The sequence below is a fragment of the Trichosurus vulpecula genome, chromosome 8 (genome assembly GCF_011100635.1).
Source record: "Trichosurus vulpecula isolate mTriVul1 chromosome 8, mTriVul1.pri, whole genome shotgun sequence".
NCBI classification, from domain to species: domain Eukaryota; kingdom Metazoa; phylum Chordata; class Mammalia; order Diprotodontia; family Phalangeridae; genus Trichosurus; species Trichosurus vulpecula.
The window spans coordinates 230,292,901-230,581,258 of record NC_050580.1 but is presented as its reverse complement, the minus strand read 5'-3'; the positions used below and the strand labels follow the sequence as shown (position 1 = coordinate 230,581,258).

General features: G+C 42.3%; 1 protein-coding gene and 1 pseudogene across 1 annotated transcript; both read left to right on the top strand.

Moving 5' to 3' along the window:
* The first annotated feature begins 72,710 nt into the window (after positions 1–72,710).
* On the top strand, positions 72,711–265,781 carry LTBP2 (latent transforming growth factor beta binding protein 2). The gene is made up of 35 exons (XM_036735285.1): positions 72,711–73,171; positions 82,484–82,554; positions 101,262–101,505; positions 151,644–151,831; positions 157,361–157,531; positions 158,999–159,202; positions 159,657–159,940; positions 161,485–161,587; positions 203,063–203,137; positions 220,281–220,403; positions 221,725–221,889; positions 225,635–225,847; positions 228,151–228,170; positions 231,140–231,179; positions 231,400–231,510; positions 234,831–234,959; positions 235,758–235,886; positions 248,317–248,436; positions 250,665–250,784; positions 251,730–251,852; positions 252,886–253,011; positions 253,872–253,994; positions 256,267–256,392; positions 256,861–256,983; positions 257,743–257,874; positions 258,011–258,136; positions 259,003–259,146; positions 259,514–259,705; positions 259,869–259,952; positions 260,644–260,772; positions 261,543–261,680; positions 261,772–261,936; positions 262,255–262,536; positions 264,412–264,561; positions 264,987–265,781. The coding sequence occupies exons 1-35, from the start codon at positions 72,711–72,713 to the stop codon at positions 265,130–265,132; spliced, it is 5,280 nt and encodes a 1,759-aa protein (XP_036591180.1). The 3' UTR covers positions 265,133–265,781.
* LOC118828577 lies at positions 164,469–165,136 on the top strand (annotated as a pseudogene).
* Positions 265,782–288,358: the final 22,577 nt, after the last annotated feature.

Here is a 288,358-nt window from a genome sequence, read left to right as displayed (position 1 = left end):
GTAAGAAGACCAGAAAGGTTGAGGGGGTGGTGGTTATGAAAGGCTTTGAACACTAAACACAGGATTTTGTATTTGATCTTGGAAGCAATAGCGAGCCACTGGAGTTTACTGAGAAGGGGAGTGACATAGTCAGACCTGTACTTCGGGAAAATCACTTTGTCAGCTGACAGGAGGATGGATTGGAGAGGGGAGGGACCTGAGGCAAGCAGACCCACTAGCAGGCTGTTGGAATAGTCAGAGTATGACGTGATAAAGGCCTGTACCAGTGTGGTGGCAGTACCAGAGGAGAGAAAAAGAGAGTATTCCAGAGATGTTGCAAAGGTCAAATCAACAGGCCTTGGCAACATATTGGATATGGGAGTAAGAAATATTAAGGGGGCAGCTAGGTGGCGCAGTGAGTAGAGCACTGGCCCTGGAGTTAGGAGGACTTGAGTTTAAATCCAGCTTCAGACACTTGACTAGCTGTGTGACCTTGGGCAAGTCTCTTAACCCCAGTTGCCCTGCCTTCCCCCTTCCAAAAAAGAAAAACAAAAAACAAAACAAAATAAAAAGAGATATTAAAGAGTAGAGGATGACACCCAGGTTGTGAACCTGAGGACCTGGAAGGATGGTGATGTCCTAGACAGTAATAATGAAGTTAGGAAACATAATGAGTTTTATTTTGGACATATTGAGTTTAAGATATCTTCTGGGCATCCAGTTCAAGAGTTCTGAAAGGTATCTGGAGATGTGAGATTGGAGGTAAGGGCAAAGAGATTTGAGAATTATCAGCATAGAGATGGCAATTCAATCCATGGGAGCTGATGAGATCACCAAGTGAAAAAGTATAGAGGGAGAAGAGAAGAGGACCCAGGACAGAATCCTGAGGAACACTTTTGATTACAGGGAGGGATCTGGAGGAGAAGCCAGCAAAGGAGACTGAGAAGGAATGGTCTGATAGGTAAGAAGAATGAAGGTTAGGAAAATGCCACTGGATCTGGCAATTAAGAGATGACTGAGAACTTTTGAGGGAGCTGTTTTGGTGGAATGATGAGGTCAGAAGCCATACTTTAAGGGGTTAAGATGTGAGTGAGAGGAGAGAAAATGAAAGACTGCTGTTGAGAATTGGTTCAAATCTAGGCTCATCTTAGTGCTGCTCTGGTGCCATATGTCTTTTGGACTTTCCCACCACAGGCAATTTTCCCTGTTTAAGACTTTTCTCTCTTATGCAACCTGACTTTTCTCACACTACGCATTCCATATCTCTGCTTACTGTCTCTCCTACTGTTCATCCATTAGCCAGACATTAAGCATCTACTGTGTGTCAGGCAGAGAGGCAGAATAGAAACTGGACAGGGATCTGGCCTTGAAATCAGGAAGTCCTAGAGTCAGGTTCCAACTTTGATTTTTACTGGCTGTCTGATGCTGGGTATGTCATTCAACTTTTATCAGAGCCCAGGCTGTTGTGGAACAAGCGCTGATCTGCATTGATGGGGGAGTTGCCTGAGAGTTCCATATACTAAAAATAAATAAGTAAATCAAGGACTGGCCCCACTCCCAAACCCCTAAAATGTTCCTGCCCTCAGGGAGCTTAAATTCCATTGAGAGGAAGCAAGTTTTATCGATCAGAAAATATGAAATATGGACAAAGCAATTCTGGCAATGACAGTGAGGATGGCATCAGTAGCTAGGGGATTCAGGATTGGTCTCAGATAGAAGTTGGCACTTGAGCTGAACCCAGAAGGACACTAGAGATTGCATGAGGTGGAAGGTGAGAACCAAGTGCATTTCAGGCATGGGAGAGAATGGCCTGTGCAAAGGTTTGAGGCTTACTATGTGCCTAGCTTTGCAATGGGCACCACAAGGGATTCAAAGGAATATAAAACATAGTCCTATCCTTAGGAAAGTTTACGATCTAGTTTGAGAGAGAAGGCTAACATTTTATATCTTTACATCAGTTAATTTATACAGGCATTCACAACCTATGAATATCCCTTTCAATTGTCATAATAGCTGTACCATTCACATGAATGACTTATATATGTGTGTGTATATATATATATATATATGTATAAAACATACATCAGATGATATAATCCCACATAAAGATGTATGTAAACAACCTACCCTTATTGGTTAATAAGGTTTGTGGGGTTTTTCCCCCTGGTTACCTTTTTATGTCTCTCTTGAGTTTTGTATTTGGAGATCAAATTTTCCATTGAGTTCTGGCCTTTTCATCAGGAAGGTCTGGAATTCCCTTATTTCATTGAATGTCCATCTCCTTGCCTGGAAAATTATGCTTAGTTTTGCTGGGTAGTTGATCCTTGGTTGTGGTCCCAGCTCCTTTGCCCTTCGGAATATCATATTCCAATTTCTCCTGTCTTTTAATGTGGAAGCTGAGAGATCCTGCGTGATCCTGACTGTAGTTCCACGATATGTGAATTGCTTCTTTTTGGCTGCTTCCAGTATTTTCTCCTTGAGTTTATAGCTCTGAAATTTGGCTATAATATTTCTTGGTGTTTTCAGTTTGGGATCTCTTTCAGGGGGTGATCGGTGAATTCTTTCAATGACTATTTTGCCCTCTGGTTCTAGGACCTCTGGGCAGTTGTCTTTGATAATTTCTTCGAAGATACTGTCAAGGCTCTTTTTTTCATCGTGGATTTCTGGTAGACCAATAACTCTCAGATTGTCTCTCCTGGATCTATTTTCCAGGTCAGTTGTTTTTCCAATCAGATATTTCACATTTTTTTCTATTTTTTCATTCTTTACGTTTTGTTTTATTACTTCTTGGTGCCTCATAGATTCATTAGCTTCCACTTGCTCAAGTCTAATTTTTAATGAGTTAGTGTTTACATTTTGCTTTTGAGTCTCCTTTTCCAATTGGTTGATTTTGCCTCTCAGGGTGTCATTTTCTCTCTCTAGATTCTGAATCTCCGTAGCCATTTCGCCAATCTTATTCTTTAGGGACTTGATTTCATCAGTGGATTTTTTCTCCCTTTTTTCCATTTTTTCCATATTTTCTTTTAGCTCCCTAATTTGGTTTTTAAAATCCTCCTTTAGCTCTTCCAGCAGTGCTTTTTGGGCTGGAGACCAGTTCATATTACCTTTTGAGGTATCTGATGTATCTATAGTATTGTTACTTTCCTCTTGCATATTTGTATTTTGATCCTGCCTGTCTCCATAAAAAGAATCTATTGTCCTCGGTTTTTTTGTGTCCTTCTTCATGTTAGTTTGCCTTTTGCTGGCTTTACAACGAATTTCTATCTGTGGGTCTCAGGACTTTCTGTCCCAGCTTTCTTATTCTGGGGGTTGTGAGTCTAGAATTATAACCTTCAGTTTCCTGAGGTGTGGGGGAGGGGTCTGGCTCCCTGGAGTCTCACTCCCTGTGGGTGCTCTCCAGCACTTGCTTTTCAGCAATGGTCTCAGCTGTTTGTTGTTTGAGCTGATGTCTGGCACTTCCCCTGGGGGAGCAAGGTTACGTCTGGGCTCCTGGCATTGACCCCTGCTTCTGGTATTTGTCCTGTGAGGCCCCACTACTCTCTCCTCTGTTTCAGTTCTCTTTTTTTTTTTTTTTCCCGAGGAATTCTCTGTGTGAGGGGGGGAGGGATTAGAGCCGTTTACCTGGCCATTGAGTCTTCCGGAAGTTCAAGAAGCCGAGTTCCTGGGTTTTGCAAGCGTCAAGACTAGGTGTTTTCATGGCCGGTGGCGTTGCGCTGCCTCTCGTCGCTTCCACAGACTGCCGTCCTGTGTTGGGAGTCCTGGGGATCTCCGCCGGTTTCGGGCGCCCAGCTTTCTCCCAGCCCGTGTCCCACGTGGATTTCCCCGCCGGCCATTTCCGCTTTGGTCTGGCAGCCGAGCACTCCCTGAGCCTGCAGGATCGTTCCTCCGGCCTTTCAAACTCTCCCGTCTCGGAAACTGGCCCCACGCAGACTGCTCGGGGGTTTCTGACTCTCTCAAATCTGCTCAAATTCATTTTTTTATGGGAATCTGACAGACCTTGTGAGAGAGCTCTGGTAAGACGCTGCCTTCACGCGGCCATCTTGGCTCCACCCCCCAAGAGAAGGCTAACATATGACAAGTTAAGTTCCAATAAAACAGATGTGACAGGGAGTTGTGATATGTCCAAAGGATTAGTGTGGACAATAAGTACTGTAGAATTTAAGAGATAGGTGTGCCCTAGCATGGTTGGGGGAGGGCCTTCAAGGAGGAGGTAGGGCTATAGCTGTCAGTCTCAGCCCTCATTTTAATATAGCCCACCTCCTATTACGTTAACCAATCAGAGTTGATTGCCAGTCCTCTTCTGAAAGAACATATAAACCCTGAGCCTTACTGCCATGATTGTCTTTGGTCTAAGAGAGACAGTCAAATGACCATCCTTTTATTAATAACATGGTGGCCTTATTAATAAAATGATTAAATTGCCCAGAAACTATGTCTCTGGAATCTTTTTAATCATCACACTCTCCTAGAAGTCTTTAAAAAACTAACTTGCCTGCTCTGAAGATAGTCAGGGAATATGTCACTTTGCTTTGAGCTGTCTACCAGCTAACTATTAAAGGTAAGTATAGTAGTGAGGGGTTTGTGTGCTATAGTTTAAGGAATATGGACCCTCAGAGTACCTTTGAACCCAAGGTAGAGTCATCCTCTGAGGGACTCAACCCAAGAAAGCATATCAGTTGAAGGCAGTAGGTCCTATACCTGCTTCAAAAGAATTCCAGAATGAGGAGGGAGCAATGTAGAAACCTGGGATTTCAGATAATGTGCGCTTCAAATAGGAAAAGACTAATCTGCTTCTGTCCATTGAAAGGAGGAAAAGGTGAAGTTAGCCACATTGTTCACATACACATTCACTGGGGCAGATAGGTGGTGCAGTTGGGGGAGCTGGGTGAGTCTGCCTGGAATGAATTCCATCACTCAAGCTTTCTTTCAGTCAAAGTAGCCAGGTTTATTGTAACACCAGTGTGGCGGGCAGATTCCTGGTAAATCTTTGAATTTGATGAGGATAGAATTGATACTTATATGCAAAAATGGGAAGGAGGGTCAGTGAAAGGATCTTGATGGGATGAAGGAGTGGTAAGTAGCCTGGTGTGGGCAAGGGGCAGACAATGCAAGGAATTAAGTGGTCAGAGAGCCACAGAGAAAAGACTAGTAAAAGGATTATTGTGTATCTAGATGGGCTGGGACGGGCCAGATGTCTTTGGGCAAAATGCCAGTTATCTGGGCTGCATGGGAAAGTTCAGGGACTGAGCTGCTTTCAAAGACATGGTCTTTTCCTTTTAAGGGTCCAGGTTCTATCACCACATCAGATAGAGTGCTCTGCCTGGAGTCAGGAAGATTCTTCCTGAGTTCAAATCTGGTCTCAGATTCTTATTAGCTGTGTGACCCTGGGCAAGTCACTTTATCCTGTTTGCCTCAGTTTCCTCATTTTAAAAATGAGCTGGAGGAGAAGAAAAATGGCAAACTACTCCAGTGTCTTTGCCAAGAAAACCCTAAATGAGGTCACAAAGAGTCAGACACAACTGAAAAAATCACTGAACAATAAGAATGAATACACTCACTGGGCCAGCAACAAGGTTAGAACAATAGGCAAAGAATTTAACCTACTAAAAAGATAGGACTAGCCTTTGCAACTGGCAACAGTAGTTGACATTAAATAGAGCTTTAAGGTTTGCAAAGAACTTTACATACATTATCTCATCAGAACAGCACAATAATGTTGATATTATTTTCTCTATTTTGCATAACAGGGAAACTCAAGTTCAGAGAAGTTAAGTGACTTATCCAAGGTCATACCACCAGTTAAGTCTTGTCAGAGGCAGAATTCAAATCTAGTTCTGCCTTAAAGACAACTTCCCACACATTATTCATTATATTTTTTATTGTAGATGTTGTCGTTATATCATCTTCATTTCTGAGTACAACCCTCCCCCTCCCCTGCCCAGCAAGCCACCTCTTGTAAAAAAAAGAACTCCATGCTGTTCTCTTTTCTTAGTCTCCAGCCCCAATATATCTCTAATTGTATTCTGACAAGCCTTAGCTTTGGATGACTCCCACCATCAGCCACCTTCACTCCAACACACCTACTGAAGGTAGGTGGAGAGAATGACACAACCTTTCTGACTCAGCTGCAAAAACTCAACTGCATCCTCTCTGCCAGAAGGCAATCCTTCTCCATCTCACCTTATTAACTCACCTCTCTCCAAAGTAGCTCTTCCACACCTTTTCATCCCTCATGAAATCTTCCATTGATCCCCACCTCAACTCTCTCAGCTAAGAATCTTGCCTCATATTTTACAGAAAATAAATGGGGGCTGTTCACTGTGAGCTCCCTCTTCTCCCCTCTTCCCTATCTTATATCACTCAGATGCCTTCTGCCATCATCTCCTATTTCACCTCTACTTCACAAGAAGAGGTGATCTTGCTCTTTACCATGTCCCACCCCCACCCCCACCTGCACAAGGGATCGCTTTCCAGACTGTCTCCTCCAACAAATTGCCCCTCAGACATCTCTACTCAACCACTTATCTTCAATCTCCCTCATCTCCTGGCTACTTCCCTACTGCCTAGAAACATGCCCGTGTCTCCCCCATCCTCGAAAATCCCTCACTTTATCCTTCCATCCACACTCTCATCCTATATCTATCTCTTCTGCCCTTAGTGACTAAGGGCATCCTGAAGAGGCCATCTACAATAGGTGACTCCATTTTCTCTCCTCTCACTCACATCTTAACCCCTTAAAGTATGGCTTCTGACCTCATCATTCTACCAAAACAGCTCCCTCCAAAGTTCTCAGGCATCCCTTAATTGCCAAATCCAGTGGCTTTTTCCTAACCCTCATTCTTCTTGACCTCTCTGCAGCCTTTAACACTGTTGATCACCCTCTTCTCCTTGATAATCTCCTCTTTCTAGGTTTTTGGAACACCACGCTCTCCTGATTCTCTTCCTATCTATCAGACCATTCTCTCTCAGTCTCCTTTGCTGGCTTCTCCTCCAGATCACTCCCTTTAATCATAAGTGTCCCTCAGGGTTTTATCCTGGGCCCTCTTCTCTTCTCCCTCTATACTTCTTCACTTGGTGATCTCATCAACTCCCATGGATTTGCCTCAGTTTCCTCATTTTTAAAGTGAGCTGGAGAAGAAAAATGGCAAACTACTCCAGTATCTTTGCCAAGAAAACCCTAGACGAGGTCACGAAGAGTCAGACACAACTGAAAAAATTACCAAACAACAAAAATGAATACACTCACTGGGCCAGGAGCAAGGTTAGAACAATAGGCAAAGAATTTAACTTACTTGAAAGATAGGACTAGAATGGATTGAATGCCATCTCTATGCTGATGATTCTGAAATCTGTCTTTGCCCTTACCTCCAATCTCACATCTCCAGATAGCTTTCAGACCTCTTGAAATGAATGCACAGGAGATATCTTAAACTCAACATGTCCAAAATAAAACTCATTATGTTTCCCCTAAGCCTTCCCTGCCTCCTAACTTCCTTATTACTGTCTAGGGCAATGCCATCCTCCCAGATCCTCAGACTCACAACCTGGGTGTGATCTTTTATTCATTAATATCTCTTACTCCCATATCCAATATGTTGCCAAGGTCTGTTGATCTGACCTTTGCAACATCTCTGGAATACTCTCTTTTTCTCTCCTCTGATACTGCCAGCACCCTGGTGCAGGCCCTTATCATGTCATACTTGGAGTATTCCACCAGCCTGCTAGTGGGTCTGCCTGCCTTGAGTCTATCTCCTCTTCAATCCATTCTCCATCCAGCATTCCAGTTGGGGGAAAATGATTTTCCTCACAGTAGAGATCTAACCATGTAACTCCATCCCCCCCCTCCCAGTAAATTCCTTATTGCCTCAAATACAAAATCCTGTGTCTAATGTTCAAAGCCTTTCATAACCCTGTTCCTCTCCCCTACCTTTCTGGTCTTTTTATATCTTACTCTTACTTTATACTCTTTCATCCAGTGATATTGTCCTCCTTGCTCTTCCTTGAACAAGGGCCATCTCCAGTCATCCTGATCTATATCTTGCCACTGGACTGTAATGGCAAGCAGGGTGGGACTTTTTGCTATTTTTTTTTGTTTTGGAGTGCTTCTCAGCACTAAGGCAATCCAGTGCCTTTGAGTCTTGCCTTTGTTTCAATCAAGAGTCTTTGAGTGAATTGGGAGTCTTTGATGACCTGTTTAAGTCATGAGAAAGCCTAGGTCATATGGGTTTGAGTTGCATGGTTGTGACACCCTCTGACTCTGAAGGAGTGTATTTATACTCTGAGGTTAGCATTTTGCTTGGGGCTCACTCATTGGAAGAGTGTTGGTGTGGAAACTCTGGGTAACCGTTAAGGAGCAGCCCCCCAGCTTTGAAAACCCAGATGTTGGTGCTTCTCTCTCTGGTAACTATGTATGTATAGCTTTGGTCAGACAGCTAGAAGACTGTCTTTTGATTTGTGTTATTTGCTTTGTTTATATTTTCTCTGATTGTAATTTCCGCTTATATTTGCTCTGAAGTTTAGGGTGATGGCTTTTTCCCCTGAACTAAGTGGATTATACATGTATGTTTAATTAAAGTGAGATTGTAAACCCCTTAAAGTTGCTTTCCTTAGAAAAGCAGATCAAAGGACCTGGGCTAGCAGCCCTGCTGTGTGCTGTGTGCTGATGTTATTGACCTTCACAGCCAGGGTAGCTGCTAGTAACATTGTTGATACATGGACCCAGATGGCTCAGGAGAAGAGAATGGGCTGGTGACTTTGCACAGGCCTCTCTCACTTAAATTTAATTCACTTGCAATCACCTTCCTGATGGCATTGTCCTCTTTGAGAATGAAGCACAAACAACAACCTGTGAGTAGTAGGAGCTGCCCCACTGGGGACCCAATTGGCCAGTTCCAGTTGGGCAAAGCAGTCCCTTTCTTCCCTTCCTTCCCTTTTCCCCCTTCTTTCCCTTCTTCCCCTCCTTCCCTCCCTTCCTCTCCCTGTGTCCACATAGGGTGTCATACCCTTACCTGCAGGTACTCTGCCCAAAGAAATGTAAATTTTGATGGCTGAAACCTCACAAGATATCTAGGGTTTTACCAGCTAGATTTCTTTCTTAAGGACCATGTCTTAAACCCAAATCACTCTGGTTCTCATTGATTGGCTAACAATAGGTCCCAGCCCAGGCCCCACTTTGTCATTATTTGGGCACTGATGACTCAGAGTGAACATAAATAGCAGTTGTTTCTGTTTTGGCCAGAAAACCTGAGGGTCTTCCCCTCCCAGATTGATTTTTTTTTAACTTGGTAAAAGAGGCCGTTCTTTGCCTCATCTTTACTTAGCCTTAATCACTGAATATGTGTTGCCTCAATCAAACTGAGACTTGGGAAAGACCTTAGCCTAAAAAGGTCAAGGTCTCCCACTGAAACTGGGGCCATTTCCAGTTGTTCTGATTTATATCTTGCCATTGGACCTGGATGGCTCCAGAGTAGAAAGTAAGGCTGGTGACTTTGTACAGCCCTCCCTCACTTAAATCCAATTCACTTGCAAGTTATGGTATCACCTTCCCAATGCCATGGTCCTCTTTGAGAATGAAGGACAAACAACAATAACTACCTCTTGACTCTGGGGATTTTCTCTGGCTGTCTCCCATGCCTTGAATGCTCTCCTTCTTCATCTCCATCTACTGGTTTCCTTCAAGTCCCAAATAGAATCCATCTTCTATAGACAGCCTTGACCAAGCTTTCTCAATTCTAGCGTCTTCCCTGTATTAACTATTTCCTATTTTTCTCATATATAACTTGTTTGTACGTATTTGTTTACTTGTTGTCTTCCCCCTCTTTTTCAGCCTCCTTGCTCTTAGTATAATTCCTGACACATAGTAGACACTTAATATGTATTTACTGACTGACTGACTAAAGCAGGTTAATGCTATCTTTTTGTTGTTGAGTTGTTTCAGTCATGTCCCCATTTGGGGTTTTCTTGGCAAAGATGCTGGAGTGCTTTGCCATTTCCTTCTCCAGCACATTTTCTACAGGTGAGGAAACTGAGGCAAGCAGGGCTAACTGACTTGCCCAGGGTCACACAGCTAGTAAATGTCTGAGGCTGGATTTGAACTCAGAAAGGTGAGTCTTCCTGATTCAAAGCCCAGCACTTTATCCATGGTGCCACCTAGCTGACCTTTAGTGCCATTCAGTCTATCACTAAAAAGTTTTCTTTTGTATTCATTCCTAATTATCTTTCATTGATATATATTTTTTTTGAATTTGTATATTCTTATTTCTCTTAGAAAGAAACACTAAAAATAGATTCTGTGGTCAGGAGTGTATGATAATGGTGGTAAGGTAAGGGGAATCAGAAACAGATGTCAGAATTGGGTATCTAGTGAGAGGAGCAGCGGTAGAAGGAGGAAAAATTGTTAAGACTGGGCATGGCGTCTTTTAAAGTGTGATTCAAATACTGTTTCCTATAGTAGTCATTTCTTGTCCTCTTTAGTCTCTAGTAGCTCCCAAATTACTTAATCTGTATTTTGTACTTGCTTATATAAGGGTGTGGCTCTTCAAAGCCTTGGATATAATCACTGAAGATGGGCTGAAAATGAAGTGTTAAACTAACTGTAAAAAATGCAGCCAGGCCAGGTGACCTCTTTATGAGGTGCAAATTAGTCCCTTGAATGAATCTGATGGGAAACTGGATAGGATGAAGCATTATGCATCAATGATGAGCTGACCTTTAAAAAGTCAGTTCATTGAGTACAGAAAATGGGCTCCCCTGATGGGACAAACAGAAGAAGCATAAAAATTGAAGAAGGGATCTATAGAAAGACAAATGGAAAAGGAGGAATGGAAGCTGGAGAAAGTATATGGAGCTAGAGGAAGGGAAATTGCTATAAGAAGACTGAAAGAAGCAGGAACACAGACAGAGGAAGGTATTACGAATGAAAGGGGCCGGGACTCTGGGAATGAAGCTACTTGGGATGAGCAGCTGCAAGTTATGTTGCAACAAAAGTTGTGTTGTTGAACTACCCATAATCCCCCTGCCCTACATGCTGCAGACTCCAAGGGGGTTATCTGTTTCTCCCCTTGAAATTCTTCATGGGAGTTTTTTCCTCTGGAAAAGGAGTGGGGACAGAACTTTTGTTACCTTTCTTTGTTTAAAATGTTTACTTTGTTTTTATTAATAGCACTAACTACTGACATTTGCTGGTTGAATAATGTTGGAAGGAAGCAAATGAGAAGAAACATCCACAGAAAAGAAACAAAGATAGAGCTAACACTAAAGTATTTTTCTCAAAGTGTTATCCCTAACTGGGGGTTCAGAGCTAATCCAAAGATAAAGGCAATCCTTTTATATTATTTCCCAGAGTGGTAAAGAAGCATTATATTGATGAATTTGTCAGAATAATGTGACTTCAGCTAAATGAAAGGCATATAGGAGTGGTTGCATAATCCTGATCACTGCACTATCCCTCTAACATCACTACAAGTGACTTATAAACAATATATGTTTGTATTCTGTTTTTTAATTAATTCTACTATACTCCTTTTTTAGGGTGAGTTCGTCCCATTCGCTTCATGCTTATAATTGTTAATTGTGTATTTTCTGCCATCATATTTTCTTTTGTTTTTTCCTCTTTTCCTCTCCCAATTTCCCCAGCCTTCTTTTTTTGAAACAGAAATGGAGAAAGATAAAGAATCTTACCAACACCAGCAATTTATAATTGAATACTTCTCTACCTTTCCTCTTTTCACCACAGCCAGGCTCCATTTAGAGTGCCTGGTCTTAGAAAGAAAAATAGTAGTAGATAATAAATAAATAATAGTAGTAGTGGTAGATAATAAATAAAATAATAATATAATAAAAAATAAATAAAATAAAATAATAAGATAATAAAATAATGAGATAATAAATTTAAAATAGTAGTAAATAATAAATGCTTATTGAATGAATAAATCTACTAGGTGCTGGAGAAGACTTTTGAGAGTTCTTTGGACAGCAAGGATATCAAATCATTCAATACTTAAGGAAATTAATTCAGGCTATTCACTGGAAGGTCAAATACTGAAGCTGAAGCTTAAATATTTTAGCCACATAATGAGAAGATAGGATTCATTGGAAAAGACCCTGCTGTTGGAAAAGATTGGAGGCAAAAGGAAAAAGGGATGGCAGAGGATGAGATGGGTAGATAGCGTCATGAAAATAGCAAATATGAGAGAAGATGGAGGATAAAAAGGCTTGGTATACTATGGTCCGTGGGGCCAGGAAGAGTCAAACACAACTGAACAACAACAACTAGACTAAATCCAAGGAAACAAGTAAGCTTAGGGACCAGGAAGGTTCAGGAAGCTCTGTGGTTTTAACAGTTTATAGAACAACTCTCCTACTGAGTGTGAAGGGGAGAAACAGCCAGGGAGTTGTTCATGCCTAAGTTCCCTGAGAGTCAGGATATAATAGATAAATGTGGTAGAAGGTTAAGAATTATAGTCCTGCTTTTGGTTCAATAATAACAATTTAAGCAGTTGAAGATGAAGTGTTACCACAGCTAATCCAAGGAAACAATGTGGTGTAGTAAAAAGGATTCTTGTATAGGAGTCAGAAAACCTGGGTCCAATTCCGCAACACCACCAATGTGCTGTGTGACCTTAGACAAATCATTTAACTTTTCTATCTCAGTCTTCTATTTCCTAAAGGTGGATTAATCATACCTTCCTCCTAAGGTTGTTGTAAGGACAGGCTGAGATAATCAATGTAGAGATGACTTAATAAAGTTCATAAAGTTCTTAATATTAGGTACTAACTTCAATTGGAGGGAAAGAAAGGGAAAGGAAGGATGAGGTCATGGGGAGAGCCATAAGGGATAGTTGGGGCTTTGCCTAAGGACTCAGACATCCAGAGAGGCTTTATTTCTCCCTGAGAGGACTCCTGATGTCTCACTATGTAATATTTTACTGGCACTGCTACATAACTCTTCCCATCGACTTGGTTCTTCTCTCTTGATGGGGGAGATATGGATATCAGAGTCTGATCTTAATATCAGATCAGACTCTCAGGGGAACAGGTTGCCCCCTTTTCCCAGGGCAACTGCAGCCAAGGTGGGACTGCCTTTTGTAACTCTCCCACCTGCTAACTGAATTTGCCCTAGATTCAAGATCTCCCAAAAATGGCTCTGGGTAGAGGCATTTGACTTTGGAGGAAACTGCCACTTGTCAGGGATGGGAGTAAGAGGATAGAATGCCCTAACAACCAAACTGCACCCCACCCCCACCCCGAGAAAAAGACTTTGATCTTTGAGGAGACTTTTTGAGAATGCCAGGTTTTAAACCCAGTCCACATGACAGCTATCTGGAGACTTGCAGGCCTGTTCACTCCAATCTGCCTTGTCTCATGCCAAGATCTGACTCTAGCTGATGGAAAATGTCAGGAGGCTTGGAAGTGGGGGAACCCTTGAAACTAAGGAATGTTCAGAGCAAGAGGGAAGGATTTTGCTTATATGATAAAGACATCACAATCAATCACCAAGCATTATGCTAGGTACTGGACAAGATAAGAATGAAATAGTTCCTGCCCTCAGGGAGTTTATATTCTATACTACAAGACTTAACCCAAGGTTGATATTAATTAACAGTCGGTCAACAAGCGTTTTAAAAAGTGACTTCTCTGGGTCAGTTAAGTGAATTTCCAAGATGTCAGGCTACTGTGAGAAGCTTTCCTAGAAATGAGACTTTGTGGTGTAGTATATTTTTCAAAGCCTAGGGTTTCCTGTCACTTTTCTATGTTCTGGGTAGAAATTTTTGTAGTACTCTGACAACTGCAGGAAGGGAGGAAGGCAAATCTACCAACAAGTTGTCTCACCTTCCCCATTGCTCCACCCCCTTTCCCTGAAAATCAGGTATAACCTTCCCAGCCTCTTCTAATGGCTATCAGGACCCATATTCAAGTGCCATTCACTTTCACTGCCACCTACAGGATTCTCATCTGGGTTCTGGACAGAGCTACACAGCTCTTGAGCAGGTTCAGTCCTAAATCTGTGTTTGAACAGACATCAAGTTCATCCCAGCTGGATTCTTGCTCATTTCTGTCTTGGCCATTGTTCCATTCAAGCTGGGTCCTGTAGTTGAGTTGACCTAAACTGATTGAAAGGAGACAGCTGGAGTACTGGGGAATTCTGTCTTTGCTTGGGATAAATATGAGGAGGTCAGATCAGGTCAGGGCCAGAACTTCTGCTGTCATTCAACATCACAGTAGCTAGATGCTAGGTCAGCTCTCTCTGGAGCTCAGTGAGTTGGGACATCTATAACCCATCACAGAGTTTCTGGGCATCAAGGAATACACAGAGGAAAGCCAAAGCTGCTTGTGCAAGCTTTTTCATTGATAAAAGCTATTCAAATCAATCAATAAAAAAATCATATATTGCAACTGTAAGAAGGGATATTATGGTATCATGTTTTTCTCCCACAGAAGTTATTTGGAGATAATCAGTAGCTGTGGGTAAGCTTGCTTACTAAGACGATGGCCATCCTGGCATCAGGGGGACTACAGTCATGCCCAGGTCAAGTATCCTCACTACCATGCCTATGTAATCTGCATAATCTGCATAAGTTAAGAAGGGAATGTAGGGAAATAAAGAATGTAAACTAACCCTAACTCAGCCAAGGAGGGTAGAACTGGTTAACCTCACTCCTGCTACTGTATTGGTGTGGGTGTTACTAGTAAGCCTTGCTCCCACTCTCTCATGAGAAATGTAATAAATGGCTTCCTCTGCCCACTCTTTTTCTGAGTTCTTTGGATGAGAGTGGTCTATCACATGGATCTTCTTAAGGTTATGCAACTAGAAAAGCAATGAGCTGTGGAAACATGTCTTGGGCATACTTCCTGACCCTGCCTAGGGAGCCCTGTGATCCCCACAGCTGTATTAAGGGGTTATCACATGGGTCTCCCTAAGGGTCTGACCCTGCCTAGGGAGTCCTATGAACCCCATAGCCATGTTTCTCACACAGTCAATTGCAAACAATTCTATAGTCAATAACTCTAGCTTGAGATACTCAGCAGAAGTGATTGTTGGTCTTGCTGATTCTCTCAAGGACACTTCTAATAGCTCAGTGGGGACTCAAAAGTACTAAAATTTTTGAGGTGGGAGATTCTAAATCTTTAGGTCACAGAGTTATTTCAGATTTTAATCCCAGGTCCAGTCCACGTCAGGCCACAAAAATCTGCAATTTCCAGCATCTTATTTCTTTAAATAAGGGTGCAAAGGCATACCTAAGGACAAGGCAGCTAGCTGACTTAAAAAGTGCTATTGGCAAACAGACTACTTTTTTAAAAAAAAAAGGCTGGAAGCCATGGGGTAGGGTTGTGAGAAACGTGGTTTTGGGGATCACTGGACTTCCTAGGCAGGGCCAAAGTCCTGAGGAAGAACCCTGTGATAATCCCTAGGGAAGGCTGTACAGACCACAGGACTCCCAGAGGAAGACCAAGTGGTAGCCATCCCTTAATCTGTGGGGATCACAGGGCCTCCTAGGGGTCAGACCCTAAGGAGGACCCAAGTGATGGCCCCTTAGGATGGCAGTAAGATCACAAGGCTCCCGAGACAGGGCCAGAAGTCCCTTTAAGTGATGTCCCCTTAAGAAGGCTGTGCAGACCACAGGGTTCCCCAAGGGAATCCAGAGTGGTAGCCCTCTTAACACTGCAGTGGAGATCACAGGACACCCCAAGACAAAATCCAGGGGTAAGCCTGGCGAGCTTCCGCTGCCTGTTGCTTCCCTTCACTTGACCTTAGGAAAATCCATGTGATTTGCCCGTTCACACCCAAAGAACTCAGGACCAGAGTGGGCAGAGGAGGGCATTTTATTACGCTCCCCAAGAGAGCGGGTGTAGTGCTCACGGGAACACTCACACACTGATACAGCTGCAGGAGCAGGGGTAACCATTCCCTCCACTCCTGCTAGAGTCATGGTTAGTTTACAGTCTTTGTTTTTTTACATAGTTTTCCTAGGTTATACAGTTTATAAATAGGATAATAAGGATACAGAAGCAAAAGTGAAGTTAATTAGATTTTCCTTGTCTTAGTTTAGGATTAAACTATATTCTTTTACTTCCCCTACTTTCCCTCTTTAACATATGCAAATCAGTAGGCCTGGATTCTTTACCAAGACCAGACCCTAGATAAGCTTGAACAGGTTCAAGTGGGTTTGGCCTCTCTAATTCCCTAGACTGCCTTCTCAAAAAGTATGCACATGTGTACAAGCCTCTGACCTCTCACCTGACCGACCTTGAGGCCTGGTCTCTGCTAAAGCTGGGGTCGGGGAGGGCAGGGAAGCACACCTTTAGTTCTGTGGAAACAAAACTCCTCCTCCCATTTCTTACAGGGTTGAAGGTGGGTTGTATCTGTATATCATACTTGTCTGTGTTGACGACTTCTAGACTATAAGCTCCATGAGGACAGAGACCCTGTATGTGTCTTATCTAAACTTTGAATCTATGCTAGTCCTCTGTACACAGTTGGTGCTTAATAAATGTTTGTTGTATGGCTAAGAAAAAAAGTCCAGTAATGATATAAAGAAACCAAAGTCTCTAACCTAACTAGTTTTGTGTGATGTTGAAAAAGTCAGTCAATTTTTCCAACCCTCAATATTCATCAAGTTTGGATTTGATCCCTAAGATTTCTTCCAGTTTTAGTGAAGGAACAGTCAAGTCAGGTTTAGCCAAGTGTAGTGGTAATCAGGGCAGGATTTTTGGCTGTTCTTCTCTCAAGTGCCTTTAACGAGTCTGACCTTTGTTTGAAGGTAAAGTGGTATCTTTTTTGTCTTGGAATGTTTCTCAGCACTAAGACAATTGAGAGTCATTGAATTGTATATGATGTGATGCTGGTGGTTGGAGCTTTCCCACACTCTGGTTTTAGTGATTTTCCACACCCTAAATGGTAAGCCTCAAACCCTCAGGGTCCTGAACAGGGTATATGTACTGGAAGGTTAGCGTTTGGCTTTTGGGGGTATACTTATTGAAAGAGTATGGGTGATGAGACTCTGGGCAAACCATTGAAATAGCACCCCCCCACCCCCACCCCCCACCCCTGCCCCAGCTTTGATAACCCAGACAGATTTTGGTGCTTCTCTGGTAATTATGTATTACTATGGATAGACTGGTTTATGTTATTTGATCTCTTTATATAATGTGTGTGATTTGTAATTTCTGTTTGTATTTGCCCTGAAGTTCAGGGGGCTGACCTTTTCTACCTGAACTAAGTAAATGATATATGTTTATGATTGCATCCTCTGGTATGATATATATGTTTAATTAAATTCAGATTGTTAACCCCTTAAAGTTGCTTTCCTTAGAAAAGCAGATCAAAGAACCTGTGCTGGCAGCCTTCTTGTTGTTGGTCTTGTGTTGTTCTTTCAACCCCACAACAGCTGCTAGCCACATTGTTGTTATACCAAGTCAATAAGTATTTATTAAGTGCTTACTATGTGCCAGGCACTGTGCTAAATACTAGAGATACAAAGGAAGGCAAAAGTATGTTTGCTGCCCTCAAGGAGTTCACTTCTAATAGGGAAATCAACTATGTACACAAGATATGTCAGGTAAAATGGAAGTAATCTCAAAGGGAAGGCATGAGCCTTGAGGGTGACTAGTGTAACAAATGAAAAACCTTGAGAGAGTTTCTGGGTAATTAATAATCAATTTATTAATTATATGACCCATGGAGAGCCTGAAAGCCTTAAATACTTTTTGAAAGGGAATGGCACTGACAAGTGAAAATCAACCCTGATTGGTGGACATTTAATGAGGAGGTGGGCTAGAAGTCTTCAGCTCCTCCTGCTGAGAACATGGCTTGATCATGACACTCAGCTGCCTCCAGCAATTTGGACAGGGGAAATCCATCTCCACTCAAACCACTCTGATCAGTTTTCTCCTTCATGATCTTGGTCACCCTAAACTCTAATGGAGGGGCTCTTTTCCCCAGAGTAAAAACTCACCAGAACTGGACTCTATTTATACTCTAAACAGAAGTTAGGTCTCCTTGTTAGGTGGGGTCCCCCCACCCAGACTGAAGAGCATGTTCCTACAGATAACCTCTTTCATCAGTCATGTCCTTCAGAGCTGGGCCTTAATGAGGAAACTGAGGAGAAGGACCTGGGTCCTCATTTAATCATTAATTATTAATATAATATTAAACTAATAATTTCTTTCAGTGGGAAAAGCTTCTTGCAGATGGTTGAATGTTAGCTGAGACTTGAAAGAAATCAGGTAAACCAGAAGGTAGAGATGAGGAAGGAAAGCTTTCCAAGCATGTGGAGTAGCCAGTGAAAATTCACGGTAGGGAAATGGAGTATCTTGTTCAATGAACATTAGTGGGGTCAGTGTCACTGGATTGCATCCTCTGGTATCAGAATAAGTCATAAGAAGACTAGAAAGGCATGAAGAGCTTTAAAAGGCAAATAGAAGAATTTATGTTTGATCTTGGAAGTAAAAGGAAGCCAGTAGAATGTAGTCAGTAAGAGGGTGATATGGTCAGTCTTGCACTTTAGGAAGATCACTTTGGCAGCTGAGTGGGAGATAGATAAGGGAGAGACTTGAGGCAAGAAAACCAAGCAGAAGTCTATTTAATAGCCCGGGCACAAGGTGGCAAAGGCCTGTGCCAAAGTAGCAGTTGTGTGAGTGTAGAGAAAGGGATGAGAGATGTTGTGAAAGTAGAAGCAATGGATCTTCATAATAGATTGAATATAAAAGGTACTTTCAACCTTTTGAGGATTTGAGGATGATACAAAGGCTGTGAGTCTGGGTGACTGGAAGGATGGTGGAATGAGGAAAGTTAGGAAGAGGGGAATATTTTGGGGGAAAGAATGAGTTCAATTTTGGACATATTGAATTTGAGATGTCTATGGCATAGCCAATTCAAGATGTCCAATAAGCATGTTGGAGATGGAAGGCTAGAGCTTGAGAGAGGCTGGATCTGGATAAATAAATCTGAGATTCACTTGTATAGAGGTGATAACTGGATCTTCCATGGGAGCTGAGGAGATCACCAAGTGAGATAGTATAAGGGAGAAGAGAAGAGCATCTAGGATAAAGATTTGAGAGACATGTATGGTTAGCAAGTATGACCTGGATGAAGATCCAACAAAGGAAACTGATTAGCAATCAGATGGAAAGAGGTCATGAAAACCTAGAGCAGAGGTTCCTCAACTAATTTGTCCTACAGCCCCCTTTTCCAAAAAAAAAATTATTCAGTACCCCCCTGGAAATCTGCTTTCTTTAACCCTTTGATGGTTGTTGGTTTTTTGGGGGGGAGGGGAAAGTTTGCATCATTTAAAAAACATATAAAATTTTAAAAAAACACCTTAAATTTAATAATTTATGGTAAATTTATGTTTTTTTCTACATTGAAATTTTGATGATGCAATGTTGTGTCATGTACCTACATAGTATCATATTATAAACAAGTCATTACATGCACATGTTCCTGCTGATGCATGCTGGACTTCCCAACAATGTTCAACATGCTTGCCTCTCAACACTCGCTTGCTAAGACCTGTTGGTGGACTTGACCACTTGTATTTTGTGTTTATTTGGAAAATAATGTAATCATTATGACTATAACTCTGTTACACAACAGATGAAACATGTACAAAAGGTTTTTCAAAGTTTTCTTACCTTTTTTTCTTATGCCTCCACCACCCCCTTATTTTTATTCAACACCCCCAATTGTACCCAAGGCTACTACTGCCAGGGATCCCCCAGGAGTTGGTATTGCCCACTTGGGAACTTGTGATCCTAGAGAGAAGGTTGAGGCAGATAGGTGGTGCCGTGGATAGAGAGCTGGTCCTGGAGTCAGGAAGACCTGAATTCAAATCTGGCCTCAGACACATACCAGCTGTGTGACCCGTGGCATGTCACTTAATCTATGTTTGCCTCAGTTTCCTCAACTTTAAAATGGTAATAATAATAGAACTACTTTGCAGGGCTGTTGTGAGGATCAAATATGTTAGTTATAAAGTGCTTATTAGCACAGTGCTTAGCACATAGTAGGTGCTTAATAAATATTTATTTCCTTCCTTCCAGGGAACCACTGTCACTTTCCATTATAGTCCTAAAAGGGAAAAGTACTTCTGAAGTTCTGTCATTACACACTGTTTGCTGTTTGAAGCTCAAAATGCAAGCTAGGGTGCCTCCATTTATGAAACCTTCCCACGTACTTTGGCCTTGGGCCTCACACAAGAGTTCTTGCTCCCATGCCTCTGATTGGATCTGTGTCATTACACAGACTTAGTTCAGAGTAAAATTCACAGGGAATTTGGTATATGCCCAGAGAATCCTCTGGTCCTGAGCAAAATAAGTTGTGAGGTTGGAAAATTCAGATACAACCCATAGACACCAAGAAGGTGACACCACTTAGCACCAAAGAGTACTCTGGTGTATCCATCAAAACCCTTCCCTCTGCTTCTCAGAAAAGCTAACTGTCACCCATTGGCCTTTTTATACAAGTCTAGGAGCTGTGTCTTCATCAATGAAATCTCATGGCTTATTTACTTCCATTTGTCCCCTACCTGTTGCATTTCCTTTAAGGTCATGTACAATGTACTGCATTTAATTCACCCAGGTAAAAAGTAAGAACATAAATGTTACTCATGTACAACATAAGCCTAATCCATACATTCCATTCAATCTCTGGACCCAGTCTCTGGCCTATTTCTCTTGACTTCCAGCAGGAGAGCAAGAACTAATCCAGAAATTCAGTTCTCTTTGCTCTTGGTCAGGAGCTGAGCCAAGGCAAATCTCCAATGCTGCCTAGATGCTAGACTTCTCAGGCATCATACAAAGGGCTGAAAAAGCCACAATCCTACCCCTTAGGTTTTCCTAGGCTTGGCTTTACATTGTATACTTAGGACTGGAAGCTCCAGAGACTATGCCTTAACAACATAATCTGTGTATCATGAATCTAATAGCTGCAGTGGCAGTAGGGCGAGTATGATTTTGGGAAAATATTTCTCCCCACAGTTTAGCCCTCTGATAATTTTTTCCCAGCCCAAAATTGTGTCAGTCCAATGTTATCATGCTCACTGTTATTGCCTGTGGCCTGTAAGGTATTGCCCCCTTCCCATAAGGAGTGACTCACTGGTTCAATCCAAGGAGATATTGACTCCAAAAAGAGGAAGGCAAGCTTTTCTCTCATTTTCTGACTTAATATGCCCCCACACTGGAGTAAATCCTAGGAGAAAAATCTTAAAAAAAAACAACTTGGAGTTTGGATCATGCATAGAGTCTTGCCTAAAATGAATTAAGGGTATCTCTTCTAGAAAAGTTACTCAATGTACAGAAGAGATACCAGGTATGGGACAGCTATTTATTTCCTCCACTACAAAAGATATGTACAAAATATAAAAGACTCATAAATGCACATTAACAAATATTTAAAACATAGAATAGTAACCCATCACATCTATTATATTCTCCTAGGACCTAATGACAACTTTGTAGGTTTGTTGAACAGATGTTTCACATTTGCCATGGATCTGTACTATATAAAATCAAGTTGGACTAAGTCATTTCTAATGTTCTTTCCCCTTGATTCTGGAAAAGTTTGGCCCTTAGGGAGGTTCTCCAGTGCCCCAAATATTTCTTAGCTCCTGTTCCATCTATGGGAACTCTATTGGAATATGTATGATTCAAGAAATCCTAATGCCATCATAGTTCTTGGACCCAATGCATTTCCCCAAGACTCAAACTATACCCATGAGAACCCTTCTGTTCGCCTTTCAGAAGAGGAGAGGCATAGTGTGATGATGGCTGGAAAGCAATGTGCTAAGTCTGGGTTGGGCTAGCTATAGGAAATTCACTTTAGGTCCAGGGCTGGTCCAAAGAGTACATGAAGGGGAATAATATATAATAAGCCTAGAAAGGTAGGTGAAGGCCAGGTTGTGAAAAATTTTAAATACCAAAGAGAAAAGCTCACATTTTATTCTAGAGTAAGGAGTCACTAGAATTTATTAAAAGGGGGTATCGGAATCATGCCTGTGTACAGGTAGGCATTATAGCTCTTTCTTCAAGATTTCAGGGACCAGCGAGATAGCTCACTGGAGGGAGGGAGTTCAAGATCCCTGCTGAAGAGGGTTTGGCATGAGAGAGATTGTGAGATCTTGAAGAACAGAGGATGGAAAAGGAACACTACTGGGAAGCAGGACAGAGACTTAATGGGCTAGAAGACTGCCCTGAAGTGGTCAGTGTCATCATCCACGGCAAGCAGAGGGGAATGTAGTAACCCAAGTGGAGGAAAGGCCTGATCAATTATGGACTCTCTCACCACCCTTGGTTGGGAAGCTTAGCCACTGAGATGCAGCTTCTGATTCTCTATAAATTGATTTACTCTTATTCTCTGTGGACATGCAGTTACTTGAGATCATAGAATGTGTGGAAGAATAACCCTGAGGGGTTTTGTATTTTACAGATTGTTTAAGGTATGGTGAAGTTCTAGATTGGGAAGGTAACATATTTTCTTGGGGTTATCAAGTCACATTTTAGTTTTGTGAATGATTCCATAATTCTCCTAAGCAGAACCCTAAAACTGAACTTGGGGATCTCTTCAATTTCTTTTTTTTCCACAATATTTGAGCTTATTTTAAACTTAAATACAAAATAAGAAAAGAAAAAACATTGCCATGTGCACAGTGAAACATGAGAGGATTCAATATAAAGCAATAAATTTTCATTTCAAGAAAACCTATATAATAAATATGACACATTATTTTCAAAGCTTTGCTGCCTTGTAAGTTTTCTTTCGACCTCTGCTGTGCAGTTTTTACTTTATTTTCCCCACTTCTCCCCCAAGAAAGCTACAATTCAGCACTGATATGTTTATGTATACATATATATGTATATACTCACACATACATATATATCTCATATGACTCACATACTGGCTTTTGTACTTAGGCCACCAGGAAGCTACATCAGTGGTTCAAGCCTTAGTCTCCAGGATCAATTAAGTTTCAAGAGGGTGTCAACACCTTTTTTTTCCTGTTTCTTTAAAAAAATGTTTTAATATAATATTTTGTTTTTCCCCAATTATGCGTTAAAACAAATTAAAAACATTTTTTAAGGTTTTGCATTCCAAATTCTATCCCTCACTCCCTCACTCTCTCCCTCCCCTCCCCCAAGACAGTAAACAATCTGATATAGGTTATACACATGCAATCATATAAAACATTTCTATATTAGTCATTTTGTATAAGAATACTTGAATAAAAAAAGAAAGAAAGTGAAAAATAGCATACTTCAGTCTGTATTCAGACAGTATCAGTTCTTTTTTCTGGAAGTGGATAGCATGCTTCATCATGAATCCTTTGGGATTGTCTTAGATCAGTGTATTGCTGAGAATAGCCAAGGCATTCACAGTTCTTCGTTATCCAATATTGCTGCTACTGTGTACAATGTTCTCCTGGTTGTGCTCACTTCACTTTGCATCACTTCATGTAAGTCTTTCCAGGATTTTCTGAAGTCATCCTGCTTATTATTTCTTACAGCACAATATCATTCCATTATAGTCATATGCTACAGCCATTCCCCAATTGATAGGCATCCTCTTGATTTCCAATTTTTAGCTACCAGAAAAAAGAGCTGCTATAAATATTTTTGTGCAAATATGTCCTTTTCCCTTATTTTGTATGTCTTTGGGATATATACCTAGCAGTGATATTGCTGGATCAAAGAGTATGCACAGTTTTATAGCCCTTTGGGCATAGTTCCAAATTGCTCTCCAGAATGGTTGGATCAGTTCACAACTTCACCCACAGTGCACAATTTTCCCACATCTCCTCCAACATTTATCGTTTTCCTTTTTTTTGTCATGTTAGCCAATCTGATAGGTGTGAGTTGGCACCTCAGAGTTGTTTTAATTTGCATTTCCCTAATCAATACTGATTTAGAGCATTTTTATATGACTATAGATAACTTTGATTTCTTTGTCTGAAAACTGCCTGAAAACTGATCAGTTATCAATTGGGGAACTGACCATTTAGCAACTGGGGAATGTTGGTGATTTTTAAAGAAAAATTAACCTAGATTACCTGAGGTGGGACCCTAGGAAAAGCTAGTTTTTCTATATGACATATCTCTAGGAAACATTGCTTCTGCTGCAAAGGGGCAGGAGACTCTGTGGTATTTGCTGCAGAAGGTTCCTGATTCAGGGGCATAGAGAAGTCAGTCAGAGAAGTCCCACAGCAGTGCAGCCAGGTGAGAAAGGAAGAGATGCATTAGCTGAGCTCTCTTCTTCAAGGAGATTTTGGTGTTCACAACCCTCCCTCAACCCCTCCAATTAGAGTGACAGAGGGTGGTGATGAGGTGGAGTACCAAGGCTGATGAGATCTTACAGGAAGATGAGGTTTATTTTTTCACTTGGGTTTTCAAGACATGGCTCTATTAGTTTTTCTTCTACTTATTTCTTTTGCTGGGGCAATTAGATGGTGTAGTGGATAGAGAACTGGGCCTGGAATCAGGAAGACCTGAATTCCAATCTGGCTTCAGACACTTACTAGCTGTGTGACCTTGGGCAAGTCACTTAACCCTGTTTGCCTCAGTTTTCTCACCTGTAAAATGACATAGAGAAGGAAATGGCAAATCACTCCAGTATCTTGGCCAAGAAAACTCCAAATGGGGTTATGAAGAGTCAGATACGACTGAAAAACAACTAAGCATCCCGCTTGTTGATTCATTATTCACATCATGTCCCCTAACTGAACCTGTGCCCCAGGGTTCAGTCCTGAATCCTCTTCTAATAGCGACATTCTCTCGTTTTATTACCTTATCAGCTTCCATGAATTCAATGATCATCTTTAAGCCAACAAATTCCAAGCACTTATCTGGTCCTTATCTCCCTTCTGATATCTAATAGGACATCAGTTGTCTTTTTAAAAAATATTATTTAAAAAATATTTTTCTTTTAAATTTTGAGTTCCAAATTCTCTCCCTTCCTCTCTCCCCCATCACTGAACCACTGAGAAGGAATGTAAAATGTTATCAGTTATACATATGAAATCATGGGAAACATATTTCCATATTAACCATATCACAAAAAAGCAAGAAAATACAGAAAGTGAGAAAACTATACTTTGATTTGCACTCAGAGGCCATCAGTTGCCTTCACCTTTGTTCGAATGGGGCAGGTAAAGCAGCATCTTTTGTCCTGGAATGCTTCTTGGCAGTAAGGCAATCAGGAGTTTCTGTTTGTATTTGCTCTGGAGTTCAGTGGCTGATCTTTTCTCTCTGAACTAAGTGAATGATATATGTGTGTTTGTATTTGCTCTGGAGTTCAGTGGCTGATCTTTTCTCTCTGAACTAAGTGAATGATATATGTGTGTTTAATTAAACTGAGATTGTTATCCCTTTAAAATTGCTTTCCTTAGAAAAGCATATGAAAGAACCTTTGTTAGAAGCTCTTCTGTGTGCTGGTGTTAATTGGTCTTACACAGCCATAGTAGCCACTAGCAATATTGTTGTTACAAAATGGCATAGTTGGTAGTATCTGCAGAGTAAAAGGAAAACACGGAGTTTTGGGGTACTGAGATAGTGTTTGAGTGTTTCCCAGTTATTGGGTTGCTCTTTATACTTGTGGGGGCTATGGTTCTGTGGAACCCCAGAGGCCTGAAGGAAAACAGGCAAGTAGCAGTGACGGGAGTTGTTTCCCCAATAGAATGTAAGCTTCTTGAAGACAGGAATTTTTGCCTTATACCTCTTATACTTAGCATATTGTCTGGCACATGACAGGGATTTCATGAACACCTGTTCATTCATTGATTGATGGGACAGAAAGTTTTGTTTGTTTTGTTTTTAGGATTGGGAGAATGTTTGTAGGAAAATAAGAAAGTGCCAGTCAGAGAAGGAAAGACTGAAGGCATGTGAGTGAGAAGATGATGGCTGAAAAAAAAAAAGGTTGAGTGGATGCAAAACAAAATGGAATTGAGGACAGAGGGAGGGGGATAAGATTTTGTGAAGAGCAGGCATGCCATTTCTGTGACATCTGGAGGGAAGGAAAAAGTGGTGATGATGCTGTTTTGAGTAACAAGAGTGGAACTTAGAGAGTTTATGTTGGAGAGATTCAGGCTTCTCAGTGAAATAGTAGGGTACTTTATCAACTGCAAGTATGAAGTAAGTTCTCATACTTTGTGTGACCTTGGGCAAATCATTTAACTTATTTTTCCCTCAGTTTACTTATTTGTAAGATGAAGCAATTGGATTAAATAATCTCTAAGGTTCCTTCCTGCTCTAAATCTTATGACCCTATAAGAAATGATTTGAGACAGTGGCTGAGTTTTTTGGCCCATCCCTAAAACTAGTCCAGCCATCTGCTTGCTAGTTGCTCCACCCAGGGCAAAACATTTTATCTCTATGAGCCTCAGTTTCCTCATCTGTAAAAGGGGAACAATAATCCTTTTATTAGGGTTGCTGTAAGGTAGGTACCATGTCAACCTTAAAGCAATATATAAATGTGAGTTATTGTTATTATTATTATTATTCTGTCTCCACCTTTGCTCATTCCTACCCTCCTGGTCTGCCTGATCTCCACCCAGGAGAGGCAGCCAACTTCATCCTGGAATGATGCTGAAAGCAGCCGAGGCTTGGTGTTCTGTTCAGGGAGGGATTCCAAGTTTCTTCTGGGCATCATATTGACAGTGTAAAAGGTTCAGCATTCCAGTTCCTCACTTTAACGAGGAAAACAGGAATGGAAAAGCTGCCAGGGGGCAGCTGAGCTAAGAGAACACTGGCGCCTCCCTGGGGATGCTGTCTGCCTACTTGGAGCTGAAGCTGTTGGCCAACGGTGTGTTACTATACTTCGGAGATTCTGCACTCCCCCATTTCCTCTTCATTTAAAGAATTCTCTCGTCCTACCTCTGGTTCACTCCACCCACTCCACCGCCCCCACCCCTTGCCCAGCACTCTGCCCTTGGACTCCGCTGTGTTTATAAAGGTGGAGAAACTCCCTTATGCCTTTCTCAGATGCATCATTTTGAAAGTTCAGTGCTCCAAAATATTTCTCTCCTTTCTCTCCTCCTGCTTTTCCTTACCAGATAGGATTATTCAGGACCAGGCTCCCTCATACCTAGCCAAAGGGAGTTGTTTGTCTGTGTGGTATGAATTGAGGGATCCCCAAATATCTCGAATCCCAGGCACCCATAGATTCTGTCATTGCCACCAATACAGATTTATTTCTTTGGGTTTAGATGTTACATTTCTAGAAATACCTGTGATTTCTGCCGTGTGGATATTCCCTCCACCAATGCTGCTGATAACAGCCTCTTTCCCAGGCAGCTCTTATGAATCGCTGTGGCCAAAATATTTAACACCCTCTGGTCTAACTTGCAATAGCCTGACTTAGCTAGCAACTTTCTTTGATAAGTCACAGGGCAGGATTCTCTCTAGGAAGTTCTCATTAAAATGCAAATATTTCTGGGAGCGATGACATTCAAAGTTTCTCAGAGATAGATTCATGACCTGATTGATGGGAGTACTTCCATCAATGCAAATCACAACCTATCCTGTGTACCTGCTGCCTATATCTTCCCAGAAGTCATCCACAGAGGATCCATCCCCAATGTGCTATGCGTCTTTCCCTAGATCTTCCAAAAATGAAAGAAAGCCACGACCATTTCCTGGGCAGCATTTAGGCTATTCAGCTGTTATCCCTCCCTCTTGGTAAATGATTGAGCCCAAGTCTTTGGCAGTCATCAATAGCTCAGGTGATGTGGCTCAGATAGGGAATGGATCTTGAATTCAAGAAGTCTTATGTTCAAGTCCTACCTTAGATATTTACCCGTTCTGTGACCCTAGGCACCTTTCTCAACTTCTCTCAGATTCAGCTTCTTCATCTTTAAATGAAGATAATAGTATCTACCTTATAGGGTTGTTGTAGGGTCAAATGAGATTTTACACACACACACACAGACACACACACATATTTTGTTGTTGTTGTTCAGTTGTTTCAGTCATATCCAACTCTCCATGACCCCCTTTTGGGGTTTTCTTGGCAAAGATACTGGTGTGGTTTGCCACCGCCTTCTCCAGCTCGTTTAACAGGAAAGGTAACTGAGGCCAACAGGGTTAAATGACTTAACCAGGGTCACACAGCTAGTAAGTGTCTGAGGCTGGATTTGAACCCGTGAAGATGAATCTTCCTGATTCTAAGCCCAATGCTTGATCTACTGTGCCATGAAGGTATTTATATATAATATGTATATATAAATATACATATTATATATAAACATATACATATATATACATATATATGTATAATGCAATTTGGAAAAAATCAAAACATTATATAAATGCTAGATAACTATTATTAGCTTTGTGACTATCAGTTCTTCATCTCTCTTAAGTCAACTTAACCCAACTGACTGAGAGTAGATGTTTGAAATGAAATGTCATTCGTTTCATACCAGTGAAATTACAATTCTATACCTTGCTTCTAAAACCCACACATACATCTTGAATTTATTTCTCAGGTTATCTTAGCCAAGCCACAAGGATCTAGAACACAGGACAGGTAAATTTTCACAAGGGTAATGAAGAAAAGGATTGATCCAGAGGTAGGGATATTCCTGGACAGGTCAGATTTGGGTGGGAGTACCATGGGGGGAGACTGTGAGCAGTCGAGGAAAACTCAGCTATAAGATGGGGATAATACTAGCACTGGAGGCAGCCCAATAGTGAAGTAGATAGAGCATCAATCCTGGAGTCAGGAAGACTCCTCTTCCTCAGTTCAAATCTGGCCTCAGACACTTCTTAGCTGTGCGGACCTGAGCAAGCCACTTAACTCTGTTTACCTCAGTTTCCTCATCTGTCAAATGAACTGGAGAAGGAAATGGCAAATCACTCCAGGATCTTTGCCAAGAAAACCCCAAATGGGGTCATGAAGGGTCAGGCACAACTGAAAAACGACTGAACAACAAATAATAGCGCCTCCCTCACAAGCTTACTGTGCAGATCAAACGAGGCAGCATTTGTAAAAAGCACTTTGCAGTATCTGGCATACAGTAGGCATTATATAAATCCTTATTCCATTCTCTTCCTAAGATAACTGAGGAAGGAGCAGGACATAAAAGGAAATGTGTTGCCTAATTTATAATCTGTCAACCCCTCCTAAAAAAAAAATCCGACAATCTTAGAGTAATTTATGTTTCTCTTGCTCCTCTGTCTAGGGACCTTGGCCAACCTTGGGATCCTTCCCATCAGCAGGGTTTTCCTGGCCTCTGACCCCAATCTGGATGAGACAGGGCCCTGAAAGGGGCTGTGACTTTCTTCTCTCTTCCCCCACCGCCATTCTGTTCTTCTTGGTATTGAGGCAGCAGATCCAGCTGCTGTCTCCCATCCTCTGTAATCCCTGGATATGGACAATGGCACTCCATGCTTCTTTCCTGGCCTCTGACACAGGAAGGCTGAGGGGCCAGCGGGAGTCTCTTGGGAGGGGACACATGGATTCCAAGGAGATAGTGGGGCAAGGCCAGAACAGTGAAGTAATTGATGGCAGGCAGTGGCATAAAGCGGGGAGGGAGACTGGCTGGAAGGAGCTGGGAGTCACACAAATGCTTCTTCCCTCTCCCTTCCCTCTTTCCTTCCCACCCCCACCCCAAGGTGCCAGGCTAGGGGAGGCAGTGTGATACAACGGAAAGAATGCCATTTCTGGAGTTAGAAGACCTGAGTTCAAATCCCATCTCTGATGCTCACAACTTGTGTGACCTTGGGTGAGTCAATTAATTTCCCTGGGCCTGTTTCCCCTTTTGTTATATGAAGGAAATGAACTAGTTGACCTCTGAGATCTGTAGCTATCAACGATACCATGATCTCTGCTCTAAGTAGTTGTAGCCACAATCCCTCAGTATAGAAGTTGATTATGATGCTCGTTCATGACACTGGGTTTCTTCCCTCAATATTCCCTCCTTCCCCACACTATCTACTCCTCACTAATTCTGTGCATAAGTTTTCCCATGCATCGCTAACTCCTCCCCAGCCCCCCTCGTTCCAAGAGCTTCTTTTCCCCGGAGTGCCAGCTGAAGGCTTTCACACACCCTGGGTCACTTCTAACTTCTCTGTCTGGTCCTCTTCAGAGATTTAGTCCCATCCTCCCCAGCCACCATGTGGAGCAGCTGTTTCTTTTCTGGTTGTGTAGAGGCATGTGGATGAGTCAAGTGGCAAAGCATTCCCTGAGGCCTTGGGAAAAAAGACCAGCACTTGACCTCTAACCTCTGAGTGAAGAGGGAAATTCAATGGAGGGGAATGTTGAGTTGGTCCTTTTAGAGGAGCTCACTGCCCTGGGAAGAGACTTGATCCTGCCTCAGGGTGAGTGATGGAGGGGTAGGAGGTGTGAGGAGATCCTGATAACTGTACTTCCCATAAGAGAAGGTTCAAGGGGAATATGAAGGAAAAAGGCAAAAAGGCATTAGTTGGCAGGTCTGCTAAAAGAAAGGAGGTAGTACGAAGTATTTAGCCAACCCACAGTCTCAAAACCTAGCTACAAATCCTTATTCTAATACTTATTGACTGTGTGACCTTGGATAACTCACTTCACCTTTCTGAGTCTCATCTATGAAATGAGGGGATTGGAATAGATAATTTCTAAATTTTCAGTTTAAAATCAATTTTACATCAACACCAGAAGATCTCCACCCAGTTGGCTGGACAAATTCACATGACTCTGGGGTTTTTTGGTTTTGTTTTGACCTGACCTGCAATTTCATTTGTAAAGAGAACTCCAGTGAAAATGCTCTCTCTAACAATACAGATTGGTCCCTGTTTGCTATTTATAGTCTTAGGGAGTTTTGGGGGCCCTTAGTTATTAAATGACATGCCCTGTATCTCATAGCCATTCTATGTCAGAAGCAAGAATTTCGACCGAGGTCTTCCTCACTCTGAAACCAACTCTTCTTTTTTTTTGGAGGGGGCAAGGCAGGGCAATTGGGGTTAAGTGACTTGACCAAGGTCACACAGCTAGCGAAGTCAACTCTTTGCGGAGCCTCAGCTTCAAGTTATTATGTAAACATTTTGCTGTTACTCTCTCTTCAACTCTTGGTGAAAGATTAGGCAACTAGAAAAATTCGGCCTCTACTATTCTGAAGAAAGAATATAATTCTATACCACAAGAAATATGCATGGACATAGGTAAGTTTTCTCTCCAGTAGGAGGGGATTAGTTGTCCAATTGACCATTTTGCTTGTGCTACTTATGAGTCCCAATTTCCTCACCTGCCTCAGAATCACAGAAAATATGTCTACAACAGGGACTCAACCTTTTCTGTGACATGGACCCCTTTGGCAATTTGATGGGGTCTATGGACCCCCTTTCAGACTCACATAAAACACATGGAGTTACAAAGGAAATCGATTATATCTGATTATACTTATCAAAACATTTTTTCTACACAAGTTCATGGAAATCTGTCCATGAACTCTTGGTCCATTGTCTCCAGATTAAGAACCCACATACACTAATAACCTCCCCAAAAAGGTCATATGGCCTTGTCCTGAACACTTCCAGTTCCCGGATGGCCACTTTAGAGGCCCCCCCCCAAAACCTTTTACATTTTATAGTCTATAACTGCCAAAATAACTTCTCATTTGAAAAATGAAGGATTTTGATAAAATGGTCAATAAAGGATTTTCTAGCTGTATGAGTTATGAATCTCTGACTTGGACAAAGGTATTTTCCATATCAAATTGCTTTGTCTTCTTCCTGCTTCTCCTCCTTACCTTCCCCCTCCATCTTGCTCATTCATTCATTATCATTATTATAAAATAATATAATATAACAATAAAATAATTATAATAAATCATTATTCATTGTTTATTATGTACTGTGTTGTGATTGTTGTAGTTTCAGTTGTGTGGGATGGATTTTAGGAATCCCAGAATTAAAAACAGAGGCATCTCAAGGTGAAAGTAGAAAGGAAAATTTATTACGATCCCGCGGGAAAGGGCCACCCGGACATCGAAAGGACTGGGGGTCCTCTCAGTGTCAGAGCACACTGGACACAGAAAATTGGGGTGTTTATATAGGTCCTTAACCGCAATTCCCCCTCCCAACCTCCCTCCTCTCAGCTTGCAGACGTAAGCTTTGAGGGTACAATCTGGACGCGATAAATCTATCCCAAGGACAATGGCAAGGAACAAACAGTATGGTTATTTTTGATAAGCAGGTGACGAACATGAACTTCCCACCATTCTTATTTCATTCTACTATCAACCTCAAGGTAGTAAATCTGTCTTAATGACAATGACAATGACGATTGAACAAACAGTTCGGTTATCGGTGACAGGCAGGAATTAGTTGTTAGTTACCTCATCTTCACATCTGTGGCTACGACGGATATCCCCAGTACCCTTACACCTTGTCTCCCATCATTCATACCTAACTGGTCTTGCACGTCTACATTGCACCTGGCTTTCCGGCTTTTCATTCATTTTTCTGCTGAGCTTAGGGTCCCTTATCCTGGGGTCAGTACACAGGGGGTGAGCATCCTGTGTCCTATCCTTACTTTCAGAGGATTTTATGGTTGCTGACTTACCTCAACCCTTCTTTCTTTCAGGCCTCTCACCATTAGGTAAATACACAGGATGCAAGCATCCTGTGTCCTGTTCTTAACCTCGGGGGCCTTATGGTCACTAGCTAAGCTTGTGGAGGGGAAAACATCTAAGTAGAGAAATGGCTTTACAGAAAGGAAAATATCTAAGTAGAGAAATGGGACTCACTATCCTACTTATTTCTATTTATCTAATTTGTTCCTTTTTATGAGAGGTCTTCACTCGTCCCACACACAGTTGTGTCCAATTTTTGTGACCTGTCCATGGCTTTTCCTGGCAAAGATACTGGAGTGGTTTGCCATTTCCTTCTCCAGTGGCAAGCAGAGGTTATGTGACTTGCTCAAGGTCACACAGCCAGGAAGTTTATTAAGCTGGATTTGAACTCAGGGCTTCCTGTCTCCAAGCCCAGCGTTCTATCCACTGCTCCACCCAACTGCCCCCATTATGTATAGACCACTAGGCAAATTGCTGTAGAGACTGAAAATTTAGCTAAATCACTACCCCTGTCCTCATCAGGCTTATAACCTTGCAGGGAGCTAAGACATGATTACAGGTAACTGTGTATCAAGGGGTTATTCCTTTTTTTCTGAGTCAGACACTTTGTTTCTCCTACCTCCTTTTTAGAAATTTCTGAGAAACAGCTTGGGGGAAATTTGTATAATCCGGCCCAGTTTCCCTAGAGGACGATGGAATAAGGACAGACAAACAGAAGAACTTCCCTCAAGTCCAGAAAGATTCAGTTTGAGATGCTGATGCAAGCAGGATTTTAGGCACTGGGAGAAGGAGGAAGTAGAAGGAGTCATCAGGAATGGATCCAGGTAAATGGAATAGTCAGGAACTGATTTGGAGGAGAAACAAAGACCCATTTGAGCAGTCCTGTAAAGTGGCATTCTCATCACCATCCAAAGGGACTTTTTGTGTGGAGGGCGCACACTGGAGAGTGTACTGGGAGGGAAATGAGACTTCCGCAGGGCCTGCGACTGATGATACAATCTAGGCAAGGACTCACCAATCATTGAGTTGGCTTCAGGCTGCTTGGAGTTGGAGAAGATCAGAGAGTAAAAGAGGAGGGAAGAAGCACTCGGTGCCCACAGAGGAAGGAAAGAGTGACATTTGAGACTCCAGTGGAATTTTTTCCATGGTCCAGCTGCTTAAGATCTGATATTTGGCAAAATAAAGGCAACTACTACCATTGGGTTGGAGAAGGGCCAAACACTAGAGAACATTTTAGGAGAGTTAAGAAGAGCAAAAACAGAGAAATAATACCTCCTACAATACCTGGGAGGAATGGTGGATAGTGGCAATAAAGTTTCTGGAGGTTCAATAATTAGGTAAGAAAGCAATGAAACACAGAGTACTTAGGTGGGAAAGTGAACACTAGCCATCTCCCCTGCTGGTCCTCACTCAGGGTAGGTCTATAAGTATTGAGAGCTGAAAAGACTTCACTGGTGTCTAGGGTATCTCTAGTGCTCTCTTGACTTAAATGTTAGTTGTTTCTTTTTAAGGACACAATAAATAAAGCTGTTATGTTTTGAAGCCTTGTGAGCCTGAGTACTTGAAAGGGGAGGAATATGAGTGGTGTCTCTTAACTCTATGGGCTTAGATGCAAATTGTTTCTTTAAGGACACAGTAATCAAGTTGTAAATAAATGGTTTGAAGCCTTATGACCCTGAGTACTAGAGAAAAAGGGTACTGAACCCAAGTATTTGTAAGGGGAGCTGGTGAGTATCCTGAGGGGAATTCTAGGGGTTCCCAGATTCTACGTGAATGAGGACCAATGAGCACTGGGTATCTCCAAAGTACACTTGGGCCCTTTGAGTCAGGAAGGAGACACTGACACAAAGATCAAGAATATTATACATACATACCTACTACATACATACATACATATCATACAAGTGCCTTAGAGAATTACAAAAAAAAGTGTTGTGTCAAGGTGGAAATCCGGAAAAGCCAAGTTGAGGTAATGGCATTTTAAGTTGCATTTTAAAGATGTAATACTTCGGCTCCCAGGCCATAGAGATGTCAGACTTTGGTAATTGCTGAGGAGACTGTTCCAGAGTTCAACAGTGCACTGATTATCTTTTTGAACTTGGCTTTGAGGTTTCTGAATAGAAGAAGCCCCAAGATCTGGAAGAAATAAAGTGGACAGGGTCCAGAGTATGTATCTAATTTCTGGATGCTTCCCAGCATCCTCCCAGTCCCTCCTTCCAGCTGTGGTTTCCGGATAGGGTGGTAGTTCCTTGTCTCTTGTACCATCCTGCTTTCTGCTCAGTTAGGGGAGGAAAAGAAAGAAGGAAATAGAGAGAGATCTGACTCTACTGAGAGCAAGTCAAGAGTAGTTAGTGCTCATGTATAACCTATATCATATTGCTTATTGTCTCAGGGAGTGGGGAGAGAAGGGAGGGAAGGACAGAAATTGGAACTCCAATTTTTTTTGTTTTTTTACAAAAGATTTTTTTTACTTAAACATTCCTTCTTAAAAGTGTTTCTCTTCACCAGCTTAAAATTTATTCTGATGTTCTAAAGATAATCATTAAACATTCACAAAATAAATTAGTCGAAAACCGTTCATCTTAGAGATATCTCTCTTTTATTCAATCTTAAAGCAAAAACAAATCTTTAAAATTGGTAGATTTTTTTAAATATCAAAAAATTGTTTTAACATGCAATTGGTGGAAAAAATAAAATATTAAAAAAAGTAGCCAGTGGTCATTTACCTATCAATTGATCAACAAGTATTTATTAAGTACCTACTATTACTAGGCTCTTTTTAGGTGCTGAGGATAGAGATATAGTGAATGAAACAATTCCTATCTACAAAGAGCTTACATTATGAAAAGGGAACAAGAAGTACATATATAAGTATATGAAGATTAAGAATAAAGAAAATAAACGCATGATAGTTTGAGGAGAACACTCACAGTGATAGGATCAGGAAAGGTTTTATGTGCTGTTTCAGTTGTTTCAGCCATGTCCGACTCTTTGTAACACCATTTGGGGTTTTCTTGGCAAAGATACTGGAGTGGTTTGCCATCTCCTTCTCCAGCTCATTTTACAGGTGAGGAAACTGAGGCAAACAGGGTTAAGTGCCTTGCCCAGGGTCACACAGCTGGTAAATGTCTGAGGCCAGATTTGAACTCAGGTTTTCTGGACTCCTACCCTTAAGGTTTTATGTAGAAGGTGCCAATTGAGTCACTTCTGATTTTATGAGGTAGAGGCAAGGAAGCAATGCATTCCAGGCCTGGGGAATAGCCAGTGCAAAGGGAAGGAGGGGGAAGATGTGTTGTATATGAGCAATTGAGAGAAAGTTAATGAGTCTAGATCACAGAGTGCAGGAGGGGAAGCAATGTGTAATGAGGCTGGAAGATTAGATTGGGTTAAAGTTGTAAAAGGCTTTAAAAACCAAACAGAGAGCTTATATTGACACTGGAGATGAGGGAACCACTAGTGTTTATTGAGTGGTGGAGTGGCCTGTGTGCCTCCTGATTGGGCCCCCTTCACATTATAGTATTTGTGCTTATAAACAAAAACAATAATAGTCGCCTATTCCCCTATTGTGTGTTTGATACTGGCATGATGCATAGAGATTAGGGAAAAATTTTTGATCCCATTAGAAAGATGGCAGACATTATTCCTGCTTCAGGAAAGCTTCAGAGAAATGCAAGTTTCCCATATATTGGAGAGCCTATAAATATATACTATAATTTATATAGAAGGGTGGGAATTGATTGAATCAATTAAATCACCCTTACCCCAACTTAAAGCAAGTGACAAGATACTATGCCTTATTATCTTTGTGGGGTGAGAACAATCAGCCAATTAGAGTGTCAGAAAACTAGATATAAAGGAGACCAATTAATCATAGTCTTTAGCTTAAGTGGGAAAAATAAAAAGTCCCTGAAAGCTATTGGATGAAGTAAAATGATGGCACATGAGAAGTATGTTTGAATTAAGTGAGGAGACTAGTTAGGTCCTGTGGAGCTTCTATAAAACCAGCTAGCTAGAATTAGAATTTCAAATATCTAGTAGCCAAGTAGCAGAAGCTTCCAGCTAAGCCCTGAGAAGGAGCTGTTTTGGGAGAGAGAAGGAAAGTATCTTTTTTAAAAAATTGTTTAAAAAATTTATTTTCAGTTCCAAATTTTCTCCCTCCTTCCAGGCCCTCTTCCATCCCACCCATTGAGAAGGCAAGCAATATGATATCCATTATACATGTGAAGTCATGCAAAACCTATTTCCATATTAGTCACGTAGCAAAAAAAAGAAAGAAAAATTTTGGAAAAGTGAAAGAAAATCTGCTTTTATCTGCACTCAGTGTCCAGCAGTTCTTTCTCTAGAGGTAGATGGCATTTTTGATCATGAGATCAAAACTGGCATGGAACTGTCATGAATCATTACATTGTTGTATGCCAGAATACCTGCCTTTCACAGTTGCTTATCTTTATAATATTGCTGTTACTATGTAACAATGTTCTCCTTGTTCTGCTCATTTTACTTTGTATCAGTTCATCTAAGTCTTCCCAATTTTTATACCATCCCCTTTGTCATTTCTTATATCACAACAGTATTGTCATCATAATCGTATACCACAACTTGTTCGATCATTCTCTAACTGATGAGTGTCCCTTCAGTTTCCAGTTCTTTGCCACCACAAAAAGAGCTGCTGTAGATATTTTTGTACACGTGGGTCCTTTTCCTTTTCTTTTGATCTCTTTGGGATACAGACTTGGTAGTGGGCATTGCTGGTTCGAAGGATGTGCATAGTTTTAAAGCCCTTCAGGCATAGTTCCAAATTGTCCTCCAACTCACAACTTCACCAACAATGCATTATTTTTCTACATCCTGGGAGGAAAGTATCTTGATACCTTAATCTCTTTCCCCACCCCTTTCGTTACCATTAGATCACACAGTGGATGGAGCACCAAACTGAGTTTGAATCTTGCTTCAGATACTTTCTAGTTGTATGACCGTGGCAAGTCACTTAACTTTTCTTGGCTTCAGTTTATTCGTCTGTCATATGGGGATAATAACCCCCACAGGGTTATTGTGAGAATCAAGTGAGATAACATTCATTGTAAAGGCCTTTGCAGACCTTAAAACCCTTTATAAATGCCAGCTATTATTAGGAGTTGGGTTTTTTAGGCTCCTTTCCTGCTTCACCCTCTGTGGGATTTCATCAACATCACAAACCACCATCAATCAATCACCACCCTCACCTCCTAAAAGCATTTAAGTGCCTATTTATAAGCAGCATATCTTCCCAGATAAGACAATTACATGAGGCAACAAACACAGGTTGAGTAGCCATTGTATGTCAAGGGAAAAATCTAGAAAGGACTAGATGTGAAGTTTGGAGAACCAGATGATTTGAACTTTTCATCCACATCCTATTAACATCTCCAGCTGAGAGCAGTATCTACATCTGGAACTGAAGATAGATTATATGTAATGAAGAAAAGTAGATTCAAACTCTACAAAGAGCTTATCAAAAAAAAAAAGCTATACTACACCTAAGGGCATCTTAGAGACCTTAGCAAAAAGACTTCTAGAAGCTGACTTACTGTTTTGCCAAATGTGCTCCCTATGCTTGAGCCCACTTTCCCCTGAATACTATACATACTTGTGGGAGAATGTGCCTCCAGTTTTGGGCGATATTTTGCACCAACTAAATCAGCATGGTAAATGCCTAGTTCTAAAAGCTAATTCAGGGCACTAGGTGGCAAAGTAGATAGAGCACTGGGCCTGAAGTCAGCAAGGCTCTTCTTCCTAAGTTCAAATCTGGCCTCAGACACTTACTAGCTGTGTGACCCTGGGCAAGTCACTTAACCCTGTTAGCCTCAGTTTCCTCATCTTTAAAATGAGCTGAAGAAGGAAATGACAAACCACTCCAGTATCTTGGCCAAGAAAACCCCAAATAGGGTCATGGAGAGTTCACAACTCTAAAAACAAATGAAAAAAAAAGGTAATTTAATCGTGCTAACGGCTACTAACGTTAATCAAGGGGGAAAACATTCAGGTGGGAGCTTATGAGTTATAGCACAATCCAACCTCTCAGGGCTCCTCCTAGATGTAGCATCCTAGAGATGTAGCAACTGAGTTCTGAGCACGTGACTTGCCAGTTCAAATGGGAACTGGGAGAATAAATCCAGAGCATTTACTACATATTCATATAGATGAGTCTCTGAGACAAATTAGAGCCTGTGCATCCAATAAGCCTCACGAGGGCAGCACTCAGAGACAACCCCCCCCCCCCCCCCCCCCCCCCCCCCCCCCCCCCGCCCTTCCTTTGATCAGTTTCATGAAGAGTGACATTGGGGAATTTCAGGGCCACCATATCTGGAAGTCCAAAGCTTCACTTGGTCGTTATTTGGGCGCTGTCGATTCAGAGTGAATGTAAATAGCAATTGTTTCCGTTTTGGTCAGAAACCCTAAGTGTCTTCCTTTCCTGGGTTTATTTATTTATTTATTTATTTTGACTAGGTCAAAAAGTTTATTCTCTGCCTCATTTCATACCTAGCCTTAATCACTGAATGTGTGTTGTCTCAGTCGAACTGAGACCTGGGAAAGACCTTAAATTTAAAAGGCCAAAGTCTCCCATTGCATCGGGGACCATCTCCAGTGGTTCTGATCTCTGTCTTGCCACTGGACCCAAATGGCTCTAGTGGAGAGTGTGAGGATGGTGACTTTGCACAGCCCTCCCTCACTTAAATCCAATTCACTTGCAAGTCATGGCATCACCTTCTTGATATCATGGTCCTCTTCTGAAAAGGAAGGACAAACAATGAATGATCTGGAAGTCCTCCACACCCACCTGAACATCCTCCACCGGACATTGACTACAAGTGATAGCTCTGTTACAATAGGTGAAGAAGAGGAGGAGGAGCACTCCAGGATTAGGAAACTGTAGGAAAGAGCATGGCCGTGCCAAGTTGTTGAGAGACTTAAGCACCAGGAAAAAGAGTTTGACTCCTCCCTAGTCTCCCTTTCAATTTTGGGAGCTCACTGGCACAGGGGTACTCAGAAGAGAAGCATGTGGAAAGAATAGGAAAAGAAAAACAAGAAAGGACTAAGAAAGACAGGAAAATTGCATCTACCTTCCAAACACTGATGAATAAGGGAAATAAGTAACTCCAGTGGTTGGAATTTGGGGGAGGGGAGAATGATTTATTACTAGTAAGTTAAGCCCAGAGACTCTCAGTCCTACCCCCACCTACAAATAGGACTCCTTTCCTTTTTCATCTCAGTGATCTTGGAGGTTCTCCCAAGCCCAGAAAGCACCTTTATATGGAAAACTCCCTTGAGGGTTGGCTGGGAAGGGACAGGAGAGACAAGGTAGGGGGAGGTGTGGACGGCTCAGGCCAGTATTGACCTTTGCTGGAAAGCCAACTGTTTCCTCCGCTTTGAAACAGTGACTAACCCTTCGCTGTCCCCAGACTATTCAGAGCACCTTGGGAGGCTTCCAAACATATTTTATAGTCCAGATGTATAACCACTGGCTGTGACTTTTTGTATGAAGAACAGGTGGGTGGTAATTACTCTAGCAGGAGCTGCTAGAGACAGAAAGCTGGGGGAGGTGAATCTGTTTGGTTGGAGTAGGGCAGCAGGGCCCTGGCTTGCTTTTGGGGGAATTGGATATAGGGAGAAATAGGTTTTGGTGAGAATACCACAACCTTGGGGCAGCTAGGTGGCACAGTGAGTGGCACAGCCCTGGAGTCGTGAGGACCTGAGTTCAAATCTGATCTCAGACATTTGACACTTACTAGCTGTGTGACCTTGAGCAAGTCACTTAACCCCAATTGCCCTGCCTTCCTCCCTCCAAAAAAAAGAGAGAGAATACCACAGACTCTACCTACCTCACTTTCCACCTGCTGCCCCATCAGTTACATGAAGCATATTCTTTGATTTGGAATTGCTGGATCTGGGTTCAGATTCCTGCTCTGCTACTATTTGACCCTGGACAAGTCATTTCCAGTGTGTGGGGTCTCAGTTTCTTTATCCTCATACTCATAGATAGTGAGGTCACTTCTAGTCATAAGTCTGTGATCATAGAATCCTCAAGTTTATCTTTGACCACCTCAGCCTTCCCTTTCTGTTCCTTCCCCCCACCTGACCATGGTGTTTTTCTTTCCTGATCCATATTAGTAACCCCAAGATCTCTCCCCTTCTGATCAAAACCTGGCGTGTGTGTGTGTGTGTGTGTGTGTGTGTGTGTGTGTGTGTGTGCGTGTGTGTGTGTGTGTGTGCGCACGCGCGCGCGTGTCTGTGTCTGTGTCTGTGTATGTATGTATGTGTGTGGGGGTAGGGGCTATTATTATCTCCACTTGATAGATGAAGAAACTGAAGCCAAGAGAAATTAAGTGACTTGCCTAAGTTCATAAAACTAGAAAGTATCTGAAGCAAGATTCAAACTCAGATCTACCTGAGCCCAGCATCACCTAAGGGTAATAAGTCATGCCAAGGGAACAACCTCCTGGCTATTCCCTTGAATCCTGTCCTACCCCTCCCCCAACCATCTGATGAAGCAAAAGGATGATGTAAAGCTGGACCTGATGACACACGTTTGTTTAAGGATACTTGCAAGTATAAGTAATCCTCCAACTATGTTGAAACCCACAGATTAATATGCCCCGTCACCAGTTTTAGCCTTGAAGTTCCTATTCCTTTACAATACCAAAAGAAGTTTGGTGATGGTGGCCTACAGTATTACAATATTATTGCCTCAACCATGTCTATCCAGCAATATCATAGCAGTAAGGTACTATAGAAATGAGGTGAGACAGTGTGATACAGCAGAAAAAACACTAGATGTTGGGGTTGGTATAATTCAAATACTGCCTTTGACAATTGCTAGTTGTGTGGTCATGAGTCAATTAACTTCAGTGAGCCTCAATTTCCTCACCTGTGAAATAGGATCATAGATTGAAAGTTGGAAGGGACCTTAGAGGCCATTGAGTTCAACCTCCAAATTTTACAGATGAGGAAACAAGATCAAACAAGGCTTGTCTGAGGTAAATATCAGAGGTGGAATTTTAAACCCAAGTACTCTGATCCAAAATGGATTGTTATTTTTGCTATAATACTTCACTGGGTTTTCATAAGGATCAAAGGGAAGAATGGGAGTAGAACCAGAAGTTTGGTTTGGAAACTTGGTCCTCAAGACCATATTTGGCTTCTGAGTGAAGAGGGTAAAATGCTGTAACACCACCCCCACCCTCCCCTATGTGGTCCTCTATATGGTCGAGGTCGAAGACCTTGAAGAGGTACTTTTGTTTCTTTTGTCTCTGCTGCATTTATTCTCTTATCCTAGGTGAGCTTCAAAAAGACAGGAGAAGCACCAGAGGTACAAGGCAGAAGCCAGCCAAGGCAACCCGTTTGACCCAGTCCAGCAGTGAATGCATACATTTGCCTAGACACCATTGCAAGGGAGTGGGACCTATCATCAACTGTGCTATTTCCAGAAACAAATTTGGCGGGAGGAAAGCATAGCAACTACTTTAAGTCTGAGCTCACTCTCCCCTGTGTAGAGTGTGTGTAGAGGGGAGCATATGCCTGGTTTGAGGGGATGTCCTGTATTTGGGTTTTTACTCTATCTTTTCAGTCAATGTCCCTGTAAAAGCTAATTTTTTAAAAGCTAATTGTTCATTGGTTTAAATGATGAGGAGATATTAACTGGACAAAATTATATAGTCATTGATTTGATTATATTGAGATGGTGACTGGTTGACTGATATTGGGAAAAAGCATCAAATGAGAGTTTGGAAACTATAGCCCTAGAGAACACCTCAAACATCCTCCTGGAGTCTTGGCCTGCTGGTATGTGTGGATTTGGCAAGGTATATACATGTGTATGTATGTGTATGCATGTCTACACACACTTACACATACATACACATACATATATACACATATATGTGTACACACATATGATATATATGTGCTATATATGCTATATACTCTCTCCCTCTTTCTCTCTCTCTCTCATATTTTGTAAATATCAAAGTACTATATAAATATCAGCTATTATTATTTCCAGAGAGAAGGGACTCAGAGCATTCTCCTGCTTTATCCTGGAGCATAAGAAAAGGGCTCAAGGCTACATTGTCCTATGGGCAAAAAGAAAAATTACTGAAGGATACCTGTCTCCAACAGGGGCTTGTAATTCTAGGCCATTTAATACAGTACTGCGTATCGAAGACTATGAGAGATAGAATGTTAGACTACCGTGGTTGGTGGGGGGAGTAGGATTTAAGTTGCTCCTGCGTTCTCTGTGTCTAAAGAGCCAAATCTCTTACAAGTCAGCCAATTGGACAACTACGTCCCAGTTACTTATCTTGGAAATCCCGCTCACAATTATAAACAGCTTTAATATATACATATACATTTATAGATAGATATACACATATATAGTAGATAAATATTTATATAGATACACACATATACATGTATCTTCCTGGTTCCAGTAGTAACTCTATTCACTTTGCCACACTACCCCAAGGAAAAGGGAGAAGTATGGAAAAAGAAATGGGTCCACTAAGAGGTTAAAATGGCCCTGACATTACTGACACCATCACTCCCAGGGCCAAGCTGTTTGCTGCCCATACCTGCAGCGTTGCTCACACCCAGAGTCTCACCAGAGATTCTACTTCTTGTGTACTGGGCCTGCTGGACTTCAGAGAGGAAAAAAGGGCTTGCCTGGGGTGCTCCCCCTGCCTCCTGTCTCCACATGCTGGCTACATAAGCAAGACTATTCAAGACTGTTCTTAACGGGTTGTTCTCTGGGGCTTTGCCCAGCTCTGTCTCCAGCAGTGGTATTGCCAGCCCTTCCCTACTGGAGATCGAAAGGACACGCTGCTGGGAAATTCAGCTTGTACATTCTTCATAATATCTCTTCGCCCCTCCCCCCCCCACCATGCCTTGTCAGACAGACCCCTAGACACCCCCCTCCCTGGCCCCAGACAAGTTCTCCTCGGTGTTTATAAGCCTTGTAGCTATTTCCCAAGGATTTGGCAGGATTAGGTGAACACTGTCCTTTCCATCTTCCCCTTATAAATCAGTCCCGCTAGACAGACCTTCGCCGTCCCTCCACGGCTCTTTTCTGAGGTCTTTCCTTTAAGTCTACACTTTGAGAACTGGAGTGGTAACCACTAGGTGAGCCAGCACTCTTCTTCTTAGAGATGTCCACCCTCCCCAAAGTCTGCATAGTGAGGGCTCCAAAATTCTCTCCAGAAAACTCCTCTTTTCCTCGCTGCTTTGAGTTACCAATGTCCCTTGGCAGTCTTAATTCCTTCTCCCCTGAAGCGTCTTTGCAGATATGCAGATATCTCTTACAATGTTCCCAACCCTCACGTTTCTTTTTCTTTTCCTTCCTTCCTTCCTTCCTTCCTTCCTTCCTTCCGTCCTGCCTTCCGTCCTGCCTTCCTGCCTTCCTTGCTTACTTCCTTCCTTCTGTCATCTCTTCCTCCCTCTCTTTTTCTTTCTTCCTTCCTTCTATCCTCTCTCCCTCCCTCTCTTTCTTTCTACCCTCCTTCCCTTCTTTCTTTCCTCTTTTCTTCCTTCCCTTTCTTCCTTTTTTCTCTTCTTTCTCTCTCTTTTCTTCCTTCCCTCCTTTCTTCTTTTCTTTCTCTTTCTTTTTCCTTCTTCCTTTCTTCCCTCTTTCCTTTCTGTTCTCTCTCTCTCTCCCTCTCTCTCTCTCCTTCTCCCCCCCAAAGCTTTTAGTCTTTCTGCCAGATATCCTTGTGGGGGTTCCAGAATGTCCCCCTACCCCAATCTGGCCCACCTGCCTCCTGCCATCTTCAGCTACCTCCCTTCCTCTCCAGCCTGGTTGGCATCAATAACTTCTTCCCCTTCTCTGGCCTCAGCATGCTGAGCTGCTTCCTCCTCTTCCAGCTCATTAGTGCAGATATTACAAGAGACCAGACCTGCCTTTAGCCCAACATTCCACTCACAATTCACAACTGGGCTTTTTTTCACTCCTGCCTGTTCCTCCCCCCAACCTCAGTCTAATCTACCTTCCTTATGTCTGTTTCCCACCCAATCTGGAGCTATTTGGCAGAAGGTATCTCCCCCAGATGCTATATCAGAGGTTCAATAGTCCCAATTTCTCCTCTCCATATGTCTTGCTTTGGCTGAGCTCTCTCACCAAAGTCTGGAAAAGAGGCCTTTGAGCTTGGGAATCTGTTTCCTCCATTTGATTCAACCAAACTGTAATCAGCCAACTTGGGGGTTCAGGGCAAAAAGCCCATCTGCTTCCCCAGATTTTTGTCCCCAGTTTAGGATAGGGAAAGGGCATTCTCTGGAGAACCGCTTGAGAGAGTTATGGAAGGAAGTTGAGAGGTCAACTAACTCATCTCTTTGCCTTCAGAAAGGTCCTGAATTAATCCATCCCAGACTAATGAGACTTTATTAAAAATTTAAAGACAAAAAAAAAAAATAAAAAAAAATTTAAAGACATCTCCAATACTCTCAGCCCTGGAAAAGAACAGATTTCAAAACCACTCAGTAATCTCAATATATTTCAATATATTAAAAAGTAATTTTGATATATTTAAAGTTATTTCAATATATTAAAAAATTCAAGCGAAGTCCTCTTTATTTTCAACAAATCCTTATTGCCTATGATTTAAGGCCATGGATTTTTGTAGCATTTTTAATGAACATGAAGAATAATTTGGTCATCATCCTTTTTACTAAAAGCAAAACATAAATAAAAACCCCAAAACCCCAAAATCTTAATCTCTTTGAAGACTGTCTCCTCTCAGTCTTGTCTTCTTCAGGCTAACTAACCACAGTATCTTTTCTCACATGACTTTCTTCCCAACACTTTGATCCTCTTGGTGGCTTACCTCTCAATATGTTTCGAGTTCTTCCCTTCCTGGGGAAAAGTTTTGGCTTATGTCTAGGGTCTCCCCAAAGAGGAGAATAGAAAACCACTCAAGGTAAACAAATTATGATACAGATATTTATTTCCTCACACAAAAGAAATTCTAAACCCCAAAAAGCTTTCACTGCCGCCACCACCACCACCACGACCACCACCACAGATGAACAGATTTACAACAGGATTCAGTAATTTATAGCTACTCTTATACTTAGTATTCATTGATAGAAACTTAAACAAGCAGCAGTAACAGTAGTAATAACCATTGTTATACTCAACCATGAACTTGAGACCTAAATATCAGTGTAGGAAACAGTTTGTAAGATGGCTGAATAGGCATTATTATATTTCACCTCAGTTCTGCACTGTCCAAACAACTCCCTTTCAGTCAATGTCTTCTGGTAACTCAGGCCAGGAAATTGAGCTCCTTCCCTTGTTGGTGGTATCTTCTCTGATATAGGCCTTTGCCGCTTCATTTCTGACAAAGGAACTCAGAATCTACAACTTTCTTAACTCACAAAATTGCCTCCAAGACAGGATATATTCATCTTGGGATCACTACTCAGTCATCTACTATAAACTCAGGAAACACAAAGCAGAAAAGGCAGCCTGGGGCCTTTGTTGACTATTTCTCCCAGAGTGAGGAAAGGATACCAGTCTCTTCTTCTAATAGTTCTAACATGATCTGCTTCTGGGAAAAGAAGACGTGACTCAGAGTGGGTCACTCCTATTTAAAGGTCCACCAAGTCACCAGTTCTTTCTTCTTAAGGGCCAACAAGGGGATAGCTTCAACATTCCCAAAGTGCCTGAATCCTTTAGGACTGCCTCACATTTAGCCTACTAGAAGCAGTCAGTCAATTAATAAACATTTATTAAGTGCCTTCTACATTCCAGGCACTGTGTTGAGCAAGAAGAATATAAAAAGGATCAAAAGACAGTCCCTACCCTCGAGGAACTCACAATCTTCATTATCCTCAAAGTACCAGTTCATTAAACTGAGATACAGTCTCACTGGAAGCAGGAAGGACAGGAGGATGCCTATCTTGTGTATACCTGTTTATTAAATAGTAAATATATGCCCATCCAGGAGGGATCAATGAGATAATAGATGTTTGGCAGCAATTTGAGTTTTCAAGAGAAAAGTACTATGAAAAGACAAGGCATTATTGAGGTCATCAATAAACTGTTTTATTTCAGGTTTCTTGTCTCTGTGGTAAATCTTCTCTCCTTTCAACTCCATTATTCAAACAAATGCTGGCTTATGACCTTCAGAGCTTGCACTATCATAAGGGCATCCAAGCTATTTTTCTCTGCCAGGGAAATTGACACCTGTTGTGCATCCATCCTGTTGTAGCGATCAGCAGAAGACTCTCCGGACCTAGAGTTGGGAAGATCTAACAGTATGAAATGCAACATTTAGATTCTACGTTTGTAAAAAGGAAATGTTAATACCACTTAGCTCATAGGGTTGCTATGTGGCTAAAATGAAAGCTTGCATATGTAAGTAATTTGCACATTTTAAAGTGCCATACAAATGTTAAATATTCCTATATCAAGTATGTGTGGTGATCACCTACACTCTTGCACCCCATACCTCTTACACAGGGCACGTGAACACTTATTCTTTGTTCTGGCTTGCTTATTCTGACCTGATCTTATGATCACAGATATAGGTTACCTGAGAAACACAACCACCACACAGTTGCATTCATACTCTCTCAAGGTTCTAGGAGGCAATCCTTTTGCAGGGGAATAGAGTCCCTTTTGTTATTGTTGTTTAATTGTGTCTGTCTCTTTGTGACCCCATTTGGGGTTTTCTTGGCAGAAATACTGGAGTGGTTTGCCAGTTCCTTCTCCGGCTCATTTTACAGATAAGGAAACTGAGGCAAACAGGGTTAAGTGACTTACCCAGGATCACAGAGCTAGTAAGTGTCTGAGGCCAGATTTGAACTCAGGGAGATGAATCTTCCTGACTCCAGGACTGGCAGCACTATAGATCTTAAGCCCCCATGACATACTTCCATTTACACAAAACCAGCTACTCACAATAATCGTACTTTTAGATCTTAAACAGCCATTTACTTATCAATAAGTTAAAAGAAACAATAACATCACAGGCTCTCATATTAAATAATATCACAAAATACACCTAAACCTCAGTAATACTCTCCCACTCACTATCTGGGGGGAGAGTGAGCATATATAGAAATTGGGCAGGGAAACATGAATGGGGAAAACTCATGTACTTGGGGTAACACATAGCTCTGGGACTGTAATTTTCAGTGTTTTCTTTCTTTCTGTCCATAAAACTTTCTTGATAAGTTTCTTTTGTTGTTAAGCTGAGTTGATCTATGCTGGTCTTGACATACACTTTACTAGGCCTGACATCTTAGTCAAACTAGTTAATTCCCCAGGTGGTTTCTCTGATCCTCTGCTTCCAAGTTGGTTCTTCTGCTCATCTGTATTTAGTACTTCTTTAAAAAAATATGTCTTAAAATTCTGGGAGAGAGACATAGAGAGATAAAGACAGAGAGAGACAGAGACACAGAGAAAGAGCATACATCATAAAAACAGCAGAACATGACAAGAGACTTTTCTATGAAACTACCAATCTGCATTTAGAACTCTTTTGTTAAAATAGGTAATAAGTTCTACATAATACTTCCAACAGTCTTGCTTGTCTGTACTTCTTTCTATTATATTTTGTGCTTTTGAAAAAGTATTTCAGTAGTTTTATTTTCAACATCTCTATTTCTAACCCTCTTCTCCTCTCTCCCCACCCACTGAAAACAGAGAAAGAAAAAAAAGGCTTTATGACAAATACGTATAGTCAAGCAAAATGAATCCACATGGTGGCCTTGTCCAAAAATGTATACCTCTTTTTATGCTTTGCATCCATCACCTCTTGATCAGGAGATAGTTAATTTGCTTAAATGAATTCTCTGATGACATGATTGGCCTTTTGCATTGGACTTAGTATTCTTAACAGAGACTGTAGAATCTATCATTTTCAGCTGATACGTGTCTGACATCTATCCTTTCAATTCTTTTCCCCCTCTTAACTTTCTGAGAGAGATTCTGGGTGCTCTCTGCCAATCATCCCACCTTAGCTTATGGTTAGTAACCAAATTCTCATCTTCTTTCTATATAATGAGATAATCACATTTGTGTTAGAGTCATAGAACAGTCCCAGTGTCCACATTACTCCAGCACACTATAGCCTGTTACATTCAAAATTAGCAATGACTATCATAGAACTCTGTATCAGAGTAATTATTTCTCTTAGAACTCTAAGCAGACTTAATTTAGCAACCACCAGTGCCATATTAAAAGGCAAGTATCTTAGAGGGACAGTACCTTGTATCATTATTCCATCATTTGCCACCAAAGTTCTTGATATTGTCAAATGGTCAGCCATCAACAATGGATATGTTTTTTATAAATAAAAATGAAATTAGAGAAGACACATTTACCATCAGCTTTACTGCTGTATCCTAAGAACCACTGAGCCTTTCTTTTTTTTTTTTGAATCTATGTGTTTTTAAATTTTTATTTAGTATTTTATTTTCCCCCAGTTACATGTACAAACAATTTTTAACATTCATTTTTAAAACTTTGAGTTCCAAATTCTATCCCTTCCTCCCTCCCCATTCTCCCCTTTATTGAGAAAGCAAGCAATTAGATATAGGTTATGCATGTATAGTCATGAGAAACATTTCCATAATTGTCATGTTGTGAAAGAAAATATAGACCAAAGGGGAGGAAAAAAACTTGAGAAAAATAAAGTAAAAAAAAAGTATGCTTCAATCTGTATTCAGATACCATCAGTTCTTTGTTGGGGATGGAGAACATTTTTCATCATAAGTCCTTCAGAGTTGTCTTGGATCATTGTATTGCTGAGAATAGCTAAGTCATTCACAGCTGATCATCTTATAATATTGCTGTCACTTTGTACCCAGTATGTGTCACTTGGCATCAGTTCGTGTATGTCTTTCTGGGTTTTTCTGAGAGCATCCTGCTCATTATTTCTTATAGTACAATAGTATTTCATCATAATCACATACTGCAGCTTGTTCAGCCATTCCCCAATTGATGGGCATCCCCTCAATTTCCAATTCTTTGCCCCCAGAAAAGAGCTGCTATAAATATTTTTGCACATATAGATCTTTTTCTTTTTGTTTTTTATCTCTTTTGGGATACAGACCTAGTCCACTGAGCTCCACTGTCCATGTGACTTGCTGGTGAAGCCTCTTCTTTTGTTTTTTCTCCAGTAGAATATGAGCTCTTGGAGAGAAGAGACTGTCTGACTTTTCTATCTGTATCTCCTGTGCACAACACTCAACATAGTAAGCACTTCACTAATTTTCGTCATTAATTAACTCATTCCTTTAAAAATTTATGGGATAAAACAAGCATTTCCATAATATAGTAATATTAAAAAAGATGATTGAACATCTACAAATCTGTTATGTACAACTTGCTATTCCATTTGCATATATAATAAAATTGGCATGTAAATTTCTTTCTTTTCCTAATTAACTCATTCTTATTAGCACTGTCCTATCTCTTCCACCTCAGAAGCCATAAGACTTCATCCTGGAATTCCTAACTTCAAGGATTCCTCAGATTCCTCATCCCCACCAGATCTGCTTAGGGGGTAACCTGATTCCTTAGCACTGAAGACCTTTTGATCTTATGGCTCAGCATAACTTTTAGCATTTTGGGGACTACACAGAAATGATAATAATTTTTAGTCTGTGACTTCATTTGCCTGAAGAATCCCTTTCAGTGATACAGAGCAGCAACTTGTCTCTAAATTATTTTTTAGTTTTAGTTAGTTGGCTGAGGGATTTGAGATAGTAAGTGATTTATCCAGGGTCATACAATCAATATGCGTTAGAGACAGAACTTAGATCCAGCTCTTCTTGGCTCTGAGGCTTGCCCTCCATCCACTGAGATATGCTGTTATATAAATGTCAGTCATTATATATTTTTTTCTCTTTTCTCGGAGAGAGTATAATTCTAGCTGACTTTTACATAGCACTTTAAAATTTGCAAAGTTTTATGTATATCTATGTGTGTGTATGTAGATGTACATATACATATATCTATCTATATCTATATCACATTATTTCTTTGAGTCTTACCATAATCCTGGGAGGTAAGTCCTCATTCACATAGCTAGCAAATATGAGTTTGAATTTATAACCAGGTGTATCCCAAACTAGCACTCTTTCCATTATACAATACTTAGGTTTCAGTGACAACATGAATATGACTTTTCTATGGACCAAACAGTAAGTGTTTTGGGTTGAGATGCTTACTTATGTGTATGAAAGAGGCCTTAAGGAAAAGAGTTTGTGTTTTGTGGGAATACTGGCATTTAGAGTAATACAATTGTAGAATTGGAAGGAATTTTAAGAGGTCATCTTCTGACCTTTTGATACCCACCAGAATGGCAAATATAGCTATAGAAAAAGATAAAATTCAATGTTCGTGGGGATGTGAGGAAATAGGTACCCTGGTACATGGTCAGACTGTAGACTGTGTAAATATTTTGGAAAGTGATCTGGTAATGTACAAGAAGAGTCACAAAATTGATCATACCTTTTGACCTAGTGATTCCATTGCTAGAAATTTATCCTAAAAGTATCCCCCCCAAAAGGGGAGGAGAAGATCTAAGTAAAAATATTTATAATTTTCTTTATTAATAACAAAACAAGCAAGCAAACCTGAAAACAACTTATAGGCACTCTGCATTCTTGCAAAAATGAACTATTTGCTATTTCTCCAAAATCAGCTATCTATCTCCTACCTCTTTCCCTTTGTTCAAGCTATCCCTCACATCTGGAATGTACCACACTCTCAATTCTACCTTTTAGAATCCTTAGCTTCATTCAAGGCCCAGCTCATGCTCCTTCTCCTATGGGAAGCAATTCCTGATGCCAGGAGTTGTATTTCTCACAGTAGAAGGCAAGCTCCTTGAAGGCAAAGACTGTTTTCTATTTTGTCTTTGTATTCCCAGTGTATATGTTGCATATATTGCATATGTTCAGTTATTCTTCAGTTTGGGGTTTCCTTGGCAGAAATACTGGAGTGGTTTGCCATTTCTTTTTCTGGCTCATTTTATAGATGGAGAACTGAGGCAAACATGGTTAAGTGATTTGCTTAGGGTCACCCAGCTAGTAAGTCTCTGAAACCAGATTTCAACTCATGAACATGAGTCTTTCTGACTCCAGGCCTAGTACTCTATCCATTACATCACCCAACCACCCCAGCCTTGCACTCAGTAGGCATTTAATAAATGTTTGTTGGTTTGGATTGGGTTGAATGTATCTCCAACAATTGGAGAATTATTGAATAAACTATAATAGAGTAATGTAATAGAATATCATGATACCATAAGAATGATAACTAGGAAGAATATGAGGAAATATGGGAAGTTTATATGAAGTGATGCCAAGTGAGATCAGTAGAAGACCAAGGATAGAAGAACTTTTAATAGGCTTGGATGGGAACACAGAGTAAACACTTTTTGTTAGTTGTTTATTTAATCATTTGTTTGGTTGTCTGTTGAAAGTTATTAAGTTTATAATAAAACTTTAAAAAAATTAGATTAGGCCCTTCAGGCAGATGAATGTCGAAGCCATTTGGAAAAATGGTTCATAGTCTTATCTGCTTGTTTAAAATCTTGTGCTAGTATGGGTCAAAATTGTAAAGGTTGCATGAGCATGGATACATGAGCATACATCAGGCCCTGAAATCAATTCAGAAAATGGGGACCCATTTGTCCCTAAAGCATTTGCAGACCTTACTCTGTCTACTTTGCTAATTGGAACTGAAGTTGAATTCTCCCCTTGGCTCCTCTGGCCCTTGTACCTACTCCATTCAACCCTATGCTTTTCCATCCAAGAAGCTTTGGCACTTGGGTGTTTCCTGCCCGGTGATGTTCCCAGACTTTGGGAGGCTCCCAGCTGTTCCCAGTGAAACATTGCTGACATTAGCAACAACCTCTGCCCTCCCAGGCCCAGGCAGGCAAACAGCTCCCAGCTTTTCGGATCCACATATATTCTTTGCCTTGTCTGTCTCCCAGTACATAGAATTAATTACACAATGTCAAATCTAGAGGGGGCCTTAGAGATCATTTAATCCAGCCTTGTTCATTTTATAGGCAAGCAAACTGAACTCAAAAGAGGTGAAAAGACCCCTGATTCTCAGTTGAGGGCTCTGTCCCCAAAATGCAGTTTCCCAGACTCAGAATTCTATCTCCCATATTTGCATCTTTGCATAGCATTAGATTCTGAACATGACTCTTTAAAGACCTCTTGCTGTGCGGGTCTCAGCTTTGGAATCAAGGAGTTGTCCAAATAGGACCTTGTCTCCCAGATTTCTAGGCTCAGTGTAGGATCCTGCTATGCTGAGGTCCCAGCCAGGGCTTGAGCTATAGGCTTTGCTTATGAATATACTTTAAGATAACTTTAGCATATCTCAACAAATGGGAGCTCAACCCAAGGGGGTTGATTATTTTCTAGACCCCCTTCTCAGACTTCAAGACAAAGCAAACACAGACCAAAACAAAACAAAACCCATGAAAAAAATAAACTGAAAATAGTTTAAAGTAAATAAACAAATAAAAACAAAAGGACCATGCCTCTACTGTTATATCATGCTGGGACTTCCCTCATTGCCAGGAATCTCCTCACCCTAGAACATCCAACAACTCTTGTAAACCTCCTTAATCTGGAATATCCCTCTGTAGGGTCTGCTCCCTTTTCCCATTGGTGAATTCTTTCTGTAGCTTCCATTTTGTAGAGAGGTCCAAGTTGTTCTTCATTCCTCTCCTGGCCCTATTCCTGGCTTCTGGAATTCAAAGTCATGCACACACACCAGGTATCTTCTTCCCCCACTCCATACTATTCAGCTCCCTTTTACTTATATTTGCATCTCTTGTACACATACTAAGTGCTTAATAAATCCTTCCTTCCCTCCACTTTTCTCTCCCTCGCCCCTTTCTTCCCTCTTCTTTTTTCTCCCTCCCCGCTTCCTTCCCTCTTCCTTTCTTTCCTTCCTCCATTTTCATCCATTCTTTCTCTCCTTCCTCCATTTCCTCCCTCCCCTCCCTTCCCCTCTTTCCTTCTTTCCATCTTCTTTACTAGAAATTATAGAAGGACATAGCAGATGCCACATGAACTGAAAGAAGCTTGGAGTCTTAGAGGTAGAAATAAAGAGTAAGTGCATTGTAGACATGAGGGGCAGACTCACAGAGACACAGAGGTGAGAGCTAGGACCTTATTTTGATATAGTTTAATGTATGACATGATCTCTAGGGATATGGTTGTATTGCATTTCTAGGGCTCTCATCTACCAAAGTGCCCAACATAGTGTTCCAGGCATATGTTAGGCATATCCTTTTCTGTGCATTGCCAGTTCAGAGTCACAAATCTTGAGTTTGTAGGGGACACCAGAGTACCTGGAAAGAACATTGCATTTGAGAGTCAAGAGACTAGGTATAACAACAAGCTGCTGTGCAGGTGAAAGACCACTAACACCAGCACACAGGAGGGCTACTAGCACAGCTTCTTTGATCTGCTTTTCTAAGGAAAGCAACTTTAAGGGGTTAACAATCTTACTTTAATTAAACATATATATATGTACAAACACACACACATATGTATATATACATCGCTCACTTAGTTCAAGGGAAAAAGCCAGCATCCTGAACTTCAGAGAGTACATTATATAAACAGAGCAAATAAACACAAATCAGTAGACAGGCTTCTAACCATCTAATATAGCAATATATACAGTTACCAGAGAGAAAAGCATCAACATCTGGGTTTTCAAAGCCAGGGAGCTCCATGACGGCTACCCAGAGTTTCATCTGGTCAAATCACATGAGACTCTTCCAGTGAGTGAGAGCCCCAAAACAAAATGCCAACCTCAGATCTTATATACCCTTCTCAGGGTCAGAAGGCATCACAACCATGTGACTCAAACCCCTTTGAATTAGGCTTTCTTGTTTCTTAAGCAGGTCATCAAAGGCTCTTGATTCAATCAAAGAAACAAAGGCAAGACTCATCAAAGGCACTTGCTTACCTCAGTGCTGAGAAGCACTCAAACAAAAAACAGCAAAAAGTCCCACTTTGCTTGCCATTACATTTGAAAGGCAAGACTCAAAGGTACTTGATTACCTTAGCATTCCAAAAGAGAAACTGGTAAAAAAGTCCCACCCTGATTACCATTACACTAGGCTTCTAATTCAACCTATTCTAGCCTAGTCTGTTAGCTGTGATTGGGAATTGGAACAGTCCCACAAAAGGGCAGCTAAGTGGTTCAGTGGATAGAGTTCTGGGCCTAGAGTCAGGAAGATTCATTTTCCTTAGTTCAGCTCCGGTCTCAGATGCTAGCCCAGTGACCCTGGGGAAGTCACTTAACCCTGTTTGCCTCAGTTTCCTTATTTATAAAATGAACTGGAAAAGGAAATGTCAAACCACTCCAGCATCTTTGCCAAGAAAACCCTAAATGGGGTCATGAAAAGTCAGACATGACTGAACAACAACAACAAAGTCTTAGAGAGAGAGCAATTTCAGTTGAGTGGTGATGTTGAAAGGCAGATTGAGGAAGGAGAAGTGGGAAAGGAGCAAACATTTGTCAAGCCAGACACAGGGCTAAGTGCTTCATAACTATCTCATCTGATCCTCACAACAACCCTAGGAGTTAGGGGCTGTTATTATCCTGATTTTTACAGTTGAAACTGAAGTAGGCAGGGGTTAAGTAGTGTCTGAGGTCATATTTGAGCTCAGTTCTTTCTAAGTCTACGACCGACAATTTATCCACTGTGCGAACTAACTTCTTATCAGATTAAATTAGGATCATATTAAAATTTCTCAGACCTATGAGCCACCTTCTTGGGCTTATGGGGCTGGGAAGTGGTGCTAAAAATCTGTTTGGTTCACTCTGTCTAAGGGTCAGTGGCTAGGCCTGGGATACTTAGGGGAGATTTATCTCTCTGAGGAATTCAGCGGTCAGAGACTTCTCATAAGCCTTTTCCATCTCCTGTATCTTCTTTACTCCGTACACATCCCTCACTTGTATGTATCTCCTGCCCTTGGAAAACTATGGCCCTGGAGAGAATGCCTCTTGTCATTTTTTCTTCTGGTTATTAATATACATCTCCCTGGCCAGAGGTCTGGTCTGGTGAGTTCAGAGCTTGACACATGCCTCTGCTGTCTGTGTGAGTTCCTAAGGAATGAGATCTTTAATTTTTGTCTGCTGAACCCCCAGCGGGGACAGCAGAAAGGGGCCAATTTCATTACAACCCCCAACAGGCCCCTGAGCCAAGGCATTTCAACTGGATCCATTTTCATGGATAGGGAACAAGGAATGAGTCACTACAGACAGACCAGAACTCACAAGGGCTCTCAGTAGGTGGAATTGGTGCCTTGCATTCATGCCTCGATGTCCTACGCCCCTTCTCAGGGTCATCCTTGGTGAAATAGAGCTGGGGATAGGGGACAGCCCATACATAGAGTGACATATGTCATGCAAATCACATTCTTTATTCCCTCCCACATTAATAGCCATGTGAAATTAAGCTCAAAGGACTTCAAAGCTGTCCTGGAAAGGGAAAGAAAACCATAAAGAGGGGTAAGGTGGAAGGGGGAAGAGGCAACTTCTCTTCTATTAGTGATGACAGTGAGATTCAAAAGTTCTAGGGCTGGAAGAGACCTCAGAATTCAATCCAATTCCCTCATTTTGTTTTCTTGACATGCAATCCAAGCCTGCATCCTTGGCATAAATCCAGCTTGGTCATAGTATATAATCTTTTTGATATGTTGCTAATATTTAATTTTTTTGTATGTCGATGTTCATTATGCATATTGCACTATAGTTTTCGTTCTGTTTTGACTCTCCTTGAGCTAGATAACAAGACCATATTTGTATCACAGAAAAACTCAATAGGATCCCTTCTTTTCCTATTTTTGCAAATAGTTTATATAATATTTCATTTTTTTGGATTTTTGATAGAATTTGTTTATAAATTTATCTGGTATCAAGGTTATTGTCTTTGGGAAATCATTTGTAGCTTGTTCAATTTCTTTTTCTGAGATTGCAAACCTCTCATTTTGCAGATCAGGAAATTGGGGTCCAGGAGGTTAAGTACGATATAAAGATTTGGAATCATTTCACAACTCTGGGCCTTGGTTTATTCAACTGTAAAATGAAGGAGTTGAACTAGATGATCTTTGAGGTCTATTCCAGTTCTAATATTCTTTTCTGGTCCAATCCTGCAAGTATCACATAGGGAGTAAGGAACCTACCTGGCTTCTCATTGAGCATTGGAGCCTCGGGACTTCTAGCACCAACTGAAAACCACCTCCTGGTTGGAGGGAGGGGAGGAAGGCGGCATCAGCAGCAGAGGGCGAGCCCTAGGCCGACTGCTTAGACGGTCATTCAGGAAACTAAAACTCAAGAAAATGCAACAGTCTCTTCACCCTCTCTTCATGATTTTCCTCCTTCCAAATAATTCCAGAACCTCTCTGAAGGATAGACCAATAACCCTCCTAGACTAAAATAAAAGATCACACAAATTCTGTTCAATTGTTCTGACCAAACCTCCGGAGACTCTGCCAAGAGGGTTTAAGCTCTGGATTTTAGCCATTGCTAGCCTAGAGGGCCTTGAGCATTCACTCTGTGAGAAATGGTGGAAGCAGTTTTGTTTCCACAGAGTTGAAACCATCCCCCCCACTCCAGCTTTAGCAAAATGTAAATCAGGTGACTGGTTCTTATCAGAGTTGTGATCTAGGAGGCTTCTGATCAGGTGAAAGGTTAGAGGCTTGTACATGTGCTTAAGGAGCTGTTTGAGGGAGGCATGATGTGGGCAGTTCAGGGGGTTGCATCTGGCCAATGAAGAGCCGGGAAGCAGGTTTGAATCAGGAGTCGATAAAAGGACTGGTGTTTGTCTGAGTCCTTGTACTCTCCTGTACTCTGTCCGGGGAATGTACCCATTTATTCAGAAAGGATAAATGTTATTAAAACCTTCCTGGCTTCCCAACGAGCATTGTCTATTCCTAGACAATGTGAGTATATTTATAACAACTCTGAAGTCTTTTATCTATCAGTCAATCAATAAACATTTTTTAAGCACCTACAATGTGATGGGCACTGTGCTAAGTGTTGGAGGTACAAAAAGAGGCAGAAGACAGTCCCTGCCTCCAAGGAGTTTATAATCTAATATGAGAGATAACATGCAAACAAATATAGGTGTGTATGTACAGGTGTATGTATTTTACGAACATGTATGTATATATTTTGTGTACATATATGTGCTACACACATATAAAATTAAGTACACCTATACCTACACATATACATATACATGCCTGCACACATATACACACACATACACATGCTACATGTAAGAGGCAATTAGATGGCTCAGTGAATAGTGCTTGGCCTGGAGACAGGAAAACCTGAGTTCAAATCTGACCTCAGACAATTACTAGCTTTGTTACCTTGGACAAATCACTTAACCTCTGTTTGCCTTGATTCATTGGAGAAGGAAATGGAAAACCACTCTAGTATCTTGGCCAAGAAAATCCCATGGAAAGTATTGATGTGCTATGGTGCACAGGGTCAGGAAGAGTTGGACATGACTGTGTGACTGACCAAAGCTATATAGAGGATATGTAAGAAATAAATAAGAGAGGGAAGGCACTAGAATTAAGAGTGGTTGGGGAAGGCTTCCAGCAAAAGTTGGGATTTTAGCTGGGACTTAAAGGAAGCTGGGGGCTCAGTAGTCCTAGTGGAAGAGGAAGAGCATTCCAGGCACGGAAGAGAGCCAGAAAAAATGCATGGAGCTGAGAGACAGAGTTTCTTGTTTGTGAAACAGCCTGGAGGCTAGTGTCACCCCCAGAGAATGCCTGTGGGAGTATGAGGCCTGTTTGCTCTTTTTCTCCTCAAATTATCTGATATTTAATTATCTATATGTATATATCTCCACAGGAGGGCAAAGACTTCCTTTCTTGCTTCCTTCTTCCTTCCCTTTTCATCTTTATTTTTTGTTGTTCGATTGTTTTCATCATGCCTGACTCTTCATGACCCCATTGGGGTATTCTTGGCAAAGATACTGGAATGATTTGTCATTTGCTTCTCCATCTCATTCTACAGATGAGGAGACTGAGGCAAACAGGGATAAGTAACTTGCCCAGGGTCACACAGATTTTAACTCAGGAAGATGAGTCTTTCTAACTCCAGACTGGACACTCTATCCACTGGGCCACCTAGCTGCTCCTTATTCTCATTAAGCAGCATAATATCCTGGGCAAAGAAAGTGCTTAATAAATGTTCACTGAATTGAATTGTTGTTGGTTAAACATCTTCTCAAAGGAAGTAAAAATTTATGTAAGTGTAAGACTCTCTCTGGGCTCCCTTGCTCTCTCAACTCACACTCATATTCATAAGCTGGGTACCCAGAAGGGCACCTGCTACCTTGAGTTAGGAGTGGGGAAGAGAGAGAAATTCTGTGAGTGATAAATTACTTTTAACACTGTTGCTTACAATACCCCTAGTATTGTAGCATTTATCCCTTTAACAATTAGCCAGTAGAGGAAAGACTTACATGGACTGATGCAAAGTACAATCAGCAGGACCAGGAGAACATTGTAACAGCAGTATTGTATGATGGTCAGCTGTGAATGACTTAGCTATTCTCAGCAATAGAATGATCCAAGACAATTCCAAAGGACTCATGATGAAAGGTGCTGTCCATCTCCAGAGAGAGAACTGGTGGAGTCTGAATGCAGATCAAAGATACCTTTTCTTTATTTTCCTCAGGTTTTTTTTTTTGTCTGTGTTTTCTTTCACAGCAAGACTTACATGGAAATGTGTTTTGCATGACTACACATGTATAATCTATGTCAAATTGCTTGCCTTCTTAATGGAGGGAGTGAAGAACAGTGGAGAATTTGGAACCCAAAATTTGAAGAAAGAACGTACATGTTATTGGGGAAAAAATAGGATATCAAATTTAAAATAAATAAATAGCCAATAGATTAAATTAATTCTTAGAAAAGATATTTAATCAAATGGCAACTCAAGTAGAATAGTTACAAAGAATTTCTCTTAAAAAACTTAGGGCACACTCCTACAAAGACACCAGGAGTCAAAAAGAGTGTATAATGTACTATGGCAGTGAGGTACACATTTAGGGAACACACGTTGCCAAGGCAGTTCACAACTATGGAACTGTAGGGTCTCAGTGTCCTTTCCTTTCCCTAGAAAGTCTTCACAAAGTACACTGTGTGGAGGGTTATTGGTGTTGGTCATGGACACATTGCCACTGTTAGACTTGGCTAACTCAACAGGTCAGGTAGCTCAGCAGCTTGTAGAGCACCATATCTTGGCTGGGTAGCCGTGGGCTAGCTCTCTGAGGAATAGCTATTTTGTCATTCCATTGTTTCAGTTGCGTCTTACTCTCCATGACCCCATTTGGGGTTTTCTTGGCCAAGATACTGGAGTGGTTTGCTGTTTCCTTCTCCAGCTCATTTTACAGATGGGGAAACTGAGGCAAACAGGGTGAAGTGACTTCCCCAGGATCACACAGCTAGTCAGTATCTGAGGCCAGATTTGAACTCATGAAGATGAGACCAGGTTCCTGAGACTCAGCTGGAATGCTACTGTGCTCTTTCTAAAATGGTCAAGTCCCTTAGTCTAGGACTGGCAGAGGCTTCTTCAGATTGGATCCCTCAAGGCCCTAGCTATTCTTTCCAAGGTTTTCAAACATCTTTTAAATGCCAGACATGATGGTCTTTTCTCAATCCTCATTCTTTTCAACCTATTTGCTAGCACCTTTTGACACTCTTGACTACCCTTTCCTCCTGGATACCCTCTCCTCTCTGGGTTGCCATGATACTGCCCTCTTCATGTTCCTCTCCTACCTGTCCTACTGCTTTCTGTCATATAGTATGCTCCCTACCTGTGGGTGCCTCAAAGTTCTGTCCTGGTTCCTCTTGTCTTCTCCCCTATATTCTTTCTTGGTACCTCATCAGTTTATGTAAGTTTAACTATCATCTTTATGCAGATGACTCAGATCTCTCTCTCTTGCTCTCTCTCTTGCTCTCTCTCTCTCTCTCTTTCTCTCTCTCTCTCTGTCCCTGTCTCTGTCTATCTCTGTCCTTGTCCTGTCTCTGTCTCTGTCCGTCTGTCTGTCTGTCTCTCTCTCTCTCTCTCTGTCTGTCTCTTCTTCCCCAGCTCCAGACCTTCCCCTGAGCTTCGGTCCCAAATCATCAATTGCCTATTAGATTTTTCAAACTGAGTGTCTCAGAGACATCTGAAACTCAATATGTTTAAAACTGAACTGATTTCCCTTCAAACCCATTTCTACCGAAGGTACCACCATCCTCTGGACTCTCAACTCCTCATTCTCCTTCTCTCTACATATCCAATCAGTTACCAAATCTTGCCGTTTTGAACTCTGGAACATCTTTCACATCTGACCCTTTTCTCCATTCATTTGCCTACCTACCACCTTAATTCAGGCCTTCCTCACCTCGTGCTTAGATTATTACAACAACCTTCTAATTGATCTTCCTGCCTCTAGTCTCTCCCAGTTCTAGTCCAGCTCACCCACTGCTACCAAAGTAATTTTCGTTAGCTGTAGATTTGACCATGTGACTCCCCTAATCAACCTACTTCAGTGGTTTCCTATTGCTGCTAAGTCAAAATATAAGCTTCTCTGTTTAACTTTTAGAGCTCCCTTCAACCTGGACCCAATATATTTTTCCAGTCTCATACATTGCTCTCCCTCTTGAATTCTGTGATCTTGCCAAACTGTCTTTATCTCTATTTCTGACATGTGATACTGCATTTATAGTCTACATGACTTTCTACAGGTTGGGTATGAATCCCTTCTATATTCCTGCCTCATAGAGTCCCTCTGTTCCTTTTAGCTTGTATGTAGTTTAGACATCACCTTTTAGATGAGGCCTTTCCTGATTCCCCCCAAGTTTCCTCCCTCCAAAACTTTCAGTTTGTTTTCAGTTGTATCTGACCCCATTTGGGGTTTTCTTGACAAAGATACTAGAGTGGTTTGCCATTTCCTTCTCCATCTTATTTTCAGATGAGAAAACTGAGGCAAACAGGGTTAAGTGACTTGCCAAAGGTCACACAGCTAGTACAATGTGTCTGAGGTTAAATTTGAACTCAGGTCTTCCTGACTCCAGCTCCAGCATTCTACCCACTGTGCTTCCTAGCTGCTCCTCCCCCAACTACCTTATATTTAACACTTTATATTTATTTGTATTTTACATTTATGCTATAAATACTTACATATGTACTTATTGCCTCTCCTATTAGATGTAAGCTTCATATCAAATAAAGATTGTTTTATTTATTGTATTTGTGTCTCCAGGACCTGGCACGGGGCCAGACAGAAACAGATGCTTAATAACTGATTTTTGATGGATTGGTTCAGAGTTGGATGCCCTCAGCAATAAACCTCACCTGATTGATCATCCCAGGTCATTTCCCAGATTTCTGTTGGTTGAGGGTCTGCAAACAAATGTACTGAAGCAGCTTGTGACCTGGAGCGGAGACAAGTTCATTGTCTTCGCAATATTCTTAGTCTGGTTTGAGGGAGACCCCTCCTCATAGCTCACTCAGAGTCCTAGCTCTCAGGTTTGTTACCTCCAGTTAGGAAGTGGGAGAGGTCTAACCTCCCCTGGTTGATCCTTCTAGGTTCAGAGGTGGTTTCCTTCAGTTCATCTTTCTTTATGATGATTAGTCAAGTTACACTACCCAGATTCCGGTTAAGTCTCATGCAGATGAGCAGCTGAGGAAAAAGGTCCCCAAAAGCAGTGTGTGCCCTGGGGCAAATTTATTGTCTCACTGGCCTCTTCCTTTGCAATCAAGCTATTCTAGCTTCAGACCCTTTCTAAGACTTGGAATGTTTCCTTTGTGTCTGAAAGGCATGTCTCTTAACATTTCAATGACGCTGTCTTTCTTTTCCTTCTAAATTTCGGCTTTACTGGAGTACAAATAAGATACACACTTCGTCAAGGAAATACAGTGTAAAATAAACACATGATTATTTTGGGAGGGGAGGCACTAGTATCTGGGAATATTAGAAAGATCTCATACCGAAGGTGGCATTTGATCTGAACTTTGAAGGAAACTTAGAGGTAGAGGTAAAAAAAAAAGGGACTTTATCTCAGGCATGGGGATCAGCTTGTACAACAGCACAGAGATGGGAGATGAGGTATCATAAGGTGAGGCACAGCAAGGCCACTTTGGCTGGTGAGTGACTACCTAAGGATGGAAAGGTGGGTTGAAGACAGATTGTGAAGGGCTTTAAATGCCAAACAGAGAAGTTTTATTTGGTCCTAGATATAAGGAGCCATTGGAGTTTATTGAGCAGAGAAATGGCATGGTCAGACCTGTGCTTTAGGAAAATCATTTTGGCAGTTACGTAGAGGATGAATTGGAGAAAGGGGAGACTTGAGGCAGGGAGATCAACTGACAGGTTGGGGCTTTGGACCCCTCCCCCTTTGAACTTTCCCATGAATTCCAGGAACCCGGCCCACTGAACTCAGATCCCTGAATTTTAACTGCTCTTTCATTGTGGCCCTCATTGTCTGCACCTGGCCCTACCCTAGACCTCCACTCCTAATTTCATCTCGACCCACTTCTTGACCACTGTATATGTTTCTGTCTTGCCCCCATTAGATCACCTAGATTCCCTAAGAGTCTGGCCCAGTTGTATTGGCATCACAAAGGCTCAGATTCCTTCCAAGTCTGGTTGGTTGTCAATACAAGGATCAAAAATGCATGGATTCTTAAAATCTCTCCCACCTTAATCATTGTTTTAATAAACCCTGTCTCTTACTGAAAGAAGGCTTGGGTCAAATTCTTTCAAGGCATGACCCACTACTGTTGCCCTTGAATTTTGGGGTTCCCATAGACCACAACACATCCAGGAAGTGATTTCAATAGTCCAGGGGAGAAATTATGAGGGTCTGAATTAGCAAGGTATGAGTGGTAAAAAAAGGGATGGATATGAGAGATGTTGAAGAAGAATTGACAAGACTTGAAATCTGATTGGAGATGTAGGGTGAGGCACAACTAGGTGGCTAAGTGGATAGAACACCAGCCCTGGAGGCAGGAGGACCTGAATTAAAATCTGATCTCAGACACTTACTAGCTGTGTGACCCTGGGCAAGTCATTTAACCCTGATTGCAAAAAAAACAAACCCATATGAAGGGTGAGAGTAAGGAGTTGAGGATGACTTTGAGGTTGTGAACCTAGGTTCCTGGAAGTATGGCAGTGCCTTTGAAAGAAATAGGGAAGAAGAGAGGGTTTAAGATCTTCATAGTATTTCTGCTTTAAAATATCCAAAGTCACATAGTTTCAGAGGAAAGATTTGAATACAGGTCTTCCTAACTCCAAACCCAGCACTTTATTCCAACATAGTCATGTTTTGGTCAAGATATGGTGTTCTCACCACCCTTGGCCCAGGTTCAATTCCCAGTCTGGGAACCAAATATGTTGTGGTTTGGAGAGCTGGGATACCCAAATTGTAAGGGCACAGGGGAAGGGGGAGCCTGCTTGGAAAGAATTCAACCACTCAAGCCTTCTTTCAGTCAAAGTAGTGAGGTTTATTGTAACATTAGGTATGACCTGCAAGATTCCTAGTAAATCTTCAGCTTAATGTGAGTGAGAATGATTCCTCTATACAGAAAAAGACTTTGAGAAGGGATGGGATTAAGGAGTGGTAAATAGCCTGGGGGGCCCAGGTATAAGCAGTGAAAGGAGTTGAATAGTCTGGGCTGGGTTAGAGAGCCACAGTGAAAGGACTATTGAAAGGAGTATTGAGTATCTAGGTGGCCAGGGACTGGGTTGTGTGGGAAAGTTCAGGGACTGGACTACTTTTAAAGATGGTCTTTTCCTTTTAGGGGTCCAGGTCCAATCGCCCCATCAGTTATCTCTTCTTTTGAGGGAAAACTAAGGTAACTCTATCTCTAAATCCTAAGGAAAAGAAGTTCTGGATATGCATGTTTTGCTCTCTCCCAGACTAAAAGAGAGGATATTTAATTCATTCTCACAATAATCCTGCAAGATTGGATGGGGGAGGCGGGGGGGGGGGGGAAGTGATGACACAATTATTCTCATTTTATAGATTGGGAAGCTAAAGCCCAGAATGGCTTGTGAGCTCAGCTGTACTCATTTAAGAGAACAAGGATTAGAACCCTGGTCTCCTAGTTCTTTATCTGAAGCTTTATAGTCTACGGTACTCTTTCTAGAACGTGCAGAACTGGTATCCCCAAGACTTAGCTTCTGGGTGGCCAATAGACAAGAGCAGACTTGTTCAGTCCCAAGACACAGATGAGCTTATTTGCAGTTCTTCCACCTGGGCTCCAGGTTAACCTTATTGTCGGATCCACAATCTTCTAACAGTTATCTAGAATCCTGCTCTCCTAAGGGAGAGGCAGTCACAATTACACAGCTGGCAGGACATGCCTGTCTGCACAAGAGGCAAGCAGTGTCAGACCTGGGTAGTACATTTCTGAGTTCTGGGTGCGAGCCAGCCTGATGGTGTCTGGTGCTGAGAGCCAGTCTGTGGCCTTAAGAGCATCAGAATGAAGGAAGTACTCAGCCTGTTTCTGGAAGCATTTGTCTGTCTCTTTGTGACCCCATTTTTGGGGTTTTCTTGGCAGAGATACTGGAATGTTTTGCCATTTCCTTCTCCAGCTCATTTGATGGGTGAAGAAACTGAGGCAAACAGAGTTAAGTGACTTGCCCAGGGTCAGACAGATAGTAAGTGTCTGAGGCCAGATTTGAACTTAGGACTTTTGACTCTAGGCCCGACTCTGTATCGTCTAGCTATTCAACTTCTGAGTTATCTCCTTCTTCTACACTGAGAACCAAGGCTTCTGGCTTCAGAGCCATAGATTTTGAGTAGCAAAAGAAGACCACCACGTCTCTGGGTTGCCTATCTCTCTGGGTGCTCCCCTTTGGAGGGCCTGGAGTCTGATTAGTGTTCCTTTCCACTGCCCAACCCAGTGATTAACTAGATAATTTGTTATTTGTTCTGAAAGAGAGGAACTAGCCCTCCTGGGAAGAAGAATTCGGTGTTGGAGGTACAGTCATTTCCGAGGTCTGAATGAGTAAGAAAAATCCCCGGAATCCTGTCTCCATTCCGGAGACTGGGTTCCAGCAAAGAGAACAGGAAGATATTGCCTTGTTTTTAGTCTCTTGTTTATCAAATTAGTAAGAGCTTTGGTAGCTCTCTGGCCCCCAGCATTATTCCAGCATGACATGAGAAAGCAATTAGACTTTTGCCCAGTGTCAGTCAAACAGCAGTGATTCTATCCTGGATCAAGGCTAAGGCCTTCCTTTTCTACCCATGAGCCAATTATCTCATTATCAAACCCTTGGGACTCTCTATAAAGAACTTCCTGGCCCCCAAGAGCTTTTCAGAGATGAATTACTCCCTGCAACAGGCCCAGGAGGTGGGCGAGTAGTGCTGGCATCATTCTTATCCCCTAATTGGCAGAAGGCAGTAGGGAAGCAGAGGAAAGATGAGTCATGGGCCAAGCCGGAGACCATTAGAACCAGGGATCTTCCAAAGGGTCAAAACCCCAGCATTGCTGCCGAGGAGGGAATGGGGTGAGAAAGGAGGTGAAATTTTCTAGGACTTTGATCTTGGTGAATTGGATCATAAGAGAAAAAGCAAGGAGAGAAGACCAGAGAGCAATGATCTTTGTTTCTGATTGTTAAATTTTCAGTGTGAGCATTTACACCTTGGAAATTCACACAAACTTGAGCAAGGGTTGATTTACTGTTTTGTTGATCAACCAGAAGAGTCAAAACAAGAAGCCATAAGGCAAATGATGTGCAAAACCCATAGAATGAGATTAATATGTAATTGGGAAAGAGTTTTAAAAAAATTAAAATACAACATAGATAATGTTAATTTCTAGTTTTCTAAGTCACTATGGGGCCCACAAGGATCCATTTCTATTTGAGTATTACACCTCTGGTCTACACCAGAGAGTAATAGAGAAAATGCTAATAGCACCAATTAAGACTAAAAGGGTGTCATATGTACTTTTGTTTTTTTAAAAGCCAATTGTTAAACATTTACTAGCACACCCCTGGTTGGCACCCTCCTTTCCTGCCCAACCTCTCTCTTCCCCATACATAGCAATTTGTTTTGCACTTTGATAATATATTTATCGCATAATATTGTGTATCATAGCCATCCCTGTTAGTGTCTTATCGTCCTACAAGGGGCAGCTAAGTGGGGAAGTCCATAAAACACTAGGTCTGGAGTCAGGAAGATTCATCATCCTGAGTTCAAATCTGGCCTGAGACACTTGCTAGATGAGTGAACCTGGGCAAGTCACTTAACCTTGTTTGCCTCAGTTTCCTTATCTGTAAAATGAGCTGGAGAAGGCAATGGCAAATTACTCCAGTATCTCTGCCAAGAAAACTCCAAATAAGGTCACAAAGAGTCAGATACAACTGAAAATGACTGAACAAGGAGAAGACTATAAGCTCTGTGAAGGATGGGACCATACTTTATCTAAACTTTATATCCTCCCTTCATCTAGCATAGTGTATCTAGCATAAGTGTTTGATGGATAATAAAATTTCACATTTGTAAAGTTCTTTAACATTCACAACACATTTTTCTCACAATAACTCTGAAGGATAGATTACAAGAATTATTATTTCTACTTTACAAATGAGGAAACTGAGGCCCAATAGATTCAGAAATTTGCTACAGCTAATGAACAAGAGAGCTGAAATTAGAACCTATGTGTCTTCTGACTCCAAATCTGGTATTCTTTCTGTATGCCAGCCTGCCCCTCATTCATTCATTCATGAGAAGAAAAGGGTAGTTCCAACTCAAGAGGCAATTGGACAGTCAAGACCCTACTAAGGGTGTTTTTGGAGGTGGGAGATTCTGAAGAGCAGCATTCAAAGACTCACTTCAGGGGAGGGGTAAGCATGATGGACAAGATGGCAGAGTCAGAAAAAGTACTATGGGTGGGGTGATATCATTAATTTAGAGTAGATCATTCAGTCATTGTGGTTCTGAGTGTACTGGGTGGGAAATTACAAAAGCCCCTAGAGAAGGAATGGCATAACTGATCCTGTAAATGAGGGAAGAAGTTTGTGTGTATGTTTTGACTGAGGTGGAGCCTGGGTTGAGAGACTTGAGTGGGTGGCAGAGTTCCAAATGTACAGACAAGGGAGATGGAGTAATAATAATATCTTGGATACACAAGAGGAAAAAGTAGCTAAAGGACAAGGATGACTCCAAGGTTTCTGGTCTTGGGAGCCTGGTGGGGATCTGAAATGAGGAGAGTAGTAGTGGGTAGTAGAGAGTAGTATCAATGGGGAGAAGGTGTGCTATCTGGCTGAGTGGTGCCATTGGATATAGGAAGGAGGTTACAAAAGATCCTGTGGTTGAGACTGAGCAGAGTAATAACTACTCTGCCTACCAACTGCTACTCAGCAGAGTAGCGAGAGACCCAATGGCTCTGGTCCATGAAGTGGTGGAGCTAGGGATTACCTCCATAAAAATGAGGAGGCTTTGGCTAAAGCAAAAGTACTGTCCCAGAGAGAGAAGAACCAAGCGGGTGTGGATATATCAGACAGCAGCCATCAGGAAAGAGTAAGGAATATTTAAAGAGGATATTTGGAGGCAGTGTCATAGAATGGGAAGAGAATCTGATCTGGAGTCATGAGATATGGTTTGAATTCTTGCTCAGTTGCCTATGGAGTGACCTTAGATATGTCTTTTAACCTCTCTGGGCCTCAGTTCCCCTATGTGTAAAATGAAGGGGTCAATGATCTCTTCTAAGGTCCCTGCTAGTTTTAAACCCTATGATCCTATATATATGTATCTATCTATATAGTGGGTTCTGCCCTAGCTAAGTAGGTAGGTGTATCTGGGCTGGTAGGTGCACACTTCTTCTTCATCCATAAAACGGGATTAATAACGCCAGCCCCAGAATTGTGGGGATAAAACGAGGCGATAGATGTGCCCACACTCAGAAAAGTACAAAGTGAATATTTTGTTTTCTTCTCCGAGATCCTCCCATTCCTGCTTCTCCTTTGCCAAGCTCCATGCCCCAGGGCTATGAATGGGAAATCATTGACTCTTTGACTCATAGGTCTGGAATGGCACAGTCCTCCAGGCAGGAGGTAGCAGGTAGCTGATGTTCTTTGTCCTATTCCTCCTTCGCTCTCATAATAATAGCTAACACTTCAAGGTTTGTCAAGTGCTACAGGCAACTGTTATCTCATTGGGAGACAGTTATTAGACATGTTATGATCTTGATTTTATAGATGATGAAACTGAAGATCAGAGACATTCAATGGCTTACCCAGGATAACACAGCTTGCAAATTCCAGAGGCAGTAGTCACACCAATGTCTCTCCAGTGAGAGACAGCTTGGGCGGTACAGTGGGTACAGCGGTACAGCTCTGGCCTGGAGTCAGGAAGACCTGAGTGCAACTCTGACCTCAGATACTAGCTGTGTGACCCTCAGCAAGTTGCTTGATCTCTTTCTGCCTTATTTTCCTCATTTATTAAAATGGGACAATAATAGCACCTACCCCCCAGAGTCGTTAGGAGGAACAAGTGGTACAATAATTGTACAGTGGCTTAGCACAATATCCTGCACAGAGTAGACACCTTTAAAGTGCTTTAAAGTAGGCCTTCTTTAGACTCTTAAGTTCGGTGTTCTTTTCACTGGATTGTGCAATAGACCAATAGACCAAAAAAGAAAGAAGGAAAGAAAGAAAGAAAATAGGAAAGAAAGAAGGAAAGAAAGAAAGAAAGAAAGAAAGAAAGAAAGAAAGAAAGAAAGAAAGAAAGAAAGAAAGAAAGGAAGAAAGAAAGAAAGAAAGGAGAAATAGAGGGAGGGAGGGAAGGAAGGAAAGAAATAAGGTAGGAAGAAAGAAAAGAAGGAAGGAAGGAAGGAAGAAAGGAAGGAAGGAAGGAAGGAAGGAAGGAAGAAATGTAGGCTAGAGGATATTGTCTTGGGAACCTGCTCCTTATACCTTGTCTGTCATCCCATCCTCTCAGATGAATCTCGGGGTAATGGTGGGTAAAGTGGGAGAGTTCTTATAAAGGATCCTTCCCTGAGTCTTAAAATTCTCTGACATGTGTAAGCTTGCACCAATTTCTTCCCTTTGAAGCTGGTCAAGGGAATCTTGTCTTTAGCTCAAGGGTTAAAGAGCTCACTAGCCTCCTCACCTTGCTAAAGGAAAAAGTCCCAGGTAAGCTCAAAACCATTGAGTCACCCTATCAAATAAGACCAATGTCAAAAAGCCCCTCTCTTGCTGATGGGGTGTTTGAATATCAACTAGTTGTCAGTTTACCAGGAGTCTTCCCCACTAATATGAATCAGCACCAGTCTCCAGTTCCAGGCTCCCTTCTTCCTTCCCTCAATGTCTGGTTCTGATTGACTCTAATAAAAACTTTTAAAAGCCCACAGACCCTACCAGGTAAAGGTTCCCATTTCTACCAGGGCTCCAGTGCTTCCCACCTGTTTCTGCCATTCAATGTCCCCTCCATCAGTCAGTCAATAAACATATGTTAAATGACTATTATATTCCAGGCACTGTGCTAAGTGTTGAGGGCACAAATATGAAAAAAGCCTGTTCCTGCCCTCAGCAAGCTTATCGTCTAATAGGGGAAGGCAACACAAAAGGAAGTTCAAATGTGTGTGTGGGAAAGAGGTGGCCTGGAAAGGTGCCCAAATAGTGGAAAAATCAGAGAAGTCCCAAAGTAGTGCAGCCAAGTGAGAAATGATATGTTCTGAGCTGTACTTCTTCCTTAAATGAAGGTTTTGGAGTTCATGGCTCCACTGTCCAATCAGAGGTTAAAAAGGGTGGTGATGAGGTGAAATACCAAGGCTGATGGCATTTTGAGGGTGGTAAGATTTTCCTAAGAAAGCCAGCTTGCTTTACTCTCTTGTGTGCTCTGTTTCCTTGTACTGGCCTTCGGTATTCTAAACCTTTCTAAATTTGTATTGAGACACCAGCCTTGCTCCTTCTTTTCTCTTTATCCCTTTTTTCTTTACCCTTTATACCACAATAGTGCATTTCACTATTTAAAAAATCTCTGCTGATTCCTGAACCCCACTTTAGGCCACTGGACCCTCATGGCCTCTAAGCTAGCTTGGGTTCAGACATCTGATGTTTCCATTTCTTCAGTTTTCTCATCTTTAAGATCTGGGGATTTGATGAGATGACCCATAAGGTTCCTCCTGGCTGTAAGTTAATGAGCCTATGAATCTGATTATCTATCTCCTTCTTTTATGAAGGAAAGGACAGTCAGTCCATAAATATTAAGCTCCTACCCATAGTAGGCCTGGCACTGTGATAAGCATTAGGGATACAAAGAAAGGCAAAAAGAGAGTCCTTGTTTTTAAGGAGCTCACAGTCTAATGGGGGAGATAACATGCAAACAACTATGTTCAAACAAGATACATACATATATATATATATATACACACACACACACATTCATACATACGTAGAGAGAGATTATGTATGTGTGTATGTATATGGATTTACATGGACATATGTATATAGATATGGACATATCTATCTATCTATGTATGGATAAATGAGAGATAATCAATAGAGAGAAGGCATTACAATTAATTACCTACACTACTGTAAGCTCTGGCCTGGAATCTGCTACCTCTTTTCCTTTTATCCACTGTCCCCCCATCCTCCATTCCTCCCCCTCCTTTAGAACATGAGTGTGCTTTCTAGAGTTTATTTTCAAGAAAAAGAAATAAATTCAGAAATAATACATCAGGATAGCGTAATTAGAATTGAATATAAAAGAAACTTCCAAGCTAGAAGGGAAATTACCTGTTCTAAATATGATACAGGTAGATTATGGTAGCTACCACACGAAATGTAGGAATAAAATACTAAGAGGGGAAGGAGGACAGCGATCAAGGAAACCCTCACGATTAGGAAGCTTGTATTTTATCCTCCACCTTATCACTGGCTTCTTATATGACTTTGTGCCCCTGCAAAAATGGGTGTCACCTACCCCAGAATAACACCCACCCCATCCCTCACTCCAGTCAACACACACATCTCTGACTTGACTTTAACTTATAAGGAAATTGCAGTGATGGAGGGCTCAAAGATTTGAACAGGATGAGATGAATGAGTTCCTAGTGGCAAATTACTTTGAACTTCTGGCTGGATGAGTGTTAAGAATGCAAGGCAGGGCTGTGGTTTCACAATCATTTAATACGCTGTAGCTATGAATGAAGAACTCGGTTAATTCCACTAGGGGGCATACTGCTCATGTCATCTTCTAAAAGCCCCTTTATGCCCCAGGGGAAGGCGGAGGCAAGAGAGTTCTGGACTGTCCTCCAGCCACGCGCGACATGTGGCACTGGGCATGAATGGTATCAGCTCTCTGGGAAGAGATTGGAGGTAGTAGTTTCTGTATCTCGAGACTTGGACCCGTTACCCTTTCTCATGTACCACTCAATGACTCAGTTTCAAGGTGCTTTGAGGCCACCAGAATTCACCACTAGCCCCTGAGAGACGCCCTGAAAAGGTGAGGGGCAGAGGAAAGAGAAGGAAAACAGTCAGGGCTGACTAGTGGGAGATGCACTGGATCCGCGACCTCCACGGGCCCTACCTCCCCTGCGGGCTCTTGGGTCCAGCTCTGAGCAGGGGACCTGCCTCTCCCTAGCACTTCAGAGGTTAATACCCCTCCGCCTCTCGTATGCTTCGTTGTGCCAAAGTGGGTGTTACTGGAATTCTTCCCTCTCTCCCGTAATGAGGAGGCTGAGCCGTCTCTCCGAGGAGGGGGCAATAGTGTGGATAAAAGAGACTAGAAAAAAAAAAGTGGGAGGTTTCCAAAAATAAAACCCTCCACATCCCCTCCCGAGGTTGCAGTGACAGGGGGAAGAAACCAGAAGGTGCAAGCAGCTGTGTGCGCAGAGTGGGCTGGGGGCACGGGGCTGAACCGTAGGCAAGGGGCCGGGAATCAGAACAGGTCTGAATTCGGGAGAATTCTCAATATCCCGGAGCTGCCCAAACCCGGAGCTCCTCTTTCCCCCAACCCCCTGATCGGGTGGCGGGTTTGGAACAGTGATTGCTGGGTGGAAAGTGAGCTTCCGAGGCGCTCAAGGCAAGCATCTCCTGCCTGGCGAGATCAGGAGCCTGGGAGGCCGGTGTGCAGCTGCTCCGGGTGCTACATGTGGCGGCTGCAGCTTGTTGTTCGCTAAGTTCTTCTCGCCCGAGGCCAACCATGGGGAGCTACTGGAGAAGCTTTCTGCCCTTGACCCTGGCTCTCTTTGTGGGTATGGGTGATGCTCAGCGGGATCTCGTGGGGAGGTACGAGCCCGCGGGCAGGGATCGGGGCCGGCTTCGGCGACCTGGGTTCAGTCATTCTGGTGCGACTGTAGGCAAGGTGTACAGTCTGTTCCGGGAGCAAGGAGGGCTTGGTCCAGGTCAGGCTCACGGAGATGTACCCCAGCCGGGTTGGGGGCACCTGAGGAACCCCACCGACGGCGAGATCAGGAGGCTTCTCAGAACACAGCAGACCCGTAGAGTCCTGTCACCTGCACAGATGTCTTCGGTTACCCTAAGACAGCAGAACCCACCTCTGGCTAGGTCTGCCTCGGCTGTGCAGCGCCCTCGGACAGGGCAGAGAGTCCGGGCTGCGCCCCCGCCCCCGCCCCCGCCCTCATCGCGCGGGCGACTGATGGGGTAAGGCCAAGTATGTGTGTGTTTGTGTGTGTGTGTGTGTGTGTGTGTGTGTGTGTAGTTATTGCTTTTGGGAAGTTCATTACCAAGCTTATATGTCACTTTGTATGTATATACACACATACATAGGTATGTATGTTTTATGTATATGCATATACATATATATCTTTTGGATTATATATGGCTATATATCAATATAGAAAGGGTGTAGGGAGGGGCAGGAAGTGATAGATATCTATGTATATGAATAGATCTATAGATAGATCAATGAAATAACTATCACTTCCTGCCCCCCCCACTCCTTGCCGTTGGCACCTGCTCCGTTTTTTCGAGCCGAGACCCAAACTTTGAGCCTCTATGTGAGAGCTGCCTGCCCCTCCTCAGCTATCCGAGCTCAGCTTCTCTACAACACCCTCAGTTTCATCCTCCCCTCTAATTTAACTTTCTTAACCCCGAGGTGTCTGCACACCCACAATTCACATAAGGAAACTGAGCTTTGCTCTGGCTAAGAGAAGTGCAACCAGGTCCAGGCGCCCCTCGTCGGAGCCGGCAGAATGAACCAGAAGCTGAAGGTTTTCTTTACCAGGATTCACATCTGTGTGCTGCTCCTGAATCCCAGAGCAGTGGCCCCTGGGGAATGTTTCCAGCGGAAGAGTGGGGGCCCGACTGGGTGGAGGTGGGGAAAGAGGAGGTACAGAGGACTGCACTCGCAGGTGGAGATCGATTCTATTCTGGTACTCAGTTTTTGAAGGGAAATTTGGTGTTTGTGTGAACGCGTGGGTTTGTCTGAGAATGTTCAAGAGGACGGTACACTTGAATGGGATAGAGATGGGGGAGGGGACCTGGGAAAATTGCCCACTGAGCTTAGTAACTGGGAGTAGGTGGAAGTCTGGAGCTAAACATTTTAGATTTGGGTTGCGGCTGTGTGTGTGTGTGTGTGTGTGTGTGTGTGTGTGTGTGTGTATTTGTGCGCTTGCTCCCCGGAATACTCTTTGTAGAACTGAGCTGTCCACAACACACCCATACACAGATAAATACGTTCCCCTCTTCTTATTCATCTTCCCAGTGTAACATCGCACTTTCACTCATGCCTCCCAATTCTTCTGCTTTCTTAGGAGAAGCTCTCCTTCTGCCTGGGCTGTAGATACCATAGCCCATTTCGAACAACGGTGTGCCAGGCTGGTGCCTGGAGCCCCACAGGTGCTTCCTGAGGTGAACTGTGGTTATTGGGCAGTGTTACAGAGAGCAGTGAGCAAAGCTGGCAAGGACATCAGCAGGAATGTCCCCACTCCTCTCACCCAATTTATACATTCCATTTGGGCTCCAATGATTGAGTGGACTAAGTCAGTGATCTCAATTGCTGTTGTATTTCCATGGAGAAGGGCAAACCATTCTCTGGCATACTCATGTGTCTTTATCCATCCATCCATCCATCCATCCATCCATCCATCCATCCATCCATCTATCTATCTATCTATCTATCTATCTGTCTGTCTGTCTGTCTACCTTTCTGTCTACATACATATGTACAACACATAAATTATACAGCTTGCCTGCATAGAAGGTATGTATAGAAGGCCTGCATAGAAGACAATATTTTCGAAAATTAGCTTTGCCATGCCAGTGTAGAAATGGTATTCATTCATTCGTTAGTAACAACTCAGTTGTTGAATGTAGGGGATGTTTCTCCCAGTGTTTCTCTGTTACGTGTTCCTCACATCCCTTGGACAAGTTCCATTCAAACTTCCCACCACCCTACCAGAAGCTCTGAGAAAAGGTAGGTGGGCTGGAAAACGGTAGTGTGGAGTAAGAATTAAAGATAGTAGAAAGGTGGGGCAGCTAGGTGGTGCAGTGAATAGAGCACCCGCCCTAGAGTCAGGAAGACCTGAGTTCAAATCCGGCCTCAGACGACTGACACTTACTAGCTGTGTGACCTTGGGCAAGTCACTTAAACCCAATTGCCCTTCCCCCCTCCAAAAGAAAAAATTAGAGCCATAAAGATAGTAGAAAGGTGGTTTAGTGGAAAGCTGTGGTATTGAGTATTGAGTATTGAGTAAAGGGGGCCAGGATTTGAAACCCAGCTATGTGATTTGGGACATACCACCTAAACTCAGTGGGCCTCAGTTTCCTTCTCTGTAAAATGAAGGAGATAGAAGGGATATCAGTGGAGATCTATTCCTGTCTCTTCTTTTTACAGTTGAGGACATTTGAGGCCCAGAGAGGCTAGCTAGCAACAGGGATTTCCACTCTCCCACACTTCCCACAAGAGAGCTTGGTGATGTAGTGGATAGAGTGCTGGCTCTGGAGTCAGGACGACCTGAGTTCAAATCTGACCCCAGACGCTTACTAGCTGTGTGACCCTAGGCAAGTCACTTAGCCCTGTTTGCCTCAGTTTCCTCATCTGTGAAATGAGCTGGAGAAAGAAATGGCAAACCACTCCAGTATTTCTGCCAAGAAAACCCCAAATGGGGTCACAGAGAGTTGGACATGACTGAAACAAATTAACAACAACAACATACTAAAGCAGTAATATCTGAATCAGCACTGATAATCCACATTGGTTCCCCAGCCCTTTACTCTGCCCCCATGTAGTAAGCATTTGGATAGTCTGGGCATTTATAAGCAGACTCATGTTTCCCCTCACCATCTTCACTAATAACAACGTTTCTGAGTGCAATTGAGCTTCCACAAATTCAACAAACATTTCTTAAGCATCTATACTGTGCTAGCCACTGGGGATTACAAAGATGCAGCAAGGTACAGCCCTTGGGCCTTTCCCAAATTAGTGGGAGGGCTGATGTTTACAAGTAATTCCAGTAAAAGTTATTACATGAAAAGAGGTCCAAGCAAAATGGAGAGATTTGAGGTTGAGGAATCACTTCGAGCTTGAGCAATGCCCTGAGGATGCCAAGATGCATGAGGCACTGCTCAGAGACCTGTCAATCTAACAGATTTGGGAGAGTAGAACAAAAACATACAGAGACGAGTGACCCTTTAGGAGAAAGTGCTGTAGGAGTTCAAGGGAAGGAGTGATCGTTATGAACTGGAACCACTGAGGGACAGATGAGAGAAGGCAGGACCTGAGTTAGGCCTTGAAGAAAGGGAAGGATGTAAGAAGAGGAGAGAAAAGACAGTGCGAATAGGGGTGATGATATCAGCAAAAGTGCACAGGTGAGGAGACCAATCAGTCAGTTAATTACTATTTGACAAACACCATGTAAAAGCACAGGGGATACAAAGAATGGCAAAAGGCAGTCTTTCCTCTCGAGGAGCTCCTAATCTAATGAGGGAGACTACATTCAAACAGCTATGGATGGGCAAACTATATACAAGATAAATTGGAGATAATTTCAGAGGGAAAGCGCTAGCATTCATGAAGTTTGGGAGAGCTTTCCTGTAGAAGGGGGGAGGAAGCCAAGGAAGCCAGGAGGCCAAGATGAGGAAGGAGAGAATTCCAGGCACGGGGGACCACAAGTGAAAATGGTCAGAATTGGGAGATGGGATGAGGCCATATTACTGGGGTGGGGGGAGGTGGCAAAAGATAAAACTGTTCATGTGGCTGGGAGGAAATAGGCTGAGTAGGCAGATCAGGGTTAGATCACAAAGGACCCTAAATGGCAAACTAAAGAATTTGGATGTCATCCTATATATAATGGGGAGTCCTTGAAAGTTTGGGAGTAGGGAAGTGATGTATGGGGCAGCTGGGTGGCATAGTGGACAGTGTCCACTGATGTCAGGAAGACTCCTCTTCCTGAGCTCACATCTGGCCTCAGACACTAGATGTGTGACCCTAGACAAGTCACTTCACCCTGTTTGCCTCAGTTTCCTCATCAGTAAAATGAGCTGGAGAAGGAAATGGCAAACTATTCCAGCATCTTTGCCAAGAAAACCGCAAATGGTGTCCTGAAGAGTTGGACACAACTGAAATGACTGAAGAACAACAACAGAAGTGATATGTTCATGATACTTTAGAAAAATTAATCTGGTGCAGTTGAATGTGTGTATACAAAGGGGCTCCAGGTGAAGTGTGGTCAGGTACACACCTCACACACAGACAATGACGTAAGACATTACTTGTGTGCTCTTCTGGGTAAGGGGGAAGGCTGCTTCCTCCCAACTTTAGTCTATCACTCTCTACTGGCCTGTGGGGGCCTGAGTGGAAGGGATCTTGTTATGTCATTCATCTCATCTTGGAAAGACATACAGAGTCTGAGATCCTGGCTTAAAATACCCTGTTCTGTCACCTCCTGTGTGACCTTGAGGAGGTTGCCAAAGCCCTGGGCCTTCTTTCCTTTCTTCATCTGCTAAGTGAGGTTGTTAGACTAGATTTCTAAGGTCCATTCTAATTTTAAGTCGTTGATCCTATGATCCCACTCTACTGTGAACAATGATGTGCAGATAGGCTGACCAATGTGAAGCTTGCCCCCAGCTACTTAGCACTGACAGCTAATCGCCACCTGCTGGTAAAACGTGGAACTGCAGTGCTGTCACTGGGTTACGCTGGCCTCACTGGTGGTCAACTCTTCATAGAATTTTGGAAATCATTTAGTTCAGGGGTGGGGAAGTTGCAGCCTTGAGGCCACGTGTGGCCCTCTAGGTCCTCAAGTGTGACCCTTTGACTGAATCCAAACTTCACAGAACAAATCCATAGGTTCCCCACCCCTGGCACCCCAATAAAATGTTAAGTTTCTTGAGGGCAGGGATTATTTCATCTTTGTCCTTGTAAACCCAGCACCTAACATGGGGCCTAGGATACAGTGGGTACTTAATAAAAGCTTGTTCATTTATCATTTATCATTAAGCAGTAATAGCAGGGTTCACTTCTTATTCCCACCCAGTTCATTAATGTTTTCTTAGCTGCTTACTGTTCATCTCTAATAGCTTCAAGGGAGCTTTCTGGGACAAATTTGAACTTCTCAAACTGTAAGATCATAAGCCTTGTGAGCTTGGGTCAAACCCATGGTCGATTCAGTTTAGTATTTCATCTCTAATGGGAGCACCAAAGGGTAGACTTTAAGTGGGAATGGCCATTCTCCCTAATGCAAACTCCCTAATGCAGAAATACTAAACTGTTATCAGTGTATAAGATAGGAATGTTTGGCCCCAGTACACTTCTCAGGATGGGTTCTCTGCTAGTCACAGCCTTTTGCTCCCATCCTCCCACCACCCTATGTCCTCTGAGTCCACCAAACCCAGTTCTGTTTGTTCTCACTGACCTCTCAACCTCTGACACACCTTGTAATTATTATAAGGGGACCATAATATATAGTGGAACAGCCAGGTGGTGCAGTGGACAGAGTGCTGGGCCTGGAGTCAGGAAGTCCTGAGTTCAAATCTGACCTCATACACAAGCTATGTGACCCTAGGCAAATCATTTAACTCTGTTTGCCTTAGCTTCCTCATCTGTAAAATAAGCTGGAGAAGGAAATGGCAAACCACTCCAGTACCTTTGCCAAGAAAACCCTAAATGGGATCATGAAGAGTCAGACACAACTGAAATGACTGAACAACAACAACAGTCTACAGATGGATATGCCATTTCTGCCCTCCAGCTGCTCCCCCTTTCCCCTAGAAACCCTGGAAGGGTCCTGGGGCCTTTTTCCAAGTATTGGAGGCCAGAACTCAGGAATAGGTGTGACTGACCAAATCACCCTACTTAGTTTTCCTGGAATAGGTCTTGGTGATGAAAGAAGAGTGCCAGAGGGCATGGGAGACTTCTGGAAGAGGCTGGTGCTAGAGATGTCTGATCCAGGAAGGTTGAGCCATAGGCCAGAGGGGTGACTTGGCTGTAGGGGACATTCCTGGAGCTCCCTGGGTGGCAGCTCCCCTTAATGTTGGTTCAGAAGGCCAGGAATGGGCCTCAGTTTTTTTTTTAAGCCAAAGGAATTTATTTTGTATTCTTTGTGAGGCTCCAAAAACCACACAGGCTTTGGGGTCCACTCAAATGTCAAACAAACTCCTAAGTGGGACAAGATGCTCCCCCATGCTGTCCACAGAGGTTTAAAAATGGCCACCAGAATCAGCTCTCCCCTCTGGACACTAGACTCCTCATTGCTAGTTCTAGTTCATGTAATGCTAAGCTCTTAACTTCCCTTTGTCTAGAACAGGCTTCCCTATCTCTAGTTCCAGTCTAAGTATCTCTAGTTCTAATCAGCCCCCTAATAATTTTAGCCTCACCCTCACTTCTAGTTCTTTCATCTTTTCTACTCCCTTGTGACCTGAACCAGTTGGAGGATAGAAAAGACCTCCGTTTCTTTGTTAGCCTTCGCATCACACAGTCCAGAGAAAGACTCTATCCTTTTCCTCCATAATGTGGACATAGAGATTCTACGATTCTACCACTCTACTCCATTCTAGTCCTTTGCACATGACCTTACTCTTTTCCATCTCTTCACCCCATTTTTTCTTCACCTCTGAAATCTGTGCGCTTCTTCAATCTTCACTCCCCATTGCCTTCTTCTATCTCTTGTGTCCCTGATCATCTGAGACAATTCTTCCATCCATTTCAGGCTTTTGGAATTGAGGCCCTTTACAGTGAATGTCTAATGCCTTTGTAGGAAGTTTGCCCCAAATCTAGGAGGCATATTCGTGGTGTACCTGCTGGCAGTTATGGATTTCAAAGCATTAATCAGTCAAAACACATTTTATAAGTGTGTATTATGTGCCAAGTATAAGGTAATTGAGGGGGAGGACTAAGGGGGACAGTGGCAGCTAGAGAAATCAGGAAAAACTTCATTATAAATATTCAGTCACTTAAACACTCTACCCTTGTTAAGTCTGGATAGCACTTATATTCTGCAGCTATGAAATATACTTACCTTAGAAACCCTTTACCAAGTTGACTACCTGAGGTTAAATGTCCTAGTGAATCTCCCCTAGGTCCCTAAGCCATACTTATAGTATGGCACTCAAAAATGACTATTGATGATGACCACTGGTAATAACAAAGGCCAGTTTGACCCTGGACAAATGAAGACCAAAGAGACCTTAGGGCAGGGGTTCTTAACTTATATCTAACACTTTGATTTCTTTGTAATCTTAGATACTTTATGCATTTAAAAACCATTATTCTGAGAAGGGGTCCATAGGTTTCACCAGACTTCTGAAGGAGTACATAAGTTTGTTTCACCAATCTACCAAATGGATATATATGACTTAAAAAAAGTTAAGAACTCCTTGCCCTGGGAGAACTTCTCTTGGCCTAAGCAACGCTAGGACCTCTAGCCCAGCCCTGGGTTTTAGGGATTTAGTCCCGTCTTAGAATAATCCCTTCTCCCACATAGCTAGGCCAAAGTCAAGGAACCATTTGCCTACAGGGGCATTCGCTCCCAGGTTTAGAGTGCTTCCTTGGAGAAATATTCGAATAGATTTGTGATTTTATCAATTTAGGGATTCCTTACAATAATGCAGATCCTAACCCACCCTTAACTGCCCACTCTGCGTGATTCATGTGATACATTCACCACAGGGTTTATCTAACATACTGGGACCTTACTTAACTTGTCTTGACATTGTGAAGTTAGCAATGGCTCACATGGGCTTACTTTTGTCATGTGACCAAGCAGCCTTCTTTTTCCCTTCTACATTTCTTGGATGACATCCTTTATTCTTCCTGTCCTTCAGAATTCCCTGTTTGTAATGTGTTGAAATCAACTCATACCCACCACGTCCCTTTTTATTGCTATCTGGGTGATTTTCAATTCTTCAAAGATTGCCGTGTTCCATGTCTCATGGCCATACTACAACACTGGTTGAATATTGATATTAAAATGGTGAGCTTTTGTTTTGAGGAGAAGTTTGTGTTGAAAGAACAGAGTCATTTCCCAGTCAATCTAGACAGCTCTCTTTCTCCTGAAGAAGCAGAGAGGTGGTTCAGTGGATAGAGCACTGGGCCTGGAGTCACGAAGATTTAAACCTGACTTCAGGTGCTTACTTTACTAGCTCCATAATCATGGGCAAGTCACCTATTTCTGTTTGCTTCAGTTTTCTCATCTGTAAAATGGGAGAAATAATGGCATTTATTTCCCAAGGTTGTTGTGAGGATCAAATGAGATTTTTGTAAAGGACTTAACACAATGCCTGGCATGTAGTAGGCACTTCATAAATGTTCCTTTCCTTCTTTCCTTTTCCCCTCTTTCTTTCCCTCCTTCTTTCCTTCCTTCCCTTACTTCCTTCATCTTTCCCTCCCTCTCTCATTTTATCCTTCTTTCTTCCCTTCCCTTCCCTTCCCTTCCCTTCCCTTCCCTTCCCTTCCCTTCCCTTCCCTTCCCTTCCCTTCATCTTTCCCTCCCTCTCTCATTTTATCCTTCTTTCTTTTCTTCCCTTTCTCTTTCCCTTCCCTTCCCTTCCCTTCCCTTCCCTTCCCTTCCCTTCCCTTCCCTTCCCTTCATCTTTCCCTCCCTCTCTCATTTTATCCTTCTTTCTTTTCTTCCCTTTCTCTTTCCCTTCCCTTCCCTTCCCTTCCCTTCCCTTCCCTCTCTCATTTTATCCTTCTTTCTTTTCTTCCCTTTCTCTTTCTCTTTCCCTTCCCTTCCCTTCCCTTCCCTTCCCTTCCCTTCCCTTCCCTTCTCTTTGTCCCCCTCTCCTCTATGTCCTCTTGTCTCCATTCACGGAACTGCAACCCTAATTCAGGTTCTCTTTTTCTCTTGCCTGGATTATTATACTAGCCTCTGAAAGGTCTCTGCCTCAGCTCTCTCTTACTACTTCTTTCACTGAGCTGCCAACATGATTTTTCCTCAAGCACAGACATAGCTGTAGCACTACTCTAATCAGTGAGAGCCATTGGTTCCCAATACTCTAAAACTAAGAGCCCAGGCAGAGTGCAGAGGGAGAGCCCCTTGGTCTCTGATACCCAACAGAAGTGCTGAATCAAAAAAAAAAACACTCTCTGGCCCTGTATATTTCACATCAGCCAACCCACTTACTCTAGCACCAGCCTTGCCAAATTTTTAGTTAAAAACAATTCACACTAAGTGCATTTGTTTATATGTTAGCTTATTTTAGCATTCTCATATATTTTTTTTTTACAAAGGTCTTTATCCTGTTGCTCCTGTTAAATTACAAGCACATCTAAGATTCAGATCATGGCTTTTTTACTGCTTTCTCACCTTCCTTGTCTCAGCTTCCACCAACATGATGCCCCTATGCAATGAACAATGGGTAAAACTTGACTGATAAGCCCCAAACAGGCCAAAGGTATGCTGCTTCAGAAGGGAACAGCAATGGGAAAGGGATATGGGTTATCTGAAGCTGGGTACTGGCCTCAGGCAAATATTCCCAGAGTGCCTTTCACTTAACACTATTGTGGTCATGCAGGAGGAACGTCTGCGGGGGACGGTGCTGCCCAGGATGGACGACTGCCAACAGCACCAACCAGTGCATCAAACGTGAGTTGACCCCAATTCTTCCAAACAGGGCATTCTTGAGCCTGTGGGAAAACTGTGTTCCTTAACCTTCTCCTTGTACTTCACATCCCGCCCCCTTCTAAAGGAATTGATGGGGGTGGGGCAGGAAGGGTATATTTTAAAATGTTTTCAATTGAGAAAATGAATGTGCACATTACATTCTTACTTGTGTTTTAAAAGGCCCCCAGTTCTAAGGTTATAGTTCCACTTTCAGCACTTACCACCCTTGCGTGGTACCTCTGGTCAGGTCCTTTTCAAGTTCTTGTTGGCTTACACCCAGATTTCCTGGGCAGTCCTTCCTCAGATGTCTGTTGTTCCCTTGTAATCTATGAAAGATGGACATTGTTTTAACTCACTCTACAGGGAGGCAGAAGGAAGCATCTATGTAGCTGAAAGTGTCCTGATCGTGGGCACTGACCAGAATTCCAGTCCTGATTCTGACTCATTGGGCTGTGTAACTCTAGATAAATTCATTAACTTCTCTGTGTCTCAGTTTCCTCATGTTTAAAAGAGAGATAATAATTCTCAACAAACCCTGCATCCTAGTGTTATTGTGCAGAGAGTACTTTGCAAACTTTAAAACAAGTGAGTTGTTATTATGGATTTCTTGACCATTTTTACTTTGGAACTGCTGCTAAAGAAATACCCCTAAGATTGGTTGGAAGGGGAGGTGGGTTAGGGTGAATGGGAGGGTAGGAATGAACAGGGAAAAGTCTGAGGAAAGAAAGCTCATGGGATTATAAATTTAGAGATTAGAAAACTGAATTGTAACACAGGCTACTGCTAGGATTCTAACTCAGTTCCTCTCATTTCAAATCTGCGACGCTTTCTAATATATATAACCTCAACTGGGCCCTTACTGCAGCAAGGAGATTCTTTTATTCTTCCCTAATTGATTCCTATCCCATTCCCTATGGAGTCTATTTTAAACTTTTTCTTATCTCCTTGAACCTCCCATACCTTCCCTTCTTTCTATTCTTTCAGTTGAGGACCTTACCTCACACTTTATTGAGAAAATATTAACCTTGGGTGATTAGGGATTTACACACACACACACACACACACCCCATGATATATCTCTTAGGATTAAATGAACGTAAAAGTTCCTGGCTATACAATTTGTTAATAATATAATCAATAATATCACAGAGATATAATTAATTCTTTATGTTTTAGCTGTGTGAATACCAGAGTGACCTCTAACCATCACTGTAATACCTGATGACTTCTCCTTGCTTCTGGGAACACAGTTCTACTATTCAGTTTATTTAAAGTAACAAGCAAAATCTCTCCTCAATAATCCTTTTCATCTTCTTTATAAGAAAAAAGTTAAAGTAGCTTTATCAGGAAAGAAGATACCTCCATGTTCTTTCTCTCTGTCTTCTTCAGCTTCTCTGCAGCCATAACAGTCTCTTCATCTTTTCTCAAGCTGTTACTCTTAACTGTTTTTCTCCAGGTTCACTTCTCCTAAATTCTCTTTATAATGTTTCTTCATAATATACAGTTGACAGTTCTAAGAAAGAAGTTTTTCTTATCTTCTTTCTGAATTCTCCACAGTTTCTCTCACACTATCTCCATTAACCCTTTTTCTCAGTTTTTCAATAAACTTCCAGCTTCAACTGCCAAATATTAAACATTCCATTTGGCTCTTATAGTACAGTACCAGTAACTATAGCATCTGTAGGAGAGGCCTTTGAAATGGGTGTTACATTTCTCCTTTCAGCCAAAAGTTTTTAGTCCCTTGAAAATACTTTGGAAGCATACCAAATCTATATTTCTATTACACTGATATTAAAATACACATATATCATAATGCAAAAAACCATTTGACTGGTTTTTAAATAAGAAAAAATGCAACACTAGCAGTAGTAATAATTTCTTGTTGTTCAATCATGTCCAATTCTTCATGAACCCATGGACCATAGCAGGCCAATGCTGTCCATGAGATTTTCTTGGTGAAGATAATAGAGTGCTTTGCCGTTTCCTTCTCCAGTAGATTAAGGCAAACAGAGGTTAAGTGACTTGTCCAGGGTCACATACCTAGTAAGTGTCTAAGGCTGGATTTGATCTCAGATCTTCCTGACTCCAGGCCCAGTGCTCTAACCACTGAACCACCAAGCTGCCCCTAATAGTAATAATAGTTGCATTTGATAACATTGAAAAGCACATTATATATAATTCAACAATGTAACTGAAGGACTAACTACTTCTCCAGCAACTTTATAACTTAACTTATTTAATATGAATTGCTGAATTGTCCTGTTTTTATTTTTACTTATTGCCCTTTCTTCATCTATAACCAAGTCGATTGACATTATAAACTCACTAACAGCTTTTCTAACTTCTATGTCTTGTTTCATTACCCTAGGGGATTTAATGGCTGAGATTCTAGGCAATAAAGGTAATGCCTCTTAAGTTAGCCCTTCCTCCCTTGCGTGATTTGGCAACCTCTTCAGTTCTAGGCAAAATTGTTGGGCTTCTAGATGCAATGTCTGCTTCACTTGGAGCAGCACCTCGGTGAGCAGCTTTCTGGGCCAATGGGAAGCAAGCTGGGCTTCCACATTCTGAAACTGTTGTTCAATGTAACTGTTCTGTTTATGCTATTTTTTTAAATTGTTCTTTTGTATCAAGCCTATGACTTGTTTCATTTCAACCTAGGTCTTTACTCTGTTTCACTTTTTAATTTCTTCTTCAGTTGAGCTATCTCCTGTTAAATTTTTTTTTGTTTTGTTTTTGGAGGGGGAAGGCAGGGCAATTGGGGTTAAATGACTTGCCCAAGGTCACACAGCTAGTAAGTGTTTCAAGTGTCTGAGGCCGCATTTGAACTCAGGTCCTCCTGACTCCAGAGCCGGTGCTGTACTCATTGCACCACCTAGTTGCCCCTTGTTAAATTTTTTTATACCTGGTTATCAAATCTCTTTTTCAAATTTCTCCAATGTTCTCTGAAAAGTCCCTCAGCAAAATCTTTTCATTTCATTTCAATTTTTGATAACGAACTCAGGCTTCATGCTGTTGCTTGTTTTTTTTTTTAACATTGACTCTTTATTGCATCTTTTTACACTTAAAAATTTTATTTTTTCCTCAATTATATATCAAAACAAGTTTTAACATTCATTTTAAAAAAGTTTTGAGTTCCAAATTCTATCTCTCCCTCCCTTCCCTTTCCCCTCCCTGAGACAGTAAGCAATCTGACATAGTTTATACATGCTTATAGCATCCTAGTTGCCAAATGTGATGGTCTTCTCCCAGTCTACATCCTTCTGGATGCTTCACCATTATGCTATGTCATCGGCCATCCTTTTCTCCTAGACACTCTCTTTTATGTGGATTTTTGTTGGCACTACTCTCTCCTGGTACTTTCCCTAACTGGCTAATTGACTGTCGTTCCTCTGTCCGTTCTACTGGCTCTTCATTCATATCACATCCTCTAACAACAGGTGTACTGTAAAATTCTGTATTCGTCTCTCATTTTCTCTCTTTCCACCTGTTCTCTTGGAAGCCTTATCTGTTCCCATGGGTTTATCATTTCTACAAAGACCACTTCTAGGTCTGTGCATCCAGTCCTGGTCTCTGGCAATGATGATGATGATGATGATGTCCAACTGCTGTTAGACATTTTGCACTAGATCTCCCATAGACATCTCAAACTCAACATGTCCAAAACATTATCTTTCCCCCCAAACCTACCCCTTTTCCTAAGTTTCCCATTCCCATCAAGGTCACCACCACTCTTCTAGTCTTTCAGGTTTGAAACTTTGGTTTCAAACTGGACTCCTTACTCTACCTCACATTTCTAGTTAGTTGCCAAATCTTACTGGTTCTATATCTATGATCTATCTCACATGTATCCCCCTTTGTCCACTCACATAGCCACCACCCTAGTGCAGGCCCGCATCATCTCTCACTTAGTATGTGCTTCTCCTTCCCCGCTCCCCTTTCTGTGCTTTGGGTATATAAGAATTCATCTGCTTGCTGACCGTCATTGCCTCCTGCATGTGGTTCCTTTTTCTTTACTTCCCCTACCCAGATAACATGAAAAGGGGGGAAATGTGCTTGGGGCTAATCATAGGAAGACAGATGTCTTAGATTCAGGAGACCGGGAATGGAGAGACCAAAGAGTCATGGAAAAAAGCTCTGGAGCTGGGAGGGACCTCAGAGGTCAGCTAATCTAACCTTCCCATTTCGAAAATGAAGGAATTTAGGGTAGAGGGGCAAAGCGATTTGGCCAAGGCTACAAATGTGGGAAATAACAAAATCACAGCTTAAACCTGTGCTGTCTGACACTGAATCTGGTCCTCTTTCTTCTGCAACATGATAAAGAGGTTTGGGTTGGTAAAGTCACTTTGGCCCTTAGTGAAAAAAGAGCCCTGTGGACAAGACAGTTTGGTTGTGAATTTGGCACTGCTAGGAAATAAGATGAAGAAGTAATAGGACGGGTGCCTTGACTTTGATGGGAGCAGGACCTCTTCCAACCTTCCTTGTCCATTAGATGGGCCCATCCATGCCTGAGCCTCCTGCTGGGCATTTGAGTCCCAGAGAAATTCTCATTATCTAAACATGCTTGCAATTTTCTAGCTTTACCATTTACCATTTGCCATAATGGAGTTTCAACACTGGAAATATTGGTTTGGTGGCTCTGTAGAATGTTGGCAATAGTGCGTGTGTGTGCATGCGTACACACATGTGTGTACAACTGCTTGACCAAACCCTGTAGGGTGATACTGGTCGATTATTGCCAAAAGATCCACTTCTAATAATTCCCTTTTATGACCCTTCTCTTCTCTCTTCATTCTTCATACCTTCCTCTCTCTTCTCACCAATCCTGATCCCACGTTTGGAGCCTGGCAGCTCTCCGGGAGACAATTGCCTGTAGGCATCATCTCTGTAAATGGTTTCCCACTTGTAGTCTACCAGTACGCAAGTGGAATATTTTCTAATTAGCTCATCCTGACGCTGTTTGCTTGTTGCTATTTTGCTGCTAATGAGCCTAATGGGAAACACGTGGGGGTTGGAGCATTTGCCTAAGACTAACTGGCTATGTCCTGAGTGCCTTCAAATGTAGGGCTCTTGGCTCCATGCCCTGTCAGCTGGCTCTCTAGCCTCCTCATGTCCCACTGCTTCTTCCTTCTCCCCACCTCCCCCAACTGCCCTTTTGGGTTAGAAGGAGACTCCCATTGCTAGGGAATGTTAATGATTTCTTTGTGCCAGTTTCACACATGTGGGGCGACTCCCGAGGGTGTATGTGTCAGGAGCTGTGCATGAAGTTCCCCCCATAAAATGGGGTCTGGCTTCAATCCTCCCACCTACCCACTCCCCCTCAAATTTTAAACACCACGGAACAGTGAGCTCTTAACCTGGCCGTTTCCAAGTACCTGACAAACAAGACCCACTGAGCATTAGAGAAGATGGAGAAGATTCAGGGCTCACTGATACTATCCATAGTGAAGTTTTCTCTCATGAAGAGTTCCTTTCTTAAAGACCAAAGTCACTTTATCATATCGGTCCATCCTTCTCTCTTCCCATCTCACCTACCTTGGCCTCTCTCCCTATACCCCCAACTTTCATTACCCCACTGCAGGTGTAGATGGTGACACCCCAGCTCTTTCCTTGACCAACCCCATGGTGTCTCTCCATCTGGGCCTCTGTCTCCTTCTCTGGATCTTTGTATCTGTCTTTCTCTCTGTGACTTTGCCAGTTCTGGAGAGAGATTTATGTGTTTGTGTGCCTGTAGAGACAGCTGACTGTTGAGCCTGCTGAATGTGGCTCTGAGGTGGGGAAAGGCTAATGGGTTATGGGTGGATTGGGATGGAGGTGGAAGAGGAGAGCAATGTACTATTTATAGCTGTTGCTTTTGGAAGGACTTCCAGACTTCATGGGGGTCTTTTCCCTCTCCCCCTATACTGGGGTGTTCTTGTGCCTGTTAGTGGAGGGAACATAAAGAATTTCCCTGGGAATTTTTGGGCTCTGGTTGCTGTACTGAAAGGGACTGGTTTCACTGGGAGAATTGTTAGGAGAGATCTTGGTCCAATATTCTCTGAACTGATGCAGGATTCCCAAGAAGTGCCTGGGTTTTTGGCAACTAGAGGGCCCAGCTTAACGAGGTTCAAACTGTTCTGGGTGGGGGGACCTCTTCCTCCTTAAGTCTGCCTTTTTGGGAACACCTATCTACTCTGCTAGACGAGAGGCAGCCTAGAGCAATCTAGTATGGAGAGTTGGTCTCTCTATACCAGAGAGCAAGGAATCCCTGCTTTCAAGCCCTACTTCTGACATATTCTGGTGGTGTGGCCCAGGCAAGTCATTCAAACTTGTCAGTGCTCCAAGCAGCTCTCTAAGTCCAGAAAAAGTGGCAACTTGTATTGATATGATCCCCATCCCAATAAAACTGCAGGTCTAGTTCCTATGCTTACCTCATATCTATTGGAAAATTATTCCATGGGGACACTTCTGGGGGGAGATGCTGAATTGGTTTTGGGGGGGAGTCATAGATTTAGAGTTAGAAGGGCCTCAGAAGCCATTAAGTCCAACCTTCCTCTTCCACTTTGCAGATGAGGAAACAGGATAGGGACATTAAGTGATCTGCCAAAGGTTAAGCATCAGAGGCACAATTTGGACCCAGGTCCTTTGGTTCCAGGGCCAATGGTTTTTCCACTGTGTTGCCTGAAGTCTTTAGTCTTATAGACTCAAGGTAAACAGCTGTTTCTTTTTCTGTCTCTGCCTGTCTTTTTCTCTCAACAATATACATATACATATGCATATACATATACATACACATACGTATGCACATACACATATACATATATACATGCACACACATACACACATGTACACATACATGTATGTATACATGTACATATCCATTTTATGAGGGTAGAACAGAGGGATAGTAGGGAAATGGTTAAAAGGGATGAGCATTTCCTCCAGTAGGCAGCTAGATGGTGCAGTGGGTAGAGCACTGGACCTGGAGTCAGGAAGACCTCAGACATTTACAACAATAATCCTGGGCAAGTCACTTAACCCTGTTTGCCTCAGTTTCCTCACCTGTAAAATGAGCTGCTGAAGGAAATGGCAAACCACTCCACTATCCTTGCCAAGAAAACCCCAAATGGGGTCATGAAGAGCTGGACATGACTGAAATGACTGAATAACAAGTTTCCTGCAGTAGGGACCAGGCCAGGAAAGGAAGTGTGGTCCTGGACCTTGGATCCACAAGGAGCAGGAGATGCAGAACATTGACCTCCCTGTACCCTCCACATCCAAGGACTCTGTAAGTCCTTGGAATTTTATAATGTTGATAAATCTTTTCTCTCACCTCCTGTCTCAAATACTTGTTAGAGACAAATCCTTGTGCTGCTTCTCCTGGCTTACATTGTGTTTTCCCTTTCTGGGGTAGCAGGTTGGACAGTCTGAGCTCTGTGGGACTTAGAAACTGTAGATTAGTTCACAGGACTCTAGCTTTAGAGCTGGGAGAGACCTTAGAGACTATCTTATCCAATCCTCTCATTTTACAGATGAGGGAAACCGAGGCCCAGAGTTGTAAAGTGACTTGCCAAAGGTCACATAGGTAGTAGGTGGCAGAGCCAGAATTCAGACTACGTTGTCTGACTCCAAATCCAGTGTTCTTTCCACTGTCCCAGGCTGCCTTCAAGTTGAACGTGTGACTTCATCTATCTTCCTTCCCTTAACCCTTCTGCCTGGGCCACAGACAGATTCTGTGGCAGCTTGGCAGCCCTCAGCCAGTCAAGGAGCTCTGTCCTCTCTGACCAGGGAGAAACAATAGGATCTAGGATGGAGATTTCAAGTCCCAATCCTTTCCCACATTCCTGAGGTTACTTATGACACAAGGGCTCTATGGAGCTCAAGGGAAATCAGAGGACATGGGTTCAAATCCTGTCTCTGATGCTTATTTTTTGTGGGATTTTGGGCAAATCACTTAGACACCCTGGGCCTCAGTTTCCTCATCTGTAAAATGACGGCCTCTAAGTTTCCTTCGAGTTCTAGATTTCAGATCTTTTGACTGAAGATGAGGAGTATTCCCATCAGTGGGAATGGGCTGCTCCCTGCCTGCCCCAAGGCCTCCCAGCCGGCTACAACATCTCAACATTTGTTAATGCAATTACTCTCCTGCAGTGGAGTCCATGTTCAGGAGCAGGGGGCCAAGGTATGACTCACACCCTCCCCTTCCTTCCCTCCTCTGACCGCCAAACAGTAGAGGCCGATTCAGCCTGCCAGACCGAGTCTGCAAAGAGCTTGCGGGGCCAGGAACGGCATCTTTCTCTCATTAGAGGCTTTTATGTGAACACAACTGCTATTTTGGAGCTGGGCTTTTGGCTAGCCCTGAGCTCTGGAACACTGTTTCCAGTCCTTCCCAAGGTACTGCCCTCTTTGTAGTGATGGGAGTAGGGGGTGGTGTCCCTGCAGTCAGGTAGTGACTCTCTCCCATAAACCCATATTTGTGCCATATATTGGCTAGGTCCTTCAAGATAGAAACCCACAGAAGAATTTGGGGTGAGGGAAGGTTAATGGTTAATTCCATTTTCTTTGTGTGTGTGAGGCAGAGAATGAGATTAGGAGCACTATAGGTATACAGCTGGATGGGAAGTTGGAATTAATGTACTCCATTTCCCTCATTTTACATATGAAGAAACTGAGGCCTAACTAACTTGTCCAAAGTCTGCCTCCAGAGAGTTACAGATTTAGAGTTGGGAGGAATATTCGAGATCCGTTAGTCAAAATCCCTCATTTTAAAGATTTAGAAATTGAGGCCCCTAGAAGTTAGGTGACTTATCCAAGGACACACATATGAGTAAGTGGCAGAGCTGAGATTTCAATCCAGGCCCTTTGACTACAAATTTAGCCCTCTTTCCACTGTTCCACAAAAGCCTTCCAGTGGAAAACAAAGGATGACTTGGGTAAGAATTCCCAGGAAGCTTCTTAGAGATAAGTATGAGGCAGATGCCATGTCACCAAACTTAAAAGAGCAGACAAAAGATCCTGTAGATGTGACTGGAGAATAGTACTGTCTATCTGATCTGAAAGGGCAGCTGGGTATGGAAGCAGGTGCAAGGCTCTGGCCAAAGTGAAGGTTGGGCCCTGGCATGGATGAGGGAATCCTTGGTGTTTCACAAGGGGTTCAAGGCTTTAGCACCAACCTGCACAACACTAGGGAAGTTGTATGGAAATATGGTGACTTAGGCTGTGGAGTGTGATGCAAGCAGGGTGGGAATTTTTGCCTTTGTTTTTTCTTTAGGAGTGCTTCTCAGCACTAATGAAGTCAAGTACCTTTGACGGGAGTCTTGCCTCTCAAATGTAATGGCAAGCAAAATGGACTTTTTGTTGTCTTTTGTTCTGGAGTGTGTCCCAGCACTGAAATAATCAAGTGCCTCTGATGAGTCTTGCCTTTGGGAATCTTCGATTGAATTAAGAGTCTTAGATGACATGCTTAAAAAACAAGAAAGCCCCATGTCCCCCACCCTTTTGCTAAATAGGCACCCAGGGCCCTGAGAAGTATATATATGATCTGAGGTTGGTGTTCTATTTTGGAGGTTTCACTCATTGGAAGAGTGGTTATGTGGTTTGTCCAGATGAGACTCTGGATAGCCATTAAGACCCCACCACCCCAGCTTTGAAAACCCAGATGCTGGTGCTTCTCTCTCTGGTAACTATGTATGTACTGTGGTTTGGTCAGACAGATAGAAGCCTGTCTGTTGGTTTCTGTTATTCTCTCTGCTCATAATTCCTGTTTGTATTTTCTCTGAAAGTTCAGGGTGCTGACTTTTCCCCCTAAACTAAATGAATGATATATGTATACTTAATTAAATTGAGATTGTAAACCCCTTAAAGTTGCTTTCCTTAGAAAAGCAGATCAGGGGCAGCTAGGTGGCACAGTGAGTAGAACACTGGCCCTGGAGTCAGGAGGACCTGAGTTCAAATCCGGCCTCAGACACTTGACATGTACTAGCCGTGTGACCTTAGGCAAGTCTCTTAACTCCAATTGCCCTGCCTTCCCACCTCCAAAAAACCAAAAAGATCAAAGAACCTGTGCTAATGGCCCTCCTGTGTGCTGGTGCTATTGGTCTTATGCTCCCATAGCAGCTGCTAGTCTTATTGTTGATACAGGGAGCAGCAGGAAGAGGACTAGGACCACGAGGTCTGGAGGAAGAGAACCTCTTCAAAATCTAAGTTTCATGTCTCAGAGTTGTTGTTGTTTGTTCTTCATTCTCCAAGAGGACCAATGACATCATGAGGGTGATGTCTCAACTACCTATGAATTGAATAAAAGAGAAGCAAGAACCCTGAGAAAGCCACCTTGACCTCAACACTGTCCTGAGTTCATACTGCTTTCTCCACATCCTCCCCACCAGAAAAGGGAGCTCTATCTCTGGAACCACCTTGGGCTCTGATGGGCCAACTTTGGCCTTATTTTGCCTAGCCCCCCAGCACTTTCCAGACCATTTTGCACTCCCCTTCCCCCCTCAGTTCCCTTTATGTATTGTCTTCCCCATTAGAATGTAAGCTCCTTGAGGGCAGGAACAGCCTTGTTTGTATTTGTATACTCAGAATTTAGTACAATGCCTGGAATATAACAAGCTTGATAAATTATCTGTCTATCTATCTATCATCTACATAATTTTATCATCTTTCTATCTAATCTATCATCATCATCATCTTTTTCTCTTATTTGTGTCTCTCTATCATCTGTCTATTATTCTATCATCTATGTCCTCTATCATTTGTCTATCCATTTGTGTCTGTCTATTTAGCACCTATCTGAAGGGAAGGGAAAATGGGAAGGAGAAAGATCAAGATGGATGGATGTCAGTAAAAATAGGACTGCAGAAGTGTTTTCAATCATCCTTCTCCTAGAGCTAAGGAACTGTCTATTATGTCTTGACAGCAACTCTCTTCCCCTCACCTCAAAAGTTTCTTTCCCTGCCCCCACCTTTTAAGTTAATTTGTTTATTTTTAGTTTACAACATTCAGTTCCGCAAGCTTTCGAGTTCCAAATTTTCTTCCTCTCCCTTTTCTCCCTCCTTTCCCTCAAGATGGCATGCAATCTGATATAGGTTCTACATATACCTTCACATTAAACATATTTTGACATTAGTCATGTTTTAAAGAAGAATTACAACCAAGGGAATGAACCATGAGAAAGAAGAAACAAAACAAAAAAGAGAGAGCAAATAGTTTGCTTCAATCTGCATTCAGACTCTGTAATTCTTTCTCTGGATGTGGATAGTTTTTTCCATCATGTGTCTTTTGGAGTTGTCTTAGAACCTTGCATTGCTGAGAAGAGCCAAGTCTATCAAAGTTAGGCATCACACAATGTGGCTGTAACTGTGTACAATGTTCTCTTGGTTCTGCTCTGCTCACTCAGCATCAGTTCATACAAGTCTTTCCAGGTTATTCTGAAGTCCGTCTGTTCATCATTTTTTATGGCACGAGAGTATTCTATTACATTCATATACCACAACTTGTTCAGCCATTCCCCATTTGATGGGCATCCCCTTGATTTCCAATTCTTTGCCACCACAAAAGAGCTGCTATCAATGTTTTTGTACATGTGGGTCCTTTTCCCATTTGTATGATCTCTTTGGGATACAGCCCTAGAAGTGGTATTGCTGGGTCAACCTCTAAAGTTTCTTGAAAGATTCTGGTTCTAAATCTATGATCCTATGAGATCCTTTTCTGTCCTCCTCACTTCATGGACTTCTCATCCTTCTCTCTAGTACTGATAATCTGGTGCCCTATCCTATCCTGGTGAAGAAAGGAGGGCTTGCAATCTGTCTCCCCCTCTTGTTTGCTCCAGAAGCACTTGAGGGGATTATGGAAGAAGCTGTTCCCTAGTGAGAAGCTGCTTTCAAAATCTCTCTGGGCCAGTGGGTTCTGAGTTTGGGTTCTTCCCAAAGTCAAAGATTTTGTGTGGAAAATCTGAGTAAAACCATATTCAGCTGTTTTAGAGTTATGTAAAGAAGAGGATGGGGGAGGGGAGAAGGGAAAAGCTTATTATATTCCACTTTAAAAGTAATTTCAGGGGCTTTATTTCTTTTCCCTCTGGTTGTGCAGCTGATTCCAAAGCAGTGAACTTGCAAGACTAAAACTTCCCTTGTTTTCAGCCTGTATCAGTGCCCTGTTGGGGTGCAGACAGAGGGGAGTGATGGAGAAAGAGAGTATTCAGAAATAACTCTAGTTATGAATGGTTGGAGACCAAAAGTCGCACGTGGGCAGAGGGAGGTTATGCCAGGGCTCCACTTTTCGAATGCCTTGCAATTTCTCATGCTGGTCTGGGGAGTCATGTTCCGTGTTGTCTTTTGGCAGGGAAAGCAGTGCGTGTGAATTCTACTTGGTGAAGACCAACCCTTATCCTTTCCTCCAAACCTTCCCCCCCCAAAAAAACCACCTTTCTGGCTGCTAGATGTGAGGGTAAAGGAGATTCTGATAAATATTTTCATTATTGATGACCATAAATCAAGATATGTGGTTCAAGGGATAGAATTCTACATCTGGAGTCAGGAAGACCCGAGTTCAAATTCTGCCTCAGATACTTACTAGCTGTGTGACCCTGGATAAGTCTGTTACCTCATTTTCCTCGTCTGTAAAATGAGTTGTTGTTGTTGAAGACAAAATGAGATAACATTTGTAAAGTGCTTTGTAAACCTTAAATTGCTATATAAATGCTGGCCAGTAGTAGTAGCATCAGCAGGAGTAGTAGTAGTAGGAGTTAGCACTATGTGTTCCCACACTTCATTGCGCTCTGGGAATATGAATTAAGTATGACATTATTTTTGCCCTCAAGAAGGCTTATAATAAAGTTTCAAGAGACATGGGTAACACACAAAACAGCCAGAAAACAATATTAGACAGTGCAGAATTAGGATTTAGGTTGTATAATGCAGTCCATAAAGTAGGTACTGGTGGAAGGAGGTGATTGGGTTGGGACTTGGTTCTATTGAGAGCTAATGGTCTCATTGCCAAAGGCAAGACCAGTTTATAAAGGGCCTCTTTGGAGAAAGATGAATGTTAGGAAGTGTGAAAGTGAAAATTGGCCACCTGGTTGTAGAGCATTGAAGGAAGGAGGAAGAAGGGGAGGAAGAAGAAGACTTAGGTTTGTCTTTGAGACAAATCTGCTACACCACTTGGCCTGATGATTGTATTTTGGGTTGACCATCCAATAGATGTTTAGAGTTGGGGTGGTCAAGGAAATTTTCGTGGCAGAAGTGAGAATTGAGTTGGACCTTGAAAGAAGATTTGGACAAATAATGAAGAGTGGGGATATCTAAGTAACATGGGCAAAGGCTAGAAAGTGAGAATCCACAGGATATAATTGCGAAATGATGAGTAAACTGGTTTGGCAGGATTGGAGGGCTAGTTAGATTGGAGAGGACCTCGAATGCCAAGCTAAGGATTTGAGCTTTATCCTGTTAAGTAATGAGAAGTTTTTGAAGATTTTTGAGCACAAAATAGTATCTTAAGAAAATTGAACTCACATCAATGCATTGGATGGGTTAGAGGGAAAAAGGAGACTAGAATGAGGTTCTCCTTAGAGACTTGGTGGGCGAATTCTAGACTAGGATCTTAGAAGAGTCTGGTTGGTCTTGGATGGTTCCATAGGCCCTTACCAGGCCTGGAAAGGTCATCATCTTTAAGAGATATTCCCCTTTTAGGTTCCCTGGGAATTTGGACTGGTCTGGGAACATTAAATCTTCTCTAGGAGGTCCAGTTTAATATGCCCTTTGATTTAAATCTGAACTTTGAGCTGGGTCAGAGGAGGCAGGGATAGGGGTGGGTGTTTTTCACCTCTGCATGCACTTAAGTATATTGGCTTCTGACCAGCTGGCAGCACACTTGTGCTTGGCAAGGTAGTGAGGGGGCAGTGTTCTCATATGATTCTGATTGGTTGGTTTGTAATTAGGAACATGCAGAAGAGAGGAATTAATTTGCAGAGAGGTCTGGTGGCTGCTAGAGAAAGCTGAATGCAAGGAGGAGAAAGTTTGACTGGTGTTTAGAGTCTTGGCCTCAGGCCAGAAATATAGAACCCAGGGTCCAGGATGCTGAGCCACAAAGCATCTTTGTCATTTGGTCTACTGTTTGCCATGGGGCAGAGGAAGTGAAGGCTGAAGGATGTTGGAGAATTAGAGATCTTTCCTTTCTTAGCTACTGGCTATCTGCACCACGCTGTGGTTAGCAAGGACTTGAGACCCCTATTCTCTTCCTTCTAGAAGATTTGAGAAGTCTTCTGGTCAGCCCTGTCTTTGCAAAATTGAGACCTAGAATGCTTTAGTGATTGACTCAAGGTCACATAATTAATTGATTAGGGCTGAAATAAGACTAGAATGTTGGTCTCCTAACTACTGACCCAGTGCTAATAGTAATAACCGCTAACATCTATACAGTGATGTTGCGATGGATAGAGCCCTGGGCTTGGAATCAGGAAAACTCTTCTTCATGAATTCAAGTCTGGCTTCAGATACTTACTAGCTATACAATCCTAGACAAGTCACTTCACCCTGTTTGCCTCAGTTTCCTCATCTGTGAAATGAGCTGGAGAAGAAAATGGCAAATGATTCCAGTCTCTTTGCTAAGAAAACCCCAAAATGGGGTCAGGAAGGGACACAACTGAAATGACTAAATGACAATGAAGATGCAGTGGTTTAAGTTTTGTAAAGTGCTTTAAATTGCACTATTGTGATTCTCTCACCAACCCTGTGAGGTAGGGGGTTATTGTTATCCTTATTTTACTGATGAGGAAACTGAGGCTGAGTGTTAAGTGACTTGCTCAAGGTCACACACCTAATTCAAACTTAGGTCTTGTTTCTAGGACTAGCATTATTTCAGTCTATACCACACTGTCTCCTCTCCAGGGACACTGTGAGAAATTGTAAGGTCTCATTGTCTCAAGCCTCTCCTCTGTCTAATTTATCCCTCCCACAGCTTTATGTACTGGACAGCAAGCTCCTTCAGAGCAGGGACTGTCATTTACCTTTCTTTGTGTCCGCAGTGTTTAGCACACATAGTAGGTGATTAATAATTGTTTATTGACTGACAGCTGTCAAAGTGATATACCTAAAGTATGGGTTCTCTATTGCCTCAAGGATCATATAAAACCTTTTATAACTTGCTTTATAGGCAGCTAGGTGGTGCAGTGTGGTATAGTGTGGATGGAAAGCCTGCTTTGGAGCCAGAAGGACTTGGATTCAGATCCTACCTCTGACTTATACTGGATGTGTGACCTTTGCACAAATAACCTCTCATATCTCTAAGACTAAAAATTGATGAAAAGGTACTAACTTGCATGAGTAGAGGGACTCTCTTCATCTGGGAGTCCTCCATACCAATAAAATTAAAGGCCGGGTGATAAGCGTGCCATGTATGTCTTTATCTCATCATTAACACAAATGTTTAACAAGGCTAAACGTATTTCTTTTTTTTTTTTTTGGAGGGGGAAGGCAAGGCAATTGGGGTTAAGTGACTTGCCCAAGGTCACACAGCTAGTAAGTGTGTTAAGCGTGTGAGGCCAGATTTGAACTTAGGTCCTCCTGACTCCAGGGCCAGGGCTCTACTCACTGTACCACCTAGCTGCCCCTAGGCTAAATGTATTTCTCTGGAACTCTCTACTAGAGAGCTATTTCCAAGTTGATATCAAATTCTTGTCAACTACTTTTAGGTCTAGACATTCAATCAGTTTTGAATACACTGAACTGTATTATTGTTTAGCCCTCATCTCTCCATTTTGTATATAGGAATTTCGTGAAAAACTTTGACATGCTTTGCTGAATCTTAGGTGACTTTTGTTTATAACATTCCCTTGGCTTATCAGTTATGTGGTCAAAAAAAATTAAATTAGGTTGGTCAGGCATGACCTACTCTTGATGAAGCCAAGCTGGCTTCTTGTGATCACCACATCCTTTTCTAGATATTCACTTGCTATGCCTTTAACGATACATTCTAGAATTTTACCAGGAATCAAAGTCAAGCTTACTGATCCATAGGTTTCAGAATTCATTCTCTTCTCCTGTTATAACTTAAATTTTAATTGATATCTTTTGTTTTTAAATATCTTCATCTCCCAATATGTTCTCACATGGAGAGTCATCCTTTATAATAAAGAATATATATATAAAAGAAAGGAAAAAAAATTTCGGGTCCCACTCTCTAAGGGACTAAGCAGGACACAGTTTCCCTTGGGGTTCTAGGGTACACTGAGATATAGGTGAGTGTTTCTTTCTCTGCTATTGACTCAAACCTCTACTCATTCTCCCCATTTGTTAGGGGGCAGTAACTAGTACCCTAGTTCTATTAGGAATTTTGTCAGGTGGCTTTTACAAAGTAATTTATTTATCTCATAAATCTAGGAAGAACAAACATACAAACATGTCTTCCAATATCTTGGGACGTAATTTCCTCTATATTACCTTGGTCTCTGGGTGGGGAGGAAATTAGGTTCACAATTTAGTTCTTTCAACACATTTGCTCCATCAAGTTCACTTCTAAAGATGAAATCACTGACAGGTTATGCTAGATGGGGGCCCTGAAGGTTATTCCAAATGATCTCTCCAGATAATCTCCAGGGCTGGGCCCTGTAACACCTGGACTAGATTCCTAGATTCCTGCGGTTCTTAAGGCCAGCCTCTGAAACTCCCAAGCTCAAAAACTCCACTCTTTTAAAGTGGTAGGTGCTAAATCTTGTGTGATCCTGACTGTGGCTGCATGGTATTTGAATTATTTCTTTCTGGCTGCTTACAGTATTTTCTCCTTGAACTGGAAACTCTGGATTTTGGCTATAATATTCCTGTGAATTTTCATTTGGGGATTTCTTTTAGGAAATAACCTGTCGATTCTTTCAACTTCTACTTTGCCCTCTGGTTCTAAGACATATAGAAAGTTTTCTTTATAATTTCTTGAAATACGATGTTTAGGCTCTTATTTTGATCATGAATTTCAGATAGTTTAGTAATTCTTAAATCATCTCTCCTAGATCTATTTTCCAGGTTAGTCATCTTTCCTACGAAATATTTCACATTTTTTTCTATTTTTTTCCAGTCTTTTGACTTGGTTTTATGATTTCATGATGTCTCATGGAGTCATAAGCTTCCACTTGACTAGTTCTAATTTTAAGGAGTTATTTTCTTCAGAGAGATTTTTTTCCTCTTTTACTATTTGGCCAATTCTGATTTTGAAGGAGTTATTTTCTTTAGTATTTTTTGTGCTCCTCTTTTACCAAGCTGTTAATTCTCTTTTCATGCATAGCTCTCATTTCTTTTCCCAATTTTCCTCTTCTACTCTTGTTTAATTAAAAAATTTTTTTTGCTCTTTTTTATTTATCCCTTTCTTTAGCTCTTCTAGGAATTCTTGTTTGGCTTGTGTACAACCTGTGTTTTTCTTTGAGGCTTTGCTAAAGGTATTTTCAGGTCGTTGTCTTCTGAGCTTGTCTTGAGTTTCCATGTCACCATAATAGCTTTTTTATGGTCAGGTTCTTTTTTTTGCTGTTTGTTCATTTTTCCACCTACTTCTTGACTTTGGACTTTATATTGGAATTGGGTTCTGCTCATTTCTGAGGGGGATAACTGGCTGAGCATTTGTCTATTATGTTCTTTTGCTTTCATAGCTCTATCTGGGAGCCTGTAGGTTTTTGGTGCCTCCAAAGTGATATGATTCAGGGAGAGATCTGGCCACTGCCCTCTAGTCTTTGCTCTTCTCCTTATTCAGATACTGCTCCTGCTCCCTCCTGACTACTCCTTTTCATCCTGGGACTGTCATCTGGAACTGGGTAATGAGTAAGAGAGCTGCCAAATGGCACCTGATCACCCAGTGCTAGCACAAGGGTCCTCTGGCATCTCTTTTTGACTATGTGTTCATCCCCTTACCATACCTGGGCACTGATGCTGCTGCCACCTGCCATAGCCACTACCTGGTACTACTTCCTCTGCACCTTGCTTTTGGCCAACCCCTACCTCAGTGTCCACAGACCTCTCTTCCTAAACTGCTATAGGCTAAAATAAATAACTCATTTTCCCCTTGGCTTTCTCACTCAGAATTCTGTTTGGTGTTTTCTGTGGTTATTTTGTAGGAAAGGTTTTGGGGGTGGTTAGGCAATTGTGACCTTTTACTCTTCTGTCTTGGCTCTGTACCTCGCCCCCCATCATTTCTATGTCATGTCTCTGCACTGAGACTGTGATGTGTTTTCCAAATTCCTTATCTGTTTCTTCATTCTGTATAAGAGATCTATAGTATTCTCTGTTGACAATATGGCTCTCTTTCTGCCTCTGTTAATGTTCTTGCCCAAGTATTCTCTAGTATGCACTACCTCTTCCAACCCTGGTACCTGGATATCCTCATATGGGTATATTTTCTTAATATTTAAATATTTCCATCCCCCCTTTACCTATCCTATTTATTTTGAATCAAGGATTCCCTTTCATATTCATATTCATAATCTTGGATTCCATCCCATTAGGTCTCAGTAATATTTATGAGGTCAAATTTACCTCCTTGCATTCATATCTCTAGTTGACCAGTTTTGTGAGTAGGGCATCCATTTTGGCTGCCTAGCTTGGAGGGGTGTGCAAAAGTCTCAATGACTCAGAGCTTTCACTTGAGCTGGAAGGGAGAAGGTTTTTCCGGCCCCTCAGGGCAGATCCAAACTTACCATGCTCCACTTATGTGGCTCACTCTCTCTGTCTCTCTCTCCCCAGCTGTCTGTGAGCCACCATGCCAAAACAAGGGTTCCTGCAGTCGGCCCCAGCAATGTGTCTGTCGTTCTGGCTTCCGGGGCAACCGTTGTGAAGAGGTCATTCCTGACGAGGAGTACCATCCCCAACCTTCATGGCCAGTGCCTCGGTCACCAGTGGGTTTGCCCAGCCTCAGCAGGAGTAGTATGCTGAGAGAGAGCCCTGCCTCAGTGGTACAGTCTCCCATGTTGCAGAAGTTACCAGTTGGGTACGTTTTCCCTTTTTCACTGTGAGCACAAATGCCATTCTTTCCAAACAATTGAGTGTTTAAAGAGATATATTTACTTTATTCTATTGCTAGCATGCCCTTTTCCTTTGGTGCCTTATGAAATCTTCGGTGGGCAGTGTGGGGTTCATGGCTCATAGACCAGGAAGGCTGACAGGCTATTGTGACTTCAGGAGTCTGCCTTTCCTCTCCTGCCTGCTCAGAAAAGCTGAAATTCTCTTAACAGGAGATGAGCCTTTTCGGTATTGAGGTGGCACAGTGAATAAAGCACCAGCCCTGGAGTCAGGAGGACCTGCATTCAAATGTGGCCTCAGACACTTACTAGTTGTTTGACTCTGAGCAACTCTCTTACCCTTGATTGCCTCCAGCAAAACAAAACAAAAAAAATGAGCCTTTCATTCTTTGATGAGAGACAGTCTTAAGATGCAAATACTCTAAGACAAGGACTAAGCTATTTAAATTATCTTTGTCAAGATATAAATGACCAAAAACAAAAACTTTGGTTTGATTGGGGAAAGGCAGAGACAAAAGTAGTAAGGCTTCTGAAGGAGGAAGAAGGGAAAGGCTCTGGGGATGGGGACAAGTGGCAGACCTTTGTAATTCACCATCCTATAGAAGGCTATGATGTCCTGAGTGCTCTTTCACTTTCTCTCCTCCAGGAGAGATGGAGTAGAGATGATGGTGGTGGAAGGCACATCTGTGTCACTGTGGTTAACAGGAGGGGGTGAATGTAGATGCCTGAAGGGCCTGGTAGCAGAAAGCAAAAAGCAGCTTTTCCCTTTCCCTCAATGTGTCCTGGGAAGTTCACAGGTGAATCATGGACTGAGGAAGGTGAAGAAGCCACTATACGTGGACAACTTTTAGGACCTTTGTGCTGTCCTGGTGGCCTTCTTAAGGTATACCTAACATAATTCCAAGCCCAGAGATTAATTGGCATCAGGATATTCCATTCATTTCACTAATGGCTGGATAAAGAAAACAAAAGCCAAATTTACTCACATCTATTTTGGTTGGGGGTGGGGGTCGGAGATTGGGATTATTGTGGTGATTGAGGTATTCACTCCTGGTCTTTTGGACTCGCTCTAGTCTTCCTAGAAGAAGAACCCCTTAGCCACTAGTGACTGGAACAGTTTTGCCCAAGAGAGCAATTTTGTTCCAAGAGAGATGGAACTATTTCTGTTTGGAGGGGCGAAGGTTCTGGGAGCCTAAGACTGACAGGCAGGGCCATGCTTTTAGTTGCTTCTATATATGTTATTTTTCTTTATCCTCATAAGCATCTGTGACATATAAAAAGTTTGAGAGACATAGTTTCTGGTTAATCATTTTATTAATCAGGCTAGCGATTATTAGTGAAAGGAGTCAGTCTCGAATGCCCAAGACCCCTCATGGAACCTACCCAGTGCTTATATGCCCTTGGAAAAGTGGGTGTCCCTGAGGTTGGCAATTGACTGATTGGTTAACAAGTAATGAGAGAATGAATATTATGGTGAGAGGTGGACTATTCTAATGAGGGGCTGGGGGATGTGACTTTGATTTTGTCATTTATTTTCAAATCACCCCCAGCCTTGGGCAATCTAGACAAAGGAACTGTCCCCACCCAAACCTGAGTAGAACATAATGGGCTTCCTTACTTGGGTGGGGTCTGAACAAGAGTGAGGAGAAAATTAATCCAATCTCATTATCAGCTATATCCTTCAGATGCTGGCTTGGCTTAGTAGAGAATGTACATCTAGGAAGGGAAAAAAAACCCTGGATCTCCCCAATAATGGGTTATTTAATAATAATTTCTCTCACATCCTGTGAAGTAAGCAACAGTAATCTTATAGTAATAGCTATTATATGATGAGGAATTATAGCTTTAGAGCTGGAAGGGACCTTGGAAAGCTAGCTTCATTTTATAGATGATGAAAGGGAGGCGCAGAGGTGTTAATGTGTGCCCAAGCTCACACAGCTAGTAAGCGGCAGAGCTGGGATTTGAACCCAGGCGTACTGGATTTAGACTCAGGAAGAACTGAGTTCAATGTTCTACTTTGAACACTTATTGTATTACTATGGGTAAGTCATTTAATTTCTCTGGGCCTCAATTTCCTCATCTGTAAAACAAGGATATTGGACTAGATAGCCTCTCTGGTCCCTTCTAGCTATAAATCTACGATCCTATAATTCAATGAAGTCCAAATCAGTGCCCTTTGCACTGTACCCTGCTGTCTGGCACATCTAAGAGATGGCAGAACCAAGCCCTCTGACTCCCGACCCACTGTATCAGGTTGGCAAAAACATCCAAACCTTTTGTTGTATAAAGAACACTAATGATAATCTTTCTATGTGAAAACCAACATCACCTTTTGAGAAAGTTGTTGGAGGAAATGAGTGAGAAACATGAGGGTCAGCCTGGGTTTATGGAAAGAATGGCGTAAAAGAAGCTGAATGGCAATCCTCACTCTGCTATTGTGTGACCTCGGGAAAAGTCACTTAACATCTCTACATCTCAGTTTCCTATGTCATCTCTAGGGTCCTTTCCTGTCATCTTCTGATGCTATGTATACAGGGGATGAATTTTAAGTAGACTTTGTAAGGTTGGAGTAGAGAATCCATACTAGTCATGGAGTGGGAGCATACCTTTTCTTCTGTCTCCACACCATGTGATCCTCAAGTTGATACTTCCTTGATGGGCTGTCATCCTATCCTACTGAGGCCATTACTGGTGTGAATTAGCACACTTCTGAGTCAAACATCCTCCCTCTTCTCCATGGATCTAACTTTCACCTGCAGGCCATCTCCAGTTGTCCTGCTCTATATCTTGCCACTGGATCCACATGGCTCCAGAGGAGACAGTGAGGATGGTGACTTTGCACAGCCCTCCCTCGCTTAAATCCAATTCACTTGCATGTCATGGCATCACCTTCCTAATGTCATGATCCTCTTTGAGAACAAAAGAAACAGCAACAACAACAGCGTTCACCCACTCTTTAAGGCTGGTCTTATACTTTCTCTTTTTTGTATGGCCTTAACTGACTACTCCAGTCCTAGTGATCACTCATGTAATGTGTTTGTCTGCTGTGTATACACATACATGTGTGTGTGTGTGTACCCCTTCCCTCAAATTTTTAGTGATTTATGAATGCTTGCTGATTCCCGTACTGCACTATAAGTTCCTCGGGGCAACCTTTCTTTGACTTCTTGGTATCCCCCATAGTGCTTTGCTCATATCAGATGATGTTTGAACTGGTGTTGCCCTGGACCATCTAGCATCTGCCTTCTACTCTCTAAGCCCCATCCAAAACTGAGGGCTGTCCTGGGTGCTGAAAGATAGATGGACAGGTAGAACATTTGCACAGGAGATAAAAAAAAATACAAGCAAGATAATTCCTATCTTCAAGAAGCTTACATTCTAAATGGGGAAGACAGCACACAAAGGAGTGTCAGATAGTAGGGAGACCTGGTGAGGAGAGGGCCAAGAAATGATGTGGAGGCTTGGTCCCCAGCAAGACAAGATGAAAGCTCACCTAGCAGAACCAGGGGACTCAAAGCCACTATTACACCATTCATGGTACAGTGGGAGGTAGAATAAATTGTTCATTAAAAAGGAAAATCTCAGAGTTGGGGAGGGGAAACAAGAGGGAACTCTTAAAGGGGGGGCGTTACAAAATCCCCAATTTAAAATTTCCATTTTGTGCAAGGAGCCAACCAAGAATACTATGTGGCTGTTTGCCTTCCCTGAAAACTGTCCCCATTCTTTTCTTTCCCCTCCATGAGCGATTCCTCCAGCTTTCAAAACAAGGACCATTCACTCTCCAGGTTTCATAGACACATGGCAACAGTGATATTCTTAATGACTTTTGGGCTCCAGGCTGTGTTTAACTACACCGGACCCTTGATGCCATGAAATCTGGGAAAGTCCAACCAGGTCCTGTCAGCTGTGTTTTGCTTTGGGAGGCCAAATCCCACTTGCCTGGTAGTGTCAGACATTTCCTGTGAGCTTGGCCAGGTTTCTCCAAGCAGCGGTTGGCCACTCTCCTGATAACAGCTGGGAAAGGGATGAAGCCCTTTGTGTGCAGAGAGAGAAGTAGTAGTGAGGGCATCCTAGACGTATGAGGAAAGAAAAAAGCAAAACTAAGAGAGGACCTTGAAATTCAGCCATCTCCAAAGATTCTGCTCCAAAATGGGGCTAGACAAAGGCCAAGGAGAGGAGAGAGAAGAAAGCTATTTGTGAAGAAAGGAGGGAGAGTGTGGGTGCGGTAGGCAGGATGCTCTGAAATGAGCCAAATGTGGGCTGATGCTGTCCAGCTGTTTCCCAGGCTGGCTGCAGAAGACTCAAGTTTCCTTCTGTGCCCAAAGCCAAAGCTCTTTCTCTAGTGCAAGAGAGCAGGAGAGGGAGAGAGAGGCAGAAACTGTAGCACCTGAAAAATGGCAGCCTGTGAAAGAGGATCTGGGAGCTAGATCCTTTAGATTGAACCTTGAGCTGGAAAAGCTAAAAGAAAATATCCAGAAGACCTTGAAGAACTCTGGACTGCTTACCATAGGCACAAAATAAGGGGTGGACAAAGAGCACAATGGAGAGAAGATTGAGCACCAGTCCCTAGAAGTGACTCAGGGAACTCAGGGAAACATTTGAGCATCATAGCAGGCCTGAGGGAAGAAGAGTCTAACATCCTACAGCCTGGCACATGCTTAGGTTGCCTTGCATAAAGACCCCCCTCTCAAAAACTCTTTCAGTCAATGGGTGTGGGGAAGGGAAAGGAGACATTGGGGGAAGTGTTGCATCTTTTTCTCAGGATGGGAATTACCCAGCTGAGTGTGAAATAGCACTGAGCTAGGCCAAGGGAAAATGAGTGACTGAGTTCCAGAAGCTCAGGGTGAGGCCAGGTACCTTAGGATGGAAAGGCAAGGACTCTTGGGCTAAAAGCAGTCCTGATGGATAGAGTGCCAGGCCTGGAGTCAGGAAGATCTGAGTTCAGATCTGGCCCTAGAAACTTACCAACGGTGGGACCCCGGACAAACCGCTTAACCTCAACCTGCTTTCAGTTTCCTTATCTGTTGAAGGAGAATAACGTAACACATCTACTTTGAAGGGTTGTTGTGCAGATCAAATGATGTAATCCATGTAAAACCCTCAGCACAGTGCCTGGCACATAGCATGCTGGGCTATTGTTCTTGTCTCAAGTCACATGACCTCCCCTGGCCTCAATTTCCTCTACTATGAAATAAGGGGAACTAAATCGCAGGATAATAGATTTAGATTAGGAAGGGATCCAAGAGGCCATCTGATTCAATCTCTTAATTTTACAGATGAGGAAATAAAAGCCCAGAGAGGCAGAGTGACTTTCCTAAGGCAAGTGGCAGGGCCAGGATCCAAACCCAGGTCCCTTGACTTCAAATCCAGGCTTCTTCCCATTATACCACAGATGGCTTCCGTGGTTTACTCCAGACTTAACTATATGATCCTCTATTTGAGCCAATGAATTAGAGTATATTGAAAAGGTGGGTCAGCTATGGCTCTGGGCCCATGAACAGTGGCTGCTCATATATAATAAATGATGGGAAGTTTCCGGGCTGCCCACAGGATCCCGCCTTCTATGGCGCTGGGGGTGTGGGATCTTTTGAATGCTGAGACCATTGCATCCTGGAATTCCTTCTTCCCTTCCTCCTCTTTTCTCTTCACCCTCTCATTTTAACCCAGAACAGCTGAGAACATCTGAATTTAAGGGGAGAAAAGGGAGCAAGGTGTCAGGAAAGTTTCTATTGCTGTAGTCATGTCCATAGTTTAAGAATAACCCCAGATCTGGCAGCTTCTACATTAAGAGATCGAAGGGCTTGGAATGCGATATTCCGAAGGTCAATGGAGCTAGGATTAAAACCTAGAATCACCTACCCAGCAAAACTGAGTATCATGTTCCAAGGCAAAATATGGATTTTCAATAAAATAGAGGACTTTCAACCCCCTTTTGGGGTTTTCTTGACAAAGATACTGGAGTGGTTTGCTATTTCCTGCTCCGCTCATTTTACAGATGAAACTGAGGCAAACAGGATTAATGACTTGCCCAGCATTGCGGAGCTAGTAAGTGTCTGAGGCCTGGTTTGAACTCAAGGCTCCAGGCCTAGTACTCTATCTACTGCATGACCTAGCTGCCCCCATAGGTGAGCAATATGTGTACATATTATGTAGAACAAGTGAGATAATATATGTAAAACACTTTGCAAACCTTAGAGTGCTATACAAATGCTAGCTATAATGATCCTCCTCCTCCTCCTCCACATTCTCATTGCTGTTGTGATAATGAGGATGGTGGTACATATGTGTGATTATAGGAAGATGACAATAATTTGCATTTGTGGTCACCCCAGATGAGAGAATGATCAGGATTCAATACCAGCCCTTTTTAACATTGTGACTTCCTCTGCTTAAAGCAGGAACGCAGCCACATCCACACTCTCCTATCTTTCCATCCTGAGTGGTGCCTCACAGAAGGGCGACTTTGACATCTTTTTTTTTTTAATTTAAATTTATTTATTTAACATATTTGGTTTTCAGCATTGATTTTCACAACAGTTTGAATTACAAATTTTCTCCCCATTTCTACCCTCCCCCCCACTCCAAGATGGCATATATTCTGGTTGCCCTGTTCCCCAGTCAACCCTCCCCTCTATCACCCCCTCCCCTCTCATCCCCTTTTCCCTTCCTTTCTTGTAGGGCAAGATAAACTTCTACGCCCCATTGCCTGTGTATCTTATTTTTTAGTTGCATGCAAAAACTTTTTTTTTTTTGAACATCTGATTTTAAAACTTTGAGTTGCAAATTCTCTCCCCTCTTCCCTTCCCACCCACCCTCCCTAAGAAGTCGAGCAATTCAACCTAAGCCACACATGTATCATTATGTATAACCCTTCCACAATACTCATGTTGTGAAAGGCTAACTACATTTTGCTCCTTTTCAACCCATCCCGCTTAATTGAATTTTCTCCCTTGACCCTGTCCCCTTTCCAAAGTGTTTGTTTTGATTACCTGAACCCCCTTCTGCCCTCCCCTCCATCATCCCCCCCACTTTTTATTTTTTTTTTATCTTCCTCCCTCTTCTTTCCTGTGGGGTAAGATACCCAACTGAGTATGTATGGTATTCCCCCTCAGGCCAAATCTGATGAGAGCAAGGTTCACTCATTCCCCCCTCACCTGCCCTCTCCCCTCCTCCCACAGAACTGCTTCCTCTTGCCACCTTTACGCAAGATAATCCACCCCATTCTATCTCTCCCTTTCTCCCTCTCTCAGTATGTTGCTCTCTCATCCCTTAATTTCATTTTATTTCTTTTAGATATCTTCCCTTCATCTTCAACTCACCCTGTGTCTGCTCTCTCTCTCTTTTACATATATATGTAAATACATGCATATATATATGTAAATACATATATATATGTAAATACATATATATACATACATACAAAAAACAGACACATATATACACATACATACACATACATACATATACACATAGGTATATACATACATACACATTCACTTATATATATACATAAACATATACATATATATATATATGCATATTCCCTTCAACTACCCTAATACTGAGGTCTCATGAATCATACACATCATCTTTCCATGTAGGAATGTAAACAAAACAGTTCAACTTTAGTAAGTCCCTTGCAATTTCCATTTCTTGATTACCTTTTCATGCTTCTCTTGATTCTTGTGTTTGAAAGTCAAATTTTCTATTCAGTTCTGGTCTTTTCACTGAGAAAGCTTGAAAGTCCTCTATTTTATTGAAAATCCATATTTTGCCTTGGAACATGATACTCAGTTTTGCTGGGTAGGTGATTCTAGGTTTTAATCCTAGCTCCATTGACCTCCGGAATATTGCATTCCAAGCCCTTCGATCTCTTAATGTAGAAGCTGCCAGATCTTGGGTTATTCTGATTGGGATTCCACAATACTCGAATTGTTTCTTTCTGGCTGCTTGCAGTATTTTCTCCTTGATCTGGGAGCTCTGGAATTTGGCGACAATATTCCTAGGAGATTTCTTTTTGGGATCTATTTGAGGAGGGGATCGATGGATTCTTTCAATTTCTATTTTGCCCTGTGGCTCTAGAATATCAGGGCAGTTCTCCTTGATAACTTCTTGAAAGATGGTATCTAGGCTCTTTTTTTGATCATGGCTTTCAGGTAGTCCAATAATTTTTAAATTATCTCTCCTGGATCTATTTTCCAGGTCAGTGGTTTTTCCAAGGAGATATTTCACATTGTCTTCCATTTTTTCATTCCTTTGGTTCTGTTTTATAATATCCTGATTTCTCATAAAGTCACTAGCTTCCACTTGCTCCAATCTCATTTTTAAAGTAGTATTTTCTTCAGTGGTCTTTTGGACCTCCTTTTCCATTTGGCTAATTCTGCCTTTCAAGGCATTCTTCTCCTCATTGGCTTTTTGGAGCTCTTTTGCCATTTGAGTTAGTCTGTTTTTTAAGGTGTTGTTTTCTTCAGTGTATTTTTCAGTATTTTTTTGGGTCTCCTTTAGCAAGTCATTGACTTGTTTTTCATGGTTTTCTCGCATCCTTCTCATTTCTCTTCCCAATTTTTCCTCTACTTCTCTAACTTGCTTTTCCAAATCCTTTTTGAGTTCTTCTATGGCCTGGGGCCAGTTCATGTTTTTCTTGGAGGCTTTGGTTGTAGGCTCTATGACTTTGTTGTCTTCTTTAGGCTCTATGTTTTGGTCTTCTTTGTCACCAAAGAAAGAATCCAAAGTCTGAGACTGAATCTGGGCGCGTTTTCGCTGCCTGGCCATATTCCCAACCAACTAACTTGACCCTTGAGTTTTTCAGTGGGGTATGACTGCTTGTAGACTAACGAGTTCTATGTTCCACGTTTGGGGGGGAGGTGCCAGCTCTGTCAGACCCGCACTGCTCCTTCCCCAAGAACCCCCAACCCGAACTGGGCTTAGCAGGCTGTGCACCCCTGCTCTGATCCGCCACTTAATTCCTCCCACCAGGTGGGCCTGGAGCCGGAAGTAACAACAGCTGTAGCTGCCCCACCTCCACTGCCCCCGGGGCTGGAAGCCGAACCGAGAACTCCTTCCACTCCCGCAGCTTTTCCCACTAACCTTCTCCGCAGTCTTTGGTGTTTGTGGGTTGAGAAGTCTCGTAACTGCCGCAGCTCACTGAATCAGGGCGCTAGGGCCCCCTCCGCCCGGCTTCTGGTCTGGATGGTCCACGCCGCTCAGGCTGGGTTCTGCTCCACTCCGTTCCCAGCTCCCAGCTCCCAGCTCCGTGTGGAATAGACCTCACCCAGAGACCATCCAGGCTGTCCTGGGCTGGAGCCCTGCTTCCCTCTGCTGTTCTGTGGGTTCTGCCGTTCTAGAATTGGTTCAGAGCCATTTTTTATAGGTTTTTGGAGGGACTCGGTAACGGAGCTCACTCTAGTCCCTGCTTACCAGCTGCTATCTTGGCTCCGCCCCCGACTTTGACATCTTTTGACATATCTTTAAGGCAAAAGGTCCACTTGCCATGTTTGGGGTGAACCCTGAAGACACCCCAGAAAGAGCTTCTGGGCAGAAGCTATTTTGAGGCAGCAAATGGCACACTGGCTGTAGTCATGAGGCCCCTTCCTGAGCAGCCCTGGAGAAGAGGGGGAGGAACATAGGTAGAGATACAAACAGATAGACAGAGAGACAGAAGGATGTGCACAAAGTGTACATGGATGGGTAGTCTCCTTAAGCCAGAAAGAGAAATGGGATCTCTCAGAACATCGCTGATTTGGAACAACTTCAGAGAAGAAGCATGTCCTCTGTGGGATGAAGGGAGGCAATCAATGAAGAAGGCAGTGAGTTCTGCTCTTGTAAATAGCAGGAGATTTTCCCACAAGATTAAGGAAAAAGACTAAAATCCCTTTATCCCCAAGTAGTCACTCCTGCTGAAATAGAAAACAAGCAGTGATAGAAAAAGGGGTAGAGACACAGAATCTATGTACCAGACACCCAGGCTCAGTGCATTCACTTTGGCCATGTGTATCCCATGTGCTGCCAGAAGTAACTGGGCGAGGGGGCAAAGAGGAGGAAAGAGGAGGGTCTGTGGAACACAGTTTCATGTAGGGCTGCTTTTTATGCTGTTCTATGAAGTTATAGCCCCTGGCAAATGAGATTGTCTCAGTGAGAAGACAGGGCTTGGTCAACCTGGCACTGTAGGGAAATCAGCCTGACACTAAGAAAATGTTCTTGTCTCCCGTGGAGGGAGTTCCTCTGGGTCTGCCCTGCAGGATGGGTGTCTGGTTAGTGAAAGGAAATGATGGAGAGATGGCAAAAGGTGGCTGGGGATGTTTGTATTTGCTTGTTGATCCAAATGAGAAGTCAATCAGTCAGACAACAGACATTTATTAACTGCTTATTATGTGCCAGGCGCTGTGCTAAATGCTGGGGATGCAAAAAAAGGTTAAAATAGTCCTTGCCCTCAGAGAGCTCAGATGCTAACAGACAACATGCAAACAACCATGTACATATAAGGTATATACAGTTCAGCTTGGAGGTAATCTCAAGCCAGGGCAGTTATGTGGTGCAGTGGATAGAGTGTCAGGAAGACCTGAGTTCAAATCCTGCTTCAGACACTTACTAGCTGTGTGACCCTGGGTAAGTCACTTAACCCTGTTTGCCTCTGTTTCCTCACCTGCAAAAATGAGCTGGAGAAGGAAATGGCAAACCACTCTAGCATCTTTGCTAAGAAAACTCCAAACGGGGTCAGGAAAAGTCGGATATGACTGAAATAACCAAACAACAACCTCAGAGCCTAAGAGCCCACCATGGGGGAAGGGAGCTGAGAAAGGCCTCCTTTAGAAGAAAGGTTTTGAGCTGAATCTTGAAGAAAGGCAGAGAAGTCAGGAGGGAGAGGTGAGGAGGGAGAGCATCACAGGAAAGGGGTACAATGGAAAGCATTGTGTTGGGAGATGGAATGTTTCATGTGCAAAGCATAGCAGGTGCATCAGTGAAGCCGGATCATAAAGACAGAGGAGAGGCAGGAAAGGGCTGAGTAATGAAGGGCTTTAAAAGCCAAATATAGGGTTTGTTTTGGGGGGCAGAGTAGTGGTAATAGGGAGCCATTGAGGTTTATCAAACAGGTGGTGGACGTAAACCTGAAAATCACTTTGGCAGCTGTGTGGAAGATGGATGAGATGGGGGAGACTTGAGGCAGGCAGGTCAATTAGATTTTGTTGTTCAGTCATTTCAGTCATGCCTGACTCTTCCAGACCCCATTTGTGGTTTTCTTGGCAAAGGCATTGGAGTAGTGTGCTCCAGATCATTTTACAGATGAGGAAACTGAGGCCAACAATGTTAAATGATTTGCTCAGGGTCACATGGCTAGTAAGTGTCTGAGGCTGAATTTGAACTCAGTGCTCCTATAGCAGTATAGTGCCTTGTGTATAGTAGGAACTTAATAGGCATTAAATCGAATTGACTTAATATCACATTGTGTCATATTTCTAATACCTCTCTTAACCTCCAAAGACCTTTTTAAACTCCTCCACCTCAGATGTGCTGAGTGACTAGTACCTTTAGATACATTTAGATTTAGTGATACCACAAATTCTAGTCATGACCCTGACATTAATAAGCCATATGACTTCGGGCAAATCCCTTCCCTTCTCTGGATCTTAGGTTCCTCGTCTCTAAAAAGGGGGGGAGGGACAAGACCATGAAATAACAACAGCTGACATTTAGAGGGGATTTTAACATTTGCAAAGTACTTCAAACACACTTATTTAAGCAATTCCATGAGGCAGGTACTAGGGGTATTATCATCCCCTTTTTACCTATGGGCAAAGAGATGGGGAGAGCTTCAATAGCTTCTCCATGCTCACGCACCTAGGAAATATCAGCAGCAGGATCTGAACCCTTGTCCTCCTGACTGGATCCAGGACTAGGACTCTAGCAACGCTGCCACATCACCCTAGTGATTTTGTGTAGAATGCTGTGCTCCTTTCCAATGGTAAATTCCTTCTCTGCCAGTCATTATCCCTGACTGAAAAAAGCCCCTTTACCTGTCTCTAAGAGATGTGATTGAGGATAAATGGACTTAGATGAATGCCAAATAACAATGCCCTTCATTATTGCAACAGTTAGCACTTCCAAAAGTGACGTACTACACTTGACCCTCAAACTGGCCGCAAGTCAGCCTTGGACGGATTATGTAGCCTGCATATTTCTGTCTTTATCATTGACCATTCCTTTTGTAATCTTATCACTGTGCTCTCCAAGGCTGCTTCCTGGTTGGATTGACACCCCCGAAGCTCCTTGGAGTGCCAGAATTTTCTCTGCCACGGGGCATATAAGTTTTGTTCCATCTCAACCCCTTACAAAACTCCACCCATTGCTGAGTTTGTTGAGAAACTTTTAACCACAAGCTCACCTCCTGGAATTTTCTAGAAAAACATAAATTCTTGGGACTTTATAAAGGGCTTCTTGGGATTTTTGGTTCCCTGACAATGAGCTGGAGCATTTACTAATGTCTGAAATAGTGATTCTTAGTTATCCTCATGAATAACCCTTGAACGTTTTCCCTAAAAGTAACTAAAAAGACAGTCATGGACAGGAGTTACTGACTTGAAAGGAAAAACTGAAAACAAGGGTCAACTGGCCAAAAGTATTAGTTAAGCACCTTGCAAGTGCCCAGTGCTGGGGGGGGGGGGGCGGGGGGCGGGGAGGGATGTAAGAAGACAGGACTTCTGGTTAGGATAGCAATGTGAAAGGTTGGAGATGAGCTCAGCTCTCCCACATATACTCCATCAAATATCTAAGAAGGGCACCAGCCTAAATAATGATTTAGAAGTAAACTCCTTTGTCAAGCCCAGGATAACATGAAAAGATAACCAGATGTCTGGGAGAGAGATCTTGCTAGAGATACCAATGTGAAAGGAGGTAAGCAGATTTCTCTGACCTTAGACTTAGGACTAGGAACCAAAAGCATTTTAACTGTGATTTTCTATGTTCACTGGAAGCCTACCATACCTGACTGGAGGTGCTACAGAGGGCCCTGAAGACCACAGCCCTCTGGCTGGAGACAATCTAAAGGGGCTTAAATCCCGCCAGTTCTCTGCAGGCAGACATTCCAGGGGAGGCGTAGGTCTGTGGTAGGAACATAAGAAATCAAGGTCAGGGCCAAACAGGGCCTGAACTAAAGTTGGAAGATTAGTAAATAGAAGCAGTCACCAAACATTCAGGATAAATACTATGGGTCAAAAGAAAGAAAAAGTTCCAGTACCAAGGAACCACAATCAGGATCACAGAAGACTATGCTATAGCTACTTTAAAGGAGAGAAAATCTTGTAACATGGTATTTCGAAAGACAAAAGAGAAAGTCTTGCAACTGAAAATAACCTGCCCTTACAAGACTCAATATAATTCTACAGGGGAAAAATGAATCTTTAATGAAATAGAAGATTTTAAAAAATATTTGATGACAAGACCAGAGATTAGTAGATACTCTAAATGCAAAAAATGTATCAAGGGAAACCTAGAAAATGAAATACATTCAAGCAAATGGAAGCAGCTAAATGATGCTTACATTTTAAGAGAACTAAAAGAGATAAGTGGATATCCTTTCAGAATTTCCATGTCTTGAAGGGTCATTGTTGTTGTTCGATCATGTCCAACCCTTTGTAACCCCACAGACCATGCTGTCTCTTCTTGGCAAAGATAACAGGAATGGTTTGTCATTTCCTTCTTCAGTGGATTAAGGCAAATAGAGGTAAAGTGACTTGCCAAGGGTCACACAGCTAGTAAGTGTTTAAGGCTGAATTTGAACTCAGGTCTTTCTGACTCCAGGTTCAGCACTCTATCTACTGAGCCACCTAACTGCCTCCTACTTCTAGAAGGATTATAGAAGGGGTTAAATAAGGCAAACACAGGACCAGTGGGTGGTTTTGTTCTGTTTTGATCATCTTAAGAGATGAAAGAAAAGAGAGAGGAAAAGGAATATGCTAAAGAAGAATTGAGGAAGAATGTAAAAGAACTTAGTATTTTTCATAATTCATTGTTTGAGAAGAAGAGTTTACAGATGTAAAGGGAGAAGTGAGGGAGCGGGTATCACATAAACTTCACTCTTCTCTGAATTAGACAAAGGAGAGTTGAGCATATACACATATACACAGAGAGTTTTGTGTAGAAATATACTCAACTCAACAGGGAGACATGTCCAGAAATAGCAAGGACTAAAAGGAAGGATGGACTAAAAGGAAGAAAATAGGCACAAGAAAAATAACTTTCAAGTTTTGAGGGTAGATCTTAAAAGAGAGATTAAAAGGAGACAAAGAAAATGTAAGAATCCATGATAAGAACCTGGGAAAAGTGAAGAGAGTTGGGACAGTGTGGGAATAGAAAGGAATATACATATTTGTCAGCTATTCATGGCATCTTTTTAAAAACTGTCCGTGTGCTTGGCATAAAAGCCTCATAGACAAATGAAGAAAGCAGAAATATTAAATGTACCCTTTACTGACCATAAATAATTAAAAACTCCCATAATCAATAAAAAACATTTGAAGCAAGGATTCCAATTTTAATGGAGACTAAATGATTTAATCCTGAAGAACTGGTTCTTCAAAGAAAGGAATGGTTTTGGAGAAACCTGGGCAGACTTATATAAACTGATACACAGTGAAGGAAACAGGACAGAAGAACAATTCATATAATAACAATATTGTAAAGATAAACAACTCTGAAAGAAAGAACTCCGATTAGTGCAATGATCACTATAATTCCAGGGGACCAGTGATGAAACACAATACCCATATACAGACAAACATAATACACATACAAACAGAGGTGTGATGGGCTCAAGAAGCAGAATGAGACATACATTTTTGGTCATAGTCAAAATAGGAATTTGTTTTGATTACACGTATTTGTTGTAAGTGCTTGTTTTTTCTATTTAAATTTTAAAAAGTTAAATAAAATAAAAGGTTTTTTTTTAATGAATGAGAATTATTGAGTAAGGGGGTTGCAGCTCCTAGGAAGAGAGGTCTCTTCCCCTGGCCTTGGTTTCTTCCAGGTTTCAGAAGAGCTTAACACTGGCAGACATGGTATTACTGGTATATTACTGGTAAGAAGGTGGAGTTCCACATGCAGGCCAGACTAAATGGAAATAGTTTTCTTTTCCTAAGTCTGAAGTATCAGAGCTTTTGATTTAAGCAGGAGCTGAAGGGTGAATCTGTCTCTGAGCTTTAGACCCACTGCTTCCCACCTTTTCTTCCCCCAGGATTACCTGCCTGGAAATCTAAGGAGAGGAGAGGAAAATATAAGTAATTTGAAAGTTTAGCTACCCAGAAATATCCCCTCCTTGTACCTGAATCTAAATGAAGGATTCCTCCACAGTTGTGGTCACCCCTCTCTCCAGAAGGCACTGGGAAGTTCACCTGTTAGAGTAGAGATGGCAAAGCATAGATGTTATTTCTCTAGAAAACTTTTAGAAGAAAACGATAATGAATTTCAATTTCCCCTCTTGGCCGACAGGACAAGAGACTTGTGAAGTCATTTTATCTTTCTGGGCTTTGGTTCTTCATCTGTAAAATTAAGGAGTTGGACTAAATTATCCCTTCCAGATTTAAAAATGTGATGAGGCTGTTTCTCCAGATAACCAAGCATTCAGAACTGAGGCTTTAGGAAGGTTTGATATAGGTCTACCTCTTTCTAATTCCGTTGGTGACTTGTGTTTTGCCTCAGCTGAGGAAACTGTTTCTCACTGTCTGGGAGCATTTGAATTTAACTTATTTCTGAGTCTCCCTTAGAGAATTTGACCCAGCTCACCTATATGTGCCTAAGGCCACATTGTAGGCTTCAGATCCCAGTATGAATCTAGGTGACACAATTTCTGGCTTCCTCTAAGGTGAAATTTAAGTATACAGTTACTGGCCCTGGCCCCTGTCATGTAGCCAGAAGGGACATGGCTGTAGGATGATCTCTGATTTACACCCCTTGCCCTTGGCACTCTTTCTTGGCCTGGTCTGAGGTCCTGATTTAAGGTCAAAGCTATTGGTTCACACCTGTTCTACGCCCATGGATTCATGATTCTGCTCCTGGGTCAGAGGGGGAATGAAGCTACTGGCTCACCCCTGTTTCAAAGTTCCTGTCGTGTCGCATGCTTGTAGGCTGAATTCATGCTGGAAAAATGTCTCACTTTGGTTTCTCCTTCGATTTCCTGATCATTATTTGATCTGGCTCTTTTCTTAAATCTTTGTTGAAGTAACCATGGGAGAGAGCTGGCTTGTACCGCTTCCTCCTGTGCTAACATCTTCTCTGGTCGACCTCTTCCTTTCTCCCTCTTCCTTTCTCCAACCAGCACTGGTACTTTGGGCCTAAGGCATCATGGGAAAGCAACCTGCAACTTGGGCTCAGAGCATTATGGAAAAATGAGTCTTTTCTTACTCTTCTTCATTGTACATGTCAGCCACATTACATGAGGAGAAAAGAAAGGAAAAGAAGGGAAAGGGAAAGGAAAGAAGGAAGGAAAGGGAAGGAGGGAAGGCAAAGGGAAGAACAGGGAAGGGAAGAAATGGAATGGCATAGCATGACATTCGATGTTGGAATTGAGCTGTTTCTTTGTGGACCAGAAGGAAGCTAACATTTCTACTACTGCCTAGCTTTACTCCAGCTTGTTTTCTTCCTGGGAGGACAATGACCCTGAGTTTTTACTACATACTGGGTGTTCTATTATAGTGGGAACAAGAAAGCTGGTCTTTCCCAGCTGTGTCTACTTGCAGAAGGTCAATTCTAGGTTTTCCTGGAAATGGGATTGGTTGGGGGCCCAGTAAAGGCTTAACTCATTTAGACTGGTCAGCTGTCAGGCCACCATCAGGAGGGACAAAAGGAACCCAGAGCTCATGTTTTCAGACAGGATGGGACATAGGGTAGAGGTTAAACACTGCTTTCTCCCCTGTGTGTTAGACCCTACAACCCTCCCATTTGCACATCTGGTCAATTGGCAAACTCATGTTGCTCCCATAGTACTTGTTTTGGGAATAGCTGAAGCCACAATCTTCAGAGCTGGAGTTGACAATCCACAGAGGGAGTGACTGCAAAGGCCTCCTCACCCCCACCTGCAGGACAGATCTATACCTCTGTTATAGAATCGAAGGAAAGAGAATATCTCAAGGTCAATCTCTTTTCATCATGGCCTTGAAGGACCTGAATCATCTCATTCTCAAATCTGCCAGGAGTTTATCATATTTCAGGCATCTTCCCAGAGGATGCAAGTTTGATCTGGGAGGTTCCAACTTCAGCAAAGAGATTTCTAAGGCATGTTATTAATGTTATATTCTCTAGAGACAGTAAATTGGAAGAAAACTCAGCTGGTACAATTCAGATTACTAGTGCGAGGCTCGCTATCATTACCGTTGCTTACTGGTACATACCGTATAGGGACACTAGAGGAATAAGACCCAAAAACCTGGCTTGTTATCACTACCGTAATGATAATAGAAGGGAAGGACAAAGACCAACACCACAGGTGTGTCAAATCTCCATATCTCTCAGCCTTTTGGTCCCTCCAACGGCATTCACCCAGCCTCTACCTCTGACTGAATGCTCTCTCCATGTCTAGTAACATGTTGATTCACGTCACATACATATACATATACACATACATGTATACACATGCAAACACACATACACCTACACCTACATACACATGCACATACACATACATATAAAGCAAATTTTTGTCTTCAACATGCCATATGTACACCCGGAGCCTTCCTGCTCCTTGGCATCCCTAAATGTTACTATGGAAATGCTGGAGCAATCAATAGCTTCCCCTTTCCCTCCTTGAACAGTAGCATTTCTTCTCTCCCTCTCCCTTTTCTGAGGCTCACGAGTCTGCTGAAACCCAGAGCAAATGGCTACCTACCTATAAAGCATACCATTCCATGTTAGACTTCTGTATCTTGCTGGCCGTATGTTCCAGAGAACAAAAGGGGGGCTTGATTAAAATCAACAATGTAAGGTGGTTGAAAGTGACAAACTTAGGAGTGGCCATGACACAAAATTTTTACATATACACACATGTGTATATATGCATGCATATATGTGTGTATACACACAACACATGTATGTGTATATACATATACACATACACATACACCTGCACACACATATACATATACACATACATATACACATACACATACATATACACACATGCACATACATACATATACACATACGCATATACACATACATATACATGTACACATACACATACATATACACATACACATACATATACACATACATATACATATACACATACATATACATGTACACGTGCACATACATATACATATACACATACACATACACCTACATATACACATACACATACATATACACATACATATACACATGCACATACATATACACCTACATATACACATACACCTGCACACACATATACACATACACATACACATACATATACACACCTACATATACACATACATATACACATACATATACATATACACATACATATACACATGCACATACATATACACCTACATATACACATACACCTGCACACACATATACATATACACCTACATATACACATACACATACATATACACATACACCTACACACACCTACACCTACACCAACACCTACACATACATATACATATACACATACATATACATCTACATGTACACGTACACGTACACATACACATACATGTACACATACACCTACACACACCTATGTATACACATACACGTACACATACATGTACACATACACATACATATACACGTACACATACATGTACACATAGATATACATATACACATACATATACACATGCACATACATATACACCTACATATACACATACATATACACCTGCACACACATATACATATACACATACACATACATATACACGTACACATACACGTACACGTACATGTACACATACACATACACATACATATACACATACACATACACACCTACATATACACATACACATACATATACATATACACATGCACATACATATACACCTACATATACACATACACATACACCTGCACACACATATACATATACACATACACATACACATACATATACACCTACACACAACTACATATACACATACACACACATACACATACACATACATATACACATACATGCCTACACACGAAAACACACATACACCTACACACACCTACATATACACATACATATACATATACACATACATATACGCATGCACATACATATACACCTACATATACACATACACCTGCACACACATATACACATACACATACACATACAAGTACATGTACACATACACATACATATACACATACACCTACACACACCTACATATACACATACACATACACATACATATACACATACACATACACATACATATACACATGCATATACATATACAGTACATATACATGTACATGCACATATACGCATACATATACACATACATATACATATACACCTACACATACACCTACACATACAGACACACATACATATACATATACACATACATGTATACACATGCAAACACACATACACCTACACCTACACATACATACACATGCACATACACATACATATACACATACATGCCTACACACGAAAACACACATACACATACACATACATGTACACCTATACCTACACCTACACCTACACATACACATACATATACATATACACATATATAGATATACATACACACATTTTGTTTCTTACATCGCCACATACACACACACTCACACGCACACACACATGCCTGCACATGCGCGTGCATTTTGTTTCTTTTATCACCATAGTATTCCATCCTTCTCCCTCCTCAAGGATTGTCCCATATGACAATTAGGGGTTTTTTTGAGAGGAAAAAAATATACGCAAATATCTGTGTGTGTGTGTATATATATGTGTGTGTCTGTCATAAATTATATGATTATATTATATATATTATAATATATAATATAATATAGTATAATAATATATAATATAACATATATATTTTAAAGGAAAAAAAAGTTGAAGAGTGAGAAATTCCAGAATAAAAACTAGAAGGAACCTCGGAGATTATCTGGTTCAGTCCTTCATTTGACAGATGGGGAGGCAGATCTAGAGGAGTAAGATTTAGGGTTAGAATAGTTGAGGGTACATAATGGAGCAGGGAAAGAAACACACTGCCCATTATTAGTGTTGGAATGAGGGTTGTGGTTAGGGTATTGCTGGGGCTACAGATAGGATGAGATGAAAATTGAACTTTCTATAATACATTTTTCTGTACTTGTACTTTTTGTTGTTGTTGTTGTTGAATCACATAATACCAAGAGTCAGAAGGACCTCAGTTCAAATCCTGCACAGATCTGACCATGTCACCACCCTTCTGACCCCCATTCTATAAACTCCAGTGGCTTCCTCTTGCCTCCAGGATCAAAAATAAAATTCTCTGTTTGGATTTTATAGCCTTTCGTAACCTGTCCCCTTCCTCTCTTTCCAGTGTTTTTACATCTTACTCCCCTCCAACTATTCTATGATCCAGTGACACTGGGCTCCTTACCATTCCTCTCACAAGACATTCCATCAGACGATGCCATACATTTTCATTGGCTGTCACCCAGGTCTGGAATGCTTTCCTTCCTCAATTCCACCTTCTGGCTTCCTTGACTTCCATTGAGTTTCAGCTAAAATAACACCTTCAAGAAATCTTCCCAAGTCCTCGTTAATGCTTGTGCTTTCCCTCTGAGATTACTTTCAATTTATCTGGCATATATCTTGTTTGTACGGCTTGTTCGCATGTTATCTCACATGTTAGATTGTGAGCTTATCGAGGATAGGGACTGTTTTTGCCGTTTTTTATATCACTTGTGTTAAGCACAATGCCTGGCACACAATAGGTGCTCAATAAATGCTTGCTGACTTGACCAACACTACCTTTATGGACGTCACCTAATATCCCTGGGCTTCAGTTTCTTCACTTGTAAAATGAAGGGATTGAATTGAATGGCTTTTTAGATCCCTTCTAGCTTTAGTGCTATGATCTCTAAGAAATGTTTTGCGTTGTATTTGTCTGTGTTTGTTTCTTACCCCTGCACTGTAAGCACTATGAGAGAGAAATCATGTTTTAGCCATACGTTGTATCTCCCTTGTATGCTCTGCACACAGTAGATATTTAATAAATGTTTGCTGAATTGAAAAGAAAATTATTATGGCAAAGATTTTGGTTAGGATTGCCTTAAAGGTTATAATTAGGGTTTTGGTTATGATTAAATTAGGGTTGTGGTTAAGGTAGAATTGGAGTTAGGGTTAGGATTTGACTTAAAGTTCAATTAGTGTTGTATTAAAATTACAGATGTGCTTTGGAAGAATTAGGGTTTTGTTGAAGCCACAGTTGTGGCTATATAAAACTAGGTTTGGGATTGGGGGTTGTATTGAGGAATGATTAAAGGATATGTTTAGATCAGGGTGAGGGTCACTTCAGGGCCTGTGTTCTTAACATTTTTTTGTTTCATGGATGCCTTTGGCACTCTGGGAAAGCCCATGGACTCCTCAGAATCATGGTGGTAAATGTGTAAAACAGAATACATAGGATTATAAAAGAAGAGCAATTATATTGAAACACAGTTATCAAAACAGTCTTTTTAGAGTTCCTAGACCCCAGGTTAAGGACTCCTGCCTTACAGGTGAGATTAGGGTTAGGGTATGATCAGAGCCTATGGCCAGAACAGAATCCTGCCCTCCAATGTTAAGAGAGAAATGGAGTATTGCTTTTTTTGTTTCTAAACACTGACGTTTCGGTGAGGGGCACTGAGTGGCCTTGGGGATGTCATTAGAATCCTAACATAGGCACATCTAACAAAAGCCCCAAACGGTTCGAGTTTAAGGCTGCACTTAACTTTTTTTTTTTGTCTAACTTTTGATTTTAATCTTCTCAGATTTTTGTTGGAAAGAAAAAGGGGGAGGGGAGCAGTAGTGAGAGGCCAGCAAGATGCAAAGGAAGTCAAAGGTATTTTTCTAATGCCTTTGAGCAAGTCCTGTCCAGTTTGGGCTGAGCTCAGTGTCAGTTCTCTGAACAGAGCTCTTGGGGGTGAGTTGTCTGGGAGAGGCAGAGAATAAGTGAGAGGATGTTTTTGGAAGAACAGGTCACAAATCTAAAAGGAGAGTTTTCTAAGTCTGAGAACTGTTCTCTAAAGCTTAAGATTTTCAAATTGTTATCAAGTTACTTCTCTTGTCCGTGGCTCCAAGAAAATTTCTGGTTTATGGGGCTCTGTGGTTCCCCATCCCCCAGTTGCCCACACCTTAAATCTAGTATCAGTTAATTAGCATTGCACCATCAGCAAGGTGCTTTGAGATCCTAAGATGAGAGACTATATCAAAATACTCATAAAGGCTAAAACAAGCCTTGAAAGAAAAGTGCTCTCTTCCTCCTATTCCATCCCCCCTCCCCAAACTAAAAAAAAACCCAGCTGAAATAATGTCTCAGCACTTTTCAAGAAATTAATCTTTGGATGGAAGCAAAATGAAAAAAAAAAAGGACAGTCTCATAAGAAAGTTTTCTAGAAAAGCATTGGAAAGTAAAAGTAGATATAAAGTGAAAGTCACAATTATTACTAAGCAATATGCTTTCCAAGCCTCAGTTTCTTTTTCTGTCAAATAAGGGAGCTGGACCAGGTGATCTATAAAGTCATTTCTAACTCTAAATCTATTATTCCAGGATTCACATCAATAAAGTTGGCTTTTGAGGCCATTCAGAAGTGTGTGTGTGTGTGTGTGTGTGTGTGTGTGTGTGTGTGTATGTGTGTGTGTGTGTGTATCTGTCTTCGGATGACATAGTTCAAATTGCTAAATGATTTCCAATAACAAAATGTGAAAACACATAGTTCCTTTGTTAGCTACATAGCTGTGGTTTTGTGTCAGTGATTCATTGTGGAAGTGAGTAGCTGTTACAGGCATTCTGTGGGTTTTTTTAATTTTTCCTTAAAAAAATTATTTATAAAAGGTATAAAATTCAAGGAAGTCGAATATTTTAGAAAAGAAAAAAAATCCTACTGCTTGCAAAATGAAGGCTATAAATCAGAGTCTCCAGGGCTGCCCCATCTCTGGTCCCATCAGCTTGTCTGGGATGCATAACCTTCTCTTCTTCTGCCTTTGGATCACTTGCCTGGTCTGGCTAGAGAAATGTAGTGCGCATGAGATGCGTCAGCATTCTTTGAAGTGAGTCTCACCAACCTGAACTGGCCTTCTTTTTGACAGACAGAGCGTCTTGAGGGCTCAGCTTTCCTGAGGTCCTGACAAGCTGCCCAGACAGGCCTCCTCCTTGGGAGGTAGGTAGGGAGGAGAAGCTTCCATAACTCTTTCTGAAGTTAAAATGGGAGGACCCTGAGATCCCAGTCAGGTTTTCTTGAGAAACAACGTAGGTTAGTAGAAAGGGCACTTCACTGGGAGCCAGAGTACCTGGGCTCAAGTCTGCGGTTCGTAAATGTGCTAGCAGTTTGGATTTGGACTTAACTTCTCTGTGCCTCAGGGTTGTAGATTTGGAGCTGAATGGAACCTGTGAAATCATTTAGTCCAACTCTCTCTTTTCCAAAATCAAAATTTTTATTTATAGCTTCTCTTTTTTCATCAATTAAATTCCACCCTGGGAAATTTCCTCCAGCTGTGTCATACTGGCTCCTGAGAGCTGATTGTTAAATTTTCAGTTGGGACATTTAGAAACTGCAAATGCTACAAATCAGAGCCTGATTTATGGTTTTTTCGATTGTCTAGACAATCAAAACAAGTTAATTTTTTGCTTAACTGCACATATTTGATACAAGTTTTTTTTCTTTTAAATTCAAGAGATATGGGAAGCATAAAAATACTTATTAATTTAAAAAGAAATGAAAAAAAATTCAAAAGAAAGGAAACGTGATTTTGGAGGAAATTTGAGAAAGCAATGGAGAATTGTAAAGCACTTAGCACAGTGCCTAGCACATAGTAAGTGCCATGTAAATGTTAATGATCATAATGATGATGGAGAAAATGTTAATAATTCAAATTCAACTTAAAAGTGTGTCCTCTGCACATCTCCCCACCCTAAAGCCAGTTGTTAAACATTTACCAGCATATCCCTGCCTGTGTTTGTTCTCCTCGGAATTTTTTTACAGATGAGGAAACTGAAGACCAGAGAGGTTGTGACTTGCCCAAGGTGATATGGATGTGGCAGAGGTAGTATTTGATGCCCAGGTCCTCTGAAACCAAGTACATCACTCTTTCCATAACTTTCTCATCTATCAAATGATACTTTTCAGTTACAAAGATCAGATAACATATATCAAGTGCCTTGTAAACCTTATAATGTTATGCAGACCTAGGTTGGAAGAATTATTCTCCTGGGCTGGGAAGGGGGGATCATTGACTAGAAACTCTACCTAGTGGCCTGGCAGTGTGGGACTTTGCCTAACTTGCTCTCATTGCCATCTCCAGTTGTCCTGATCCATATCTGGCCTTTGGACCCAAATGGCTCTGGAGGAGAAAGTGAGGCTGTTGACTTTGCACAGCCCTCTCTCACTTAAATCCAATTAATTTGCAAGTCACAGCATCATCTTCCTGATGTCTTGATCCTCTTCAAAAATGAAGGACAAATCACAACCATGATCTCAGTGCCAATCAACCAGTCAAACATTTATTAATCATTGGCTTTATGCTGAGCCCCTGGGAATAGAAAATAGCCCCAAGTCCCTTGACCTCAAGGAGCTTGTATCCCATTGGGAGAAATAACATATGTGTATCAAAGTAGAAATTGATACAAAGTAAGTCCAAGAATTTCAGAGATAAAGACCGCAATAGTCAGGAGAATTGAGAAAGGCTTCACGTATGGGCAGGGACTTGATTCTTTTTTGTCTTTGTATGCCTGGTGCCCAGTATAATACCTGGCATACAGGTGGAACTTAATCCAGTATAAGCTTGATTGATTAATGTAGGTGGTGACACTTGGGCTGAGCTTTGAAGGAAGCAAAGGATTCTAAGAGGAAGAGAGATGAGGAAGGAGGGAATTTCAGTCATGGTGACAGGTTCCACAAAGGCATTCAACCAAGGCGAAGCAGCGAGGCAGGCAAAGTCATCAGCTAAATGGGTCTAAATTCTACTTTTAGTAGACAGACCATGGAACCTAATGTCTAGACTTCTCACTGCATAATGGAGTGTGGTAGTAATGGGTGGGGACTTTTGGTTTATAGCTACCAGAACCTCACTATTGCTGAGGAGGCTAAGGCAGTGAGACTATTGGTCTCTGGGGCCTGTCTTGGTCAGACTGACTCTCTCTGTATCCCACCCAGTAACATGGGAGAAGAAGAATTTGATGAAACTCACTAAAGCATTTATCAAGAAACAACTTCCTCCTAAGCTCTGACTTTTGTCCCTCATAGCCTCCTTTCGTTGACATACTTCCCTTCCTCAGGACTCCTGATGTTCAAAGGAATCTTGTGTGGTACGTGTGTGTGTGTGTGTGTGTGTGTGATTTCAAATGCCATCCCCTCCAAATTTCCTAGAAAATCAATCACTTGTCCTTTCTTTTAAATTTTTTTCTTTTTAAATTAAATTAATTTTTCTCCCTCCCATCTCTCTTGAATTTAAAAGGGAAAATGAAACCTTTGTAACAAATATACATAATTAGGAAAAACAAATTCTCATGGTATGACCAAAAAAACCATTTTCCTTTGCATCACAAAAACATTCTTTCCTTAGGCATGTGAGTTACAGCATCAAAGTTTTTTAGAGTCAGAAGAGACTTGAGAGATCATCTAAACAACCTCATTTTACAAAGAACAGTCCATTCTTTGGCATAACTTAATGAGGCTTTCCAAAGCCCTAGTCACTGGCTCCTTCCTCCTCTCCTCTCATTCTCTCTCCCTACCTCCCACCCTCCCAATACCAACACACTTTTTGAAAAAGACAGAGTTCTGGATAATAGCCTCATGTTGAATTTCCAACCACAAAGGATTATCTTCCTGCCCTGGAGCATTCAGGCTGTCAAGGCTCTGGCCAGTGCTTGGGTGCGTCTCTGGCTATGCTCCTTGTCGGCTTTTGTCTGTGCCAGGCTTGTCTAGGCAGGTACCAGCAGCCGGGGAAACACATCTAGGGATTATGCTGCTGTTTTTTTCTGTAGTCCTTTGTTGGGCAAAATGGGAACAGCTCTAACAGTGGTTTTGCCATGAGCTTAAAGAATCTATGGGGCAGTTAGAGCACTGGCCCTGGAGTCAGGAGGACCTGAGTTCAAATCTAGCCTCAGACACTTGACACTTACTAGCTGTGTGACCTTGGACAAGTCATTTAACCCCAATTGCCTTGCCTTCCCCCTTCAAAAAAAGAAAGAATCTATCTAATGGGCACCAATGGCAGCGCTCTGCCCATGTCAGGGTAGGTAGGACGGTGACTGAAGAGGTACTTATGTGATGGCAGGAGGTACAAGATGGGTTTCAATGGGCCTTCATAAGATGTGGATTGTTGAAACTGGGCCCACCTTAAGCTCCATCTCTTCTATGAAACCTTCCCTGGAGCCTACAATGATTCTTCTCTTCTCTGGATTCTTGTAGAATTCATTGTCTGGATCACATATCTGACCCTAAGCAGATGTTATTTGTATCGTTCATTACTTTTCTATGTAGCAGAGTGGATCTGGGAACCCCTGGTTTACTAGGCTGGGCGCCTTCCATAGAACAGGATGTATACCCTAGCTAGTTACTAGACACTCTCTGGGAGCTTGGAGGAGCTGGCTGCAGTACTCACCGCATTTTATGTGTATCCCACTCACCCTTCAGAGGCCAGCTAAAGTCCTACCCCCTCAATGAAGACTCCCCTTCATACTTTAGTCCATACATTCTTAACCTGAATCTATGAACATTGTTGTTTTGTTTCTTAAATTTGATAGTTGTATTTCGGTATAATTGGTTTCCCTTGTAACTCAACGTATTTTATTTTATGTATTTAAAAACATGATTTTGAGAACCTGAATCTAAAACTTGGTTTAAAAAAAATTTTTTTTTGATAATTGTATTTCAATATAATTGGTTTCCCTTGCAGATTAAGTGTCTACAAGAAGGTAGGAAGCTTTGACAGTGGATGAGAAGTTAGTGAATGGGGAAAATTATATATATGTGTGTGTGTGTGTGAGAGAGAGAGAGAGAGAGAGAGAGGCTTCAGTGGCAAAGTGTACGTGGTCAAACTCGGAGTGAGGGCTGTGGGAGCTGGGAGATGGTGATGAAACTGGAGGAATCTCCAGAGAAGCCTCCAGCTGTAGCTGGACCAAAAAGAAGTCCAGTTTGGGTGTTGCTCTCGGAGCATAGGGGCTTTGTCTGGGCATCTTTGTTTCAGGTGGCTGTGCCCTGCAGACCTTTCCTCTTAGGCTGAATGGCTCTCCCTGGGCACCCACGAGGAACTCATCTCTTCTTTCCCCATCTACAGCTCATACCTCTTCCCTGTTTATCTGCAAGGAAAGTTCCAATTTATAGGGATCCTGTTTTCTCTCTAGAGCACCCCTCCCTTCCCAGATCAGGAAAAATTTGTGGCCCAGAGAGCTCCTTTACTGCGTACCTGAAGAGAGCTTCCTGGGCCGGGTTAGATCTCAGGGCTATCCATAGTTCTGGGGTGTGGCTGTGGAAGGAGTGACAAGCAATGGAGGAGCTGAGTTAGAGAATATGACTCATGCAGATTCCTGGTGGGGCAGGGCAGGGCAGGCTAGGTTATGATCGGGAAGCAGAAGAGATCATGGGGAGCAGCAGCAGCAGCATAGACGCTGGGGAGGCTTTGCTAGGGGGCTAGGGTAGTGTGTCACAGCAGACAGAGCACTAGACTTGGAGACCTAAGGCCTCAGTCTGAATCTTGGGCCCTTGAGCAACTTTCTGGCCTTAGCTTCCACATCTGTAAAATGGCTATAACAGCACCTGCTGTGAATGCTTCAGGTTTGGTTCTGTTTTGTTTTTTGCCTGGCATGGGATTTCATTGGCGTAAGGAATTCCCAATGAGGAAACTCTCCCAATGTAAATTTGTAACAGAGCTTGGGGTAGAAGACCTGCCCAGGGTCATTGGCGATCAATATGTATGAGACAAGACTCGAACCCAGATCTTTTGACTCTGAGGCCAGCTCTCTATCCCCTAATCATTCAACCTCTTGTAAGGGTCATATCAAAGAATGGGGGTGAAGCATCACTGTTAGTGTCCTCTCTGAGTTCTGTCCGGTGAAGCTGAACCAGTTCAGAGCCAATCTAAGTTGGCAAGGCAGCGAAAATTGACTAAGTCCCTGCTGGGTTCAAAGGAAGTATGTTATGTGTGCTGACCAAGAGATGCAGTGCCCTGAGGTAGGGCTGTTCTGCAGGGCTATGCTGAGCCCTTGACTGTCCCAGCCCTGGTTCTGAGATACAGATGGGGAGGAAGCATTGGCAGTGGAGGGACCTAAGTATTAGAGAAGGGATGGGGAGAATTAAGAGCGTGGTCCTGCCCCCACCTCAGGACTCCCTCAGTCAGCAGTGATAGGCTAATCAGAGACAGGATGGAATTAATTTTTTGACCCTGGCTGAGCTACAAGTTAGGAATGTACCATGTGAAGGAACTTCCTGGAATGAGGGTTGGCGGGGGAGGGGATGGCGGGAAGGGAGGGGTAGGGAAGGGCTGAGCCTTTACTTGGCACTGAGCAACCCAGCACTTGTTCTGAGGGGAGAGGACATTAGAGAAGATAGGGCTCCTTTCCTAAGCAGAAGGGCCCTGGTGAGAGGATAGGCCCATAGGTGGGCATCTGAGTATGAATGGAGCACCACCAGAGCTGGAGGCAGGAAGACCTGAGTTCAAATCTGGCCTCAGATACTTAGTAGCTGTCACTTAACCCTGCTTGCCTCAGTTTTCTCATCTGTAAAATGAGCTGGAGAAGGAAATGGAAAACTACTCCAGTATCTCCACCAAGAAAACCCCAAATGGGGTCACAAAGAGTTGGACATGACTGGAATGACTGAATAACAACAAGAATGGGGGATCCAGGAATGAGAGTTGCTTTGTGGTGGAATCAAGCAAGGCTGGCCTTTGTTGGAGAAGGTAGCTAAATGGTCAATCAGTTACTAAGCATTTATTTCATGCCTACTATGTGCCAGGCACTGTGCTAAGCATGGCAAAAGATATTTGCTGCCCTCAAGTAGCTCAGGGTCTAATGGAGGAGACAATCTGCAAACAATTCTGTACTAACAAGCTATACATAAGACAAATTGGGAAGATTCCCCTACATTCAGATATCTGCCTCCACTAATGCCTAAAAGTTTTTCATTAGTCCATCCATAAACATTTATTAAGTGCCTACTATGTGTCAGGCATTATGCTGAGCACAAAGCTTCATTAAGTTAAATTAGTGATTCTTTTTTATGTTAAGCAAGTTCTTTTCTCTGTCTTCTATTTTTAAAAATGAATCTCTAATGCACTTTTGATTTTTTTATTATTAATATTTTATTTTTCCCAGTTACTTGTAAATTAATGCACTGTTTGGAGTAGCAAATAACTGAAACAAAATAGATGTCTGTGGATTGGGAAGTAATTAAATAAATTATGGGGCATGAATACAATGAACTATGATTGCACCACAAGAAACAAGGATGATTAAGAATCTAAGTATTCCTTCCATGCATTCTAATTCTTCTTTACAACACAACTAATGTGAAAATGTTTAATAAGAATGTATATATAGAGTCTATAATGGATTGTATGCCATCTTGGGGAGGGGGGTGGAAATTTAAAACTCAAAAGCTTATGGAAATGAATGTTGCAAACTAAAAATTAATTAATTAATAATTTTTAAAAAAGAATATAAAGAAGCGTGGGAAGACTTACTTGAAGTGATGAAACAATACACACAATGATTTGGGCGATATAAATGAGAACCACAAAGCATCAAAAGTAAATATTGTATAATTATAATGGTGAAGCCTGGCCCCAGAGGAGATATAGGAGAATGTACTTCCTGTCTTCTTTGCTCAAGTTGGGGACTACATGTGTGGAATGCTGCATACACTGTGAGACTGGATTGATTTGCTGATTAGTTTTGCAGAACTGATTTTTTCCTCTTTTTTTTCCCTGTTACTTACTTGGGAGAGCTCTCTGGCGGGATAGGAGGAGAGATCGATTTGGAAAACAAGGCAACATAAAAACAAAAGATATCAATAAAAATATTTTAAAGGTAGATATCCAGAGCAGTGGATAACACAGTCCCTAATTAACAACCATGACTTGCTCAAGTTGGGGACCTTAGGGATTGGCAGATCACAGTATGTACGTCAAACGTGGTCTGTGGTATATCTTTAGTGGCATGGCCAGGGCCAGCCTCCGGCAACATTATGAAACAGGCTGAGTTTGTCTTGGAAATTCTTTTGCCTTGTCTCTCAGCTTCCCTTTTCCTCCCTCCCAGCATGCTCCAAGATTTCTTTTCTTTTACTCCATCTCCCTTGGTGCCTAGAATGTGTGCCATTCTTCCTCTGGTGGATCTCAAGGAATCCTAAATTAAAGTGTATCAGTATATTAAGTGAGAAGGAAGATGTGCCTCCTGTTGTGTGTGTGTATGTGTGTGTGTGTGTGTGTGTGTGTGTGTCTCTGTGTGTGTGTGTGGTTGTACTGATCTTTGGTTGGGTGGATCCCGCTTTGGGGGGGGGGGTTGAGGATGATCCTCTCTGAGCAGAAAACCTTGGCTGGGCAGTCACACTGCAGTGGCTTCTCCCTGGGGGGAAGGGGAGAGGGCTCCCATCTCTCCTACAAGGAGAGTCCCAGGTTCTTTGCTTCCACCACAGCAGAGTCAATAAAGTGCCTTGGTTTATCCCTTCTGAAACCACCTTGTGTGTAATCTGAATGAGTTATTAGTTTTCTTTCCTCCCCAGGAGGAGAGGGCAAAGCAGAATGAAGAGACCAAAGCCAAAGGAGAGGCAGAAGGTTCTGAAATGCTCCGCTGTCCAGTTTTATCTTAGGCACCAGGCAGGAAGCAGTGTGGAGTGGGGGAAGGAGGGCTGGGTTTGGAGCCAGAGGACCTGGGTTTGAATCCTGACTCTGCTATGTACTTCCTCTTGTGATTGTGGATGTCACTTAACCTTCTAGGGCCTCAGTCTCCCCAGCTGTAGAATGATGAGAGAATTCAACTAGATGATTTCTGGGGCTTCTTTCCAGCTCTGAATCTATGGTCCTTTAGCCATGGTATGGTGGAAAGACTGCTAGTTCTAGAGTCAGAGGCTGTTGTTTGTTGTTCAGTCGTTTCAGTCATGTCCAACTCTTTGTAACGCCATTTGGGGTTTTCTTGGCAGAGATACTGGAGTGGTTTGCCATTTCCTTCTCCAGCTCATTTAACAGATGAAGAAAACTGAGGCAAAAAGGGTTAAGTGACTTGCCCAGGGTCACACAGATAGCATCCTGCCTCTGATGCTCACTAGCTACATGACCTTGGGAAAGTCACTTAATTTCTCTAGCACTTGCTTAACTTATCTGTAAAAAGAGAGAATTGAACTAGACCTTTGAGGTCCCTCGAAGCTCTGGATCTAGGAACCTGATGCCTTGGGGAAGAGGGGTCAGACAATCTGCAGCTCCTCCTAAAGAAGCCAGGAAGCCAAAGTCCCTAGAGTCTGTGATTCCCATGTGTAGGAAGAGAGATGCCTCAGGGATGGCTTTGGTCCCAGAGTCACCTCAGCACTTTGCTCAGGCTCAGTCACCCCCAGAGGTTAGCCCCACTCTGTGGTCCCTGGATTGTGTGCCTTTTACCTATAGCTCCTTGCTGGGGTAGAGAGTCTCACCCACCAGGGGCCCTGACGATCCCTCCCTTGTTCCTCTGCCCCGGGAGGCCAGCAGTTCAGGGCTGGGAGCCAGGGCTGTCTAGACATGTGCTCAGCTTCCTACTCTCCAAGCAGGACTGTCTGAGCCGCTGACAACAATATCTCAGGCTGGGGGACTTGGCAGCCAAGGACTCCTGCAACCATTCTGATCCACACTCTGGGCCCCAGGTGTAAGAGCCCATCTGGCAAGACAGAGAGAAGTGAGAGAACCCAGGGTCTGGGAGGGCTTCCTCCCAGCACCCTGCGTCTGGCTTCAGCTCTGCCAGATGCACAGCAGTGAACTGAGTCATTTGGCAGGCGAGTCTGGGGGACAGAAAACCTAGAGCAGACTGCTGGAGAAAGAGATAAGCTCCTTGTAGCTAGGAAGGAACAGCTCCCAGCCCTTTACCCTGAAGCTCAGGCAGTGAAGAATGGATAATGGCAGTGTGAGCATCCCCAGGTGGGCAGCTAACCCATTAATGGTGACATCACCGATGAGTCCATTTATTTTCTTGTTTTTTAATTTAAGCAATTATAAATAGATAAAGCATTTATTAAGCACATAACATGTGCCCGGCACTGTGCTAGGCACTAAGGATACAAATACAAATAAGCAAGACAGACTTTGCCCTCAAGGAGCTTACATTTTAATGAATGAAAACCTCACATAAAGTTGTACGGGAAAAAGGGGGAAGACATGATGAGGAAATGGCTAGGAAACGGTGTGGAGTTTATCTTTTCTAATTACACCATTTTCACTTACAAATATATCCTTCTTGCTTTACCCAGAGAGCCATCTCTAATCACAAAGAATAAAAAAGAAAGAGAAAAAAAAAACCAGTTCAACAAAACAAACCCAACACATCAACTATGACTGATGGTATATACAATATTCCACATTCACAGTCCTCCAAAACAGAGAGGTAGGGGTATATTATCCCATCACCTCTTCTTTAGGACCAAGTTTGGTCATTATAATAACACAGTGTTCAGTTTCAATTTTCTATTCTTTTCATTTATCCTTTGTAGTTATTTTGTGTATTATTTTCAGGTTTGCAAGTCATTTTCATTTGGCCTTGATGCAGCAATCACTCTATGAAGCTGGAAATTAATTCTTTCCCAGTTGGGTTAAAAAGCCATAGACTCCTGAGCTATAATGGGATCTGATTAGGTCACCTAGTCCTTGGATGTCAAACTTAAGACCAATGTGCCCGCAGGTTGCCTGAGTTTGACATCACTGATCTAGTCCATATTTCTATCTTTGGTAGCTCTATACCATCATCCTTCAACTTTTAAAGACTTCTAGGGAAGATACTTTTGAGATCTACTTTAATTTACTGTTTCTTACTGTCTAAACTGGACTGTAAGGTGGCATAGTAGATAGAGTGCCAGGCCTGGAGTCAGAAAGACTCACCTTCCCAAATTCGAATCCGGCCTCAGACCTTTAGCAAGTCACTTAACCCTGTTTACCTCAGTTTCCTCATCTGTAAAATGAGCTGGAGAAAGAAATGGCAAACTACTTCAGTATTTCTGACAGAGAGGGGATGGTCTCGAAATAGAGAATGAGATTAATATTTTAATCTGGCTAGTATGGGAATTTGTTTTACTTGACTATGAATATTTCTTACATTTCTTTGTCTTTTTTTTTAAGGAGAGAAGATTGGGAGGGAAAAAAAATGCTTATTACCTGAATAAAAATTTTTAATTAATTTAAAAGTTTTTAAAAATTAAGGACCAGGGATTTGAATACAGATTCTCTTACTCCAGAACCTATGCCCTTTACATTGTATTATACTGTCTCCTCAGAGGAAGAAAGTCCCTTTATTAGCATTAGCAAGGGTATCATTTTTCCAGCAAAGGGGCACTAAATGTCAGGGTCTGTTCTTCCCAAAGATGATCCAGGCCAATTTCTCTCGTCTGGGCCCCAGAGTAGGTTTCAAAGGGTAGGGAATACGTTATATCATGGAAATAACTGTAATTTTCATGATGGAGGAAAGGAAAGAAAGAAAAGGAAAGGAAAAATCCTTGATTAGATTGTGTGTGTGTGTGTGTGTGTGTGTGTGTGTGTGTGTGTGTGTCTGTGTGTTGGAGTTTAGTCCCCTTGAATTTTGAGTAAATCACTAGACTTCTTTCTGGCAGTAATAGAGTCATAGATTTTTCGGACAGGAAAGGACCTCGGAGGTCATCTAGTCCAACCCCCGAATTTTGCAGGTGGATGCAGGAAAAAGAAGCTCTGGAAAAGGTTAAGTGACTTCTCCCACATCACACATTAAAAAATCAGCAGAGGTGGGACTAGAACCCAGGGTCCCTGGTTTCAAATCCATTTCATTGCCTCCAGTTGCTTTGTGTTTCATTCTAGGGCCAGACATAGGCAAAGCAGGAGAGACATTTTAGATCTTTATTTTACAGATGTGCTTCTGCATAAACCATTTGCTTAAGGTCCGGCAGCAAGTTAATGGTAGACGGGAGACTGTGTCATACTCCCTCTCACCACTAGGGGCGTGAGAAAAGGAAGAATGATAATGTTATTGGACCTTATTACAGCTATTCCTTCCACATCTCGGGGTTAGGGGCTCAGCACCCCACCACACACACACTGCATCAGGAAAATCTGCTTAAAATTTTTTGGCCCTCTTTGTACGAGAGAAGAAGTCTGAATTATTATAGTATTAAAAGATAGAATATGGGGGCAGCTAGGTGGCGCAGTGAGTAGAGCACTGGCCCTGAAGTTAGGAGGACCTGAGTTCAAATCCAACCTCAGATGCTTGACACACTAATGACCTTGGGCAAGTGACTTAAGCTCAATTGCCCTGCCTTCCCACCTCCAAAAAGAATAGAAAAGAAAAAAAAAAGAGAAAAGATAAAATATGTTGATATTATCTAAAACTATACATAAATTTTATGTATTTCTGATTTTATAAACTTGTGTTGTCTGCGGCTGCCACAAAACTCCCCCCAAAATTTCCATTTTTTTTCTTCTGCCAACCTGCGATATATCAAAACTGTGATGGGGAAAAATCAGGATGTGGAAGGGATAACTGTGTAACGCAGGTATCAAGGGACAGGACTAACATCTATGCCCTAATCCCATAGGTTTTGGTAGAGATGCAAGATTATGTACTCTGTAGATAACAACCATGACTTGACCTGAAATATAACCAAATATATGATGTACTAAAAATATGTTATGTCCCCAGAGGAGTTGAAACAAATATAGAAATGCTGTTTGAAAGGAAGATGGGGTAGCACTTGAATCCAGGCCCTTCTTTTGGCTTTTCTTAATCTTGAATAGGTCCTTGTTCCATACTGGGAGCACAGTGGTGGCCATAGAAACTGATCTGTGAATTAGGAAGGCAAAAACTCCATCAGCTCTCTCTTGCCCCAAGCATAAAAGACACCCTCCCACTGGTCACGTAAAACCCTTCACAACCCGGCTTCAATCTATCCTTCCAAGCTAATTACACGTTATCCCCCTCACGTACTTTATGTTCCAGCCAAATCCGTCCCCTTGCTGTTCCCATCTTGCGTTGCCATGCTTTTCATTAGTTTCTCCTGCTGCCTGCAATGCACTCTTCACCTCTTTCTCATAGAATCCCCAGCCTCCTTCAAAACTCCTTTCAGAAGCCACCTCCTATAGGAAGCCTCTCTGATTTCTTCAATTGTTGGTGCCTTCTGGAAATAACTGTATATGTTTTGGATTTAATTTTCCATGTGCATGTTTTTTGCCTTCCGCTAATCCCCAATAGGATGGAAGTTCCTCAAGGAAAGAGATGTTTTGTTTTGGGCTTTATATCTTCAGGGCCTAGTGTAGTAAACACTTAATAAATGCTTATTAAATGAATGAACAAAGCTGTTCCTACTAGGCCTAAAAGAGAATGCCAGCCCCTTGAATACTCTTAGGCTGCCTGTTGGCAACATATGAAATTTAGGAAGCCTGAATCTTTGGGCTTGTTGTAGACTGGCCCATTAACCTGTGACTCGGGTAAGCTGAGTGTTTTGTAAGAAGGGAATACATTGGACTGGACTGAAAGCTGCTTGAGGGCTAAAGCCCAGAATATACCAAAGGATGGTGTATGCTTGGTGATGACCCTATGTCACAAAATCAGTGACAGCTACATCCTCAACTACACTTGCTGAAACCCTTCTTATCCCCCCTGGCATTGTTGTGCCATAGCTTATAGGGCCCCAATGGGTAATACCCAGCACAGAGAAGACATTTGTATCCCCAACTTCTAAGGATCCTAGGGGAGATACATGGGCTAGGTAAGCGACTTCTAGAACTGGCTTGTTCCTTGGCTTGTGGCACAGCAGGAGTGCCAGGCATGTAGGTGACTATGGCACCATTGATCCTGGACTTCAGTGGCATTCCTGTTGCTTAAGACTGCCAGTATTTCCTGACCCTTGTTCCAGGGACAACAGGGGCAGACTTGGGACTACTATGAACTTGTCATAGGATCATGGGGATCCTTAACCTTTTTTTGTGTCATAGACCCCTTTGGAAGTCTAGTGAAGCCTATGGACCATGTCCCAGAATAATGTACAAAGGAAACCAATTATATTGAAAATGGTCTATCCATCTCTCAATCTCTCTCTCTCTCTCTCTCTCTCTCTCTCTCTCTCTCTCTCTCTTTCTCTCTCTGTCAAACTCAAAGTCACAGAGCCCTTAAAGTCTATCACTGAACCCCTTGGGGGTTTGTAGACTCCAGATTAAGAACCCTTGAAAAGAAGAATCTTTAAGATTGTCTTCTCCAAGTTTGAATACAGATTGAGGCGCACTACATGCTCGCCTTTTTTACTTCTCTTTTGTTTTTGTTTTTGGGGGGTTTTTTTGGTTCTGTTTCTTCTTTCTCATGATTCATTCCATTGGTCATAATTCTTCTCCACAACTTGACTAGTGTATAAATTAATTCAATGTGAAGCCATACATGGTAGTTAAATGAGATTCCATGCCGTCTTGGGGAGGGAGTGGGAGGGAGGGGAGAAAATCTGGAACTCAAAATTATGTAGAACTGTGTGTGGTAAACTAAAAATAAATAAAAAATAAAAATTAAATTAAAAAAAAGATTGTCTTCTCCAACGGCTTCATTTTCAGATGAAGAAGCTGGGCTTGAGAGGTTAAGGGATTTGTCCAAGGTCATGCAGGAGCAGAGCTGGAACTCAAGTGATGGCTCCAACTTCTCGGCTCTTCCTGGGATGCCAGGCTAACTCTATAAGACCCAGCCATATACCCAGCAAGAGGAGCTATTTTGTGGTTCAATGGGTAGTGGGGTGTCCTAGATTGGGCCCTTCCTCCTCTGGCGGAGGAGGGGAGCCCTCTGCTGGGGAACTATCATCAGTTTAAGGCAGGATTCCAGGGCATTTTGGTGCATTCCGCCTTTGCCAGCTCAGCTATAGCTATGCCTAGATTCACTTACTCCCTGTGTGACCTTGGTTAAACCTCCTTTGGCCTCACTTTCCCTACCTGGAAAAAGAGAAAGGTTGCAGTGGATGGCTTCTGAGGTCTTTTTCAGCTCCAAATCTATGCTCTAATAATTCCATGACTCCAGTAGAAAGGATGGATCTTGATAGCCTGTAAAATAACAATTTCGTTGTTGTTGTTGAGTCCTTTCAGTTGTGTTTGACTCTTGGTGACCCCTTTGGGGATTTTCTTGGCAAAGACACCGGAGTGGTTTGCCATTTCCTTCTCCAGCTCATTTTTACAGATGAGGCAAACAGGGTTAAGTGACTTGCCCAGGGTCATGCAGCTAGTAAGTCTACGATGCCAGATTTGAACTCAGGAAGGTGTCTTCCTGACATCATCCTCATCATAGCCATAGCTAACGTTTATGCAGCACTACTGTGTGCTAGGGGCTATGCTAAGTTCTTTACAAATATCATCTCATTTGACTCTCACGACAGCTTTGGGAGGTAGATGCTCTTATAATCTCCATTTTATAGCTGAGGAAATGAGGCAAACAGAAGTTAAGTGACTTGCCCCATAATACATGATCTGAGATTGGGTTTGAACTCAGGCCCTTGCTGTCTCCAGGCCTGGCGCCTTGTCCATTGTGCCACTTAGACTACGTTAGCGAATTCTGCCGACTGAGAGCACCTGTGAGAGAATGCTGATGGAAATCAGGGAACCTTGATACGGATATGGCAGTGGGTGTTGTAGAAGGTACACCAGATTGGTATCTGAATCCCACCTGTGTGACCCCCTAAGCAAATCATAGCATTTCTAGGCCTTCCTCCTCATCTGAAAAAAGGAAGAGGTTGGACTAAATTAAGAGTTCTTAACCTGGGATCTGTGAACTTAAAACATTTTTTTTGTATAAATGATATAAATCATCTAATTGATTCCCTTTGTAATCTTATGTATTTTATGTACAAGGTATGTCTGCTGCCCATATGGGTCATGTATGTTCACATGGGTTGACTAAATGAAGCAGATTGAGAGGAATTGATAGATTTCTCTGGAATTTTAACCACCCTTCTTCTTGGGAGGGGATATCATTCTAGTTTGATTCCTGCCTGGAGGGCAATAAGACAAGGAGTCAATAGATTCGCTACTCTGTTCTCTTCTACCAGACTAAAATAATATATTTTTGACTTATTAAATATTGCCAGTCTTGGGACATGTTTTTTAAAGGTTCGAGCCACTTTCTTGGTCATAAGGGATAGTGATCTCTTATAGGGGAAAGCTTACACTTGCGGGCTTGACTCTTTTCTGCCAAATGCTAGTTGCATAAAAGATCATCACAAATACTGAATAGAAAGTAAACCTGTTTATTCAAACTAATAGCAGAAGGAAATGAGGAAAGTTATATAGATTAAAACATGCCAGAAAATACACAGAATAAATGAGCTCTCCTGCTGGGAGTGAGATATCTCGGCTCAAGGAAGAGAGAAGCCCAGATCTCAGCCAAAGAGCTAATTCCCAGAAGTCACTAAGAAGGCAAGCTGAGAGTCAGTGATATGTTGAGGTGCCAACCCCTCATGTCTACCACTCTCAGGATTTTCTCTGTCTCCACGGGTCGCTTCCTGAACACAGTCTGGAACAACATGTGTCTCAAAGCAGGAATGAAGGATGTTTTTCCTCTCCAAAATTCCCCAGCCAACTCTACCTCTCACAAAGGGATGCGGATCATTCCTTCTAATCACTTTCTTCCAATCTGGAATCATACCTAAGGAATATCACAGAAAACAACCCATGTAAAACTTCAGTTACTTATGCATTTTAAATCATTATTCTGAGGAGTCCATAGGTTTCACTGGGCTGACAAGTGAGTCCATGACACACACACACACACATTCAAAAACAGTTTAAGAAACCTAGACTAGATGTTCTCCAAAATCTTGTCCAGTTTTAAACCTTGTAATTCTCTGATGACAGTTCAGCTGAATGACTGCTTATAAAAGAGGAAATAGGGGTGGACTTGGACCCAAAAAGACTACTGAGGTGTCAGAAGAGGACTGAGCCAATGCCAAGAGGAGCCAACCAGAGACTGTAATCCTCAAAGTTATGGCAGGACTAGGTGGGTGTGGTGTGGTGCCCTTAATTCCCTGATCTGGAAGTTCTAAATGGTTGGCACATGGACCACAGGTCAGATCCCTTAGGAAGGCAGGAACTCTGGGACCTCCCAAGGATCCAGTTGGAGATTTCAGTTTCCCAGAGTATGACCGTAGTTCTACAAGGGACAGTGCTTCTTCTATAAGGAACCTTGGTCAGGCTGGCTAGGTAGGGCAGGCAGCAACCAAGGGAAGGGAGTGAGAAAGAAGTGAAGGGGGAGAGGGTAGGAGAGTGGATGATATCTGGGGCCAGCAGCAAGAGCAGATCTGATGAGTTCTATCCCTTTCTGATTTAGGAGCCTCTGGAAATTATACGGCCTGCAGTGTAGCTGTAAGGTAGGGGCCTGCTGCACTTGACATGTCCGAAGAAGACATATCCAAACCTAGTGGTCACACCTAAAGGGAGACTCCTGGGAAAAGATAATTTCACTGACCTTGCAGACCCCCACAGGAGAAGCACTGCCAGAAGTCATTCAGATGGGGGAGATTCATAGGATTGTGGATTAGACCTGGAAGGGAAGGCCATCTAGGTCACCCTTACTTTACAGATGAGGAAACTGAGACCCAGAGATGTTAAGTGATTTGCCCAAGGTGACACAGGTAGTAAGTGGCAGAGCTGTGATTCAGATAGTGATGGAGCAGGTGGGGTCATCAACCTGGCCTTGATAGGTGATATTGCTTCATGCCACCCACACCAAGCCATTAAATGTTTATTAAGCACCTACTATGTTCCAGGCACTGTGCAGAGGGACACAAGGAAAGGTAAGAATAGTCCCTGCCCTCAAAGAGCCCACAGTCTATTGGTGGGAACAACATGCAAACAACTATAAATGAATAAATATATATGCAGAACGAAGTGGAGATAATCACTCCAATTGGAGATTGGCTACATACATGCTGATTGAAGGCAGAAAGGCCTCTGGGTATCTCTCTCAGAAGGTCTATGAACCGGCCCTGTTACAATATCATCATCAATTACTCAATATGCATTTATTAAGGCACATAATTATGTGATAAGCACTATGTTAAGTTTTGAAGAGGCAAAACAAAAAAAATGACACAGTCCTTGGGGAGCTGACATTCTATATGAGTAGGATCTCATTTGATTCTCTAACAACCCTGAGAGGAAACAGGTTAAGTGACTTGCTCAACGTCATGCAGGTAGTGACTGAGGTCAAATTTGAACTCAGGTCTTCCTGACTACAGGCCTGGCGCTCTACCCACTACACCACCTTATGACTGCCTTGAAGCTCATTGACTTGGCATAGCAATGGATGAGTACAATTTGTTCCAATGGCCACAAAGGTGCTGAGCAGGTGTTGTGCTTGGAGCTTGGTCAGACAATTAAAGATGCCAAGGGCATCCACTGCATCCCAGGCCATTGGCAGTCATCCTGACTTTTGTCTTGCTAACGGATGTTGATGACTCTGGAAGAGAGAGTGAGGCTGACGCCTTTGTGCAACCCTAAATCCAATTCACACACAAGTCAAGACATCACCCGTGAAGTCATTGGCCTCCTTCTAGAACTAAAGACAGACAACAACAAACAAAGCAAGATCAATAACTACTTATTAAGGGCTTATTATGTGCCAGACACTTTGTCAAGAGCTGGGGATCCAAAGAAAGAGGATAGGATAGGATAGGATAGGAGAGGACAGGAGAGGAGAGAAGAGGAGAGGAGAGGAGAGGAGAGGGGAGGAGAGAAGAGGAGAGGGGAGGAGAGGAGAGGGGAGGAGAGGGGAGGAGAGGGGAGGAGAAGAGAGGAGAGGAGAGGAGAGGAGAGGAGAGGAGAGGGGAGGAGAGGAGAGGGGGAGCTGTAAATAAAAAACCCACAGTCTCTCACCTCAAGGAGATTACATTCTACTTGGGAACTGGCTCTTAGTAATGTCACTATGCACATGAATGTTTTGGAAGGAGGGAGTGCATCAGACTATGTTGGAAACTGCTTGAAGTATTAGTCAGAGAGCAGACCAAGGCCTGAACAGTCGTGATGCTGTGTCACAAGGTCAGCATCAGCTGCATCCTTGACAACACTTTCTGAGCCTTATACCTTTGGGTGTGCCCATTCTTTTGGGTCTACTGATTTGAAAGGTTTCAAGATACTGACATCAGCCACCATTCTTAGCCTGGACTTTGGGGTACTCTAATTGCCTCAAATGACCTGTTTTAGTGATAGACATAAAATCTTTCCCCCAATCCACCCAATGCAGATTGTTGGTTTTTTAAAAAGACTTTGCTTATAAAGAACATGCAGAGCACAGAACTAATGAGTTTATAGAACTCAGAAATCCTATCTTAAGTATCTATAATGTACCCGCATGAAGAGTATATAGCTCTTGACCAGGGCAAGAAGCCCTTTTTTCCACTCAGTCAACTGTTCTCACTAGCCTTTTATTTAGCCTGCTGTTATCTGATGTCTTTAATGTTCCTTCATTGCCTTTTACTCTAAGTGGAACCGTAGAATTAGAATTGGAAGGGAATGTACTGATGAAGAAACTGAGGCCCAAAGAGGAACTTGCCCGAGGTTGCACAGTGACAGCGCCAGGATTTGTGTCCAAGTTCTTTTTCCACCTCACCCCCACAAGGATTTAAGCCACATAGCCAGATGCCAGGCTTCCTAGAGATGGCATCTGGTTCATGAGTTACCTCCTACCATGACCTAAAGCTGACTCCCTTCCTTTTATTTTCTTCCAAAGCTAGCCACCACCCCCAGTTATATAATCCGAAGTGGGAGAGCCTGATGTTTGATGAGTCCTGTTAACAGTGGCCCAGTGATGGCTCCTCCCACTTCCTTGTGGTTTTCAAGATGCTGGTCACTACACAGCAAGGGAAGTACCCATCCAAAGTCCTAGCTTACAGTTTTACCACAGTCACAAATAACTTTTAAAATATTGCAATGAGAAACACTAAAAAAAACCTTAACAATAAGGGAACAATTCTTTCTCCTCTCTTTCCTTCCAAAACTATTTATTGAATGCCCACTACTGAGTGCCCTCCCACCCTACCTTTTGGGGTCTGGACCTGCGATTTCATTGGTGTAGGGAACTTCTGATTTGGTAACTCGTCCTCCAATGGATTGGCAAGTGCCTGCAACTTACGGTCTTAGGCACTAAGAGATTAAATGATTTATTTGTCCATGGTTATGCTGCTACTATGTGTCAGAGCAGAACTTGAACCCAGGTCTTTCTGACTTAGTCACTAAGGCTGGCTCTCTATCCCTTATGTGAGGCATACGTGAAAGCCAGAAGCAATCGCTTGTCCTTTGTGTACAGGGATGCTGCTGCTGCTAATTCAGTATTGGGAGGGCTGGGACTTAAGGCTGTATTTTTCAATAATGGGAAAGAATTCACACGTAATCATCCACACTCCCCTGGTTCCTCTTCTGATCATTAATAGGTATTTATGGAAATCACAGGATCAGATGTAAAATGGGGATAATGGATTTGGAAATGGAAGTGACCTTGAAGGTTACCTATAATAGCTTGTAATAATATAGTGCTTTGAGGGGCTTGCATATGGAATAGTCTGTGACTCTGAAAGGGATTTTTTTTTCCTTAGTGCAAAACTAACTTGCCTTTAAGGCAAGGGTGTGGACTCCTTTGTCAGTCTGGCAAAGTCTATGGTCCCTTCTCAGATTCATGTTGTGGGTCTTTTTTTTTCCTCGTATGAGCATCAAATTAGATATAAGAAGCAGCCGGAGGCACAGCAGGTAGAATGATCTGATCTGAAGTCAGGAAGGCCTGAGTTCAAATACATCAGATATTTACTAGCTGTGTGACCCTGGGCAAGTCACTTAACCCTGTTTGCCTCAGTTTCCTCATCTGTAAAATGAGCTGGAGAAGGAAATGGCTTTTGCCATTTTTTTGCCAGTATCTTTGCCAAGAAAACCCCCAAATGTGGTTACAAAAAGTTGGATGCAACAGAAATGACTGAACAGCAACCAAAATACCCTCCTTTTCAGAAATCTCTGAGGAAAATGCTGGGGGAAATTTGTATAACCTAGCTCAGTTTTCCTAGAGGAAGATGGGACTAGGAAAGACAAACAGGAGGGCAAAGCTGCCTCATTTTCTTCATCTGTAAATTGGAGCTAATAATAGCAGCCACCTACCAGAGTTAAAATGAGATAATATTCGGATGAAATGAGATAATATTCATAACATACTTTACAAATCTTAAAGCACTATGTAAATGCTAAACTATTTTAAAATTCATAATGGAAGGAAATGCAAAATTTAATTTAGAGGTTAGTGCAAATAAAGATATCATTTTCTCCCATTTGAGTTAATGGATCCCTTGAAATCTATCCATAGACTCCTTTGATGGTTCCCCATGCTTTAATAACCTCTTCCTTAAGAAGACTGAACCTAGAAATCCTACTGTCCTTATCTCTGACCTCTAATCAACTAACTTTGATCTGAATCAAAAAGAAAGAACGAATTTCTTCAATACTTCAAAAGAATAGAAATTTCACCAACTTGGGGGTATTCCTAGTGATACAGCTCACAACTTGTTTCTCTGTAATTGAGTGTACAATCTTTATAAGTTTCTGCAGCCAGACAAAATCCATTACTTGCTGTCTCTCCCTCTGATGAGGAACATCCCATAACTTAGCAAGGCTGTTTTCAGACACATAGTTCATTCTGAGGCTTTCTCACTTTGCTAGGGGCTGCCTTTTCTTGGGCTCTATTGCTGCTGCCTTTTAATGATAAAAATGATGGGGGCAGCTAGGTGGTACAGTGAGTAGAGCACTGGCCCTGGAGTCAGGAGGACCTGAGTTCAAAACTGGCCTTGGACATTCGACGTGCTTACTAGCTGTGTGACCTTGGGTAAGTTACTTAATCCCAATTGCCCTGCCTTCCCCCCTCCAAGAAAAATTTTTTTTAAATAATGAAGATGATGATGGTGGTGGTGATGATGATGATGATGATAGCTAGCATTTATAAAGTTCATTAAGGTTTGCAAAGCACGTTACTTATATTACTCGTCTGATTCTCATTAGCAATTCTGGGAGATAGGTGCTATTATTATCCCATTTTGTAGATGAAGAAACTGAGGTTGAGAAGTCAAGTGACTTGCTAACTAGTGTCTGAGGCAGAATTAGAACTCAGGTCTTCCTGACTCCAACTCCAACCTTCTGTCCATAGCATCATCTATGAGCTGCCTGTGAGAGCCCAGAGTCCCCTTCATACCATAGTGCAACCTGAAGTAGGATTTCAGTGCAGAATCAAATAGATAATGAATTTCAAAACCTCTTTCACTTTTAGCTTGACCAAATCCAAGAACTGAATCTGGAGGTCAGGTTCAAAGGTGCCAAATGGGGGTGTAGATGGAATACCCCCCACTTCTCCCATTCACCCTCCAAGCACTAGTCGAGTCTCTTCATCAGTCTGTGGTCCAGTGCCACTGAGAGCTCTGTGCTGCCCCTCACTCCGTGACCGACGCCCTCTTGAGAACAATGAGAAAGGTTCATGTTCCTGCTGCAGCTGCCTTTGCTGGCCCTGTCCCCAGTAATGAGGAACAGCTGTCAGAGACTGGGCTCTCAGCTGTGCTCCCATCCCTGGCCAATGGTCTGTCAAGTTCCACCCCCTGCACGCGGAATCTCCTGTAGCCCCTGAAGCTGCGGGGTGCTTTTCTAGAATTCATCCCAGAGATAGAATTGATGGAGTGCTGAGCTCACAGGCAGGAAGACCAGAGTTCAAATCCCTGCTCTGATACTTACTACTTGTGTGACTATGGGCCACACTGGTAATCTCCCTAATTTTCAGTTTCTTCATCAGCGAAATGGGGTTAACCACACCTGTATTACCTACCTTATAAGGTTGGGGTGTTTTTAAAAAATTAAATGAGATGTGATTTTATTTCAATGAAAATAAGCCCTTTTTCTGCGTCTCATAATGTTGCCCAGGGGCACTGAGAGATTAGGTTACTTGCTTAGGTTGGAGGGAGCATTTGAATCTAGCTCTTTCTGTATATAAAGCTTGCTTCTCTATTTGCTAGGCCAGCCTGTCAACAGTGCTTATGGGGAACTAAAAGGTAGGTAAGATGTGTCATAAGCAACAAATCAGCCACATAAAAAAGGCGAAAAAAGAGAAAAGCAGCTGGACTGGGAGGCATGATTAGGGTTTTAATAACGCAACAATTTCTGTCTGTCTAGTTTTCAGGGGTGAGTGGACCTGGAGCTCCCATGAGCTCACTGAAGTGGGGAGTGGGATAGGCTGGTAGGCCTTGATGTATTTTGGAACCTGGAGTTTAGGGGGAGGTAGTAGATGAGAATGGATATGTTTCATAGAAGTCATTGGATTGGAAGGGGGTGAGGGATAGATATGCAGGGCCAGGGGCTCCTACTGCTGGTGCTGGCTCCGAAGTTTTGTCCTTTGCCAAGAGTGAAAAGACATCTGTTATTGGCTGGTTTTTTCCCCCACCTCTCCGAGCCCCCCAACCCCACCCCAGACCTAACTTGTGATACCATTGTTAGAAGGAACCAACTTTCAATAAGAAAACTCCCTCTCCCTCTGCACCTGTAATGCAATTTACAACTTTTGGAGGGTTACCTGTTTGTCGCGAGAAGTTAAGTGATTCAGGCAGGCTACAGAAGAAGCCATATATGCCAGCAGGGATTTGAACCCAGGTTTTCCTGACTCCAAAAATCCACTTTGCAATGATCCTACCGACTGAGGATTTTGTGAAGAAATAAATGCCTGTGGGGAGTGGGGGTAGGGAGGGAAAAAATACCCAATGGAGGGCTGGAATCAGCTTTTCACCGAAGAATTCCCAAACTGGACCCAGAGGGTTTCCTCCTTCATTTTCTCTCTCACCAGCCTAAACCTAGACCTTGAGAAAATCCGACCATTTTTTTCTAACTTTCTGGACAAGCAGTGAATCCAAGAGAGACAAGGTTGGGATTTACATAAAGGGGGGGGAAAGCATTACTAAAGGGACTAAGGGAAAGAGTAAACTTAAGGAAAGCCAGGCACAAAACCCTAAGGTGGTTAAGTTTATGTAAGCTAGCTAGAACTGTTTTTCTACTTAACCCTGTCTGAATAGCTGAAAGATTTTCCCCTTAACCTTGGCCTAGGCCTCCCCTATCAACTCTTCACTTGTTAAGAAGTTACTTCCCTTAGTTTCTCAATGGATTTCTTGATCTTTATTTGGTTTGGTGCAAATTTTAAGTTTTTGCTGGAGAGAGGAATGGGGGGAGGGGCCTGGGTGGCCTGCCTTCCTTGAGGTGGCCATCTCACTGGAAATCCCACCATTTTCCTCTCCTCACCAGCCAGAGGTAGAGCATCATCCAAGCCTTTCCAGGAAAGAGATGAGAACGATAGAAAACTATTGGTTGACTGCTGCTCTTCACAGAGTGGCAGATCCTCCCACCCATGTGGAAGAGTACATTTGTCTGTTGGTAAAGATACTCTGGCTCCCCTTTGGGGCAGAGTACGTTTAGAAGAAGAAAATGATTAAAAAGACAAACATTAGAGACCTGCCGTTTTCTCACAAGTCAAGTACCCTAAGTTGTTCATCTGGGCCTAAGCCTATCTATTGACATTCCAGGAAGGAGTCACCGGATCCTAGGGGGCGTCAGTAGCTAGGGGTTACTCAGGGGTTCCTAATTTCCCTTGTATTACATAAGGAGCTGGCGTTGGGGTACAGGCTGGTCCCTGTTGAAATGTGGGCCTAATGAGGGTGATACAGGCGGGCTGGTCATGCTAGAGTTGCATTCAGAAGGTGGCAGACAGGAGAATAGACCCCCCCCCCATATAATCGCTCCATGTTGAATGGAGCTTAGGACAATGTGGGGAGTTGCCCCTAGACGCCTACATGGAATCTAGGGAGGGTCCTTTTTCCTTGGGGTGCTTGTAGTCCTTGTGCCTTGCCTCATTGTCACGCAGAACCCCTACCTCCAAGACCCTTTTGCCAAGGCCTGACTTCTCTCCAACCCCAACCCCTGTTGGGGCAAGTGTTGGAGTCTCCTGGAGGATGGGCCACCTGTCTCCTGGTACTGTGGCACTGTGTAAATTGTCCTCTGCACTGCAACTTCAATTGTCATAGTCTCCATCAACTAAAATTGTCCCAGGTTAAATAATAATAATAATAATAATAATGGCTAACACTTAGATAGCACTTACTATGTGCTAGCACTTTACAAATATTATCTCATTTGATCTTCGTGACAATCCTGGGAGGTAAGTGGTATTATCACCCCCATTTTACAGACCAGGAAACTGAGGTTAAGCCCAGGGTCACACAACTGGTAAGTGTCTGAGGCCAGATTTGAATTCAGGTCTTCCTGACTCCTAGCCTAGCACTCTATGTACCGAGCCACTTAGCTGCCCCTAAGATTTCCTGCTATGCCTCTGGGACATAAAGGGGACCTGAGCCTTTGGCCAAGGCTTTGGGGGTGGGGATGTTACTCTCATTGAGTGAGTTTAACGACCTAAAGCACACTTTGTTTGGGTGTTACTTTGACTAGCTCTGTCCCTTTAAAATGCAGAAGGAGGCAGGTAGGAGAATAGACCCCTTGAATAGACACACCTCCCCCATATAATTGCTTCATGTTGAATGGAGCAATGGCTTGAGTCTATAGCTGGGCCCCTGACTAGATTTGGCTTGCCTGATCTTTAGGCCAATCCTGATAATTTTATCCTCAGCCTTGTTTCCGCTCCTATCTGTCTACTCCTAAGTATTTAATCCAGCCTACTGTCCGTGACTTTCATTTCTCCTACCTCTTCCAGCTTTCTTGTAAACTGACCATTGCTTTGCTGTCTCAGATCCTGGTGTCCAATGCTGAGCTTCTTCCCCTGGGCAATAGGCAATGATCTGTTCTTGGCAGCCTCTGGCTGTTAATTCTAGACTGGCTGAAACCAGCTGTTTAGAGGTAGCATTTCATGTACAGATGTGGAGACCTAGGACCAGAAGATTTGGAGCTGAAAGGGACCCTACAGATACACTTGTATAACCCCCTTGTTGTATAGATGAAGAAAGCCAGGGTCAGAGAAACAAAGTGAATGGTCTAAGATCTCAGCTGTAAAGACAATGATTATTGAACATTAATGTGTTTATTTGATTTGGAGAGGTGGCTGCCTAGTGAATAAACAGCTGGTCTTGGAGTCAGGGAGAACTGAATTCAAGCCCTCCCTCTGACACATAATGGCTGTGTGACCAAGAAAGGAAACAAGTATTTATTAAATGCCACCCTACGTGCCAGGTTAGCATTGTGCAAATATTATCTTATTTGATGCTCACAACAACCCTGAGAGGTAGATGCTATTAATATCCCCATTTTACAGATAAGGAAACCGAGGCAGATAGAAGTTAAGTGACTTGCCCAAGGCCACATAGTTAGGAAGTAGCTGAGACCAGATCTGAATTCAGGTATTCCTGATTCCAGACCTGATGCTGGATCTCCTGTACCACCCAGTTGCAGATAGAGATGAAGTTACTTGCCCAGGGTCACACAGCTAGGAAGTGTCTGAGGCAGGATTTGAACTCTGGCCTTCTCAGTATTCTATCAACAGCACCATCTAGCTTCCTCTTAGCAAATATTTAATTTCTTAGTGCCCCAGGTACCCTTCTAAGACTTACAGTACAGGTGCCTTGGGCATTGGTAGAGTTTCTTATCCCAATCAATCTCAGGTCTAGACCAAAATAACAATAAGAAAAACTATAATGATTATGATAATTCAGATGCTCCTTGAATGATCCTTCAGTTAACCTTATAGGCCCTTTGTACCATCAATTACCTTGATGTAACAGCAAGCACCCTGGCATACCTAGGATGGTCTGCTAACATAAGTTCTTTGATCTGCTTTGCTAAACGAAAGGCAACTTTAAGGACATCAACAATCTTACTTTAATCAGACATATATAAATCATTTACTAGTTCAGGGGAAAGGTCAGCACCCTGAACGTGGAGAAAATAGAAGCAGAGAATACAAGCAGAGAAATTAACACAGAGATTCAACAGACAGGGCTTCAACGGTTTGAACAAAGTAATACAACCACCTACATAGACCATCAGATTAGGAGAGCACAAATGTCTGAGTAGTTGGGGAGCTCTTAACAAATGGCTACTCAGAGTCCTGTCCAGGGAATAAAAGGTTCTTCTCACGAGCAAGCCCCCAAAGCAAAATCTCACCTCAGAATATATATATATATATATACACATATACATATATACATACACACACACATACACTTTTGGCTAATAGGCTCAGAGCCAGAAGGTATCACAACCCTCCTGACTCAGTGCCTAATTAGCTTAGTACCAAAAGATGTGAAAGCCTTCCTACAAGCAAGCTTCCCTTAAGCAAATTTCCCCTTAGGCAAGTTCCTCCCCCAGTGGGCTCTATGTGACTCAGGATGTATCACAGCTGCGAGCTGGGCCAGAGCTCAAAGCAACAAGACATTCATAATTGAAATACCTATGTACCTTTAGACCTGGGAACATGGCCCCTGTTCCAGGAAAAAAGGGGAAATGTGTTCACATAGGCCTATTAATAGGCAGGGAAGATCTTATATTCCATTAACCTTACACTTGACAATCAGCATCGCCTTCACCATTACCATCACCATCAGGAAGCTTCCAAAAGGCAAGGACCCCACTGGTTTGGCCTGACCTCTTCATCACACCTCATCCAATGATGATGACAGTGGTGGGGTGGGAAGAATGCTGCTTTGTGTCACCATGTTATGCTAGAGAAGTATATATAAGGAATGTAAACACCTATGCTGTCTGTCTCTGCAGGAATACAAACCAGATCAGCCATCCCATCACTCCCCAGCAGCAGTTGAGGTCATCACCGACCATCCGGCGGTACCCAGCAGTGGTCACTGGCCAGCTGACCTCCAATGCTCTAACTGGAGGGAATGGTCATGACCAGGGTGACTCAGCACTCCAAGCAGCACATGAGGGCCATGGCTCACCCCTCTGGGGTAAGAAATCCCTGCCTTTGTCCTCCCCAGGATAACCCAAGCTACATAAAGACTATGATCGCTCCCCCATCTCCCCCATCACTCCCATATATACCTAGATGCCCCTGGGGCTGGGCAGCAACTAGAAAGACACCATTGATCCATAGTGTCCAAGGCTTTTGGTACCAAAGAGAGAACAAATCCCAGAAATAAGAGGCAAGCTACCTTTTGCCTCTTCCTTCTTCCTACCGTTCTCTTGACTCATTTGCTGTCTCGGCCATCCCATCGGATACTATAGCCAGTGTTTGGGAGCTGAAGCTGATTTCTGGTGCGGGTAAATGGAGGAGAAAACAGGAGAGGATCAGTGAGGAGGCAGGTCAAGAAAGGGGAGATGTGTATGACTCATTCTGGAAAGAGATATCTTAGGTATCTTGTATGGAGATTCTCGCAGCCCTTAATTTCTGACCTTGATGCATGTGTTGCTATAGTTTGTCTGCTTTCCAGCCAGCAATTAGTTACTTCATTTGGCACCTACAAGTCCGTGGATGCTCCGATTCATCAGAAACCATAAAAGAGGTTAGAAGACAAACCATGCACAGCCCAGAGTCCGATCCATTCAAGTGCTCTGACTGCTGGTGCCCTTGTCTTAATCTAGATGACTTTTTTTTAACCTTTTGTAGATTCAAACTCCTGAGACAGACTTGTTAATAAAAAATTGGGGGGGGGGGGAAGCAATCAGGGTTAAGTGACTTGACCAGGGTCACACAGCTAGAAAGTAGCTGAGGCTAGATTTAAACTCAGGTCCTCCTGACTCCAGGGATGGTGCTCCATCCTCTATGCCACCTAGTTGCCCAACTTGTTCATTTCTATGCATTCCCAGCTTATGATTTCTAAAAACTTTCAGCTCCTTCGTTTTATTTAGACTTTCTGGTCATTGTCAACCCAAGGCCACATTAACCAGTTAACTTGTAACCCTGATAACTATCCAGGTGATGCAGTCTCAGCCTCTGTCTGATCAGTGATACTCAGATGCTTCTCATACCCCAGAGTTACAATAATTAATAATTGCCACCATTTGCATAGTGCTTTAAGGTCAAATCTCATCTAAATTCCCCCCTTCTTCAAGAAACCTTTCCCAGGCTTAATTTTGTACCTTCCTTTTGAGACTATCCCCAATTTATCCTGTATAAATCTTATTTGTACATAGTTATTTGTACGTTGTCTCCCCTCATTTTCCCTTAGAGAAAATCAAGGCCCAAAGCCCAGGGCCACAGCTAGTAAGTGTGTCAGGTGGGAGTCAAACCCAAGTCTTCTAGAATCCAAGGTTATTGATCCACCAGCTGCTAACGCTGGCCTATGCATCCTTTGTTCACTAAGAGGCCCGATCACTTTGAGAGGGTAATGTCTCGACTTGCAAGTAAATTGGATTTGAGTGAGGCAGAGCTATGCAAAATCATCAGCCTCATTCTTCCCTCCAGAGTCATTGGAGTCCAGTGACAAAACAGGTCAGGATGACTAGAGATGACCCTGGATGCTGTGGGAGATTTTGGCCTTTTTAAGCTAAGGTCTTTCCTGGGTCTCAGTTTGTCTGAGGCAACACCCATTCAGGAGTTAAAGGCTAGGTAAGAATTGAGGCAAAAGATGGCCTAGTTTTCCTTCACAAAAGAATTAGTCTGGGAGGGGAATCAATCTCAGAGTGAGCTGGAGAAGGAAATGGCAAAACACTCCAATATCTTTGTCAAGAAAGCCCCAAATGGGGTCATGAGGAATAAGGCACGACTGAAAACAACTGAACTGAATGCATGTATGTGCTTTGAAGTGTAAGTGACAGGGCCAGATTAGCAAGGGAAAAATTGGGAGATATGATCTTGAATGAAACTTCTCATCTGCCTGACATTATGCTTTTCTGAAGATTTAATTATCTCAGACATTTATTCCCTGGAAACCTATGGAAGGAACCTGACACAGTATAACACTGACTAGCCTTTGTGAGGAAGGACTCAGAAGGTACTGGCAGTGACACAGCCCTCACTGGCCTTAGAACACAAACCACACAAAACTAAATTTTGGGGGCACTGTCAGTGCCTCAGAACTTGGCCAGTTCAGCATAGGTGTGACCCGACATTTATAACACTTGTGGAGAGCTGTCACAGAAGCAGCATTGTCACCATCATCGTCATCATAGCTAGCATTTACATAGCATTTTAAGGTTTAAAAGCACTTTACAAATATTATCTCATTTTATCCTCATGATAACCTTGAGAGGTAGGTGCTAGATGCTATTAATCTCCCCATTTTACAGATGGGGAAACTGAGGTAGTTATTGCTGTTATTGTCAAGTTTTTTCAGTTGAGTCCAACTCTTTGTGACCCCATTTTGGGTTTTCTTGGCCAAGATACCGGAGTGGTTTGCCATTTCCTTTTCTGGCTCATTTTACAGATGAGGAACTGAAGCACACAGGGTTAAGTGACTTGCACAGGGTCACACAGCTATGTGAGCATCTGAGGTTAGATTTGAACTCAGGAGGCTGAGTCTTCCTGATTCTAAGTCCAGTGCTCTATCCACTGCACCACTTGAGGTTGAGAACAATTAAATGACTCATCCAGGAAGATGTCTTCCTGATGCCATGCCGAGTGCGCCACCTAGCTGGCCTTTTGTGAGGTAGAGTGCCATACCTGCAGTCAAAAAGACCTGAGCCTCAGACACTTACTAGCTGTGTGACCCTGGGCAAGTCACTTAACCTTATTTGCCTCAGTTTCCTCATCTGCAAAATGAGCTGGAGAAGGAAATGGAAAACTACTCCAGTATCTCTGCCAAGAAAACCCCAAATGGAGTCACAAAAAATCGGGCATGACTGAAAAGACTGAACAATAGCCAGGACATAAAAGGAGTTTGGGCTCAGATTGTGGAGGGTCCTTAACACAGAACTGGGCAGTTTGTATTTTTTAAAGTTTTTATTGTTGTTTTCTGTTTCTCACATTGACATAGTTATCCCAAGTATTCCTCACCTTTCCCCTCCCAGAGAGCCATACCGTACAAGAAATAGGAAATTTTTTTCAGAGAGGAAAAAACAGTCAGCACCACCAACATTGAACATTGAATTTAGCACAACATTGAACAAGTTAGAAAATATGTGCATTGTATGACACTTGTGGCTGTCCCACCTCCACAAAGGGACTGTCCTTATCTCCCACAAAATGGGTGTGTCTTCTCATCTCTAAATGCACTCTGAGTCCTGATTAATCTTTATTTTTTTTGTTACACTTACTTTTGATTTCTTGGTGTGTGGTTCTTTCTGGGGCAGTTTGTATTTTGTTTGGTCACTGAAGGTGTTTAGTCCAAGGATAATATGATCAAAGAGGTGATGGAGGAAGAGCAATCTGGCTGGAGAATGGGACGCATTGGAGGGGGAGGAGATGGGAGTCAAGGAGCCCAGTTAGCAAACTATTGCAATAGTCGAGGTATGAGGTAATGAGGGTCTAGACTAGGGTGATGGAAGCAGGAATGGGGAAGACTCCATCAAGGCATCCATTCACACAGGATGGTTGATCTCATCCAGGAGGAAGGCAATTTTATTTGATTAAAATCATTCATACTAAGGTGTGAAGGACTGACAGACTAAACTCTGTCAGAAGTTATATGCCTTTTTAAAGGGAAGCTTTTTCTCTGAGCCAGAAAAACAGTGGTCAGCAACTTGGCACCATGTTTGGAAGAGGTAGCCAATTCCTGACCTGGACTGTTAGCTTCTCAAGGTCAGGGAGCCCAGGCTTATATTTCTCTTGGATTCCTTCATAGATCCTACATATGTTAGGTGTTTAATAAATGTTTGTTGGCACTTTGGTTTACCTACTGCCCCATGGCATCTCTGACTGCTTCTGTACTTCTTGAAGGTCTTCATATAATAGCATTGGGGGTGCTCCACCAGATGTGGAGTCAGATGACCTGGGTTTGAATCCTGGCTCTGGAACTTTTACTACCTATAAGACCTTGGCAAGTAGATTCATTTTCTCGGGGCCCCAACTTCCTCATCTATAAAATAAAGGGGTTAGATTGATGGTCTTGTGGTCTATCTTCTACCTCCCTTTCACCAACCCCCCCCTCCTTCCACTCTTTCAATGTCCCAGGCTTATAGACTTGCATTTTCCTTGACTTCTTCCTTTTTCCTCTCCCCACATATCTAGTCATTTGGTGTATTTTGCTGGTTTGGCTACATCTGTGACATCTCTTGCACCTGACCTCTCTTTGCTCACACAGCTACTACCTTAGTTCAGGCCCTGATCACCTATCACTTAGATTATTTATTTATTTTTAATTTATGGAATAAAACAAGCATTTCCATAACCTAATAAAAAGATGCCACACATGAAACTGCAAATCTATTATGTACAACTTGCTATTCCTTTTAAATATATGATAAAGTTATCATGTAAACTTCTTTTTTTCTTTTTTTCCCTTCCCTCCCTCCACTCTAGAGATAGCCACCAAGACCCAACTATATATATGTATATATATACACACATATGTACATATGTGTGTATATACACATCTATACGTACAGACATGTATAGACACAAATGCACACATTTTATATATATATGTATATATATATATAATTATTCTATATATCTATTTATGAGTGCTTCTCTGGATGCAGATAGTGTCTTTCTTCATATGTCCTTTACAGTTAATTTTGGGTATTTATAATAGTCAAAATTACTTATTCACTCAAGGTCATTCTTAAAACAATATTGCTGTTACTGTAAAAAATGTTCTCTTGATTCTGCTCGTTTCTCTTTTCGTTATTTCATGCAAATCTTTCCCTGTTTTTCTAAGCTCATCAAGTTCATCATTTCTTATAGCACAGTAGTATCCCATTACAATCACATACCAATACTTTATTCGGCCATTCGCCAATTTGTGGGCATCCCTACAATTTCCAATTCTTCACCACCACAAAGAGAACTGCTATAAACATTTTGGAACATATAAGTTTTTTTCCTTTTCTCCTAAGAAGGATGAGGAAACTGAGACAAACAGTGTTAAATGACTTGCCCAGGGTCACACAGCTAGTAAGTGTCTGAGGCTGGATTTGAACTCAGGTCTTCCTGATTCCAGGCCTGGTGCTCTATCCTAGATGCCCTAGCTGGAACATTATCTTCTCCATCAAGACTGTCCTTATCCTCTCAACTTCTAGTGTCCTCTCTCCCAAACAACCTTGTCTCTAAGTACTTTGTGTTTATTTGTTTCTATTCTCTTCGTAATTCTTCTGTATATGCTTGTATATGTCATTATTATCTCCCCACTAGAATGTAAGGTCCTTGGTAGTAGAGCTTACTTCATTTGTGGCATTAATATTTGTAGTACCTGGGATAGTTCCCAGCTTCATAAATACCTGCTAGACAGAGTCAGGAACCCAGATCGTCTTAGTTTGACTTAGGTCAGCTCTCTACCCACTGGACCAGGCTGGCTCTTGAATTAATGTACACAGGAACTGTCAGTTCCTATGATGAGGACTTTCTAATTTTTTGATTCTGTGATATCTCAATATAGGGCTCAACCTGACTGAGAAAATCAGGAAGATCAAGATTGTCTTCACCCCAACCATCTGCAAACAAACCTGTGCCAATGGACGATGTACCAATGACTGCTCCAAAGGGGACACCACCACCCTGTACAGTCAGGGAGGCCATGGACATGACCCCAAATCTGGTTTCCGCATCTGTGAGTCAAAGCAACTCCTGTCTTCTCTGTATCCACTATTGGAAAGGTCTCCTTGGGATTATACTAGAGTTAGGGGGAAGAAAATGGAGAGGAGAGGGGAGAAGGAAGAGTTGTCTCTTTCAATTTAATCCAACTAGCTCTTATTAAGCTCCAACTTTGCACAGAACTAAGCACTTGAGAGAGGAATACAAAGTTTAAACAAGGTGCTATCTTTTCCCCTCATAAAGTTTTTATAATTTATATAATTACAATGAGCTGGAGAAGGAATGTCAAACTACTCTAGTATCTTTACCAAGAAAACCTCAAATAGGCTCATGAAGAGTCAAACATGACTGAAATGACTGAACAACCCCCCGAAAAGTTAATATTATAATATAATTATAATATGTACAATATAATAATTATAATATATAACTATATTAATATTGTATGTCATTTATATCATTATATGTTTAGATAATGGTGTTTCCCATATTAGATAGTGAAGGAAATAGAATACCTGTGCGGAGAGCTGTCATATGAAATAACAAATAAGTGTCTAGAGATGCCTGAAACAAAGTACTTTCTGAAGTCTACATGGTAAGGTAATCTGCCCTCAGACACTTACTAGCTGTGTGACTCTGGGCAAGTCATTTAACCCTGTTTGTCTCAGTTTCCTCATTTGTAAAGTGGGGATAATAGTGGCATCTACCTTCCAGGGTTGTTGTAAGGATCAGACGAGATAATGATTGTAAAATGCTTAGCTCAATGCCTGGCACATAGTAAGTGTCATATGTGAGCTATCATCATTATTTTTATTATTAAATGATAATTGCACGGTGCCTGGAGCATAGCGAGTATTCCATAAATGTTAGCTATTATTATTATTTGTTGCTGTTCAGCTGTTTCAGTCACGTTCAACTTGTCATGACCCCATTTGGGGTTCTCTTGGCAAAGACACTGGAGTGGTTTGCCATTTCCAACTCCAACTCATTTTACAGGGTAAGAAACTGAGGTAAATAGGGTTAGGTGACTTGCCCAGGGTCACACAGCTAGGAAGTGTCTGAGGCTGGATTTGAACTCAGGAAGATGAGTCTTCCTGACTCCAGGCCCAGCACTCTATCCACTGCTCCACCTAGCTACCTAACAATAATAATAATTGTATAACAACTGTTAAATGCTTAACACGGTGTCTGGCATATAGTAAGTTTATATAAACATTAGCTATTGTTTGGTTATTGTTATTAATCATTTTTATTCTTGAAGGCTAATCTAAGGATTCCAAGGCCGTTGCCTTTTGCCGCCCCCCTCCCCAAACGTTTTGCTTGCAGAACATTTTACCAAGCACTGCTTTGGCCTCTGTTTCCTAATTTGGCCTCAATCCATGGGGGAAGTGGGTGAGATTGGAGTAGACAGTGTACATCTTCCCTCTGAGTAGAAATTCAATTGACATTCCATTGGAAGTCACTTTGAACATTGATGTTGCAGATTTTTGCCAGATCCCCTGCCTGAATGGAGGCCGCTGCATTGGTAGGGATGAATGCTGGTGCCCTGCCAACTCCACTGGGAAGTTCTGCCATTTGCCAGCTCTTCAGGTAGACAGAAAGTTGCCAGAAAGGTCCCAACACCTGGCCCCCTCTGAAGGCTCTTTGAAACAGTCTGTCTACATGTTACCCCTCTCCAACCAACTGGGTGAGTGTGGGCCCGGAGGATGGCCAGTGATGAGGGTGGGGCCTTGAGGCTTCCCAGCTCCCTTGGGCCCATTTCCATCTTCCCAAGCCAGCCAGAGGGAGCATCAGCCCAGGACCAGGGGCACCTGTCCTCAACAGGATGGGAAGGGGGACTTAAGTATTGGGTCCTTCCTGTTTTAGTAGCTGCCTTGCCTTCACTACTGTGGACAATGCAGAGCTATTGAAGATTTTTTAATGGACGTGACATGATGAGATCAACATCTTAGTAAAAAATTCAATGTCCCACTGCCTCTTTTTGTATCCCTAGCACTTGGCATAGTGCCTGGCACTTAGTAAATGTGTATTGACTGACTTAGTGAATGTGTATTGACCTGGATACCCAGGTTCCTGGTGTCAAGTGATGTGGGGGAGGGAAGCCTTATTCACCTGTTGCTGATCCAAACACTTTTCCCCAGCCTCTGTGAACCCCTCCCTAGTGAAGGTGCACATCAACCACCCTCCAGAGGCCACAGTTCAGGTCCACCAAGTGGCAAGGGTTCGAGGGGAGACTGAACCCCCTGAAGAGAACAGCGTGGAGACCAGACCTGCACCCCGGCCCGCCACCCGACCTGGCCACGAGCAGTGGGACAGCAACACCATCACCTCACAGACGAGGGAGCCTCCTCAGCCACCACTACCATCTTTCCCCAAGCCTGAGGGGCTACTTGGCTGGTGCTATCAGAACTCAGTGAATGACCAGGTGAGGACCTAGCTTCTGTTGGACCCTGGCCCACGATTGTTTTGGTATCTGTTGAGCCTGGACATGAGATTGTCTTACCTTTTCTGGCCTTCCTTCCTCTTCCTATCCTAACCTTTAGAATGCTAGATTCAAAGATGAGAGTAATCTTAGAGGTCACCTAACCTACTCCCTCTCATTTTATACTTGAAGAAACTGAGGTAATAAGTGGCAGAGACAGTATTTGAGTCTCTGATTTTAAATCCCTCACTCTTTCCATGGCACTAGGAGCTGAGGTGAGGGCATTTATTCCGATGCAGATTGCCAACTGTGGTGCAATTCATAGACTTGGAGAAATACCTGGGGCATTGAGAGGTATTAGTGACTTATTGCAGACTTGAACACAGGTCTTCCATCTCTGAGACTAGGATCTCCCATTTTCTCCAGGTTGCCTCTGGCCTGGAACACTGTAGGCTTAACAGATGCTTGTTAAAGAGCAGTTGGGTGGCTCAGTGGATTGGCCCTGGAGTCAGGAGTTCAAATTCAGCCTCAGACACTTACTAGCTGTGTGACCCTGGGCAAGTCACTTAACTCTATTGCCTCCAAAAAAAAAGAAAGAAAAGAAATGCTTGTTGATTGAATGAATGAATGAATGGGTTAAATCAGAATAGCCTGGAGCTTGACTGGGTGATGAAATCTCTCAGGTCATTACTTCTCATTATCTCACATACCCTACTCCCTTTTTTGGAGGAGGGCACTTGGAGGTTGGTGTTGGGAAGCAGAGTCATCAAAAGTCATGTTTTTCTGTTTGGGAAATTGTTTGCTTTCTTAAGTCTCTATCTTCCATACCTGCCTCCCCCATCCAGCTTTTCCTGCTAGACTTTAGCCTGGGGAAAGCAGCACAGTCTAATAGAAAGAGTACTAGCTCTGGAGTCAGAGGACAAGGTTCAAACCCCACCTCTGATGAATCTTTTAGGTCTCTCTAGGTCTTGGTTTCCTCATTGGTGATATTAGGGGCTTTGATGAGATGGCTTCTGTGGTCCCTTCCTGCTGTAGATCTAAGTCAGTCAGTATACATTTATTAAGTACCTACTAGGTACCAAGTGCTGTGCTAAGCCCCGAGGAGACAAAAAAAAAGGCAAAAGAGAGTCCTTGATCTGAAGGTGCTCACAATCTAATGGGGGAGACAGTGTACAAACAACTATGTACAAACAAGATGCCTACAAGATAAATTAGAGATGACCAAGCAAGGGAAGGCACTAGAATTAAGGGGGATGAGGGAAAGCTTCCTGTAAATGGAAGGATTTTATCTGGGACCAGAGCGAAGCCAGGAGGCAGAGACAAGTAGAGAACACTCCAACGTCTGATGCAGGACAGCCACTGGGTTTCTTTTCTCCTCATTCTGCAATACCCCTTTCTCTTCTCCTTTCCTTCTGGGTAGCCCCTGCCAGTTAGGGAAGTACTTGTATGCCCAAGCTTCCCCCAAGAGCTGAGCCCTATCATATGGATGGTATGAAGGAGAGAAGGAGGAAGCTGGTTGATGAGTCTTTATTGCCTTCCCGTTCCAGTGTGCCAACCCCTTGCAGGAGCTGACTAAGCAAGAGGATTGCTGCGGGAGCCTCGGGGCCTTCTGGGGGGTGAATACATGTGCCCCATGCCCTCCCAGGCCAGGTAAGGGTCAGGGGAAAAAGAAGGGGAGTTGGGAGTTCTGATGCACATTTCCTCTGGCCTTGGTTTGTGGGTCTTGGAAATGAGCCCATCCCTTTATTTTTGGCCCACTTGCCTCTAAGCAGGACATCTTAAAGCCTAGAAATTGAAACCAACTTTTTAAAAGTGGTGATAGCTGGTGGTTGGAGGGCCGGTTCATCTTCACAAGGGCTGGTAAGTTGGACCAAGGAATGTTTGGTACTCAGGCAGCTCAGAGCTGCTTCTCAGTGTTGTTTGTTGACTGAATATGTGTGGGTAGGTCTTGCTACTTGTGCTTCCTAAAAGCTTTCCTTTCTGTTGATTCTGTTCTCTTAGCCTGAGCTCCTTAGCCTGGACATCACCCTTTCCATCCTCCCCTTGGCACCTATCCTAAACTCCTCCATTCTTGACTTAGAGAAGGAGAGACACTCGCTTCTCCTTTACCCAGGGCAACAAGTTGGCAAAATAACCCAGTACTTTCCTTTAAAAAAAAACAAGTTTTACTGTTTCTTTAGTTTTTACATCATAGTTGTTTCTTGATAGTCTTCCTACTCAACACATACCCTGTGAGCTTTCTTGACTTCAGGAGAGCTGAGTTCAAATCTGGCCTCAGACACTTACTAGCTGTGTGACCCTGCGCAAGTCACTTATCATGTCTGCCTCAGTTTCTTCATCTGTAAAATGGGGGTAATGACAGCACCTACTTCACAGGGTTGGTGTGAGGGTGAGATGATGTAATCCTTATAAAGCTCTTAGCCTAGTGCCGGGAACATGTGCTGTTCAGTTGTGTCTGACTCTTAGTGACCCCATGGACACAGGCCAACGCTGCCCATGGGGTTTTTTGGCAAAGATACTAGAGCAATTTGACATTTTCTTCACCATTCGATTAAGGCAAACAGAAGTGAAGTGACTTGCCCAGGGTCACACAGCTAGGAAGTGTTTGAGACAGGATTTGGATTCAGGTCTTCCTGGCTCCAGGCATAGCGCTCTATCCACTGAGTCACCTAGCTGCCTCCCGAGTCATGGACCATGCTTAATAAATGCTTGCTTCTTTCAGCTTCCTCCCCACCCATGCCCCCCACCTTTCTCTAATAATGCAAAAATACTTAAGTAAAACCAACGACCCTGAACTGGCCTCTATGAAGTAGATGAGGCAGGATATGACTTAGAGTCAGAAAACCTTGGTTCACTTTAGACCCTAGCTGTGTGTGTGACTGGGCAAATCGTTTCACCTCTCTGTGCCCCAGTCTTCTCATCTGTAAATTGGTGGAGGTCGGACTCAGTGGCCTCTAAAGGTCCCTTCCTATTCTAAATCGGCAATCCTATGACCTATGCTTCCTGCTCTCCTTGCCTCCTCAGTGAGTCAGAGAGCTTCCTCATGGTCAAGTTTGTGGGGGGCCTAAGTCAGAATCCAACGTAGGAAGGGCAGATATGCTTTCTGGATCCAGGGCTGCTGAGGGTTAGGCTCTGCTGTGCATGTCAGCAGAAGAAGGAAAGAAAGAAGGAAAGAAGCATTTCTCTAGCTCCAGCTCTGTGCCAGGCACCGTGCCTACGATGATGCTGGGAGCCCAGTGAGCTCTGTGTTTCTCCCTCACATCCATCCATCCAGTGGGCTCTGGCACCCCTGGCCATATATGGAGTCCATTGCACCTTCCAGAAGACTTTGTTCCTACGACCAGGTAGGGCCTCTCTGGGGGCTAGAGGTTTGGCTGAAAGGAAAATGTGACTGTCCTGCTTTGCATCTGAAACCTGTCTTTTCTCCAAGCATTTTATACCCATGGTATCTTATCCAGACTCATATTTCCCTCTGGTTTGGTGCATAGGAACAGAGAGGGGCAAGGCCAGGAGCAGCAGAGGCACAGAAAAGGGTTGCCTTTGGTCTGAGAACATACAAGTAGTATTTACATTTCTTTCTCCTCTAATTCCATGGTTGCACTCCTAATTTTTTTCATTTTAACTTTAAGAATTTTTTAAAATTAAAATTTATTTTTTAAACATTTTTGTTTAATTTTTTTGGTTTTATGCTCTTTTTTGTTTAACATTTTTGTTACTCTAATGCCTCCCACTTCTTCCCCTCCAACCCTACCTCAATCATCCATTCACCAACATGAAGTAATGCATTATGGTCTGGCAATGTATGCCCCATTCAGTACCTGGAAGCTACTACTTCATTTCTCTGGATTCATGAATCCATGCAGTTGGTCACCACATTGATCAGAGTTCTGAAATCTTTCAGTGTTGTTTTTCTTTATGTTTTGGGGGTCATTGTGTAAATAAATTGCTCTGTTTTTGCTTAAGTCATTTGGTATCAATTCATGTAATTCTTCCCCAGTATCTTTGAATTGAGCATGGTACTAATTTGAGAGTCTGAGGTCCTAGGTTCAAATCCTGCTTCTTTCACTTACTGCCTACATGATATTGGGCAAACCACTTAACCTGCCTAGATCTAAATTTCCTCTTCTATAAAAGGACTAGATGGCCTTTTGAAGGTCTCTCCTAGCTACGATCTTCATGTTCCTTGTATCTCGTAGGATAATAATATTCCATTAAATTTATATGCAATAATTTGTTTACTCATTCCCCTAATCTATGGGCATGAACTTTCTTTTCAGTAGAATTAACATTCAGATCTTCCTGACTACTCACCCTGTGGGTGCTCAGCTCCTCCGTCTTGTCTGATGACTTAGGAAGAGAATAGGAGAAATGAATGTTCTTTGTGGTACAATCCAAAGAAAGCTAGACCTGGCATCAGAAAGACTGGGATTTGAGGCCCGCGCCTTTGACTCCTGCCTCGCCCCCTCTGCCTGCTGCTCCCTCGTGGAGAGCAGGCAGCCAGGACAGGGCTGGCGCCAGTGCCACCATGACCATGAGGCTGCCAAACATCCTGCTTACTGGTACACCAGGGGTTGGAAAGATCACACTAGGTAAAGAACCTGCACCAAGACCAGGACTGACATACATTAATGTGGGCGATTAAGCACAAGAAGGACAGTTACATGATGGCTTTGATGAAGAATATGAATGTTCCATTTTGGATGACAACCGAGTAGTTGATGAGTTAGAAAATAAAATGAGGGGGCAGCTAGGTGGCACCGTGAATAGAGCACCGCCTCTGAAGTCAGGAGGACCTGAGTTCAAATGTGGCCTCAGACACTTGACACACTAGCAATGTGATCTTGGGCAAGTCACTTAACCCCAATTGCCCTGCCAAAAAACCAAGAAAAGAAAAGAAAATGAAAGAAGGTGGAGTTATTGTTGATCACCATGACTGTGACTTCTTCCCTGAATGATGGTTTCATATCATTTTTGTGCTTCAAACAGAGAATCCTGTATTATATACCAGACTTGAAAAGAGGGGATACAGTGTAAAGAAACTACAGGACAATATTCAGTGTGAAATTTTCCAAATTCTTTATGAAAAAGCCATGGCCTCCTACAACCATGAAGTAGTACACTGGCTGCCCAGAAGAAGCAGAGAATAATTTAGATCAGATAATGAAATAGATTGGGCAGTGGATAAAAAATAATAGTTGAACCGTGAGAGCAAAGCATGGACTTTCAAGGTTTTCCACATGATGGTGAAAGATTTTCTCAATGATTTCTCCTTCCCCACAGAATAGAAATTAAGACAGCATACACCAAATTTTATTCTCTAGGATTGCGTTGTAGAAGTATCAGGTGGACAATATATAAAATTGAGTTAGGACTAATTTTTTTTTCCATGAGAAAACTGAAAAACCCCAAATACAATGAATAAGATATTAAGGACTTTTTAAGTTTAGGAATATTCAGCATTCTCATTTATTTTGGCCAACTGCTAAAGAATAAGCAAATTTGAGAAAATAGGTGGAAATCTTTAATACTTGACATGAAAAAGAAAATGAAGGCTAGGAAGAACTGCTGACTTATAAACAAGAGTCTAAGGATAAAGCTATAAACATTACATTAAGTGTTCTTTTGTTGGTGAATTGCTGTTGGTTTCTTTTTTTAATCTTGGAAGTTGGTTATAAATTAGGATAGTCACAAAGTAAATGGTGAGATCTTTGAGAAAATAGCAATTATTTTAGTACTAGAGTTCACTGAGCTCTTTTGCCTATAAAATCACTGCTGATCTTAGCACTGATAATTGTCTCTGCAGAAGAGTAAGCCAATCACATTTTCTATATATAGAAGGGCAATGGCAAAGTCTTCTGTGCACCCATGGAAACCCATGGTTGACTAATTTCAGTCTTGCTAGGATTCATGAAAATTCATGTGATGATGCTTGTTACCATATAGGTGGTGGTAATTAGATAAAAATTTAAAATTTATAAAAAAAGAAAGACTGGAGTTCAAATCCCATCACCTTATATTTCCTAGATATGTGGTGTTGGGAAATTCACCTCTCTGAGCTTCAGATCTTTTATGGTCTCTTCCAGTTCTAAATTCATGATCATATAATTCTCTCTTCCTACTCCTCAATGGTGTAGCCTGAGAGAAATTTAACTCCTGCCTATGCAGAGAACTCGCTTGGGGGTTCTGAGGGTACCTAATAGAGGTATTCTTGTAAATGTTTAACAACTGGCTTTCTAGAGGGCAAATGTATGCTAGACACACTTTTAAGTTTAATTTGAATTATCAACATTTTTCTCCATTACTTGCTTAAGTCTAGACAATCAACAAAATAATAAATTAAGCCTTGAATTATAGCATTTGCCAATTTCCAAGGAGTAAACGTGCACCCTGAAAATTTAACAGTTAACTCTTCAAGTCTGTTGGAGCTGAGTGCAGCACTCTACTGGTGCATAGCCACAGGGTCACTTGCTCCCCTGAGAAAAAGAGCCCTGTCCCTTGGGCTCTGCTTACCAGCTCCTTTCCCTCCTCCCTTCCCACCCTCCTTCCCTCCTTCCTTCCTTCCTCCTTTCCCTCCCTTCCTCCTTCCTTCCTTCCTCTCTTCCTTCCATTCTTCCTTCCTTTCCTCCCTCCCTCCCTTCCTTCCTCCCTTCCTCCCTTTCCTCCCTTCCTTCCTTCTTTCCTGCCTCCCTTCCTCCCTCCCTTCCTCCCTCCCTTCCTCCCTCCCTTCCTCCCTCCCTTCCTCCCTCCCCTCCTCCCTCCCTTCCTCCCTCCCTCCCTTCCTCCCTCCCTTCCTCCCTTCCTCCCTTCCTCCCTCCCTCCCTTCCTCCCTCCCCTCCTCCCTCCCTTCCTCCCTCCCTCCCTTCCTCCCTCCCTTCCTCCCTTCCTCCCTTCCTCCCTTCCTCCCTTCCTTCCCTCCCTCCATCCCTTTCTTTCCTCCCCTTCCTTCTTCCTTCCTCTCTTTCTCGGTCTTTCTCAGTCTCTCTCTTTTTCTTTATCTGTCTGTTCGTTTCTCTTTTCTTATGCAGAGACATTCCAGGATATATTTTCCTCTCAAGTCTTCCAATTTGTTTCAAAGGCCATTTATTTAATACCATGCTTGACATTAGAGATACAAAAACAAGAGTCCCTGCCTTCAAGGTCCCTTTTTTCGGCATGCAATTAATACAGAGGGAGTACTTAGTAGCCACTGGAGCAATCAGAAGATTCTTCATGAAGTAGGCTGAGCCTTGCATTCTGGGCTTGGAGGTGAAGTACTCTAAAATGATTTTGGAGACGAGCGCTTTCCACTACCCTCTGACACTGAGTCATTCTGGATGCCTGGTCTGTTGCTATATCCTGTCCTTACTGGTGAGGGAGATACATGAGGACAGTCAATGCCCTCTCCAGGAAACCAGTCAATTCTGGATGCCTGAGCCTGAATCGTTAATAATAATGATGCATTTACATAGGCATGGTTTGTGAAATGCTTTGTATATTATGTGCTGTCTCACTGGATCCTTTTAAGGAGAGGTAGAAACTATTAACATTCTCATTTTGCAGCTGAGGAAAATGAGGTTTTCAGAGGTTGTGACTTGCCCAAGGCCACACAGCTAATAAGTCAATTTTTCCTGACTCCAGCTCCCATGCTCTCACCACGACTATCAGCCTCCCAGAACCCGCTTTACAGGGGGCACCTGGGGATAACCACAGTAATCTGCATAAGGGATTTCGGGGTTGGACACGACACTGGGAGTGAGAGGAATAGAGAAGTCTGCAGCTTAGTCAGTGTAGGAGAGGAGCCCTAGCAAGGCCTGGGCTATGTTTGAAGGAGTACAGGGATGGGAATAGTAGTTTCATCCAAATGGAAATTCAGGAGCCATTGGCTGATAATCATCGTGGAAGTGTGTCTGAGTGCCCAGAAGCTGTCATGGTGGGTGGACCTTGAGAGCTGAAACAATGAAAGGGAGAAGAAGTGAGGCTCTTCTGCAAGTAGGCTGTGCTGACGGGCCTGGTAGAGGCACCAGGTCGCAGGGAAAAGAAGGAAACAGATGCCTTTTTGCTCACAGAGAACTGTTAACTATACTCAGCTACGTTTCTGGCCATTGCCATGGATAACCAGGTCGGCCTTGCCCAAATTTGTACTTCTGCCTTGGGAGTTATGGGGGAAGCCTTCCCTTTTAATGTTACCTTCCACCAAATGTGGTCTTGTTTATACTTACATACGTGGCATCTCCTCCATTAGAATGCAAGGTCCTTAAGGACAGGGACTGTTTTTGCCTTTTTCTTTTTGTATCCCTAGGCTTAGCACAGTGCCCAATACACAGTATGCACTTAATAAATGCTTGCTGATTGATAGATCGACTCACAGAGGTTTCCCAAATTTGCACCTGTTGAGTATAAATGGCCTGACATCTCATCTATAGCCCCCTGACCAACTCTGACCCTACTTGACTACTTCAGAAAGATCTCCAATTAACAGAAGATCCGAAATGCATAAATTAGCCAGGATGCCACTTTTAATTCTTAGTTTAAATGCAACTAGAGGGTCTCATTACACCCAACTGCATGGCCTGGGTCCTATTTATAAGGGAAGAAAAAGACATGGGAAGCATGCAAAGTCTGAGTCAGTGCCCATATTTTGCCTGGAACAAAGGCAGCGAGTAATAGAACACACAGTGTTCTGCAAGATGGTTTCCTATGGGAAACTGCTCATAGGTCATTGCTCAGTCTGTACCCTAAAGCCTGGGATAGGGACTGGAACAGCATCCACAAATCCACCGCCTCTCCCATAGTAGAACCAGACATTGCATTGTTGATTTAGCTCTTGGGCGTGGGTATATACACAGCCCCCAGACTTGGGTGGGTGCATAGTAACATCCTATAAGCCAATACATTTCTGGGAACTGTCCCACCCATCCCACTTCCCCTGTCTCAGCAGTGTGCCAGCCGAGTAACAGCATCTGCAGGACTGAGCAGTCCAACAGGGTCCCTCAATTAAATCATTTCCAGCTTTAGTCTTGGCCACATCTCACCTGATGCCCACAGACCTTCTCTTTCTTGTCTCCCCTCCCCCCACCTTCAATGGAGCTGGCAAGCTCTGTACTGGGTCTGGAGTGCACATGTGTGCCGGGTGTGGGAGCGTAACTCCGTGACTCTGGTCAACCGCACCCACAGCCACACATTGCCCCCCATTCCCTACTTCCCCCACCTCAGCTGTGAATAGCATAGACTTTGATGGCTCATGTTTCCCCTCCTGGTTAGGGGGTCTCCTGCAGTATTTGGTACATCTCAGGAAGCTGGGCACCAGGATCCAGACCCCTGGAATGTCAAGCATTCCATCACTCCCAGCAAGAAATAACAAAGACCAGGGCAATGTAAACATTTGCAAATGCATTAAAGTGCAGCTGGGCATTGTATAGAGAAGGAGCAAGATGGATGGAGCGCTTGTTTGGGTTGACAGGGTGCCAGGGACCCAACTCCATAGCAAAGCCCAGAGCTAGGGGATGTTTTTTTCAAATCCCATAGGATATCAAGTAAGTGCTACTGTGTGAAAAGCAGATTTGAGGAGAAAATGAGGACAGGCCTTATGGGGGATCCAATACTAAGTAGGTTAAGGGGAATAAGCTCTAGGCAAGGCTTTGGGTTGTACAACATTCTTTGTGACCTATGATAAGGTTCATTATCCCTCTGAGATGCCATCTTTCTACCTGTCAAATGGGGCTACTCCCTATAGGTAAAGAATTTTGAGGTCTTAGAGAAGAATCATGACATGACCATAATCTGTTGCCAGCAGACTTCTGGATTTCATGACTTCTAATTAGTCACCTTTTGGTGCCTGAAGCTTTTTGCTTGGCTGCTGAAGAAGGTTCTCTGAGAACTTTGCAGTCTTCTAATGGGTCAAGCATTTGCCATCAGGATGATGGTTTAAAGTCTCAGTTACATATCTGCCTTTTTAGAAAAGTTCCATTTCCTTCGGTGGTAGATCAAGGAATCTGGACTGCATAGTAATTCCTACTCCTCTCTCCACCCTCCTGTCTTTATACTGACACCTGGGGTGGAGGGCTGAGTGACACATACAGAATGTGCATCTCAAAACTTTTAGGATTTATCTCCCCAATCCACTGGGATTCATTGCAATGTTCTAGCTCAGAGACCTACCCCATCTCTTGCTACTAATCCTTGTACAGCACATAGCTCTCAGAACACACTTTTATTTACTTATATTGGTGCCACATTTTTTAGTTTTCATCCCAGAGAAAGAGGCAAACATCTGGATTGACTGGAAAGTTGGCTTGGCATTGGCTGTGTCAACCCCAAAGGCCCCTTGTGCTAGGGCATTTAAGGTTGGCACATAGTATACAGTTCACCCTGGTGGGTGGCAGCTTTTTTGCCATGAGATGCCCTGATAATAGATGATTTCTCCTCAAAATCTAGATTTCCTCTTGGTCTTTCTTGGAGTTTTCAATTCTCCATCTCTGTTCTCTATAAGGAACTCTTCTGCTTCTCTCCCATATGACTGATTTGGGTCTGCCTGCCCATTTTGTTGATGCATGGATCAGGCAAAATCATCAAGAACTTGGGATATGAGATTTCTTTTTTTAAAAAATAGTATTTTGTTTTACCCCCAGTTACATATAAAGACAATTTTAAACATTTGTTTAAAATTTTTTTTGAGTTCCAAATTTTCTCTCTCTCCCTTACCTCCCTCCCCCCAAGACAGTAAGCAATTTTATATAAGTTATACATGTTCAATCATGCAAAACATATTACCATATTAGTTATGTTGTGAAAGAAGACACAGACCCAAAGGGAAAAAAACACAAAAAATACAGAAAGGGAAAAATATTATGCTTTGATCTGCACTCAGACTCCATCAGTTCTTTGTCTGGAGGGTAGATAGCATCTTTTCATCAAGAGTCCTTTGGAATTGTCTTGGATCATTGTATTGCTGAGAATAGCTAAGTTATTCATAGTTGATCATCATACAGTATTGCTGTTACTGTGTACAGTGTTCTCCTGGTTCTGCTCACTTCACTTTACATCAGTTCATATAAGTCTTTCTAGGTTTTTCTGAAATCTTCCTGCTCATCAATTCTTATAGCACAGTAATATTCCATTACATCATATACCACAGCTTGTTCAGCCATTCCTCAATTGATGGGCATCTCCTCAATTTCCAGTTATTTGCCACCACAAAAGGAACTGCTATAATTTTTTTGTACAAATAGGTCCTTTCCTCTTTCTTTTTTTACCCTTTGGGATATAGACCTAGTAGTGGTATTGCTGGATTGAAGGATATACACAATTTTATAGCCTTTTTGGCATAGTTCCAAATTGCTCTCCAGAATGTTCAGATCAGTTCACAACTCCACCAACAATGCATTAGTGTCCCAATTTTCTCACATCCCCTCCAACATTTATTATTTTCTTTGTCATATTAACCAATATGATAGATATGGAGTTGTCCTCAGAGTTGTTTTAATTTGTATTTCTCTAATCAATAGTGATTTAGAACATGTTTTATATGACTCTAGATAGCTTTGATTTCTTTATCTGAAAACTGCCTCTGGACAGATACAGAGACAGAGAGATAGATAATAGAGGGATGTAGATATAGATATCTATCTATACACAAACATATAGTGTATTGTATCCCCACATATACACATGTACACATATGTATATATACACATATGATACACATGCATATATAAACATGTTTTACATGTCACTCCAGCTTTGTGATTATTTACAGTGTGCTTTGTGATTATAGTTAAATAAAACAGTCCCATTTACATATTTCTTAACCAATGAATACATGCCCATGTGGTATAGGACAATGTACTTCATAAAGGGGATATATGTTAAAACGTACCCATGATCCCGTGTCCTTGCCCTCATAGGGGTTATAACTGAATACAATAAATGATAGGCCGAGGGCTAGATCACAGCCAACTAATTGATCTGCTGAGGTGGCCATCTATTTTCAGACTTGATGTTCACCTTTTCTGGAGATTGGTTGCTCCACCTTTTTGAGAAGGGAGGGAAGGACAGGGAGAGGATCCCAATACCTAGTCCCTATTTGCCAAGGGTGAGGAACAATTGGCTGTATGAAGAAAGGGGTCAGATTAGATGGCATCTCCTGCCTCTTTCGGCTCTAACATTCTGTAATTCTGTAATATTGCACAGATGTTCTTGGAGCAGAATGGGGTCCTTTTTATTCTTAGATGTCCCATAGGTGACAGACATTGTCTTAAAGCACAAAGTGTCCTGGACTCAGAGGACTCAATCAATCAACAAACACTCCTTCAGGGCCTACTTTATGCCAAGCATTGTTCTGAGTGCTAGGGATATGATGACAAAAACAAAGTCCCTACTTGTATCTCGAAGAACTTACATTCTATCGGGGGTAGAGAGCAACACCATGTACATATAGAATTATATAAAAAATAATTTTTAAAGTGACTTGTGATTTCATTGGTATAGGGAACTCCCAGTGAGGAAACTCCCTCTATCAATGAAGATCAACACCTGCTTTGCAACTTAATTGTCCAGGCCACTGAGCAATTAAGTGATTTGCCCACAGTCAGATAGTCAGTAAGTGTCAGAGGTCTGACTTGAATACAAGTCTTCCTAATCCTAAACCAGGCTGTCTCTCCACTATCCCATTCTGCCTTTATCTGCTATAAGTAAAGGCTGAGTGGTTCAGTGGATACAGCACTAGGCCTAGAGTCAAGAAGACTTGAATTCAAATCCGACCTCAGACACTCACTAGCTGTGTGACCCTGTTCAAGTCACTTAACCTCTGTTAGCTTTAATCTACTAGAGAAGGAAGTGGCAAACTACTCCAGTATCTTTACCAAGAAAACCCCATACTGGGTCATAAAGAGTCAGACATGACTGAACAACAACAAAAGTATTTTAGAGGTATTAGCCTTTATTTCTATTTTTGATCTGCTTAGGTTATAACATATACACACATATGTGTGTATATGAATATTTTATATACATAAGTATGTGTATAGATGTTGTGTGAATTTATGTGTGTATATGATATGTGTGTATGTGTGCATATCTATATATGGGAATTGGCATTTTAGCATAATTTCAAATTCTTGTCCAGAGTGGTTGGACCAATTCAAAGCTCCAACAACAGTGTATGCCTTTCTCCAACCTCTCCCACAATTACTATTCCATTTTTTGCTCTTCTTTGCCAATTTGCTGGGCATGAGAAGGTACTTTAAAACCTTAAAGAGCTATATAAATGTTAGTTTTTATATATATCCAGGCTTGCCTCTGTCTTGGATTCAGGGAAGGCTGTTCCAAGTGATTCAAGGTTTGGTCTGTGCCCCTTACTGTTTCTGTTATTTGGATAGTACCCAGCAGGAACTAGTCCTGAGGAAAACCATGAGAAAAGTGAAGTTTGTCTTTGGCACACTTCCCATTCCTCTTTTCAGTGCCCCTTTATCTCATCTGTGCTCCTTGCCTCAGCCCATACTCAGGTACACATACTGGTTCTTATTCTCATATATTTGCATAATAGTAATAACTAATATATGAGAATAAGAACTATTCCTCAACAGATAAATTATCAAAAGATATGAACAGTCAGTTCTCAAATGAAACAACAAATATATGAAAAAATGCTCCAACTTACTACTAACAAGAAAAATGCAGAAAAACAACTCTGAGATTATATTTCACAAGCATCAGATTGGCAAAGATAGCAAAAGAGGAAAAACAAACTAATTGTTGGAGAAATTAATAGTTTACATTGATATGACACATTAGGTTATAATATATTGTTGTTGTTTGTCTATTGTTCTCAAAGAGGACCATGACATCAGGAAGATGATGCCATGATGTGTAAGTGAATTGGATTTGAGTGAGGGAGGGCTGTGCAAAGTCACCAGCTTCACTTTCTTCTCTGGAGACATCTGGGTCCAGTGCAAAAATATAAACCAGGATGACTGGATATGTTATCAGATTTCTTACACATGTAATCTCACAACCCTGTTTGGTAGTTCAAGTGTTTGGGGTTTGTTGTTTTGGTTTTTTTTTTTTTTGGTGCATGTGAGCTGTATGTGTAAATAGATGGATAGAAAGATTGATGTAGAGATGGATAGATAGATGTATGTAGAGATAGATATAGAACTATATAGATGGATGTAGAGATAGATAGATCAGTAGATAGATAGATGAATGGATGGACAGATATAGACAGAGAGGTAGATGATAGAGGGATATAGATATCGATATCTATCTATATACAAACATACAGTATATTGTATCCCCACATACACATGTGTACATATATGTATATTCACACATATGACACATATATATAAACATGTTTTACATGTCACTCCAGCTTTGTGATTTTTTAGAGTGTGTTTTGTGATTATAGCTAAATAAAACAGTCCCATTTACATATTAAATGGGGTTTTCTAAAATCTTACTATTAACTGATCCTTTACTAAAACAGAATAGCACTTTGGGGAAACAAACATTTTTCAAAAGTTCTAGGCTAACATTGTGTTTTTCAAAAATTTTTTTTCATATCTGTCACTGCCCACTAACCCACTGTCTCTAGCCTTGGTTCTGAACACAAAGCATGTGCACTTTGCACTGTGCTGTCAGGCCATGAAACACCAACAAATGTTGCCAAAATGTGAAATGGAGTTGTGAGTGGAAAAAGTTTAAGAAGCCCTACTCCAGTTCAATTTTTTTATGTCACAGCCAAGGAAACTGATATTATGTCTACATGTGTTTTCTGGGGAAGTTTCAAGAGATGGGCCACTGGTTGTGTCCATCAGACTGCGTCTACAGAGGCAAGCAGGGTGGGCAATTGTGGCAAGCAAAAACAGGGGGAACTGGCCAATGAGATGAGCACCTTAGCCTCTATGGCAGGCTATGTTTCTCCCCTCCCAACAGTGGGCTTCTTCTTCCCTTCCAGAACTGTTCTCTCTAGAGACTGACCTCTCACTCTCTTTCCTCATTGTTATCGCAAAACAATAGCTTATAAAATTCAGTGCTTTACGCTTATTAACTCCTTTGCATATATTATCTTACTTGAGCCTTATTTAGGTTTCTTTGTTCATTTTTGTTGGCATCCTCTATTTGCATATCACCTTCAATTCTGAACATATCCCTTCCTGCTCCAGCAAATTATTTCTTGTAACAACAAAAAGAATGTGGCAAAATGAATTAACACTTTAGCTGAAACCACAGATATGATGTTCCAAATGTACTTTTTAACTAATATGCAGCCTTGCAGGGATCCAAGCACTTAGTACAATGCATGGCACATTTTGTGGCTCAGTTGTTAAGTTGACTGTCCAAATCTTCATGGCCCTGTGGACCATGAACCCTTCCATCCTCCACTAACTCTCAACGTCTGTCCAAGTTTGTTTGTTGCTTCCATAACACTGTCTGTTCATCTCATCCTCTGCCCTCCCCTTCTTCTTTTGCTTTCAATCTTTCCTAACATGAGGGTCTTTTCGATTGAGTCTTCTTCTCATTATGTGACCAAAATATTTAAGCTTCAGCTTCACTATTTTTCCTTCCAATGAATAGTCTGAATTGATTTCTTTAAATATTGACTGATTTGATCTCCTTGCTGTCCAAGGGACTCTCAAAAGTCTTCTCCAGCACCACAGTGTGAAAGCATTGATTCTGTGGCACTCAGCTTTCCTCACTGTCTAACTCACCCAGCCATACATCGCTACTGGAAAAACCATAGCTTTGACTACACAGACCTTTGTTGACAAGGTGATGTCTCTGCTGTTTAGTATGCTATCCATATTTGCCATAGCTTTCCTTCCAAGGACCATCTTTTCATTTCATGGCTGCAGTTGTTGTCTGCAGTGGATCTTTGAGCCCAAGAATATAAAATCTGACACTGCTTTCGTTCTCCCTCTGCTTGCCAGGAAGTGATGGGACCAGTTGCCAAGATCTTAGTTTTTTGTGTTAAGCTTCAAGCCAGCTTTCACATCTCCTCTTTCAGAGGGTTCTTAATTCCTCTTCACTTTCTGCCATCAGACTGGCATCATCTACATGTCTGAGATTGTTGATATTTCTCCCAGCAACCTTAATTCTGGCTTTTGATTCATTTCACATGATTTATTTTGCATATAAGTTAAATAAACAATGAAAGTACTTAATAAATGCCAATTGATTGATTGGTTTTCATTTTTATTTGAGTTTCATGCCACTAGTTTAGAGCACCAAAACATTAAATTAACTTACCCAGAGTTACGCAATCAGTACATGTTAAAGGTAGATTCAGGTAGATTCAGCTAGCTCAAAGGCCAGCTCACCACACTGACCTGCCTAAGGATCAGGATCAAAGATAGGGGCAAACTATCAGGAATGGGAGATTTAATGCCTAATATAATCCTATTCCTGGGCCTGACATCTATAGAAATCATTGTTGGCTGAATCCAGGCCCACTGAGAAGATCGCAGAAGAAAGTGACCAGGACAGGCGTGGCAAAGGGATTCTAGCCAGTAAATGCAGACCCCCTGGGTCTCAATGTATTCTCGGCTCAGCTATTTCCCAGACTTGAGTACCCTGCATTGGGAAACAGCTGTATTGGGGCGGTGTTCATGTTCTTTGGGTGAGATTCCCAGTCCCCTAGAGAAATGGGATTTTTTTCAAAATTCCAGTTGTGCTAAAAATGCAGAGCTGTTCTGTCACAGTGTTATTCTAAGTAGTTCTTTTCAGGATATGTGGATCCCTCTGGGGACAATGCCTTGGTGGCACAATCCTGGTAAAGATAGCATTAGCTGATGTGTGATGAGCAGATTCTCTTTTCCAAGACATCTCTCAGAACTGAATCAGCATCCATCTGTCTATTAGGGACAGTTCTATGTGGAGGCAGGGAGGATGACAGAAGGATGCCTGGCGAAGTTTCTTTATACTCCAAGTTCCTTCCTTTGGGAAGCATCAGGATCCAATATTAGGTGGCATTTTCCAAGAGATAGAGAGGTTTCATGGGAATTTCAGGTAAATGTATGTCTGGATTGGTACACAGACCATAGGGATCCCTATTTTCATGTACATAAAGGGCTCATTTATTGGGGAGAGTAGAAAGGGAAATTTGAGTTCATCTGCAACCCTACAGGAAGTCAGACTTCTACTCTTGGTTTATAATTGGGTTCTGGTCCATCTGCTTACATGCCTGAGTGGCTTGAGCTCAGCCTATAGAATGCATGTATGTCTGCTCTCCAGGGAAAGGGTGGGCAGAATTGAAGGGCCCCACACCCTTTAAATCCCCTTGCTATATAGACACCTTTCATCAAAGGCAGAGATCAGAGGCTTTTGTAAACGGACATGCCTTTTGCCAGAACATATGTTTTCATCTCTTTCCTCCCCCCTCTTCTGAGTGTTTCAGCCAGAACCCTCTGAATCAATTACTTGGCTCCTGATAAAGTGCTGAGAATTACCAACAGCTTAGGGAGAGAATTCACAGCACAGGAGCGGATTCAAGCAATTGCAAAGCTTTGAGGGTTCTTAACCTGAGGTCCTTGGACATGTTTTTTAAAATATGTTAATAACTGTATTTCTGCATAATCGTCTTCCTTTGCAATCCTGTGTATTTTATATCGTGCATTAAAAATATGATTTTATAAAGGAGCCCATAAGCTTCACCAGGCTGCCAAAGGGGTCCAATGCAAAAAAGAAGGGGCTAAAAACCTATATGCTGCTTTCCTTGGTAAATGCTTAGTACCAGAGACAGTGTGGAATAGTACAAAGAGACTAAGTTCTAGAAAACAGAGAATCTAGGTTTTGTCCTCAGCTGAGCCTGGGTCACAAGTGACTTAAGGACTCTGATCTTCATAGTTTCATCATCTATAAAATGGGAATAATGCTAATACTTTTCCCACCTATCTCATAAGGATGTGATGATCATATGAGATCGTAGGTGTGAAAGCTCTTTGAAAAATTAGAATGTGGTGTGTACAAGGTACGGTAACAATCTCCTGCAATGCCTGCTCCCTAGGGCTGGTGGATCACATGGGGCTGGGCATTCTGAGCTGCTATGGGCTAAATCAATCAATGTCCACATAAAGCCTGAAATTAAGTCTGAAATCAATATGGTTAGCTCCTGGGAGCAGAGGGCCACCAATTTGCCTGAGGATGTGGGGCAGACTGGCCCAGGACAAAATTCCCATGCAGATCAGTAGTGGCATTGGCCTTTGAGCAGTGATAGCACTTCCAGATTGGATGGGATAGGAAGACACAGTATGAAAAAAAAAAGTAAATTGTATGGCTTCTAAAAATAATCTTAATATTATATGGATTGGGTTTAAGTCATAACTACTTTTAGGAGATATTTTGGCACTGAAACAGAACTTTGGGCTGTTGCATTGAAGGCAGCATTGTTGGACATTATTATTAGGCAACTTGTTGTTTGTCTTTTGTTCTAGAAGAGGATCATGTTATCAGGGAGGTGATACCATGACATGCAGGTGAATTGGGTTTAAGTGAGAGAGGGCAAAATCACCAGCCTCACTTTCTCCTCTGGAGCATCTGGGTCCAGTGTCCAGATACAGATCGGGATGGCTGAAGATGGTGGCCCTGGATGCAGCGGGAGACCTTGGCCTTTTTAAGCTAAGGTCTTCAATAGTTCTTGGTTTGGCTGAGGCAACAACCAATCAGTGATTAAGAATAAGTAAAAAATGAGGCAGAGAATGGCCTCTTTTACCTAGTCGAGAGAGAGAGAGAGAGAGAGAGAGAGAGAGAGAGAGAGAGAGAGAGAGAATCATTCTGGGAGGGGAAGACCATCAGGGTTTCTGGCCAAAACAGAAACAATTACTATTTACATTCATACTGTGGTATAGTGGATAGCTGGAATCAGAAAGACCTGAGTTCAAATCCTGCCTTGGACAAGTGTTTAGCTAGCTATATCACTTAACCTTTCTTTGCCTCAGTTTTCTGAACTTTTAAATGGGTATAATAATGATGCCTCCCTCCCAGGGTTGTTAGAAAGCTCAAATGAGATAATATTTGTAAAGTGCTTAGCACAGTGCCTGGCATGCAGTGGATGGGTATATGAATGTAGATAACTAATAAATAATAACAATAATAAATGCTAGATATTCTTATTCTTATTTCTGAAACTGTTGTCTTTTCTTCCTTTGTCCTTCAGGATTTTTAGTTAGGAACCAGAATAAGAGGAGTAAAATACACATCTGTGCTCACTCATATTAGATCAAACCACAGTTTAAAAATATGGTTTTATAAAGGAGCCCATCAGCTTCACCAGGCCACCAAAGGGGTCCAATGCAAAAAAAATGTCACTTTTTGCTTCTTTGTCCTTTAAATATTGATTGGGGATTTCAGCGATTCATCCAGTACTGAAAGAAGGGGCAAGGTTGTGGAGTGACTGTTAGTGATCTTTGAAAGACTGAGAATTTTGAGAAATCCTGGAGAATGAGAGAGATGCCACGGATTAGTGGAGAAGACAATGAAGTCAGCAAATGATAGGTCAGTGAGCTTAACTATAATTCTGGCAAAATTTTAGGATGTATTATTAAAGGGATAGTTATCAAGAGATCAAGAAGTTATCTAGAAAAGGAAATGTTGATTACAAAGAGCCAGCCTGACTTCACCAAGAAAACGTCATGTTGTTGTTCAGTCATTTCAGTCTTGTCTGACTCTTTGTGACCCCATTTGGGGTTTTCTTGGCAAAGATCCTGGAGTGGTTTGCCCTTTCCTTCTCCAGTTCATTTTACAGATGAGAAAACTGAGGCAAACAGGGTTAAGTGACCTGCCCAGGGTCTTTGAGGCTGGATTTGAAATTATTCCAGGCCTAGAGCTCTATCCACTGTGCCACATGGTTGCCCCTCATTTTATTTTTTAGGAACTACTATCATGATAGACCTGAGAAATGTTATAGAGAGAATATATAGAGATTTAAACCTAACAAAAACTCTTATACTATTTTTATGGAAGAAATGGAAAAACGTGGGCTAATGATAATACATTTAGGTGGATTCAAAACTGAAACTGATTGACTGGCTGGTCCCATAGAGCGATCATTAATGATTCAATGTCAACATGGAACTAGATCTCCAGTGGAGAGCTTTAGAAATTTATGCTTGACCCTATACTCTGATATTTTCGTCAATGACTCGGATAAAAGCATAGCTGGCATGCTTATCAGACCTTCAAATGATTAAAAAATTGGGAAGAATCATTTACATGTTGGATGACAGTATTCAAAAGTATCTTGACAAACTAAACTATAGAGTCAAATATTTAAAGATGAAATTTAATAGGAAAAACTGTAAAAATCTTACATAGAGATTCAAAAAAAAATAAATTCCACAAGTACAAAATGGAGGAAGAACAACGAAATAATGTTGTTATTGTTGTTCAGTTGTTTTTCAGTTGTGTTCGACTCTTCGTGACCCTATCTGGGGTTTTCTTGGCAAAGATACTAGATTTGCCATTTCCTTCTCCAGCCCATTTTACAGATGAGGAAACTGAGGCAAACAGGGTGAAGTGACTTACCCAGGATCGTATATCTAGTAAGTGTCTGAGGCTGAATTTGAACTCAGGAAGTTGTCTTTCTGACTTCAGGCCTGACCCTCTCTCTACTGCACCACTTAGTTGTTATAACTAGATAATAGTTAATATGAAAAAAGATCTAAGAGTATTGGTGGATCACAATTTCAATATGGATCAACAGGATCCATATGACAGTCACAAAAGCTAATGTGATCTTAGATTGCATCAAGAGAGACATAGTGTCTACAAGAGGGAGGTGAGAGTCCATAAGTACTCTGCCCTTGGTCAGATCATATCTGCAGCATTTTTTTTCTTTACAGTTCTGGGCACCATCTTTTAGGAAGGAAAATTATAAGCTGTAGAACAACCCATGGAGGGCCACCAGTGCATAGGAACAAGCACAAATCTCTAGCGCCCTCCACTAGAGCTCTCTTTGCATGGAGACATTAAATCTTTAATGACTACTCTTTAGGTCTAGCATTCAATCATTTTTGAACCCATCTAAGTACATTATGGGGCAGCTAGATGACTCAGCAGATGGAGTGCTAGGCCTGGAGTCAGGAAGACTCCTCTTTCTGAGTTCAAATCTAGCCTCAGACCTTTACTATCTTTGTGACCCTGGGCAAGTCACTTCGTTGGGCCTGGAGTCAGTAACACCTGAATTCAAATCTGGTCTCAGACACTTACTAGCTGTGCAACCCTGGGCAAGTCACTTAACCCTGTTTGCCTCAGTTTCCTCATCTGTAAAATGAGCTGGAGAAGGAAATGGCAAACCACTCCAGTATCTTTACCAAGAAAAACCCAAATGGGGTCACAAAGAATCGAATGTGACTGAAAGAATGACTTAACAATGAGTATATTATCCTGTCATGTGAGGATCCGTTAAAGCAACCGATGATGTTTAACCTGGAAAACTGAAGACTTAGGATATACATAAAGGACTGTGATGTGGAAGAAAAAGCAGAATCATGCTTGGTTTCAGAGGGCAGAACTAGGAATGATGGTTGGAAGTTTCAGAGAGGCAAGTTTAGAATTAATATAAAGAGGGGCGGAGCCAAGATGGCGGCAGGTAAGCAGGGACTAGAGTGAGCTCTGTACCGAGTCTCTCCAAAAACTTATAAGAAATGGCTCTGAACCAATTCTAGAACGGCAGAACCCACAGAACAGCAGAGAGAAGCAGGGCTCCAGCCCAGGACAGCCTGGATGGTCTCTGGGTGAGGTCTATTCCACACGGAGCTGGGAGCTGGGAATGGAGTGTAGCAGAGCCCAGCCTGAGCGGAGTGGAACAACCAAACTTGGAGTCCGGCGGATGGGGCCCCTAGCACCCTGAATATGTGAGCTGCAGCAGTTACCAGACCCCTCGACCCACAAACACCAAAGACTGCGGAGGTTAGTGGGAAAAGCTGCGGGAGTGGAAGGAGTTCGCGGTTCGGCTTCCAGCCCCGGGGGCAGCGGAGGTGGGGCAGCTACAGTTGCTGCTGCTTCTGGCCCCTGGCCCACCTGGTGGGAGGAATTAAGTGGCAGATCAGAGAAGGAGTGCATGGCCTGCTGAAGATCTAAGCCCTGCCCGGGCTGGGGGTTCTTGGGGAAGGAGTAGTGCTTATGTGACAGAGCTGGCACCTCCCCCCCAAACGTAGAACATATAACTCCTTAGTCTACAAGCAGTCATACCCCAACAAAAAACTCAAGGGTCAAGTTAGTTGGTTGGGAATATGGCCAGGCAGCGAAAACGCACCCAGATTCAGTCTCAGACTTTGGATTCTTTCTTTGGTGACAAAGAAGACCAAAACATAGAGCCTAAAGAAGACAACAAAGTCATAGAGCCTACAACCAAAGCCTCCAAGAAAAACATGAACTGGCCCCAGGCCATAGAAGAACTCAAAAAGGATTTGGAAAAGCAAGTTAGAGAAGTAGAGGAAAAATTGGGAAGAGAAATGAGAAGGATGCGAGAAAACCACGAAAAACAAGTCAATGACTTGCTAAAGGAGACCCAAAAAAATACTGAAAAATACACTGAAGAAAACAACACCTTAAAAAACAGACTAACTCAAATGGAAAAGAGCTCCAAAAAGCCAATGAGGAGAAGAATGCCTTGAAAGGCAGAATTAGCCAAATGGAAAAGGAGGTCCAAAAGACCACTGAAGAAAATACTACTTTAAAAATGAGATTGGAGCAAGTGGAAGCTAGTGACTTTATGAGAAATCAGGATATTATAAAACAGAACCAAAGGAATGAAAAAATGGAAGACAATGTGAAATATCTCCTTGGAAAAACCACTGACCTGGAAAATAGATCCAGGAGAGATAATTTAAAAATTATTGGACTACCTGAAAGCCATGATCAAAAAAAGAGCCTAGATACCATCTTTCAAGAAATTATCAAGGAGAACTGCCCTGATATTCTAGAGCCACAGGGCAAAATAGAAATTGAAAGAATCCATCGATCACCTCCTCAAATAGATCCCAAAAAGAAGTCTCCTAGGAATATTGTCACCAAATTCCAGAGCTCCCAGATCAAGGAGAAAATACTGCAAGCAGCCAGAAAGAAACAATTCGAGTATTGTGGAAACCCAATCAGAATAACCCAAGATCTGGCAGCTTCTACATTAAGAGATCGAAGGGCTTGGAATGCAATATTCCGGAGGTCAATGGAGCTAGGATTAAAACCTAGAATCACCTACCCAGCAAAACTGAGTATCATGTTCCAAGGCAAAATATGGATTTTCAATAAAATAGAGGACTTTCAAGCTTTCTCAGTGAAAAGACCAGAACTGAATAGAAAATTTGACTTTCAAACACAAGAATCAAGAGAAGCATGAAAAGGTAATCAAGAAACGGAAATTGCAAGGGACTTACTAAAGTTGAACTGTTTTGTTTACATTCCTACACGGAAAGATGATGTGTATGATTCATGAGACCTCAGTATTAGGGTAGTTGAAGGGAATATGCGTATATATATATATATATTTATGTATATATATATAAGTGAATGTGTATGTATGTATATATCTATGTGTATATGTATGTATGTGTATGTATGTGTATATATATATGTGTGTGTTTTATATATATATGTAAAAGAGAGAGAGCAGACACAGGGTGAGTTGAAGATGAAGGGAAGATATCTGAAAGAAATAAAATGAAATTAAGGGATGAGAGAGCAACATACTGAGAGAGGGAGATACGGAGAGATAGAATGGGGTGGATTATCTCGCATAAAGGTGGCAAGAGGAAGCAGTTCTGTGGGAGGAGGGGAGAGGGCAGGTGAGGGGGGAATGAGTGAACCTTGCTCTCATCAGATTTGGCCTGAGGAGGGAATACCATACATACTCAGTTGGGTGTCTTACCCCACAGGAAAGAAGAGGGAGGAAGATAAAAAAAAAATAAAAGGGGGGGATGATGGAGGGGAGGGCAGATGGGGGTGGAGGTAATCAAAACAAACACTTTGGAAGGGGGACAGGGTCAAGGGAGAAAATTCAATAAAGCGGGATGGGTTGGGAGGGAGCAAAATGTAGTTAGCCTTTCACAGCATGAGTATTGTGGAAGGGTTGTACATAATGATACATGTGTGGCCTAGGTTGAATTGCTCGACTTCTTGGGGAGGGTGGGTGGGAAGGGAAGAGGGGAGAGAATTTGGAACTCAAAGTTTTAAAAACAGATGTTCAAAAACAAAAAAAAAGTTTTTGCATGCAACTAAAAAATAAGATACACAGGCAATGGGGGGTAGAAATTTATCTTGCCCTACAAGAAAGGAAGGGAAAAGGGGATGAGAGAGGAGGGGGGTGATAGAAGGGAGGGTTGACTGGGGAACAGGGCAACCAGAATATATGCCATCTTGGAGTGGGGAGGATGGTGGAAATGGGGAGAAAATTTGTAATTCAAACTGTTGTGAAAATCAATGCTGAAAACCAAATATGTTAAATAAATAAATTTAAATAAAAAAAATTGGCACTTGAAAAAAAAATAAAAACTAGAAGTACTCTCAAAAAAAAGAATTAATATAAAGAAAATTAATATTAATGAAAATTATTTAATCAATTAACATTAATATAAAGACAATCTTCCTAACAATTAGAACTATCCAAAAATAGAATAGGTTACCTTGGACGGGGAGGGTTTTTCCTTTCGCTGGAAGAGCAGCAAAAGCTGTTTGACCAATTGCTGGAAGATTTGTAGAAGGAATTCTTGGTCAGCTATGGGCTGGATTCGGTGGCTTCTGAGGTCCCTTCCAACACTCAGATTCTGTGATCCTTTGATCCATTCATCACAACTGAGCTGGGTCATGGGAAGATATAAACAGTGATGTACTGATGGTGGAGCTGTGAATTGGCACAATCATTCTGGAAAACAATCTGAAATGATACTAAAATATCCATGAAACTGGACATACCCTTTGACTGAGTGAAACCACGACTAGACATATCCCAAGGAGATCTAAAGCAGAGGGAAAGATAGAGGGGAAAGGTCCTACACACATATGTGCCCTATTGAGTAGTAAAAGAGAACTAGAATGAGAGAGGACGCCCGTGGATTGGGAAGTGGCTCAACAAATTGTGGTGTAGGAGTATAGTGGAATATTATTGTACCATAACAAGGGATGAAGGGGCAGCAAGGAAGAGTGGGTAGAGCTGGCTTTGGAGTCAGGAAGACCTGGGTGTGAAGTCCTGTCTCTGACATTACTGGCTGTGTGAGCTTAGGCAAGTTACTTAACTTCTCAGTGCCCCAGGCAACTCTAAAGCTCTAAGTGCAGAGGAGGCTCCTGTCTGTGTAGGCATAGAGAATGTCTTCATCTAGCATTCCCATATCAATGAAATCACAGATGAGAGAGGGGAAGGAGAAAGAAAGGGAGGGAGAGGGAGAGGAGAGGGAAAGAGAGGGAGAGGGAGATAGAGAGCGAAGGGGAGGGGGGAGAAGAGAAGAGGGAAGGGAAGAGAAGAGAAGAGAGGAGAAGAGAAGAGAAGAGAAGAGAAGAGAAGAGAAGAGAAGAGAAGAGAAGAGTAATTCAGAAAGGAGAGTCAGGGAGAGAGACAGACAGAGAGAGGGAGAGGGAGGGGAGAAGAGAAGAGACTCAGGGAAATTCAGAAAGGAGAGTCAGAGAGAGAGAGAGAAAAGGAAGAAGGAAGGAAAGAGGGAAGGAAGGAAGAAGGGAGGGAGGCAGGGGAGGAAGGAAAGAAGGAAAGGAGGGAGGGAGGCAGGGAAAGAAGGAAGGAGGGAGGGAGGGAGGAAGGAAAGAAGGAAGGAAGGAAGAAAGGAAGGATGAATTTGAAAAATTCAGAGAAACATGTATGAATTGATACAGAGTAAAATAAAAGAAAGGCAGCTAAGAGGTACAGTGGGTAGAGTGCCAGGCCTAGAGTCAGAAAGACTCTTCTTGAGTTCAAATCCGGCCTCAGACACTCACTAGCTGTGTGACCCTGGGCAAGTCACTTAACTCTGTTTGCCTCAGTTTTCTCATCTGTAAAATGAGCTGGAGAAGGAAATAGCAGACCACTCCAGCATCTTTGTCAAGAAAACCCCAAATGGGGATACAACTGAAACAACTGAACAGCCACAACCAAGTTAAAGGAACCAGTAAAACAATCCATACAATGAGCATAATAATGTAAAAGAGAGCATCAGTGAAAAATTTCACAACTCCGATCAATGCAATAACCAATTATGAGTTCAAGGCACTGATAGTGAAGCATGTTACCCTTTTGTTGGCAGAGAGGTGGTGGATGTGAAGAATAAGGTATACATTTCCAGGCATGGTCAATATGTTGATTTTTGCAATTGACTCTACTTGAATGTTACAAAGGAAAAATTCTTTGGGGGTGGGGATCTTTGGGAAATGAGAGTGATTTTTTTTTTAAAAGAGCATCAATAAAACAGTCATAAAATAAAATGAAAATTGGTAAAGAAACATTATGTCTATTACATAACCCAGACACAGCAGACAACTTGCTCTGTCAAAACAAACAACAAAAAAGTACTTCAAGTTGATTTGGCATGAATTGTGAAATCATGCTGATGCCTAATGATCACCAATTTCCTCTTCAAATGCTTATGCATGACTGTTTTAGTGACTTGTTCTAGGATCTTACTTGGGATTGAGGTCAAGCTGTCTTCACAACATATTTTTTTATTTTGTTAAATATTTCCCAATTATATGTTAAAAAAAACTTTTAACATCCATTTTTTAAAAATTTGAGTTCCAAATTCTCTCCCTCTTCCACCCCTCCCCCTAGATGGCAAACAATATGATATCGATTATACATGTGAAGTCATGCAAAACGTATTTCCGTATTAGTCATGTTGCAAAAGAAAGCACGTACACAGAAACCAAGAAAAATAAAGTTTAAAAAAAGTATGCTTCAATCTACAAACAAGATAAATACTGGGTAATCAGAGATAATCTCAGGAGGAAGGCATTAGCATAGAATGGGACCACAAAAGGTTTAATGCAGAAGGCAGGGTTTTTAACCAAGACTTAAAGGAAGCCAGGGGAGCTATGAGGAAGAGATGAGAAGATAGAGAATTCCAGACGTGGAGTCCGGAAGATAGAATGTCTTATGTAAGACCAGTACCCCTGGATCACAGAGTATGTGCAGAGGGGAGTAAAGTATAAGAAGCAAGATAGGTGGGAAGGGGCCAACTTATAAATTATTTTAAAAGCTAAGCAGAGGAAGACCATTTTCCTTAAAGAAAATAGAAATGAAATTAGCATGGGCAACTAGGTGGCCCAATAGATAGAGCACTGACTCTGGAGTCAGGAGGACCTGAGTTCAAATTCAACCTCATATACTTATTAGCTGTGTGACCCTGGGCAAGTCACTTAACCCCAATTGCCTCAAAAATTTTTTTTAATTAGCATGACTTTCTTTCTACCATAAAACAATATTACATCATGTGCCCCGAGTAGTGGGCCTGGTGTTGGTTTTTTTTTTTTACCTAAACATAACTTTCAGGCCTGTGTGTGTGTGTGTGTGTGTGTGTATGTGTGTGTTTATTTTTCACAAGAGGATCTGGGCTTTAGTCTTCCTGACACCACCCTTATAGGCCCAAATCATTCTTTTATATCTTACTTTGACATGTGTTCTTGCTTCTACCTTTTGTATATTGCCTTTCCAAATGTGAATTCCTTGGAGATCATGAAGCCATATCAGTCTCATTAAATGTTTCTCCCTTTTCCAGCTGTTCAGAAGCATTCATAAATTGTATGGTTGGGATTTTATTTTGAGTAGCCCCTATACCCCTTGAACCACTTCATGCTCTATTTTTAAAAAGAATGAGGTTTATATTATGTGTCTGGGGAATTGAAGACCTCTATTTTGCATCTCTGCTAGTTTTCTTTTTTTTAGAAGCAATTGGGGTTAAGTGACTTGCCCCTGGTCACATAGCCAGTAAGTATCTGAGGCTGGATTTGAACTCAGGTCCTCCTGACTCCAGGGCCGGTGCTCTATCCACTGCACCATCTAGTTGCCCCATCTCTGTTAGTTTTGTGATGTGTCAGAAATGCATAATTCATTTTCTCCATCTGTCCTAGTGGTGTATGGAATAATCACATATTAAACTCACATCTGTCTCTATCTCCTTTTATCCTATCTAACCCAAGTGCTATACATGTTGTTGCCTTACTCAGGTTTGTGGGTTTCCACATTGGTTTATCAATGTAATGGAGTAGTCTTTGTAAGTCTGGGACCTAATATCAGAAAATGGAGGACAAGAAGGCAGGGAGCTAGCTGCAAGAGAAACGTCACCAGGTGATCCCATAAGGAGGTGCATGGGAGTCAGAAAGGAAGCAAAGTAAGAAAAAGAATGATGAGCCATGCCTCAGGGTGATCCATAAAAGCCAGTTCAGTGAGTCTGGGAGAAGGGGCTTTAAGAGGAACCCAGCTCCAGAGGAGAAGAGAAAGAAGCCTGGAGATGGAGGACAAGGAGCTATAGGAAACCATGTGGAATGGGAGGTAGGGAAGCTGTAGGAAGCCGTGTGGTGGTGAGAGAGTGGAAGCTCAAGCAGAGTCAGCTGCCTGAATGGTCAGGAACCATTCTGGAAGAGGAAATATGTCAGTCAAGTCATGGACAGACACAGTCCAAGTGTTGCTCTGGTATCCAGGCAATAGTAGAAAACTCAGTTAAAAAAAAAAAAAAACAACAAACCAAACAAACTGTACTCCAATGTGCTAGACAGAAGTTCTTTGGAAGATGTATGGAAGAACACAGTCAAGAGTTGCATAGCATGAATAGGCATGAGTAGGCTGCCACCTGTCCATTCTGCTGTTGTCATGGATGCAAGGGAGTATTTAAGTATGGCCCAATTACCCACTTAGGTGTAATCATCATGGATTTTTCATGCATATGATTGCTTCCTTACTCTAATGGTACCAATGCCATTATATTCAGTTGTTCCAGCTGTGTCTAACTCTTGGTGACCCCATTTAGCAGAGTTTTCTTGGCAAAGATACTGGAGTGGTTTGCCATTCCCTTCTCCAACTCAATTTTTACAGTTGAGAAACCTGAGGCAAACAGGGTTAAGTGACTTGTCCAGGGTCACATAGCTAGTAAGTGTCTGAGACTAGATTTTAACTCAGGAAGATGAGTCTTCCTGACTCCAGACCTGGCGCTCTCTCCACTGCACCACCTAGCTGCCCCAACCTAATGGTAGGAAGGGGCACAACTATTTTTGCTCTATAGTTGTCGTATCACCATTGATTAGTCCTATCCCTTCTTTGTACAGATAAGAAAACAGAGACAAAGTGATTTACCCAAGGCTGTTCCTAGAATACAGATCTGGGCCCAGAACTGAGTTTTCCTGGTTCTTAGGCCAGTACTATTTCTATATGCTACAAAAGAACCCATCCAATTGGAGAAGATCCTTACATGGCCATGTGACAAATATTTGACCCATCTCTTTAAGTCTTAACTAGGATATAGCATTTATTTCCTTCTGCTAAAATCTCAAGGCCAATCGCTCTTGTATGCATATTAGTGTATGGTCACATGCATATTAATAATACATTTTAATATATTATCATCTACATGTTCATATAATGGTATACACATGTTAGCATGTTAATGTGCATGTTAGTATATTCTCATTAATATATAGGCATCTGAGGCCATAAGTCTTGTTCTGAACCCTATTCACTTATTTTCTCTGAACTACCAGGCATCTCCTCTACTGCTGTTGGGAGGGAGCAGAGTGAGTTGGCAAGAGGCCTGCACTTGGATGCAAAGGGACCTGGCTTTGCCTCCTGGCTCTGGAACTTCACTAGTTTTGCGCTTGCAGACAAGTTCCTTAACCTCTCTTGGCCTTCATTTCCCTAACAGGGGGAGGATAATATATACCTAGTCTCACAGGGTTATTGTTAGGCAAGCACTTTGTAAATGATGAAGTACTCACATAACCGTGAGTTATTGTTCTTTTTCCATTGTGATATCTGGATTTATTGCATCCCTCCCTCGCCTCTCTCTTTTTAGCCCTCTTGATCAGGTTTGCACGCTTCTGGCCAAATGTGTTCTTCCAAGTCCTTAGGAGAGTTATTCAATCCCTAGCTAAGAGCCTGTCGTTCTAGTACCTTAAACTATGGTTCAAAGAAATAAATCCTGCTTTCTGATAACACCTTCTTTAAAAAAAAGGCTTTGTTGATATATCATAGTTATTCACAGTATCCCTTCCCCTATACTATAACAAATAGTATTTTAAGACCAAAAAGAGGAAAAAATAAGTTTTCATTGATGTATCATAGTTATCCCTGGTATCCTTCCCCCATACTATAAAAAATAGTGTTTTAAGACAAATAAAGGAAAAAAATCAGCATAACTGAAGAAGTCTGAAAATACGTGCAACATTTGTGGGCCTTCCACCTCTGAGAAGGAATAGGGTGAGAGTGTCTTCTAATATCTTTTCATTTTAGCCACTCTTGTTCTTTGTGATTTTGCAACATTCACTTTTGATTGTGTGTATGTGGTTGTTGTTTCCATGCTGTTGTATTCAATGTATCTGTTTTCTCCTTGGTTCTGCTTATCTTGTTCTACATCGGTTTCTGTAGCTCTTTCCATACTTCTCTATATTCATTACACTCCTCATTCCTTGTGGCACAAGGGGGAAAGGGGAAGGGAACAAGCATTTATTAAGTACCAACTATATATCAGGCGCTATGCTCGATGCTTTACAAATATTATCTTATTTGAACTTCACAACAACCCCAGGAGGTAGGTGCTATTATTATCCCCAATTTACAGTTGAGGAAAGTAAACCTGAGAGGTAAGGTGACTTGCCTAGGATCACACAGCAATTAAGTGTCTGAGGCTGAATTTGAACTCAGGCCTTCTTGGCTCTAGGCCCAGCACTCTGTTCACTGCACCACCTAGCTGCCTCTGTGGCTAACATAATAATATTCAACTGCAGGCATGTATCAGAATTTGTTTAGCCATTCCTCAATTGATGGGCATTTACTTTGTTTCCAATGCTTTGTTATCAAAAAAAGTACTGCTAAAGTATTTTGTTGTATATAAGAACTTTCTTCATACAATGGCCTCCCTGGGGTAGAGGAGTAATAATGGGATCTCTGAATTCTTTTGGTATGAACATTTTAGTCACCTTATATTCATAATTCCAAATTGCGCCTCAAAATAGTTATACTGATTCACAGCTCCACCAACATTGCACTTAAGTCCCTATCTTCCTACTACCCCTCCAACATTAAATAATTTTTTGGTAGTTTGGTTGGTATGACACTGAATAAATTAATTAAAGTAGAATTATCATTTTTATTATATTGCCTCTGCCTACCCATGAGCAACTAATATTTTTCCAATTATTTAGATCTGATTTTATTTGCACAAAAAATATTTTATAATTTTGTTCATATTGTTCCGGATTTGTCTTGACAGGTAGACTCTCAAGTATTTTATATCATCCACAGTTATTTTAAATGGAATTTCTCTTTCTATCTCTTACTGTATTTTGTTGATAGCATGTAGAAACACTGATGATTTATGTGGGTTTATTTTACATCCTGGAACTTTGCTTAAGTTGTTAATTATTTCCACTAGCTTTTTAGTTGATTCTCTAAGTACATCTTCATATTATCTGCAAAGAGTGATAGCTTTGTTTCCTCATTGCTTATTCTAATTCCCTCCATTGCTTTTTCTTCTCTGCTTTCTATAGTTAGCATTTCTAGCACCATTATCATGGTGGTAGTAATGGACATTTCTTGCTTCATCCCTGATCTTATTGGGAAGGCTTCTAGCTTATCCCGGTTATAGATAATGCTTGCTGAGTTTTAGATAGATACCTACAATTTTAAGGAACACTCCATTTATTCCTATGCTTTTCAGTGTTTTTAATAGGAATAAGTGTTGTATTTTGTCAAAAGATGTTTCTCCATCTATTGAGATAATCATTTTTTTTGCTGTTGTTATTGATATGATGGATTATGCTAAGGTTTCCTAATATTGAACCAACCCTTGAATTATTGGTTTAAATCCCACAGTGCAAGATCTTTGTAATATATTGCTGTAATGTCCTTGCTAGTATTTTATTTTAAAATTTTGCATCAGTATTCATCAGGGGAATTGGTCTATGGTTTTCTTTTTCCCTTTTTGCTCTACCTGGTTAAGCATCAGCACCCTATTTATGTCATAAAAGAAATTTGGTAGGATTCCTGCTTTGCCTATTTTCCCAAATGGTTTATATAGCCTTGGAATTAATTGTTCTTTAAATGTTTGGTAAAATTCATTATGAATCTGCCTGATCCTGGGGATTTTTTTTTTTTGGCAAGAGCTCATTTGTGACAATTTCTTTTTTCTAAAATGGAGTTATTTAAATATTCTTTTTCTTCACGTTAATCTGGCAATTTATATTTTTGTAACTATTCATCCACTTCATTTAGATTGTCAGATTTGTTGGCATATAATTGGGCAAAATAGTTCCTAATACTTGCTTTAATTTCATTTTCATTAGTGAATTCACCTTTTTCATTTTTGGTACTGGTAATGTTTTTCCTCTTTCTTTTTTCAAATTAACCAATGGTTTATCTATTTTATTGTTTTTTTATAAAACCAAGTCCTAGTTTTGTTGATTAATTGAATGGTTTACTTTCTTTAAATTTTATTAATCTCTGCTTTGATTTTTTAGGATTTCTAATTTTGTGTTTAATTGGGGATTTTAAATTTTTTCTAGTTTTTATTTTTTTTTAGTTGCATGCTCAACTCATTGATCTGCTCTTTCTCTGTTTTATTGATGTAAGTGTTTAGAGAAGGAAATTCTCCCCTAAGTACTGCTTTGGCTGCATCCCATAAATTTTAGTACATTGTCTCATTGTTGGCATTCTCTTTAATTAAATTATTGTTTCTATGATTTGTTCTTTGACCCACTGATTCTTTAAAACTAGATTTAGTTTCCAATTAATTTGTAATCTATGTTTCCATAGCTTTTTTATTGAATGTAATTTTTATTGTATTATGCTCTGAAAAGAATCCATTTATTATTTTTCTTTTTGTATTTGGTTGTGAGGTTTTCATATGCCCTAATACATGGTCAATTTTTGTGTGGGTGTTATGTACCACTGAGAATAAGGTACATATTTTCATATTGATATTACACCTTTGTCTATGGTACCTTTTTAGCAAAATATAGTTTCCCTGCTCATTTCTTTTAATTATATCTATTTTTGCTTTGTCTGAAATCATGATTGCTATCCCTTTTTTTAACATATCAGTTGAAGCATAATAGATTCGGCTCCAGCCCATTGTTTTTACTCTGTGTGTCACTTTGTTTCAAGTGTGTTTCTTGTAAACAACATATTGTCAGATTCTTTTTTTTAATCCACTCTGCTATCCCCTCCCATTTTATGGGTAAGTTCATCCCATTCACATTCACAGTTATGATTACTAACTATGTATTATTCTCCATCCTATCATTCCTGCTGTTTATTCTTCTTTCTCTTTCTCTCCTTTTACCCTGTCCCTCCTCTCAAGTCTGTTTTGTACCACCTCCCCCCATCCACCCTCTCTTCTATCACTCTATCTTCTCTTATCCCCCTCCCCTCTTACTTTCCTGTGGGGCAAGATAGATTTCTATACCCAACTGAGTGTGTATGTTATTGCCTTTTTGGACCAATTCCAATGAGAGTAAGGTTCAAACATTATCTGCCACCCACTCATCTTCCCCTCCACTGTAAAAGTTCTTCTTTTAATGTTTCTTTTGTATGAGATTATTTACCCCATTCTACCTCTCCCTCTCCCATATTTCAGTGCATCATTCCTTAATTTTATTTGAAATCAGCCTATCATAGTCAACTCACACCTGTGTCCTTTGTCTATGTATACTCCTTCTAACTGCCCTAATAATGACAAAGTTCTTAGGAGTTACAAATATCATCTTGCCATGTAGGAATGTAAATAATTTAGCCTTATTGAATCCCTTATACATTCTCTTTCAAGTTTATCTTTTAACATTTCTCTTGAGTTTTGTATTGGAAAGTCAATTTTTCTATTCAGTTCTGTTCTTTTCATCAGGAATGCCTGAAAGTCCTCTATTTTATTGAATATCCATTCCCCTCCCCCCACCCCAAGGATTATACTCAGTTTTTCTGGGTAAGTTATTCTTGGTTGTAATCCTAGCTCTTTTGTTTTCTGGAATATCACATTGCAAGTCCTCCAGTCCTTTAGTGTAGAAGCTGCTAAATCTTAACTGTGGCTCCACAACATTTGAATTTTTTTTTCTTTTTCTGGCAGCTTGCAATATTTTCCCTTGACCTGGGAGCTCTGGAATTTGGCTGTAATATTCCTGGGAATTTTAATTTTGTGATCTCTTTCAGATGAGTGGATTCTTTCAATTTTTATTTTACCCTCTGATTCTGGGATGTCCAGGAAGTTTTCCTTGATAACTTCTTGAAAGATGATATCTAGAAATTTTTTTAATTATGGCTTTCAAGTAGTTCAATAATTCTTAAATTACCTTTCCATGATCTATTTTCCAGGTCAGTTGTTTTTGAGATGATATATTTTACATTTTCTTCTATTTTTTGTTCTTTTGACTTTGTTTTATTGTTTCTTGATGTCTCACGAAGTCATTAGCTTCCACTTGCTGAATTCTGATTTTAAGGAATTATTTTCTTTAATGGATTTTTGTCCCTCTTTTACCATTTGGACAATTCTGGCTTTTTTTAAGGTGTTACTTTTTCTTTTAAGTACTTTTTTGTGCCTTCTTTATCAAGCTGTTGACTCTCTTTTCATAATTTTCTGGTATCACTCTCATTCCCCTCCTCCCCAATTTTTCCTCTACATCTCTCATTTGATATTTTAAAACTTTTTTTTTAGCTCTTCTAGGAAATCTTTTTGGGCCTATTTCCAATTCACATTCTTTTTTTGACGAGGCAATCAGGGTTAAGTGACTTGTCCAGAGTGACACAGCTAGTTAAGTGTCAAGTGTCTGAGGCTGGATTTGAACTCAGGTTCTCCTGACTCCAGAGCCAGTGCTCTATCCATTGTGCCACCTAGCTTCCCCCAATTCACATTTTTCTTTGAAGCTTTGCATATGGCTATTTTAACTTCATTTTCTTCTGTGTCTTGATCTTCCCTGTTATCATAGTAACTTTCTATGGTCTAATTTTCCAGCCTATTTCTTGACTTTTAACTTTATATTAAAGTTGGGCTCTGCTCCCAGGATGGAGGGGGCACTATTCCTAGCTTCAGGTTTTTTGTGCTAATGTTTTCAGAGCTTGTTCTGGGGTTCTGTAAGTTTTCAATTCTTGTAAGGTGGTACAATCTAAGGAGAGATGTGGTTACTGCTTTCCTAGCCTGTGCTCTGGTCTATGAGTGACCATAAGCACTTTTTTCCTCCCTGGAACTGTGATCAAGGCCTCTGCACCCCTGCGGTCTCAAGCTCTAGTGAGCTGGTGCTCTGGGACTGTGATCTGGAACTTCATATAGGCAATGCAGCAGAGTCCTGCACCCAATGCCAGCAAAGGGTCCACTGAATTCTCTTTCTGATCCCCTTACTGTTTGTGTTTTGAGAGCTCTCAAAGTTGCTACTGCAGCTGATGAACTGCTTCCAAGGCCTGCTACTGGTACTCTGAGGCAGCCTGGGCTGTGAGGTCTACACTGGACTCTGGGTCTGACCACTACCCTGCTGAGACAGACCTTTCCTGCCAACCTCTGACTGCCGTAGGCCAAAAAATTGTTCTACCTGCTTTAGTCGGTTCTGCCACTCCAGAGGTCAATTTGAGGCATTATTTTAAAGTTGTTTGGAGGGGAGTTTGGGAGTGCTCAGGTGAGTCTCCGCTTTTTCACTGCAATCTCTCTCTTTTTCTTAAAGACCTCTTCTTCCTATCTCACCCAGGCTGGAATTGCAAGGACTACTCATGATCTGATCCTACTAATAATTTTCCTGGGAAGTTTGATTTACCCCATTTCCAATCTGGGTCAGTTTGGCTCTCCCTAGGCAACCCAGCAGCCCCCTGCTCCTGGGGGCTCACTACATTTATATCTCACTCACCTAACTGGCTTAGCCCAGCTCAGAATTCCCAAGCTCAAGAAACCCTCCACCATTACCCTCCCTGGGAGCTGGGATTGTAGCCCTGTACCACCACTTCTGTCTGTTACATTTTTATACTCACCAATCTCCTGGTCCTGGTTCCAATTCCTTTCCACCTCCATAGAATCTTTTCCTTACTGATATTCTTAAATTATTTCCTCTGTCCTACCTAGGCACATTTTGTCTTGTCTATGAAGGCAGGTCAAAAGGAGCAAGCCCTTCTACTTTGCATATGACTTTGGCATTAAAGAAAAGGCATTTAACTCTGCTTTGCCACAGCATCTTAAGGGTCAGGGGACTTTTCTATCTGACTTGCAGCTGAAACCTTCCATATGTGTTGTCTCCTCCATCAGAATGGGAGATTCTTGACACCAGGGATTGTCTCACTTCTCTATTTATATTCCCAGCATTTAGCACAGTGCTTTGCATAAAGTAACTGCTTATTAAGTGCTTTATTAATATGAGCTTGTGTTTGCCTCCTACTAAAATCTGAAATTCACTTTGAATATTATTCATATTCTACCTATTGATGTGTACATAACACAAAAATATATATTATAACATACAATTTTATGTAGTATATAATAGTGTTACATGGTATAGCATATTTCATATAATGTCATATATTAATAATATATGTATGTATATATACACTGCCTTGAAAAAATTCTGTCAACAATACCACTGAAAATACCAATAATACCATCAAAGACATCTTGGTGTAGTGGAGAGATCAGTGGAAGAAATTCTAGGTCCCTGCCACTAACTAACCTTGAGACTTTGAGTAAATTACTTCATCTTTCTGGGACTCCATCTCCTCAGCTATAAACCAGTGGTGTTTGTTTGGATGATCTTCTAACTCTAATACTCTGTTAAGTCTATAAATGTGTGTTCTCTAAGCAACATTTGGTCATTCTTGTCTATCTTCTCCTAAAGCAGAGCTCAATGATCTTCTGATTGTACTATATTCATAACTCTTTGCATAATTGGAGGGCCAAGCCCCTTTCCCTAACAAGAGTAAGATATCTACTGAGAATAGTGCTGGTTTCCTCCTGTGCTATGTAGAACAGAGAGCCTCAGTAGCAAACTTAACAAAGGTTTTGGGGAGAGTCAAGTGAAAGTAAAGACAAATTGTGATATTATCTGCAATCCGGACTCGGTTATTATTGAAGGGATGAGCTTTGATATATACAATCTTGAGCAAATTTTTCTTATTATATCTTAAAGCCAAATAGAAACATCTTTTCAATTGTTTGGGATTAGTCTCACCCCCTTTCCTTTCCATTAGCTTGGATAATTGAGATTTAGCTGTATTTATTTTTCTAATGTATTTATTACATACTATTATACACAACAAGCATTATATATTTGTTAAATACTTCTGCATTTTTCTAATATACTTGTCATAATGCCATGTATTATAGTTATCTATTTGTGTCTTACCCCCTTGTAGAATGTAAACTCCATAAAATCAGGAGTCCTATCTTATCTGAACTTAGTATCTCTCCCAGGACACTGCTCAATAAATACACAATAGACTCTTTTTTAATAAAATAAAAGTTATTTTTTAACATTCTGTTCCTTTTAAATGTTGAGTTCCAAATTCTCTTCCTCCCTCTCCCCCACCATTTATAAGGCAAACAATCTGATATCAATTATACGTGTGAAATCATGCAAACCATATTTCTATATTAGCCATATTTTTTTAAAAAAAAGAAAAAGAAAATAAGAAAATTATACTTCAATTCATATGAGTTCTGTCTCTGGAGGTAGATAGTATTTTTTCACCATGCGTCCTTTGGAATTGCCTTGGATCATTGTATTGATCAGAGTAGCCAAGTTGTTCACAGCTGATCATCATTACAACATTGCTGTTACTGTGCACAATGATCTCCCTGTTCCCCCTTCAATTTGCTTCCTCTCAGTTTCCAACTCTGCCACCACAAAAAGAACTACTATAAATATTTTTGTACATATAGGTCCTTTTCTTTTTTCTTTGGTCTCTTTGGGGTTCAGACTTAGTAGTGGTAGTGCTGGGTCAAAGGGTACACAGTTTCATAGCCCTTTGGACATAGTTCTATGTTGCTCTCCAGAATGGTTAGGTTAGTTCACAACTCCATTAACAATTCACTAGTGTACCTATCTTTCCCTCATCCCCTCCAGCATTTGTCATTACTGATAGGTGTGAGGTGGTACCTCAGAGTTGTTTTAATTTGCCTTTCTCTAATCAATAGAGATTTAAAGCATTTTTTTCATGACTATAGAGAGCTTTGATTTTTTTTCTGAAGACTGCCTGTCCTTTGACCATTTATCAGTTGGAGAATGGCTCTTATTTTTATAAATTTGACTCAGTTCTATCTCTATATATTTGAGAAATGAAGTCTTTATTAGTAAATTTTTTTATATCACTTCATTGTCTGTTACCTTTTAGCAAAACATAGTTTCCCTATCTCTTTTAATTAAGTCTGTTTTTGCTTTTGCTTTGTCTGAGATCATGACTGCTACCCCTGTTGTTTCTTTTTTCACTTCAATTGACGCAAGATAGATTTTGTTGCTCTCCTTTATTTTAATTCTGTGTGTATTTTTCTCTCTCAAGTGTGGCTGTTGTAAACAACCTATTGTTGAATCCTGGTTTCTAATCTATTCTATCTGCTTCTGTTTTATGGGTGAGCCCAACCATTCACATTCACAGTTATGATTATGAACTGTCTATTTCCTTCCATTCTATTATCTTCTCTGTCTCTGTCTCTTTCTGTCTCTGTCTCTCTCTTTCTCTCTCTCTCCTTCCTTCCCTCCCTCCTGAAAAGTCTATTTTGCTTCTAACCACTGCCTCCCTTAATCTACCCTCCCTTTTATCATTCCCCACCTCTACTTTCTTTCTTATTTTCCTATTGGGCAAGTTACATTTCTATATACAACTGAGTGTGTGTATATATTCTTCCTTCTTTGAACCACTTCCAATGAGAGTGGGGTTCAAGCATTGCCTGCCATCCCCTCCATTTTTCCCTCCATTGTAAAAGTTTTTTACAATGTGAGAAAATTTTCTTTTATGTGAGAAAATTTTTCTCCATTCTACCACTCCCTTCCCTCTTCTCTCAGTGCATTCTTTTTCTTTAGAGATCATTCCAACATAATTGACTCACACCCATGCCCTCTGTCTATGTAAACTTTCAACTGCCCTGATAACGAAAAAGTTATTAGGTGTTATATATATCATCTTCCCATGTAGGAATGTAAACAGTTTAACTTTATTGAGTCCCTTATGATTACTCTGTCATGTTTACCTTTTTATACTTCTCTTGGTCTTCTGTTTGAATGTCAAAATTTCTATTCAGTTCTGATCTTTTCATCAGGAATTTTTGAAAGTCCTTTATTTTACTGGCCATTCATTTTTCACCTAAAGGATTATACTCAGTTTTGCTAGGTAGGTTATTCTTGATTGTAATCCTAGTCCCTTTGCCTTCCAGAATATCCTATTTCATGCCCTCTGCTCCTTTAAAGTGGAAACCACAATATTTGAATTATTTCTCTCTGGTTGCTGGAATATTTTCTCTTTAACCTGGGAGTCCTGGATTTTGGCCATAATATTCCTGGGAGATTTCATTTTGGGCCCTCTTTCAGGAGGTAATCAGTGGGTTCTTTAAAGTTCCATTTTATCCTCTGGATCTAAGATATCAGGGCAGTTTTCCTGGATAATTGTTTGAAATATGATGTCTAGACTCCTTTGATCATGGCTTTCAGGTGGTCCAATAATTCTTAAATTATCTCTCCTCAATCTCTTTTCCAGGTTAGCTGTTTTTCCAATGAGATAGTTTACATTTTCTATATTTTTTCATTTTTTTGACTTTGTTTTATTGTTTCTTGATGCCTCATGAAGTCATTAGCTTCTATTTGCCCAACTCTAATTTTTAAGGAATGATTTTCTTTAGTTAGATTTTGTACTTCTTTTTCCATTTGGTCAATTTTGCTTTTTTAAGGAGTTCTTTTCTTCAGTGAATTTTGGTGCCTCTTTCGCCATTAGGTCAATTCTGTTTTTGAAGGTGTCATTTTCTTCAGTATTTTTTTGTGCCTCTTTTACCAACTGTTAATTTTCTTTCCAGAATTTTCTTGCATCACTTTCATTTCTTTTCCTCCACCAGTCTTATTTCTTTCTTTAACTCTTCCAGGGTCCAATTAAAATTTTTCTTTGAGGCTTTTTTTTTTTGGTAGCTGTTTTTACATTGTTTTCTTGGTCTTCCCTGCCATCACAGTAGCTTTTTATAGTCCATTTTATTTTTGTTGTTCACTCATTTTTAAGCCTTTTTCTTGACTTTGAATTTTATGTTAAAGTTAGGCCCTGCTCACAGAGGAGTGGGGAGGCAATGTCCCAAGCTTCAGGCTTTTTTGTACTACTATTTTCAGAGTTAGTTCTGGGGATCTGCAAGTTTTTAGTACTTCCAAGATGGTGTGATTCTGGGAAAGGTATGGTCACTACTCTCCTGGTGCTCACTCTGGTCTCTGCAGCTGCATGTGTTAGCACTCTTCTCTGCTTTGATACTGTTATCAGGGTCCTTGCTCTCTTGTGACTAACCACTAGAGCTCCTCTCTGCCCTGGAACTGCAACCCAGAACTGATTATGGTCAATAGAGTTGCCAATCAATACCAGTTGTATCCAGTGCCAGCAAAAGGTCCTCTCTAATCTCTTTCTGTGCAGTTTTCTGGCCTCTTTACCATCTCTGTGCTGAGGGCTCCTGAAGCTGCTGCAGCCTTTGTATGCCACATATGTGTGCTCTGAACAGACCTTTGCCATTCTTCTACCCTGGTGTTATAGACTTCTCCTGTCTATCTCTTCAGCTTTCTTAGGCCAGAAAAATATATCTCATTTCAACTTTTCCTTGGCTCTGCCACTCCAGAATTCTATTTGCATTGTTTTAAAGTTGTTTGGAGGGGAATATTGGGAGAGTTAGCTGAGTTGCTGCCTCTAATCCACCATCTTGGCTCTGCTTCCATAATAGACTCTTAATAAATGTTCATTGAATGAACAAATTGATTATTGACTGAATTAAATATACCAGTAATAATAACATACAATTTCTACCAGCTTCCTAAGATAACATACTATTTCTGTGCACTTCAATTAGGGGAAGGGAGACTTCATCTCAGCTCCTTCTTCCTAAATGTACTGTTCCTGTTATCTCCACATTGTGGATGAGGCTAAAGCTTATGGCTCAGATCACATCATGGTGGGGGCTATGATGCTGGCAGGTCATCTTGGTCTAAGCAAAACTGTCTTCAGCAGTACAGGTTCTTTTGGGATCAGAGGGCTCAGAAGGGGAAGGTTGTATGAGGCAGAAGAGTCCATCATCACACTATTAGACAGGAAAGGGCCAGAGGCAAGAGGACTGTCCAAAATCTAGAAACTATGAATCAGCAACATGAGACACATCCAAAGGACAAAACAGGAACTGGTGGTCTTAAGTTAGGAACAAGTTCAAGGAACTCATTATCTGAGTGTGTCTGAGTTCATAAAAATGTTGTTTATCCCAATCTGATTCACTCAGTGCAGTGAATCTACTGACACCCTTTGGGCAGTAGCATTTCAGTCTAATTCTATCACCTCTTTCTCTCCTACATGAGTTCCAACTGTGGACAGCTCCTGGCCACTGCTGAAATTTCCTAAATAAATCAAACAACAACCATTTATTAAGTACATATTCTGTGCCAGGTACTACATGCTATGCCCTTGGCCTTGGGATTAAAATACAAAAGAGAAACAATCCCTGCTCTTAAGAGACTTACATTCTACTGGGAGTGGGGGAGGGGAATGGAGATACAACACGTTCACAGATAAGTATGTATATTTATACAGTATGTATACAAAATGAATACAAAGTGAATGGAGCTGGGGTGAGACTGATATCTCAGAGGATTAGGAAAGCCTTCTTGAAAGAGATGGTACTTGAGTTGAACCTTGAAAGGAGGTTGGGATTCCAAGGAGTTTGGGGTTCCAGGAGGTGGGGGTGAAGAGGGGATCATTTGAGGCGTGGGGCACAGCCTTTGCAAAGGCACAGAGCTAGAATGTAGAGATCAGGAAGGCGACTAATGTAGAGACAATCTAGGAAGGTCGGCTGAAGCCAGATTGGAAAAGGCTTTAAAAACCAAACAAAGGAGTTTATAGTTTATCCTGGAGGCAATGGGGTAACTGAAGTTCTTTGAGCAGGGATGACATGATCAGACCTGTGATTTGGGAATGTCATCTTGGCAGCTATATGGAGAATGTTGGAGCACTGAGAAACTGGAGGCAGGGAGACCAGTTAGGGGACTATTGAAAGAGTCATAGGGTCATAAGTCCAGAATGGTCCTCAAAGGCAGCTAATCCAAGCTCCACATTTTACAATGGAGGAAACTGAGACCCAGGGAAGTTAAATGACTCTCCCAAGTAATAAATATCACAGCTGGGAATTAGACCTAAGTCTTCTGACCGCTGAGACAATGTTCTTTCCACAGTTCCATGCAGGTGAGAGGTGATGAGGATCTGAATTAAGGTGGTTGGGATGTGCAGAAAGAGAAGGAAATAGAAATTGAAGGAGAATTGACAAGACCTGGCAGTTGATTGGAGATGAGGTAGGGGGAGGTTGAGGGTGAATGAAGAGTTGAAGATGAATGTGTGGTTGCAAACCTGGGTGACTGGAAGGATAGGGATGCTCTCAGTGGACCTAGAGAAGTTAGGAAAAGAGGTAAATTTTGGGCAGGTATTTTTTATGGACCTTTTTGGCAGTCTATGGATCTCTTTTTAGGGATCTGTGCTTTTAAAATAAAATATATGGAATTATGAAGGAAATAAATTATATTGAAAGACAGTTATCAAAATATTTTAAAATCTATGATATTCAGACCCCAGGTTAAGAACTTATAGTTTAGAGGGGTACATAATGAATTCAATTTTTGACATGTTGATTTGGAGATATCTAGCAGGTGGAGATGTCCAGCAGGCAATCAGATATGTGGGACTAAAACTCAGGAGAGAAACAGCATCTTAGAAACAGCTGAGTTTGTATGGCAACACATGTGTAACATGAATTCAATGTTGAATATTCTTGATTAAACCTATTTTTTTTTGCTCCCCAGCTTTCCTAGTGATTGAAAATGGTCAAGTGGAATGTCCCCAAGGGTACAAAAGACTGAATCACACCCACTGTCAAGGTAAGAATGGACTGGAATTCCAGGCTATAAGAAGAAGAGGTGTAAAAAGAGAGTTGAGAGCTGATGGTGTAGACACATTGACCTCATCTCCACATTGATATATCATGATGCACTCTCTAGTGATTAGAAGACTTCAGGTGTTGCTCTCCAAATGACAATTGCTTGGGGTCAGTGTGATATTCTCATGGAAACCTGGTCATGGATTGGGGGGGAAGGAAGAGGAATACAGGGGATACCACTCAGGAATGGAAGAATGAACTTGCCTAAGGCTAAAGGTGGAATATTCAGGGAAAAGGACCACTCAGACAGGGTGTCTGCTGAATAACATTTCCCAAGAATCTGACAAGCATAACCTTGGTCAGCCAGATTTAGTCATTCCCTATCTGTCAATGGACTAGGCTTTCTGGATGTAGATTTTTTTGCTTCCCAATGAAGATAAACAAATAAGTAAGAAGCTTTCTACTCTTATCGCCAAGGAACCAAACATGGTTGCTTAGGTCATTCTTTCCATCATCTCTAGGTTTATAGCTGATGGGACAAATACTGGGTCCTTCCCCTATCCTTTTGGATGGGTTCACTCCTCTTATTAAAAGGCAGTTCTCATTCTCCCTTACTCCCTACCCTGTTAGAGACTCTGAAAATGAGCCTGGTCCAAGAAAATCAGAGCTAAACATCTGGAATGGATGAAGGCTGAAGTGGAAACAAAATAGAGACCTGATCAGATCTAGAAAATAATGCCATTCCAAGAGACTAAAGCAAGAATTTGAGAGACTGGATGAGCTGGTGGGAGGTTCCCTGATGGTTCATGTTTTAATGGCTATGTGTGAAGGGTATATAGTAGAATGTGTGTGTAGGGGAAAGGGGTACAGGGAATTCTATTAGCTGCTTTCCTATAGAAAAATAATTGGCATGACTTCACAGGTAAAATTAATATCATATTGCTTGCCTTCTTAATGGGTGGGGGAGGGAGAGAGAATTTGGAACTCAAAATTTTAACAAAATGAATGTTGGAATTTTTTCAACTGTAATTGGGAAATATTTAATGAATTTTTGAAAATAGATAATCAGGGGGAAGGGAAGAAAAAAAAAGTAGTTGGCAAGAAGGATTTGTAATTTGTAAGGCTAATCATCTCAAAGAAGCCCCAGATGTGGTTGCCAGGAATCAAAATCACAGAATCTCAGTTTTGAAGAGAACCTCAAAACAATCTACACATAGTCATTGTAATGTCTTCATTCAGTAGTCATCCAGCTTATGCTCAATGTCCCCCAATGGTGGTGAACAGTCTAAATTGTTAGGCATTTTCCCTCTCAAGTTTGAATTTATCTCTTTGTAACTTCTATCTGTTATTTCTAGTTTTTCTTTCCCTCTTGGGCCAAACAGCAAATCCACATGACAGTATACTTGGAAGTGGCTATCATGTCCCCTCTTGAGTCTTTTCTTTCCTAGTACCTTCAACTTATTCTCATATGACATGATATCAAGGACTTCTAACATTCAGCTTGCCTTCCTCTGGACACTCTCCAGCCTTTCAGCATCCTTCCTAAAATGCGATATCCAGAAGTAAACATAATATTCTAGATGTGATTGGACTGGGGCAGCAGAGAATTGTTGTTATTCAGTCACTTTTTAGTTGTGTCTGACTCTTCATGACCTCATTTGGGGTTTTCTTGGCAAAGATACTGGAGTGCTTTGCCATTTCCTTCTCCAGCTCATTTTACAGATGAGGAAACTGAGAAAAACAGGGTTAAGTGACTTGCCTAAGGTCACATAGTCAATAAGTGTCTGAGGTTGGATCTGAACTCAGGTCTTTCTGACTCTAGGCCTGGTGCTCTATCCCCCGCATCACCTGGCTACCCTATACAATATTCTAAATGTGATCTGACCAGGGCAGCAGAGTACAGTTGAACTATCATGCTCCTGGTCCTAGATAGTATACCTCTCTCAATATAATCCAAGAAGGTATTATGAATGTGCATATATATACACACATGTATGCACCCACACACTTATACATGTAAAACTTAAGAAGGTAAATGTCAGCTATCAATATATTTCTTTTTTTTTTTTTGGAGGAGGGAAGGCAGGGCAATTGGGGTTAAGTGACTTGCCCAAGGTCACACAACTAGTAAGTGTGTCAAGTGTCTGAGGCCGAATTTGGACTCAGGTCCTCCTGACTCCAGGGTTAGTGCTCTACTCACTGCACCACCCAGCTGCCATATATATTTTTACATACATTGTATCATTGACATGCTATGAGATGTTAAAGAAATGAAACCAAGGAATGGAGAAAGGGTAGCAAAACAGAGACCTCATCCTGAGTTTGACCAGCTCTGTTGCAGACAGCTAAGGCTCTAAGGATTTGACTTGGTTTCCCTAGGCAAGGCAAAGCTAGCTGTGGCAGGGAACTGTATCCAGGGTCCTGTCTTTTCTCGATCGTTAAGAAAAGCCAGTGTCGAGGGAACCAGGGAGGCCAGTTGTAGTGCTGACAAAGTAGACGCACCTCAAGAACGGGCTAGCCTGTCGATCCACTGAGCAGGCACTGCTTTCATAGTTACTAAGCTCCAAGGCAGGCTGGAGACTTTGGCACTGTGGATTCTATCTTTGGCTCTGTCTCTGCCTCCCCACAGGGTTGGCACTCTCACCTTGGCCCTGGTGCCCAGGAGAGAGATTTTTTGGGCACATGTGGGATCTGGATCACTAACCCCTGGGGCTTTGTCTGAGACCCCAGATCTGCCGATGTGAAGGAAAGTAAACAGTCCCCACTTGGTAGTGCCTGGCAAAGGCACCAAGACTGATGGAAACCAGGTCCTTTTCAGCATGGAGCACTGAGACCCCCTCTGCTGGCTGTGGAGCTGGGAAATAGAGTCTGAGAGAGAGAGAGAGAGAGAGAGATGCCAAGAAGCTGCTTTACATTAGAGAGGCTGACTCGAGTTCTTTTCCAGAACCAAGGCAGCAACACCGAGTGTTGACTGGTCCTGATCTCATGAACGTACTCTGAAGTATAGGGTGGATATTTCTGGCTCTTCTCCTGGAGAGATCTTTGCTTTAACTGCCTATGGGGTGGCAGTAGGGGGTATGTGTATGATATTAGCAATAGACTTCCATACAATTTTGAGTCCTGTATATTAGCATCACAGCCATGATTGAAGTCATGATTTGAATGGTGGAGGGCGGGAGGTGGTGTATTTCAAGAGAGGTAGAGCATCCTTGTTTTAAAAAAAAAACTTATGATGAACTAAAGAGCCACCAACAATAAAGACAACCAAATAAAATACCAAGTACACAACAAAATATTACGCAGAACCTTTAGCATGCAACAAAGTAGAATCAAGAAAATGAACAGAAAACAGAAGAAATGAATTAGCTCTGTATATTTTCATTTCCATAAGAGGTTCTCCCAACCTCTGATTTCTTCTTGTTTTTGTAATGTATAGTTGTAGCTAATGTATGCAGATGTGAATCCAGTTCTGCTGATCTCAATTGGCATCATTGAATAGATGTAGAGCTGGAAACAATCTCAGGGACCATCTAGTCCAACACCTTCATTTTTACAGATGAAGAAACTGAAGCCCCGAAAGTCAAGTGACTCGCCCAAGGTCACATAGGAAGAAACAAAGTGTCCAGTGCTCTTTCTACTGTACCATCTATCTCTCCAAAGAAACAAGCAAACAGACTTAAATTACTCTTTGGGTCTTCCATTCTATATTAGTAACTAGATAGATATCTTCATCTTGAACCTCTCCTTTAGCAAACATAATAGCTTTACTCTAGGATTACTTCACTCCCATTATTTTCTCTCTTAATCCCCTTCCCCTTTCCCCCTCTGTTTCTCTCACATTGTCAGTGTAGTGATGAAAGGAAATGTCTTCTCTTTGAAATGAGAGGAGATGGTAGAGGAAAAGCTTCTTGCAAGGACAGGTTTCTGTCAGACAAATCCAAATAGTTCTGTAGAAGTCCAAATATGTGAGTGTTGCAGCGGTCAGTCAATGAACATTTATTAAGCACCTACTAGGTACCAAGTATGGCTAGGTGGTGCAGTGGATAGAGTGCTGGCCTGGAATCAGAAAACTCAATCTTGCTGAGTTCAAATCTGGCCTCAGACACATACAAGCTGTGTGACCTTGGGCAAGTCACTTAATGCTGTTTGCTTCAGTTTCCTCATCTTTAAAATGAACTGGAGAAGAAAATGGTGAACTACTCCAGTATCTTTGCCAAGACAACCCCAAATGGGGTCATGAAGAGTTGAACACAACTGAAAAACAACTGAACAACAATGTGTACCAGACACTATCCTAAGTGCTGGAGATACCACAAAAAAAGAGGCAAAGGTCAGTCCCTGCTCTCAAGGAGCTCACAATCCAAGAAGTGCAAACAACTATGTGTAAATAAGACATGTACAGGACATATTGGGAGTAGTCTTAGAAGAAAGACATTAAGAGTAAGAAGGACTGGAAAAGGCTTTTACAGAAGGTGGGAATTCAGCCGAGACCTGAAGGAAGTTAGGAAGGAAGTGGAGATGAGGGAGAGTTCCAGTCATGGGAGACAGTGAAAATGACTGGAGTAGGGAGATGGATGAAGAATAGTAAGAAAGCCAATGTCACTGGATCACAGAGTATGTGGAGAGGACTAAGATGTAAGGAACCTGCAAAGGTACGAAGAAGCCAGGGTATGAAGGATGGTAATAGAAAAATAAAAATAATAGAAAAAAAGATCATAGGGGCAGGTAAGTAGTACAGTGGATAGAGCACCAGCCTTGAAGTCAGGGGGACCTGAGTTTAAATCCAGCCTCAGATGCTTACCAGTTGTGTGATCCTGGACAAGTCATTTAACCTTGAATGCCTCAAAAAAGGAAAGGAAAACATATAGAGTTGGAAGGCCCTCAGTGGCCATCTAGTCCAACCCACTCATTTTACGGAGATTATTTCCCAGAATGTTGTAAGCTAAAGATTAATGGAAGAAAGAAGGCAGGAGAGAGAGAGAGAGAGAGAGAGAGAGAGAGAGAGAGAGAGAGAGAGAGAGAGAGAGAGACTAGAAGAAGGCACGCCATAAGCCAATGGTTAAGGAAATTCATCCAGGAAGGAGAAGGTGGCAATAACAACAGTGGAGGAATGGGCTATTGGACCCCACCCTCAGACTTTCTGTGCTAAGATAGGATCTGTGGGAATTGTGACAACTTGGATGGGCAGTACAGATGACCAGGAGCAATGGATACAGAAGGGGCAATGCTCCCACAGGAATCAAAAAGCAACGAGGACCAAGATTGAGAGATGATACCAATTCAGTCTTTCCCAAAGATGATCCACCTCCAGCCATATTGCAAATTGTTCTAATCATCATTGGCAATTTGTTTCTGACTACTGGACTTGGATCTGATTCCATTTATATTCTTATCTGTTTGTAATAACTGTTTCTGTTTTCATTGGTTGCTTTGGCTGCTAACTGATGAACTAACTAGAATAACCCAAAAGCAAGAAGAATTCAAATATTTCCAGAGAGTAGATTCCTGGGTGGGGGATCAAGTCATGATGCTATTTTCAGTTAAGTCTCCAAGACTGAACCTAGTCTGTCTTTAGCTGCCACATGGGTTACATTAACAAATGATTTATCTTGATCTAAGAAGTGTGAATTGTTTTAAGCACTTTTGAAGACGCCCAAAGCCTTAGCTGTTTCTGGAATATTTCCTTGAACTGGATATTTCTGCAAATTTTTCAGATTGATAGACTTTCAAATATTTATTGCTTGCTTCAAAACAAATACTGGATTTTATTGGGTAGATAATGAAGAAATTCATGCTTTTTAATTTTGTTTATGCTATATCCCAGGTCTTTTAATTGCTCTTTGTCCTTATTGAGAAGTCCAATACAATAAATGTTCTTTGGTAGACAATTTCTGTATTTCTTCTGACAGCTTGATGTTTTTCCTTAACATTATAATCTTGGAGTTCTGCTGTAATGTGTCTGATAGCACTAACTCTAGGATCCATCTTTGTCAGAGTCTTCTGTATTTTTTCCCCTTTGTATATCACAGCTTGTTTTGGCTAATTCTAGAAAGTTCTAGTGGACATCCCAGAATTTAGCATTTAGAGTTTTTATTTTCTCTACATTTTCTAGGATGTCAGAATTCTTAAGCTTGTTGCACTTTGAGGTCTACAGCTTGATCCTGTATTCTTCCCAATACTTTGGACAATTCAATTATTTTCTAAACTGATATTTGTCCCCATTGATCTGAGTTGACCATTGTAATAAGTATTACCTTTTTCACATTGGTTATTTTCTTTCTGAATTATTTCCTCCCCATATTATTGTTGTTGTTTCAGTCATATCCAACTCTTCATGACTCCATTTGGGGTTTTCTTGGCAAAGATACTAGAGCAGTTTGCCATTTCCATCTCTAGCTCATTTTTACAGATGAGGAAACTAAGGAAACAGGTTTAAGCGACTTGCCCAGGGTCACACAACTAGTAAATGTCTGAAGCCATATTTTAGAATCTTTTAATCCTAACCTCAGTTCCTCTCATAGTTTTTTTTTTTACTTCAACCTCTTCTTTTACTTCAACTAATCAACAAATAATAATTTTGGGGAAAAAGCAAGTTCAGTTTTTAATGTTTTATGTTTACTATGCCCATGGGACATCCAATTGTTTGTGATGTGGAATTCCAGAGACAGACAAGGTTTGGATAAATGAATAGATTTGTGAATCACTTGCATAGAGATGATAAGATGGATCTGCCAAATGATAGCGTATAGAAAGAAAAGAGAAAAGGACCAAGGATAGAGCCTTGGAGTACACCCATAGTTAGTGGATGCAAGGTAGATAATGATACAGCAAAGGAGACTAAAACGGAATGGTCAGACGAGGAGAAGGAGAACTGAGAGAGAGCGCAGGACCAGGAAAAACTAGAGAGAGCAGTATCTTGGAGAAGGTAGTCAACAGTATCAAACACTGCAGAAAGGTCAAAGAGGATGAGGACTGAGAACAAGCCATTATTAGATTGGCCACAAAGAGATCCTTGGTGACTTTGGAGAAAGCCTGATTTCAGAGGGACTTGTGGTTTCCTTACTAGCATTTATCTTGCTTATTTTCTTTGAATGTTCCTTTTGTCCATTTAAGGAGGCTTCTTTGAAATGTCACCCATTGTTTTTTGTTCCATATGTATTGCTCCGTAGTATTTTTAAAAAAAATTTTGCTGGCATTCTTCATTTTGTTCATTTTCTATTTTGGTTGATTTTTAATTTCAGATTTTTCAGATCTATTCCTTTACCCTTGACCAACAATTTGACATTTCTATTGGCTGTTTATTAAGCTGTATGTAAGGAGCTGGCCTTGCTTCAAACATCTTACTCTCTTATTTTCCAGAGCAGTTACACTTGTTGCCTGTGTAACCTTGGCTTAATATCACTGCACCTCAATTTCTTTATCTGTAAAATGAAGGGATTGGACTAGATGGGCTCTGAAGTCCCTTATAGTTCTTGATCTATGATCCAGGTCCACTGTTCCTTTCTACTACATCTTTTCCTTCCCTCCCTCCCTTCTTTCTTTTTTTCTTCCTTCCTTCCTTCTTTCCTTCCTTCCTTCCTTCCTTTCTTTTTTAAGTATTATTGATTCTTTTTTTCATCACTATCACTTCCCATTGACCTCACTTCCCCCAAAAAGATCCACCCCCCATAACAAAAAAGTATAGTTAAGTAAAACAAACCAACACATTGTCCATGTCAGTTAACATATTTTCATTCCACACCTGTAATCTACCACCTCTTCGAGGAGAGTAGAACAATATCTTTCACCATTGGTCTTCTGGAGTCAAGATTGTTCATTGATCAGAATTCTTAAGGCTTCTAACCATTTTCCCCCCTCTACATTATTGTGGCCACCTTTTAAGTTGTTTGTGTTTTAAGAAGATTATTGGCAAGCTGGAGCACATCCAAGGAGGGTGGGACAACCGGCAGAGTGAAGGGGTCTTAAAACTATGCCATATGAGGAACAGTGCAAGGAACTGGTCATGTTTGTTTTCTTTTCTCCCTAAGTATTCCAAACTTAATAATTACTAACAGAAACAAATAGGAATCAAAGATGAACCATAAACACTATTTATCATTAGTTTTTAAATGTGTATATCAATGTTAGTATGACATTGACAAAAATGAACTGTTTGCTTCAGTGTCCCCTTCTGAACTCGTTTTCTTCTACGTATTTTTCCCGATTTTGTTGCTTTTCTTAATTGTTTTCACACAGCTGTAGTCAGTATGTATATTGTTGTTTTAACTCTGCTTTCTTCACTCTGTATCACTTCATATAAGCCTTCAGAAGTAGGAATGTTTAGTTTAGAGAATAGAAGACTAAGGGGAGATGTGATAATTGCTTTTAAATATTTGAAGGTCTGTCTTAGAGGAAAAGGGAGTGGGCTTGTTCTGTATTGACCCCAAGGACAGAACTAGAACCAATGGATAGAAATTACATAGAGTGAGATTTTGGCTCAACATAAAGGACAATCTAACAATTAGAGCTGACAATGGAAGGCTACTGAATGAAGTAATGAGTTCCCTGTTCCTAGAAAGAGGCTAATTGGTAGCCTAATGGATAGAGTGCTAGATCTGGACTCAAGGAAGACCTAAATTCAAATCCTGCCTCAGTCTTTTACTACCTATGTGACCCTGGACAAGTGACTTAGCTTCTCTGTTTCCACATCTGTAAAATGGGGATAATAGTAGCACATACCTCAAAGGGTTGGTATGAGGATGCAGTGTAATAACATGTAAAAAACATGTTGCCAATCTTCAAGCACTATATAAATGCTGGGCATTATTGTATGGGTGGGGCATTGACTTCTAAAGTGCACTCTACTTCTGTAGTCCTAAGACAAACAGGGGAATTGGAAAAAATTCTTTGAGCAACAGTAAACCTTGGAATAATTCGATAGTTTTCCAAGATAAATATATTGAAGGAAAGAACTCAATTGAATGTGTAAGTTCTAGAATAAGAAAGTGAAACACTCGAGGTCAGCTGGAAGGAAGAAGATCAAGATTATGGCAGAAAGAGGGCAGGAGTCAGGAAGACTCATTTCCTGAGTTCTGGCCTCAGATACTTTCTAGCTGTGTGACCCTGGGTAAGTCACTTAACCCTGTTTGCCTCCATTTCCTCATGCATAAAATGAGCTGGAGAAGGAAATGGCAAACCATTCCAGTATCTTTGCCAAAAAAAACCCAAATGGGGTCACAAAGAGTCAGACATGACTGAAATGACTGAACGGCAACGCAACAACATGGCAGAAAGGATTTAGGTAGATAAGTTACAAGCAAGAATTTCCCAACAGGGAGGACTAGACAAATATTAAAAGTGGGTTTGATGGAGGAAGATGGAAAATGTTCTTTGTAAAGTTTCAAGAGCGGAACATTTGGGACTGGTTGTCTTGCTTATAGTAGGTACTAAACAGAGCCATAACTAATTAAGAAAAAAAAAGGACAAAAAAAGGAAAAAAAGGACGTAAGCATTAGTAAGTACTTACAATGCGTCAGGCACATTCTAAATTCTTTACAAATATTATCTCATTCAGTCCTCACAACAATCCTGCTAGATAGGTGCTGTTAGTATGCCCGCTTTACAGTATTAGTATTACATTTTATAGAAGGAAACTGAGGCAGACAAAGGTTAAGTGTCTTTCCCAGGGTTGCATGGCCGGTGTCTGAGGACAAATTTGAACTTGGGTCAGCCTGACTCCACAACCAGTGCTCTGTTCACTATGGTGCCACCGAGCTGCTTCAATTTTTATGCCTTAGGTAAAAGGCACAATACATGTTGGTGGGGAGAGGGCAGAGGCAGACACTTTGGAACACTTTGAGGCTGCCGTGGTGGGAAGAAGCGAGAGGGTCAAATCAGGGAAAAGCTGATCTGAAATGTTGCTGTGTGTGTGTGTGTGTGTGTGTGTGTGTGTGTGTGTATAGGAATACTATCTACGGACTATCTGTTGTTGTTCACTATGTCCTGCTCTTTCTTTGTGACCCCAAATGGTTTTTCTTGGCAAATATGCTGGAGTGGTTTGCCATTTCCTTCTCCAGCTCATTTTACAGATGATAGAATTGAGGCAAACAGGGTGAAGTGGCTTGCCCAGAGTCACACAGCTGGTAAATGTCCGAGGTAGGATTTGAACTCAGGAAGATGAGTCTTCCTGACTCCAGGTCCTGCACTCTATCCATTCCACCATCTAGCCACCCCTATCTGTTAGCTTCCTATTTTGACACATTATCCTTGCTAAGCTCAGTTGTTTCTAGGCTGCTGAAGTACTACGAATCCTAGTAGTGGCCCTTCTAAATTTTGGTAAACCTGGGATAAAGCTCTATTTTGCCCCCAACCCCTTCCCCAGTAGTTATTGCTTCAGTGCTTAATAAATGTTTGTTGAAGGAAAATGAATGTTGTGGGTTATATGTACCTGGATTTAGCAGTATTGATTAATTCTATGGCCTTTAAAGGGGACCTCGAATCAAGGTTGCCAACCGCAGATATAGACAATACTTCTAGTACTAGGCACATACTACTTATACCACTCATTTCTATTCAATAAGCATTTATTAAGCACCAAAGCCATAACAACTGAGGGAGAGGGGAAAGTAGAGCTTTGTCCTATGGTGTCAAAATTCAGAGGATACTGTTAGTCCTTCAAAACCCTAGAAACAGCTGGGCTTATTGCTTGGCAAGGATACCCCAACTTCTGCTGGAGATCTTTCCCAGCTTCTCCCCATTACTAATGCTTTCCCTCTGAGAACATCTCCAATTCACCTTGCATCTATCTTATGTACATGCTTGTTTGCGTATTGTCTCCTTCGTTATAGCATGTGATCTTCTTGAGGACAAGGCCTGTTTTTACCTTTGTATTCTCAGGGCTGAGCCCAGTGCCCAGCACACAGTAGGTGCTTAATAAATGCTTATTGACTGACTACTGGCTGACTGGGATGTATCATTAATAGCTGTGGATGTTCCAGGAGGACTATCACCTTTTGCCGAGCCCTTTTCTGAGGTGATCATCTACCTTTGGTGCCAACTGGCACTCAGCTCTCACCTGTGGCTCCAAGAAGCTGTAGCATACCCCACAAACCATCTGGGCAGATGGCTTAAACCAGGTTGAGGGTGATCAAAGGGCCTCAAACCCATTGGTGACTTAGGGGGATGTCTACTCCAAGCATGTGAAGTCTTCCCCCAAGGCAGAATGGGCAGATGAGAGCAATTTGTTCCAATAGCCATGAAGGCAGCTGCAACAGGTGCTGTGGAGCACTGAGAGCTTGGTCAAACCTTAAGATGCCAAGGTCATCCACTGCATCCCGGGCCATCATCAGTGATCTTGACTTTTGTCTTGCCGCTGGACTCCAATGACTCTGGAAGAAAGTGAGGCTGACAACTTTGTGCAACTCTCCCTCACTTAAATCCAATACATGTATGAGTCAAGACATCCCCCCATGAGATCTCTGATCTTTGAAAATATGGACAAACAACAAGGACAGCACTCTATCCATTAGGCCACCATCTTTTTGATTACCTCTAGTAATAGAGAACTCACTACTTCATTCAGTAGCCTTCCATTGACAGACAGCTCTAATGATTACAAAATTCTTTATATGAAGCCAAAATCTGACTCCTGATAATTTCTTTCCACTGGTCCTACTTCTGCCCTTGTTCACTTGTTTATTTTGCCAAGTCATTAAATAAGGTAGACCTCTTACAATAACTCTTCGTCAGACTAGTCCTTAGGTTGGGAAGTTCTCATCTAGATGACCTCAGGAGTATCCTTCTAGATTTAGAATTTTTCATTTCTTTGGGTCTTGAGAGCAGGTTGGAGATCTGGCAGAGGCCTTGTGGTAACTAACTTATCCTTTCTTTGGGATCCCCAAGCCACAGAGAGGTTTTAGACCACAGGCAGGCAGTGGGAGGAAAGGAAAGGAAATAGAGTACAGTAGAAGATATAGAGGGAAACTCAGAAAGGAGGAAATCAGTCGCTAAATATTTATTAAACACCTACTGTGTGTCAGGAACTGTGCTTAAACACTGGAAAATTTGGAAGTCAAGGAGAAGAGGAAGCTTCATGGCTATAACTGGTAGAGGGAGTTCTCCTTTGACACAAGAGAAGGGTGACACTGGGAATTTCTCAGGAGGAGTCCCCATCAGAGAGGGAGGGGGGGAATGAGAGATAATTAGCGTGAATTCTGAGCCCTGGCAGGGATATAATCCAAGAGGCCCGAAACCCCTCGTGGATGTCACTTGAGACTGGCTATCAGACACAAAAGGCTAGATCCACAAAAAGATATTGTTTGGGGAGTTTGCTCTGGAAAGAAGTTACATACTGAAGAACGTATTCCTCCTTCCCTATCCCAGAGTCAGGGCAGCTAGGTGGCAGAGTGCAGGGTCTGAAGTCAGGAAGACTCCTCTTAATGAGTTCACATCTGGCTTCAGACACTTAGTAGCTGTGTGACTCTGAACAAGTCCCTTAACCCTGTTTGCCTCAGTTTCCTCATCTGTAAAATGACCTGGAGAAGGAAATGGTGAACTGCTCCAAGAATCTTTGCCAAGAAAACCCTAAAAGTGGTCCTGAAGACTTGGACATGACTGAAATCATTGAGCAACCAAAACAAATCCCAAATTCAAGTTACCTGGAAAGCAGACAGGCATTTGTACAGTGACCAACATTTTTACATCTGGGGAAGAAAGAGAAAAGCAGGATCCTCAGTGTCCTGGCCTCCTAGAATCTCGTCTAGTTCGATAAATGATGTCCTTCCAAAGATACCATGGATACCTGGGCTTCCATATGCCTCTTCTTCCCTTTCTTTTCCTTTTCCTTTCCTTCCTTCCTTCCTCTTTTCTTCTAAGGAGATGCTAATTGAGATACAAGTAATGAAACATGCTGCCTGCCCTCATGGAGCTTATAATCTAGTAGAAGAGATAGAGCACAATACATGTGAAGAGACGAATTTCTATACAATAGATATGCAATAACTCTGCACTAAGTAAAATGGAAATTAGAATATAAGAGCGTAAGACATCTACCAAGTGTCATGTGAGGTTGAAGGAAGGATAGCTCATTTTCAGCCACAGGGAACTGGAGGAGCCTTCTGTAGGAGATAGCAGCTGCTCTGGGTACTGAAGGATGGGGAAGATTTCAAAAGGTAAAGGGTGGGCATGAGGAGGAAGGCAAAAGCATAGAGATGTCTTTGCTTTTTCTCAACTTCCCCAGATAATCTAGGCTAATAGGTAACTCTCCCTTGAGGGCAGCCACCCTTCCCACATGGGCTAGTCTTGAAGGGACAACTGTCAATCTCAGCACTCCAGCTACATTCGCATCAGGACTTGTCCCTGACAAGTACTGTGTCTGTGGCACCTCCTGAAGACCCCCACCTTCTTTCAGTGTATCCAGCCAAGCAGCTGGTTTTCCTTAGTGCCCTAGCCAGGTCATCTTTCAGCCCTTGTCCTTGTGGTTGATGCCAAATGCTCTAAAGCACATATTTGGCAAAGAGTCTATGGGCAGGGCCTGAGCAGGTGGCTCTGATTAAGTCTGGCTGGCTGCTATTAACAGCTTATCTGCTTAAAGCATTAGGAAGGTCTCTTTCGGACCGTTGAGGACAGCTCTGTCTTCTTTACATTCCCTCTGCTCCCAGCTCTCTACAGCAAAGACTTCCTGAAAAACCTTTGTCATCATAATCACCATCAATTGGAAGCATGCATTAGACCCCTCTCCACGGGAGATGTGCTAGCTGCTACCAAGAGGCCTCCTTGTCCTCCTGAAGTTTACAGTCTGAGACCCTGCTATGGAAAATCCTGTAAAAGGTTATGGGAGACTTTATAGCCAGGTCCATGCCACCTGTGAGCTCCTCTTCCCATAAGCCATGGAGAGTTTGAAGAGGAGGGGACATAGGAACATGGGGGCAGTAGAGATTCCATCTAAAGTCTGATGGCCAGCTAATTTTCTTCTTCACAGATAATTATGCAAGAAGGTATAGTGTCACATGGCAACAGCAAAGATTTTGGATAGAAGCAGTGACCTAGAGATGCCCATTAAAGGCATCCACATTTAATTTCAAATTCTGCTCTGTAACCCTGGGTCATTCTACTTATATCTCTGTGCCTCAGTGTCATTATCTTAAAATGGGGAAACCAGTACCTGCTTCCTAAGACTGTTGTGAGGATCAAGCAACGAGGGTTAAACATTTTGTAAACTTTTTATAACATTTTAATGTTTTGTAACATTTTATAAATGTTAGCTATTAATATAAATGTTAGCTATTCATCTTAGCTAATAATTATATAACTATTCATTATAGTTAATTACCATTATAAGAACTTTCCAAGCATACAAATTGTATATGTGGATATGTGTATAAAAACTCAAGTCTTTTACATCAGATGGGGTTGCCCCTCACCATTTGAATCTGCTTGGTCTGCTCCTCCACCCTCCCTTTTCTGAAGGTCTTTGGAGAGTCAGCTGGAGGTAATTTGTATAACCCAGCCCATCTGCCCCAGAGGAAGATAGGAGAAGGAAAGAAAAATTGAGAGTGGGAGTGTCCATTAGAACTTCTAGAGTGTGTGGGACATGCTGATATGAGCAGAAGGCATGCTACCATGATTCTGGGAGAGAGGAGGCAAATAGGACTGAATCAGGACAAGGTGACCTAGAGTGGGGTTAAGTCCAGGAAGGAGGCATACCCACAGCCAGTTGCAAAGACTTTGATTAGAGGGTGAGTTTGTGAATTCAAATGGTGAAATACACTGACACAAGACACACAGACACACAGACACACACACACACGCACGCACACACACACTTTCAAAAAGTTGGAGGTGCTCTGTCCTGAAAGTATAAAAAATCTATAGTAAGTAACTATCTGCAACTCTCCTTATCATGGCTTGAGAACTGGTCCCCAGGAGAGAAGATAATGAGCACCATCTATTGGAAGAGAGATGAACTTCATGGAGCGATGAGGAAGGGATAAACAATAGCATCTTGTGAGAGTGCCAAAGTCACTGGGGAAGGCTCTGGATGGCAATGACAATGGAAAAGGCATATTGCTTGAGAACACCAGAGAAAAACTGCAGTGGAAAGGGGAAATACAGGACAGGGGAGGGTATGAGGTGCAGTAGCAGTAAGGAGCAGTGGCCACAGAGATGTCCATTAAAGATAACACAATACATACAAAAGAGTTTTAGGGGCCTCAAAGAGCAACACCAGATATAGAGAAGCAAATTCTGGTCTTCTCCCCTGGCTGGAGTAGCACCAGTACCATAAGTTACAAAGGGTTCTTCATTAACTCAGATGCAAGTCTTTTCTGTGTCCTTTGATGCTGAAATAAAACTGTTCTGTGTTTTGAACCAGGGCAGCTAGGGGGTGCAATGGATAGAGTTGGGCCTTGAGTCAGGAAGATTCATCTTCCAGAGTTCAAATCTGACCTCAGACACATACCCTGAGCAAGTCACTGAACCCTGTTAAGCCTCAGTTACTTATCTGTAAAATGAGCTGGAAGAAGAAATAAATGACAAACCACTCCAGTATCTTTGACAAAAAACAAACAAACAAACAAAAAACCTCCCCAAAAGGAGTCATGAAGAGTTGGACGTGACTGAAAACAACTAAACAACAACAAATGTTTTGAGCCATATGAATTTGAGTACTTGTAAGAGGACCTAGTGACCACTCTTGGGAGAGCCGAAAGACATGTAAATTCTCAGCTTCTCCCAGGGCAGAAATAACAAGCCATCACTTAAGTGTGTCAAGAGAGAGCCTCCAATTCAAGGTCACAGTGATAAGATGCTGAAAAGGGGTTACTTAGAAAGATAAAAGAAAGTTGATTCCCTAGAGATATTTTGACAACAAGGAACAAATCAGAGGTAACTCCAACCAACTGACTGTAAATTAGTAAGTTACAAACCAGGGCTTGATTCATAGTTTTGTTGATTGCCCAGAGCTAAGAAAGCAATTAATAATGCAGATTAAACTTTTAAAAAGTGTCCAGGGTACCTTCCCCCCTCCCCAAGCCAGTTGTTAAACATTTTATCTGCACACCACTGAAGCATATATTTTAGGCACATCCTGCCAGAAAACAGAAGACTTTCTGACTTGGCTTCCTATTCCCAACTCCTTGGTCCCTTCACTGTCTAGAGGAAAGGGAAAAAAAAGAGGGGAGGGGGGCTCTTGCCGCTGTAGGAGCATCTTCAAAGAGAAGCAATTGACTGCAATCTCACAGCGAGTATTTGGAGGACCAGGAAGTTGGCATATTTATCACTGGTGTTGTGCCGAAAGGTGGTGGATGTGATGCCAAAACGGCTATGAAGAGTATCGGAACTAGCACTTGGTAGAAGAGTCCGTGACTGAACTTAATTTTGACTGTCAGTACGGAGTAATGGGAAAAGGTTGGAAGGTATACAGAGACAGCTAGGTGGTACAATGGTTATAGCACTAGGCCTTGGGAAGACCTGAGTTCAAATCCAGCTTAGATGCTTGCTAGTTGTGTGACCCTGGACAAGTCACTTAGCTTCTGCCTCAGTTTCCTCATCTGTAAAAAAGGGATAATAGCACCTACTTTCCTGGGTTGTTGTAAGGATCGAATAATGAGATCATAGTTGTAAAGTGTGCACAGTGCCTGACCTATAATAAGTACTATATAAATGTTGGCTATTATTATTCTTTTGACCAGCAGCTGCCTTGCATCACCTTTCCCTGAATGTTGATCAAAGTGTGTTTGCATGTGTATATGAGTATGTATGGGTGCACTCTTGTATGCTTGTTTCATTGTAGGGAGTTGGCATCTGTAGGTGTTTGTCTAACACAAAGGTTGTGGTGTGGTTGCTAGCACTGTCTTCCCTAATATAATTCAGCGTAGAGTAGGTGATGAAGAGAGATATAAAACCATGCTCTATCTAGTCCAGACTACCTGAAATAGGGACCCGCCTGAGGCTGGCCTTTTCTTCATTTTCCTGGAGTGCCTGGGACAGGCTGAGGGAAGGGCTGTAGCAAAGGGCATCAGGCCACCTAGTGCTAGCTCTTCTGTTGTCCCCTCCTCTGGTGCTTAGCTCTAACATCTTGGTTGTGACCCTCCAGTCCAGCCTCTCCTATCAGTCAGCTGATGTCCATGGATGACTTGTTCCATTTTTATTCTCCCCTCATCTTGCAGATATCAATGAATGCCTTCTGCTGGGACTGTGCAAAGATGCTGAGTGTGTTAACACCCGAGGCAGTTACCTCTGCACCTGCAAGCCAGGCAACATGTTGGACCCATCTCGAAGCCACTGTGTGTGTAAGTGCCCTCAGCTGGAGGAGGTGAGGGCTGTGCTCTTGGAGAGCCCAGGGACTGTCAGCATCCCCTGCCTGAATGCCATGATTTCCCACCCATTTAACTTTATTATTTCCAGGAGCACATATGAACTTGTGGTTTTGTGTCTGTGTAATTGCATTCTCCTGTCTACTTGTGTTTCACTGTGTGAATCTATGTGCACATTGGTCTTCCCACATCTCATACGTGTGGGCATTCACATGCATACATTCACATCTACTCTAGGGGATGTTTGCAGTGACTTGGGGTGGGATAGAATTGCCAGCTGGCATCACGCTATGTTCAAGGTATCAACCAGACAAAAGAGCAATGTCAACTGGCCTGGATGTGACTTCTTTTTCATAAGCAAAGAGCAGCCAAATAAAAGAGCGTAATGTTGCCCTCTCTTGATGTTGTCAGAGATAGTTGACAGTTACATAAGCCTGGCCTGAGTTTTTCCCCTGAAAACCAGCCAAGCTCCAACTGAGTAAATGCAAAATTACCCCAAAGCTCTCTTCCTTCTGGTCCCTATAAATACCTTCCCCCTCATTGAACAACTAATTAATTAATTCAGCCAGCAGTTTGCCAAGCACAGTGCAGGAGACGGAGAGTAGAATAAGAATTCCTTAGACCTTTTATCATCTGGTGGAGGGGTGGGGGGTGGGGGGAAGATTAGGCACAGCACAACCACAGTAAGAGAATGCAGTATGTGGTATAGTACAAATGCATGAAATAAGGAGTTGCGAGTGATCTCATCCATCTGGGCAACGGGGGCATCAAGGAAGAAGCGACATTTGAGCTGGGCCATAAAAGATAGGGGGCAGCTAGGTGTCAAGGTGGATAGTGCTGGGCCTGGAGTTAGAAAGATACATCTTCCTGAGTTCAGATTAGGCTTCAAACACTTACTAGCTGTTTGCCTCAGTTTCTTCATCTGTAAAATGAGCTGGAGAAGGAAATGGCAAACCGCTCCAGTATCTCTGCCAAGAAAACTCCATACGGAGTCATAGAGAGTCGGACAACACTGAACAACACTCGCCATTGGTTCACCAATTCCTAGGCATGGCTTTCTTAAGCTGTTTCATATCTGTTATCTACCCGGTCAAAATAAATTTAAGCTTTTTGAGGGCAAGGATCACATATTTCACTTCTGTATTGCTCATCTACTTTGTACAGTACTGGGTGCAGAGCAGGTGCTCAGAAAATTCTTATTGAAATGTGCGGCCTTACAAAAAGAGGAAGGGAGAGCATTAGCTTCCTTTCCTCATTATGGTTAACTTGAAACAAATTCATTCCCTCTCTGTTCCAGCCGATAAGGCCGTGTCCATGGAGCAGGGGCTGTGCTTCCGATCAGCCGGGGATGGCACGTGTACTCTGCCCCTGGCCCAGCAGATCACCAAGCAGATTTGCTGCTGCAGCCGGGTTGGCAAAGGATGGGGGAAGAAGTGTGAGAAGTGTCCCCTGCCTGGCTCAGGTAACCACCTCCCTGTGCCTTCTCTGTACTCCCCGAGCCCCTCCCTCTCCACCCTGGACATCCACCAGCTTCAGCCTCAATCAAAGGAGGAGGCTGCTTCATGAAAAGGTGGCCTGCTGCTCAGGAAGAGATGCACAGTGTTTATCCCACCCTTTCCCTCCTGGATGGTTGACTAGAGGCTACCAGCTCCTCCCTTAACACCATGGGATCAAAGATCTAGAGCTGAAAGGGGCCTTGGAGGTGATCCAGGCCAACCCTCTTGTTTTACAGAGGAGGAAGAAGGAATGGAGGGAGGGAGGGAAGGGAGGAAAGAAGAAAGGAAGGAAGAAAGGGAAAGGAGAAGAAAGGAGAGGGGAGGGTGGGTGGAAGTGCTGAAGCAAGAAGGAGAAAGGAGGGTTAAGAAGAGAGGAAAGAAAGAAAGGAGGAAAGAAAGGAAGAGAGGGAAAAGAAGGAAGGAAAGAAGAAAGGAAAGGAGAAGAGAGGGGAGGGTGGGTAGAAGGAAGGAAGGAAAGAAAAGAGAGAGGGAGGTGAAGGGAGAGGAAAGGAAAGGAGGGAGGAAGGAAGGAGAGGGAGAGAGGGAAAAGATGGAAAGGAAGGAAGAAAGGAAAGGAAGGAGGGGAGAAGAGAGGAAAGGGGAAGGAAAGGGAGAAGGAAGGAAGGAAAGAAAAAAGGGGAGGGAGAGGAAGGAAAAGAAAGCTGGAAGGAAGGGTGGGAGGGAGGAAGGATAGACCTACTATGTACCAGGCACTATACTAATGATTTTACAAATATTATCTCATTTGATCCTCACAACAGCCCTGGTGCTATTATTATCAGTTGAGGAAGCTCAAGCAGACCGAGCTTAAGTGACTTGCCCCAGCCCACCACACAGCTAGTGTCTGAGGCCGGACTTGAACACAAATGTTTCAGACTGGACTTAGGCTCAGTGCTGTATCTGCTGAAGCATCTAGCCCATGGGTGGGGAACCTGTGACATTGAGGCCACATGTGGCCTTCTAGATCCTTAAGTGTGGCCTCTTTTTTTTTTACTGAAAAGGGCTGCACTTAAGGATCTAGAAGGCAAGTTCCCCTCCCCTGAGTCCTAGCCCCTTATGTCCCTGAGACTCAATCACACAGGTAGTAACTGTCAGAGCTGAGATTCCAACAAAGGTCCCAAGACCCCAATTTCAATGGGAGAGTTGTCTTTCCACAGTACCATGCTTTCTCCTTTGTTTCCAGTTTTCTCCCTGGGTGGGAGGGAGGAGATGGAGTAATCCTCCAACAATGGGGTTAGACTTAGTCACAGAAGTGGGTGTGAAGAGGTTTAAGTAAAAATGATGATTGTTGGGGGAACCATAGGTTTCTAGGGGTGCTCGTGACCCCAAAATACCTACACGCCGAGTCCTGCCGAAAGAATTCGACTCAAGCCTTCTCAGCCAAGGGAAAAGAGAAAGTTTATTAGGGATTCACCATAATGGGCTGTCTTAAGAAATCCCACCTTTTGTGACACCTGTTTCCACAAGCAGGCCAGATTCAACCTACTGAATTAGATTGAATCTGAGCGCCTTCATGGAGGCAAGATGGAGATTATATACACAAAGGTTGTAGGAGGGATTGAGGGGTGGCCTGGGGTGACTAGAGGAGGGGTTCAGGGAGGGTCTTGAGGAGGAGTCTAAGGAGGACCAGGTGAGGTCAGAGTCCAGGAACGAAGAGAATGGGATTAAGGATGGGAAGTAGCTGAAGGCATGGATATCAATAGTATCAAGGTCGGGAAGAAGCAGAACAATAAAGGGTGAGGCTAGGTAGAGATTTGGGCCCAATGATAATGCAAGGTTTATGGCCTTAGGGAAAGGCCAGATCTAGTTGGAAGATTCAAGGACAGTTCAAGGGGGCTCCCAGAGACTGTGCCCTCATCAGGTGTAGTCTACCTGAATTTGACTTAAGTGGGTGGTGGGTGAGATTTCAAAGGTAGACCAGACCAGGGCAGAGATTCAATTCACATTAGAACCAAGTCCTGAGTGGAAGTAATTACAAGACAAAAGATTGGCCTTTAGGCAAGTTTCTCCAAAATGCAGGTGAAAGGTGGAGTTACCAAGGTAAGGAGTTCGGACTTGCCAGTTTAAATCTTAAAAATAGAATTAAAATCAATTTTCGGTTTTACAATGGGCAATCTGTGTGTTATTTTTACCTTTGCATCTCCGATTCAGGTAGTGCAGTGGATAGAGTGCTGGGCTTGAAGTGAAGAAGACTTGAGTTCAAATCCAGTCTCAGGCACGTACTAGCTGTGAGACCTGGGGCAAGTTGCTCTTTGACAGTTTCCTTCACTGTACAGTGGAGATAATTATAGCACCTACCAGGTAGGGTGGTTGGGAGGATTATGAAGTGTTTAGCACAGTGCCTGACACACAATAAGTCATATATTGTTAGCTATTGTTAACATTATTCATACTTTTATTGTGAGGATTAAATGAGATAACATTTGTGACTAGCAGAGTGCCTTCCCCTTCTTTCCTCCCCCCCTCCCTTCCTTCCTTCCTTTCTTCTTTAATTCCTTCCTCCTTCCCTCCCTCCCTCCTGTATGGGACAGAATTTTCAAATAATAGGAGAGACATCTTTAGGAGAAACAAAGTAAATTTATTTTACAAACCTTGCAAGATTTGGGCACACCTCCATAATGGAGGAGGTGAGGTAAAAGGGAACCTGCCCTAATTTATACTCTTGATGAAAAGATTCCCACCCACCTCTATTCCTTCTCACCATTGGCTGGGAGGTGGGAAACCACAGTCTAGGCGTGAAAACTAGACAGAGGACCAAGGTTGATCTGGTCCATTCAGGTTTTCACTATTGGAACTCAATTGCTGGGGTGACATCTGAAAGTCTAGGAGAAGAAATGGGGTGGGGGGTGGGGGGCAGAGAACAAATAGCTCACAGGAAGTTCATTATCTTCTAACATCTGAGAGAGAGGGGGAAGGGCATGCCTTCCCAAAATTACAAGGCCAAATCCCAAACCTCTCCCTTAGACATACCCTGTGAAGTCTTCACAATTATCCGTCCCATTCACTCCCTTCCTTCCTTCCTTCCGGCCCCCCTTCCTTCCTTCCTCCCCCCCTTCTTTCCTTCCTCCCTTCCTTCCTTCCTCTCCCTCCCTTCTTTTCCTTCTTTCCTCCTTTACCTTTTTCTTTTCTTTCCCCTTCTTCCTTCCCCCTTCCCTTTGTAAAAGCCAGCTTATCTACAACCTATTTAAAATTTTCCTTTTCCTGTAGTTCGAAGTACTCCTCTCTGCACCCTGCTTTCTCCCCCCTTCCCACAAATCATATATCCTACGATGCCCAAGAAGTTGCTGTCCAGCTGTTAAGGACAGTTCAATCTAAGTGACCCTTGGGCAACCTGTCAGTTCATGCCCTTATCCCAGTAACTGCCAGCATTTTAAAACCAATGAGACCTAGCAGATATTCTGAGCCTTCTCATATGCTATGTTTCATCTTCCTGTCCACAGATGTAAATAAGATGCTTTGTTTCAGTAGCTCTTTGGCCAACTTCTTAATAAAAACATGGGCAAGTCATACCTGATGAAGTGAATAAAGAAAGTGGTTTCCCCCTTGGCTAACTGCCTAACAAAAATGTGGGCAAGTCTTATGAGCAGAAGTGAATAGGTGGACTTTTATTGTAGAATACTTTGCATACAGTAGGGGCTTCATGAATGTAGACAGAATGGAAATTGAGGGTGTGGCCCCTCTCAAATCAGTCACAGACCTCTTTTCTTACAGAGAGCTTCCGGGAGATCTGTCCTGCTGGCCATGGTTACACTTATTCCAGCTCAGATATTCGCCTGTCCATGAGGAAAGCAGAGGAGGAAGAGCTGGCCAGAACCTTGGAAAGGCATGGGGAGAGAAACAAGACTCTAGCCTGGCCAGCTAGGAGGCAACCCCTTCGGGAAGTGACAGCCAGCCAGTTGGAAGCTGTGGCCACATCTGCCAAAGGTACAGTGTGGCCAGATGCCTTTGGGTCTGGAGGCAGGATCTCCTTAGTCCTCATGGGCATCAGGGCACTTCCTCAGGTCCAGATTCTAACTCTGTAGAATAAGATTGGAAGACCAGTGTCTCCTTTCTAGGAAACCTTCCTAGCTTGTCTTTGTGGGAATTCACCCAGCCTTCTTGAAGAGGTGGTTCAGCTTCCTTTTTTCCCACCTTAAGCCTGGATCTGGCCACATCCTAGGGAAGATGGGAAAGCTCTCCAGCAGCCCCTCACTGTCTTCTTTCTCATGCCAGCCCCACCAACAAAAGTGCTGTCTCTGTTGCCATGCCCCCGAGCCAGTCCTGTAAAGCATGCCAGGTAGTGAATTTCCCAGAGCTGGCTGCTGCTACATTTGCTGAACATCTGGGTCAGATCTCTAGGATGCTTCTGTTCCTTCCCTTGGACATGGAGCCAGAGCATAGTATCGATTGCCCTAAAAACAAAATCTGAGCTCTTGGACTCTGTAGATAGGCTTCTAGAGTTTCTGATGGAAGTTTACTTCTGACACTAGAGAGTTTTGGTCTGGTGGGTCTGGGAGAAGGCTGGGCATGTTGTTCTTGAAACCAGTGCCATTGGGAGAGGTCTAGTCATGCCAGATATGCAGGCAAGCAACTGATCTGGAATGACCAGGTAGGTACCTGGACTGGGAGCTAGGGTACCAGAGGTCAGAAAGAAGGCAGTTCTTTAGAATCCAGGTAGACAAGACCTGAGTTAAGAACTTCTTGAAGTTAAGAGAAGCCAGGGTGGGCAGGTTAGGCATCTAGGATAGGTAGATAGGAGAATCAATGTATTTTTGTTCAAAAGAAAATTCATTGTTTGGGCTTTCTACCTGATCAATGAGGCAAAACTCAGGAAAAAAGAATTAAAAGAGTTCAAGGTACAGGTTTAAGGCATGATCCTTGGAGATCAGCAAGGGATTCAAGATGGAACCAACTTTTATCGAAATAAGGTAAAGACAATTTGAATAGGTCCACATCAGCAAAAGGGGATGGGCCATTGAATCTCAGCTCCTCCCCAAGGTAGTAGGTTCATGATGTTTTACAAGTAGTGCTACCAACTTCACAGGTAGGAATACATACTGAATAGTAGTCAATACAAAAGCTGCAGACTGGGCTTCCACCTTCCCCAACAGAGCCTCCCCCAACACTGATTGACAAGCCGACTGGGAACAATGGGTCAGTGAGTCAGCATAGCTTTCAATATCTCCTTCACTTTTGGAGGTTGGGGAAAGGCTGAAGAGCCAGGGAAGGAGACAAAAGCAAAGGCAGCTTTGAATGAAGCCCTGGGTCAAAAGCTGCTGAGAAATCAAGGACAAAACGGACAACAAAAGGGTCATTGGCTTTAGAAATTAGGTCATTAATGGCCTTTGATTTCAGTTGACTGGTGAAGTTAGTTCCAAAGGTTGAGGAGAGAAAAATGGAAGCATTGGAAATAGACATCTTCATTTAAAACTTTTTAATTAAATAATTAAGTAAATAAAAACTTTTAAAAATAAATTTAATTTAAAAATGAAAAAACAAATGCCAAATAAAATGGACACTTCCATAGACTTCCTGTAGAATAGGAAGCAGGGTGGGGAGGGATTGCACATAAAATTCTGGATCTCTATTATATAGGACTTGCTTTTCTTTTTAAAATATATAACAAGTTCATCATGTAACTTTAAAACTGACCTGCTTATCTGTGATTTCTTCTGGCCTGTTCTCACTTTGGAGATGAAGGTGGGAACCCTATCCCTAATTTCTCTCTCTCTCTTTCTCTCTCTCTCTCTCTCTCTCTCTCTCTCTCTCTCTCTCTCTCTCTCTCTCTCCCTCTCTCTCCTCTCTCTCTCTCTCTCTCTCTCTCTCTCTCTCTCTTCTGCTTCTCTTCTCAACTGAAGAGAAAAGAAAAGAAAAACCCTTGTAGCAAATACGCATAGTCAAGCAAAACAAATTCTTGAATTGGTGACATCCAAAAAATGTATATCTCATATTGCATTGTGAGTTTATCGTTTCTCTGCCAGGAGGTAGATAACATGCTCACTCCCTGGTCCTTTAAAATCATGGATGGTCATTATATCCGTCAGAGTTAACAGACAGTTTTAAAAGAAGCTTAGCAGCAAAGGGGAGTAGAGAGGTAGAATAAAAGATGAATGGGGTAGAAGAGCGCTAAAGGCTATCATCAGATGCCTAGTGACAGAAGAGGAAAGGAGGAGGGGGAACAGGTCAGTAAGTGAGGTAGGAGCCCAGATCATTTCTCCCTGCACTGACACTCACCTTTTCCTTTACAGGTGACTCAGAGAGTGGCCAGGTAAGTAATTCTCCCAGCTGGAAAGTTTGGGCCATTTGGACTTGGGGTGCAGGAAGGGGGCAGTGGAGCAGGCAGTGAGTTTTAGGGCTATATGTGGCTCCAGAGCAGCTAGAACAGTCAGTCAATAAACATTTTATTAAGTGCCTACAGCCAGGCACTGTGTGAAGCTCTGGAGATACAAAAAGAAGCAAAAGATAGTCCCTGCCCTCGAGGAACTCACAATCTAATGGGGGAGACAATACACCAAAAAACATATACATGATAAATGGGAAACAATTATGAGAGAGAGAGGGCACTAGATCTAGAAGAGTTAGGAAGGACTTCCTGTAGAAGATATGATTTTAAGAGGGACTTAAATGAAAGGTAGACAGAGAAGCCAGTAGGCAGAGATGAAGAGGCGGCGCATTCTAGGCTTTGGGGAGAGCCCCAGAAAATGCCTAGAGTTGAGAGTTGGAACATTTGGTTCATGAAATAGCCAGGAGGCCAGTGTCACTGGATTGAAAGATTCATGGTGTTGGGAGTAAGGTGTAAGAAGACTGGAAAGGTGGGAGGGGGCTAGGTTCTGAAGGGCATGGAATGTCATACAGGATTTTGTATTTGATCCTGAAGGCAATAGGAAGCCTTTGGAGTTTATTGAGGATGACACAGTTGGATCTGTGCTTTCTAGGTGTGTCTACGTGTTTCTAGGTGGCATTTGCACGTCATCATAGTGGAGAACTAACCTTGAAGTTAGCGAGACCTGAGTTCAAGTCCTGTCTCTTGATTCCTACTGGCTATATGAGCCAGGACAAGTCACTTGACCTCTAAGCAACTCTAAGACTATAAGTTGCAGAGAAAGTGCTGACCTTCATCAGTAAAGGGATTTCCTTCATCTGGGCATTCCTTATGCCAATGAAATCACAGCTGTAGTCCCTATCCTTATTTTGACAAATTAAGAAATGGGGTGGAGTTGATTCTTGGGGATAGACTTAGCCCTAAAAGGAAGGCAGAGGGGCAGGGTTGCTGTTCTGAAAAGAACTAGCATCGCATCCATTTATGCTTCTGCCCCAGATGAACCTGTAGGTCTAGAAGAGCTTCCTTGATCTTGGCATGAGTAGAACATGCCTAGGGAACTCATTCTCTCTCTCTCTCTCTTTTTTTTTTTTTTGAGCAGCAAATGGGGTTAAGTAACTTGTGCAGGGTCACACAGCTGGTAAATGTCTGAGGCAGTTTTGAACTCAGGTCCTCCATACTCCAGGCTGGTGCTCATCTACTGAGTTACCCAGCTACCCTTTAGGGAACCCATTCTTGATTCATTCTGTAGACATCCTTTCTATATCTCGTTCATCCTCACTGCTGACTTAGTATTCCTGTTCCTGTTTGTTTCTGAAAGCAGAAATGTGGAGTAGGAACACCTCAGCCCAGCCTCTGACTTGTTTAAGAATTTGAGCTTCCTGGGGCAGCTAGGTGGTACAGTAGGCCCTGGAGTCAGGAGGACCTGAGTTCAAATCCAACCTCAGACTAGGTGTGTGACCCTGGTCTAGTCACTTAACCCTGATTGCCACCACCACCACCACCATCACCCCCCCAACACACACACAAAAAAAGAGCTTCAGCTTCCCCTCCCTGTGGAGGGAAACTCCTCCCATCAGGAATTTATTCGTTAGGGCTCAGTGCATCTTCCAAGGATGGCATCCCTGAAACACGAGGATGTATTATGATATCTGAAACTGCTTCTTTGCTTCTTCCTGACCTCCAGTCTGGCTAACGTGCTGTTCCTTTAATGTTCTTGTGTCTCCTTAGTGACCTCTGAATACTTTCCTCCACACCCACACCCTTACCCTGGCACCCTGGCCCTCCCTCCCCCATGTTTCTACTTCCAGGTCCTTCCAGAACCAGGACTCAACAATCTCACCCTTGCTATGCTCTAGATCCTTCTTTCATCCTCTGCCCACTCCCCCACCACCATTTCCTCTCTTTACTGTGGTTGCGGCTTCCTCTGCCTCCTGCCTTGCTTTTCCTCACCATCTGATGGTGACTCTTTGTTCTGGGAATTGTTGCTTTTACCCTGGATACCAGCACTGTCTCCTCCCATTTTTCCCAATCTCCCTGGACCTCCACCATTGACCCTGCTCCTCCCATACTGTTCTCTGTATTGCAGGTACCCTTCACTATCTTCTCTCTCTCTCTATAGGGTGGGCCTAGCTTCAAATTTAGCGTTCCTTGCTGGGACTCACTTCTCTTTTCCTAGGAGTGCATTTTGGTATAATGGAAAAGGTATTGGATTTGTAGACAGAGGACTTGGGTTTTAATCCTACCTCTTGACCTTGAGTGAACCTGAGTAGGTCACAGCCTCTGGGTCTGAAAATTAGGGAATTAGATTAGACTAGATTTCCAAGGTCCCTGTTAGTTATAAATTTATGATTTTATGATCTTTCCAGAGAATGCTACATACCCTGGACCCATATCTCTTTTCTCCTGAGTTTTCTTGGGCTGGGGTAGTTGGTTAAGAAGTGAGAGCTGCATTTTCTTCAGTAGAAAGGTTACTGACCTTGCTGCTGCGCTAATGAGGTTGTTGTTCACTAAGGAATGTGTGGTACAGACAGAAAGGTGAGGTTGGCCTGTGCTCCTGTTTGCACCACTGACTTTCTCTGGCATTTAGAAAAAGTTAATTTGCTTCGCTGTGTCTCCATTTTCTTATCTGTACAGTGGATACAGTGGTATCCCAGGAGAGCAGAGGGGAAGAGTTGAAGGAACAAATAAAGTTGTGCCTGGGCTGTTTTGAAGAGGAGCCTCAGTGAGAATTGTCCAAGCGAATTTTCTTTTGAGTTAGCCAGGGGGAAGGACGGAGGTGAGTGGGACAGTAGAAGGAAGAAGGTTTATTGATAGAGACAGAAAGGTCCTTCTGAAACCTGCTCCCTGTGCACCCAACCCCCATCATAGCAATGCCAGGATTGATCTCTTCTTGTCTTTAAACTTGAACCCCGCAGATCCCTGCAACTGCTGACTCTGTGCTGGTCTGGTCCCCAGGTAAGTAAGTGCCTCCTAGGGAAACAGAGAGAAGGAATAAAACCAAATTAGCCTGAAGCATGAACACTTTAGGGAAGCTTTGGGGGGCTCAAGAACAGTGGACAGAGGGATGGGGAAGAAGATCGCTCTCAATGACTCTGTGGTGAGCATCTGAACCCCTCAGGAACTTGAGAGGGCTAGAGACCTGACCTCATCCCAAGGTGCCCTCTTGCCTCCACAGCACCCTCCGTAGCAACGTCATCTCCACCACTTCTTGGGCAGGTGACCCCAGAGCCTCAGGAAGAGGAAGAAGACATATCTGTCCTCAATGTGGCCTCAACACTGAGCAAAGGTACAAGACTGGGCCCTCTGAAGTCAAAGCCCAGAGCTCTTTTCTAGAAGCAAAGGGAAAGCACCTGCATCCTGAAACCTGGAAGAATCTGACAGGCTTCATTGACCTCTCTGAGGGTTTGGAAGAGTCTTTTCCTCTCCTCTCTCCAGGCCTTTAGGATTCCTTAGGGATATAGCAACGACATCTGGTGTCTTTAGTCAGCTCCAGGGTGTTGAGTAAGGGATTGGGGGATGGACAGGGAGGGGAAAGCAGAAATCTTTTTGGTGGGGGAGGCGGGCAGGGGTAAGGGGATTGCAGCGTTCCTCAGGTGCCTGTGGGGAAGGGCGTCACAGGACCTCCCCAGGGATGTTAGGAGAAACTCCCAGAGAAGGGGGATAAGTAAGTCCCCTTGGGAAACCTGGCTAGATTCCTGCTGCAGGGAACATTGAATCATCTGGCCTTACTGGCAGCTGTTCCAGCCTTGTGGCCCTGAAGAGAGCTTGTTTACGGGGGCGAATAGCAGTTCTGTTGTTTCAAGGTTGCTTAACTGTCTGAAAGTCTGTACTTTTCTCTCCCTCTGGGCTTCTAGGGTCTGGTCTGTAATGACCCAGGGAGGATTTGGGGAAGGGAAGGGGGAGAAACCTTGGCAATCTACCTGTCTCTGGAATGTGTTTTTCTCAATAGCTTCTCATTTGGAGCTTAGTTCAGAAATGTCTAATGTTGTCATGGTGTTCTTATAACATGCGAGTGTGTGTGTGTGTGTGGGGGGGGGTGTCTACTGCACTGTCTCACTCTTGCCATGCCCAGGTTCCCCTTTCATCTTCTGCCCACTCCCCACTTCCTCTCCTTTCTATGGGCCTGGCCTTGTCTGGTCTCTGCCTTCACATTTGCTTTTCCTTTCATCTTGTCTTAGAATTCCTCCCCATCCCCTAGAGCTGGTCCTTTCTCCTCCTCACCATGGATCCTCCCCTGTGATCAGACCCTGACCTTCCTGACATTTTCTCTTCCCATGTTCCCTACCTTCTTTCTCCATACTTGGAGGCTGAGGTTCTGATTCTATGTTCCTTGCTGAGACTTGCTTCTCTTTTCCAGCCTAGTATATTGAAAAGAGGGTTAGGTGGACTCTGATTGCATCATAGATTTAGAGCTGGAAGGTACAAACCCCTCATATTACAGATGAGGAAACTAAGGCACAGAGAAATTGAGCGATTTGTCCAGAGTTACCCAGCTAGTGCCTCAGGTGGGGTGTAACCCCAAGTCTTGCTAATTCCAAGTCCAGCGGTCAACTATAACATGCTACTGGGGTTAAGATTATAACCATCTGTAGTTATAACTATAACATGCTTACATGTGTTGAGATTGGAAGTTCCACCTCAACCTGCCTGCCCTTTGAAGCATCTCACTAGGGTGGGAGGAAGGAGAGGTTGCTTCCTCATGCACAGGAGGAGAGAATCTCATTACCAGCTCATTCTATCAGTCCAAAGAACCAGCCGAGTGCATAGAATGTCTTTGCCCTCTCTCACTTGGGCCCTGAAGAGCCCAGGCTTTGAGTCTGTAGCTAGGGCCTTCTCCCCTTGATAATGCTTTGGGATCTGCTTCCCCCATGATGCTCCAACTCTGCACACTGTTCCTGGTGATTACTCCCTCACCAGAGTGCCATACATCCCTCTCCTCTTTTCCCCTTTTTCCTGCTCTTCAGTATGGCTGGTTTTGTTAGCATGGAGGGTAGGAAGCTAAGCAACACATAGAAGGATTGTTGTATCTGGTCCTCAGGACACTTGCAGGGATAAGACTTAGGTCCACAGCATACTTAGCAGCCACCCTGCCCCTCCACCCAACGTTGCCAAGTGAGACAAAGCTGGTGGTAGCTTCCTTTGAGTATTAGAGTATCCTGCCTGACCTCCCTACCCTGACTCTATCCCAAACATCTCTGAGAGTTCAGATTTTGCTGGGGAGTCCTAGTAAACTTCTAGTTATTGGACAAACTGCCTTGACCTCCGGAAGCCAGCTTAGGAGATAGGGTCACGCAAAATAGCCTGTGACCACATTGTCTATAAGCCAGTTTCTATTCTGCTGACTTAAAAAAATTTTTTTCCACTTAGCAAACACCAAATAAGATGGGCATTTCCAGATATAAAAATAGAACTAGAAAAAGGATTGGGCGTACAACTTCAGCATTCTGCTATTTTGGGCCAGCAAAGGGAGTTTATGTCAGGGTTGGGGTTGGGGAAAACCATGAGTGTGTTTGCTGTAAGACAGGCAGCAGATAATAGTAAAATGAACTCTACACTATTTAGGGCAGCTAGATGTCACAATGAATATAATGCCTGGCCTAGAGTCAGAAAGATTCCTCTTCATGAGTTCAAATAGAGTCTCAGACACTTCCTAGATGTGTGACCTTGGGCAAGTCACTTAACCCTGTTTGCCTCAGTTTCCTCATCTGTAAAAATGAGCTGGAGAAGGAAATGGCAAACCACTCTAGTATCTCTGCCAAGAAGGGGGTCACAAAAATCAGATAATGCCTGAAAATGAGTACTAAACAAGCAGCTCTTTCACTGTCTGTGTGATTAGATTTTGGTCTTCTCATCTGTTAAGATGGAAACAATAATGTCTAATCTACCACTCTCACTGGATTTTTGTGAGAATCTCACAGGAAAGTACTATGAAAAACAAAAAGATCTATGCAAAAAATATAAATTAGCATGTTTGGGAGTGGGGAGATTTGGACCTTGAGGAGTGACTGCACTGAAAATTATGGAAGAGCTCAGCACTGGTGTTTGAGGGCTGAGGAACGTAATAAGAGGACACAGGTTACCCAAGGGGGCCATGAAGAAATTTCTACAGATAGAGGAAGCTTTTCTAGGGAGGCCAACGTTAGGAAGGATGTTTGGGGACCCTGGGTCAAGGGGAATTTACATGGTAGAGCTGCCCTTTATGGTGGAAGTCTGGAGCTTAAAAGAGAGTCACAGCATCATAGATTTAGGACTGTAAGGGACGTTAGGAGCCATCAAGTCCAAACGTCTCATTTTACAGATGAGAAAAACAGGTTGAGAGAGATTAAATAACCTGCCCAGGTTCAAAAAGCTGAGTGTCTGAGGTAGGATTTGGATAGCGGTCTTGGAGAGAGGCTGGGTTGTCTTGACTACACAAGGACTGAATGACAAGGCCACTGGAATGGGGCAGGAGGGGGTGACTAGGAATTTCAATGTTTCACCTTGCTGGGTCCCCGGGATATGATGTCCTATCGGAGGTGTCATAGCCAGGGGTAGAGACGGGTCCAACCCTGCTTCTCTTGGCTCCTTCCCTAAGCCCTCTGTACACTCTGCTTTGGTTTTGTACAGAAAATGACAGATGTGCTGCTCTGGCTGACAATATCTGTGGCCCGGGAACTTGTGTGAACCTGCCAGAGAGATACAGCTGTGTCTGCAGCCCTGGTTACCAACTGCATCCCAGCCAGACCCACTGTATAGGTATTCCAATGGTCCTCAAGAAATGGAGCATGACTCTGGGAAGGGAGAAAGAATGAGAAGGGAGGGGGATCATGTCAACCTCCCCAGCATGCCAGAGACAATGTTTGAGGGGCAGGGGGAAATAGCCCTGTGGTAAGTGATGGGACATTTTCTAGCCAGAAAAATTAGTCTTTGAGTAGTGACTAAGTATATTGTTAAGGTGATAAGAGGGCTCTGAGGCCAGCCTATGGTACCCATGTTAATAATGGGGAAATTAGGAAGAGGAGAGGGTTTGGGGGAAAAGATAACAAATTTGGTTTCAGACATATTGAGTTTGAGATATCTATATGGTACGTCCAGTTCAAGATATCCAATAGGTATTTGAAGCCAGTCAGTCAATAAACATTTATTAAGGGCTCACCATGTGCCAGGCACAGACTAGGTAAGCATTGGGGGTACAAAGAAAAGCAAAAGGTGAAAGACAGTCTCCTGTTCTCTAGGAGCTGACATTCAAATAGGGGAGACAACATGCAAACAACTATGAAGGAACAAGATATATGAAAGATAAATTGGAATTAATCAAAAGAGAAAGTACTGAAATCAAGAAGGATCAATAAAGACTTCCTATAATAGGTGGGATTTTAGCTGGGACTTGAAGGAAGCCCAGAGGTAGAGATAAGAAGGGGGAGAATGACAAGGATGGGGAACAGCCAGTGAAAATGCCTGGAGCCATGAATAGGTGATGGGAGATTGGAGGTCAGAATAAAGGTGAGGGGTAGATAATATGTGTGTCTGTCTTCCCTTCTTGTCTGTGCTCAGATGAGAATGAGTGTCTCAGTGACCCCTGCAAAGGAAAAGGACGGTGTATCAACAGGGTGGGCTCCTACTCCTGCTTTTGTTATCCTGGCTATGTGCTGATCACTTCTGGAGCCACTCAGGAGTGCCGAGGTAAGGAAAGGTCATCTATTCTTCCTGGGTCCCAGCTTTGCCTGGTTCCTCCCAGGTCAGAGCCCTCAATTTGTGGCGGGTACAGAAGAATAAGTCCTTTGTTGGGATCTGAAGTTGTTGTTCAGTCAATTCAGTTGTGTCCAACTATTCATGACCCCATTTGGGGTTTTCTTGGCAAAGATACTAGAGTGGTTTGCCATTTCCTTCTCCAGTTCATTTTACAGATGAGGAAACTGGGGTACACAGAGTTAAGTGACATGTCCAGGGTCACACAGCTGCTCCAAAGACCTGGATTCAAATCCCCTCTGGACGACTTATTCCATGTGTGACCTTGGGCAAGTCACTTGGCTTCAGTTTCCTCATCTCTAATCAGTTATTAATGAATGAGGGGATTAATGAATGAACAAATGAATGACAGTCCTGTAACCAATAACTACAGTTTGAAGTTCTCAATGAAATATTTAAAAACTCACTTGCCAAAGCATACCACCAAGTCCCTTTGGGATACCTTTAACAGCTCAAAAGAAACTCAAAGCACCAACAGATCAGAAGTCCAAGATTAAAAAACAACTCTAGTTGCCAAGGTTTCCCTGGGCTTTAATTTCAGGTTACGAGAGAATCTAATCTATTCTTTTTTCCATGACAATAACAAGCTAAGGTCCTCTTGCTTAGTTATTGGTTACATGGCTGAGGAGGTTAGAGGTGGAAGAGGGAGGCTGATAACCTCACCATGGCACACTCAGGGACAAAATGACCAAAAGAAGGGGTGTCATGCTGACTTTTTGCCTAGTTGTTACCGTGACCATATTTTCCAAATCACGCACTTGATGACAAAGGATATCCCTTTCTGCAAAGCCTCATTACAAGTGTATTTTCTAAATGAGATAATGTCTACGGAGCACTTTGTAAAGCCTAAAATGCTATATAAATGTCAATTGTTGTTATTATTGCTTAAACTGGTATTTGTGCTGTATAAATAGTGCTAGCTATGGGCCCGGATTCTCTGTAGGTAGAGGTGGGGGCCATCGAGGGTGGCTGTTGTGGCTGTGATTGGCCTTCCCAGCACTGGCAAGGAATATGGACTCCACTGCCCAGTTAATCCTAGAGTGTGTGACTTTGGCTGGCAGTAGTGATGGCCCCAGGGCAGGAGTTCACAGTTATTGCTTTTCCTGGTGGGGGCTTGGCTCCTTCCCTGAGATGGAGAGCTTTCTCCAGCAATCACAAAGCTAGTGTCCAGAGAAACATCCATGCCCCCAAGGGCAAACAATGAAATTCCCATTAATCTCTCTGTGTTCCAATGACCTCAGTATTCAATCTCCATACATAGCAATGACACTCTCTCCATAGCTTTTCTGCTCTGGCTGCTTATTTCTTGACTCATTAGTAAGACTGGTGGGCATGAGGGCAACAGCCTGAGACAGGATAGGGCTAGATTGACTAGGTCCAATTCTCCCTGAGGCTCCTGGCTCATGCCCAGCTATGATGTGAGGTAGTGGTTGAAAAGGCTTTACTTAGTAAGTGGAATAGGAGGCCGCCTAGATGGTGTCATTTGTTCGACTTTTCTGCCTTGAAGAATACCCTGTTGAAACACGGCTACCTCTTCTAAGGGTACCAAACCATGACACCATCAGCAAAAAGCTTGAGAGTTGCCACTTTCCAACTGTGATCATTGAGAACTAAGCTACATGGTACAGTGGAAGGAGAACTGATTCTGAAGACAGATGGCTTGTGTCCAAATTCCATCTCTGACATTTCTTTTATATGAGTCACTTAACTTTCTCTGGGCTCCGATTCTTCATCTGTCGAGTGAAGAGATTGGACTAGGTGGCTCCTGAGGTCATTTAAGCGCGTACTATGTGCCAGTCACTGTGCTAAGGGCTGGGGTTACAAAGAGAGGCAAAAATCCAGTCCTTAGGGCAGCTAGGCGGTGAAGTAGATAAAGCACTGGTCCCGAAGTCAGGAGGACATGAGTTCAAATCCAGCCTCAGACACTTACTAGCTGTGTGACCCTGGGCAAGTCACTTAACTCTAATTGCCTCCCCCCCCCCCCCCAAAAAAGACCAAACCCACAAATAAACCCAAAGCCTGACCCAGTTCTTGCCTTCAGAGAGTTCATATGTTAATGGGAGTGACAGCCTGCAAACAACTGTGTGCATGGAGCATGTAGACAGTGTAAATGGGGGTTAAAGAACTAGGGGTGGGAGGAGGCCTCCTCTAGAAGATGAGACATAACTTGAGTCTTGCATCAGGGAGCCGGGAGTTGACGGGGAGAAGGGAGAATATACTAGACATTGGTGGGGACAGCCTGTGAAAATGCTTAGATTATAGAGTATGTGGAAATAATTGTAGAATAAAGGGAAATAAGATGCAAGAAAACTAGTAGGAAGGGGCCTGATAGTGAGGGGTTTTAAAGATCAAACAGAAGGTTTTGTACTTGATGCTGGAAGTAAGATCTGGATAAGGGCTTCTTAACTTCTTTGTGTGTCATAGACCCTCTTGAACATGTATAAAGTGCCTACTATGTGCCAGGTGCTGCACTAAGTGTTGTTGTTGCTTTCTTTTTCCACAAATATCTCATGTAATCCTCCCAACAACCCTGTGAGGTGGGTGCTATTGTTGTCCCCATCTTATGGTTGGTGAAACTGAGGCAAAGACAGCACACAACTAGGAAATGTCTGAGACCGTCTTTGGCAGTCTGGTAAAGCCTACGCGTCTCAGAATTATTTTTTTTTGAGGGGGAAAGGCAGGGCAATTGGGCTTAAGTGACTTGCCCGAGGTCATACAGCTAGTAAGTGTGTCCAGTGTCTGAGGCTGGATTTGAACTCAGGTCCTGCTGACTCCAGGGCTGGTGCTCTACTCACTGTACCACCTAGCTGCCCCTAAAATGTTTTAAGATGCGTAAAATAAAATGCATAAAATTACAAAATAAACTAATGAAACTGTTATAAAAATGTATTTTTTAAAATACACATTCTTGAACCCTTGGCTAAGAACTCCTACCTTAGATGTGTGATCCTGATTCCCTGGGGGAGAAGGATGAGAGAGACTCTGATTTTCCCCAGGGCTTACTCCCCTACCATGCTCCACTTATCCCATTACAAACTTGAGACAGACAGTTCTGCATCCCTTTGCTCTTTGCAGCCAACAGGCCACACAAGCCAGAGCCCTTCTCAGCCTCAATGCCCAATGTCACTGGAACCTCTCGCACACCTCCTGCCCGCCAGAAGAAGTTTGGGGCCTCCCCGATGGCCTGTGTCCTAAGCCTATGTTTACCTCCTTCAATTCCATGCTTTTCTCTTGAGCTCCATGCCCGGAGTGGCAAACTGCTATCCCACAGCCTCCTAATTATCTCCAGATTCCAGGGCTGTGGGGAGAGTGTCCCCGGCCTGTGTGGGGTGAGGGAGAGTCACGAATTACTGATGATGGGGGAGCCGGGAATGAATCTGTTCTGACCTGATGGGATGTAATAGTTGGGCCTTGTTTCAATTACATCCAGACTCAGCCTCATCGACTATAGCCAACTTGACTTATGTCTGCCTCTTGCAGGCACACATTCCTCTGTAGGGACTTCTCCCCCTGCCAGGAGTGGGTTGGGGCTGAAAGGGGTGATCCAGATGGGGATACATTAATCAGAGGATTATAGACGGCAGTGGACCTGCCCAGGCTGAGGAGTGATCCCCCTGGCTCTATGCTGATGAGGGATGGCCTTGACTCTGTGTGTGTGTGTATGTGTGTGTGTGTGTGTGTGTGTGTGTGTGTGTGTTTGTGTGTTTGTGTGAAGCTCAAAGATATCACCTGAGACTTGAGTGCTGACAGATCCCTCCAGCCACAAGGGATTGAGCCTGTTCAGTGTTTTGGCATCTAGTTAAATCAACAAGCATTCATTAAGTGCTTACCATGTGCCAGCCCCTGTGCTCAGATGCAAGCTAGTGGCCTCACACCCAGGGGTGGTCTAGAGCCAACTCTGCTTTTCTGTTAAATTTTCAACACTAGCATTTTCACCTCAGAAACTGGCAAACGCTGCAAATCAGGACTTGATGTATTGTTTTGTTGATTGCCTAGACATAAGAAAGCAGCAGAGAAGATAGTAATGATGCCAATTAAACTTAAAAATGGGCCGTGGGGAAATACATTTAAAATATATATAAAAATACATTTAAAATATAAACACACACACATATCTATACATACATTTTTTTCCTAGAGAGTCTGGTTGTTAAACATTTACCAACATACCACTGAGAGTCACACCTCGATGTGTGTAAAAGTTGTATGTAAATTAAATAACACCATAAATTAGCTAGAGCAGATGGATATTTGAAGGAATCTTAAGGTGAAGACTTCTTTTGTGTATAAATGAGCAATCACTCCCTAAGTGGTCCAATGGATAGAGTGTTGGATGAAAGAAGACCTGAGTTTGAATCCTGTCTCACACACGTACTGGTATAGTAATGTGCTAGTTATAGTTATGTATTTAAAAAAATTATTTACCCTCAGTGTTTAGCACAGTGCCTTGTATAACAGGTACACAATCAATATTTGGTTGCTGATCACTTGATAAATAAGGCAGCTGCCTGGATTCCAATGTCAAATCCAGCAACATCATGTAACTAACAACCTCTCCCAGCTTCAGTTTCCTTGTCTGTAAAATGAAGGTATTAATAGCAGCTACTTCACAGACTTGTTGTGAGGATCAAATTGACTAATGGAGGGTGTCTCAAAAGTCTTAGGGTCATTCTAAGCAAGACTTTTAGATTGCTTCAAACAGCCCCAAGACTTTTGGGACGTCTATATTAAGATGGTACTAGGATTTTTGGGATACCCTGTATTTGTAACATGCTTTGCAAACCCTATATGCACTATATATAAATGCTAGCTATTACTATTATTTATCTAAAAAAGCCAGATTTATCCAGCTTTGTTTGAAGTGAGGCATGCCCACATAAAGCACCTCATCAGTCCCATAAATTCAGCTATAGCACACAGAAGGCAAAACAGGACTGCTACACAAGAGACAAGCGATCTTGTTTCCAGCGAACCTTTCTCATTCCCACATGTGAATCTACATGTGGATGCACCAGTCCTACATGCATAATTGGGAGTTTTCAATTCCCATTTAACTATATAGAAGATATCTGCGCTTGTGAGATGACACTCAGTCCGGTGACCCAATAGGAAAGGATAACAGTTCTGTGGAGAGAATCCAAGATCATAGATAGAAAACCAGAAGGGATCTTTGAGCATGGTGTGGTGGACTGGGATATTTAAAAGAATCTTAAGGTCTTAAATACTTATTAGCTGTGTAACCCTGGGCAAGCCACTTCAACCTGTTTGCCTCAGTTTCCTCATCTGTAAAATGAGCTGGAGAAGGAAATGGCAAACCACTGCAGTATCTTGGCCAAGAAAACCCCTAATGGGCCTTGGTTTCCTCAGCTGTAAAATGGGGATTCCATTTATCTCCTAGGATTATTGTAAAGATGAAATAAGATTACATTTGTAAAGTCTTTTGCAAACCTTAAAGCACCATAAAAACGCTAGCTGTTGCTATCACTTCTAGGGTGAGGAAAGCAATGATGTAAACAAGAGAATAGTTATTCATTGTTAAAAGGCTGGTACCACTCTTAATCCATTTAAAATATTTTCAGTTTTACTAGAAAAGAGGTTTTAGTATGTGCTCATGCTGGATAGGGGAACACAGGAGAACCCTGCACTGCCCAGGCAGCATGAAGGCATTGCCTTCTGTAGAGGTGAAGGGGTTGTAGAAAAAAGGGTCAAACAAAGGAGACTGTGGAAAGGACTGCTGTGAAGACACCAGAGATTAATTCTAGCTCCTTCATAATCTTGCTCAGGGCCAGCGCTAGAAGACAGGATAAGACTGTTGTTATGGTATGGTACACTGTTTGTGTGCTGAGGGTGGATAAAAATTGTGATTCTTTGGGCTCATTACAGTTTCCCTATCCATAAAACAAGAGATTTAGAATAAATTATCTCAGGTGGCTTCCAGTTCTACCATGCTATGGTTTTGTCAAGTTTTGTCCTATAAGGTAGAACAGATGGAACTAACCCACTTCTTAACAGAGAGGTGAGGCAGGTAGGGTACAGACTGAGACTTTTTTCTTTTGATGTGGCCTATCTGGGAATTTATTTTGCTTGACTATGCTTCATTGTTCCAAGGGTTTGATTTTTCTCCCTTTTTTTCCCGCAGTGGGAAGATAGAAAGAAGAGAACAAATTTTTGTTTGTTGAAAAAAAAATTAATTAAAAACTCCCAAAATATAGAGATAAAAGCATGTGAATGGTGGAATTTAAGCTGTCTAAAATAGGAACAATAACTCAAACAGTAAGTTCCTGACAGTAGGGAATCTAGTAACAAAAATTGGTAGCATAATCTTTGGACCATTAGTTGGGGTCAACCGCTAGTCAAAATCATGCTCCTTCCAAGCCATGTCCATATGTGTTGATGGGCAGAGAAGAAAGGAAATGTTAAAGGGAAGAAAAAGTAAACTGAGGACAATTAATACAGCAGAGTAATGTCTGTGCTACTCTAATAGTGAAACTACTTGGGCATTTTTTTTTTGGACCTAAGCAAAGTAGTAGTTATTGAAATCCTTCCAACGCAATAAGAACCTCCTAATTGGTCTTCTTGTTTTCAGTTTCTCCCCATCTCCAATCCATCTTATACACAGCTGCTAAATAAATATTCCTAAAACACAGATCAGACCTTGTCATGTCTTCATTCAAAAATCTCCAGTAGCTCCCTTAAACACAGATCAGACTTTGTCACTTCTGTTCAAAAATCTTCAGCGGCTCCCTTACTGTTTCAAATATAAAGAAAAAAAAAGCAAGCCTCAGCCTGGCGCATCAAGCCCTCCACAATCTGACTCCCACTTACCTTTCCAGATTTTTTTCATATCATGTCTCTTCACACAGGGGTGTACTGGAAGAAGGCACATTCTCAGACGGTCTTGAAAGAGTTGATTGTTAAATTTTCAGCGCAGGCATATTCACTGCATTGGCAAAGACTTGATTTATTATTTTGTTGATTGTCTAGACTTAAGAAAGTGATGGAGAAAATATTAATAACGCAGATTAAATTTTTTAGGTGGGTTGTGCCTTTTTAGAGAGCCTGTTATTAAACATTTACCAACAAACTTCTTGCCTTCACATGTTATGAGTTTCAGTCAGACTGGCCTGTTCACTGAACTTCATGTTCTATCTCCTCCTTCATAATTTTAAATATAAGGGTTGTACCCATGCCTGGAATGCATTCCCCCATTCTGCCTTTAGACTTCCTAGCTTCCTTTAAGGCTCAGCTCAGGAGCTACCACCTACATTGAGATGTTCTGCTGTGTTGGTAAGCAAAATGGGCTCTTAGCACTTAGTTCAACAAGTGCCCTTGAAGAGTTTGGTTTGTTTCCTTTGAGTAATTCAGTGTATTTCATTGAGCCTTACTAGGTGCTAAGCCCCAGGCCCAAACCCCTATTAGGTTAAAAGCTATGTGGATGTGGATTGGTAACTAAGGTGGGGCCCCAGGTGGGGCTAACTCAGGGGAGGGCCTAGTTTACAAATGAGTTTGAGTGGTAGGTTTGGGACATCAGAGGCTCTTAGACCACTTGGGTTTGTCACCTCTTTGTGACAATTTTAGGTCATGTGGGTGAGTCGCATGTGTGATGCTGAAAAAGATATAAAGCCAGGGGTTGGCTTTCTCTTCTCTGGAGTTCTTTCCCACAGCAGTGGTGGCACGCATGACTCTGGGCCAGCCCTTGTTCTGAGCTCCCAGGCTGAACCTAGATGTCGGTAACTATGAATTGTGTTGGGTCCGTCTGTTTGTAATTTGTTTAAGGGCTCTCACTCGTGATGGTGCTGATGTAGAGACTCCAGGCAGCTGTAGCTAAGGAGCCCTCCAGCTCGTAAACCCGGATGCTGGGACTTTGTTAAACTCTGGTAACTATGTATTGGGATTTGAATCAGACAAGGTCTGTCTGTTGATGTTTGTGCTTTGTTTGTATTTTGTTCTGAAGTTCAGGGTGCTGGTTTTATCCCCTGAACTAAGTGAATGATATTTGTATGCTGAATTAAAGTAAGCTTGTCAAACCCCTTAACATAGCTTTCCTTAGTTAAGCAGATCAAAAGAACCTGTGCTTTTGCAGCGTGCTGGTAGCATTCTTGTTGTCAGGGTTGTGTTGGTCTTACACCCCCACAACAGCTGCTAGCCGGATTGTTGAAACATCTGCAATCCACCTAATTTTTTTTGATGCTCCTCAAATTTCTTTGTATTTACTTCTCTGTGTACACTTTGTATCCCCTTTCCCAGTAATACATATGTTCCTTGAGGACAGCGATTCTTTAGTTTTTGGTTTTTATTTTATCTTTGGCTACTAGCATGGTGCCTTACTCATATTGTTTAGTCATTTTCAGTCATACCCGACTCTTTCTGAGCCTAGTTGGGATTTTCTTGTCAAAGATACTGGAGGGTTTTGCCATTTCCTTTTCCAGCTCATTTTACAGATGAGAAAACTGAGGCAAACAGGCTTCAATGACTTGCACAGGGTCATAGCTAGTAAGCGTCTGAGGCTGGATTTGAACTCAGGTCTTCCTGACGTCAGTCCATTGGCTCTAAAATCTACTGCTTTCCCCCCTGTGCTCTAAACTACCAACCTTTCACCCCCATTAAAACCTACCACCCTGGATCACATGCCCTGGGAAATGAGTCTTTCCAGTTAATAATTGGGGGTAATGTGTTTGTTAGCTGATGTATTAACCCTCTCAAGTCACATAGTGCTGACTTACTTTCTTTATTGATCTCTGGACCTTCCAAAACCTTTCCTTTCATTGTCTCAATGAACTTCATAACAACTCTTTGTACAAGATAGGGGAGAGATTGGATTACTGCCATTTTTCTTTTTTTCTTTTCTTTTCTTTCTTTTTTTTTTTTTACAAATTAACTTATTTATTTTTAGTTTTATTTTTTTAAATTTATTTAATATAGTTTTCAGCATTGATTTTTCACAAAAGTTTGAATTACAAATTTTTCCCCATTTCTACCCTCCCCCCACTCCAAGATGGTATATGTTCTGGTTGCCCCATTCCCCAGTCAGCCCTCCCATCTGTCACCCCACTCCCCTCCCATCCCCCTTTCCCTTCTTCTCTTGTAGGGCAAGATAAATTTCTATGCCCCATTGCCTGTGTATCTTATTTCCTAGTTGAATGAAAAAACTTTTTTTTGTTGTTGTTTTTGAACGTCTGTTTTTAAAACTTTGAGTTCCAAATTCTCTCCCCTCTTCCCTCCCCACCCACCCTCCCTAAGAAGGCAAGCAATTCAACATAGGCCACATGCGTATCATTATGTAAAACCCTTCCACAATACTCATGTTGTGAAAGATTAACTATGTTTTGTTCCTTCCTAACCTATCCCCCTTTATTGAATTTTCTCCCTTGACCCTGTCCCTTTTCGAAAATGCTTGTTTTTGATTACCTCCTCCCCCCGTCTTCCCTCCCTTCTATAGTCCCCCCTTTTTTATCTTCTTCCTTCTTCTTTCCTGTGGGGTAAGATACCCAATTGAGTGTGTATGGTATTCCCTCCTCAGGTCAAATCTGATGAGAGTAAGATTTACTCATTCCCCCTCACCTGCCCCCTCTTCCCTTCCTACAGAACCACTTTTTCTTGCCACTTCTTTGTGAGATAATTTACCCCGTTCTATCTCTCCCTTTCTCCCTCTCTCAATATATTCCTCTCTTATCGCTTAAATTGATTTTTTTTAGCTATTATCCCTTCATATTCAACTCACCCTGTGCCCTTTGTGTGTGTATATATATATATGTTATATATATATATATATGTATATATACCTACATATATACATACATAGATACACACATATGTATATATATGTATACACACACATATATATGCATATTCCTTTCAGCTACTATGATATTGAGGTCTCATGAATCATACACATCATCTTTCTATGTAGGAATGTAAACAAAACAGTTCAACTTTAGTAAGTCCCTTATGATTTCTCTTTCTTGTTTACCTTTTCATGCTTCTCTTGATTCTTGTGTTTGAAAGTCAAATTTTCTATTCAGCTCTGGTCTTTTCACTGACAAAGCTTGAAAGTCCTCTATTTTATTGAAAATCCATATTTTGCCTTGGAGCATGATACTCAGTTTTGCTGGGTAGGTGATTCTTGGTTTTAATCCTAGCTCCATTGACCTCTAGAATATCACATTCCAAGCCCTTCAGTCCCTTAAGGTGGAAGCTGCCTGGTCCTGTGTTATCCTGATTGTTTTTCCACAATATTCAAATTGTTTCTTTTTGGTTGCTTGCAGTATTTTATCCTTGACCTGGGAGCTCTGGAATTTGGCAACAATGTTCCTAGGAATTTTCTTTTTGGGATCTCTTTGAGGAGGCAATCTGTGGATTCTTTCAATTTCTATTTTACCCTCTGGCTCTAGAATATCAGGTAAATTCTCCTTGATAATTTCTTGAAAGATGATATCTAGGCTCTTTTTTTGATCATGGCTTTCAGGTAGTCCAGTAATTTTTAAATTATCTCTCCTGGATCTATTTTCTAGGTCAGTAGTTTTTCCAATGAGACATTGTCTTCCATTTTTTCATTCCTTTGGTTCTGTTTTATAATATCTTGATTTCTCATAAAGTCACTAGCTTCCACTTGCTCCAATCTCATTTTTAAGGTAGTTTTTTCTTCAGTGGTCTTTTGGACCTCCTTCTCCATTTGGCTAATTCTGCCTTTCAAGGCATTCTTCTCCTCATTGGCTTTTTGGAGCTCTTTTGACATTTGAGTTAGTCTATTTTTTAAAGTGTTGTTTTCTTCAATATTTTTTTTCAGTGTTTTTTTGGGTCTCCTTTAGCAAGTCTTTGACTTGTTTTTCATGGTTTTCTTGCATCATTCCCATTTCTCATCCCAATTTTTCCTCTACTTCTCTAACTTGCTTTTCCAACTCCTTTTTGAGCTCTTCCATGGCCTGAGACCAGTTCATGTTTTTCTTGGAGGCTTTTGGTGTAGGCTTTTGGACTTTGTTGACTTCTTCTGGCCGTATGTTTTGGTCTTCTTTGTCACTAAAGAAGGATTCCAAAGTCTGAGACTGAATCTGGGTGTGTTTTCGCTGCCTGGCCATGTTCCCAGCCAACTTACTTGACCCTTGAGATTTTCATCGGGGTATGACTGCTTGTAGAGCAAAGAGTACTTTGTTCCAAGCTTGAGGGGATGCACCATTGACTTCAGAGCTATTTCTATACAGTCAGCTCTGCCACACCAGCACTCCTCCTTCCTCAAGAACCACCAACCTGGACCTGACACAAATCTTCAGCAGGCTCTGCGCTCCTGCTCTGATCTGCCACTTAATTCCTCCCACATGTGGGCCTGGGGCCAGAAGTAACTGCAGCTGTAGTTCTGTAGCTGCAGCTCTCCCGCTGCCCCTGGGTCGGTGGCTGAACCACAAACTCTGTCCCCCGCAGCTTTTTCCACTAACCGTCTCTGTTGTCTATGGTGTGTGTGGGTTGGGAAGTCTGGTAACTGCCACAGCTCACTGATTCAGGGTGCTAGGTCCTGTCCTGCCCAGCTCCTGGTCTGGTTGGTCCTGCTGCCTCCCATGCTGAGCTCGGCTCCCCTCCACTGTGTGCGTGATAGACCTCATCCAGCGACCATCCAGGCTGTCCTGGGCTGGATCCCTGCTTCCCTCTGCTATTTTGTGGGTTCTGCAGTTCTAGAATTTGTTCAGAGGCATTTTTTTAGGTTTTTGGAGGGACGTGGTGGGGAGCTCACGCAAGTCCCTGCTTTCCAGCCGCCATCCTGGCTCCACCCCTCAGATTACTTCCATTTTTCAAATGAGAAGATTGAGTCTCAAAGAGTCCCAGTAACTTGTCTAAACTTCTATAGCTGATGAATGGCAGAGCCAGCCAGGCCTGTCCACTTTCTTTGCATATACAGCACTGAAGAGATGATGTGAAAGGTGGTCTCCTGGGTAGTCTCCATGGGAAGTTATTTCTTTGGGTGGAAAGACAACAGTGTTTTCTCCCTGAGACGAGCCCAAAAATCAAATAAAAAAATTTTGGAGCTGAAAAGATCTTAAACATTATCTAGTCTCATCCTGTATTTGATAGATGAGGAAACTAAGTCTCCCAATGGGGAAGTGACTTGCTCAAGGTCACATGGCTTGTAAGTTAAAACTGGGATTAGAACTCAGGTCTTTCCACCATAATTAGCTGCCTCTCCTTATGGATGAAGGACAGCTGGGAGCCAGATGGTGTCCCAAGAGGGCAAAGGGAAGGGGACCTTTGTTTTCCAGACACTTGGGTAAAGATCTTTATCAGTTTGGCTACAGTCAATCTCTTCAAGCTCTCACACTCTTCCCAGAATCCCTACCTCATTTCTTCCACCAACCAAGAATCACTGGTGTGTTCACAGATGTAGATGAGTGTGAGCAACCAGGGGTGTGCATCGGGGGACAATGCACCAACACTGATGGCTCTTACCACTGCGAGTGTGGCCAGGGATACATCATGGTCCGGAAGGGACACTGTGAAGGTAAGAGAGCCAGAAGTACACCATGTCCTGGCCTCCTACTCTCCACCTACATCTACAACTCTCCCTGGATCCCTCCAGCCTTCAGCTGGAAGTCTCTATCCAAGAGACGGTGCTTTCTGGGGTTGTTCCACTATTGCCACTTAATTCTGAGAAAATTTGGTGCCCTCAGATGAGGAAGCCAAGGCTAGGGAAGGTTAAGTCATTTGCCAAAGTCACACAGGCAGGAAGCATAAGAAAGGGGATTTGAAACCAGACCCTCTGACTTCACTGCTTTCTCCACGTTGGCTCCCTAAACCTTAGGAGAACTGAATATCTCCCATGCTGTGTCATTTTCACATTTTGCTGCTGCCCTAGTTTTTTAGTGTTTTATTTTAGAGAGAGAGTTCTTAATGTTTCTAGTGTCACAAAAACAAAACTTCTCCACTGGCAGTCTAATGAAGCCTATGGACCTCTTCTCAAAATCATGTGTCTAAGTGCATAAAATGAAATACATTGGATTACCAAGAAAACAAATTATATTAAAATACAATTATTAAAATACATTTAAAAAAACTTCACGGATGCCAGGTTAAGAATTGCTATTTTAAAGTATCTACAGAAATCCACAGTCATTTCAAAAGCCCTGAATTCCCATCCTAATCTCCTTCTCTCCTTGTAAAAAAGACTTCTGATCCTATGGCCATACCAGTTACATTGTATGCCTGACTCCAGCTTGACCTTTACATATGTATTTTGTTACCCTTCCTTGAAAGTGCTCCTCTAACATATGATAAAGCAATTTGCCCCCTTCTGACAGAGAAGTAATGCACACAAGGTGCAGAAAGACATAGCCACCTCATGGATTTGTTTTATGTGACTATGATTTTATTATCATGCTTTTTTCCCCCACCTTTCATTGTTCTTAATGAGAGAGGGGGAATAACCAGGAGGCAGTTAGCAATACTGGTGGGGGAAAAAAGAGGGCCATTGAAATATAATTTTTAAAATACACAGAACAGAAGGATGCTCAGAAGGGAACACAGAAAAGCAGGACAGATTTGAAAGTAATGTGTTAAATTTATTTATATACTTTTAAAAAAGGTAAATGCTATGACATAGAAATTCATGGTTTCATATTATCTTTTTATGTTTAAAAATAATTATAAAGTACCCCTTTAAATCATTACAGTTTTTAAAATGTCTTTGTATTAGAAAACTCTGCCCATAATCTTTCCTCAAATGTTACTTTGAGCTGTGCGCCTGCTCGAGGCATATGGCATTCCTTCTTATAGGCAATGTAGCACAGCCACCTTATACGTGTAAGTGATAACCCTGGTCTCTAAAGGTTTAGTCAATAAAGGTTGCATAGATGTGTTTAAAATGGAAAAAAAAATGGTACCTACTCTATCACAGCAGTGGAGAATGTGTCTCTGGTCTAGGTGTCCCTGGGACTTCTGACTTCACTCTTTGGTGTAGCTCAGAGCCTTCTTTAGGCCACCTATTTTGGCCTAACTAGATTCACCGTGACCACTACTATCCAAACAACCAAACTTCCAACAGATACTAAGCAGATATTCATTGACCTCCATCTTGCCAGCCTTCTAGCAAAGGTTGAATGTTGCCCTTGTCAAATTTTCCTGGATAGGGGCAGCTAGGTGGCACAGTGAGTAGAGCACCGGCCCTGGAGTCAGGAGAACCTGAGTTCAAATCCAGCCTCAGACGCTTGACACACTTACTAGCTGTGTGACCTTGGGCAAGTCACTTAACCCCAATTGCTCTGCCTTCCCCCTGCAAAAAAAAAATGTAAAAAAAAATTTCCTGGATAACTTGAGATATTAGATACTTGTGAGAGTTCCATCTTAAAATTGGGACCTAGGACCTTTGTGGCAGCGGTTGATGGACCTAGCTGAAAATAGGGCACTCCTGGAAAAATGTCTTGGATATACATCCTGGGCCTGAGGTGAGACCCAAATTACTCAGCCAGCAAACATTTGATATGTGTTAGGTATTGTGCTAAGTGCTTGGCATATAAAGAAGGCAGCAACATGGTCCTTGCCCTCAAGAAGCTCACATTCTAATGGGGAAGACAACAAGTAAGTTGCTCGATATACTAGCTTTCAGTGGCTCTTCCTGGCTAAGCTCTCATCCTAGGCCAAGGCTGTGGGTGTATCAGGTAGGTAGTCACTGTTTGAGGCTACAGAACCAACAGATCACTGAGGGAGGGAGTGGGCGCCATTGTTATTTTGCAGATATTGATGAATGCCGCCATCCCAGCACCTGTCCTGAAGGGAGCTGTGTCAACTCCCCTGGCTCCTACATGTGTCTGGCCTGTGCAGAAGGCTACAGAAGCCACAGTGGACAATGTGTTGGTAAGTAACCTCTAGTTGGCTGTGATATTCTTTGGCCACTGGGGACCTCTAGGTTAGCCAGCTGAGTGAAAAGAAAAGAGAAAGACATGGGGTGGGGGGAAGGGGCAGGGTTCAAAGCAGATATGGCCTATAAATAGGCAGAATGAAGGTCTAGAGAGGGGCAAATGTTTCTCCAACCTCCATCCCTACCAGTCACCTGAGAAAACGTCTCAAGGGACTGCCTCACCACACAAAGTTTTGCTCTTCCATCTTCTGAAGCTGTTTAGCCTTGTGGGAGGCCATGGGTCCTGAATCTGGATTCAGACACAGAACAGGAAATCAATGTGGCTCAGATCCGCATAAGGGTATGCCTAAGGATCCAATCTGGCATTGTATTCCACTTGGTTCCCTCATCTCAGCACCACAGATAGGACAGCTCTAACCCATCTCTTTCCTTTCGTTCCCCCATCCCCCCAGTCCTGGAGGACTTGGTCCCATTCATTCATTCATTAGGATGGGTTACTACATAATACCAGGTGGGACTGAAGTGAACACAGAAGGGTCGGTTGCTTTCTGCCAGTAGAGGGGTAGCACAGGTAAAGGTATAAGGAAATTCAACCTTTCAAGGAAACCTAGTTCCTCTGGAAATTAGGATTTGGACCTTCCAGTTGAAGCATGAAGAATATCCTGATTCCCCAGTAACCTTATATTTAACTACTCAGGGTATGTATGTATAAACTTTATATTTATGCTCTCTATATTTTTATACATACTTTTTGGTTCCCCTGTTATAAGGTAAGCCACTTATGAGTAAAGATTGTTCTGTCTAGTGCAGTGCCTAGCATGTAGTAGGTGATTAATAAATATTTGTCCATTGATTGCTTGAGAAACCCTTATTTAACCGGCTGGTGCTCCATGGAGTGAAGAAGATCTATGTTCCCCTAAACTCTGACTCCTTTTCCCCAGATGAGGATGAGTGCCTGGCACCAGGGATCTGTTTGCATGGAAGGTGCATAAATCTGGAAGGCTCTTTCAGATGCTCCTGTGAACTGGGCTTCCAAGCCATGGAGGATGGGAAAGGTTGTAATGGTATGGACCTGCTAACTACTCTACTCTTTCTTCCCATGAGCAAGCACCAAAGAAAATGTAGTCTAGGGCATCTCTTTTGGAGGAGGAAGAATAGTTCTGAGCACCTCCCTCTGGGCATAGTCTCCACTCCACCCATCATGCTATGAACAGGCCTCAATCCACACCCTCCCCACCTTCATCTACCCTTACATATTTCCCTTACTAAATCTCCAGTGAGAGGCCTAGTGACAGAAATTTGTCCTATCTAATTGCCCATCTCCAAAAGCCTGTCTCTTTCTCTGTTTGCCCTGAAAAGAGTCCTCTAATGAGGGACTCAATGACCTATTTTAGACCTGGATGAATTGTCACTTAGGACTTGTGCCCCACTGATCTCTGCCTTGATACTGAGGGCTCATTTTCTTGCTAATCTTGTGTGAGTGGGTACCAAGTATCTGAGAACAGCACAATATGTGAAGGTATTTCCTGTGGGTGATGGGGAGATATCATAACATACTGAACTGGAAGGCTTCTAAGAGGCCAGGTCATCCATCTTCCTGTCTATAGTCAAGACTATACCAGATAAGGTCTTTCCTGAAAGTCTTGTGAAAGATTGGATATGGGGAATGCCCAAAGTGGCTGTGAATGGCCATCTTTAGAAAAATGTTGGTGATTCAACCAGAGGCAATGGGAAGGAAGGGGCAGAAGGGATCTGAGAGCCATCTGAATCCCCAGGTCTTTGAGACAGAGATAGATGTCCTTGGGAAGGAGATGCTGAGGCCAACAGAGAAGGGAAGAGCCTTAGAAGATCCAGAAAAGAGTGAATGGATGGATGGATGGATGGATGGATGGATGGATGGATGGATGAAAGGAAAGGGAAAGGAGGAAAAGGAGAGGCACTGGGTCTCCTTTGTTGGGGAAATTAGTCTTGGATTTGGTTGTGTAAAATTGCCTGGATTCACATATCACCCATTTCCAAAGGACCTGCAGTGAGTTCTCTACTGTCCATTCATGAGGCCGAATGGGGCCCTCTGACTTGTGTACTTGTCTATCACAGATATAGATGAATGTGCCTCTCCTGGTGTCTGCCTCTCTGGGATTTGCTCTAACACCATTGGTTCCTTCTCTTGTAATGCCTGTGACAGGGGATACCAGCCAGATGCCCTTGGGCATACATGTGAAGGTAAAAGCTGAATGTTTCCTTCTGAAACCCTTTATCCCCTCAAGAATTGGGCTGGGCTATACCAGCCAAAACAGCTATACCAATTCCAGAGGGCCTACAGGTTGATGAGGAAGGGCCAAACTTAGTGTTACTCATCAATGGGAATGACAAGTTTTTGTTTTCTATGATCCAGGAGGCTGTAAAGAAAGGGCAGTTCACCCACCCCTCCAAGAGTATCCCCCACCCCCAATCTCAATCCATACACACCTTCAAAAGTCTCCCCCATCCTCTCCCCCCACCCTTCCAAATCCTAATCCATATACCTCTCTAAAAGTCCCTCCCCCACCCTGTCCCTTACTTTTCTCACCTCTATATGTTCAGAAGACCTCTACACCCTTCCAGATGTACACATTTCTTCAACCCAGATGAGAGTAATATTCCAACATTACAAGCCCTCTAGCCTTACCTCTGTGTTAGTTCTTCCTTTCACACCCCATTTTTATAATATAATTACTCCCTTTTACCTTTTCCTACTGTCCATTCATCTGGTTGAAAACCAATTTTGGTTTTTAGAATCATCCCATCACATACAACTGAGCCTCAACCCATCTCCAGGGTTGGGGGAGGGGAGGAAAAAAAAGAAACGTATACGATAACTTTGTTGTATATTTGGAGGGAAGAACAAGTTGTACATGGTAGATTTGCAGCTTCATGTGCACTCATCTTTTTTATTGTACTTTGTTATGAAAATGCTTGTTTTGTTCCCTGAATTGAAAATAAATTTAAAAAAAAAGAGAGAGAGTGCAGTTGAGGATACCCCACCCACCCTCTTCTTGGACCATATTGATGGTCAAAACAATTTTTCCTTGTGCCACTTGCAGATGTGAATGAATGTGAAGACCACGAGGCCAACTGTGTAGGAGGAAAATGCAGGAATACCCCGGGCTCCTACCAGTGCCATTGTCCACTGGGCTTCCAGCTAATCAATGGCACCATGTGTGATGGTAAACCTCAGTTATCTCCCCGTCTGTGATTTTGCTTCTCCTACTTTTATCTCCCAAACTAATACTAACTTTCCTGCTTGAGAGGGAAGAATATACATTTGATTTGCTTCAACACCATCTTCAATGCCTTCTCCCTACTGGGTTTACAACAGGGCCATTCAATGAAGGAACAGATAAGTTGTTTACCAAAATTGTGGATGACACCAAGCTGGGAGGGATAGCTAACTTATTGGATAAGAAAGTCTGGATCCAAAAACACCTTGACAGGCTAGAAAAAGGGGCAGAAACTAATTAAATGAAACTTAATAAGGGTAAATATCACATCCTATATTTGAATTCATGAAATCACTCATATACATACATGATGGGAAGGCATGAGTAGACAGCAATTTTCATGAAAAGTGCTTGGGGGTTTTGGTGGACTAAATATAAAAATGAATCAATTGTGTAAAGTGGCAGCTCCCCCACACTCCTTCCCCCCCCCCAAAAAAACTGTTGATATTAAGCTATATGATAGAAATATAATGTCTAGGACTAGGAAGCTATATTGTGCCCTACATGTCAGACCACATCTAAAGTCTTGACTTCAATGATGCATTTTAGGGAGAATGTTGATAGACGGGATTATGTCCACAGAAGGACAGGCAGGATGATGAGGTGATTGGAAACCAGGACATAGGATCCATGAGGTCAATGAAGATGTTTAGCCTTGAGAAGAGAAAGCTTAAGAGGCACATGATAATGCCTTTGAAATGGGGCAGCTAGGTGGCTCAGTGGATAGAGAGCTGGGCCTGGAGTCAGGAAGACCTGACTTCAAATCCAGCCTCAGATACTTCCTAGCTGTGTGACCTTGGGCAAGTCACTGAATCTTGTCTGCCTTGGTTTCCTCATCTGTAAAATGAGCCATATCTTTGCCAAGAAAACCCCAAATGGGGTCACAAAGAGTTGGACACGACTGAAAAGACTGAACAACAACATGGGGAAGAGAGAGTGAATAGTGCCCCTTCCATATTCAATTAGATCCAATTCAACAAACATTTATTAAGCACCTACTATGTGCAGAGTACTATGCTAGGAGCTGGACATACAACAGCAAAACAGTTTTTACTCTCAAGGAGCTTCCATTTGACTGGACATAATTATAGAGGCAGCCAGGTGGCACAGTAGAGAGTATGGGATTTGGAGTCAGAAAGACAAAAGTTTGAATCCTACCTCAAACACTTATTTATTAGCTTCCGTATGCGAAGTACTCAGCAATTTTTTTGGGAGGGGGGAGGCAATTGGAGTTAAGTGACTTACCCAGGGTCACACAGCTAGTAAGTGTCTGAGGCCAGATTTGAACTCAGGTCCTCCTGACTCCAGGGCTGGTGCTATATTCACTGTGCCTATATAAGTGATAGCGAGTATTAGCTAGCTATTATCATGGCAGGGGGGTAGTGGTGGGAATGAGGAGGAATACCACATGTATGCAGAGAAGTAAATACAAGATCTGTATACAAAGCAATATCAAAAGGCAGATTGTACTGACACCTGAGGGATCTGGAAAGACTTCAGACAGAAAGTGGCCCCTGAGCTGTGATATGAAGGAAGCTGGAAGGTAGAGGGAGGAAGGGAGTGCATTCCAGACATAGGGGAAACATGTGGCCATTTGTAGAAAAGCTCAGAACCAGGAAATGAACCATCCAGCTTGGAGAACAGTCAGTGGGTCGGTTTGACTGGAACATCAAGGGAGCTAAGGGAAAAATATGACATCGGACAAGGCTGATGGCATTTTGTTTAAAACAACCCCAAAAGACAGTCAGTCAGTAAGCATTATTAAGCACCTACTATGTACCATGCGCTGGACTAAGTGCTAAGATATAAAGAAAGGCAAAAGACTGTCCTTGCCAATTGAAAAAATAATTCCTCCTGAAGGCCCAGGATGCAGTCGGTGACCTTGGCCTTTCTAAATTGAGGTCTTTCTTTCCCAGGCAGGTCTCAGTTTGCCTGACTTTACCATTCAGTGACTGATTCTACCTCCATCCTCCACCCTAGGGCCTAGGCCAGCTCCTTGGGTATTTTTATTTGTGTATCCCCAGCACCTAACACAGTACTTGCACATAGTAGGCACTAAATAAATATCAAGTAAGTGGGAAAGGATGTGGGAACATTAAGGGGAATGCAGTGTGGTGACTGAGCCCCACTAGAGCTAGCAAAGAAAGAGACCCATTGGTGCCTACCCTATGGCTCTGCAAGGCTCAAGGGACCTACCCAATCCCTATCTTCCCTACAGATCTAGATGAATGTGCTGGGGAGGAAGAATGTGCACCCCATGGCGAGTGTCTCAACACCCACGGGTCCTTCTTCTGCCTCTGTGCTCCTGGCTTCTCTAGTGAGCCTGGGGGCACCAGCTGCATGGGTAAGTGGCTGTCAGGGCAAATGATCAGTCATTCAATTCAGACTATGGCCCTGTTGAGGGTGTAACTAGGTCTAATTACTAGGAGTTGGGCACTAAGAGCCATGCCCAGGTGCTTTTGGCATATATCATTACCATGGACAGATTGCTAGGAGGCCAGGTAAAAAGAGGCTCAGAAGTCTCTTATCAGGCCTCGGTTGAGATGGGTTCTCTGCCTTTATCCCATCCCATCATATTGGCTACTGTTCTCTCCTTCCCCTTCTGCTACTGGTTTGTCCAGGCCTCTCCTGTTTGGAGAATTTCAGCTCTGGGCTTTCCCATCCTCATCCCTGGCCTCTCCATATCTACCCTAATTATCCCTTGCCCACTGCATTGGGTACCCCAACCTGCAGAAGGAACCTCCCTGGGAGCAGGCAGCTGAGAAGAGATTCAGCCTTAGGCAAGGGGATGCTCTTTGGCCTTCTCTTCTAGATGTGGATGAGTGTGAAGTCATAGCCAGTTGCCTGGGAGGGCAATGTCTCAACACAGAGGGTTCCTTTGTCTGTGTGTGTGAAAGTGGATTCCAGACATCTCCAGAGAATGGGGAGTGCGTGGGTAAGAACTGGCCTGGCCTGGGCCACAACAAACTTGTGCTTCTGTTCAGAATAGAGAAGATTTGAGAGACAGTGTGGTATGATGAAGGGTCCTGGACTTGGCCTCAAGATACCTGAATTTAAACCCCAGCTATGGTATTTGTTATCTGTGTCACCATAACCTTCCAGAGTCTCAGTTCCTTCCTCTATAAAATGGGGAATGATACTTGTACCACCTAAGTCATTGGCTTCTCATAGGGACAGTCCTGTTTAAAAGTGAGTTATTATTCCATCCCCTGTCCCTCCTCAGCTCTTTCCTGATTCTGATACATATTGTAAACTTAAAAGGGCCAGGGACTACAGATTTTCTAGCACTGGGTGGTCCCTAAGTTCCCATGGGCATTAGAAGTGGTATCAATTGAGCAGAAAGGATTTATTGAGCCTCCACTGTGTACACAGAAGTAAACTAGAGATTAAGGGAGAATCCAAGAGAAGTAAAAGTTTCCTGTCCTTAATGAGCTTATAATCTAGATATAATTTTCTTTTACAAACTTATAAGTCCTTTTGCGCATTTATCTTTCTGAGAGCTTATGGAAGCCCTAGGGCTGAGGAATTTGTTCCACAATCAGTAGGAGAGGTGGCTGATGTGACCATACTTACATAGAACAGACTAGGGTTCCTCCAGAAGTGATCTTGGGATCCTTGGGCCATATCGCTAAGCTGGAACTGACATACTTCTCTTCCTCCTCCCTTGGCTCCTGCATGTTTGTGCTGGTGACAGATGTGGATGAATGTAAGGATTATGGGGACACGGTGTGTGGAACCTGGAGGTGTGAGAATAGTCCCGGATCGTACCGCTGCATCCTGGGCTGTCAGCCTGGCTTCCACATGACCCCAACAGGAGACTGCATTGGTAAGGAAGGGCAAGAAGAACTTAAGGGAAAGCTCAGAGGACTGTTCCAAGGTCCACAAGTCCAGGGATAAGGATGAAGGAGGAAGAAACATGGATGAGGAAAAGAGTACCTATCCCCTTCTCTTCCATCTCTCAGACATAGATGAGTGCACCAATGAGACCTTGTGTGGGACCCATGGCTTCTGTGATAATACCGATGGCTCCTTTCGCTGCCTGTGTGACCGTGGCTATGAGGCTTCACCCTCTGGCCGGGACTGTGTTGGTGAGAATCCTACTGGCCATCCCTGGAGGGATGACAAGTCCTTCCCTCCCTTTCCAAAGGTCTTGAGCATCTGGCCATGGGAGCTCCTGTGGCTATTCAGATGATGAATAAGTCCCAGCACTGAGTACCGATCTGTCTTGCCCTTGACAGATGATTGTGGTGATAGAAACCAGCAACAAACAAGAAAGGAAAAAATCTTAGCATATAAGAAAGACAATGTGGAAAGGGCTCTGGAATTGGGAATCAGGTGATCCCTGGGTTCAAGCCTCAGCTCTGTCACTGACTATATGAGTTTGGGCAAATCCCTGGACCCTTCTGGGCTCTGGTTTCCTTCCATCACTGACAATCTGATTGTACATAATAAATTGTGTGGGAACTAGAAAAGTTAATCAGTAAGATGTTGTTTGAGAAATTTTCATGGAGGAAGGTGAAGTTTCAGCCAGGTCTCTAACCTGGCTCTCTTCTATTGCCCAGGGGTTTCAGAGGAGTAAGGGTAGGCAGGATCTACCATCTTAGGGCAATCTACTTTAAAGCTAACACCCAGAGCCTCCTATGAAGGAGAGCAGACCTTGTCTCTTTCCTCTCCCTCCTTCTGATTGTCTCCCTTTCTGTCCACAATCCTGAACACATCTGTCCACCTCCTTCCATTACCCCGCACGCACACATATCTACGCACTTATTCCTCTATCACTTCCCCCAAGACCATCCAGCTTGCTTGTTTGTCTTCGGAGAAGACGAGCTCATGGGGGTGCCAGATTGGCTGGAGGCAGAAGTCAGGACCAAAGGATCGATCAGGCCATTCATTGTCCCCTGCAGAAGCTGCCTTTTTCCTTCTGTCTGTCACTAACTGTCTTTGTCCTGTACAGATGTGAATGAGTGCGAGCTGATGGTGGCAGTGTGTGGAGCTGCACTCTGTGAGAATGTGGAAGGCTCCTTCTTGTGTCTCTGTGCCAACGACCAGGAGGAATATGATGCACAGGATGGCCGTTGCCGCCAACGGACAATCGGAGGTGAGGGGTCTGCTGTGTGTGGGGCGTGGGACAGAAGGGCAGTAGATGGGTACAGAGCAAGACAGAAGGGAGGGATGCTAATTAATAACGGCAAGAAGCAGACCAAGGGGGAGACAGGAGTTTTTCCACCTTCTCAGGAGATCAGGCAGACCCCTGCCTGGTTCTAAGAGCATTCTGCTCCAGTCCAGGGGCTGTCCGGAAGACAGATAATTTTTGAACCAGAGTTTATTTTGGGGCAACCTTACAGGAGCCTGGAAAATACCAAATTAAATTAGACCCTGTAGGCCTGCCCTAGATGTAGTGTGATCCCTCTAGTTGAATCTGGTCCATGAAGGGACACAATCAAACTGATTTCCATCAAATACAGGCCAAGAAAGCATTGAGGGGCCAACTGGGGAACACTTTGCTGGACCAGAGCGCAAACTGTGCTACTCAGGACCAAGCAACCCGTCAGCCTGCACCAGCATTCTGGGCCGGAACACTACACGAGAGGAGTGTTGCTGCACCCAGGGGACCAACTGGGGAGACAGCTGTGACCCCTGTCCTTTCCCTGGCACAGGTAGGGGGCCCCAGGAGCCAGCATGGAAGCATGGGGCTCAGGGAAAGCCTATGAATTTGCCAGAGGGATGAAACAACATGAGCAGGAAGGAAGAAAGGCGAGGTGAGGGGAAAGGCTTTTGTTTCATCTGAGCTCTGGCTTCTCTCTTTACTACTCCTCCCAGTGGAATTCAGCGAGATCTGCCCCAGCGGTAAGGGATATATCCCTGTGGAAGGCTCCTGGATGTTTGGACAAACCACATATACTGGTAAGGTCCTTCCCCAGAACTTTTCCTCCTCTGCTTCTTCCTTGTCCATTCCTACCTCCTGAGCAGATGGGAAGATCCTCATAGGATGTCTTCACCTGAAATGCCAGCCAGGGTTCTGATCATTCAGTCAATAATAGTCAATAAACATTTATTAAGCACCTACTATGAGCCAAGCACTATACAAATAAAAACAAGACAGTCCCTGTCTTCAAGGAGCTTACAGTCTAAGGGAGAAGACACCGCACAGAAGGAAGCTGAAAAGTGGGAAGTAGGATGGGGAAGAACATACCCCCAACTTTTTTCACTCCCTGAGTACTTTAGCTAAAGGTATTTTCAGCTGATTAGCCCCAAGGAAGTCTACAAGACCCCAACTCAACTACAGGCTTCTTCTGTTGCCCCCCAAAACCACCAGTTTCTGTCTTCCCTGTATTTGTTCCCTATATAAGAAACCAGTCTAGGACTGCCATCTCAGAAGCCATTACTTTCCCTCCCACTCATAGCCACATGTGAACACAGGGGAATAAGAAGAAAGAAGAGATGTCTGAAAGTATCACATCATCCTGCCTGCCTCCCCCCATCCTTGCCCCAACCCCGATGAACCCACTACAGATTGTAGGGAGTGAAGTCCCAGCATTCTGGGTGTTCAGGTAGGAGGGACCCTGTCCCTGATGACAACTCTGTCCCCATTCAGATGCAGATGAGTGCACCATGTTCGGCTCAGAGGTTTGTCACAATGGCCAGTGCCTCAACACGGTGCCTGGATACATTTGCCTTTGCAACCCTGGCTATCGCTATGATGCATCCCTCATGGCGTGTGAAGGTAAGATCTGTCCTCTTCACTAAGCTTCACTAAGACCCTCAGCTAATGGCTCTCCATTTCACTTGCCCTGAATTATCAGAAAAATCTGTCCTCCCCCTAGGGAAAGTGATATCTTCTCAAGAAAAAGGAGCTTCCCTACCTGGGGGACACTGTGATTGGATTAGTGGCCAATACCTCTAAGGTGAGGGGATTCATAGAGCTATCAGGGTTCCACCATCATTCCTCAGGAGTGACACAGCCCCTGAGGTCCTATATTACAAAGACAAGCAACAGGCTTAGCTGTGGGCAGGCATCACCCTAGGAGGAATCCCAATGGGAGTAGCCTCTAAGGCAGCTAGATGGAACAGTTGATAGAGCACTCGATTTGAATCTGGAAGACCTGAATTCAAATACTGCCCTAGACAAGCACCCTTGGCAAGTCGCTTAACCTTTGCCAACCTGTTTGCTCATCTGTAAATGGGGATAATAATGCTTATGTCTCAGAGTTGTTCTGCACATCAAATGAGATAATGCATCAATCGCTTTGCAAACCTTAAAGTTCTAAATAAATGCTGGCATCATCATCATCATCATCATCCATGTGGAAAGAGTCATGATGCCATAGCCTTCGGTTGGGATGTGAAGGATGGAGAAACTGGAACATCTTTGTTGTTTATTTACATCATCTCCCCTATTCTAGGCCAAAGTCAGTTCACAGGCCTTGCTGGTCCTTAGTTCCCCATCTCTGCCCCTGCTCCTGCCACCCAGCCTCTCCCTTGTCTTTCCCACAGATCATAATGAATGCCAGGACACAGCCTGTGAGAATGGAGAGTGTGTGAATACAGATGGGTCTTTCCACTGCTTCTGCAGTCCCCCACTGGTCCTGGACCATAGCCAGAGGCACTGTGTGAACAGCACAAGTAGCATGGGTAAGATCGGGGCAGCGTACACACCATGGGAACGCCAAGGCGGGGAGCTGGGACGGCAGGGCCCACTTGATATCTTTTTGTCCTTTGGCAGACCTCCCAGACCATGACATCCACACGGACATCTGCTGGAAAAAAGTCACTAATTATGTCTGCAGCCAGCCCTTTCGAGGTCGCCGTACCACCTACACTGAGTGCTGCTGCCAGGATGGAGAGGCCTGGAGTCAGCAGTGTGCCCTGTGCCCCCCCAGGAATTCTGGTGAGACGGAAAACTGGCTGGGCTGGGCATCCATAGCATAGACCTGGGCCAGAGGCAGCAGGATAGAGAGATTCCTAAGGATTCCCCATTAGCTGGAAAGGTGGTAGAACAAGGTGAGAATGTGTGAAGAGAAATCATAATGCTCTTTAATGAAAGGGGTCCCTGTGGCAGTCCTCCGAGAGTACTGCCCCCCCCCAAGGAGGTTAAGTCACGTTGATATGCCCTCTGTGCTCTGGGGGAATAGAGAGTAGGCTGAGGGTCAAGAAGGCAAGCGTTGCTCTAAATTTGTACTCAAAGCTTTTCTCTCCTCCCTGACAGAGGTCTTTGCTCAGCTGTGCAACGTGGCCAGGATAGAAGCTGAGCGAGAAGCCGGCCTTCACCCCCGGCCAGGCTATGAGTATGGCCCAGGCCCCGATGACCTGCACTATGGTCTCTATGGCTCTGAGGGGGCCCCTTTTTATAACTACCTGACTCCCGAGGAGGGTGCCTCTGAGCCCCCATTCCTGCATTCTGCCAGCCGCCCAGTGTCCAATCTCCCTGCTCCTGAGCCACCGCTACAGCCTTCAGAAGTCCAACCCCACTTTGTGGGCAGCCAGCCAGGTTTGTACCACCTGCCCGTGGCAGCAGTGGAGAGGAGGTGGGATCGGTACCTTTTCCCATTTCTCTCTTCAAACCCAACTTGCTAATTCCTCTCCCTTGAGGGTAGAAAAGGGAAGCCTGACCTCACCCGTGAAAGTCATAGAATCGAAGGATAGACAGTTGGGAAGGACCTAGTGCCACTTAGCCTCTCTAAGACTCCGATCTCTCATCTGTAAAATGAGAGAATAAAGGAATAGAACACAGGTCATGACTCCCAGTGCAGTGCTCATTCCGTGACCCTGCACTGCCTCTCATGAAGAAGCTAATCTAAGGGACAGGAACCTCCGTGTTGCAGTCGTCAAACATTTAACGAGCAGCAATGTTAGACTAACTACAACATATTAGACACTGGAGTGTCAGATTCTCAAGCACCTCCGATGTATGACATGGTTTCTAATCTCAACCAGTTTACACATAGGACTATGCATCTGCCTATGTGATGTGTGTATACATACTTCCCTGTGGGTCCATTTTTCTCACTCATCCTAAAGACCAATGAATTAATAATTCATTCAAGAATAATATCTTAACCACCTATTATATGCCAAACACTGTGCTGCATTGGGGAATTAAAATTCAATTGAAAAATTGAACTCAGTTACAATTCAAACATGCCCTCATGGTGTTTACAAATTGGGGTGGGGGAAGAATGTGATGCTATATGTAGCATCCTCCATACATCCTTCACATATGTAATGCCATCAAAAAAAATACTAACTATAAACGAAAAATAGAATCTTATCAGAGAGATATACAACTCAACATGGAGTTGGAGAAAGAAAATGCCATTCTAGTTGGCCTTGAAGAATGGGTACAATTTCAAAGGGTGGATATGATAGAAATAGGAAATTCCTGTAAAACGAGTACTATGAACTAAGGCATAGAGGTGGAAAAGCATAGCATGTGTACAAGAGAGACCATGTTTGTTGTTGTTTAGTCATTTTCAGTCACGTCTGACTCTTCGAGACCCCTTTTCTTGGCAAAGACACTGGAGTGGTTTGCCATTTCCTTCTCCAGCTCATTTTACAGATGAGGAAACTGAGGCAAATAGAGTTAAGTGACTTGCCTGGGTCATACAGCTGAGGCTAGATTTGAACTCAGGTCTTCCTGACGCCAGGCCTGGCACCTGGCTGCCCAAGGGACAATGACTTGTCTGTTAAAGATGGAGTGTAATGTGAGATAAGGCTTAAAAGTAGGGGAGGTGCCTATTGGAGAAAAGCCTTGAATGCTTTAAATCTGAACCCTCATGTCTCCAATCTTCTGACTACCTTGGGGCCAGATCTCAAAATCTGCTTACAACTGCCATAAGGGATAGATAGATAGATAGATAGATAGATAGATAGATAGATAGATAGGTAGATAGATATAGATATAGATAGATATATGTATGTATATGTATATACTTTATAAATATACATAATATACACGCATGCATCCATGTATGTGTGTGTGTGTGTATGTGTGTGTGTGTGTGTGTACACATGTATTTTAAACAGAATCAAAATACATTTTCATTTCCTTGGTTTTTTTTGGGGAAAATTTCATGATACCCCTGAAGATCACTGTTAATGAATGTTCTGAGGGGCAGCTAGGTGGTGCAGTGAGTAGAGCACTGGCCCTGAATTCAGGAGGACCCGAGTTCAAATCCGGCCTCAAAAACTTGACATACTTACTAGTTGTGTGACCTTGGGCAAGTCACTTAACCCCAATTGCCCTGCCTTCCCCCCTGCAAAAAAAAAAATCAATGTTCTGAAATACTGTAAAAACAGACAAGAAATCATTGGAAGTTGGGTTATGTGTCCCTTCCTTCTCTCCCTCCATCCTCTGACTCCCCAGGAAACTATGAAAGCTTCGAAGGTCTCCGAGCAGAGGAGTGTGGCATCCTCAATGGCTGTGAGAATGGCCACTGTGTCCGAGTAGATGAGGGCTATACCTGTGATTGCTTTGAAGGCTTCCAGCTGAATACTGCCCAGATGGCCTGTGTAGGTAAGTTTAGAATGGGATCAGGGCTAGGCAGTGGCATTCCCAGGGAGAGGGATAGTGTGGTCATGTCACATGGTATTGGCAAAAAGACTAAGGAGCTGGTTAGGGTCTTCTTGCAGTTGTTTAAGACCATCTGGAACCCTGCTGCTGTCCCTTGGTGCGTCTACTTGGAATCAGTCAACTCCAAGAGCTGAGGGAAGCCTATTCTGTGCAGATTCTCAGGATAAGACTGAAAAGGGGACAAGATTTCTATAGCTGCTACCCTAGGGGTTGGTTCAGGACTGTTGCCTTGTACTCTTGAGGGGAAAGTATTATTTCCTTTACTTAAAGGAGAAAGACATACTAGGGTTTGCTCACAAAGGCTGGTGAATCAGGCAAAGGAAGCTCTGACCACCCCTAGTTCACTGCCCTCATCCACTCTCTTATAGATGTAAATGAATGTGAGGACATGCATGGGCCCACATCTCTCTGTGCACATGGTCAGTGTGAGAACACCGAGGGTTCCTACTACTGCCGGTGCTCTCTGGGTTATGTGGCCATGGTGAGTCCTCCCCGCTGTATCCCCAAGGAGTAGTGAAGAACAGCACTGGCAGCCACCTGGAAATGGCCCACAGCCACCCGCAAGGGCCCTGAGGAGTCTGTCCCAACAAGGAAGATACCATGATGGCAGCAGTATGGCGGCTGGAGGCTCCGCCCCCAACAGGCCTATTCATCTCTCAACATCTCTCATGCCTGAGGTCCGGAGAGGGCCTGCCTCAGCCATGAGCATTCCAGCTTGGCTCAAACACCACCAAATGCTTTGATGCTTCATGGGGCCCATTTCGTTGCCTTTTCCTGACCTTGCCCTGTGATACTTGCTGAGGGAAGAGCCTGTTGTCTTCTCTCCAGACTGCATATCCACAGGGTCCTTTAGCCTCACACTCTAGGCATCACATTCCAGCTACGACTCTATGTGCAAGTGAACCTACAGCTGCAGAAGAGGCAAATAGCTGCCTCACCCTTCCGCCGGTCCTTCAGACCCCACTGTGCTGGACTTGACAGGGATTCGAGTTTTGCTGATGACTCCAAAGCCCCTCTCCAGAGGACTTCTGTGTCTACTAGACTGGGCTGGGCCCTTCTTTTGATGTATCTCCATTCTATAGCCATTTCTGTAACCCCAGGTGGGCAGCAGAGACCCTCACCACAGAGAAGCAAGACTGGTGCTGGCCTTCTTGTGCACAGGAGATGCGAGAGAAGGGAAGCAAAGACAGATCCAAAGGAAACAAGATTAAAAAGGGATGGGGGTTGGGGAGCAGAGAAGGAGAATGGGGAGGCAAAGGAGAAAGAAAGAGCCAGAGTTTTACATGAGTCTAAAGGAAACATTTCAGTGGCTTCAGCTTGGTAAACTTGCACCTCCTAGCAGGTCATAGCCCTGTGTGTGCCAGTAGCAGGGCTGTTGCAAGATGCCCCCATCTCCAACAGACCATTGTAAAATACACATAGCTTTTTACAGGAACCAAATTTCTCTTGTGCTCTCCTTTTTTGAAAAACAGTTTGATGTGTTATAAATAAAAAGGTCTATTTTCTGGCCCGTGGATTACAACATATGTGTTGTGTATTTTTTTAACCTTTGCTTAAGCAATTCAGTTTCAAGTGTTTGAATTCAACTGAATTTCAGTTTCAATTGAATTCAAATAGGCAGTGGATGCCTACCTGTTTGATAGACACTGTTTGGAACTGAGAAAGATCCAAAGCTAACTGAGTAGGGTGGAGCATGGCTGATGGAAGCCAGGACTAATGAAAGCACATGACACATTTGGAAAACCTCATATTGTCAAGCTTTCCTAGAATGCAGCATACAGAAAGGGAAGTAGTAATGTGACCTCAGATATAATTTTCAATCTCTGCTCTGAAACCCTGGACCCCATAGAAAAATGCAACTTTTGGACCTTGACAGCTATTTTTTGTTTTGTTTTAACATCCAAATAACAGGCTTGCTTTAATTTAATCCAGCAATAGTTAGAGAAGAGTATGTCACATTCAGATTGATAGAGACAAAGAAATCCCTGTATAGATTGTCTATACCTAAAACCTTGCTCTGGTCTATGTCAGTAGCGATGTCCTGTGACCACTGCAGTGGCAATGAGGGAAGGAAACATAAAAGGGCAAATCTTTGGGGAAATAGGTTGTCAGGGAGTCAGGTCCCCAACATGCCCTATGTCTTGCCACCTAATTCAGTAGCAGTCTGAATCTTCACTTCTATAACTGGCTTTCTGCTTCTATATTGGATCTGTGGACTCTGAAGAAATTCTAGCACCAACTCAACATGACCTTTGGACTCAGACCATAATTCAGACTGTTTTCCCCAGGAGGGAATTGCATCTCCTAAATCCCCTTTCTTGCCCAATCCCCAAAACAAGTATACTTCTGCTACTCCCTCTTCACCCCAGAAGATTCAGCACAGGCCATGTTTGGTTGGGTTTTTACTAATTTAAGAGATTTGATTTCTGGTCCCAGCCTTGTTACTTAATACTTATGTGACCTTGGGTATAACTTCCTTTCTGGACCTCAATTCCCTGATCCTATGATCACTAAGATCCTCTGTAGCTCTAAATCCCACTCCTGAATGTTATTAGAGGCATAGAGAATTTGTAAGGTTTAAAAACTTTTAGGTGGGCTTTGGATGGCTGCTTTTCTAAATGGTAAAATCCAACTGATTGAGACCATTAACCTTGAGAATTTAAGTGGGTAGAGCTCACAGATGGAGTAGAATAAATGTGAAATGGTAAACAGACTCTTCTAATAGAACCAGAAGTAAAACCTATGGCTGGAATCCTTGACCAAAAGGGAACTTTGAAATAGCCCTAGACCAGAGCAACTTGATGGGAGGTAGAAGGGCAGAGGAGGAAGGAACAGGAAATAAACATGTATTAAGCACTGTGCTAAGTATTTTACAAATACTTCTTTTGATCCTTACAATAATCCTAGGAGGTGGGTGCCCTTATTGTCACCTTTTGACAATTCAGGAAAATGAGGCACAGATGAAGTGATTTGCATAGGCTGGACCAGGTCTATCCACTGTGCTGTGTAGCTGCCTTTAAGAACGGCAAAGAAGCTTTAAAGCTGGAAATGAAAAGGAGTTTTAATGTGGGGGGGAGGGAAGGCTGTGATAATCAGGATCATGGCAGCTGGCTAAGGCATCGCAAGACCTATGTGGTACCTAGATGGCACAAGGGACAGAGTACCAGCCTAGAGTCATGGATACCTGAGTTTAAATATGACCTCAGACACTTCCCAGCTGTATGACCCTGGGCATGTCACCTAACCTCTGTTGGCCTCAATTTCCTCATCTATAAAAGATAAGAGCATCTTCCTCCCAGGGTTGTTGTGAGAATCAAATGAAATGATATTTGTATAGTGCTTAGTACAGTACCTGATATATATAATGAGAACCATTATTATTATACGTTAGTATAGGGTCTGACAAAGTAGCAAATTATGGTGCATGAATGTAATGGGATTACAGGACTGGAAGAAATTATGGCTGTGGAGACATCAGAGAAGTATGAGAAGACTTCTAAAATGATGCAGAGTAAAGTAAGAACCGGGAAACCAATATATACAATGACTAAAACAATGGAAATGGAGGGAATGACAAAACAAAACCTCCATACTATAATTATAATGACTAAACCAGGGAGAAGAGATAAGAAAATGTGTCTGCCTCTCTTTGTGGAGCGGGGGGACCAGTATGTAGGATGTCACATAACTTATCAGTCCCAGTCCCAGGTTAGTTTTGCTGAACTGTTTTTTTTTTCTTTTCCTTTATTATTCTTCATTACAAGGGATGGCCTTCTGAATAGGAGAGGGGAGAGGGAAGGGAAATGAAAACCAGAATATAAAATATAAAATTTTACATAGAAATATAATTTTTAAAAAATTCAAAAGGCTAATGAAAGTGGTCAAGACAATTTTGAGAATTGGGTTAGATATAAGGAGGTGCTAGAAGCTATATCAGCTACTTATCCATAGAGGGAATATGGATATTTCATTATATTTCCGTGTTCCATAAATGTGTTAATCTTGCACTCTATGAGGTTTTTTTTTTAAATTTTGTTCTATCTTTTATTATTTACAAAGTACTTTTTTTTGGATGTTCTAAACTTTGTCCTAGGTAAATGAAGGAGGAAAAGAGCTTCTACCCAAGAGATCTGAGAGAATCTAGATACTTATTAGTATCACAGAATCTGAGAATTGGAAAGGACCATCTAGTCCAGGGCTTCTTAAACTTTTTCCACTCAAGACCCTTTTTTGAGTTTGTTGGTGTTGCATGGCCTGAGGGCATGCACAGTGCAAAGTGTTCATGCTTTGTGGTTGGAACCAAGGCTGCAGTGAAGTTGCATTCCCCCAGTAAGCACTGCCAGAAATACCTCGGATCCAATACGAGTATGTTTTTAATTAATTTTTGTTGTTGGGCTGTTCAGAAACCTTTTACTATTGCCAAATTTTTCACAACCCCATATGGGGTTGCAACCCACAGTTTAAGAAGCACTGATTAAAGTCCAAGCCATACAGTTATACATGAAAGGAATCCCTCTTATAACATACCTGATTATAATATATTGATTAAAAACCCCTTCTAGGTGGCTCAGTGGTTAGGGTGCCTGGCCTGAAGTTCAGGAAGGCCTGAGTTGAAATATGGTCTCAGACACTAATAGCTATAGGTTCATACATGACCCTGGGCAAATCATTTAACCCCATTTGCCCCAGTTTCTTCATCTGTAAAATGAGCTGTAGAAGGAAATGGCAAACCACTCCGATATCTCTGCCAAGAAAACCCCAAATGGGATCATGAAGTGTCAGAGACACGCCTGGAAAATGACTGAACAACAAATAAAACCCCCTGAGGGTTGAAACTGGCCATTTCCTGAAGCAGCCCATTCCGCTTTGGGAAGTTCTAACTTTTAGGGAATTTTTCCTTCTCTCCCTTCTTGAGTCTAACAGAAGAAGTCTAATGCTTCTTCCTTATAACAGTCCTTCAAAAAAAATATGAAGACAGCTATAATGTCATCCATTTTGCTCCCTAATCACACACCCCAAATCTTCTCCAGGCTAAACATTCCTAGCTCCTTCAGCTAATCATCCTGTGATGTAAACACAAGGTCCTTGACTATCCTGGTTGCCCTCTGATGGATACTTTCCAACTTCTTCATGCCCTTCTTAAACTGCCTTTCCCAGAACTGCACCCAGTACTCCTAGATAAGATCTGAGAAGGGCAGAACACAGTGGGACATTGTAAACAATAGTAGCTTCCCCACCCCATTAAACAAAGAAGCCTTAGAGAAATGAAAAAAAAAACCTGACTCATCCTGCAGAGTAAGACTTGGCAGTAATAGCCAAAGCCCCGCTTTCCTGAGGGCCAGGAATGTGAATATTAATTAGCTGTCAATTTCCCCAGTTCCCCCTAACAAGCCAGTACTCAATCTTGACTGACACCCCAGGCTCCCCAATCCCTGGTCACATTTGACCCAGGCAGGATTCCTATAATACCCTACCATGCTTCTCTGTGTTGGGCACATAACTCCCTTGAGGACTCCAGCATACTGCCCTGTGTCCATCTTCAGTGACCAACCTTCCACTGTATAAGAATCTCCCCTCAATAAAGCAGATTTGCTTTATTCTCTTAGGAGCACCAGGTTTCCTTATATTGGACCTTGTATTCTGAACCTTCCTAAGTCTGTGTTGACCGACTAATTACCTCCCTGTTCCTGGAAGCCATGCTTCTTCTAATGCAGCCTATGATGGCATCAGCTTTTTTTTTTCCTTTGGCTGCCATATCATACTGATGAGTCAATTACGATGAGCTCGCAGTCTACTAAAACCTACAAATCTTTTTCAGAATAACTATCTAATAATGCCTCCTTCATCTTATGAAATTTTTTTTGTACCCAATTATAAGATTACATTCATTTTTACTCTATTTTATCCTGTTAGATTTAGCCCAGCAAGATGCCTTTATCCAAATGATTGATAAAAATGTTAAATAGGTGCAGAGTCAGGGTTATTCCACTGGAGGGCTCCTATCACATTTACATTTAACTATTAACAATTATTCTTTGAGTCCAGCCATCTAATCACTCCTGAATCCATATAATTGTACTATGTCTAAACAAAGCCCTGCCATCTTCTCCACAAAAATAGTACGAGATACTTTATTAGGACCTTGGCAAAAACCTATGTCTACAGCCTCAACTGATCTTTTTGTAAAGTGGTGGTTGGTCATTGTCCTTCATTCTCAAAGAGAACCAAAATGACATTACTATGTTGGGGTCAAGGTACAGTGGATCTGATTGAGACTGATCAGACCAATACTCAATACCAATACAAGCCCTACCATAAGCTGGGCACAAATAGTCCATATAAACGAAGGAGTAAGGTTTGTGTCCTCAGAGTTTTTGATCTCTGGACTCCTTTACACTTTTAAAAATTATTGAAGATCCCAAAGAGCTTTTTTTCATTTGGGCTACGGCAATCAATATTTACTGTATTAAAATTTAAAAATATGTTTATTCATTTTAAAATAACAATAAGCCCATTATATATGAACATAAGGAACATATTTTAATGAAAAATAGCTGTTTTCCAAAATAAAAAAACATTCAGTAAGAAAACTGACATTGCTTTACATATTTTTGCAAAACTCTTTAATAACTGGCTTAAGAAGAGACAGCTAGAATCTCTATATTAGGAAGGCAGAATTTATGATATCAAAGAGAATCTCATATGTGCCTAAAAGGTCCGGAACCGCAGGATATAAGGAATTCTCTAGGCAGAAGGCAGGAGAACTAAAGCATGTATTTACACTCCACAATAACAAGCCCACAAACCAGCGTCCCCATTTTGATATTTTCATCAAAAGCTTCCAGGCCCAATAAGTCCGCCTCACAAGGGTAACCAGAAGGCCACAGAGAAGTGAGATAGTATAAGGCAAAATCATATACATGCTTCCCCTGTTAGGTAAGAAGATTACCCACTGGCCTCCAGTCCTGGCTCAGCACTCCTCGCTCCACGTGGGTCAGCTCTGCTACCGGCAGCTCAGCTTTGGCTGTAGGTGTCTTTGGCTCCAACCGGAAAAGGAAAAAGGGATCTTCAAGCTGTCCTCTCCCCTCTTATAGAGTTTTTGACATCATCAAGCGCCGCCTGAATGACCAGGGCCGATTGGTTCTTGACTTGGCCCCTCCCCCTAGCGTAGACCAGGTTCTGGAGCTAACACCTACCCTCAGCCAGCCCCATGACTCATCACACAGGAAGTTGTCAGCTTCCTGGAATGCTCTTTGGGCTTCCTGCCCCGGAAGAGCAAGCCACAGTGTCCAGAGGCTCAATGAGGTAAGCTGAGTCATTCAAAGAAAACAAAGGCCATTCTGGTTACACTCCACCCCTCACAATGTTCTAGGAGGCACAATCCAATCATAATTTAAATTAAATTATATATCCTAGAACATTGTGATCCAATTACGCAGGAAACTAAAACATATCATTCACAGTAAAGCAAAACATATCATTCAGTGACATTCCCAAACATTGGTTTACGATTCAAATGTGATCCACCCCTAGATCCCAGCAAGATAATCTCTTCAATCAATCATCCCCAAAATAATTATTAATAATTCAAATGTCCACCCCTAGATCTTTGTATCCATTACATAGGATCAATAACATCATAACAATAAAACAATATAGCAAAGATAACACAAAATAAGTAATCAGAACACTATCATCATTCCCCCCCCAAACAATTGGGGCTCAAAATCTTGGGGTAAGGGGTGAAGGTCTCATTTTCCATAGCTTCTTCATGCTGAAATTGGACGTAGAGCTGTGCCTGCCCCAAAGAGTCCCATTCCAGAGGTCAGTTCTTTCAGCAAACTGGCAGGAATTCCAAGAACGCTACATGCCTAGGCAGTCACCGGAAAGTGCAGGGTACTTAAGCCTAAAGGAGACAGAACTAGCAACAAAGTTAACCAAAACAAAGAACAAAAAGAGTAGGCAGGTATGGGCTATCATCCTTTAAATAAAATCATCTCAAAGAACACAAAAAAAAAAAAGTAGGCAAGTATGGGCTATTATCCTTTAAATAAAATCATCTCAAAGAACAAGTAGGCAAGTATGGGATATTATCCTTCAAATAAAATCATCTCCAGTTTGGTTGAGATTTCAGTTATGCAGAGATCCAATATCAGAGCCAAACTCAGAAGGGAAGTGTTTCTTTTTAAACGGAACACAATGAGGAAACTAAGCCAAGAGGATCCCACCCTAGATGGAGACTAGGATTGTCCTCCCAGCTTTTCCTCAGATGTACAAGGGAAACCAGGAGGATCCCATCCTAGATAGAGACTAGGATTGTCCTCCCAGCCTTTCCCCAGATGTACAAGCTTTCATCCGTTAATCACACAAAGTCCCCTTCTCTCTGAGTGGCTTGTGGCAATTACCAGCATCAGCCATACCTGTGGGGTCTGTGAATCTAATATAGCCCTATTCATGGTAAAATATATGGTTCAGGGGTACGATTTGGTAATTATCTTCCCCTGAATAGACAACTGTTACAGTGTTGTTCTTCCCATGGGCTATGACTTCTGCAGCCTTTGGAATATCATCTGGCTTCCGTTTTACCCATACCTTAGCTCCCAACTTTATTCTATCAATGGAGCAAGCCCCTTTTGCCCCTCTAGTAGTTATTTTGGGAGGAGGGTCAGTTTTCACAAAGGGTATTTTTTCACAGGGGATAATAATCACTTGAACTATCCTATCATTCCTACCAAATTGTACAGGTTTTTCACCCAAATTCTGGAGTGTCACAACAATTTCTTTTTGATAATTCGAATCTATCACTCCAGCCAATACATGTACTCCTTGAGCTGCTAATCCTGGTTTAGGTAATATCTGTCCAAAATGATTCTTGGGGATTCTCATACATACTCCAGTAGGGGTTTTTCTTATCTCTTTCTTATTCAACCTAAAATTCTCTATACAATGTAAATCATATCCTGCCGAACCAGGTGTTCCTGGACACGGTAGGGGGACATCTTCCCTCACAGTCCAAAATTCAATATTTTGGATCTCACATGTTTGCTGTTCTCTAATCTGCAAATTTGGGGTCATCATTCTGGCTAGAGGTGTACTCCCCCCTAAGGGTCTATTATTCAAATTACGTAAGGCAATAGACAAATTATCTTTCCAATGTCGATATGAATTATTAGAGCTTAATTTTCTCAGCTGTTCTTTCAACAATCCGTTCATTCTTTCAATCAGCCCAGATGCTTGTGGGTAATATGGAATATGATATATCCATTCTATATTATTCAACACACAATATCTTTTCACTTCTTTGCCCTTGAAATGTGACCCATTGTCACTTTGAATTTGCATTGGGGTTCCATAGTATAAACTTACAATATCTAGGGTTTTACAGGTGTTTTTCTGAGTTGCGTCCTTATAAGGACAAGCCACTAGTACACCTGAATAGGTGTCAACACACGTACATACATATTTACATCCTTTATCCTGGGGTAGTGGGCCAATATAATCTATCTGCCAAATTTGGGCTGGAACTTTTCCCCTTGCTATTTCTCCAGTTACTATCCTAGGAAGAGTTCGTTCTTTTTCTAATTGACATATACAACACCCCTCTGTTATTTGCTTTAACAATGCATGAGAGATACTGATACCTCGATCCTGTGCCCATCGGTGGGTGGCCTGCACCCCTAAATGGCCGGCGGTCTGGTGGACCCATCTTGCTAAGGCTGTGTCATCAGTTGGAGTTGGAGTAGGGACAATACATTCAGTGGCAATCTTTGCTAGTCGATCTGCATGTGCGCTGTACTCACGTTCTGGTGTGGTCAGGGTCGCGTGAACATCAACATGAAAAACTGACAAATCCGTAACCAAAGACATGTCCCATATATTTTCCCATAACTCTTTACCCCAAACTTGTTTGCCATGAATCTCCCAATTCTGATTCCTCCATATAGGCATCCAAGTAGCTAATCCATTAGCTACCGCCCATGAATCAGTAAATATATGACATTGTCCTCCCTTCTCCCTTGTGATGGCCTGATGTACTGCCATCAGTTCAGCATATTGGCTACTTCCCCCTATCCCAGAACTTTCCAGAGTTTGCCTAGTACAGGGGTTATAGGCTACTGCTTTCCAATGTCTCTTCTGTCCTAAATATTTTGCTGTCCCGTCAGTAAACCAAGCGTGTTTCTTCTGTTCTACATTTAGTCCATCATACCCATTATTCCATTTCACTAAGGATGGCACCATCTGCTGCTTAGATTCAAGGAGTTTTTCATTTCTCTCAGTGCCAATGTTCACCACCGATTCATGTAAAGCAGAAACTCCACTTTTGCCTGCTCTGGACCTATTCTGAATATACCACTTCCATTTGATTATGCTTGCCTCTTGTGCATGTCCAATTCTGTGAGAAGCTGGGGTACTCATTACCCAAGTCATAATTGGAATTCCAGGCCTTAATATCACTTCATGACCCAGAGTTAGTTGCTCAGTTTCTACTAAAGCCCAATATGCAGCTAACAGCTGCTTCTCAAAAGGTGTATACTGCACTCCAGATGAGGGCAGTTTCCTTGACCAAAAGCCTAAAGGTACACTCCAGCTCTGTTGTTTTTGCCACAGACTCCAATTTGCATAGTCATCTTGTACAGTCACTTGTAACTCCACTGGCCCATTTTGCATAGGCCATAAGTCCAGAGCTAATTGTATAGCAGCCTTTGCTTCCTCAAAAGCTCTACTTTGTTCAAGGCCCCAGTCAAATTCATATTTCTTTCTGGTGACTTTATACAAGGGTTTTAAAATCTGTCCTAAATGTGGGATGTGGTGTCTCCAATAACCAAATAGCCCTATGAACTTTTGGGCCTCTTTCTTATTAGTAGGGGTGGGAAAATCCTGAATTTTTTGTCGAGCTTGTGGGAGAATTTCTTGCAATCCTCTATTCCATTGTATCCCCAAGAATTTTACAGTTTGAGCTGGCCCTTGAACCTTTGCGGGGTTGATTTCCCATCCTTTGCTTTTCATATGGTCAATTAATAATGTTAAACTCTCCTCCACTTCTTTTATATTCTTTCCCTGTATCATGATGTCATCTATGTAATGTGTAAGCTGTACACCAGGTAGCTTTAATTCATCCAAATGCTCTGCTACAATCCTGTGGCAAATAGTTGGGCTATGAATATATCCTTGTGGCAGGCGCGTAAATGTATACTGTCGGCCTTGCCAAGTAAAAGCAAACTGGTTCCATTGCTTGGGGTCTATTGGGATCGTAAAGAAGGCATTGGCCAAATCAATAACAGCATACCAAGTCCCTTCATGTTTTTATATTCTCTCTATCAGAGTAACCGTGTCTGGAACAGCAGCATACAAGGGAGGAATCACTTTGTTCAGCTGTCTATAATCTACTGTCATCCTCCATGTCCCATCTGACTTTCGGACTGGCCAGACAGGGTTGTTCCATTGAGTAGTTGTAGGGACTAACACTCCTGCTTCAACACATTCTCTTATAGTGTTGGCAATTTCATCTTGCCCACCTGGCACACGATATTGCCTCAAAGTAATTACTTGGGAAGGTTCGGGCAAAGTGATTGGATCCATCTTGATTTTCCCCACTAAGACAGCATTAATGCCTATTTTCCTCACAGCAAATTGGTATTTCCCTTCAGGTAAATTTAAGGTCATACCCTTCAAAATGTCTATTCCAATGATGTATTCAGGAATAGGCACAATAACCACACTATATTCTTTCTTGGGCAACTGTCCAATTTTCATCATCAATTTAACTTGTCTAGCTGATATTTCAGTCCCTCCTAGTCCTGTGATGGTAATAGGAGTTCCATGGCTGAAATTGTCTGGATTTCCATAGGTAAGGGTGGCCTCGGCCCCAGTGTCTATTAATGCCCTAGTTACTGTACTTGACCCATTTTTCCAATACATGGTCAAGTTAATGTGAGGTCTGCAATCCAGCTTACATATTTCCTTAATTTGGGCTGGGGCTCAGCCTATTTCCTAGTATTCCCTAGCATGTGATTCACTTGGGTATGAAGGTTCAACATCTGTAGCATTTGCTAGAGCAGTTCTTATTTCCCTATCTCTCCTGTTATCGAGTCCTTTATCTCGATACATCCTGTACAATTCATTGGTTGGAATGCCATCTATCGTTTCAAAACCTACCCCTGCTCTCAATAGAGCAGTGAACATGTGTTTTCTTGTCACTCCATTTTGGCGCCAAGTTTGCTGGCTATTCACTCTTCTCTCTCGAGATCTATCCCTTCCCCAGTCTCCTAAGTCATGTAACTGTAAAATCTTATTTATCACCTCTGTAAGATGGCTCCCTACTTCCCCAAGTAACAGATTCAAAATTAGTTGTTTATAAGCAGGGGGAGCTGTCCTAATTATTAAATTCCTATGAGGGATTCCTATGGGATCATTGTAATATTTGTCTGCAGTTCATGTCATAATAGCAGTCTTCATTACCTCCTCCTTTAGTCTCATGATACAATCTTTAAGTGAATACCAGGGTCTGTGCTCAGTGGGCCACATAGAATCATTAGTATATCTCTTATTGCATCCCACAGCAGCTAATGCCAACAGAGTAGTCCTGCTAGCATCATCTCCTCGCTGATGATGTTCCCTAAAAGCTTGTTGAACTAGAGGATCATGGCTGATACCTATGAATTTCATACAGTCCCTCTTATCTACTAATATTCCACCAGCCCCTTGATCACTGAGCCTTACCATCCAAGATATTAATGGTTCTCCTACTCTTTGGCTAAATCTACTCAAAATATCTGTGACCTCTTGTGGTGAGAAATCTTCCTGAAATTCCCTCGTAAATAAATTGCCACCTCGGGTTTCTGTCCTCCTCCTCTCTACGGGACGAACGCTTGTCTGAGTATTTAACCATCTCCCATCCTCTGTGCGAGGGATGTCCTGAACCCTAGTAGCGTTTTCTGTCTCAGCCCCTAACACTGTCTCATTTTCCCCCCACTCGCTTCCCCTGCCACCATGGCAAGGACAAAGCAGGCAGTCAGGCTTGGTCTGAGCTGAGTTGGGATGCACTCTTGGCTTATTTGGCCTCCTGTTGCTCCTAGCCACATTAATAGAAAAGTTCTCATCTGAGTCAGTGGGTTCTTGAGCAGCAATTTGTTCTCCTGCTATCTGAGATTCCCCTTCTTGCTGTGGTGTAGGAGTGCCCCCATCTCTTTCACTTAATCTCAATCTTTCATATACTAGCCGGTAGGCTGATAACACTATCCAGCTTTGCCTAGATAGTGATGCTCCTGACTGAATCCCAACCTCTTGTAAACACCTTTCCAAATCCTTAGGATCTCCTCTCTGTAGCCTTGCTTCCCAGTTTTCACAGGGTCCGGCTTTTTTTGCCAATTGCTTTGCTAAGGAGGAATAAAATGGATCCTCCCACCCTGGGATATTCATCTCTTCCTCTGAAGTTCTTCTGCTTCTGAATAGAGATCTTATACCTAGCGATCCCATCCTCGTCGCCAAATATATTAGGAAGGCAGAATTTATGATATCAAAGAGAATCTCATATGTGCCTAAAAGGTCTGGAACCACAGGATATAAGGAATTCTCTAGGCAGAAGGCAGGAGAACTAAAGCATGTATTTATATTCCACAATAACAAGCCCACAAACCAGCGTCCCCATTTTGATATTTTCATCAAAAGCTTCCAGGCCCAATAAGTCCGCCTCACAAGGGTAACCAGGAGGCCACAGAGAAGTGAGATAGTATAAGGCAAAATCGTATACATGCTTCCCCTGTTAGGTAAGAAGATTACCCACTGGCCTCCAGTCCTGGCTCAGCACTCCTCGCTCCACGTGGGTCAGCTCTGCTACCGGCAGCTCAGCTTTGGCTGTAGGTGTCTTTGGCTCCAACCGGAAAAGGAAAAAGGGATCTTCAAGCTGTCCTCTCCCCTCTTATAGAGTTTTTGACATCATCAAGCGCCGCCTGAATGACCAGGGCCGATTGGTTCTTGACTTGGCCCCTCTCCCTAGCGTAGACCAGGTTCTGGAGCTAACACCTACCCTCAGCCAGCCCCATGACTCATCACACAGGAAGTTGTCAGCTTCCTGGAATGCTCTTTGGGCTTCCTGCCCCGGAAGAGCAAGCCACAGTGTCCAGAGGCTCAATGAGGTAAGCTGAGTCATTCAAAGAAAACAAAGGCCATTCTGGTTACAATCTCTTATCTGCTTCTGCAAACAATATGTTGTGATATGTTGTTTTGGTTGAAGTATTTGGAGAAAATCTGGCTTCACAGAAATATGTAGTTGAAAAAGAGGAAAGCATTTTAATAGGAAAGTAACATTTTAGCATTATGAAAATAGTTTTGACTTTACCCCTACAAAGGTCTCAGGTACCCCCAGCAGAACACAGACATGCCCAATGGCAGAGCCTCCCTGGCCACCTTTTCTACACTATTCTATGTCTACACTATTCTTCTACTACACTATTCTTGGCCCACTGGCCAAGGTGGGGGAGTTGGATTGCTCAAGGTTCTTCCCCATACCTCAATCACTTAGTAAATTCTCCTCCTTTGAGGTTCATGCTGTTAACCTCTACTACCCAATCAAATCCTGGTAGCTTTTGTCTACAGACCTCCAGGTCATACCCCTTCTTTCCTCAGAGTTCACTACATGGCTCACAATTTTTTCTCCCCCGCCCCAACTCCTGCCCTCATGCTTATGAAATTCAACAAATATATTATCTTTCCCTCAAACGTCCTAATCTCTCAGTTCCTCCACTATGACCTATTCCTCCAACCTACCTTAGCCACACACAAAGATGTGCTATCCTTGATCTTGCTATCACTCACAAATGTACCAACTTCCTGTTCAAAAATTCTGAAATCCCCTTTTCTGACCAAAATCTATTGGCTTTCCACTTCTCCCTCTGCCTTCCCTCACCAAACCCTGCTGTTATTCCATACCATGACTTCCAATTCCTCAAACCCTCAAATCTGTTCTCCCCTAGGCCATCTCTTCTATACTTGCCTATCTCTCCTTTTCCCCATCACTCCTTGGTGAACCAGTTCAACTCTACATTGTCCCATTCTCCCTTATCATATACCACCAAAAACTTTCATAATCTAGCCCCCTCCTGCCTTTCCAGTCCTCTTACACCTTATACCCCTGCACATATGCTTCAATCCAGTGGCACCAGTCTCCTAGCTGTTTCTCCAACAAGACAAGATTTTAGCTGGACGTTAGTGTCACTGGATCAAAGTGTAAATGGAAGGGTGTAAGATATAATCAGACAGCTAAATGGTGCAGTGGATAGAGCATTGGCCCTTGATTTAGGAGGGCCAGAGTTCAAATCTGGCCTCAAATACTTACTAGTTGTGTGACCCTAAGCAAATCACTTCACCTTGTTTGCCTCAGTTTCCTCATCCATAAAATGAGTTGGAAAAAGAAACAGCAAACCATTTTTGTCAAGAAAACCCCAAATGGGGTCACGAAGAGACAGATATAACTGAAATGACTCAACAGCAACAAGAAGATATAAGAAGCATGGAAAGGTAGGAGGGCCCAGGTTATGAAAAGCTTTCAATGTCAAACAGAGGATTTTATATTTGATCTTGGAAGGGATAAGGAACCACTGGAGTTTACTGAATGAGGGGAACTGTGGGGTGACCTAGTAAGACCTATATTTTAGGAAAATCACTTTGACAGCTGAGTCGAGGATGGATTGTAGCAAGGAGAGACAGAGGCAGGCCGGCCAACCAGCAGACTATTGTAACAATCTAGGCGTGAAGTGAAGAGTGCCTGTACTAGGGTGGTCGCACAGTCTCAGGAGAGAAAGGGGGCACACATGAGGCATGTTACGAGGGAAACAACTGGCCTTGGGAACAAATTGGACGTAGGGGGTGAGATAGAGAAAGCATGAAGAGTTGAGGATGATGCCTGGGTGACTGGGAGGGTGGTGGTGACCTGGATAGGAATGAGGACTTTTGGAAGACGATTGGGGTTTTTTGTTTGTTTTTTTTTTTTTGGTGGGTGGAGGGAGGAGATAATGAGTTCAGTTTTGGACATATTAAATTTAAGATGTTTATAAGACATTCAGTTCAAGATGTCTAACTGGCAGCTGGAAATGAGAAGCTATAGGTCAGCAGAGGGGTTAGGGCTGGATAAGTAGATTTGAGAATCATCAGCACAGAGATAATAATTAATCCATGGGGGCTGACGAGATCACCCGGAGAGATAATATGGAAAGAGAAGATAAGAGGGTCTAGGACAGAGCCCTGCGGAAAACCCACATTCTAGAATTTTCCCACAAATTACAGACCAGCTCAGTGGCCTATAGTTTTCAAGACCCTTCCCTTTTCGGGAAATCTGGGCATAAGCCTTTCTCTAGTCCTGTGGTACATCTCCCATTTTCCATGACCTTTCACATATTAATGACTAAGCTCAGCAATCTTATTTGTCATTTCTCTAAGTACCTGAGGACAGAATTCATTGGTGCCAGCTGATCTGACTTCAATCAATGATAATTAGATACTTTCTTACTATCTGTTTATCTCAGGTACCAATTTCCCCTAAGTCATTTTTGTTCTCATTATTTCTGGTACAGAGGTCCCTCTCCTCAGCAAAGAAAACAGAAGCAAAATGAGCATTGAGTATTTCTACCTTCTCTGTCAGTTATCTCTCTGTCCATGATATATCATTATCCTGTCCTCCTCAAACAGAGGTCCTAACCCACATGTGAGCGTCCTTTTTCTCCTGGCATAGCTAAAATGGCTAGGATTGACACAGCGCTTTAAGGTTTGCAAAGCAATTTACACATATTATCCCATTTCATTGTCCCCACAACCCCTGGAGGTAGATGCTACTATTATCTCAGTTTTACAGATGAGGAAAATGAGATGAGAGAAGTTAAGGAATTTTCCTAGGGTGACAGCTAGTAAGTGACTGAGGCAGGATTTGATTTCGGTCTTCCTGACTCCAAGTCCAGTCCTCAATCAATGGATGTAGCTGCTTTTGGGCTGTGGGATTGTTAGAGAATTAGGAAGATCTCAAGGACAGTAGTTTGGGGTTCATCTTTAAAGTACCGTTTCCCACCTTCCTGCTTAGGTTATTACTTTTTAAATAGGAATTCTAGCTCTCTCCCATACTAGCTTCAATAAGCACCAGAACTAACCACTTAACATTGCAAGTCCTTGGTATCAGCGATAGTTTCAGGCCAGTGAACTTACTGGGGGAACCCTAAAATCACAGAGAGCCCCAGGCAAACAAGGTGAAAGACTTCAAGTGACTTGACAGGCTTTTGAGCTCACTGTGTCTCTCTCCACTATCTATAATTCAGTCACTCACAACCCGGAAGTCACTACTCACAGAACCTTTTGTTTTGTGATTATGATTCTGTGATTGGCAGAAGAGGGAGAAGTACTTTCTGTTCTGGCAATGTGAAGGTTAAAAAATCCCGGTCATAGCCAGTAAATGAGAATAGAGTATAAGATTTAAAAGGAAGATGGGATGCTTTATTGTCATCTCAAATGGGAGAAAATCAACAAGATATGGAAGAAGGTAACTTCCAGCTTATAAAACTTAATTACAGAATTCTTAGATTAAGGGGGCCACCTAGCAGCATTTGAGAGATACAACTACCACTACAGATTACCAAAATGCCTCCCTCTTGTAGTATTAAATTATCAGACTGTATTTTGTAGTCAAAGAGCCGAGTGAAAATTCTTTAAAAAGGACCAAAAGCAAATTTCCCTTTAATGTAACTAATTGCTGGGTTTTTTTTTTCTTCTAGAAAACGTAGGTAACCAAATGTAGAATATTGGTGGTTCCCCTGGTGAAAGCCTGGAAAAGTGAAGAGGTCCTCAACCTCCACAACGTTTGTATATAGACATGTAATATTGTGATTACAGTGTGGTAAGGGGAATTAGCTAAGACACTGGGAAGGGTGGGGTGGGGGTTGGGGTGAAGAGCAAGGAAGGGAAAATGCCCATTCATTCTCAGCTTTGTGTCAGAGTGCAGCCTAGTACCATGTTCTTTGGATATACCATGCACCAGCAGGACAGCCTACTTCACTTTTCCTGCTGGAAGTTTCTACCAGATTCTCTTTAACCCTTCCCCTCTATACTTCCTCGTAATAAATAAAGGTCTCAGCTCTGAAAATCTCTATTTGCAAATCAATGAGCAGACAAAAGGAACCAGTCCCAGTGAAAAGTCAACGAAGGTGCCATTTTCCAGGCATATTAACTGAGTAGCACTAAGTGCTTCACTAGTGGTCCGCATTTTCACACAAGGAAGCCAAGGGTCAGAAATTAGTTTATGCATTATTGGAAACTATTATCACATAGGAGAAGTGTCTCCAAAATTAGTTCAAGATCTTGACTAAAATACCACTCGGTGCAGCAGATAGGAGTTGAAAGCAAATCTATAAGACTAGGCCATATTTCTTTCTCCACTGTTGTTTCTTTGTTAGAAGAAAGTCAGATCAGACAGCCCCAGACACTCACTTTTATGCAGCCAAGCCAACAATAAACAAGGCCTTGAGGATCTTTGCTTACAAAGTATAGCCAAAGAGATTCCTGATACCACTGAAGCCTGATAAATTCTCCCTAAGTGTGTTTCCATAATGGAAAAACAAAATGCCAGGGTCCTCTCTGGCTCTCTGGCCTGCCAGGATGAGGTGTCTAGACATAAAAGCCTTGCAAAATAAGGAACTGAATCTGTGCTAGGTGTTCCCCAATCCATTGCTCCTCTGAAGCTAATCTGTTCAATGGCCCTTTTGTCTGATCATCCCACTTTCTGCCATTCTAAATGCATCATATACTTGGAACATCCTTCTTTCCCACCAAGCCCACAGAGACTGCTTCTTCATCATTTTGGCAGTTCCTCAAGTTCTAAGTCTTTCTTGAAGCTTTCCCAGATTGATGAAATGAGACAATGAATTTAAAAACTACCCTCTCTAAACATAAAACTCTTTGAATAACTTATTATATTAACTATTAATCTTTGTCTTCTATACCATAAGAAATGTTTTTGACTAGGATGAGTCAACTTAATGGTTTGTTTATGGAACAAGAAAATGAAGTTTTGTTTGTCCTCATTTATCTGTCAGCTCACCAAAAGGGCAAACCAGTACAATCTGGAACAAAAGAAAATACAGGCAAGTCCAATTTGTTACCCTTTAATCTACTTCCTACATAGGGCTCATTTTATTGTGTACAATATCCCCTCATGAGAATTATAGAGTACCAGCAACTAAACATCTTCAACTCTTCAACTTCCAATGGAATTATATACCAGATATAGAATCATTAGAGCAAAATCCTCAAGATTAAAATATAGATCATAACCCAGTAAGGCAGAAATTTTATGAATTACATAGACTTTTAATACTTGGAGCAGGCACTTCTATGACCCTAAGCGAAGTTGCAGGCTTATGTGATGCGACTGGTCCTAGGGTAGTTCTGCCTACCAGCTCCAGTGAGTCTGTCCTAGCACCCCCTACTTCCTCTAAAAGGAGCAGTGGTCACTGACTTGGCCTAGCTGAGGAAAGGAGGAGAGCAGAGATAGGAGGATAGACAACTATGGTGGACCTGAGGGAAAGGCAACTGAAAAGTAAACCAGGACCAGTCCAGCACAGGGAGGTTATTCAGGATGGGGACTATTCTCTGCATCTAGCAGTGACTGCTCAAATACCCTACAGGAAGAAATTGAACTGATTCTGCCAACTCAGGAAGAAAAATAAGAGTAGTGGGGAAATGGCTGCTAGAACATGCCTACTCCAGCAAAACCCACACCAGACTGAATCATGATCAAGAAACCCAATGAGAAACTGGAACATTTTATTTCTTCCTCCCCCTCTCTCTGGTAACTGTATGTATTGCTATGGACAGATAGAAGCCTGTCTGCTGATTTGTGTTATTTTGCTCTGTTTTTACAGTTTCTGTTTGTATTTGCTCTGAAATTCAGGGTGCTGACTTTTTCCCCTGAACTCAGTGAATGATATATGCATATTTAATTAAAGTGAGATTGTTAACCCCTTAAAGTTGCTTTCCTTAGAAAAGCAGATCAAAGAACCTGTGCTGGCAGCCATCCTGTGTGCTGGTATTGTTGGTCTTTCACCTCCACAGCAGCTGCTAATCCCATTGTTGTTACAATCTTGGAATACAATATTCCAAAAGGCAAAAGGCTTACAACCGAGAGTAAGTGTACAAATCTAAGAATAATCTTAAAGAGGAAAAAAAAAAGATTTCTTATGGAGTCTGATTTAAAAAAAAAAGACCCAAGCTGAATAACATCATTAAAATACAAACACAAGGGTATAGAAAAACCTAGAAAGAAGCTGTATGATTAGTAGCACTAATATTCTAATGGAAGGGAAGAAACAACTGTCTCTTCAGAACTTTAATGTCTTCCAAGGGTATTGAGGGACTTAAGAAAAATAGATTGAAATAATAATAGGTTATAAAAATAGATTAGTTCTGTTCTGAGAATTTGAAAAGGAGGGGGAAAAAGTCTGTATGTGTGGTAAAAGGAGTAATACACTACTATAGAAAAGAGGAAGAAGAGAGTGGAACATGTAATTTCTCATAATTGGGACATATGATTTGTTGCTGTTGTTCAGTTGTTTCCAACTCTTCCTGACCCCATTTGGGGTTTTCTTGGCAAAGATACTGGAGTTGTTTTCCACTTCCTTCTCCAGCTCATTTTACGAATGATGATAATAAGGCAAACAGGTTTAAGTGACTTGCCCCTGGTCTAGTTAGTTGTCTAAAGCCAGATTTGAAGTCAGAGAGATGAGATTTCCTGATTCCAGGCTAGATGCTCTATCCACTGTGCCACCTAGCTGCCTGGGATATATGATAATATATAAACATAAGAGAAGGAGCATACATCATATGAATCTCATTCTTATCTGAAACAGTACAAGGAAGATTGAATATACACACCTAAAGTTTGTTATGTACATTAAATACAACAAACTCAACAAAGAAAAAAGCAGGGATGGAGGGGAAGGATTAAAAAGGAGGATAATACCAGGGAGAGAAAAATCACAAGCAAAAGAAGCTTCCTAATATGGAAACAAGAATTAAAATGAGAGGGGGGAGGGGAAGAAAAGTAAAGAACTAGAATCTAAGGGAATGCTTTTAGGCAGTTGGGGAATGGCTGAGCAAATTGTAGTGTATGAATTTGATAGGATATTATTGCACCATGGGAAAAGATGAAAGAGTTCATTTCTGAGAATCCTGGGTAGTGTGAACTGATAGAGAATGAAGGGAGCAGAACCCAGAGAACAATTTATATGAGAACAATGTTAGAGGTAGGCCTGAGAGCCCAGCACTCTGTTAGTTCAGGTTTGGTATTGGGATGAAATGAGGCACTCATAGGTGAGTGAGCAGTTAACAAAGGAGGTTTACTTAGCCCTAACATAGAAAACATATTCAACAAGCATCCAGTTTCACATAGGTTGGTACCACATGACCCCACCACCCCCCACCTGTCTACATATGGAAATTCATCTGGTCAGGGGTTCAGTGACTCAATGTGGTCTTGGTATATCTGATGGTGTGCTGATGGACCCTAAAAAAGCCCTGGACCTTCCCATGTGGCCCAGATCCCCGGCATTGGCCTGAAGCATTGTCCATCCAGTTAACAATCCTTTTAACTGCCCTTTCATTTTGGCCCTCATTGTCTGCACCTGGCCCAACCCAGGCTACTTGCCACCCCTAGGTTCCATCCAGATCTTCCCACAGTCTTTCTGTATAAAAGTACCAATTTTATCCTCATTAAATGCTTAAATTCTTAAAATCTGGCCCACTTGTATTGGCATCACAAATAGCACAGACCCACTAGGAATCTTACCCATACCAACTGGTGTTTTAATAAACTTGCTACTTGGACTGAAAGAAGGCTTGAATGGTTGAATTCTTTTGAAGCAGACCCGCACCCTTTGCCCTCGCATTTTGGGGTTCCCCAGACTTCAAGAATGCAACAAAAGGAAACTGAGAAGGAATAGTGAGACAAGTAGAAGAACCTGGAGAGAGTGGTGTCCCAAAAATCTAAAGAGAAGAGAATACTGTAGAAAAAAATGATTTATTACATTGTTCAAAAAAATTGTCATACTGTTTGAATCCAACCTTATGTAATTAAAGGTTGTCTGCACTCAGAATGTAGTCTGCAGTAACTCTCTAGGAATGCCTCAGCATTCCTACAAGAAATTTTGGATTTCCCCAGATCCTGGATCCACCCAAAGCATTCTTGTGTTGGGTTACCACACCCAGCTCTTATTTTAGTTCTATTCAAGCTTGTGTTTTGGATTCTCTTATGTTTTGAATGTCTATGTTTATTTATACCCATCTCAATCTATCTTGTTTTCAAGTTGCCCTCTCAAAAGTGCTTGTACATGTGGTTTATATATGTGTATATGATTCATGGTCAGGCACCCTTGTCTAAATCCTATATAATATAAACCTTCCAGAGCCTGGATGACAGGGAGCCACACTTCCTTTCTGGCTTACTCTCCTTTACCAAAAAAATTAATAAATTTCTTTCCAGAACTATTTCAGATTTTGGAATTTGTTCTTGCAAACAGTAGTTTCAAGGAGAAAAGAGTAGTCAGCTGTATCAAAGGGGTACAGAGGGGTCTAAAAGATTGAGGACTGAGAATAGGCCATTGGATTTGGCAATTAGGAGATCATTGGTAACTTGAGAGAGAAGGTGGTGTCAAATAATGTTGCAATCAGAAGCCAGAGTCCAGAAGGTTTAGAAGAGTGTGGGAAGAAAGGAAATGGAGGCCCTGACTGTGGACTGCCTTCTCAAGGAATTGAAAAACAGAAAAGCAGATAAATATGAAACAGAAAAAGGTAAATTAAAAAACCTAGTATTCAGTATAACTGAAAACTTAATTTGGAAAGAACTCCCTATTTAACAAAAACTGCTAAAAAACTGGAAAGTTTGGCAGTTTGGCAGAAATTAGATTTGGATCAGTATCTTACATATTAACTAAACCACCATAAGTTCAAAATGGATACAGTTAAATCCTAAGTAATGCAAATAAAGAATCCCCTTTAGTGTTCAAAATTTGAACTGCATATTTCCATTAGATTAGAATCAATTAACATACTTTAAATCATTGAAACTCTGAACTGTGCAAATTTTAATATATGCAACCACTTTGGGAGATTTATTATTTGCACTAATGAGGGACTAACTGTATAAGACCTGCACATTAAAAGTCATGCCAGAAAAAAATTAGAAGAAAAGGCACTTTTCACTGTTAGGGAGAGAATTCCTATCTAAGTAAGGGTTAGGGGAGATCACCAAATATAAAACAGATAATTTTGATTACATAAAATTGAAAAGTTTTTACACTAACAAAATCAATGCAACTAGGTTAAGAAGGAAAGCAGTTGAATGGGGGGGGAGTCTTTGTAACATTATCTCGGAAAAGGGTCTGATATATGAGGCATACAGGGAACTAACACAAATATGTAACACCAAAATCCATTTCCCAATGGATAAGTAGTCATGGAATATGAACAAACAGTTATAAAATGAAAAATTGTATTATTAACAGCCATATGAAATTGATCCCAAATCACTGACAAGAGGAATACAAGGTTTCACCTTGTACTCCCCAAACTTGCAGAGATAACAATAGGAATGAATAATCAATGCTGGAAGGGTTGTGGAAAGACAGACACACTAATTTATTGTTGTCAGAGCTGCAAATTGGTCCATTCATTCTAGAATGCGATTTGGAATTATGCTAAAAAAAAAAAG

What these genes read in the sequence shown, in the direction of transcription:
- LTBP2 (XM_036735285.1), top strand. Translation starts at nt 72,711, where the DNA reads ATGGGGAGCTACTGGAGAAGCTTTCTGCCCTTGACCCTGGCTCTCTTT. An exon ending in CCTTGGGCATACATGTGAAG is followed by an intron (nt 253,012 to 253,871) that starts GTAAAAGCTGAA and finishes TGCCACTTGCAG; the next exon opens with ATGTGAATGAATGTGAAGAC. An exon ending in CAATGGCACCATGTGTGATG is followed by an intron (nt 253,995 to 256,266) that starts GTAAACCTCAGT and finishes TCTTCCCTACAG; the next exon opens with ATCTAGATGAATGTGCTGGG.